This window comes from Moschus berezovskii, chromosome 6, assembly GCF_049115385.1.
Source record: "Moschus berezovskii isolate FMDL1 chromosome 6, NW_MosBer_1.0, whole genome shotgun sequence".
Classification (NCBI taxonomy): domain Eukaryota; kingdom Metazoa; phylum Chordata; class Mammalia; order Artiodactyla; family Moschidae; genus Moschus; species Moschus berezovskii.
The window spans coordinates 12,959,311-13,247,668 of NC_142465.1; the positions used below are offsets into that span (position 1 = coordinate 12,959,311).

The following is a 288,358-nucleotide window of genomic DNA, read 5'->3' on the forward strand; positions in this document are numbered from 1 at the left end:
CGCCCACATTCCTTGGCACTTGGTCGTCTTCAAAGCAAGCAATGACCCTTCTCTCTGTGCCTTCCTTCCATCGTCACATCTCCCTGTGACTCTCTTCTGCCTCCCTCTTCCACCTGTAAGGATCCTTGAGACTATATTGGAACCATCTGGATAATCTATTTTAAAATCAGTTGACTGGCAATCTTAACTCCATCTTCAACATCAAATCTCTTTTTGCCATATAATTTTTTAATATATTCACAAGTTTTGGAGATTAGGGCCTGGAATTCTTGGGGGTTATTGTTTTTCCTACCGTCCCTCTTAAAGAACAAAATTTCATTGACTCTAGAATCTAATCTGGTCAATGTCCTGTTTTTCTGTTCATGTCCATAGTCAAAAGTCTTGGCAGAGTTATCTTCTTCCCTGTTGCGTCTTCTGGGACTGAGCCATTAACCTGTGGGTTCTGTGCAAACTGGCTAGTTAGTATTATAACTGAATTGCAGGGCATCCAGTTGGTGTCCAGAGAGTGGGAGAATTGGTTAGTGTGGGAAACCCCTGCACACATTTGGAGTCAGATGTGTTCAAAGAAAGGAACACTGGGTTTCCTCTTTTACCTGGTCAAGATGAAAATGTGATTTCCCGACAACCTAGCAGTTGCACTCTTAGGTACGTACCTTATAGAAGACATGAGCAGAGGAAAACATGGACATACATGTTCACTGCAGCACTAATTGTAATAGTGAGAAAATGGAAAAGTTACTTGCAGATAGCAGGAGAGTGAATATATAAATTATAATTTAGTAGTACAATGGAACATTTATATAATTTCAGAAACATCATCTCAAACTAGTTTCAAATGGATATGTAGGGAATTCCTTGGCAGTCCAGTGCGTCCAGTGGTTAGGATTCCACTTTCACTGCCCAATGCCTGGTCAGGAAACTAAGATCCCCCAAGCAGTGCTGTTGCTGCTGCTGCTGCTAAGTCGCGTCAGTCGTGTCCGACTCTGTGCGACCCCATAGACAGCAGCCTACCAGGCTCCGCTGTCCCTAGGATTCTCCAGGCAAGAACACTGGAGTGGGTTGCCATTGCCTTCTCTGAAGCAGTGCAGTGCAGCAAAAAAAAAAAGAAGGATATGTGAAGTATGACACTAGTCACATAAATTTCCATACTGTTGACACATGCATATTTTTGTAATATAAATGCAAATATACCATATTCAGCTTATTAGTTATTAACATTTCTGAAGACAGATGGAAGGAAAAGGTATAGGAGCTGTAATGTTACTGTTACTTATGTTTTATTTCTTTAAAAAGGAAACAGATCTAAGAAAAATGTGCATTAACATTTGTTAAATTTCAGCGTAGGGGCTACCTAGATTATTTGTTATATCATTTTCTGCACTTTTGTATATTTGAAATATGCTGGAATTTAAAAGTAATTTTTAAAGGAAAAATGCTTGAACTTGTATAGTATAAATAGTTTCATGCAAAAAGTTTTGGTTTTAAAAGTCTGAAACTTTAACAAAATCGAACTTGCCTGATATGTCTTAGGATGACCTTAAAATGTCCCCTTTTTTTGCCAAGCAAAAGAAGACATCAAATTCTAGAAACTTTAATGAAGCCATGCACCCTAGAAATATTTGAAATGGTTTATGGCTTGAGGCAAAGGAAGAAAACTGAAGTCATGCCGTATCAAAAGTCATGTTTCCCTTTAGAATCATGGATCTTTCTTCTAATATCTGGAAACAGATTCTTCAACTGGCTCCTAAACCACTTTCCTTCAATAGGCAAACAACTGGATGAAACCACTGATGCCTCTCATTTTAACCAGATCTTCCATTATTGTTCATTTTATTTCATACACTGGTGCCAGTGAACACGTATTCCAGTTTTTCTGACCCCCTTTTGGAGACTTGGCAAGCCCTTGTCATTTTCCAAATGGTGAAAAAATGTCTTTGTCCTGGAAAACTTTATGTGACTGGAATATTTTGGTTTCTGGGTACAGATGGAGCACCTGAGCTCAGTAACACTCCTGGTCAGTCTTCTTTGCTAAAGACACCCCATGCATTGTCAGGACTCATTGCTCTCAGCATCAACAGGAATTGGGCTGTGCCAGCAGTTCCTAAATGAGACTTTGCTGCAGAGCCTGGTCCTGATATCAGCCTTTTCAAGAAATTTTAACTAGAAAAGAGATCAGAAAAGGAAACTCTTCTCTATTATAGTTAGTCCACTGACTTTCCAAAGAACAAAATGTGATTGAACTTCATGCGTAAGTCGTAGATGTGCTCTATAGAGACAGACAGAGAAGGGGAGAAACAACTTAACTGAGGGGTGTGCGTTCCTAGTTTTGTTACATCATGGTTGTGTTTGACCATGACGCTAAACAAATCTTTTGATCCGAGGTCCTACACAGAGCATTGTGGATGCTGCTAAAAGAAACCCCATCAAGTCTGGCAGCTCAGCTGTCATGTAGGAAGTAAGGACAGAAAGACAGAAAGCAAACAACAGTGTAAACTTTCTAGTGAAGAAGACGGACTTCCTGTGGTTTGAAGCTCAAAGTCGTGTTAGCTTCTCTGCAAATAGAAATCTTCAGTACCCCAAAATACCATAAAATTCTTTCGAACGTTACTTCTACTTGCTGCTGCTACTGCTAAGTCACTTCAGTCGTGTCCGACTCTGTGTGACCCCATAGACGGAAGCCCACCAGGCTCCCCCTTCCCTGGGGTTCTCCAGGCAAGAACACTGGAGTGGGTTGCCATTTCCTTCTCCAATGTGTGAAAGTGAAAAGTGAAAGTAAAGTCGCTCAGTGGTGTCTGACCCTTAGCGACCCCACGGACTGCAGCCTACCAGGTTCCTCCATCCATGGGATTTTCTAGGCAAGAGTACTGGAGTGGCTTGCCATTGCCTTCTCCGTACTTCTACTTAGATCACTTTAAAATTAAAACATGAATTCATCATCCTTTTTGGCCCACAGAAAGCTTCAATAATGTATACCTCACCCAAGATGGTTCCATTGATTCACAGTGGTGATGAGGAGACATGAATTTAAATCAGTCTTGGAGTATGTACTTTAACCTATATTAAGCCACTATTTTCAGAGCTTTTTGCCATTAAAAGAAATCGAAATTAAATGGATGACATAGATGACATAACATGACTTCTTATTCACAAAGGAGCCTTTCACTGGAATTCACTATTGAGTAAAGCTGCTGCTAAGTCACTTCAGTCGTGTCCGACTCTGTGCGACCCCATAGACAGAAGCCCACCAGGCTCCCCCATCCCTGGGATTCTCCAGGCAAGAACACAGGAGTGGGTTGCCATTTCCTTCTCCAATGTGTGAAAGTGAAAAATGAAAGTGAAGTTGCTCAGTCGTGTCCGACCCTTAGCGACCCCACGGACTACAGCCAACCAGGCTCCTCCATCCATGGGATTTTTCTAGGCAATAGTACTGGAGTGGCTTGCCATTGCCTTCTCTTAGTTATGTTAGGGTTTTCCTAATTCAAAGTCCTCCTTAAATACACAGCTAAACATGGCTTTATCTTAAAGAAAAAAAATACATCCATTCAATCAAAATGCTCACACATCCTTTAAATGATCCAATGATAACAAATGTAATAGGCTGCTGCTGCTACTGCTAAGTCATATCCGACTCTGTGTGACCCCATAGACGGAAGCCCATCAGGCTCCCCCGTCCCTGGGATTCTCCAGGCAAGAGTACTGGAGTGGCTTGCCATTGCCTTCTAAGATTGCCTTTTATTTTACAGATGCCTAGGAGAAGGCAATGGCAAGCCACTCCAGTACTCTTGCCTAGAAAATCCCATGGATGGAGGAGCCTGGTAGGCTGCAGTCCATGGGGTCGCTATGAGTCGGACACGACTGAGCGACTTCACTTTCCCTTTTCACTTTCACACACATTGGAGAAGGAAATGGCAACCCACTCCAGTGTTCTTGCCTGGAGAATCCCAGGGACGGGGGGAGCCTGATGGGCTTCCGTCTATGGGGTCACACAGAGTCGGACATGACTGAAGTGACTTAGCAGTAGCAGCAGCAGGTTTAACTTAAATTAATGAAGATAACTTTTTGCATTATAATGCTTATAGCAGTTATTTATTGCTTACAAGTGAAGAAAGCTGAGCACCAAAGAATTGATGCTTTTGAACTGTGGTGTTGGAGAAGACTCTTGAGAGTCCCTTGGACTGCAAGGAGATCCAACCAGTCCATCCTAAAGAAGACCAGTCCTGGGTGTTCATTGGAAGGACTGATGCTGAGGCTGAAACTCCAATACTTTGGCCACCTCATGCAAAGAGTTGACTCACTGGAAAAGACTCTGATGCTGGGAAGGATTGGGGGCGGGAGGAGAAGGGGACGACAGAGGATGAGATGGCTGGATGGCATCACCGACTCGATGCACGTGAGTTTGGGTGAACTCCGGGAGTTGGTGATGGACAGGGAAGCCTGGCATGCTGCGATTCACGGAGTAGCAAAGAGTTGGACACGACTGAGCGACTGAACTGACTGACAAGCTAAGCACCAGGCTATTAATTCATATACAGTGTCTAATTTAACGCTTTAAATGTTAAATATTACATCCCTTTCACAGATCAGAGAATTGAGGCATTAGAGATTAAGTAACTTACCAGTGTCACACAGCTAATACATGATAAAACCAAATATTCAGCATGGATCTGTCTGATTCCACAGTCCATCCTTATATGTCAAAGGAATTAATTTTCAATAAAATAAACAACTTGACCAGCTCGGTTTTGGGGCATTTTCGTATGAAAGATTTCTTTTGATTTTATCAAAATATTAGGACTTCATAATCAGTGGATTTTAGGGCTAAGAACAAGTGGACCAGACAAGCCAAGTATCGTGGGGTCCCTGCACAGCCCCTCCCCGCTCTGTCCTTGCATCCGCTGGTTTGGCAATCAGCGGGTACTCTCCATATAAATATTTGTCAGACAGCGCACTGGCAGGATGACTGTCCTGAGGCTGCCCTGGAAGTCAGCTCTGTCTCCCAGAGCTTTACCTGGGAGGTGGGGACAGTTTGGGGTGGGGACGTATTCCTTGATGTCTGTGCCATAGCCTTTGATCCTCCAGCATTGCAGATTCAGAACTCTGATTTTGTCAGCATTTAAAGAGCTTATTAATGTCTCAGGGACACACAGTCACATTAACGTAACTCACTTGCCTGGACTACATTTTCTAAGAGCCAAATAACTCAATTTATAATGAAATACGTGAAGGTCAGAAATCCAGGAATGTTAAGGTCATTGTGAACAGTATGTTTTCAAGAAGGCAGACCTACATGGGAGTGAAAGCAGGCCTGGAAGCTTACTTGATAAGTATGGAAAAATGAACAGGAGGGGTTAATTAAAGGAATCTGGTATTTACTGGCCTCTGCTAAGAGAGCCTGAGACATTTATCTCCACAAATAAGGAGATTCCTGCCAAACTGAAGACAACAGAATGGCTCTCCCCAGGACCTTTGCATTCCTACTCTTGTTTGCTAAGGGGGCTGCTAACCCTGCAGAGGGCCACATTCTTCCTTTGCATATGCTAATGACTTTAATCTGGTTACGGTCCTGTTTTATTGGTCAGACCTCTTTCAGGTGAATTTGCATATCATTGCAAAATCCATTTAATTACTTTTTTAAAAAGCTTAACTCCCCTAAGGCAATTTTATCAGTGGGCATTCTACTATAACTTTAGTGTACTCATGAGTATTTTCTAAGGCCACTCAATAGATCTTCCAGTAGAGATTGCTCCTCCTAATTTTAATGTCAGTATATAAGCTGTATGAAGAAGATGATTATATTTATCAGTCACTCACTCAATGAATATTTTGAAGGCTTGTTCCATGCAAGTTACTGTTTAAGCAAGAGTACAAAGGCAAATGACACCTGCCTTCAAGCAGCCTGCAGGTGTGCAAACACATATGTAAACAAAAAGAGATAGCAAAAAAGACTGAATAAAAAGATTTGTAAACAAAAAGATGATGTTTAGTTCTAAACAGAAATAAGAATGGGTTGTTATAAAACTAATAAGAACCTACTGGGACTTTCCTGGTGGTTAAGACTCAGTGTTCCCAATGCAGGAGACCCAGGTTTGATCCCTAGTTTGGAAGATCCCTAGGAGAAGGGAATGGCTACTTCATTATTCTTGGATAATGAAGACTCGGACATGACTGAGCAACTAACTCTTTCACTTTGAGGGAACTAGATCACACATGCTGCAACTGGGAGCTGGTGCAGCCAAATAAACTTAAAAATGAAACAAATGAAACTTATACGGACCTACTGTATACACAGGGAACTCTACTCAATACTCTGTAATAACCTATAGTGTTAGTCATTCAGTCTGACTCTTTTCGACCCCATGGACTGCAGCCCACCAGACTCCTTGTCCATGGGATTCTCCAGGCAAGAATACTGGAGTGGGTTGCCATTCCCTTCTCCAGGGGATCTTCCCAACCCAGGGATTGACCCTGGATCTCCTGCATTGCAGGTAGATTCTTTACCATCTGAACCACCAGGGAAGCCCTATATGAGAAAAGAATCTAAAAGAGTGGATATAGGTTGCTGTACAGCAAAAACTAACACAACATTGTAAATCAGCTATACTTTGATAAAAATTTTAAAATTAAAAACAACCAAGTTGTGCAAGCACAGAATGAGGAGAAATGGCTTCAACAAGACTGAATGGGAAGTTTTTAAAGTGGACAAGAGAGGAATTGTGCACTCCAGTAGGTGGAACCACTTAGGCAAGGCACAGAAATGTCAGTGCCTCCAAGGAATGGAGAAGGTGCTGCTCCTGGAAGGTCGGAAGTGGAGACAAAGGTGGGCTAGAGACGACACAGGCCCAGGAACGGGGATACTGGAGTCTACAGGAGGCCTTTCCCACTTTCCCTCTGGAATTCTCACCCCTCTCTGCTTCTTGAGCCTCTGCCTGTTAATTCTGTTCCTTTCAGAAGCATCTGCTTTCCTCAGGTGGTTCTTTAAATCAGCAATTTTTTAAAATAATTTTTTTTTTACTACATAATGCATGTGTGTGGTAATATTCAAAAACTGTAAAGGCAATGCGTGATAAATCAAGTTCCCTTTGACTTACTATGGCCAGCCACAAAGTTCTGCCTTCTGCTCGCAGGGACTACCTCTGGTAACAGCTTCCTGCGTCTCCTTCCAGAAAGTACATGCACATGCATATACACAGATGGGCTTCCCTGGGGACTCAGACGATGAAGAATCCACCTGTAATGCACAAGACCCAGGTTCGATCCCTGGGTCTGGAAGACCCCCTGGAGAAGGGAATGGCTACCCACTCCAGTATTCCTGCCTGGAGAATTCCATGAACAGAGGAGCCTGACGGGCTACAGTCCATGGGGTCGCAAAGAGTCAGACACGACTGAGTGACTCAGAACACATACACAAATGCGTGCGTGTGTGTGTGTGTGTGTATACAAACTACTATTAACGAATAAACTACTACTGCATCTTGCTTTTTGGCTTTAAAATAGATTTTGGAGATTTTTCCACTTTTATTTATGCTATTATTCATTCATATGACAAGTCTTTATGGAGTACCTACCATAGGCAGTGTGGTCACTGATTACTCTTTGTTTCACCCCTTTTTTGTTACCCCAGCACTACTGTAACAATTTTATACATACAGGACTATATGAAATTAATCTCTTCAAGGATTACAGGTTCTATCCAGAGGCAAAATGCCCCCAAAGAAAACGTAACTGATTGAAGTTTCAGAGCCTTGCTCTGAAATTGCTCTCTCTTTAAGGGATATACCAGGGGAGAATTAAATTGCCAAACAAAAGAATAGGAAGGGAATATGAGATCCAAATAACCTGGTAGTACAGTAACTCATTAACCTCTAAATTAGTTAAAACTTGGCCTTAATTTAGAGGCTGTTTTTTTTTTTTTTTTTGCCAAATGTACAAAAATTCTGCCCCTGCTTGTCTTATTTATCAACACTCAACTTTTCCTGTCTAGAAAAACTGCCTTGAGATGGTGCAAAGGCTTTCACCTCTATTTTCCATGATGCCTTAAATATAACAGATGTTTAAAAAGATCTGCTGAATACGTGTTAGGTAATTAGTGCACCTTGTGTGGTTTTATATTAGCAATATGCTGCAATGTCTATGGAACAAAAGAAAGGCTTTAGTTAGCCTAAATAGGCATTAGCTTTTCAAAAAGCTAATGATGAATAGTTTCAAAATGTCATATTACTAGAAAACTATATTTATGGGTTACTAACAATTGGATTTGTACTGAGTCTTTATCAGTTAACTTTTGCTATTCTAGTTTTCATTTTCCTCTTAAAATACCCAAAAGGCACTGTCACCCTCTAACTCTGTTACTCATTAACAGCATGCATGTTGAGGTAAGGACATTTCTAAAGCCCCAAATTGCTGACCTTAAGAGGTTTCAGTCTCTTTGATTTTGTTCAAGTTTGCAGCGGTGGGAGGAAAAAGTTGAATAAGCACTGCTCTGCCTGTGACAAGATGAAACCAGGACAATCTTAATAGCCTGGAAAAGGTTTGTCAAAACAACCCCTTTGGTTTCATTCTCCAAATCTCTTCAGAAGATCTGATTGATTCAATTGTCACAATACAGTATCACTTTCCGGCATGGATTTAGTCTTACCTCAGGTTCCTAGCTAACCTGTGGATCAGCAGCTTCTAAGCATTTTGACCACAATCTATAGCAATAAATATATTTTACATTGTGAAACTATGCATGTAAGTATATAGTTTTTTTCTGAATAATAGTTTACTATGCATACAACATATACCTCAAAAAGAATTCTAATACCATATACTACTAATCAAGCATCACAGTTTCTGCTTTTGCAATTTACACAAATTAGCTGAATTTTAATACTTCAGGGAATGCTTACAAACACAATATACAACTAATTGTAATATTATGTATCATCCTTAACTTTTGAAAGTTTGGCTTATATTATCTCAAAGGAAAACTGCTGCTGCTGCTAAGTCACTTCAGTTGTGTCCGACTCTGTGTGACCCCATAGACGGCAGCCCACCAGGCTTCCCCGTCCCTGGGATTCTCTAGGCGAGAACACTAATATTTATAATTCTCATTTTCCCACAGAATTAATTCATAACCCTTTTTAAAATGAATTTTTTAAAAAGAAGCTACCCTGGTAAGCCTTTATCAACGGTAAATTGGAATGCAAACACCTGCAGGCTTTGATGAAATAAAAATAAACAGCTTATACGACCAGCACCTCATAAAACCAAAACCTCCTTTTGAAGTACAAAGTTCAGTTCTTCTTGCCTTCTTAGTAAATGTTAACCCGAACTCTCCCCATCTAGAAACTGTTTTGGTCTGTTTATGTCACCTAGTTTCTTAAGATGATACTTAGTTGATCTACATGTTTTATACTCTCCAATTTTTAGTTCTTAATCTAACCTATCCCCTGCCCTTCTGCTCTATTCATTTAAAATTTTGCTAGTTGTAACTTGTAACTATGCAGTTTGAAAAATAATGCTATAGATCAGTGCTTCTCAGATTTTAATCACTTAGGGATCTTGTTAAAAGTGCGGATTCTAATTGGGTAGGTCGGTCTGAGATCCTGCATTTCTAACAAACTCACAGATGCTGAGTTTGTAGGGCACACTTTGAAGAAGAAAGCCTGAACATATTTGATTCTTGTAGCCCAACCTCTGATTTATTCTGCTGAGGCAAGGATCTTAGAATCTGATTAAATCCTTCTTTTGTTACAATTTTACTAAGATCAACAATTTAATCTATATTTTCAGGTTGTAGTATTAACACGTGTAGGCTGAAGGGAAAGATGGGGTCAGCAAAGGGCACTGAGTATTTGAGGTCAGGTGTTTAGGCAACACCTCCACTGTCACTGCATCAGTGACAGTTCACAAAGACTAGACCGAGGGGAGAAAACTGAGGAGACCTGGAGGATGGACAGTCCAGGCAGAGAGAAAAAGGACAGGTCCTGAGGTGGGGGAATAGTGGCTGTTGTTGTAGGGTACAGTGTGAGGGCAGATCTGACTTCAGGCAAGTGGGTGAAAAGAGAGATCAGGTCACCTAGCTAAGCAGACCTGGTCAAACAGGACCTTGTAGGCTGATAGTCAGATTTTATTCTAAGGGTGATGGGAAATACCACAGAGTTTTAAGCAGGGAAATGACATGAAATTTCAGTCTTAAATGATATATGGATGCATGGCAAATATACTATAGAAGAACTAGAGTAGAAGAAGTATGGAGGCTGGTTATGACATTATAGTAGTAGATCGTATCGACCTCTTTCTAAAGATAGAATTGTTTCCATCTATTTTCTAGAACAGCTGGTGTTTCTACTTCCCAAATCTCTTAAATTCTTGCCCTGTTTTCCATTTTAGAAATTTATCTATTCTAGCCTGAATGACTTCCTTAAACAGTAAGGTTAAACAGAAATGGTATTCCAAAATATAAATCTGATGATTATACTATTAGATTAAAATCCTTCATTGTTGTCTAGTTTGCTTCAGGATAAAGTTCAATCTTAGCATAACCTAACACTCTATGAAATCTTGTCTCTGATTCCTTTTAAAGTAGATTCAGATACACACAAAGTAACATATAAAAATTTTATTCTCTCCTTCTGTAGTAGCTCCCTCTCCTCCCTTTTCTGTCTTGAAAACACCTACTTATTATTCATAAATTAGCCGCCCGCTCTCAAAGGATCTAGGTGCTTACTCCTCTGTAGCAGTTGGCTCACAGTCCCTTTCTTTAGCCTTCATCCTATTTTATAATTATTTGTACTTTGGGACTGTGAGCCCCTCAAGGTCAACAGCCATATTCTAGTCATTTTAAGTCCTCAAAACACAGCATTGGTCCTGGCACACAAGCAGGCTCTTAGCAAATATTTGCCAAATGAATAAGTCAATGATACACAGCTGAAAAAGAGCCACCCTTGATAGATAACAAGAGGGCTTCCCTGGTGGCTCAGTGGTAAAGAATCCACCTGCCAATGCAGGAGATGGAAGAGACATGGGTTCGATCCCTGGTCCAGGAAGGTCTCACACGCCATGGAGCAGCTACACCTGTGTGCCGCAATTACTGAGCCTGTGCTCCAGAGCCAGGAGCACGACGACTGAGGCGCGTGAGCCATAGAGCCTGCGTTCTGCAGCAAGAGAAGCCCGCACGCCACAGCTAGAGGATAGCCCCAGCTAGAGAAAAGCCCACGCAGCAACGAAGGCCCTGCACAGCCAAAAATAATAATAATAAAATTTAAGTAAACAACATGGGACGCGAATGTTGTGAAATACCTATCACTCTAGCTTGGAAGAGGGAACAGGTTAAAGGGAAGGCTTGGTCCCTCCTTAGCCTGCACTGTGCATCCACTAGCATTGTGTCGGGTCCCAGGGTCCCGTGGAACCTTGGGACCGCTTGTGTCTAAAGTGTCCCGTGAACCCATGTTTATGAGGCCGAGTAACCTGAAGGACCATGGAACTTTGTGTGTGTGTCTATTTGGCTCCTCAGAGGCCTCACTTCATTTTTGAAAATTTTAAGGACGTTTATTTATTTAAGGTTGCCCCAGGTCTTCACCGCTGCTCTGGGCTTCTCTTCCGGCCGAGCATGGGCTCTAGACTGTGGGCTCAGTAGCTGTGGCGCCCCAGCTCAGCTGCTCGGCGGCACGTGTGATCTTCCCCGGACCAAGGGTTGAACCCAAGTCCTCTGCATCAGCAGAAATGTTAACCACCTGACCACACGATCCCAGAACTCGAAGTGCCTTATTGACAGCCACCTCCATAATCAACAAAAGGAGTCTAGATTTACAGCCAAATTATTTTAACTCTCAACCACAGTTTCAAAAAAAAAAAATCATCATTGGTAATTTGCAATGTTAGTAACAATAAAAGAAGCACTCAATAGCTCCTGGCAGATTTTTATGTATATGTAACTCTCCCCTAAGCACAGATGTTGGAAACCAGAAAATTCCAAAGAAAACTTGATAGTTAAGTATATAAGCAGTCCTCTAAATTCTTGTAGGCCAAGTTGATGATTTTCCCCCCCATGTTTTATCTTTCCACACCCTAGTGCCTCATAGAGGGCCAGCATCTGTGGGTACTAAGTGTGGGTACTTAGTTCATGTTGACTGAAAAGTGTTGAAAGCAGACTCTTTCTTTGAAAATTTTTTCCAACTTCATTTTTATCTTTCAAACCCAGACAAATAACAAGGAAAAACATGCTCGTTATTTTTTAAACCATCAACATTATGAGTGGTGCATGTGTGGGTGCTCAGTTGCTCATTTGTGTCCAGCTCTTTGAAATCCCATGAACTGTTATCCATCAGCTCCTCTGTCCACGGGATTTTCCAAGAATACTGCAGTCAGGGGCCATTTCCTTCTCCAGTCCTTCTCCAAAACCGATAGTAGTTTCTAAACCACTAACATCATGATAGGTATGATATAATTATCACAATAAATGTACAAAGCTATGTTCAAAAGGAAGCAGGTCAGAAAGAAATAGGCCCGTATCACAGGGAAGCAAGTCCCAAATTACTTTTTCTGCTTGTATGGTCTACAGAGTTAAAGTTTGAATAGTAAGACATAGTATAGGCTATCAAGAAGTCAAGGGAGGGGAAAGAGTTATACTGAGAAAGTATGGGATATTTGGCCATTTTGTAAATAGTTGAATATCACCGATTTCATATGGTTCAACCTAGTAGCAAAAAGAAAAGGAAAACTGAGGGCAAGTATTTCTAAAATAAAAGATATGCACATACCATGTTAATGCTTTGAAAGACTCAACAAAATGAAGATGGCCCTTCCGTATTAGAACCATCAGGGGCTGAACAGCATATTGTTAAGATATGAATTTCAAAGTCAGACTTCATTTAATTGAATTCTGTATGATGCCACTTACTGTGTGGTCTTGTCTTCTGCCTCCGTTTCTTTGCCTGTAAAAGGGAAAAATAATTATACCTCATTGGTGTTTTGAGTAGATTAAATAAAAGTATAACGAGCTTAGAAATGTGCTTTCATAGCAACCAATTTTTTACTACATGCATGATGTTATTTCTATCAACCAGAAAGGAAACCATAATGTTAGCATTCATTTCTGTGAGAGCAAATAAGAATTTGGAGTTAAGTATTTTTGTGTATTTACTAGAGAAGATCAGGCTTTAGGGTCAAGCAGATCTGGATTTGTCTTTGAGGGGATTTATTTAAGTATCATCTTTTTCAACTGAAAAATGAGCAAAAGATGTGCCTAATTCATATGGTGGCTGTGAAAAGTAAATGAAATTATTTATGTGAAGTCCTCAAAGGAAAACTCATGAAGCACTTAATCAATTTAGCTATTACTATTAATAATTAACTATATTGACCTGAGTGTATTACTGACCTGCATATATTATTACAGTTTCCTAAAATTAACCAATTCAAAAAAAAGGTTAAAATATCATTTATTTTACAAAATTATCCTTGAATATTCTGTAATATTCATTGGTTAATTTTTTTAAGTGATAGAATTTTTAGAAATGTAAATTCTGTAGATGCATTCAGTTTCATATAATTTGTATGTGTAAACAATATTGTAATTTCAAAGTGAGTACCACACAGAAACACTAAAAAGACTGTTTAATGTACCTTAAATATTACAGTGTCTAGTTGTAGAGTTCTATATGACAAAATGTGAAAAAAAAATACAATGAAACACAAATTTTGTTAGGTCTTCTGGTAAACAAAGGCTTGTTGCTGTTGTGTAGTCAGTCCTGTTCATGGTCGACTCTTTGCAACCCCGTGGACTGTAGCCCGCCAGGCTCCTGTGTTCATGGGATTTCCCAGGCAAGAATGCTGGAGTAGTTGCTATTTCCTTCTTGAGGGGACCTTCCCAACCCAGGGATGGAACCCACATCTCCTGCCATTTGCAGGCAGACTCTTTACCACTGAGCCCCCAGGGAACCCCAAACAAAGTCATATTTGGTTGTTTATTACAATAAAGGAGGCAACAAAAGGATTGACAGAGTCTAGTGAGAGTGGTGCCATTTATCTGAAGGGACAGCTCATGCTGTTTCCCTTCCTTAAATCTCCATTTAGCTCTGACACAGTGGTGCTGCCATTGATAAGCTTCAAGTCTAAGGAAATGTTCTTCCAAACAGAATGCTCCTAAAAGTGATGTAATTTAAAAGGTGGGGAAGAAAAAGCAAGCATATTTGCTAAAATCAACTCAGAAGATTTGGAGAAAAGCAGATAGAACATAAATGAGAAAAGATCAGCTCAGATTGAATCTTCAAATTGTTGTGAGAGGCATTTGTTTAGAAAGACACTAATCAGAATCCATCTGTGCAAAGAGAAAAAGAATAAATTGAAAGATGATATCATTGAGATACATTTGATTAATGTAAAGGACAACACTAATGGTTGGAGAAAAAGTGCTTTTATAGAACTTGAAAAGATAGAATTGATACACAACTTCATAAGACTTCATTGGCCAGGAATTCCCCTGAGGCTCAAAAGCTTTAAAGCCACATAAAATATTTCATTGTTTTGTGATTCATGGTGCTAGGACACCTTACATCACGCTCAGTTAAAGAATAGGGCCTGTTTCCCCACATCACCTTTGCACAGAGAAACTGAGGAACACAAAAGCAAGCGACAGTCAGGAGTAAAATCGCCACTTTTATATTAAACATTTCTGTTCATTTCTTGTTTTGTATCTCCACACCTTACTTTGAACTCGTTGCTTCCAATATGACTGTGTACTCACATATTTTTCAATATCTATCAGTCTGCAACAGTTTGGTTTTGGTCTGAGCTAGACAGATGGTGCCTGAAGGTCCCTTCTACAGGCATTTGCTTTGACTTTGAAAGGAATGAGTCAGTATGACAGAGTGGTTAAAGTTCAGTCTTTGGTTTCAGACAGCCCCAGTTTAAATGCAAGACCTGGCTTATTTACTTCAAGTCTTTAAGTCTCACTTTCCTTAACTGTAAAATAGATAGCTGTAATAATTCTTACTGCACTTGATTACTGAGAGTATTAATCGCGTATAAGACAGCCAGCATAGTGCCTGGCATGTGGTAAAAAGTAAAGGCACAATAAATTATTTTTGAGCTCTTCATTAGATAATGTTTCAAAAATTGTAGGAATAGCACTTACTTACTAGGATGGGAAGTCAAGTCCTTCTTGATTCATGAAGTGTCCTTAAGTTATAACAATCTCTTCTGCATTTGACACTAATTGCACACTTAAGATACCTCTATTATTATTTTCCATGGCAGGGTAGAGATTATTGCCTCAAAGAATTAAGATAAAAAGATCAGAAAATAGACTTCTACTTCTGGCAAGAGGGAGGAGATATATTTTTCCCTACTTCTCTCACTAAGTACACTTAAACAGTCCACACATTCTCTGTAAAACAAACATAAAGAGACTCTGAAAGGGAGAAAAGAAGGCAGACCAGCTAGGAATTTTGGAACCCAAGGAATGACATGGTGATAAATTCCCTGAGTTTTCTTTTTGCCTCATGCATCCTGGACTAGGTGCTTCCCTCGTGGCTTAGTGGTAAAGAATTTAAAAAGAATTTTAAAATTCTTTGATTAAAAAAGACCCACAGCTAAAAATGGAATTCTAAAGAGAAAATGTTTAAATAACCTATAGAAAGACAGGAAAGAGAAAACAGAAACTGATGGTGAATGATAACACTTTCCCACCAAGATGAGGAATAAGGAAAGGATGTCTGCTCTCACCACTGTTGTTCAACAGAGCTCTAGAAGGTTCTAGCCAGGGCAGTACAGCAAGAACAGGAAATAAAAGGCATACTGATCAGAAAGGCAGAGATAAAACTGCTTCTATTTGCAAATGACATAATTGTCTATAGAAAATCCTAGAGAATGTACAAAAAACTTTAAATCAGTGAATTCATCAGGTCACATAATACAAAATAAGCATATTAAAGCTGATTCTGTTTCTATATACCAGCAATTAACATGTGGACACCAACAGTAAAATATAATATTACCCTCCAATAACCCTACAATCACTCCATGGCAAACAGAAGGGGAAAAAACGGAAACAGAAACAGATTTTATTTTCTTCGGCTCCAAAATCACTGTGGGTGGTGACTGCAGTCACAAAATTAAAAGATGCTCACTCCTTGGAAGGAAAGCTATGACAAACCTAGACAGCATATGAAAAAGCAGACAGCATTTTACCGACAAAGCTCCATCTAGTCAAAGCTGTGGTTTTTCCAGTAGGCATGTACGGATGTGAGTTCAACCTTAAGGGAAAAGCTGAGCCCCGAAGAATCGATGCTTTTGAACTGTGGTGCTGGAGAAGACTTGAGAGTCCCTTAGACATCAAGGAGATCAAACCAGTCAATCCTAAAGGAAACCAACCTGAATATTCATTGGAAGGACTTATGCTGAAGCTCCAACACTTTGACCACCTGATATGAAGAGCTGACTCACTGAAAAAGACCCTAATGCTGGGAACTATTGAGGACAGGAAGAGAAAGTGGTGACAGAAGATGAGATGGAATCACTGACTCAATGGAAATGAGTTTGAGCAAACTCTGGGAGATAGTGAAGAGCAGGGAAGCCTGCCATGCTGCAGCCCATGGGGTCACAAAGAACTGAATATGACTTAGCAACTGAACAACAATAACTCCCAAAAATGAAATACTTAGGTGTAAATATCATAAAACATGGGTAGGTTTTCTATGCTGAAAACTACAAAACAGTGAAAAAAGAAATAAAGATCTAAATAAATGGAGAATAATATACCATTTCTGTGGGTTGGAAGAATCAACATAGTACAGATGACAATACTCCCCAATTTGATATACAAAGTTAATGTAACTGCTATCCAAATTCCAGTAAGATTTTTGTAGCTACAAACAAAATGACTCTAAGATGTATATAGAAAGACAAAGGAAGTAAAATAGTTAAGACAGTTTTGGAAAAGAAAAGATTGAAGTAAGAGGAATCAATATTTTCAATTTCAAGATTTATTATATAGCGTCTTTAATCAAGACAGTCTGGCATTGATGGAAAGACAGATACGGAGATCAGTGGGATGGGTTAGAGAGCCCAGAGAAAGACCCACAGAAATACCCACAACAGGGTTTTGACAAAGGGACAAGTGTTATTCAATGGAAGAAAGGTAGCCTTAAAAAAAAAGTGGTGCTGGAGCAACTGGACATTCATTAAAAAAAAAGAATCTCAATCTAATCTCAGATCTTACCCAAAAAGTTTAATCAAACTGGATCATGGACATAAATGTAAAATATTAGGCAGGAAACCAACACAAATCTGTTAAGCAATTATCCTTCAATTAAAAAATAAATAAAAATTTTAGTCAAAAACATAAGAGAAAATCTTTGAGATCAAAGCATTTGAGAACAAAGCATTCTTAGCCTTGACACCAAAACCCTGATCTGTCAAAGGAAAAACTGATGAACTTCATCAAAATTTTAAAATTTACTGTACAAAAGATCTTGTTAAGAGGATGAAAAGACAAAGACTAGTGTTTAGAAGACAAGAAGAATTCTCAAAACTTAACAGTTAAAAGAAATCCAGTTAGAAAATCAGCAAAAGACATAGCAACGTTTCATTGAAAAGATTAGCAGATAGTAAATAAGCGCATGAAAGATGTGTAACAAAATTAGCACCAAGAAGGAAACAGGAATTATGAATACAGCGATAAATCACTACATTATCTATTAGAAAGGCTGAAATGAAAAGAAGTCGTGAAAATCCTGGTGAGGACAGGGGAAAACTGGATCATTCCTACATTGCTGGTAGGAATGTAGAATGGTACATTCTCTGGAAAATAGTTCAGCAATATCTTAAAAAAAATAAACATGCAACAACATAACAGTCCAATAATTGTGCTTCTGGGCATTTATCCCAGAGAAATAAAAACTTATGTTCTCACAAAACTTGCATACAAATGCTCATAGTAGCTTTATTTATAAGAACCCAGAACTGAAAACAACCTAGATGTCCTTCAGTGGGTCAATAGTTATACATCGCTGGTACATTCATATCATGGAATACTCTTCAGCAATAAGAAAGGATGAACTCTTGATACATGAACAATCTAGATAAATCTCCAGAGAAGTGTGAAGAGAGAAAATGTAAATCATAAAAGTTTATATACTATACGATTCCATCTGTGTATCATTTTTGAATTGATAAAATTGTAGAAATGGAGAACAAATTAGTAGTCCCAGGCGCTAAGTAGGGGGTAGGAGTAGGAGGGAAGTGTGTGTAGCACAACAGAGTGACTCTTTTTTTTTTTTTTTAATTGAAGGGTAATTGCTTTACAGAATTGTGTTCAGTTCAGTTCAGTTCAGTTCAGTCGCTCAGTCGTGTCCGACTCTCTACGACCCCGTGAGTCACAGCACGCCAGGCCTCCCTGTCCATCACCAACTCCCGGAGTTCACTCAAACTCATGTCCCTCAAGTTGGTAATGCCATCCAGCCATCTCATTCTCTGTCGTCCCCTTCTCCTCCTGCCCCCAATCCCTCCCAGCATGACAGTCTTTTCCAGTGAGTCAACTCGTCGCATGAGGTGGCCAAAGTATTGGAGCTTCAGCTTCAGCATCAGTCCTTCCAATGAACACCCAGGACTGATCTCCTTTAATATGGACTGGTTGGATCTCCTTGCAGTCCAAGGGACTCTCAAGAGTCTTCTCCAGCACCACAGTTCAAAAGCATCAATTCTTCGGCGCTCAGCTTTCTTCACAGAATTGTGTTAGTTTCTGTTAAACATTAACATCAGTCACCCATAGGTATACATATGTCCCTCCCCTCCTGAACCTCCCTCCCACCTTCCTCCCCATCCCACCCCTCTAGGTCATTACAGAGCCCCAGTTTGAGTTCTTTGAGTCATCGGAAAATTTCCATTGGTTTTCTATTTTAGATATGGTAATGTAAGTTTCCATGTTACTCAATTGAGGTATTCTTGTGTTGTAATTGATCTGTATCTTAACTGTATTAATGTCAGTATCCTGGTTGTGAAATGGTACTATAATTGTGTAAAATATTACCATTGGGGGAAACTGGGTAAATGGTATATAGAATTTCTACGTTGTTTTTTACAACCACATGTGAATATGTAATTTTCTGAAAGTAAAAATTTTAATAAAAAAAAAAAGGATCAGAAGTCCTGGATTCTGGTCCTATGTGTAGGTGATTTTTAGGAAGACATTCAATTACTCCGCTTTAGTTTACTAAAGCTTCCATTTTACTAAAATGGAAGAAATAATATCCGCACTATATCCTAAAGTGAAGTGAAGTAAAAGTCTCTCGTGTGTCCGACTCTTTGCAATCCCATGGACTGTATAGTCCATGGAATTCTCCAGGCCAGAATACTGGAGTGGGTAGCCTTTCCCTTCTCCAGGGGACCTCCCAACCCAGGGATTGAACCCAGGTCTCCCACATTGCAGGCGGATTCTTTACCAGCTGAGCCACAAGGGAAGCCCTATATCCTGGAAGTGGCAAATAAAGAGAAAAAAATTTAAGAATTTTCATAGAGCTGCATACCTGGAATCAGACTTCTAGAACAGGAGGTATATTAGTAATTTCATAGGTCGTTAGTCTCTAAAGTATTTTTTTTCTGGACCATAGGGACTACAGGTTGGGCATTATGGAAAACGATGAGAAGTGGAGTAGGAAGTGCTTCTTATACAAACTTCTCCTTCTAACATTCCACCCCTGTTCCATCCCCACTCAAGCTTGTTTTCATTTGTTTTCCATATTAGAATTCTGAGGGATCCTGTAGAAGTGTTTCTTACTATTTAGAAAACAATTTTTCTAGTCCTAATCTTTTATTTTATTGAATAGGAGACTGGTAACCAGAGAGGTTTAGAGGTTTAGTGACTTATTCAAGACATTAAGATAGTTCTCTGAGCTGAGAACAGAACTAGGACTGTTGACCCTTAGTCCAATTCTCCCACGCCCCTCCCCCCCGCCGCCAACCCCAATCATGGTGTAAATAGCTTAGGCAGGTAATAAATTTGCTAAAGTAGTAACATTTATTGTTATCTAGAGACGTAACTTTATACCTCTTTCTTTAAACAGATGGGTTGAATTTATAGATATGTTGGTAATGGAAGGACTGATGCTAAAGCTGAAACTGCAATACTTTGGCCACCTTATGCGACGAGTTGACTCACTGGAAAAGACTCTGATGCTGGGAAGGGTTGGGGGCGGGAGGAGAAGGGGACAACAGAGAATGAGATGGCTGGATGGCATCACCGACTCTGTGGACATGAGTTTGAGTGAACTCCGGGAGTTGGTGATGGACAGGGAGGCCTGGTGTACTGTGATTCATGGGGTCGCGGAGAGTCGGACACGACTGAGCAACTGAACTGACTGACTGACTGGTAATGGTACTATTGGGGCTTCCCTGGTGGCTCAGAGGTTAAAGCGTCTGCCTCCAATGCGGGAGACCCGGGTTCGATCCCTGGGTCGGGAAGATCCCCTGGAGAAGGAAACGGTAACCCACTCCAGTATTCTTGCCTGGAGAATCCCATGGACGGAGAAGCCTGGTAGGCTACAGTCCATGGGGTCGCAAAGAGTCGGACACGACTGAGTGACAGAACGGAACGGAATGGTACTATTGGATATTGTTTATCTAATAACAATAGGTGGGTGGAATTCAAGGAGTGTCACACTTCAGTTAGTGTACATATTTGGGAAAAGCTTGTTGGTGCCACCTAGTGGTTCAAGCAATAGATATTGAAGGCAATGGCAAGCCACTCCAGTACTCTTGCCTAGAAAATCCTATGGACGGAGGAGCCTGGTAGGCTGCAGTCCGTGGGGTCGCTAAGGGTCAGACATGACTGAGCGACTTCACTTTCACTTTTCACTTTCACACATTGGAAAAGGAAATGGCAATCCACTCCAGTGTTCTTGCCTGGAGAATCCCAGGGACGGGGGAGCCTGGTGGGCTTCCATCATGGGGTCACACAGAGTCAGACACGACTGAAGTGACTTAGCAGCAGCAGCAGCAGCAGCAGCAGCAGTACTTCAGAAGACATTTTATGTCCCCCCTTTTGTTAATGCTATTTTAATTAAAGTACTAAAAGTCATTGCCAGCTACCTCAGCCACTTTACCTCTATGATGTTTTAGGTGAAAATGCTTTTCTAAATATAAAATAATAGACGTTTTTGGTTTAGCTATGAAGTTTATATCCGCTAATTAAAAACTCTTCTTGATAGAGCAAATTATTTAATTATTTTCAAACCCTGATTATTTGTTAATTACAACTAATTTTTAAGTCAGAATAGTGAATCCTTTACTTAGTACTGATCCTTAGGATTCCTATAAAACTAATAGCCAGGTTTAAAAGTACTAACCTTTTTTTTTTTTTACAAAATCTGCAATTCGGACCTTTTACTAAATCAAATATTACTGTGAAAAAACCTATCACCATGTTAAAGAATAATATCATAAGGATTGCAATTAGAATTAAGTGCACAATCTATTAGAAAGGTTTTAACTCTTTGAAGTTTTCTAATGTGCATATATTTCTTTCAATGAAAACTTATACTTTAAGAGAGATAATTTTTTCCTAACATCAAAGCAATTATTTGAGCAAACCAACCCCTTGCAACAACTACTGAAAACTTAAATGCTTAATTACTTCTATATTCTCACCGTAAATAATTTTCTTTCTTTTATGAGGGGTCATGGAAGGAGTGAATCATAAAATAATTTGTTTGCTAAAGGTGTTATTAACTTTAGAAATTGCTTGTCCTCTGGGCTGGCCCACTTACCAAAGCTATTTTCAGAACAATTATGACAATGATGACTAAATACTCAAATACGTAAAAGATACTGGGTAGACAAGTATAAGGGAAATCGTTAACAAGCCTGTGGAGGGAATCTGAGCAGGATGCAAAAGCAGATATTGAGAAAAATGAGACCAGTGACAGAAAAAGAAGACAAAAACATTTAAGGAACTGAAGTGAGGTACCATCATGGGCAAAAGTGAAAAAGGTCTGAGAAAATCCTGAAAAAGTTTAACTACAGGAGAAATTTAGAAAACTTAGTTACATGCTCACTTAAAAATTTCAACCTGTGCAAAGCTGAACAAAAATTTCAACCTGAACAATGTATGCTGTTGTTTCTGATTTATTTTAGTAATTGAATGTTTTTAACTATTGACTAGAGGTACATTTTCACAGTTCAGTTCAGTTCAGTTCAGTCGCTCAGTCGTGTCTGACTCTCCGCGACCCCATGAATCACAGCACGCCAGGCCTCCCTGTCCATCACCAACTCCCGGAGTTCACTCAAACTCATGTCCACAACACCAATTTAAAAAGAGATTAAGAAAACATGCAAATGTAGCCCCTTTCCAAGGACTTGGATCGGAGATGAAGTTTATGGGTAGCATTCATTAATCATGTCAGATAATATTAAGGTCTTTATACAAGTTACCTACTGACTAACTGAAGCTCTTTCCTCCTTAAAAAATATCTGAACTCTACTGGAATAGATTTTTCAGTAAAAACAGTTCAGACTGAATGTTGAAGACAGGTGGGAACAAAACAGATTTTGAAAGCAAAGTCCATAAGGTCTTTTACGCAGACTTCCTGAAGTCACAGGAAATGGACATGCAGTCAGGTATTGGTCAGGTCCCGGCTTTGTTGCTTATGCCGTGAGCTCATCACTTGAGTTTCTTCTTCTGTACAGTGGGAATCATACAGCCTCTTATGGTTGTTAAGAGGATTAAATCATACACACACACACAGGTTAAGGTGCTTATAATGCTTGGCATACAGTGGGTGATTAAGAAATGTTAATTTCTTTTTCCTTTGGGACTAAACATACCAGACAATATTTAGTCAAGCAGTCAGCAAAGCATTCTTTCCCATGGTCTTTTGGTTTCACTGGCAGCACAGACTTGAACTGGCAAAGAAGTCACGAGCTGTTTTTAATAAGTCTCACATAAAATTCTTAAGGCCCTAAGAATCGCTTATTACACATAATTATAACAAGTAGGTTTTGTGCCTAGGGACACATATTTTTAAATCTTCTAATAACTACAAGATAGGGAAATTCACTTGTTCCATTTTAACTTAAGGTCACAGATTTTTTAGTTTAGAGCCAACATGAAACTTTTCAAAGAATAAGGAAATAATAAGTACGTAGGCTACAAAAAGAGTACTTCTATTTTCAGGATTGCGACCGTGCTTAAGTTGCTTCTGTCATGTCAGACTCTTTGCGACACTATGGACTGTGGCCTGCCAGGCTCCTCTGTCAATGGGGATTTCTCCAAGCAAGAATACTGGAGTGAGTTGACATGCCCTCCTCCAGGGGATCTTCCCGACCCAGGGATCAAACCAGAACCAGAGTCTCTTATGTCTTTTGCATTGCCAGGTGGGTTCTTTACCACTAGTGCCACCTGGAAAGTCCCTGTTTAGGATTAGTATCAACCAAATGGACTTCCTTGGTGGCTCAGATGGTAAAGAATCTACCTGCAATGTGGGAGACTGCAGGTTCAATCAACCAAACGTGAAAAGCCAGTGGCATCTAAAGAGATTATTGTACTAAGATTTGAGAAAATACTCTTGTTTTTACTAACATTTGCAAAGATGTATAAATAAATACAGACTATAAACTTTAAGGATTTTATTTAAGACTCACTACCCCTTCCAAAGTTATTACTATTCAAAACCCAAAAAATTCCATAATTGGTAAAATGTCACTGTTGAGATTCAGTGTCTACATGAGGGCTCCTCAACTACCATTTAAAACACACACACTCTTATCATGTTAATAAGTTGTGCCTATAGGCATCCAGTCTTAACACAGTAGTTTACTAATGAATGAAGCAAAAGGAAAAAGATGGTTGGCACATTGATAAAGGACAAGTTCAGCCCTTTTTAAAAAAAATCTGGAAATATTTAAAGTAACGTTATAAATGGAAAATTTAAATAAACTTTTAAAACTTTGAGTACTAGTTATATGTAAGAAATAGTACCTAAGTACGACTACTTATATAGCTTTGCCATTTGAAATCTTGCTTAGTATTTCTGCTAAGTCACTAAATATGTCTGTTTTCTCAAATTTAAAACATAAAAGCCCTTCAACATTGTTGTCTGCTTTTTCAAATTCATTGTATTGTCTCTTTGTTTACATCTGATATTATTCTATTCAGTTCGGGATGTGTCTGACAGTACGGCGAGGTGGGTGTTCGCGCATTCTAGCCTGGGCTGCAGGAGCCACACAGGAGAGCATGTCTTCAGTCTGAGCAGTTACTGAACTTGCCTTCAGGCTGGTTACAGTCCACCTCTTAGCCTCCTCTCTTCTATCTCAGGGAAAGAGGTGTGTGAGGAAGTGAGGAGAGGCTCCCAAACGCTGTTCCGGTCCCCAGACCCGGATGGAAAGGAGAGACGGGGTGAGCCACAGTGCTGCCCCTCCGGCATGCGCTCAGAGGCCCTGAAGCTGTGAGGACAGGGAGCGCCTTTCCCTGCAATGGAAGGTACCAGCACCCACCTCCCTTGCTCTTCACTCGTCACTGATACCTCTCTAACATCCCAGCCTATTTGCCCAAGGATTCTTCTCCCTGATTAGAAGGCACTGACCAAAAGACCAGTCCCAACTCTGTGATTTTACAGTGTTCACTAAATCTTTCTTTTTATTAAATTTCATCAATGACAAAATGCTTCATTAAACAGATATTACTATAATACTTTTGTTAAAATAATGAATATCTTTTTTTGTTATAATAATGAATATCTTCTTTTTGTTATAATAATATCCTTTTTTTTTTCCTATGTCACTGAGCTGGTTTTATCTCCTAGCATATCATACACATTGTTCTTTCGTGCTTAAAATAGCCTCTAGAATGGATTCAACTTGTACAACTGTAAAGGGAAGGAATGACTCATTTCAGGGCCTTAGACGAAAATAAGATGCGTTACTGACTTATGGTGGAAGGAACTGATGTACTCACGGTCAATTAGAAGCACTGTGGCAGAGGCAGACAGTGGTGCCATGAGAACCCAAAGAACACCAGGCTTCTTGAGAGCGGTGTATTTTAGCTGCGTTGTGACAGCTGCCTAGGAAACAAGGTAAGCGGTGGGCAAAGGCGTGGAAAGTCCAAAGCCTGTTCTGAGAATGCAACTTTGTTTTCATGGATGGAGTGTAAAAAGGGTAAATCAAAGTCGGATCAAAGAATCAAACCTGGCACAGTGCCTGATGCCGGTCACACATTGTTTCCTCTGCTGAATTAGGGAGGAGGCTGCCTCACCTGGACGCAGTAGAGAGTTGTGTATCTTCTACCTTCCTGATGACAAAAGAACACACATTCATGATACAAATACAAGCATGATGGAAAGAGATAATGAAGAAAGTTAAGGATTCGTGCAATCTCTTTCCCCTACAAAACTCCGTCAATGAGTTCGTTTCTATGTTGTTGTTCAGTTGCTAAGTCGTGCCAACCCTTTGCGACCCCATGAACTGCAGCACACCAGGCTTCCCTGTCCTTCACTATCTCTGGGAGTTTGCTCAACCTCATGTCCATTGAGTCAGTGATGCCATCCAACCATCCCAACCTCCTTCGTCCCCTTTTCTCTCTGCCCTCAATCTTGCCCAGCATTTTCCAATACATCTTTTGCTGTCTTTTCCAGTGAGTCAGCTCTTTGCATTAGGTGGCAAAAGTACTGGAGAGCTTCAACTTCAGCATCAGTCCTTCCAGTGAATACACGCATCACATCAGCTCCTTTAAAGCACGACACTGGGGACTTCTCTGGGAGTCCAGTGGCTAAGGCTCTATGCTATGATGCAGGGGTCACGGGTTCAATCCCTGGTCAGGAAACTAGATCCCACATACTGCAAGAAAAGATCCTGTATGCCATAACTAAGACTGAAGTACAGGTTATGCCAGGCGGGAAGATTACTACTAAGAGCCAAGACAAAGCGATGCAAATGAAATGTGCTATTTTAAACAGGGGGAAAGGGCTTGAGCAGAGATTGAAAGTGAATGTGAAAGCATTAGTTGCTCAACTGTGTCTGACTCTGCGACCCCATGGACTGTAGCCCCACCAGGCTCTTCTGTCCATGGAATTCTCCAGGCAAGACACTGGTGTAGGTGGCCATTCCCTTTGCCAGGGGATCTTCCCGATCCAGGGATCGAACCCGGGTTTCCTGCATTGCAGGAAGATTCTTTACCATCTGAGTCACCGGGGAATCTTAAATTATTTAAAATACAGATTCTCTCAATCTCTCTGTTGCCTTACAGAGGTGCCTTGTCTAAACCAAAACTTGTGTAATCAATACTTTTCAGTAATAATTGAAATAGAACTGGTATATTGCATGTGGCAGGCATTCAGTAAATAACTATTAAATGAATTAATGTTTTCTAATTATTTAATAAGTTAGAGTAGAATCAGAGTTTTTTTGAAAATAATGTTCTCAGTTACTTGAATTCTAATATACTATCCAGAATGGGAGAGAAAAAGGAGGGGCAATATCTCACTGAAGATTGAAAGGAAATTTCCGATGATCACCAGTGTGTGATCCTTGCCAGAGGCCACCATCTAGAAATTCCCTGTGAATGTGAAAGTCACCCATTAAGTGTGTCATGGTGGGGACAGTAAGATCTATTCCTTTAAAATTCATCCCCCAGTTTTCAGTTCAGTTCAGTCGCTCAGTCGTGTCTGCGACCCCATGAATCACAGCACACCAGGCCTCCCTGTCCATCACCTACTCCCGGAGTTCACTCAAACTCATGTCCACAGAGTCGGTGATGCCATCCAGCCATCTCATTCTCTGTCGTCCCCGTCTCCTCCCACCCCCAATCCCTCCTAGCATCAGACTCATTTCCAGTGAGTCAACTCATACCATGAGGTGGCCAAAGTATTGCAGTTTCAGCTTCAGCATCAGTCCTTCCAGTGAACACCCAGGATTGATCTCCTTTAGAATGGACTGGTTGGATCTCCTTGCAGTCCAAGGGACTCTCAAGAGTCTTCTCCAATACCACAGTTCAAAAGCATCAATTCTTCGGCGCTCAGCTTTCTTCACAGTCCAACTCTCACATCCATACATGACCATGGGAAAAAACATAGCCTTGACTAGTCGGACCTTTGTTGGCAAAGTAATGTCTCTGCTTCTTAATATGCTATTAGGCTGGTCATAACTTTCCTTCCAAGGAGTACGCGTCTTTTAATTTCATGGCTGCAATCAGCATCCGCAGTGATTTTGGAGCCCAAAAACATAAAGTCTGACACTGTTTCCACTGTTTCCCCATCTATTTCCCATGAAGTGATGGGACCAGATGCCATGATCTTCATTTCCTGAATGTTGACAAGGCAACCTTTTCACTCTCCTCTTTCACTTTCATCAAGAGGCCTTTGAGTTCCTCTTCACTTTCTGCCATAAGGGTGGTGTCATCTGCATATCTGAGGTTATTGATATTTCTCCCAGCAATCTTGATTCCAGCTTGTGCTTCCTCCAGCCCAGCGTTCCTCATGATGTACTCTGCATAGAAGTTAAATAAGCAGGGTGACAATATACAACCTTGACATACTCCTTTTCCTATTTGGAACCAGTCTGTTGTTCCATGTCCAGTTCTAACTGTTGCTTCCTGACCTGCATACAGGTTTCTCAAGAGGCAGGTCAGGTGGTCTGGGATTCCCATCTCTTTCAGAATGTTCCACAGTTTATTGTGATCCACACAGTCAAAGGCTTTGGCATAGTCAATGAAGCAGAAATAGATGTTTTTCTGGAACTCTCTTGCTTTCTCCATGATCCAGCGGATGTTGGCAATTTGATCTCTGGTGCCTCTGCCTTTTCTAAAACCTGCTTGAACATCTGGAAGTTCACGAATCACATATTGCTGAAGCCTAGCTTGGAGAATTTTGAGCATTACTTTACTAGCGTGTGAGATGAGTGCAATTGAGCATTCTTTGGCATTCCCTTTCTTTGGGATTGGAATGAAGACTGACCTTTTCTAGTCCTGTGGCCACTGCTGAGTTTTCCAAATCTGCTGGCATATTGAGTGCAGCACTTTCACAGCATCATCTTTCAGGATTTGAAATAGCTCGACTGGAATTCCATCACCTCCACTAGCTTTGTTCGTAGTGATGCTCTCTAAGGCCCACTTGACTTCACATTCCAAGATGTCTGGCTGCAGGTGAGTGATCACACCGTTGTGATTATCTTGGTCGTGAAGATCTTTTTTGTACAGTTCTGTGTATTCTTGCCACCTCTTCTTAATATCTTCTGCTTCTGTTAGGTCCATACCATTTCTGTCCTTTATCGAGCCCATCTTTGCATGAAATATTCCCTTGATATCTCTAATTTTCTTGAAGAGATCTCTTGTTTTTCCTATTCTGTTGTTTTCCTCTTTTCTTTGCATTGATCGCTGAGGAAGGCTTTCTTATCTCTCCTTGCTATTCTTTGGAACTCTGCATTCAGATGCTTATATCTTTCCTTTTCTCCTTTGCTTTTCGCTTCTCTTATTTCACAGCTATTTGTAAGGCCTCCTCAGACAGCCATTCTGCTTTTCTGCATTTCTTTTCCATGGGGATGGTCTTGGTCCCTGTCTCCTGTACAATGTCACGAACCTCCATCCAGAGTTCATCAGGCACTCTACCTATCAGATCTAGACCCTTAAATCTATTTCTTACTTCCACTGTATAATCATAAGGGATTTGATTTAGGTCACATCTGAATGGTCTTGTTCTCCATTTTCCATATCGCTTGTTCTCCATTTTCCATATCGCTTGCTGACTTGCATCCAAATGTATACATCTTAGTTATATACGTATACTTTATTCATCATTTTCTTGTTGTTGTGCAGCCCCTGAATTATGTCAGACTCTTTTGCAACCCTATGGACTGGAGCCCATCAAGCTCCCCTGTCCATGAGATTTCCCAAGCAAGAATACTGGAGTGGGTTGCCGTCTCCTTTTCCAGGAGATCTTCCCAATCCAAGGATCAAACTCACATTTCCTGTGTCTCCTGCACTGACAAGCAGATTCTTTACCACTGAACCACCAGAGAAGCCCGGTTTGTTATTTTAAATATTATTAATTTGGACATTTTAAACAAAATAGGTTTTCTATGGCAGATTCAGTTCAGTTATTCTTCTACTATAAAAGGTAATCCAACAGGTTTATAACCCAGGCATTTAACAATGAATTGAGACTAATTGCCTTTGAATATGGTAGAGTTTCCTGGTTTCTTTAAGCTTCTCCAATACACCCTTGGAAAACCAATCCATCCCCACCCAACAGCTGACCAAAGAATGACTCATGTTCTTCACATAAACACACCTTTTACTTTAATTTATATGCTTCCTACTATCTGGGATGCTTCTCACTCCATGAAAATTCTATTTTTAAAAAGTTTAATTAAAAATATATTACAGAAAATTTTTAAAACAGAGGAGAAAATATTACTTATACAGCTACTCCCTAAAATAAAATATTGTATTTTGGTTCACTTGTTCAAGACTTACTTGTTTTTTCCAAGCCTTTTTTAGTTTTAAATTATTAAAGTAATAAAGATTTTGTTTCTAGTCATGACAGAGTAGCTTATATTGGGTGAAGCTTTCCTACAACTAATAATTTTGAACTTAGAAAATTATTTATTTGGTTGAGTCAGGTCTTAATTTCCACATGTGGAAACTAGTTCGGTGACCAGGGAATGGAACCCAGCCAGGCCCCTGCACTGGGAGCTTGGAGTCTTAGCCACTGGATCCCTAGGGAAGTCCCAAGGATTATGGACTTTGGACAAAATATATAAAAGAACTGGAATGACAAAAAGCAGTTACAAACTGGAGGGGAATCAGCCCTGGAGAAAAGGGAACTACTCTTGGTGATATCCACGTTTCAACAGATTGATCCCTGAGGGCATTCCCCAATGAGTAGAGAGTAACTAGAAATTTAGCTGTAGCCTTATTGGCTTGAGGTATCAGAGGACAGCATTTGGGGCTGCCAGACCAGTTGGAAATTAAGGGGGAAAATTTTAGAAATGAAAGCCATTAAGATTGGACTATCAAAATCAGTGCACAAACTTCTTTCAAATTCTTGGATGACCTCTGAGTTGCATATACATGGTTTCAAAAATGTCCAGGAAAGCAACAGCTAGAAAATGCTGAGCAGAGTTTCAATTGTTGCCCCCTATAGAACAGACAGAGTTTGGAGTCTGAATCCTACTCTCTTAGTTTACATGGGCTACCATAATAAAGGGAAGGCAAAGGGAATGGCAAACCACTTCAGTATTCTTGCCTTGAGAACCCCATGAACAGTATGAAAAGGCAAAAATAGGACACTGAAAGATGAACTGCCAGTCGGTAGGTGCCCAGTATGCTACTGGAGATCAGTGGAAATAACTCCAGAAAGAATGAAGAGATGGAGCCAAAGCAAACACCCAGATGTGGATGTGACTTGTGATGGGAGTAAAGTCCAATGATGTAAAAGAGCAATACTGCAAAGGAATCTGGTGTATTAGGTCCATGAATCAAGGCAAATTGGAAGTGATCGAACAGGAGATGGATGGCAAGCGTGAACATCGACATTTTAGGAATCAGTGAACTAAAATGGAATGGAATGGGTGAATTTAACTCAGATGACCATTATATCATTTCATGCAAAGATGGGCTCAATAAAGGACAGAAATGGTATGGATCTAACAGAAGCAGAAGATACTAAGAAGAGGTGGCAAGAATACACAGAAGAACTGTACGAAAAATACCTTCAGGACCCAGATAATCATGATGGTGTGATCACTCACGTAGAGCCAGACATCCTGGAATGTGAAGTCAAGTGGGCCTTAGGAAGCATCACTACGAACAAAGCTAGTGGAGGTGATGGAATTCCAAATTCTAAAATTCCATTTTAGGAGTTCAAATCCTAAAAGATGTTGCCGTTAAAGTGCTACACTCAATATGCCAGCAAATTTGGAAAACTCAGCAGTGGCCACAGGACTGGAAAAGGTCAGTTTTCATTCCAATCCCAAAGAAAGGCAATGCCAAAGAATGATCAAACTACACTGCACAACTGCACTCATCTCACACGATAGCAAAGTAATGCTTAAAGTTCTCCAAACCAGGCTTCAATAGTACATGAATCGTGAACTTTCAGATGTTCAAGCTCAATTTAGAAAAGGCAGAGAATCCAGAGATCAAATTGCCAACATCCGTTAGATCATCGAAAAAGCAAGAGAGTTCTAGAAAAATAACTAGTTTTGCTTTACTATGTCAAAGCCTTTGACTGTGTGGATCACAAAAAACTGTGGAAAATTCTGGAAGAGATGGGAATCCCAGACCACCTTACCTGCCTCCTGAGAAATATGTATGCAGGTCAAGAAACAACAGAACTGGACATGGAACAAGACTGATTCCAAATAGGGAAAGGAGTACGATAAGGCTGTATGTTGTCACCCTGCTTATTTAACTTATATGCAGAGTACACCATGCGAAATGCTGGGCTAGATGAAGCACAAGCTGCAATCAAGATTGCCAGGAGAAATATCAATAACCTCAGATATGCAGATGATACCACTCTAATGGCAGAAAGTGAAGAGGAACTAAAAAGCCTCTTGATGAAAGTGAAAGAGGAGAGTGAAAAAGTTGGCTTAAAGCTCAACATTTTAGAAACCTAAGATCGTGTCAACCAGTCCCATCACTTCATGGGAAATAGATGGGGAAACAATGGAAACAGTGAGAGACTTTATTTTGGGGGGCTCCAAAATCACTGCAGATGGTGATTGCACCCATGAAATTAAAAGACGCTTGCTCCTTGGAAGAAAAGCTATGACCAGCCTAGACAGCATATTAAAAAGCAGAGACATTACTTTACCAACAAAAGTCCGTCTAGTTAAAGCTATGGATTTTCCAGTAATCATGTATGGATGTGAGAAATGGACCGTAAAGAAAACTAAGCACTGAAGAATTGATGGTTTTGAACTGTGGTGTTGGAGAAGACTCTTGAGAATCCCTTGTACTGCAAGGAGATCCAACCAGTCCATCCTAAAGGAAATCAGTCCTGAATATTCATTCAGGACTGATGCTGAAGCTGAAACTCCAATACTTTGGCCACCTGATGCGAAGAACTGACTCATTGGAACAGACCCTGATGCTGGGAAGGATTGAAGGTGGGAGGAAAAGGGGAGAACAGAGGATGAGATGGTTGGATGGCATCACCGACTTGATGGACATGAGTTTGAGTAAGCTCCAGGATTTGGTGATGGACAGGGAAGCCTGGCGTACTGCAGTCCATGGGGTCGCAAGAGTCAGACAAGACTGAGCAACTGAACTGAACTGACCATAATGTCACAAGCTGGGTGGCTTATCAACAGTAGAAATTTATTTCTCACAGTTGTAGAGGCTAGTAGTCTAAGATCAGTGTTCCTGCACGGTTGAGTGAGGGTCATCTTCCAGGTCATAGGCTTGCTATATCCTCACCTGGCAGAAAGGGGCAGGGAACTCTGTGGGATCTCTTTTATAAAAACACCTACCCTATTCATGAGAGCTTTACCCTCATGACCTAATAATCTTCCCAAGGACCTAATAAGAATTTCAACATGTGAATTTGAAGGTGACACATTCAGACCATAGCTCCTACGAAGTCTGAGGGGCTTGGTAAACACTTCAAATATGTAATCAAAACTTGAGGCCACACCTTCAAACTAAAGACTGTTTCCTAGAACTGAAGATGTGTTCTAAGACTAAAAGTGAAATAGGTATTTTAATAGTAAGATTATTTCAAACTTCTTCACTATTCCTCCAAAGTGTTGAGCATTACTGTATTAAATAGACATTCAAGTGGATGAATGAATGAGCCTCTCTCCTACATTATTTTTTACACAATATGTCCACCTCAAAAAGCCACCAGTAGCTGACTCCTGGCTTCCCTGGTAGCTCAAATGGTAAAGAACCTGCCTGCAATGCAGGAGACCTGGGTTCGATCCCTGGGTTAGGAAGATCCCCTGGAGAAGGGAATGGAAACCCACTCCAGTATTCTTGCCTGGAAAATCACATGGACAGAGAAACCTGATGGGCTATAGTCCACAGGGTCACAAAGAGTCCAAAACAACTGAGCAACTAGCACACACACATATATATAAAAAGTAAACTTACACAAGTTTAAAAGGCTTACCTGGTAGCTCAGATGGTAAAAAATCCACCTGCAATGTGGAAGACCCAGGTTTGATTACTAGGTCAGGAATATCTCCTAGAGAAGGGAACGAAAATCCACTTCAGTATTCTTGCCTGGAGAATCCCATGGACAGAGGAGCCTGGGAGGCTACAATTCATGGGGTCTCAAAGAGTCAGACGTGATTGAGTGACTAACACACACACAAGTTTAAAGTCATCAGCTGGTGACTCAGCTGCTAGAATGGAAATCAGGACTTTTCAGAGGAAGATGAACTCATGTATTATCTATAATGTCTAGGATTAAAGAAAAATTAGACATGTAAGGACACAGGAAAATGTGACCCAGGATCAAGAAAATAGTCAAAAGAAACAGACCCTGGATGACCTCTACGTTAGAATTAGCAGACAAGGACTTTATTATAGATGTTTTCAAAAACAATAGAAAAAGACAGTCATAACAGAAAGTGGAATTTCAGGAAAAAAATAAAAAGTTATTGACTCAACGGTAAAGCGTCTGTTGCAATGAGGGAGACCTGGGTTTGATACCTGGGTTGGGAAGATCCCCTGGAGAAGGGAATGGCTACCCACTCCAGTATTCTTGCCTGGAGAACTCTTGCCATGGTAGGTTACAGTACATGAGGTTGCACAAGAGTTGCACATGGCTGAGCAACTAACACACTGTAATGAAATTCTAGAACTGAAAAGTACAGTATCTAAAATAAAAAATTCACTTGATGAGCATAACACCAGTCTGAAGACGGCAAAAGGGTCTGTGAACTGGAAGAAAGATGAGAGAGAAAAAGGATGAAGAATGGACATTGGGGTGCATGCACCCTTTCAGAGCATGTTTTCCTCGGAGATACGTATGCCCAGGAGTGGGACTGCAGGGTCATATGGTAGCTCTACTTTATCTTTTTAAGTAACCTGCATACTGTTCGCAACAATGGCGGCACCAATTTACATTCCCACCAATAGTGCGCAAGGGTTCCCTTCTCTCCACACCCTCTCCTTTTTTGCTTTTTTCTATCTTATACTTGTTGATTGCTTGCTGCACTTGTAATATGCAGAGCCGCAGAGATTGAGACACAGTATTTATTACCAGGTGTGACGTTTTTGCTAGGTCAGTGGAAGGCTGAGTCAGTGTAGTGAGGAGTTGAGCTGGGTTGTCTTTGGTTGTGCTACATTTACCATTGGTTTTAAATTTCACTGGACTTGGTTTACTAGAGACTTTACCTCAATGTTCTGCTTCTACCTTAAGTCTCCTCTATTAGTTTCGTCCTCACAGGGGTGTTTCTTTGCTCGTGCTCCTTCCCCCACCACACACCTCTGTTGCCTGGTCCAGTTACCTGGTCCTTATTATCTGAGGCTTGCTCAGCAGTGGGGTGGGCAATGAGAGGCTGGAAGAGCTGCGGTGCTGCTTCAGCCTCAGCCTCAGCCAAACCCTGTACCTCTGGTCTCAGGAATGGAGTTTCTTCAATGATCTTGTACCTCACCCAGATGCAGCAGTCCTCTAATGGATAGGAACGTCACTTTTACTTGGTTAAGTACTGAATAATAAAGTCATTTATATAGTATAACCTTATCTTCCTTCAAACAAAAATCTGTTGGATTCTTTTTGTAGGGATCCTTTGAAGGCGATGGGCTTCCCAGGTGGCACTAACCATCAAGAACCAGCTTGCCAATGCAGAAGACAGAGGTAAGTATGATTCCTGGGTTGGGAAGATCCCCTGGAGGAGGGCATGGCAACCCAGTCCAGTATTCTTGTCTGAAGAATCCCATGGGCAGAGAAGCTTAGCGGGCTACAGTCCATGGGGTCGCAAAGAGTCAGACTTGACTGAAGTGACTTAGCACGCATGCACATATTAAAGGTGATGTGCTCTTCCTTTGAGGGGAATCTGCTCAGCCTCAGATTAATTTTATGATTATGAACCCTCTCATTCAAGTTTCAAGAGTAAACTCTTCCTTTGTATTTTTTAAATTGAGTGGAAACAGTATTATGCTTCCAATGTAGCTAGAGATTTCTCTCTCCCCCGATAATCCTTTTCATTCTCTACTGCTGCTGCTGCTGCTGCTGCTAAGTCGCTTCAGTCGTGTCCGACTCTGTGCGACCCCACAGACGGCAGCCCACCAGGCTCCCCCGTCCCTGGGATTCTCCAGGCAAGAACACTGGAGTGGGTTGCCATTTCCTTCTCTACTAGTGGTAGAGAATTTTTTTAACATTCAGTTCCATTTCAGCCCAGGTGACCTAGATTTGAAACCTACACACCTACAGGCTAGTAGTTCTTAAATTTTATCTTGCATCACAACCCCTTGAGGTCTTGGTGGGCTCTATCTTGTTTCCAATTCAGTAAGTTTGGGGTAAAGCCCAAGAATGTGCATTTCTAATCAATTCCCAGGTGATGCTGACACTGCTCGTCTTGTGTTGATCTCATGATGATCTACTGATAGAGATGAAATGTGTATACACATATATGAATTGGTTAAGTGCAGCTCCCCTAATCCAAAGGAGTTTAGCTATAGTAAGTAGCAGCCTTGGGGTATCTAATCACTGAAGACTGCAGTAAACACGGTGCAGTTTTAGACTGAGTCCCTACAGCAAGCCATGCAGTGTTTATGTGCTTATATGTAATGTAAGCAGCATGGGCCTCAATGGTGAGAAGGTGGTTGTGTTGCTTTCCTAACTTAACCTTGTAAGAGACTGATATTTAGGACATTTGCCTCCCCATAACTGGAATTGAAGGCATTTTCTGTCTCTAGCAAGAAGTCTGCAGGACTCACCATCTTACAAAGTTTTCTTAAAAGTCTAGATGACAGTCAATATTTTTTCCTCCACAATATATATGTAAAACAATTATTCATATTTACTCTTTCCTTTTAAAAACATCAAGCAAATATGTACTATGTGCCAGGCACTATTATTAATGGCTGAGAACAAAGATGAAAAAGACTTTGTCCTTTCATGAAGCTCATAGTAGAATAAAATAAAAGAAACAGATTAAAAATAATTTAAAACCAGAAAAACAAGGTAGGTATAGGATCTGGAACATTGAAAATACTAAGATTTAGCGCCCCTCCTCTGGCTTTTTACTGGTTACAGTAAAGAAAGTACTAGATGTCAGAAGTACAATCTAAGAATGGGATGGGCAGGACTCTTAATAAAATTTCACACATAGATGAGATTATACAATTCTTACGCAGCAAATTATGCAATAAGGTTGGTCTTGATCTGTAGGTTGATAAATGGCCAGGATGACCTCATGATATCTTCTGAGATAATTCTGACATTTCAACAACTATGAATTTCAATGAAAAATTAAAACATAGAGTAACAAATAACATTACATATTCATTAAAACACTTACTAGCCCATACTTACCAACCACCTCTTCCATGGCAAATACATTTTGTATAGCACTTCTATAAATTCCTTGACACTTTCTCCTTTTTTGATAATAGGAACGGGGTCCACAGATGGATTAGATGCACACGAAAGTCAGTATTCGTGGAATCTGTTAGGACAGATGTGGCATGGTTACAGAGGTGTATGGTACTTTTTGCTTCTTTCCAATGGTTGTAGGTCCTCCAAAATCCACCTCATTTTTCCCAGAGTAAGATCAGAGTAAAAAATAAATGTTTATGGTTAACTGGGTAAATTAATCCAAAATTTTGCTTTATATTCTAAGAAGAAACAATCCTATTACTTTTTTATCATGAAGAGATTCTTTGGAAATACTCAACATTTATCAAATGAGCCTAGCAGAAACTACATTCTAAAGTAGATTAGTACTTTTAAAAGTGACAAGTGATAAATACAATTTCTTCCATGTGTTTGTTCCGCATCAATCCACTAAGCTCAATGAATTGATCAAGGCACTTTATACAGCTATGTCATTTACCTGAAAAAGTGGGTCTGAAAGGTTAATCTGACCAATGTCAAACAATTATAACGTGGTGTAGCTGAGGTTTTAATCTAGATCTGACTAAATCCAAAGCTCCTTCCACACTGCCAAGTGTTTAAAAAATCAGCATCCTATAGGTTCTGCAAAGGCATTCTACGGATCCCACAAAATTTTGATTCATATCGTTTTCTAAAAATGCTTTCCTCAAATTTAAAAAAACAATACACTTAGACACACAGGGAATTGTAAAATATTGGAGAGAACTAAGTTATATTGTCAAGTTATCTCATTTTTGTGTGGAGCTGCTTCTGCTCTGTACTTGGTCTTGATTTTCTTTAGCTCCGAACATCACATACACGAGTGTATTGCTAGAACACATTTAGCACATTTATTATAAAAGCAAGTGCAGGCAAGGTGTATTTATTATACAGTAACCAGTTAGTAACGTTGCTGCCACGCGTATCTTATGGAGACCTACTGTATGTTTTGAGTACAGGTGTCCTTCCGTGTCTGTGGGGACTGGCTCCAGGATCACCATGGATACCAAAATCTGTGGATACTAAAGTTCCTCCAATAGTACATAGTACAGCTGACCCCTGAATCTTACGGATGCAGAGAGCCAACTGTGCTTTCTTTTCAGGTGGGGTCATTTCTATGAGTTAATGTGAATGCAAATTTTATCCACTGTACATATTGGTATTCCACATGTTTACACTGGGGGAGAAAACTTTCCTGCTAAAACCATAGCACTACAAATGCTGTTTATCTTACTTGGGAATAAGAAAGATTCCGGATTTAAGCTCCCATCACCAATTAAAAATCTTTTAAAAGGATACAAAAGATCTTTTGCACATATATGAAAATCTTTTAAAAAATTTATGATGGTCTACTAAGCATAGTTAGAATTAGCACCAGGAAATCAACTAGTTGCTTAAGCATTAAAAGCATTAAATCTTTTAAGAATCTCAGTGTAGGGCAAATAGTTTAGTAAAGTCCTAAGGAGAAAAAAATTTAGTGGGTGTGGGAGCAAGAATGTGGGATTATAGTAAGAATGCAGAAGAAAAAAAAAACCCAAGAAACACCATCTCAACATGTAAAACTATAAAACTAAGCAATACAGAGGGGAAAGTCCTAGATGAGGATTTGGGAAAAACAATGATGAGCACCACTAAATCTAGGTAAGAGATTAGCTTTGTACTAGGCTTGGAATGTTGACCCAGTTAGTAATCTGTACACCTCAGCTTTCTCACCGATAGCCACCCAGCCTGTTTAAAGATCAAACCAGATAGCTTATTGAAACAGACCGCTATCAAAATAAACCTATAAGAGTAATTTGAGTGTGGGGAAGGGGAGAGAAGGTAAATCCTTCTCTTTTCCACTGCCATTCTCATTAGACCTGTAAGACAAAATACAGGCCCTACAAACTGAATGTTATCCAGGACAAAATCTAAGATTGCCCATTTCTTCTCACATTTCCCTTTCTTTTCCTCTTCAGCTTTTTAAAATTAATTAAAAGAGTTAATTTCTGTAACCTGTATGTTTACTGAAATTTAAGCAATGACAAGCTGGGACAACCTGGCTCAAAAAATGCCTGCTTCTAATAAACTTTAGAAAACTTGTAATAAAGTCTTAAGTTACAGTAGTAAGAATTACCGGAGAAGGCAATGGCAAGCCACTCCAGTACTCTTGCCTAGAAAATCCCATGGATGGAGGAGCCTGGTAGGCTGCAGTCCGTGGGGTCGCTAAGGGCTGGACACGACTGAGCGACTTCACTTTCACTTTTCACTTTCACACATTGGAGAAGGAAATGGCAACCCACTCCAGTGTTCTTGCCTGGAGAATCCCAGGGATGGGGGGGCCTGGTGGGCTTCCGTCCATGGGGTCACACAGAGTCGGACACGACTGAAGTGACTTAGCAGCAGCAAGAATTACTCATGTCATTTTATTATAGAATTTTAAACTTCTGGCTATGTTTTTAAATTTATTACTTTGTTATCTGATCATCTGGTGGGCTTGGAACAGCAACATGACACCAGAGAAAGCACTCCGTTGTTTCACAGCACATAACCCCAGAAAACCTTTCTAAAATTAAAGTCAAGAAACGTACTTAGCTACTTAAAGATACTTAATAGGAAAATAAGTACGTCATTCTACACCCAACCCTTTTGGGACAACTCTCATTTGCACACTCTGACACAGAGACCACACACAGTGTAAAACACAGAACATCACAGAAAAGACTGCTTATCAGTCAGCTTTCATCTTTGCAACCAAAGGTTTTCTCTAGCAAGATATGACTAATGGATTGTTAAAAACTGGTCACAGAGTTAGTTCTGTATTCTGCTTATAATGACAAAGTGGAGGACAACCTACAAGGCTGTTATTTCTTACGGGAAATACAGAGTACTAGTTTGGAAACAATTTGACCTCTGGATATTTGATTTTTACACTATTCACTGAGTGCTGACACTGGAGTCATGATTCTTTCAGATTTGCCAGGAAAGACTAAGTGGTAATAAACCCTTAGAGGAGAAGGGGACGACAGGGGATGAGATGGTTGGATGGCATCACTGACTTGATGGACATGGGTCTGAGCAAGCTTCAGGAATTGGTGATGGACAGGGAAGCCTGGTGTACTGCAGTCCATGGGGTCACAGAGTCGGACATGACTGAGCAACTGAATAAACCCTTAAGCAAAAGAATAAAGCAGCCTAATGAATTAGTGAATATCTACTTTACTTTTGATATGAATACTCTCCTAGATAGTTCTATAGCCGTTTTGCATTTGGTTTGACGTATTTGCATGTGAAATTCTTTTCTGTATGCAGGAAAAACAACAGGAATATCTATCATTCTTTAAGCATGCACAGGGAAGGTACTGGAAGTGGAAACAAGAGAATTCAAGTCTTGCTGTATTAATTTGTTAAACATAGGCTTTACCACTGCAAGTCCTCTACTAAAGTTCCCAAACCAGAAATGTCTCTTATCTACTTACTGATGTATAGTTAGATTGGGGTTGAATTTAGGACAGTTCTAGTTTGGAGAATGATCTACTACTTTACATTTCAATGGAATACTATCTTTATATGTATTCCCAAGTCTATGTCTGCAATTAAGAAAAAGCACAGGTTTAATTTAGAAGCCACAAAATACTTAGGTAAATGAAGTCTTATGCTTACAAAGCTACTGTCTTGAAACTCACATTCATCATTATTCTTTACCCACTTATAAAAAACTAGTTCTCAGATTCTGCACACAGATAGCTTTATGTAAAATATATAAACATTTGTTCAAATTGATACACAGATTGCATAAATATGGCAATTAAGCTTAAATTTACAGATGTGCATGTACAATGTTGTGCAAGTTATCACAATATTACAATTTCAAAAATTATTCCAATGGAATCCAAGTAAAGCAGTTAGTGAAGATACCCATGCAGAATTTAAATATCTCAGAACAAAGTTTTAAACGTCTTCAGTAAAAGTTCACACATTTAAAATAGTTTTATTCATTTTATTTGTATATGTCAAAATACATTTTTATTTCCAAAATAGTGGGTTTTGCAACTAGTTTCATGCAGAAACAAGGTCTGCTCAATACTACCAATAAAATCAATATAGCACAGTAGCTGTTCAGTTTTAGATACAAAGAATAAATAACCTAAATACAAAACACTAAAATATTAGAAACATGTATTTAATCATTCTTCACAGGCATCCAAACTTCACAAATATAATCCTTAGCATGCCTAACTGTTGTGCAACCAGAATATGTTGCAGTCACTCAAACTGATCAATTATCTGTATGTTTTACGTCCACAAAAGACCATGGAAATTCTCTATATTCAGACCCACCATTCATACAGTTCAAATGTAACCAAAAATAAAATTCCCACAACTATCCTTGTACCTTTAAAAATCAAGAATCCTGAGCTTGGTAGTAAGAGCATAACCTTATATCTTCATAAAACCAATCAAGAGAGGACTTAAAATCCTGCTTTACCAAAACACCCTTTCCCAACCCCAAAGTAATCTAAAATAGGCAGTAGAACACAATGACCTTTGAAAATGAAGGGGTACAAATTCACATTTAATATAGTATACAATACAGTCAATAATACAATTATCTACTGTAAGCTTTACAATGTACAATCTATTCCAATGGCTGAACTGTTCAGTGGTTAAGGAGACAGTTTATGTGCCAGAAAGATATAGTACTTTTTGCATGGTTTAATGAAAATATAAAAGCTATTTGTCCAAATAAATGCCATCTTCACTATTTACTTGGTTTTGCTTTTCTTTTTTTTTTTAAAAAAGGCCACTGAAATGTATAAAATGGTCTGAACATGATGGTGGTATCAAAGTCAATGCCTCTTCACATGGCAATAACAGTGCATTTAACACGAACTCACGGGTTAAGTCTGCAAATGATTTCATAGCATTACTTTGGCTAGCACAACAGTTTTAGACAGCACTCAGATAAATATAGGTATGTGAAATGTGAAGCAATTATCTTATGCAACTTTAATTATGGCTGAATACTATCAAATGAAAACTGCAAATAAAAGTAAGAGCATTTTACAGTAGAAAACTTTTGTAATGATAGGGCTCCACATAACGTGTTAATTTAAGTCTTTATATCACTTTGTTAGTAAGTTTTGTTCTTAACACTATTATGGAGTAGCCTACTTTGCACTAACAGACATTTGAAATAATAGTCAAGCATGCCATGTGGTGGTCTAAAAATCAAACAATACACTTATTTATATATACAGCATCACTCAGTACCAGCTAAAATGAATGTGAAGATTACAGAACCTAACATCTTATACTACATAATAAAAAACAAACAAAAACAAAAAAGTGACCAATGAAGGCAGAAAATAGGACTTAAAAGAATCTAATCTCAATTGACTTTAAAGCATTCATAAAAGGAATAAATGCATATTGCACAAACAGTGAAAGCAAATGTTCCACCAAGCAATTCAGTTCCAGGTGGGGACAAGAGCATTAGCCTAATATATGACAATGATTTCAGAGGAGCAAGTGTTCTTTTCTGTAAATGAGAAAGCTGTGAGACGACAGAAAGTCTGCCACATGAAAAGTTAGAAGGAAAAGATACAAACCCAAACTTAGATGTAAAGCAAAAAACAAAACAAAACAAAATAAAATTAAATATTGAAAAACTGGAAACTGTGGCACATCAAAAAATGCTGAATAACTGTCTTCTGTGAGAGCTGAGTTTTTGTTGACACAAAAGTATTTATGTACAACTAAGGCTTACTGGTTAAATATCTGAGGCATATCTGGCCTTGAACACTTTCCTTATATGCTGGAGCTGTAAACAAGTTTTCTCAGTCATAAAAAAATTCTTCTCAGCAGCTGCATTAACATGAAACAATGGTCTTGATACAAGGAGAAAAAAAAAAAAAACAGAAAATTAAACAAAACTCCTAGATAAGAGGGCATTTGGCAGGATATCCAAAAATGACAGTCTCCAAGGATTCTTCCCAGGCTTCCAGTGACGGTCAATTATGGTCCACTGGGTTACTAATATGTGCAATTCCATTACTTGCTGCTTTTTTTATTTGGAAAGTTTGCTTATAACTCTGATCAAGGCCCCATTTTCATCTTTTAGCCTCTGGTTGTCTGCTTTCAGGTCTGGTAACATCTGTGAGAGGAAACGTAGAAGAAAAAGTTTGAATTCAATAATGAGATTAAAGTGTTCCTCTTTAAATGTTATGTTTTTACCACAAGACACATGAACAAGCTTTGTCAGTTATATATACTTCTAATGACTAAAACATATTATCAGGAAGAAAGAGGCCCCTCCCCACAATTTGTGAAGCTAATTAGTTTAATAAATGATGAAATGAAAGGTTTATTCTCCCGAAGTTATCAATTGAAATGTACTAAATCACTTGACATCATGACTCACAAGCATACCATATTAGAGCAGCCAAGGAAAGGAAGACTGTTTTTATGTTAGGATAGGCTCTTAAAGGAAATTCCTTTAGGAGTTTCTGTTAGCCCAAACTAAGGCCTTTTGCTTTGTTTATGACAGACCTCAAGCCACACTGTTACTCCGCAAGAAAACCCGACTACTTAGGGAAGTTTTGAGGGAGTCAGACTTGTTTTAAATTATTACAATTCCTTAAATGATTTACCTTGTATTAAGTTTAAATGCCTGGTACATGTTTGATCCAAGATAGGTGCTCAATTAAATAATAAAGCAATTACTACTCTCATTAGACTAAAATAATTTACAAGCCAAAGTAATAAGTCTGAATTTCTTAAAATATCCAAGCATAAAAAATACTACTAGTGTTTGGAGTAAATAGAAAAACACACCCTTACACCCTGAAAACATATCAAAGTTTTTTTTATAGACAAAGTAAAGGAGGGGGTGGAAATACTGTAAGTTAATTGGGCTTTCTACTAAGAATGATTTAAATGACATGTGCTCCATCAGATTTGATAGGAAATGGAATAGCTTATAGTTTGGACATTAAAACAGACTTTCCAAGTTAATTAGGTCTCTTTCCTCAGCTTTCAAAATGTACCAGGTTATCAATTTAGATAAAAGTAAAACTATTTGCAAAACTGTCTTATGCAAAATCTTCATGAGAAGTTTAATTTTAGGTGTAACCAATCAATTCTTAACCTGTGCTCAGAATGTATGGATATAAAATACAGTAATCTGAAGTTTATCTATTAAGATAGCGCTAGAATAGAGAACTGAGTAATATTAATTAAGATGGTTCTGACTGAAATGACATTATTTTGAAAAGCAGATAATTTATGTTTAATCTTCAGCTTCTACATATATTAATTATATATAAAATACAAGTTACACTGTTTGTGTTCCATTTTCTAGTAAAGAATTTTAAAGTCATATTTTTAAGTGCTAAAAAATTTGTTGAGCCAAAAACGTCCTCAAGCTTTGTAAAAGTGCAGATAAGTCTTTTATCTAAATGCTGAGATCATTCCCTTAGTTTACTGCAGTTTATCAGTCACAATACACAATTAGTGACACTTTCTAACATTCTGAGAAGCCATGCACAATTAAACAGTTACATGACAAGTTCCAGACACAATGGCATTAATTTGTAAAAGTGAGCTCAAGACACGCTTACTAATACAAAAACACCTGCCTGGCTCTACTAAGAAGAAATGATGAAACTATAAATTATAGATTCACAGACTGCAGTTGCCTACAGAACCCTGAGCGCTTGGCTACCACTCTTGTCAAGGCCCTATTCTCAGTCAGCAGTCGCTCATTTAACTCTCTCAGAGTTTGAATTTGCTTTATTTGGTGCAGATTCTGCAGGAATCAGAACATAAAGAAATAGAAAATAAAAAATAAGAAAGTGGAAGAGTACAATGAAAACATAAAGAATCATAGCCAACAAATATAAGAAGAAAAAATTAAGAGTCTTAAGAGAATATTCCATGAAATTTATACAAGTAAACAGCACAGTCCTAAAATTCTTTAGCAAACAAAATACACAAGCAAACAAAATCCAAAAACATTTTCTCCAAAGCTATTCAATAATGTTCCAATAAGAAACCAAATAATTCAATAGAAAAACATTTAAATCCTAATATTCTAATTCTGTGGGCATAATATCCTATGCATTAGTTCATTAATTTATAATATGATTATTTTATACAAGCCAATGTAATAAGAGGTAATCAATTAATTATATTATGCTTTTCTTCCTGCAAAGAATGTACCTTCCAATATTCAAAACCAATCTATTTTCACAGGGGATGCAGAGTTCAATAAGCTGTACCTCTGTCCACTACTCTGATGTCCTTCATTTTCAAAGAACATTTTTGCATGATCCCCGCTCACCATTTTCTCCCCAGGGAACAGAATATTTGAAATGTAAAGAAGAAATGATACATTCCAAATCTTGGTCAATATCATCTTATTTATTCTATACCTGAACATCAAAAGTGCCATAAAAACAGATTAACAAAAGAATTTGAGTTTTAAATACTTTTCTAGCTCACCTAAAAACCTGACTTTAGGAAGAAACAGAAGCACAAGACATAGATAACTCACAGACTGCATAAGCAACTTTAAGAACAATGAATAAACATAGTATCTATACTAGTACTGTGAAATTTGAGTTTATACCACAGCACTGTTTACTTACTTTGAGCTCTTCTTCCATTTCAGATATTCTTCTTTCTAGAGCTCTTCGTTCCTAGATGAATTTAAGGTATTAATGTTACTGATATAATTATTATACTCTTAAATTTTCTTCTAAATTGTGAAACAGTGACACTTTAGAATAACAATCAAATCAGGAGCAGTGTAGGAAAAGATGTGATGCCAGTGATGTGTAACGAGCTCTCCAAAATTTAAGAGAAATAAATATGAAGATCATTACTCTATTACTTCCTATAAGCTCTTTCTTTAAAGCTTTGACCTTCTGGTAAAATGCCACATAACACGTTCAAACTGTTTTCAGTTTACATAAAACTAGGGATAGAGTAAACTGATACTCAAGATTGAAGACTGCACTGAAAAGAAAAAAACAAAAACTCACACAGAGATGCAATTACTCTACAGTGATAAGAAGCAGAAAAAGCAAGAAGCAAACGTGACTCAAGTATGTGTATTTTAAAATTTCAAAACAGTCTAAAAGATGGTTCTCCCTCCACCCACAATGTATACTAGTCATCATTTGTTCAGTTGACTTTAGAGCTTCGTATTTAGTTTTATACTCTGTGTAGCATTAATGCAGTGAATCTAATAAAGAAGCAACTGTAGCATTTATTTTAAACCACTTCCTTTCAAAGAGTGACAGGCAAAGGCAACATACAGTATATTACTGCAGTGTGCACTTTTATTCTCCCTTAAATAATAAGCGTTCTAGGGTGTTATGCAAGAAGCAAGCAGCAGTAATTAATGTGCTTAAAACTTTGGTTAGGTCATACCGCCGAGAAGATACTGACTCTTGCCGGTCACCTTTCAGATACAAACCATTTAAATTTAGTTTAATCACATTGACACTATTTCCAAGACATTCTTTCCCAGATTAATAATTAATGCTGATACTTAGTAAAGCAGTACATTTACTGTAAATGTTAACATTTTTAGGGTATGTGATTTTAAAAAACAGATGGCATCCTATTCATAGGCTTATAAGTATTGTGTTTTTCTATTATATTAGCATGTTTAAACATTATTAGGTAGACAAACATATTACTTTTGATAAAAAGAACTTTCTCTTAGTTAACAGTACAGCCACAACCCATTCATAAAAACTAATGCACTTCTCAAAATACTAGGACATGTCATATTTGATCCTCATAACTTTGTGCAATATCAGCAATATTATATTTCCTCCAGCTGACGGGGAACACCCTCATCAGCCTTAATTTTATTATGCGTCTTCAAGATTTTAACTAATTAGTGGTAAAGCAAGACAACAACACTCTATTGAACTGTCAAACTGCCAACTGTAAAGTTGCAGGCAATTTCTTATACCTGAGAAACTTGTACCATTTAAAAATATGGCTAAGAGAAAAAAATGCATATAAAGTGCTTAACTCAGTGCCTGTCTGGTATGTAAGACAGTGCTAAATAAAAGTTAGCAGTTATTATTAGTACTGTGACCACCAACGTCTGCTACACTGAAAAGTAGACTGACTGCTTTGTAATTTATCTGCATTTGACAGGCAGAAAAAGAAGGTCAGGTGGGAATGTCAGAATATGAACATGGGTATATTATTTAAATGCATAAGCCTAGATGAAAAATATCACTTATCTCTGCATGATAGGGAGATTTTACTTTCATCTTTTGCTAAAATTTTTGTAATAAACACATTTTCACAAAAAATTAAATATTCTTTAAAACTGTGACTATCTCAAAAATAAATACTATTTAAAGTATATGGTAATCCATATCTTTCACCCCAACTATTAGTATAGATAAAGGAGAACTGAAAATATTTCTTTACTATTTCTACATATCTTGGATATAAAATTCCATAAGTTATACTGTGATATAATAACATTACATTTAATATAATAATTGATTCTAAAATTTAGCAATTACAAGTTATATCAATAGGTTTTTAAAAAGCCTAGAACAATGATTTCTAAAACCTGATGAAATCATAATAAAACTAGCAGTTATTACACATTACAATTTAGTAAATGACACAGATAACTTTTTGTCTATTATTCTGCATTTATATCACTTTCCTCCTTTTTGGGGGGATTATTGGAAGGACTGATGCTAAAGCTGAAACTACAATACTTTGGCCACCTTATGCAACGAGTTGACTCACTGGAAAAGACTCTGATGCTGGGAGAGATTGGGGGCAGGAGGAGAAGGGGACGACAGAGAATGAGATGGCTGGATGGCATCACCGACTCGATGGACATGAGTTTGAGTGAACTCCGGGAGTTGGTGATGGACAGGGAGGCCTGGCATGCTGTGATTCATGGGGTCGCAAAGAGTCGGACAGACATGACCAAGCGACTGAACTGAACTGAAAAAGGTAAATTGGCTATTTTTGAAATGGAATGGAAGAAAATATACCAAGTACTCTTGACTCTCTTTGATCTAGAGATCACAGCTCCACAGTATGTAATTTCTTCTGTGGCTGAAACCTTGAAAATCTAGCCACTGCTCAGTAGTATTACAGGTACTCTTTAAGCATTTTTCCATTTATTTTTGATCATTTATATACATCTTCAACTGTTCAGACTAAACTTGTGGAGTTATTCCTATGCCCACTGCCAGATCCTTGAGCAATAATAGTAATAATAAAGGGAGAAAAATACAAGTGAATATATCATAGCCAGACAAGAAATTGTAGAAAGACATAAAATGGTAAAAGAATTTTCTTATACTAATTTTTTGGTTTAAAAGAGCCTATTTAAGTTAAATATTTAAACTCAAAATTAAATATTATTAAATTAACTTTAAAAAGAATTTAAAAATTTGGTCTCCATACCTTTAAAAACTTTAATAATGGAAGTATTTTATTTTTGCAAAGAATTAAACCAAATGTATATATGATTAATGTGTTTTAAGTATATCACCACAGATAATCAGAGAGATAAATGGCATTTTAAAAATATCAGATTCACTACCACAATGTGTATGTTTCAGAACTAAGACAAGATATGTTTTTTGGTCCATTAAAAGAATAACACAGTAAATTAAATTTTATTTAACAAGGTAATTTTACCCTGTAAGACTCTATAAAGAAGCTAGAAAACATTCATAATCAAATTAACAAATATCCATTTAAACTAATTAAAACTACCATCCATAAAAACAAAACTAAAGAAAACCTATTATTGCTTATACAAAAAATAAAGTGGGAAATGGTTATTTATTCATTAAGATCAACACTTACCCTTTTTTCCATTTCTAATAGTGACCTATCAGTGAATCTTTCTTGTCTCTGTGAGGAGGTAAGAAACAGAAAGAGATGTAAGTGCAATAAAGATGGGGAAGGGGAGAGGACCATAGTAACTGTGTCTGTGTGTGTGTGCGCGTGCGTCTGACTCCTTACGCCCCAAAGGACTGTAGGCTGCATGCTCCTCTGTTCTTGCAATGCTATTCAGGAGGAGTAATAATACAGTGTGAGTAAAGAAAAGAGAACACAGAATTTGTGCCGAAATTAAAACAAAGATTTATTAGAGGGATGCTTAGACATCCTCTATGTATCATTTTGCCTCAAGTCTTTACAGTTAAGCAGGGAGCAAGGATGGGTGACTACTGGGCACAAAGTCAAAAAACCCCCAGTCTTCCCTCCCATGTGCAAGTTCTCTGTCTCCATCACAGTGAAGAGAGGCTAACCCGAATGCTCAGACTCCAGGACCCTGACTGAAATGTAGTTTGGACCAGATTGTGTGCCTCTGTACCCATGCAGTCTGACCTGTAAATTGGTCTCTTCTACCTCTCATGGCTCTCTTAGTCTTGCTAGCTCTTTCTCAAAAGTTTTCTTTTCTAATCGTCCATGTTCCAAAATTGGTAAGAAGGATCACATCTCTTGTCACTTATAAGAAATCCCAGCTGCATAGCTTTTCTTTTCCTGGCAAGCTCAGGTCTCATTTTTCTGTTTTCTGCTTCCTGTACTGTATAGTCAACTACAGAGATCTCGAGATGAAAAGGACCTTTGGGGCTTTAGGCCACATGTTGCACTCAAAACCAAGGAGCTATGCATGTGGGTATTGAGCACAGGGACAGTAAAAAAGCAAGTGCTTAGTTTTTATTTACACTGACCTCTGTTCATACATTTCCCTTGGGATTCCTGTTCAATTTACTGAAAATGAATTCATCAAAGGGTTCATGCCCCAAAAGCCAATGTACTGAATAACCAATTTAAAAAATTTACCAAGAATGGCTTTTGCTAACTACTTAACAAGAATGCTCTTTTATGGTCATTAACCACAAAATATCCTTTAAAAAACTATATACACACACACACACACACAAATAGTTCATCGTGATTAAGCACAACTTCATTAATTTGGCGATTCAAAAACATTTCTTAATATAATTTTCTCTTCTGTCAATCCTTTCAACATTTGTATTTTTGTACCATCAGGGTTTGTAAAGCAGTTACTCTTTGACCCTTCTTGCAAAATTTCTTTTTTATAGTTATAGTATACAAATTAAGATCTAATCATGGCCATCTCCCCTTCAGAGATCACAGCCTTCGTTGTGAAGGGGCTTGTGTAACTCAATGAAGCTATGAACCATGTTGTGCAGTGCCACTCAAGATGGACGGGTCATAGTGAAGAGTTCTGAAAAAACACGGTCCACTGGAGGAGGGAATGGCAAACCACGCCAGTATTCTTGCCGTGAGAACCTCACGAACAGTATGAAAAGACAAAAAAGATACAACACTGGAAGATAAGCCTCCATAGGTTGGAAGAGTGATTCCCAGGTGGCTCAGTGGTAAAGAATCCACTTGCCAGTGCAGGAGACGCTGGAGACACGGGTTTGATCCCTGGGTCGGGAAGATCTCCTGGAGAAGGAAACAGCAACCCACTCTGATATTCTTGCCTGGAGAATCGCGTGAACAGAGGAGCCTGGTGGGCTACAATCTGTGGGGTCGAAAAGAGTTGGACATGACTGAGCACTTCCGTATGCACACAGGTCAGAAGATGTCCAATATGCTACTAGGGAAGAGCAGAGGGCAATTACTAATAGTTCAATTGACTATGCGAAAGCCTCTGACTGTGTGGATCACAAGCAGCTGTGGAAAATTCATTAAAAAAATGGAATACCAGACTATCTTATCTGTCTCCTGAGAAACCAGAGAAGCCAGTCAAGCAACAGTTAGAATCAGACATGGAACAATGGACTGGCTGTAAATTGGGAATTTAAATTGTCACTTTGCTTATTTAACTTATATGCAGAGTACGTCAAGCAAAATGCTGTGCTGGATGAGTAACAAGCTGGAATTAAGACTGCCAGAAGAAATATCAATAATGTTAGATATGCAGATGATAGTACTCTAATGGCAGAAAGTGAAGAGGAACTAAAGAGCCCCTTGATGAGGGAGAAAGAAAAGAGTGAAAAAACAGCTTAAAACTCAACATTCAAAAAACTAAGACCATGGCATTTGGTCTCATCACTTCATGGCAAATAGATGAGGAAAGTTGGACAGTGACAGATTTTATTTTCTTGGGCTCCAACATCACTGAGGGCGGTGATTGCAGCCATGAAATCAAGACACTTGCTCCTTGGAAGGAAAGCCATGACAAATCTACACAGTGTATTAAAAAGCAGAGACATCACTTTGCCCACAAAATCTGCATATTCAAAGCTACAGTTTTTACAGTACTCACGTATGGATGTGAGAGTTGGACCAGAAAGAAGGCTAAGTGCCAAAGAATTGATGCTTTTGAACTTGGTGTTGGAGAAGACTCCTCAGAGTCCCCTGGACAGCAAGGAGATCAAACCAATCAATCATAAAGAAAACCAGCCCTGAATAATCACTGGAAGGACTGATGTTGAAGCTGAAGCTCCAACACTTTGGGCACCTGACCCCAAGAGCCAACTCACTGGTGAAGATACACATACAAGAAAGACTCAAGGCAAAAAGAAGAGGGCAGCACAGGATGAGATAGTTAGATAGCATTACCACTTGATGGACATGAATCTGAGCAAACCCTGGGAGACAGTGAAGGACAGGGGAGCCTGGGGTGCTGCAGTCCATGGGGTCATAAAGGTCATTACTTAACAACAACATGGCAATCCAATCTGTTGTTTAGTTATTTTTATGTATTTTAAATTGTAACTATGCACCATGCAGCATGTGGTATGTTAGCTCTCTTGACCAGGGATTGAACCTGTGTCCACTGCAGTGGAAAAGCACAGTCCTAACCATTGGATTGCCAGGGAAGTCCTCATACAACTGATTTTTAGGAGGGGAGGGACCAACACTGTCTAGCTTATGGGAACTTAAGTTCCTCAACCAGGGATCAAACGCAGGCCCTTGGTAATACAAGTGCAGAGTTCTAGCCGCTGGACCTCCAGGGAATTCTTAGTCTGTTGTTTAAATGTTTTGTTTTGTGCTTACTCTTTCCGAAAAAAAAAAGTTAGGTATTCCAGTTGCTTATTATTAAAAATCAAATTCAGAATTATAAATGAGACTGTTTCTGCCAATTCTGATATGATTATGATATCTTTAAATTTATATTTTAATTGCTAGAAAAACAAAACAAAGGCTAAATATGCCACTTAAGCAAGTGCAAATGAATAATAAAATGCTAAAAAGATTGAAAAATGTTAAAAAGACAAACAACAACTGAAAAAAATAAAAATTACTGGAACAGTGTCAAATACATATAAATTAACAAAATGTTAAATGGAAAATTAGCATTTTTTTTCATATAGGGACAGTTCAGCAATTTTATGATTCATGTGCTAATTTTTTAGGTTAAAAAAAACACTTTACTTTTTTTGGTAAATATTCCAGTTAAAGCTGTTAAAATCACATTGAGCAAACCTGGTGAATTGATATTTGACAAAATAATTATTCATCAATTGGTTTCTGGCAAATTAGCCTATTTCACGCCCTTGGGGACTGTATAGGGAGTAGGGTGGCTGGACTAAGGCAGGCAGGATTCAACAATTCTATAGTCCTTGGCAGAAAACTATGAAACAGACCTAAACTTCAAGCTTAATTCTTTTCTTCTTTTTTGGTCATGCTGCGCAGCTTACAGGATCTTAGCTTCCCGACCAGTGATTGAACCTGGGCCCACAGCAGTGAAAGTGCAGAGGCTCAACCACTGGACCACTTGTTTTTTCCTAGCTTGCTATAAACATATCAGCCAATGATTGTTGAATTTTATAAAAAAATTTTGTCCACAATCTACTATCTCAAGATTAATTCTTAGTAAGATGATTGTTTTCCTTGGAAAAATTCCATGCAACTATCAAAACTTCCACTACTATATATATTCATAAATAGTTATCAAAGAAATGATTTAAAAAATACACAGATTCACAGTAGACTTAAATACTCAGGGTAAATAACTCAATAAAGTTGAACAAAAAGTTTAACATTCTGTCACTTTTATTTCTACATGTACCCCTAAACTTTTGAAATGACATTTACACAGTGTTTCCCACTAAGATATTAATTTTGAACATTTACTCAATATCTCATACTCTAATTCAGTGACTTATTTTTCTGACCACAGTCAATGGGAACAGAAATTTGTACTTGACCCAAAGGCAGCCTGCAACAGTTTTCCAGTGTCCTGTGAAATGGATACAAACAGAACCATGGGCACTAACAAGACTGCTTCATGTTGATGATAACTGGCTAATTCTATCAGCTCTCCTCTCTTGTAGAGTTTGAATGAGAAACTTATAGGAAGAATCAGATGACAACAAAGTAGGCAGAAAAGCAGAGAAACATACAGAGAAAGGAGTAAGCAGGGTCACCATAATGACAGAATACTACAGTAGGGAACAATGCTTATCTTTATTTAGAAAATATTATGACCAAATGTCTAGAACTAAAGCTATTTTCAGGGAACTAGTTATGATATTTTGTGGAAGTTCACTAAGCTATTAATGCAACCTAGAATGATGACATTCCAGTTTACCATGAGACTTAAGTGTAAGTCAGCAAGTTTAAACTTGTGTGACATTCCAAGTTTTTATGACACCTCACTAGGAAATGTGTTCTTGTTCTGCAGTACTTCTCTGTGTATCTTCATAGTAAACCTTCATTACCTGAGTCTTTAGTCAAAGAAAATAATGTCTCATTTATAGACTTGAAGATGCCATTCGAGAAGAGTGCTTTCAAACTAGATTCTAAAAGTTACCATAGAAATGTGTTTATGCTAGAAAGTCTTATGTTTAACATTAAACAAGTTTATTTCCTTAAAATTTATAGGACCCCTTAGAGCCTTTAACATATAAATCAGCCCTGCTAAATCTCCAAGGTACAGAATATATAGTATTTCTCAGTTACATGGGTCACAAAGCTCTTTTCTTTTTTTGTTTTGAACTGGAGCAGGAGAAGGAAGAGGAGGAAGAAGAGAAGACAGCACTTATTACTATCTCCCAGAACCAGTGCTTTATGAAAAAAGAGCTTAGGAAACAATTCTTAGGTCATACACATCCTAGATTGTACAGACAAGGCTAGGATGTGTATGATCGAAGGCCTAGTTCTGCTTGGCTATCCAAGTTTTCACTTCTAAAATTATGTCTGCCAGGTTGTTATCTTCTTTCAGAATTATTATTAAATCAGTTTTTTTAACTAAACAGTAAACATTCTTAAGGAATAAAAACTATTAAAAAAATGTATGAATTTAAGAAGACTCTGTAATTATTGCTGTTATTTGCTAAGTTGTGTCTGACTGTTTCTGTGATCCCATGGACTGCAGCCTGCCAGGGCTCCCCTGCCCACAGGATTTCCCAGGCAAAAAAACTGGAGTGGGTTGCCATTTTCTTCTCCAGGGGGATCTTCATGACGCAGGGACTGAACCTGCGTCTGTCTCCTGCACTGATAGGTGGATTCTTTACCACTGAGCCACCTGGGAAGCCCAAGATTCCATACAGATGCTTTTATTGCTTTCCTACATTTGGTATGCTGGAAATAAGCATTTAAAATCCTTCATGTACTACAACATAGATATTAAACGTCTAAAAATAGTTTGACTTTCTACCATAAGGCTATACTTCTATATTAGAAAAAAATAATAGTTACCAGTAAGCTGTATTATCTTGATTCCTTATTAATAAATAAGCTATTATCAATAACCAAACTTACATCCAGAACACAAGAGAAAATTACAATGCAATTTTTAGATAGAATAAATGACAACCATTACCTTTAAAGTAACAAAGAGAAAAAAATGTACAAACCTGGGTGGCTTTTTCCAATTGTAATTTAAGATCTGTCAGTTCCATATTTGTATCATGTAGCTGCGCTTTCAGCTTTTCATTTTCAGCTAGAATTTGTTCATAAAGCTATACAGATTAGGGGAGAAGAACAAATTACTTTTCTGCTTTCTTACTATTTTAAGATTTCCCAGTGACCTCTTTGCAATATTAAAACAGGAAGATTGATGTAACATATGAACTATTAAATAAATACATTAACTATATTATTTAATACATTTAATATTGGGGTCTGTGAGCTTTTCTGCCTATCATTCCCTCTTTGATTCCTGACACTGAGATGGAGCATCAGTGGCATTTATCATTATACTTGTATCATTTTTACTACAGTTAAAAGGAAAGTGAACAATTTCTTGAATATTTTCTTAACACTTGAATCTACTACTTCTTTTCCCCTCATTTCTAATATTACAACCACAGATGGCTACATTTATTTCTTACCTAGACGTTTCCATTATTAGAATCGCTCTCTTGACCTCCTAATCTACTTTATACAAAGCAGCAAGAGTTAAAATTTCAAAATAACAATCTCTACCAGCCATACCAAAAATTTAATTACTTCAATACATCATGTACCCTCCCACCATCAGGCTGGTCTATGTGCTTGCAATTCCATCTGAAACATCTTTTTCTCCCATTTTTTCAGCTGACTACTAATTGTCTTTCTGTTCTTGGCTGAAGTTTTACTTCTTTTGTTAAAAATTAATTTAAAAAAAAAAATGAAGGATAGTTTCTTTACAGAATTGTGTTAGTTTCTGCCAAACATCAACATGAATCAGCCATAATTATAAACATGTCCCCTCCCTCTTGAACCTCCCTCCCCACCCCACCCCTCCCCTCTAGGTTGATACAGAGCCCTGATTTGGTTTCCTGAGCCACACAGCAAGTTCCCATTGGCTGTCTATTTTACATGTGGTGATGTAAGCGTCCATCTTTCTCTCTCCATACATCCCACCCTCTCCTTCCTCCCCTACCCTGCTCTCCAAGTCCGTTAAGTATGTTCTCTATGTCTGTCTCCACTGCTGTCCTGCAAATAATTTCATCAGTGCCATCTTTCTAGACCCCACATATATAAATGCTTAATATGAAATAATTGTTTTTCTCTTTCTGACTTACTTCACTCTGTATAATCGGCTCTAGGTTCTTTTTTGGCTGAGTAATATTTCATTATATGTATGTACCACAGGAAATCTACCCTCAGACCCTGTCACTTCCTTTTGCTATACAATTTTATAAAATTGTGTCTTTACTTCAGGATTATGGTTTCAAATTTAGAAATTATCCACTGATTTGTATGATTATATGATAAAGTTTGTCTGCCTACTCCATGGAAGATACTCATCAGAGCAGGAACAGTATCTCTATCTACACTGGCCATGAGTAGAACTTCACTACTGAGTACACGTCAGTGTTCAGTTCTTTTTTTTTTTTTCGTTTAACTTCTAAACTTGTATTTATTTATTTATTTTAAATAAAAAATTACAGTTAAAAGTATTTTTATTAAAAAAGCACAAATGCAAAGAAATGAACAGAGGAAAATTTATGCGTCGAACCTGGACTGGTCACTATGATAATATACATGCTACAATTCCATTCTCCCCAATCATTCCACCTTCACCCTCTCCCACAGAGTCCCAAAGACTGTTCTAAATGCCTATGTCTCTTTTGCAGTCTCTTATACAGGGTTCAGGTTACCATTTTTCTAAATTCCATATATATGCGTTAATATACAGTATTGATGTTCTTCTTTCTGGCTTACTTCACTCAGTGTTCAGTTCTTTACTGAACGAATGACTGAATCTTATTCCTAACATAAACTGACCCCTATCCTCCTTCTGTTGATTTTACTTTCTTAATGGGCAATTAAGATAGCTGCCAACTATCTCGGACATGTACAATTACTACAAACCTTCCTTTTCCTCCAACAAACTTCATTAGGTTTATGCAAAGTTTGTAATATGAAGAATCTTGATCTTAAGAATTCTATATTGCTTTGTTTCCAGGACTTATTTCTTAATTAGTTTCATCCTTAATAGGATTTGAACTATCATAAGTTTTCAGTTACCGAGGAAATACTATATTCTTCTGGGAAAAGCCATATTCTTTGTTTGGCTGCTTCCTGTTAACAAATAGAGAAAAGATAGCGCTCTCTCTCACACACACGCACCCTACCCCCTCGACTCCTAATCTACTCAATATTCCCTTTCAGCTCAACCAGAGTACTGGCCTGAGAAACTTCAATGTGCAGGTAGTCCTGGATACTTTCCCCTTTCCTTTAAAAAAGCAAACAAATACCTATTTATATTCTGCTGCTGCTGCTAAGTCGCTTCAGTCGTGTCCGACTCTGTGCGACCCCATAGACGGAAGCCCACCAGGCTCCCCTGTCCCTGGGATTCTCCAGGCAAGAACACTGGAGTGGGTTGCCATTTATATTCTACTTATCATTAACTGCCAAAAACTGAAAAATTAAAGTCATTTAAGAAAGTGATTTAATTATGAGTTTCCAGGAGTAATATCCAAACATAAAAATGTCAAGAGATTATTTTTAATTAAATATAACTGAATAACCCAAGTACCTTTTTAAAGTCAGTTGAATCATCCTTTTCTAGCCTGCTACTGTAAGGTTTTCTTTCTTCTGAGTAACTGCATGATCCAGAGCGACCCAGCAAGGAATCATACCGATCACTAGCTGATGTAGAACTGACTTCATATCTTCAAAAGATGAGTTTGAGTCAAAATCTTTATTACAGACTTTCATAACTTACATTAACATGCATCCTAGTATTTTAACTAGATATTCCAAAACAGTAGATAATATTCTCCTTTATTGGTTATCTAATCAACTTTCATGATATGTAATAAATAAACGGGAAATTATTTTTAATACTAACTTCTGTTGTTTGAGAAGGAGGTTCAAAAATCTCTATATCTGAAAGTCAAAACTGGTTTTACATCATGATAAATTATTTCAACAATTTTAAATCATATATATTTTTCACATTTTAACATCTCTGAAATCAGAACAGGGCTTACAACTGATATGTATTACAGTTTAATGGGTAGCACTTTTAAGTGGCATATGACTATATTTTAAAATTAGTAACATTGCAGATGGTGAACTAACTAGAGTCTATCCAGAGTAATAAACAGACAGTACTATACCATTTTATATAGGGGATTTGCACATCTGTGGATTTTGAAATCCACTGCATTGGGTGGGTGGGGTAAGTTCCTTGGAGATACTGAGAGATAACAGAAATAAGTTTGTCCTAAAGAAGAAGAACGTATCTCTTTTGAAGGTGAGGATCTTCTTATTATCTGGTTCTGAATTTTTTTTCTGATAAATGCTAATACCTCCACATTTCAATTCAAAAGAATCATCAAAATATAAAAATTTGTCCTTGGTTTTTATAAGGTTTTGGTTAACTATTACTGGTAAGAGAAGAGGAATATAAATTAGATTCAAGAATTAATATATTGGTGTAGGTTCTCTGAAAAACTGAACAATTTTAGCTAGATGGCACTTTTTAAAAGTGTCTTCATTGGCTTTTTCTTTTTTAATTTGAAGCAGGGATAAGGGAGAAGAGTCTGAGTACCTGATGAAATAAATTTCTGGTGGACTTCATTGGCTTCTAATGTGAATAATGAGATGGTCAATGTTGAAGTAACTTAGGAAGCTTAAGAAAACTATCACTGTTGCAAAGATTTGAGAAAAAAATCTTTCTTAGCAACTTACTATGACAATTGAACTAGAAGTAAAGCCATTGATAAAGAAAGTTATTAACACTTATCAGGTCATCTAAATATCTGTAGATTTTTTATTACTGAAATAATTCTATCAACTTAAAAAATTTATCAATATCTAGCAACATATTTTTAGAAAGGATAAAATGAGTTAAAGATCAATTAAAAAAAAAGTAAAACATACCTAGAAATGGAATCCGTCTAAAAAGAGAAAAACATAAGGGTAACTAAATTTTTATGCTTTCAATTATGTAACTCACTGATTAATCAAGAAAAGTTAACTTCAGTACTATTTTCACACTAATAAACTAATACATATTTAATCTCTGCACTTTAACATCAATGTGGTTGTTTTACAAAGAAATTCTAGGACAGAGTCACTGTAAATTTCTACTTGTCCAATACTATACAATTACATTTCCCAATTTAAAGTAATATTTTGTGAATTTCTACAAATGACACTATAATTAGGAGGGGAAAAAAAGAAAGACTAAGACACATACCCATTACTTACAATTCACTTAGCAGGAGAAAGTAACATATTTACATTACGAAATGCATGTTTATTATGTGACATCTCAAAGCAACTATCTTTCCCACTTTTCTGTTTTTGAGGTAATAACAGGAGAGACCAACAAATGAATACTAAAGTATTTAATGTACAATAGTATATATATATTTTGTTTACAATTTATTTTCTGGAAATCCAGCTATACATTCCTTCAAACTTTAGCAATGAGGGTATAGGAAATTATGATTAATTTTCTCAAGCAAGTGGTATGCTACACTGACGTTCCAAAACTCTTCTTAATGTAAATGGTGAAATGATTAATAGGATAAAATAGTCTCATTGGAGTCAAAGACTTTTTGGGGGGATTAGCATCTTTAGCTCTTTCTACTGAAACACTCAATCTGTAATTTTCTATAAAGTAACTATTCAGAAATGACTTGTTTAATTTCTGAATTTTAGATATTTGAATTTTCCCATTATATTTACCTTTATATATGCTGTGAAATCACTGGGTTCCTTTGGAACTGTTTGAGCCTCATTCAGATTAAAAATGTCTTACTAAAGTCTAATTAAGTTTCCTTTGCAAAACCAATTTTGTACTTGCTGCCCATGTTTTCTTCAGGTAATGCTTTACCTTATTGATTTATTCTTCAGTTTTATAATGATTAACAATTTTGAAGTTAAATTTCAATTTTCACAATATAATTCAAATCCATAAGCTGCTGAAAGAATAGATTTTGAAAGCTCCTATCACAAGAAAATACTTGTATCTATGTGTCTATGTGTGGTGATGGATGTTTACTGTACTAAACATTTCACAATACACAAATATTGAATAATATGCGCAATATTTTATATACCAATTATATCTCAAATAAAGAAAGCAGAAGCAAACAAAAAGATATTATTTATTTAAATTCTGGAAAATATCCACATGTGAAATAAAATGTACACATATCAAACGAAAACATCACATCTCGCCTCAGTTTGAACTCTGGTTCACTGGTTTAACTTAACTTTAAGAATAAATAAAAACTTCCAGTAGTCGCAGAAATCACTCAAATTCTATTTTTTGTCTTTAAAAGTCATGGTGCTATTATTGATTATGTTACATATATATTTGTTTTTGGCCATGCTGTGTGGCATGCAGGATCTGAGTTCCCCAAGCAGGGATGGAACCCATGCCTTCTGCAGTGGTAGTTTGGAGTCCTAACCACTAGACTGCCAGGGAATTCTTGGTTATATTTTGTTTTTAAAAATTTTAGTAAAAAGCACATAAAATAAGTCACTCTAAGAGTACAGAGCTAACTATATTCACACTGCTGTGTAACAGCTCTCTACAACTTTTTTCATCTTGCAAAACTGTAATTTTATACCCACTAAACAAATCTCTATACCCTCCTACCCCCAGCTCCTGGCAACCACAATTCTACTCTCTGTTACATATGAGTTTGAATACTCTGGTGAGAGCACAAGCATTGTCAGTTGTGTCAGACTCTTTTTGACCCCTTCGGCTATAGCCCACCAGACTCCTCTGTACATGGAATTCTCCAGGCAAGAATGCTGGAGTGGGTTGCCATTCTCCTTTCCAGGGGATCTTCCCTACCCTGGGAGATCAAACCTGGGTCTCCAGCATTGCAGGCAGATTCTTTCTGTCCGAGCCAACAGGGAAGCCCGTGGAATCATACAGAAGGTGCTTTTTGGTGACCTGTTTATTTCACTTAGCTTCCCTGGTGGCTCAGAGGTTAAAGCGTCTACCTGCAATGCGGAAGACCTGGGTTTGATCCCTGGGTCGGGAGATCCCCTGGAGAAGGAAATGGCAACCCACTCCACTATTCTTGCCGGGAGAATCCCATAGACAGAGAAGCCTGGTGGGCTACAGTCCATGGGGGTTTGAAGAGTCGGACACGACCGCGACTTCACTTTCACTGTCCTGGTTTTTTTTTTCCCCCTTGTGTTTTAAAATTGTTTTTCTGAAGTAAAAATATTCTTTAAGTTTTTCTGAATACAATACCGTAAGATCATATACCACACTATAACAAAGTTCCTCCATAATTCCCCATCTCTCAAACGCCCTAGATAACTACCGTTAATCTTTTCTGTATACATATCTATGTGAACACATAAATATAGATTCATACAAAGACATTTTATTTAATCTATTCCCAACTAATAGACATTTTGAAAGTTTTTAATATTTTGCTTCAAAAGCCATGCTGCTATGAACACTTTAGACTTATCTTTGCACTTACATAAGTCACTTCACTGGAAATAAATTTCTTGAAGTGGAATTGAAAAGCAAAGAGGCATGAACTTTTTCTGAAGGCTTCAGATTTGTTTTGCTCAACTGATCTCTCAAGAAAATGAATTTATTATAGCCTCAAAGAATTATATGAAAATGCCTATTTCAAAACTAATCATGCCAAACCTGAGCATTATTAACCTTTGTAAATTTCACTTTGGTATTAATTATTAGGTCTTTGGTTATTAATGAAAGTAAATGTATTTTAAACTTATTGGCAATTTATATTTCTTCTTTTGCTATGTTTATAAATTTCATGGATTCTGCTTCCAATTTTTTTTTAACTGTGTCTTTTAAATAGTACAAATATTAATCTTTTAAATGCTATAAAAGAGGGCTATACTATTTAAAGTGAGCTAATGTGTCTCAATTTTAATAAGGATGTCTTTTTTGCAATTTTCTAGCTTTTCCTGTTTAAACAGTCAAATCTATTAATCCTTTCTTCATTGTTTCTTGCCATGCTTTCTTATTTAAAAATTTTTGATTTATTACTAATGTTCTTCACATGGTAGAAGTTTTAGCATCCAACAGTTTAATGAAAGCAAATCATAATAGCCTAAGCAACAGAAGCCACATTTATGGAATAATGAACCACACTAAGATAAAATAATTCAAGTTTTCTGGATCAAATTTGATCTTAATTTTTTGAAAATTTATATCCTGAAGGTAGTTTCAAAGGCAATTCAAAAAACTTAACAACTTTCTGGTTAACTTAAAATTTACTTTTCTTTGAAACAAAAAAGTATATGCCACAAAGTCATTTTTTCAATTTGGTGAACTTGGATTCTATGAACTGAGTAAAAGTTTTGTTATAAAACACCTCTGAGGTAGTGATAACACTATTTCAAAAATGCACAGAATTGGGTTGATCATACTTTTTCACAGAAAAACAAGGGCTGACACTACAAATCTTCATAAGAGAGCAACTCTATTTGGTGGAAGCACTTTTCTAGTCTATTGTAGAAGATACTACAAGTTACTGTCTTAACCTCCATTCTCCCTTTCTCTCATGGTACAGCAGTCACTAAGTTTAGGTGAGGTGGTATGCAGCCCATATTCACAGCAAAACAGCTGAACTATCTCGGTGGTGGGCCTCGTCTGGCCTAAACTAATTATTATAATTCCAGTCGTATGTTGTAAAGCAGCCTGAGGATGGAGCTGACATAGGGGGTTGTGTAATATAATTGACATACAGTAAATTATCTTTGCTTAATCCAATTCAAGCTGGGTTTTTTGTTGCTTGGAACTGAAAAAATGTTAGCACAAAGCAAGATCTAAATAATGCTCTATTTAAAATGGACAAAGACTACTTAAATTGTTTGGAACTAAGAAATTTTCATAAAAACAATATTCTACTCAATGTATCTCATATATAATTTTAACAATAAAACTTAAATATAACATATATCAATATGCTTCAAACCCACAAGCTTGGAAGCCAGAACATCTTTCCCCTCCTACCCCAGCCTGGTGGGACCAGGGATCTGTGTGATACGGCAGGGAGAAGTGTCAGCTGGAGATGGTTTACTAATTCCCTCGCTCTTGTTTATCTGTCCACTGTTTCCTCTTGAAAGATGAGAATTCATAAGGTATCACTGGGCAAGGAAGATGATGGACAAGTTTACAGAAAATAATAAACAAGAGACATAGGTGAATGGGGGAAGTGCTTACAACTGACAGGCAAAAGGTTTAAAAATTACAAAACTTGGCCTGCAAAAAATTGACCCTTGGAAGTAATTGATTCTTCAACTTGTCTGGCTACCTAAAGATAAAATAAAGGTATCTTTTGGGTCAAAACACACAAACTTGGCCCTAAGAGTAATGTCCACAGTCACCTAGTACAGGGAACCAACTTCTGGTCACTTCACATTATTGTGGATCCCAACAACTAAAAGTAATCTTAACAGCTTTATGTAGGAATGTCAAATCAAAATGAAGAAAATATGACCAGAATGTCATTTCAGGCTGGACACTGTTGAATTTAAAACATTAAGACTAAGTCATATTGTACAATCTACTCCTATGTAAACAAAGTTCTTCCATGTATGTCAGCTTTGTGCAGAGCCAAACAATAGAGAACAGAGGGGAAAAAACCAGTGGGAAGAAACTTTGGTCATTTACTACCTATGCAATCTTGTCAATCAAACTTGCCTTAAATCTTTAATCAGTACTGGGGTTGAAGGGCAGAGAGCCTTTTCCTGAAGATTATTGGAAAGATCAGCAGTGATAATGAATGTAAAAGTCATTTAGAGACACAAAATTTCTAAACAAATGTAAAGTTAAAATGACCTATTATCTTCTCCAGAATATAACCCTGCCGTTTACAAAACTGAAATCTGGGTCTGATAAGTATGCACTACTTCTGGATAGCCTTTAGATACTTTTCTTTGCTCAAAGGTGTAACAGGTAGCCCTTGCTTAAAGGCAAACAATGAAAACAGCATTCAGTGTGTTTTGCAGCAAGCCATTATAGAGGCAGAACATGTTAAGGAGTGAGAGGGGCACCTCCAAGCTCCTTCCTGGGAACTACACTCAGTTTAAGCCGCCACAACTTTTGACTGTGTGCACTGCAATTTATCTCAATTTACCTCAGGCAACTGTTAGCAAGATGTGTCGTAAGGTAATTCCCTCTTTGCCTTATGTGGCTTACAAAAGATTACTCAACACTCTACTTTTGGATAGCAGTAGAAACCTGTTTTCTCATTTTTTTTCTTTTCAACTTTGAAGGCTGACATACATACAATAAACTAGATCCACTTAGAGTATACAGTTTGATGAGTTTTGACATTTGTGTATACCCAAAAAAACCCTCTACAATCAGGATCTAGAGCATTCCCAATGTCTCTGAAATACTCTTTGTGCTCCTTTCCAGTTGCTCCACACCCGATTCCAGAAAACCACTGATGGTCTATCCCCAGCATGCAGGTACAGTGTACAGTAACTGTCTTACATGAATAAACATAAAGTAAAAAGTGACCCTTAAAAATATGAATATTTCTAAATACAAAAAATAATGCTAATTACCTGAACTTCTTTCTTATTGGATCCCTCCTCTGTATCAGATTGTTGCTCTTGCTCATTTTCATCACTCTAAAAGAGATTATCAATTTATTTTAGAAAAGTAAAGATAATTTTGAAACAGTTAATATTTAAATATATTAAGGCTTTTCCAATTTAAAATGACTTGGGAAAACATAACAGGAAATGGATCAAAGGGAAAACTGGTTTTTAAGTGGGAATTTTTCTACCCTGTTTACAGGAAGTCTGTTTTATCTGCATAGTACAATCTAATTAGGTTAGCATATATAGTGAAGAAAGACCATCCACCTAACATTCTGATTTAAGAAACACATTCATATTGGGATGAAGATGCTGGAGGTTTAATGTGAAAATATGATACTCAATTTTATATTGTGATGTTATTGCATGTACTTTAACAGTCTACTTAGTTGCCCAAATACAGTGAGGCAGCAAAAATAGGAAACATTATCTTAAGTAAGAAAAGCTCTATTCTATAAGCTTGGTAAGATTTATATAACAACCCTATTATGTTTAGGTAGTTCCGCTATCTAGCAATTTCTTGGGAACTTAGAGCACATCAAATAGAAAACACAAGGCTTGGTAGGCTAAAAGTCTAGACTCTCAGCCAATGGGAATATTCTATCAGAAGACTTAAAAACTCAATAAACCTTAAAGGATTGAAAGAAAAGGGAAATACACAATCAACGCATCTGGCTCAGGCTCACTATAAAAATACCAGAGGCTTTAAGACTAAATCATCCTATTTCAGACTGGTACAGCTATTTTCAGCTCTGTGAGTTAGGGTAAATTTAATAAAGAAAATTCTGAGTCATAGTTACCTCATCCATAAAGTGGGTATAAAAACCTTACAGAATTGTCCTAAGGATTATAGAGGATCTTTATACAACCGATCATGTGGTATCTAGCAAAAATGGTATTTGAAGTTACTAAGCAAACAAGAGAAATCAATGCTACTACTACTACCATTATGTATTAATATAAATGTATTAATTCCACAATATGAACTGGTTGTCTTTACGTATTACTGTTTCACGGAAGAACACAGGAACTGAAAATTTTTTAAATGGGGAGGCTCAGACGTCTTGAAAAATTATTATTACTAACAAAAACAAAAAGGAAACCTAGTAATAACTTGCCTAACCATACACCACCCTTTCTTTGACAGAGCCCTTTCTGTATACTGTTTGATACAGGTTCAATCACGTGGCTATGGAAAGGAAAGGATATTTGTGCTGATGGTTGATTAGAACACAATTCAATGCAAGATCAAATTAAAAAGATGAGTACTGCCTATACAGATCTTAGGAACAATCATTATAATGCTGGTTACATGTATGACTCTAGAAAGTGGAGTTTTGAAGGGAGAGCTGGTCCAAATAAACTGGGGAAAAATAAATACTGTATAAAAAAGCTTTGCTTATTAAACACCTAATACATGTAAGTTATTAAAAAGGTAAGAAATTTTTAAGTAGTAAGAGTTATTAAGATGCTAAGACTGACAGGCTTTATTATTATTATTAAAATATTACTGGGCAATCAATTAAGATCAACCAGACATCACATACTTCCTGACAAAGGAAAAAAACACCCTGCCAAGAGAATACTGAACCAGAATCTGATCATTTCTACACCTCAAATCACCAATTTATAGTAAACACAAAAAACTACATGAATGTGTTAAACTATACTTCAGGAATATAACTCAGTTCATTAAAAAATAATTGTAAGAAAAAAAGAGATGGAAGGAGTAACTGATTTTTTAAAAGAGAATTGAAAGAAAAAACTAATCATAACTTATGGTCCTTATTTGGATGCTAATCAAATCAGCAAAAAATAAAATTACAACAGACCATTTATGGCAACACGAGTCAAAGTGAAAGTGAAGTCGTTCAGTTGTGTCCGACTCTTTGCAACCCCATGGGCTGTCGCCCGCCAGGCTCCCATGGAATTTTCCAGGCAAGAATACTGAAGTGGGTTGCCATTTCCTTCTCCTAGGGATCTTCCCGACCCAGGGATAGAACCCAGCATCTCCCACAGGCAGAGGCTTTACCCTCTGAGCCACCAGGGAAGCCTAATTGGTAAAGAATCTGTCTGCAATGAAGGAGATTGGGATTCAGTCCCTGGGCTGGGAAGATCCCTAGGAGAAGGAAGTGGCAACCAACTCCAGTATTCCAGGCTGGAGAATCCCATGAACAGAGGAGCCTGGCAGGCCACAGTCCGTGGGGTCGCAAGAGTTGGACACGACGACTTAGTGACTAAACCACCACCAGAGGACTGTGTAATTGGACAGATGATATGCCCATGAGGCCAGGTGGACAATATGAGTCAGGGAGACAGTAAAACTGACTGTCTATTCAATATTAAGGATTGATTGTCAATTTATTTAAAATAAACATGATCATGGTATTATGATCACTCATTAAAAGATAATATTTATGGTTACTTTTATTACTTTAAAATAATAAAATTTTAATATTTTAAAAAGGAGTCCTTTATCTCCTGAAAATTCATACTGAAATTTTTACATGTATAGTATTACTAAAATTTTCTTCAAAATAATTAATTGGGAGTTGGGAAAGTGGTAGAGATTTAACTTAACAATGAATATTTTGAGTGGGATGATATACTTCTTTATGTTTAAACTTTTTTGCATTTTTTTTTTTCTGAAGAAAAAAAAAAAAGGCTAAAAAAATAATCCCCTGAAAACAATTAGTTTGCCTTTCTGAGGTATATGTTGTATTGAAATAGGATAAATTTCACATTAACTGTGTTATCCGATAGTTCCTCTTTCTCCTGCAAATGAATAGCAATGTCAGGCAAACAGATATGAAGAAGAAAAAATTAAAATTTATCAGACTGCAGCCATTATTTTTTTATTCCAATAATGGGACAGTACTCTTGCTTGTGGGCTTCCCTGGTGGCTCAGAGGTTAAAGCGTCTGCCTCCAATGCGGGAGACCCAGGTTCGATCCCTGGGTCGGGAAGATACCCTGGAGAAGGAAATGGTAATCCACTCCAGTATTCTTGCCTGGAGAATCCCATGGACGGAGAAGCCTGGTAGGCTACAGTCCACGGGGTCGCATAGAGTCAGACGCGACTGAGCGACTGAACGGAACGGAACGGAACGGACTCTTGCTTGTAAGCCATGTCAGAAATCTGAGTAGTTGTTTATTCTTAAAAAGAAAAACTCTTCTGCTTTAAATAACTAGCTCAAACACATAGTGATGACCTAAAGAATACATAATCTGAGGCATTTAAGAAACTATCAGTGTACATTCCTAGAAAAATTAAGCACGAATCAAGTAGGTATATTTTAGTAGGTTCTCACATCTTGTGTCCAAAATGAGACTCCTGTAGATCTTCTTTTCTCTCTTGGCCGCCTTCGTTCTCTGATGGATTTAGGCTGTGATTTATCTTCTCCCTCTTTTTCTTCTTCTTTCTTTTCTCCCTCTGTTAAGGATTAAAATTAATCATATGGCAGCAATGCATCTTGAGAGTATTTGCAAAGTAAATATGAAAACAATTCTAAGTCAACCTCTGTGAAAGTTTCTAAAGTTCTCTAATCAGAAATAATTTTTGCCCCCTCAGTGCTCTTGTAACACTTGGTTTAAACATGTCTATATCTCCCATTGGATACACTCTTGAAAATCAAGAACTAATTTTAATTACTTCATTTTTCTAGTGCGTAAAACAAAAATTTTGCTTAAAAGACACATTTAATAATATTTACTGAAGAGAAAATAAATGAATCCTATGAAGAGAATGGGGCCCTAGTTATTAATGTCTGACAGGAAAATAGCTCTCATGCCCAAACAGTTTGTAACAATGGAACAGCTAGTAGGCATATAAGTTTATCAGTTTCCACTTCTACCATTCCCAGTCTTCATTCGGCAGTAGAATAAATACACTATTCACTGAATTTTCTTGTAGTATCTCAGAGCAAACCTTTTTTCCCCCCTTGGGAAAAAATTATCTTTTATTAAAAACAAATAAATGTAAAGTCTTCAAATTTGTTCCCTTCCTGGGATAGTTAAAATATCCTCAGACTTACACACTAGAATATGCTTTAAAAAGTAGACATATGGAGCAAAGTAATGCTAAAAATGATTGTCAAAAGGCTCCTGTGTCATTAGCCAGCTCCTTGTCTCCTTCTGTGAAGGAAACACAGCAAAAAAAATTCGAGGATTAAGAGGGGTTTAATGTTTTTAGAATGAGTTTAGAGCAAAGGCCTCAAACCCCAAACCCAACAGTGGTCACCCAGGCTATGAGAGGAGGGCCCTGCAGCTTCTCAGCTCTCACCAATCGCTGGCGTGAGCGCTCAGAGCCAGTGCTGCCATATCGTCCAGCTTTTCAACAGAACACAGAAATTTGAACTTTCATGCAAATATCCCCAATTTAAATGTTGGCTCAAAATTTTTATAATCATTATACAGGCCTCACACTCAGAGGTTTAAAGAACTGAAATATTTCAATGACCAATAAAAGAAGAGCCAGCTTGCTGAAAAAATTTTAATTTTCTGAAGCTTACTCCTATAGGACTACCGATACTATCATGACTAATACTATTTGATTTTGCTTTTAAAATATAAAATACCTACAATTGGAATATTTTTATTTAGCACCCATTTCTTAAAGTAGGAGTTAGAGTTTATATAGGAAGTTTATACGCAATAATAGGAAATATTAATAGCATCAACATGCCAATATATAGCTGAAAAAGAAGCCTATTTTTCAAGAAATAAGCATAGAAATGATTTTTTTGGCAAGGATTTTATATATATATATATGTTAAAAGATTTTTGTTTAAAACAATTTCACAATAAACAGTTAAAAGATATGATCTACATAATACGCAAGAAATGACTTGAAACATTAATAATCTATTCTTAGAAATAATCACCCCACCAGTTTTTCTATACCAACTTTTCTATGTTGATCTACATAAAGATTTTTGAAGTCTTAGGCAATAAAGATACATGTACCAATGCCAGATCATACAATTTTCTGTTTTTATTTTCTACTTTTCTCATTCTCAACCATCATATTCTTTCAGGTTAGGTAGAATAAGTCTCAGTTTAGGATGTTGGCTCTTTTCTGTTAAACTATATTAATTAGGAAAAACCAACTCAAAGAATTATCTGAAGGAAACAAAGTGTTTTCAAATTTTTGTTCTTACCTCTTTCATTTTCCTTAGTTAATCCTCTGGAGTAAGCAGAAGTTATACCTACAAGACTATTTGGCCTATTTAATTGACTTGAAGCATAAAGTGAACTGCTCATTGTAGAAAGTAAAGAGGAGGGAGTGGCTGAACTTGAAGTTGATACTGGTCTGTAGCGTTGATAAGTCTGTGAAACATGAAAATTAACACCCATTTGAAATATTAAACACAGATAAAAACAAAATAAGTTCATTTTAAAGGAAAAGTAATGTTCTATTTATGTCAAAATAATTAAGACTTCCAGCTAAAATCCTTATGAGTAATCTGTATGTGGTTTGTCAGTAAATAATCTCTGGCATTTTAAGAATCACAACAACTACCCCTGCCATATGACCTAGGTGTGTTGCTGGTATACTGTTACCTCATCATATGTTCTGGAGTACTTCTGTTTATATTCATCTTCTCTGGATGTTTCTGATTCCTTCTTTTCTTCCTGCTTCTCTTTATCCTGCTTCTCTCTTTCCTCTTTTTCTTCATTTTCTTGTTCTCTGGTTCGGGTGGAACGACTCCTCCCTATTGTTTTTTCAGCTTCCTGAAGATCAGTCAATGTTACCCCCTGCACACAAAAAAAGATAAATAAAATATGAATGCATTAGAAGTCAAACATGCATGTTTAGAACTGGTCTGAAAATTTAAACAGAATTTCTACTTAGCAAGTCATATTCATTCTACGAAGAATCATCATGAGCAAGCAGAATAGTATATACTGGGAAAGAAATAAAATATATGCAAGAAATTGTCTCTATATTAAAGAAATTAACAAAATAGCACAGGAACTGACTGTATGAATATAAATATTCATAAGAAGTTCAAAGAAAGAAGGAAAAGCCAATATATACACTATTTATATATTAAAGTTACATGTATTTATGAGTTTTTATATATGCAGATGCACAAAGAGAAGATTTCAGTAGGGCGGTAATTTTTGAAGGTTAAGTCCCCAAAGGACAGATTGAATTTCAAGACGTAAAGGTACAAAGACAGAAAAAACATGTTAAGACCTTATGAAATACTCAGGTTAACTTGAAATGTTAAGTAATGGTTAGGATCAAATAATTTAATCTGGACTTTGGAGGCCCTGAACTGCAGGAAAGGGAGACAGAAAGAGATACAAGAGACAGAATCAGAATGGCAAGGAGGTAAGAACATGATAATTAGCTGGAGGTGACATTTTTCTCATACTTGAACATCAGCTTTTTGAAATATCTAACATTAAATGCTTATTTCCCACCCTTTCCAAATACTCAGAATTATTTGTTAATTGTAAGATCATATATGATTCATTTTTAACATTAATCAAATACTCTGAATCAGACACTATATTAGGAATAGAAAAATATTCAAAGAGATATACAAAGCCATACAAAACATGCCTTAACAGTAATAGCCATATGTAATATTAGATGAAATGTAATTAGATAAAATGTAATATTAACAGCATAGCCATATTTAAAAGGCTACAGTAGGATTACTAAAGCAACTTTTATATTTTAAGATTCATTCATACTATATACTGAGATCAATATTTGCACAGAGATGTGCTAAGGGGAAACATAATTCTGAACTTTTATATATTACACACATTAAATATACCTGTGTTGATCTTCTAGACTGTCTTGCCTGTCTAGATCTTGCTTTTCTTTGGGATTCAGACTCTTCATCTCTAACAGGAGTGAGGTATGATCTACAGTAATAAATGAAAATCGTCAGTTGGAAATACATTGCCTGTGAATGTAATCACACATGAATGTACATAAATGAAACATTTAGGTTCATCATTTTAATGGATTTTAAGAAAGAGTTGTCAGAAAATGGTTAGACCCATTCTGAAATTCAACAATGCAGTCTGATAGTTTTTTAGAATTGAACTACTCATATTAACATATATTTTTAAAAGTTTTTCCTATCCACAGTTTTGTTTTCTCGAACTTGCAATATCATTTCTCTTAGCTCCTTTCTTGAGTCCCTGAAACATCATCCTAGATAATATGTGAAGATATATGGCTAAACTCTAGACTGTCAATGCCTTTTTATGGTAAAATCATTAGGACTGAATGCAGTTTTTAGGATATGAGATGACTAGTGAAGAAGCACAACTCCCTGCACTCCTATCATCCTGCACTGACTAAAAATATTTCTGGCAGACATCATACTTTCGCTCATACTTAAAGGTCTCTAAAAATTCAAGTGTTGTTATATATGACTCCTTTAAAATCAGCATCTTACTCTTGGGTCACTGATTTTCTGATACAGAAAATAACATTTGGTATTATCTTCACTAGATTTTATATTTTAAATCTAAGCCTAGCAGCAGTGGCTGCGTGGGTGCAGGAGTGGCTGAGAGGAGCTACCCCTTGTCCAAGGTCAGGGGCCGAGGCCGAGAAGAGCTACCCCACATCCAAGGTAACGAGCAGCGGCTGTTCTTTGCTGGAGAAACCTAGAAGAGATACCCCACTTTCAAGGTAAGAGAAACCCAAGACAGTAGGCGCTGAGAGGACGTCAGAGGGCAGACAGACTGAAACCACAATCAGAGAAAACTAGGCAATCTGATCACATGGACCACAGTCTTGTCTAACTCAATGAAACTAAGCCATGGCCTGTGGGGCCACCCAAGACGGGCAGGTCATGGTGGAGAGGTCTGACAGACTGTGGTCCACTGGAGAAAGGAATGGCAAACCATTTCAGTAGTCTTGCCTTGAACAGTATGAAAGGCAAAAAGATAGAACACTGGAAGATGAACTCCCCAGGTCGGTAGTGCCCAATATGCTACTGGAGATCAGTGGGGAGATAACTCCGGAAAGAATGAAGGGATGGAACCAAGTAAAAACAACACCCAGTTGTGGATGTGACTGGTGAGAGAAGCAAGTTCTGATGCTGTAAAGAGCTATACTGCAGAGGAACCTGGAATGTTAGGTCCATGAATCAAGGTAAATTGGAAGTGGCCAAACAGGAGATGGCAAGAGTGAACATCGACATTCTAGGAATCAGTGAAATAAGATGGACTGGAATGGGTGAATTTAACTCAGATGACCATTATATCTACTACTGTGGGCAGGAATCCCTTAGAAGAAATGGAGTAGCCATTATGGAGTCCGAAATGCAGTACACTTTGATGCAAACTCAAAAACAACAGAATGATCTCTGTTCGTTTGCAAGGCAAACCATTCAATATCGCAGGAATCTAAGCCTATGCCCCAACCAGCAATGCTCAAGAAGCTAAACGGTTATGTGAAGACCTACAAGACCTTTTAGAACTAACACCCAAAAAAGATGTCCTTTTCATTATAGGGACTGGAATACAAAAGTAGGAAGTCAACAAACACCTGAAGTAACAGGGAAATTTGGCCTTGGAGTACAGAATGAAGCAGGGCAAAGGCTAATAGAGTTTTGCCAAGAGAACGCACTGGTCATAGCAAACACCTCTTCCAACAACACAAGAGAAGACTCTACACATGGACATCACCAGATGATCAACACTGAAATCAGATTGATTATATTCTTTGCAGCCAAAGGTGGAGAAGTTCTATACAGTTAGCAAAATCAAGACCAGAAGCTGACTGTGGCTCAGATCATGAACTCCTCATTGCCAAATTCAGACTTAAATTGAAGAAAGCAGGGAAAACCACTAGATCATTCAGATATGACCTAAATCAAATCCCTTATGATTATACAGTGGAAGTGAGAAATAGATTTAAGGGACTAGATCTGATAGATGAGTGCCTGATGAACTCTGGACGGAGGTTCGTGACAAGGTACAGGAGACAGGGACCAAGACCATCCCCATGGAAAAGAAATGCAAAAAAACAAAATGGCTATCTGAGGAGGCCTTACAAATAGCTGTGAAAAGAAGAGAAGTGAAAAGCAAAGGAGAAAAGGAAAGAAGTTCCAAAGAATAGCAAGGAGAGATAAGAAAGCCTTCCTCACTGATCAGTGCAAACAAATAGAGGAGAACAATAGAATGGGAAAGACTAGAGGTCTCTTCAAGAAAATGAGAGATACCAAGGGAACATTTCATGCAAAGATGGGCACAATAAAGGACAGAAATGGTATGGACCTAACAGAAGCAGAAGATATTAAGATGAGGTGGCAAGAATACACAGAAGAACTTTACAAAAAAGATCTTCACGACCTAGATAATCACAATGGTGTGATCACTCACCTAGAGCCAGACATCTTAAAATGTGAAGTCAGATGGGAATTAGGAAGCATCACTATGAGCAAAGCTAGTGGAGGTGATGAAATTCTAGTTGAGCTATTTCAAATCCTGAAAGATGATGCTGTGAAAGTGCTGCACTCAATATGCCAGCAAATTTGGAAAACTCAGCAGTGGCCACAGGACTGGAACAGGTTAGTTTTCATTCCAATCCCAAAGAAAGGCAATGTCAAAGAATGCTCAAACTACCACACAATTGTACTCATCTCACACACGAGTAAAATAATGCTCAAAATTCTCCAAGCCAGGCTTCAATAATACATGAACCATGAACTTCCAGAAGTTCAAGCTGGTTTTAAAAAAGGCAGAGAAACCAGAAATCAAATTGCCAACATCCGCTGGACCATTGAAAAAGCAAGAGAGTTCCAGAAAAACATCTACTTCTGCTTTACTGACTATGCCAAAGCCTTTGTGTGGATCACAATAAACTGCAGAAAATTCTGAAGGAGACGGGAATACCAGACCACCGGACCTGCCTCTTAAGAAACCTGTACGCAGGTCAGGAAGCAACAGTTAGAACTGGACATGGAACAACAGACTGGTTCCAAATAGGAAAAGGAGTGCATCAAGGCTGTAGATTATTACCATGCTTATTTAACTTCTATGCAGAGTACATCATGAGAAATGCTGGGCTGGATGAAGCACAAGCTGGAACCAAGACTGCCAGGAGAAATATCAATAACCTCAGATATGCAGATGACACCACCCTTATGGCAGAAAGTGAAGAGGAACTAAAGAGCCCCTTGATGAAAGTGAAAGAGGAGAGTGAAAAAGCTGGCTTGAAGCTCAACATTCAGAAAACTAGATCATGGCATCTGGTCCCATCACTTCATGGCAGATAGATGGGCAAACAGTGGAAACAGTGCTGACTATTTTTTTGGGCTCCCAAATTCACTGCAGATGGTGATTGCAGCCATGAAATTAAAAGGCACTTACTCCTTGGAAGGAAAGTTATGACTAACCTTGACAGCATATTAAAAAGCAGAGACATTACTTTGTCACAGTGAAGACTATGGATTTTTCAGTAGTCATGTATGGATGTGAGAGTTGGACTATAAAGAAAGCTGAGCACTGAAGAATTGAAGCTTGTGAACTTTGGTGTTGGAGAAGACTCTTGAGAGTCCCTTGGACTGCAAGGAGATCCAACCAGTCCATCCTAAAGGAGATCAGCCCTGGGTGTTCATTGGAAGGACTGATGTTGAAGGTGAAACTCCAATACTTTGACCACCTCACACGAAGAGCTGACTCATTGGAAAAGACCCTGATGCTGGGAAAGATGGAAGGAGAGAGGAGAAGGGGATGACAGAAGATGAGATGGTTGGGTGGCATCATCGACTCAATGGACATGAGTTTGGGTAAACTCCGGGAGTTGGTGATGGACAAGGAGGCCTGGCATGTTGCGGTTCATGGGGTCGCAAAGAGTCGGACATGACTGAGTGACTGAACTGAACTGAAGCCTATGTTCAATCTTGTCACAAGGTATGCACGATTTCAAAAGCATGCAATCTATGTCAAGAGGTAAATAATGAATTTACAGGTTAAATAAGCAAAGACAAGATAGGACCATTAAGTTTATCAACAACCTATCATAATACCTCTATCTCCAAATGCTATTTTTTTTAAAATCCTCCTGGGTTAACTTTAGTTGTTTTTGTCAATTTGTAATTCATTCTGGTCTTCAGCCTTCCTGACATTATTCACATATTCATGACAAACTTCGGAATTTTCTCTTTGTTTCAGGCCTTTTTAAAAAATCTGTTCTTTTACAGCTTTAAGTTCAAAGACTATAACACATCGTCAAACACCTTAGAGTTAATTACAATTTCTTCCCAATTTTTTTTCATACATATGAATGCATCTTTCTTCCCATTCAAAGTCTTGAATTTTCTGGAATTTGTCTCTCTAAAAGTAGACTACAAGATTTACTATTCTTAGGATTCGTCTCCTTAGGTAACTAACCCTATGATGACAAAGTCACTTCTCACTCAACATCCTAGCTACTTCAGTTTCATCAATTAACTCTAACTTATTGTTAGTTACTTCTAGAGGTCTGAATCTTTATGCTTCTACTCTAATTACAGAGAAGCTGTAGAGGGAAGTATGTCAAGAAATTTTCAAGAGGGTGTTTTACTTGAATGAGTCAACCAACAAACACAGAAAGATGAAAATCCCTTATATATTTTGACCTAAATTGTTTTTCTCATCTGCTTTGAGGAAATAACACCTGTGTTCTCTACTTGGCTGAATAACTACTGTAGCATATGGATATAAGTTCTCCCCCTCGTTAACTTCATATTTTCTATCATATTTTACCTCTAGATTTCTAGAATATCCTGAATGATTCTTTTTGCTATCACAGTAGTATATAGTACGACACTTATCAGTAAGATTGTTGTTGTTCAGTCATGAAGCTGAGTCCTACTCAGCCTAGCTCGAAGGATTTTGAGCAATGAGCGTTATCTACCTAGCATGTGAAATGAGCACAACTGCATGTTAAGTTTGAACATTTCTTGGCATTGCCTTTCTTTGGAATTGGAATGAAAACTGACCTTTTCCAGTTCCGGGGCCACTGCTGAGTTTTCCAAATTTGCTGGCTTATTGAGGACAGCAGTTTAACAGTATCATCTTTTAGGATCTGAAATAGCTCAGCTGGAATTCCATCACTCCCACTAGCTTTGTTTGTACCATGCTTCCTAAGACCCACTGGACTTCACATTCCAGGATGTCTGGCTCTAGGTGAGTGACCACACCATCAATCATCATGGTTATCTGGGTAATTAAGACCTGTTCTGTGTAGTTCTTCTCTCTATTCTTGCCACCTCTTCTTAATCTATTCTGCTTCTGTTCGGTCCTTACTGTTTCTGGCCTTTATTGTGTGCACCCTTGCAAGAAATGTTCTTTTGGTATCTCCAATTTTAAGAGACATCGAGTCTTTCCCATTCTATTGTTTTCCTCTATTTATTTGCATTGTTCACACAATGCCTTCTTATCTCCCTTGCTGTTTTCTGAAGCTCTGCATTCAGTTGCATATATCTTTCCCATTTTCCTTTGCCTTTCACTTCTCTTCTTTTCGAAGTAGTTGTAAGGCCTCCTCGGACAACCACTGGCCTTTGTGCATTTCTTTTTCTTTGGGATGGTTTTGACCACTGCCTCCTGTACAGTATTATGAACCTTCATCTGTAGTTATTCAGGCTCTCTATTAAATCTATCTAATCTTTTGAAACTATTTGTCTCCTCCACTGTATAATCATAAGGGATTTGATTTAGGTCATACCTAAATGCCTTAGTGGTTTTCCCTACTTTTTTCAATTTAAGCCTGAATTTTGCAATAAAGAGCTCCTGATCTGAGCCACGGTCAGCTCCAGGTCTTGTTTTTGCTGACTGTACTAATCAACCTGATTTCGGTATTGACCATCTGGTAATGTCCATGATGACTGGTAGAGTCATCTATTGTGTTGTTGGAAGAGGGTATTTGCTATGACCAATGCGTTTCCTTGGCAAAACATGTTAGCCTTTGCCCTGCTTCATTTTGTTCTCCAAGGCCAAAATTGTCTGTTACTCCAGGTATCTCCTAACTTCGTACTTCTGCATTTCAATCTATTATGAAAGGGCATCTCTTTTTGGCGTTAGTTTTAGAACGACTTGTAGGTCTTCATAGAACTGGTCAATTTCAGCTCTTCAGCATCAGTGGTTTGGGTAAAGACTTGGATTACTTTGATGGTGAATGGTTTGCCTTGGAAACGAACCGAGATCATTCTGTTGTTTTTGAGCTATGAGCTACTCTGATTCTTGCCCACAGTAGTAGGTATAATGGTCATCTGAATTAAATTAGCCCATTCCTGACCATTTAAGTTCAGATTCCTAAAATACTGAAGTTCACTCTTGCCATCTCCTGCTTGAACACGTCCAATTTACCTTGATTCATGGACCTAACATTCCAGGTCCTATGAAAATTTGTCCTTTACAGCATCAGACTTTACTTTCACCACCAGACACATCCAAAACCATGTGCCATTTCAGCTTTGACCCAGTCCTCTTTCTGGAGCTATTTCTTTGCTCTTTCCCAGTAGCATATCAGACACCATCTGACCTGGGGGCTCATCTTCAGGTGTCATATCGTTTTGCCTTTTCATGCCGTTCATGAGGTTCTTGAGGCAAGGATACTGGAGTCGCTTGCCAATTCCTTCTCCAGTGGACCATGTTTTGTCCTGACCCAGGGATCGAACACAGGTCTCCTGTATCGCACACAGATTCTTAACCATCTGAGTCACCAGGGAAGTTCCATAAATTAGGTACAGTGCATCAGATTGAAACAATTCACTGAGGAGCTCTATCTTACCAAATCCAGTTTCTATGAAAATATTAGTACTGATTTAAGTTCATAGAATAAACTTTTAAAGAAATTTTTTTAACTTAAAAAAAAAAAAAAACTGTTCTTCTAAAAGTGGAAGGCAAGGGAAAAGTCACTAAATAAAACATTTAGTTTATTACCGTTTCCTTAGTTTGACTTTCTCTTAGTTGAAATTTTCTATGGCTTCATCTGTACCAATGAACAAATACAGAAACGATTACAACTGGGAGACTACCTGCCCTCTCTCCCTTCTATGATGCTCAAAAGCTTGATATTCCTCTTCCTCCTCCTGTTTTATAATTTCTATTTTGTCTTCATACTGCCTCTCTTGAGTCTTAAGGTTTTTATTCAGCTATAACAGATACTTTTCTCATTTTTATAAAAAGTCCAGTGATTTTCTGGGACAAGAAATAGGATACCCAATAAGTATTATTAGAGTTTAAGAAATATTAATTCTGGAACATGATTTTTATATTTTTTGTTCTACAATTGATTATATAAATGTGCAAAATACTATACATGCTAACCCTTCTTTAAGACAGAGGTTAGCAACATATTAAAAGGTCTATAAAGGACTGAGGGAAGAAACTGATTTAACTGTGTTTAATTCAGCAATGCTCAAGATGATTTATACAGAAAAAACTTCTTTTTCTTTTGTGGTACATCTATTAAGGAGTAATGATCTGAGCCACAGTCAGCTCCAGGTCTTGTTTTGACTGACTGTATAGAGCTTCTCCACCTTTGGCTGCAAAGAATATAATCAATCTGATTTCGGTGTTGACCATCTGGTGATGTCCATGTGTAGGGTCTTCTCTTGTGTTCTTGGAAGAGGGTGTTTGCTATGACCAATGCGTTCTCTTGGCAAAACTCTATTAGCCTTTGCCCTGCTTCATTCTATACCTTCAAGCCAAATTTGCCTGCTACTACAGGTGCTTCTTGACTTCCCACTCTTGCATTCCAGTCCCCTATAATGAAAAGACATCTTTTTTGGGTGTTAGTTCTAGAAGGTCTTGTAGATTTTCACAAAACCATTCAACTTCAGCTTCTTTATTACTGGTCAGGGCACAGACTTGGATTGCTGTGATACTGAATGATTAGCCACAGAAACGAACAGAGATCATTCTGTCATTTTTGAGGCTGCATCCGAGGACTGCATTTCGGATTTTTTTGTTGACTATGATGGCGACTCCCTTTCTTCTAACAGATTCTTGCCCATAGTAGTAGACATAATGGTCATCTGAGTTAACTTCACCCATTCCAATCCTTGACCATTGCCAATTTGCCTTGATTCATGGACCTAACATTCCAGGTTCCTATGCAATATTGCTTTTTATAGCATCGGACTTTCCTTCCATCACCAGTCACATTCACAACTGGGTGTTGTTTTGCTTTGGTTCTGTTTCTTCATTCTTTGTGGAGTTATTTCTCCACTGTTCTCCAGTAGCATATTGGACACCTACCGACCTGGGGAGTTCATCTTTCAGCGTCCTATCTTTCTGCCTTTTCATACTGTTTGTGGGGTTCTCAAGGCAAGAATACTGAAGTGGTTTGCCATTCCCTTCTCCAGTGGACCACATTTTGTCAGAACTCTCCACCATGACCCGTCCATCTTGGGTGGCCCTACACAGCATGGCTCATAATTTCATTGAGTTAGACAAGGCTGTGGTCCATGTGATCAGACTGGTGATCAGACTGGACAGAAATCGTATGGACCTAACAGAAGCAGAAGATATTAAGAAGAGGTGGCAAGAATACACAGAAGAACTGTACAAAAAAGATCTTCATGACCCAGATAATCACGATGGTGTGATCACCAACCTAGAGCCAGACATCCTAGAATGTGAAGTCAAGTGGGTCTTAGGAAGCATTACTACAAACAAAGCTAGTGGAGGTGATGAAATTCTAGTTGAGCTATTTCAAATCCTGAAAGATGATTCTGTGAAAGTGCTGCACTCATTATGCCAGCAAATTTGGAAAACTCAGCAACGGCTACAGGACTGGAACAGGTCAGTTTTCATTCCAATCCCAAAGAAAGGCAATGCCAAAGAATGCTCAAACAACCGCACAATTGCACTCATCTCACACGCGAGTAAAGTAATGCTCAAAATTCTCCAAGCCAGGCTTCAACAGTACGTGAACTGTGAACTTCCAGATGTTCAAGCTGTATTTAGAAAAGGCAGAGGAACCAGAGATCAAATTGCCAACATTCGTTGGATCACTGAAAAAACAAGAGAGCTCCAGAAAAACATCTACTTCTGCTTTACTGACTACGCCAAAGCCTTTGACTGTGCAGATCACGATACACTGTGGAAAATTCTGAAAGAGATGGGAATACCAGACCACCTGACCGCCTCTTGAGAAACCTGTATGCAGGTCAGGAAGCAACAGTTAGAACTGGACATGGAATAACAGACTGGTTCCAAATAGAGAAAGCAGTACAACAAGGCTGTATATTGTCACCCTGCTTATTTAACTTATATGCAGAGTACATGAGAAACGCTGGGCTGGATGAAGCACAAGCTGGAATCAAGACTGCTGGGAGAAATACCAATAACCTCAGATATGCAGATGACACTACCCTTATGGCAGAAAGTGAAGAAGAACTTCAATCCAAGAAGAAGATATAACAATTATAAATATTTATGCACCTAACATAGGAGCACCGCAATATGTAAGACAATTACTAACAAGTATGAAAGGGGAAATTAACAATAACACAATAATAGTGGGAGATTTTAACACCCCACTTACATCTATGGATAGATCAACTAAACAGAAAATTAACAAGGAAACACAATCTTTAAATGATATAATAGAAGAGTTAGACCTAATAGATATCTATAGGACATTTCACCCCAAAACAATGAATTTCACCTTTTTCTCAAGCGCACACGGAACCTTTTCCAGGATAGATCACATCCTGGGACATAAATCTAGCCTTGGTAAATTCAAAAAAATTGAAATCATTCCAAGCATCTTTTCTGACCACAATGCAGTAAGATTAGATCTCAATTACAGGAGAATAACTGTTAAAAGTGCCAACATATGGAGACTGAACAACACGCTGCTGAATAATGAACTAATCATAGAAGAAATCAAAAGAGACATCAAAATATGCATAGAAATGAATGAAAATGAAAACACAACAACCCAAAACCTCTGGGACACTGTAAAAGCAGTGCTAAGGGGGAAGTTCATAACAATACAGGCATACCTCAAGAAACAAGAAAAAAGTCAACTAAATAACCTAACTCTACATCTAAAGCAACTAGAAAAGGAAGAAATGAAGAACCCCAGGGTCAGTAGAAGGAAAGAAATCATAAAAATTAGGGCAGAGATAAATGCAAAAGAAACAAAAGAGACCATAGCAAAAATCAACAAAGCCAAAAGCTGGTTCTTTGAGAAGGTGAATAAAATTGACAAACCACTAGCCAGACTCATCAAGAAACAAAGGGAGAAGAACCAAATCAATAAAATTAGAAATGAAAATGGAGAGATCACAACTGACAACACAGAAATACAAAGGATTATTAGAGAATACTATCAGCAATTATATGGCAATAAAATGAATAACCTGGAAGAAACGGACAAATTCCTAGAAAAGTACAACTTTCCAAAACTGAACCAGGAAGAAATAGAAAATCTGAACAAACCCATCACAAGCACGGAAATTGAAACTGTAATCAAAAATCTCCCAGCAAACAAAAGCCCAGGTCCAGACGGCTTCACAGCTGAATTCTACCAAAAATTTAGAGAAGAGCTAACACCTATTCTACTCAAACTCTTCCAGAAAATAGCTGAGGAAGGGAAACTTTCAAACTCATTCTATGAGGCCACCATCACCCTAATCCTAAAACCTGGTAAAGACCCCACAAAAAAAGAAAACTATAGGCCAATATCACTGATGAACATAGATGCAAAAATCCTTAACAAAATTCTAGCAATCAGAATCCAACAACACATTAAGAAGATCATACATCATGACCAAGTGGGCTTTATCCCAGGAATGCAAGGATTCTTCAATATACGCAAATCAATCAACGTAATACACCACATTAACAAACTGAAAAATAAAAATCATATGATTATCTCAATAGATGCAGAGAAAGCCTTCGACAAAATTCAACATCCATTTTTGATAAAAACTCTCCAGAAAGTGGGAATTGAAGGGACATACCTCAACATAATAAAAGCTATATATGACAAACCCACAGCAAACATTATCCTCAATGGTGAAAAACTGAAAGCATTTCCCCTAAAGTCAGGAACAAGACAAGGGTGCCCACTCTCACCACTACTATTCAACATAGTTCTGGAAGTTTTGGCCACAGCAATCAGAGCAGAAAAAGACATAAAAGGAATACAAATTGGAAAAGAAGAAGTAAAGCTTTCACTGTTCGCTGATGACATGATCCTCTACACAGAAAACCCTAAAGACTCTACCAGAAAACTACTAGAGCTAATCAATGATTACAGCAAAGTTGCAGGATATAAAATCAACACACAGAAATCCCTTGCATTCCTATACACTAATAATGAGAAAATAGAAAGAGAAATTAAGGAAACTATTCCATTCACTGTTGCAATGAAAACAATTAAATACTTAGGAATATATCTACCTAAGGAAACAAAAGACTTGTACATAGAAAACTATAAAACACTAGTGAAAGTAATCAAAGAGGACATGAATAGATGGAGAAATATACCGTGTTCGTGGATTGGAAGAATAAATATTGTAAAAATGAGTATACTACCCAAAGTAATTTATACATTCAATGCAATCCCTATCAAGCTACCAACAATATTTTTCACAGAACTAGAACAAATAATCTCACAATTTGTATGGAAATACAAAAAACCTCGAATAGCCAAAGCAATCTTGAGGAAGAAGAATGGAACTGGGGGAATTAACCTGCCGGACTTCAGGCTCTATTACAAAGCCACAGTCATCAAGACAGTATGGTACTGGCATAAAGACAGAAATATAGATCAATGGAACAAAATAGAAAGCCCAGAGATAAACCCACGCTCTTATGGACACCTTATCTTCGACAAAGGAGGCAAGAATATAAAATGGAGAAAAGACAGTCTCTTTAACAAGTGGTGCTGGGAAAACTGGTCAGCCACTTGTAAAAGAATGAAACTAGAACACTTCCTAACACCATACACCAAAATAAACTCAAAATGGATTAAAGATCTAAATGTAAGACCAGAAACTATAAAACTCCTAGAGGAGAACGTAGGCAAAACACTCTCCGACATAAATCACAGCAGGATCCTCCAAGACCCACCTCCCAGAATATTGGAAATAAAAGCAAAAATAAACAAATGGGACCTAATTAAAATCAAAAGCTTCTGCACAGCAAAGGAAACTCTAAGCAAGGTGAGAAGACAACCTTCAGAATGGGAGAGAATAATAGCAAATGAAGCAACTGATAAAGGATTAATCTCCAAATTATACAAGCAGCTCCTGCAGCTTAATTCCAGAAAACTAAGTGACCCAATCAAAAAATGGGCCAAAGAACTAAACAGACATTTCTCCAAAGAAGACATAAAGATGGCTAACAAACACATGAAAAAATGCTCAACATCCCTCATCATCAGAGAAATGCAAATCAAAACCACAATGAGATACCATTTCACACCAGTCAGAATGGCTGCTATCCAAAAGTCTACATGCAATAAGTGCTGGAGAGGGTGTGGAGAGAAGGGAACCCTCTTACACTGTTGGTGGGAATGCAAACTAGTACAGCCACTATGGAGAACAGTGTGGAGATTCCTCAGAAAACTGGAAATAGAACTGCCATATGATCCAGCGATCGCACTCCTGGGCATACACACCAAGGAAACCAGAATTGAAAGAGACACATGTACTCCAATGTTCATTGCAGCACTGTTTATAATAGCCAGGACATGGAAGCAACCTAGATGTCCATCTGCAGATGAATGGATAAGAAAGCTTTGGTACATATACACAATGGAGTATTTCTCAGCCATCAAAAAGAATGCATTTGAATCAGTTTTAATGAGGTGGATGAAATTGGAGCCAATTATACAGAATGAAGTAAGCCAGAAAGAAGAACATCAATACCGTATATTAACGCATATATATGGAATTTAGAAAAATGGTAACCTGAACCCTGTATAAGAGACTGCAAAAGAGACATAGGCATTTAGAACAGTCTTTGGGACTCTGTGGGAGAGGGTGAAGGTGGAATGATTGGAGAGAATGGAATTGTAGCATGTATATTATCATAGTGACCAGTCCAGGTTCGACGCATAAATTTTCCTCTGTTCATTTCTTTGCATTTGTGCTTTTTTAATAAAATTCTTTTTAAAAATAAAAAAAATAAATAAAAAAAAAATAAAAAAAAATAAATAAATAAAATAGAAAAAAAAAAATAAAAAAAAAAGAAGAACTAAACAGCCTCTTGATGAAAGTGAAAGAGGAGAGTGAAAACATTGGCTTAAAACTCAACATTCAGAAAACTAAGAACATGGCATCCAGTCTCATCAGTTCATGGCAAATAGATGGGGAAACAGTGGAAACAGTGACAAAGTTAATTTTGGGGGCATAAAAAAAAAAAATTACTGCAGATGGTGACTGCAGCCATAAAATTAAAAGACACTTGTGCCTTGGAAGAAAGTTATGACCAACCTAGACAGCATATTAAAAAGCAGAAACATTATTGCTAACAAAGGTCCGTGTATGGTTTTTCCAGTAGTCGTGTATGGATGTGAGAGGTGAACTATAAAGAAAGCTGGGCATCAAAGAATTGATGCTTTTGAATTGTGGTGTTGGAGAAGACTCTCGAGAGTCCCTTGGACTGCAAGGAGATCCAACCAGTCCATCCTAAAGGAAATCAGTCCTGAATATTCATTGGAAGGACTGATGCTGAAGCTGAAACTCCAATACTTTGGCCACCTGATGTGAGGAACTGACTCATTGTCAAAGACCATAATGCTGGGAAAGATTGAAGGTGGTAGGAGAAGGGGATGACAGAGGATGAGATGGTTGGATGGCATCACCGACTCAATGGACATGAGTTTGAGTAAACTCCAGGAGTTGGTGATGGACAGGGATGCCTGGCGTGCTGCAGTCCATGGGGTCACAAAGAGTTGGACATGACTGAGGGACTGAACTGACTGATATCTATTAAATGTATAAAAGTGCTCTGAAATATTAGCCTGTAAAATATGGTTCAATGGCTGTTTTTTCATCTGTTCAACTTATTTATGTACCGACTGGTTCTATGCAATTCATTGCTTTTGTACTTCCACCAGATGAAGAGAAACAATAACAGAAACAGATGAAACCTAAATATGACAGAACATCTAGTTAAACAGAAGTTTACAGCAGCCTAGACAGGTGCTTGTATTACTTCAGCATTTCATGAGCTGCTCTGAAAAGTCAAATGAACATAAAAGGCTAAATTCTGATTTCCACTATGTATGGTCCAAGTTTTTCATATTTAGTTTAAAGCAGGGAAATTTGCATGCCCTTTTACCCACACTGAAAACAGTACTATCAACTATCACACTCTCTCCCAAGAAGTCTAGATTCTTTTTCAATACTTTCAAGCAGTTATGAAAGTTAATAAACTTATTTATCATATGCAGGTTAGGGGCATAAGAATTACTAGCTCCAAGTTTTGTAAACTCTGTTCAGTTAAAATTTCCATATAAACATTTGCTCTAAATTAGCATAAAAACCTAGCCTATCAATTTGTAATGTATAATATATTTCCTATACATTTGATAATCCCCATCTGATGTTTAGTTCCTTTCTCCTTCCTTGAGCTGTCTATTCAGAGCAGACCTCTAAGAAGAACATACAGAAGACAGAAAATTCATGTTTTTAGTATGTTTTTAATTCCAAAGAGCTAGTCATCAAAAAGGATGGCAGAATATACCAAATTTCATTGCTGCCCTAAACATTACTGCAACATACTGTCATACTGGATTTCTTCCTTTTAACTACATAGGGTGTGTAATTTTACTTACTAGTCTTAGACTGCCCACTATTTTCTGACCAATCCAAAGGTTATTTCCATATTAAGGACTTTTCCCCAATAAAGGCAATTATTCTGTATATTATTTCTTTCCCTAACATTTACTGGCTGAAACATTTATATTTATTTATAACGGGAAGATCCCCTGGAAAAGGGAATGGCTGCCCACTCCAGTATTCTTGCCTGGAGAACTCCATGGACAGCGGGGTCATGGGGTTACAGAGTCAGACATAACTGAGCAACTGACACCTTTCTGTTTGTTTGTTTCAATAATATTCATATTTTTGTTCAGTTCAGTTGCTCAGTCGTGTCCAACTCTCCGCGACCCTATGCATCACAGCATGCCAGGCCTCCCTGTCCATCACCAACTCCCGGAGTTCACTCAAACTACGTCCATTGAGTCGGTGATGCCATCCAGCCACCTCATTCTCTGTCATCCCCTTCTCCTCCCATCCCCAATCCCTCCCAGCATCAGAGTCTTTTCCAGTGAGTCAACTCGTTGCATGAAGTAGCCAAAGTATTGGAGTTTCAGCTTAGTCAACCAAATTACATCTCTAAAAAGCAATACCAACCCTTGCTTCTCACTCAGCATTTTTCCTTCCAGAGGGAAGATAAGTGGTCAAATGGGAGTTGGCCGAGTCAAGGGAAAATGGTAGAAATGAGTAGTTGTATGAAACCACTGGAATTCATACTACACATATGAAGTTATCGGTAAGGTAGTATTTTGCAGTTTGAAAAGGTTATGGAGAATTAGAAATACTTGAATAATGAAATAATTTTTCATAAAGCCCCACCTGTCTGTCTATCTTGCTATTCCCTGAGGCTTGTGGGATCTCAGTTTCTCCATCAGAGACTAAACCCAGGCCATGGGAGTGAAAGTCAGGAATCCTAACCTCTAGGCCACTAGGGAACTCATCTATTTAAAGTGAGCTTTTCCTCTCTTCTCCCTGATGCTTTCCCCCTCCAATTAATCAACTGGAAATTTTATAAAAACAGAAAATTCTCACCTAAACCTGATCAATAAAACCAGGAAAACTCAAGAACACTGTGGAACTTAACAGTGCACACAGTAACTTTATATAGTATTTAAAAGTACGTATGTAAGGGTATATAAAAATGGCATAAATGTATTAACATCTTTTTAAGCCACAGAATATTCAGGGCTTCCCTGGTGGCTCAGACAGTAACAAATCTGCGTGTAATGCAGAAGATTAGAGTTCAATTCCTGGTTGGGAAGATCCCCTGGAGAAGGGAATGGCAACCCCACATCACCATATATACGATACAGGGGAAAATTTTCAACCATATAACATTTGGAAATAATTAATAAAATTTAATTAAAAGATAAAACAGGGGAATTCCCTGGAAGTCCAGTGGTGAGGACTCTTGAGTTTTCACTGCTCAGGGCCCAGGGTTCAATCCCTGATTGGGGAACTAAGATCCCACAAGCTGAGTGGCCAAAAAAAAAAAGACAAACAACAAGGCCAAAATTTCAAACAAGTATTTGACATCAAACAAAACACAAACATTAATATTACTGCAAACATCACTGAAACAAGACAAATTTTCTATAATATAGACTAGGAAAAATGTCAATAGACATTTTTTTCCTTACACTATTAGGACCTGCTGTGTCTTAACAACATCGCCAAATATTTAATTCTCAATATTTAAAATCTTACAGAATTAATTCTAAAAGGCTGAAACTTAATACTTTTCCACAACATAAAGAAATCTGTGATTTACTAGTTCTGAAACAACTGATGATTTTTGGGAGATAGTCACTGGCCTTAATTGTCACTGGAAAAAAATTTTAAAGTATGGAATGCTAGAAATAGAAAGGATTCCAGAAGTCAAAAATTGTTAATTAAATGCCTGATTTTACAGAAGAAGAAATTCTGACCCACAGAGAACTCTTATTTTAGGATTAAGGCAGACAAGGAGTAAAAAAAAAAAAAAAAAAAAAAATCAAGAATTCTTAAAACTTTTCCCCTCTAACTACCTTCTAAAGGCCCTTAAATTTATTTTCACTAGAAGAGAATGAATGCCTATGATCCTCTAATTTCTGTTGACTTATGGTCTCACTGAAAACACCCCCAAACCTAAAACTTACTAAACTTAGAGAAAAATCAAGCAAGCATAATTAAAATACGATATGACTTGTACTGGTATTCAAATCACAAAGTGCCTGTAGTGCTGTTGAAGTATCATTAAATTTCACCATAAAAATAGAAATGAAATATAAATATATTGACAGAAACTAAAGCTGCAATGACAGGAAAGAAAAAATTTTTTAATCTAAAAAAATTTTCATAACATTTTGTTACTTTCCATATAATCACCACAAATTTACTGTAACGATGCTAACACTTTTACAGCAAGCCATGCATTCTGCTAGGCATCAGAGACAAAAGATATATAAGACTGTCTATATATGAATACTATGTGCCAGAAATAAAAGCAGATTAATCTGGTTGGTAATTTAGTTATGGAAAATATCAGTTATGTAGCTAATTCTGAAAGAATAACATATTTAAAGAGGTTACATTTAGCTTCCTAAAATATATTCCTTCCCAAGGGGTAAACCAAATTCAAAGCTAGGGTCAATGAGCAATATAGCAAGACAGAAAGAACCCTGCACAGATTCTCCCGTAATCTTGGGCCTAGCCTTAGCTCTCACACTAATCATATAAAAGTGGAAAAGTCACTTAATATTGCTGGGACTCAGTTTTCTTCTGTAAAGGATATCATAAAAGATAACAGTAAGTTCCTTTCCACATCTATGATTCCATACCAATTGGCTGCAACAGGAAGAAGAGAGCAGTGCTCAAAGTATGTTTTAGCACACAAAATAAATTCACAGACTCTCTAAAAAATTTAACAAGTGTCTTCTATGTTCAAATACCAGAATTTAAACTAAGTGAATGTATTAAACATATGTAAAATTATTTGGGTTACACATAAGCCTAAGAAGTCATTCTTCAACAAGGGAATTTTAAAATGAAATTTTCAAATGTAACAACAACAAAAAGGAACCTGTTAAGCATCAAATTTCTTAACAATGAGGTAGAAGGGGGAAACAAGGAGAAGAATAAAAAACTTGTCTTTTTCATGTGACATCTAATTTTCCATGAGTATGATTTGCTTGATATGTGTTTAGAGTACGTATTTAGATTGTCACTACAAAAATTTTTTGAATTCTAACAACCATTAAAACTAAGATGGCTAAGTAAGATAACTGCCTGGCTCAGTGCCTTTCAACAAGAACTGTCAGAGGTGGATTACCAGGCCTAAATGCTAATAATTGCTAATTATATCAATTTACAGAGTTCTGAGCTGACACAGGTTATCTCATTGTATTAACCTACTGAAGAGACAGACACCAACTTTCCAAGATTAAAAAAACAGAACAAAACAGACAATTTACATCATTGGGCAAGATATATCAGCAGTGCTATTATGACCTGTACACACCTGCGTCTCTCCCTGACCTCTGCAGTGGAGGAGACAGTGCCAGCAGTAGTTGTAGTCAGGGTTGTGGTAGAGGCTGCAGCATTAACAACAGTTGGAGCAACAGGGATGGTCACTGCCGTAGGAACACTGTCCTTTTCCTTTTCAGTACTATCCTCAGCCCACAAACGATTTGAGGTACTATAGCATCACAAGCAGCAACACAAAAAGAGAAAAGGAAAACAGCTAAACAATGAAAGCACTTTCTAGCAGCTGAAAACATGTGACTACAGGGATGGATTTTTTTTTTAAACACAACGTGAGACATCTTTCAACCATGAACCAAGAAGTTCACCCAGAGCTGTCAAAGAGAAATTTACATTTTAAGAAGCTTAATTCAAGGAAAAGGTCTTAAGTGAGGAACTTAATTTTTTTCCCCAGACATATAATTGCTCTTTTGGAACCAATTTTTGTTTGTAAATAGTTTTAACCAGGCCAATGAAAAAATCCAGAGCCCCACAATCTCCTACACGAAAATGCATGCACATACAAAGCACACAGGAGGCCTGAACACACATGTGCCTGTGACTCACCTGCTTTGTGTGCCTGCTGAGGAGGAACCCGCTGTAAGCTTTGCAGTAGTGCTTGTGCTGGAGAGCAGGCTTTTCTGAAGCCCAGCTGCAGAGGTAACTGTTGGTGTTGATGTGGTGCTTGGAACACTAGAACTAATCAAATCATCTTGTCTTCTACCAAAGGAGCAACTAAAGGAAAGAGTCATATCTATATAGGATGTGTCTGCAGGTGCATTCTAGAGTCAACGCCTATACATTATACAGATTCACAAGGCTAGGAGAAAACTCTTCCAAACCGTGTTCCTAAATACACCACCGGCTGCAGCACCAAGAGTTGCGCCTACAACCTGCTAGAGTCTGGATGGTGCCACTAATGTGGCACTGTATTGGTTCACCAAACCCCCACCCACCAGCACAATCTAAAGGCGATCTGACAGCATACGCTTCCAGAATATGGACATGCCTGGAAAAACACTTTGGTTTTACTCAGGGGAAATTAAAACTAACTGTTTTGGAAAAAAAAAGTTTCGGCAATGGGCCACAGCCTGAGGAGTGACCCGTGCCTATATTATTTGTTGATCTTTTAGTCTTTTTGATTACCAACATTTCAATTCAAGGCATTTCTACTACTCTGAGTTCTAACACAAGTAAAAACTTTTCAAGTCACCAAATGAGATAAATCAAGTTACTATTTCAAATGCTCCAGTCAATTACGTAATTGACTTAAATGTAATTATATAGAGTTCCTTTTCAATATAATCTAAAAGATACTTCAAAATATTTAATTTAAAAATACATAATAGGAAGGCACAAGTACGAGCAAATTTTCAACCTGTCATTAAATATATATTCTGTGTCTCTAAATGAAGTTTTATTTAAACAACAAAAAATATATAAAGGCACATTTTTAATATTAAATTGAGAGTTCCCAACAAACTGCCTCATATTTTAATAAAAGAATACATGAATGTTACTTAAGAATTATATTATTACCTTTTATGATAAGTTGATCCTTCATTAATTGAGCTATTCTTTTTAAGATCATCTTCCCATTTTCTTCTTGTATATGAACTACTTGTTCGCAAACTTGAAGACTCTCTGTGAAAAAAAAATCCTTCAGATTCTGGCAAATAATTTTAAAATACAGTTAAAGAAGCTGCACATTAATAAACATAGTAGAAGTAAAAACTAGTAAAATCCTTTAGAAAAACACTTTGGAATATTTATTAAGAAATGAAAGTAATTCACTAAGATTCCAGTTCTAAGATTCTATACCTAAAGAATAAGTCTACTTATGAGGGGAAATAGAAATGTCTACAGAAGTTTTATTTATGATGATAAAATATTGTATAATTTCAATGTCCATAGTTTGGGCAGGGGGATAGTTACTTTAATATCAGCAGATCTACCCTACAAATACTATGTATTGATGAAAAACAATGTTTCTTGAAAATACACACTAATATCAGTTCAGTTCAGTTGCTTAGTTGTGTCCAACTCTTTGTGACCCCAAGGATTGCAGCACGCCAGGCTTCCCTATCCATCACCAACTCCTTTGCTCAAACTCATGTCTATGAATCGGTATTGTCATCCAATCATCTTTCTTTGAATCTCCTTCTCCTCCTGCCTTCTATCTTTCCCAGCATCAGGGTCTATTCTAAGGAGTCAGTTCTTCATATCAGGAGGCCAAAGTATTGGAGCTTCCGCTTTAGCCATCAGTCCTTCCAATGAACAATTAGGACTGATTTCCTTTAGGATTATTGACTGATTTGATCTTTGTACAGTCCAAAGAACTCTCAAGCATCTTCTCCAGCACCACAATCTGAAAGCATCAATTTTCAGCATGCAGCCTTTTTTACTGTCCAACTCTCACATCCATACATGACTACTGGAAAAACCATAGCCTTGACTGTATGGGCCTCTGTTGGCAGAGTGATGTCTCTGCTTTTTAATATGCTGTCTAGGCTGGTCATAGCTTTTCTTCCAAGAAGCAAGCATCTTTTAATTTCATGGCTGTAGTGACCATCTGCAGTGATTATGGAGCCCAAAAAAATAAAGTCTGACACTGTTTCCACTGTTTCCCCATCTATTTGCAATGAAGTGATGGGACCAGATGCTATGATCTTAGTTTTTGAATGCTGAGCTTTAAGCCAACTTTTTCATTCTCATCTTTCACTTTCAATAAGAGGCTCTTTAGTTCTTCTTTGCTTTTGGCCATAAAGGTAGTGTCATCTGCATATCTGAGGCTGCTGATATTTCTCCCAGCCATCCTGCTTCCAGCTTGTGGTTCATCCAGCCTAGCATTTCAAATGATGTACTCTGCATATAAGTTTAATAAGCAGGGTGACAACATACAGCCTTGACGTACTCCTTTCCCAATTTGGAACCAGTCTGTTGTTTCATGCCTAGTTCTAACTGTTGCTTCTTGACCTGCATACAGATTTCTCAAGAGGCAGGTCAGGTGGTTCTGGTAGTCCCATCTCTTTAAGAATTTTCCATAATTTGTTGTGGCCCACACAGTCAAAGGTTTTGGCGGAGTCAATAAAGCAGAAGTAGTTGCTGTTCTGGAACTCTCTTGCTTTTTCGATAATCCAATGGATGCTGGCAATTTGATCTCTGGTTCCTCTGCCTTTTCTAAAACCAGCTTGAACATCTGGAATTTCTCAGTTTATTACTGCTGACACCTGGTTTGGAGAATTTTGAGCATTTCTTTGCTAGCATGTGAGATAAGTGCAACTGTGTTGTAGTTTGAGCATTCTTTGGCATTGCCTTTCTTTGTGATTGGAATGAAAACTGATCTTTACAGTCCTGTAGCCACTGCTGAGTTTTCCAAATTTTCTGACATGATGAGTGCAGCACTTTAACAGCATCATCTTTTAGGACTTGAAATAGCTCAGCTGGAATTTCATCACCTCTACTAGCTCTGTTTGTAGTGATGCTTCCTAAGGCCCACTTGACTTCAGACTCCAGGATTGAACATCGACATTTTAGTAGTCAGTGAACCAAAATGGACTGGAATGGGCGAATTTAATTCAGATGACCATTTTATCTACGAGTGTGGGAAAGAATCCCTTAGAAAATATGGAGTAGCCCTCATAGTCAACATGCTAACATGTAAGACTGCTTATGAGATCTCAGGTGAAAGAAAAAGACACAAACTGAGTACTATAACATGACTACAATCATTATTAAAAAGTTCTCATACTTTATATGCACTGAAAAGTGAACAAATGAAAATGTTGTCAGTGATCAAGTCATGGCTTTTCTCCTTTCCTTCTCCTTCTGCATTATGTTCCAAATATTCAGAAGCATACGCTGGTCAGTGACCTCATCTGCCACCACTGTCCTCTCCCTCTGATACAGCCATAATGCCTTTATTTATACTGTTATTTCATGAACATACCAATTCTGTACCTCCTCAGATCCACGTACCTGGTGTTATTACTATTAGGAATACCCTCCATTTCTTCTGAAATCTATATACCATATAATAACAACAACCTAAGCCTCATATTTTAACTCTTATGCCAGAGATAGTAAAGATTTCATAGTAAAAAAAATAAATAAATAAAAAAAGCAAATGACAATGAACCCACCTGTTTTCTTTCTCTTCAATGTCAGATGTACTGGCGAGCCGTCTTGGTATTGTAGGCGCAACATATGCAAGCCGAGCTCCTTTACTATCTTTCTCCTACACAATGGCAAGGAAAAAAGAGTGAAAATAAATCAGTGCACTGATTACAGATGCTGCTAAAAGTATGGAAAAAGTATGCAACAACGTATAATTACACATTCATCAGTTTGTTTGATAATATTTCCATCATTCCTAGCTAAACTCTAAAACTGATGTCTATCAATACTCAAGGACTATAAGCACTAAATGACAACCTGCTCAAATCAATTTTCTTTTCTTTCTCCCTTAATCTAGAATTAGATCATTTTAACATAAAAAAAATTTCTCCACATTTTAATGACTGTTTCTAAAACTTCTGTAACATATTATTTACTGTAACATAGTATTATAAGACAAAACATCCTTATTTCTTTCAGAGAAAAGAGTTCTCAAATATGATTCACTGGTAAGTCTCAATTATTTATGTTATATAAGCTATTTACTTATGCTTTAAAAATATAACATTATACAAACCAAAAAGTTATTTCAATTATATTTATCCAAATCTAAGAGTATAGATGCTATGTAATGGAATCTGTTATATTCTCATTATATGGTATCCATCAAGTACTTGGAAGACAACAGGACAATAAATTTATACAAAATAAAAATCCTAAAATTACTTTATGAATAATTCATTTCTGAATTTCAATATATATAAATAAACATTCTTATATAGTGCAAGAAAACTATATGGAAAAATATCTGAGTACTAAAAATGCAATGGAAAATAAATAATCCAATTATATAAAATAGCATTGAATGAATTGTGGTACACTGTATTTAATGCAATTTAATAATGTCTTTCAAAATATAGCTATTAAAATTGCTCACTAGGACAAAGCTGGGATGTATCAGATGAAAAAGTAGGTAAAGAAATTGTAGATATTGGATAAATGCAACCTATGAGTATAATCACAGTCTAGAACAAATGCATTTCTAAAGTTTGAAAACCTTTCTTAATAAATAAAATTAGCTTGTTACTTGATAGATTTTACAGAGTAAAGGATTCCTGTAACTGAGTATAGTCTCATAATTTATGTTTTGGGTAAATACATCTGATCTCCCCAGTAATTATAGTCCACACAGATATTGGCTAAAGGTAGGTACATTTGTATTTTCATGTCATTCATTAAGTCAAGTGAATTAAGTTGATATATAGATATAATAATGATACACAGTAGAGAACCAATTGTTATAGTTCTTATAGGAACCAAATTGTGAAACAGATTACCTTTTCTTTATTATCCAAAGAGGAGGAAAGTCTGGGACTTGAAGCCGAGCGCATAACACCTGCAGTGTCTTTTTCCTTCTGAGCCTCTTTAGCTGCTGTGATTTCTGCCAGTGCGCCATAACTGCCCGTCTTTCTAAGTCCTAACCTCCAAGATGCAGGGGACTCATCTTTTCTCTCCTCTTCTTTGGGAGAAATTTTTGTAGCTGAAGTTGGAAACTGTTTTTATTTTATTTTTCAGGAAAACGAAAAAAATTATCAAGACCGATCAGTCCTTAAACTGGAAAGGAGAAGTCTACAGATTAAATGCTTTAAAATTACAGTTAATAGTTTCAGGAGAAACACTTACTAAGCAGGTTAATGTCTTAGTCAAAATGTAAAGATCTAAAACTGAAAAAAGAAATATTACCTGTCGAGATGTTAGGTTTAAGAACACACACTCCACACTTTGAATCACACAGAAAAATTATGATGCAAATACAGAGAAAAGAAATCAACACACCATAATGACTTAAAACCATGCATCGTTGAAACCAATATTCACATTAAACTTGTTATGTTGTAACCTAATATAAATCCTTGCACATGGAAAAGCCTCACCATAGATTTTTCACCCTTACTGGGCACAAGAACAATGCCAGTTTTGCGCAAGCCCTGCCTCCACGATGCGGGATCTACTGATTCCACCACAGGCATGATAGGAGCAATGAAATCATACTAAAGCCAATTAAAATAAGACAGGTAAAGAGACACAGATTGAAAGTTTGAAAATATAAAAGGAAGTTATGAGCAAAACAGACTTTTCTCCTTTTTTAAAAGAATTTTATAATAAAGTAAAACCCCAATACTGGGTAACTATCCAATCTTTAAGAGCCACTGGGAGTAAGTTCCAGTTTTGGTATAAGAGCATCCGAAAAAATCTAACTGAGAAACTTCTAAAGCAGTTAAAGGCACGGAGAGCTGTTAATATTCTAGTATGGAGTGAACTAGCTACTGCACTTGAATTTTGTTTTTATTCACCGCGTACTAGGTTTAAGAAATTTTAAATCCATCATCAACAACAAAAGTAATCATCAATATATATCTAATCATAATATTTAATTCATTAATATTTTAAATATCATAGCCTTAAATTTACCATTGGATTTTTCTACCAAACATTAAACATGTCAACTAAAAACTATTTTTCTACAAATATTTATTTCATTTCAGTTTTCCAACAGCCCTAAAAACGAAACACCCATAATCTTGAATTAGTTCACTTCATCAACTGCACTTACAGAGTTTAAATATTCAACCACAGTTAAATATAGACGGTTAACACAGCAACTAACTAGTTACTACTAGCACAGGATATGGATAATTAAAAAATTAAACAACCCAAAACAACCTTTCTTTCACATGTATAGCCCAGGTTTACCGTAACAGAAGTTTAAAAGAACTTGTTAAAAGCACCATAATGTTGGAGGTCTACTTTCTAGACAAAAAAACCTCTACTTATTTCCAGTAATTAATTCCTATCAATAGGGTTGAAAAGAGACTCAAGACATACAGCATTTCTCAGTTCCCAAAATGTGCACTGAGGCATTCAAGATGCAAGAACAAAATCACAGGAGTGCAATGGAATGTTTTAAAATTTTAAGTGAAGTACAGTGACATCTGTTGGACACAGCACAAACTGCCATTACTAACCGACTTGTAGTAACTACTTAATAAATGAAATAAAGAGGTACTCCTTTGGGTCAAATGGCACTGTGAAAAAAAAAAAAAATCAGTAAAACACTAAAGTCTCCCTTGGCTGAGAAAGTCCAGGAAGCTCTGTAATATTTTACTCAATATGACAGGCATTGCAATGATTCCTTACTGATTTCAGAGTTCTCACTACTCGAGAACACTGGTTGGCAAACTTTTTTTCTATGAAAGGTCAGGTTGCAAACTTCAGGCTTTAACTATTCATCTATGCTATTTCAGTACAAACCCAGCCATAGGTAACACACAAGTGAATGAACATGGGTGTGTTACAATAAAACTTTATTTAGGGGCAATGAAGTTAGAATTTGTGTCACAAAATACTTTTTTTCTTTTAATCTTCCCCTGCCTCTGCCAACCATTTAAAAATATTAAAAGCATTCTAATTTGCATACTGTAGGGTAGTGGGCCAGGTTTGGACCACAGACTATGGTTTGCTAATCCTTCTCTGCCCCTAGAACCTTCCCCAAACTAGAAACAAATCTTACTCTTCCATGATAAAATAGTAAATAATATTTGCTGAATGTTACAACAGAAGCGAACATTTAACAAATGTTCACTTGTGTCAGGCCTAAACGAAGTGCTTCATATGAGTTATCTCATTTAGTCCTGCAACCACCCGATGAAATAGAACTTTACTAACATTTAGAAAAATGAGGCAGTATTATCAAGTCAGAAATTTTGCTGCACTGTTAAAACTGATATACCTCCTCTCTATCTAACATAAATTTCAATTTAAGAACTGGTTATCTGTTTAAAGGCATCTTTCTATTTCCTGTGTATAAATGAACCTCTTTGAGTAACTCAAGTATACCTATTCCCTGAGATTCTTCTTTTTGTTTTTATAACCAGGACACTATTTTGACTTTCCTATTCTTCTGACTACCCCCATTCTTGGTCTTTCTGTTGCTGCTATTGCAGCAACTTTCCTTGTCAAAGCCCTGTAACATAAGCACTCCAACAGTCTGTTCTCATATATCCTATCTTCTCTTTCTATTTTCTTCTGAGTGTTGGGAGTAGGGTCTTCTTTATATCCTCATGCATTATATTCAGCTTATTCTCAAATTTGCTATTCTGCAACTCAATCTCACTAATTTCCCAGTCCTGAATTTCTATTTATCTGTAGAATGGACTATAGATAAGGAAACTGGAACCTGAAACGGAAACAATATTTAAAGTATAACACCTTTATTTCCAAACCAACTCTCCCTTGGTTCCCTGTTTGTGTTATGGGCATCAATAATCTATTCAATCCCTAAAAAAAATTTTTTTGGCCACGCTGTGCAAGCATGTGGGATGTGGGATTTTAGTTCCCTGATCAGGGATCAAATCCATGGTCCCTGCAGTGGAAGCAGGGAGTTTTAACCACTGGACTGTGGAGGAAGCCCCAATCCCCTGAATTTGCAAATTGAAAGTCATGTTAGACCTCTTCTTTGTCATCTTCCTGCAATTATAGATTAAGTGACAAGTCTCTAAACCTCCTCCTTTCCTTTATGTAAGACCTCTGCCACTTTTCTGATTTATATTCTTTATCATGTTGGGAAACTTCAATGACTTGCTAATAAATCTTCTTTCACTCAGTCTTCCACCTTCAAATATACCTATATATTGGTGTCAGAATAATATTATATAAAGAATAATTCTCTCATGGCCTTGTTCAAATATCTATAATTCTCTATATCTATCAAATCACAAAAACATTACCAAAGGAATGAAAACATTTCACAGTTTGGCTCTACTTTTCCTGTTTCACTTCATGTATGTATCCTGTAAATTAATCAAACTTGACAACGCATTTTTCCTGAAAAAATACTCCATATTATCCCTACTTTGATCACATCGTTTCTCTTCTCTTTCAACAAACTGTACAAACTCTCTTCTCTGTTAGGTTGAAATACTACCTACACATTCTTTAAGATCTATCACAAATGTTCTAACTACACTATCTCAAATCAAAAATGATTTCTTCCATTTTAAAACCACTGTTTTACAATTATACACTTTTATTGGTATACTTCATATACCCACAGCACATAGTCTTTTACTGAATTTTATTATGTTTAATAATTAGGTTCAATTAGCAAGAACATGTAATCAAGAAAACTCTAAATTTTTACCATCTAGTAAAGAAAATATAGTTTACATGTACTGGAATGTATGTGTAGACAGCAGAATAGATAATCTTTTTTAGAGATTCCAACAATACTTACTTTGACTACAGAGTTTTATATAAAAACATTGTTAGTTAAACTTATTGTTAGTTAAAACGTTAACTAACAATACACTTACTGTTAAAATTTTCATATAATATAAAACATACATTATTTAACTTATTAAGTTAAATAATGAAATAAACTTACTATTTAGTTAAATCATAAGATCAAACTAATGGTTTTACAGTTAATACATCCACAAATTATAGGCTTGATCTCATTGCTACAGAAATAGTTCTGCAATTTTAGCTGACAAGTTAACAACTGAAGAGAAGAACTTTTAAAGTGAAAACATCTATGTTTCTCTGTAGTTATCAGGAGTTATTACAGAATATAAGCGATATTTAATACTGTTTTAGAGCTTTCAAGGTTGTGATCTATTTCTTGCCATGAATGTTCATGTGTATGTGTGTCTATTTATATGAGGTTTATGCACTGGTGGAAGAAGCTAGAGAACTTAAGATAACTTTGTCTAAAAAACAGACGTTGAGAGGTGGCAACCTAAAAATAGAACTCTTAATTACAAAATCTTTTATGATACATTTATAAATTAAGAATTCCTCTGAGGAAATTTGTTAGGTCTCTAAATTACAGGGAAAAACTTAAAACATTAAAAAAAAAAAACTAAAATGCTAAAGTAAATACAGGATCATTGAATATAACAGGTTTTAAAAGTCATACATAATATTGATTAAATTTTAAAATACTTCATTCTTTTGTACATCAAGACTTCATTACTTTTAATAAAATTTGGCCATAAAATATTAAGAACAAACTGAAACAAATAATCTTTAAAGTAATTTTCAACTTGAGAATAAAATGCAGTTTCTAAATATACAAATTAGAAAAACAATTGTCATTAGGTCAACTTAATTAAGAATTAGAATCAATTCTGATTAATAATAAAATAAGAACTTTTATAGCAAAGAGATTATTGGCCCACTAATCTAACAGAGCTATTAAGTATTTGCTTTCAGTGAGGGCAGTTGGCATAAACTGAGAAGTAAACTGCCATAAATCTAGGGTTATGCTTGAGAAAAATATAATTGATAAGAAGCCTACTGTAATTATTTGACTACAGTAGGAAAGAGATCGCTTAGCTAAATACTCAAAAGACTAACAGCTGGCTTATTGGCTAACTGTGCCAAGGGAATAGAGCTTTTGGGAACTTTTTGATAAATTTGTAGTTCTAACAGTTAATAAATCAAAAGAGTTAAAGTTCAGTATTCACTGAAGAAGTAAAATGGGGTTCTATAATTAAATAAACCTTTAGTTAAAGCAGCTCGTGGTAACTCCAGTTATGATAACTATCTTGAAAATTTTGCAGACTGCTTCTGGAGAATTTCATTTTAAAGCATATATAAATTATGGCTATTTGAAGATAGTTTCTAATTGCATTTAAGAAGCCCTCAGTTCTAGAATATAGAAGGTGAGATGATTTAGTCAGAGTCTCTCGATACTCAAACTGTATAAGTGAAATTCATGTTATTTCTACCACTAAAAATTTATACTACTGCTTTCCTTTGGCAGAGTTTCAGGGGAGGATTATTAATAATCGTACAGATCTTTCTCTAGCTTATGATTTTAAAAGGCTCAAGTTGTGGCCACTTGGTATCAAATCCAAAGACTAGCAAAACTGACAATATGATAGAACCGCTGTGGGGATTTAAAATCAGTCCTCAAACCAATGGAAACCAAATAACGTCAGACTTCTTGTTTTGTCCAAGAAGAAGTCCAAAGGCAGAGACGTGATAAATGAATACAATGTGTAATTTGTGAGTGGACCCTTCATTTGAAAAATCAAAAAATTTTGAAAAATTTAAAAAAAAACCTGAAAAGTAGAAAAATCTAGAAAGGTGTTACTAGGAGGACAATTGGGAAAATTCTGAGTATGGTTTGCATATTAGCAGAAATAATGTTTTATATCAATATCAAATTTTCTAAGTATACTGATTTCATTGTGGTAATGAGGGATAATGCATTTGTACTTAAATACATACTGAAGTATTCAGGAATACTGTGTTATAGTGAAAGCAGTCAATTCTTAAAACAGTTCTGAGAAGAAAAAAAAAGCATAAGTGCATATGTGTGTGTGTGCGCACAAACGTGTATGTGAGTGTGTGTTATATACAGAGGGAAAAGAGTTTGCTTATAAAGACAGGTAAGGGCTGGTAGGGAGAAGTCTTTAAAACAAGACCAGTAGGTTAAAGAAAAAAAAAAACAATCCACAGAAAAACCCTTAATCTTTAATTTGGGTTTAAAAAAGTATGGGTTCTGAAACATCAGGGAAAAGAAGTCTTGAACATCATCAACACACTAAGTTGGAAAGCACTGTCTGGTGGAGAAAGGAAAGTAAGAAGGATAATAAATAAATGGAGAACAAAATAAGGAAAAGGAAAAAATGAAACTAACATTTTGGGAGCACTTAGTCACTAGCCAAGCTCTTTCAATTACTGCTTAACAATGATAACTTGTTTTCTCTCTTTACTATCATTTTTGTTTTGTCCTTTTTAGGGAGAACACATAAAGAAGATAGTAACTCGCCTAGAGTCACAACAACTAACAAGAGGTGGGGTCAGCAGCTGACCTTTGGTTTGTTCAGATATACCTGGTGCTTTGTAAATGAACTAGAAAATCAAGATTCCAGTTCTCTTAGTGACTTGTGGCAGTTTTTTTCGTGCTTAACTTATACACATGTGAAATTACCAAAAAGTACCTTTACTCAACAGAAATAAAAGATACAAAACTCTTGTTTCTCAAAAGTCAAAGGAAATAAAAAACTACCATGCTCAGTAGTTTTTTATATGAAAAATTTTATTTTTCTGCTCTTTATTTTTTTCATGATTAACTAATACCAACTGCAAAAAGTATTTGAAAAAACAATGTAACAGGTTCTGCAGAAATCTCAGTAAAATAAAGAAAAAATATTTTTATTCTAAAACCTTAAACTTAGAACTGTCTTCATGCTTTAACTCAAATGGTACTTACACAGAATACATTTATTTTTTAATAAACACAATTTTGTCTTACCTTTTTAATAGGTGATGTAGGTGTTGGCTGACCAGATGACACAGTAGGTGTTGTAACAGCTACGGGAGCTGCTTGTGTACTAGAAGTATTGGCATTAGTTACAGAAGCCATGGGTTTTGTCTTATCTTTAGGAGGAAAAAAAGAAAAAGAACATTAAGAGTCATGATTCTAGATGAGTTCAGTTTCAGAGGTATTGAAAATAGTGTTTAATATTATATTTTTGTTTAAGGTTTTGTTAATTTAGTTTTTTCCCACTATCATCCCTTTTAACAAGAGAATTTTTCAAGGAGTTTCTAGAAATGGCTCAACATATATGAGACTTAAATAAGAACATGACACATAACCAGACTTTTAAGAGTAAAAAGCCCAAATAAAATCTGACTTTCGTCCTTCTAACACTATGGAATTTTTTTTTAATTCTAATTTTTAAAACCTGAACACTTGAATACAACATAACTTCAAAAAAATTCAAGAGCTATTTATTTTATAATGAGTAAAACAATTTATATTGTTTATCTAAAACTTAGAGCTCTTCTTTGTTCTAGGACATCTAAAACTGCTCTTTGTCAGTAATCACATTCCTGTCAAACAGTTACATTTAAATGTCACAAAGAGCATTCCTTCTCACCCCTAAAAGGTCTAAAGTTAAATGGGTACTGCTGCTGCTGCTGCTGCTAAGTTGCTTCAGTCCTGTCCGACTCTGTGCGACCCCACAGACGGCAGCCCACCAGGCTCCCCCATCCCTGGGATTCTCCAGGCAAGAACACTGGAGTGGGTTGCCATTTCCTTCTCCAATGCGTGAAAGTGAAAAGTGAAAGTGAGGTCTCTCAGTCGTGTCCGACTAAGTGACCCCATGGACTCAGCCTACCAGGCTCCTCCATCCACGGGATTTTCTAGGCAAGAGGGTACAACATCAGCTAAATTAGGTTAAATCTCTTCCCATGATGTATCAAGACAATTTCCAACTAATAATTGATCACTTAGAAAGATTTTTGAAATATTAGAAAAAAATCAATATGATGCTAACAAAAATTCAAAGACTATTTGAACACAGAAATCAAACTAGCCTTTAGCACAAGTCACATATAAATTTAAGCCTTTAAATTAACTATAATTTATAAATGAGCTAGAAAAGTTTACTTTTCAAATAGTCAAAAGTCATTTAACTGAGCTTTAAAGTATTCCTTTAGTTTCAAAATGGGATAGAACAGGTATCTTTCTATACTTTTGGGAAGAAATATACTGCTTTTAAAGCTCTATGAGATATTCATTTTCATTATACTACCTCTCTTCCCTTTGTTAATAGGGCGGAAAGCATAATCTCAAACTATATCAAAGGACAAGGCCAAACTGACACATTTAAAAATCACTATTACCATAGCTTTTCAAATAAACTCAATGAGCTAAACTCAGTCTAATAAGCTTTTTTTCTCATTGTTAAATCTCTTTTCATTCAACAGAAGCTAAGCCTACTCAGCATAATTAAGTACAAATCACTTATACTCTTAATTAAACCATCCTCCTGGGAAACAGTCCATCTAACTGGATAGATTAATTCAATGAATATTTATTAAGTGCCTAATACCTCATTGCCCTAGGCACTGGGGATATATCAGTCAATGAAAAGACAAAATAACTGCATAAAGCTGATAAGTCTAGAAAGAAAAATAAAAGTTCAGCTTATTTTTTTGCATTTTCTCCTTTTTTCCTATTTTTTCTAGGTTTAAAAATTTGTTTTATATTATTGAAATAAATACATCAAAGAATGTATATGCACATATGCAAACATTTATGGTTGGTTTATAAGTAATAATGAAACCAACCCCAGGTATCCATCATTCAACTGAAGTAAACATTATCAATGTTATTGAAGTCCGTTATATTCATTTGACTTCAGTGAAGAATAAAAACTTCATGTCCTAAAGGAAAAAACAAAAAATTAAAAGCAAAGCTATGCTTTCCTTTCCTCATTCCCTCAACTACCTCTCAAAAATTTATAAATCATTTGGAAGGAAATTAAACTTTTGGTTGAGTCCCTGTTTTCAATCTGATTTATACAAAACTGATTTAAAACTGGTTTTGTAAATATTTAACAAAAGAAAAGCCAGCAAAATAGTCATTTAACATAAAATAGTTTCCCAAGGAAACAATGCTGCAGAAAGAAAAAAGAAACAGTTTAGAAATTGTCAGGTCAAGCTGCAGCTCTACAGGGAAATGACTGCTTTCTCAAGCTTGCCAAATAAAGTATGATAAAGCCTTGTTGATATTAAAAGAGTGAGAGAGAAGGAACCACACAGCATTTACATGGGTTAATTCTTGAGATAGAGTCAAATTTTCCTGGCACAACTAGCTACTAGCAACAGGAAGAACAAAATTATCAAGTACAATGCTTTAGAGAAACATTTAAAGTTAGCTTTCTGAGAAACTCAGCAGAGTGACTGGTACGTTTAAACTTCAAATTGGGAACTAACATAATACAGTTTGATAGTAATTAGTTCTATTCATATTTACAGAATGGAAGAGTTTAAAGAACTATCCAGATAACTTAGTCTAATTCTTTCCATTCTATAGACAAGGAAATTTCAACCAAAAGGTCAGGAGATTTGCTAGTCAGCAGTGCCTAATACTGAGAGTTTGTATGCTATTGCTGTTTAGTCGCATCCGACTCTGCAACCCTATGGCCTGCAGCCCGCCAGACTCCTCTGTCCAAGGGATTTTTCTGGCAAGTATACTGGAGTGGGTTGCCATTTCCTTCTTCCGGGGATCTTCCTGACCCAGGGATTGAACCCGTGTTTCCTGCTTGGCAGGCAGATATGGCTTACTCCTTTCCCCACAAATCATTCTCAGGCTCCAGACAAAGAGCTGGATCTCTGAGAAATCTTAACTGACAGTGGTAGCTTTTAACTCTGGAGGCTTTTCAGGAGTATATAAGACAAGGAACAAGCTGCTCCTCTCTCAGCTCTTTCCAGGAGTTTGACTGTAAGCAGACTGAAAGGCACTGTAAAACAAATTAATCCACTGCCATAGGGACAACTTGCATTCACCCTGGGAGGCAGGTGAACCCCTGGGGATTGGTGATGAGATGTTGCAGCACCACCATAATCCACACTGGGATACGTCCTGTCCTGTCCTCCAACTTGAAACCTCCTTTGAATCAAAACCACATTTTCACGAGAGCTCTTTGTGATCCTTGAGCATTTGAAGTGCGTCCGAAACTGAAAGCTGTGGAAAAATGAGTTGGCAGGCAGATTCTTTACCACTGAGCCACCAGGGAAGCCCAGTGAGTTGTGTTCAGTTCAGTTCAGTTCAGTTCAGTCGCTCAGTCGTGTCCGACTCTCCACGACCCCAAGGGATCAATTAAGAAAAAATTAGGCAACAAAATCTTTGAGCTATCTGGACTTCCAGCTCTTGAATTCTTCTATATAAGCTAGGAGATCTGGGCGCTAGTCTTGGTGCACATGTGCGTGTAGTTTGATTTGTAATGACATATTTTACTAGAGGACAGAAGAGCCTCGTACGCTGCACTCTATGAGGTCAAAGAGTCGGACATGACTTAGACTGAACAACAACAAAATTTTACTAGAGACTAGGGGGCAAAGCATATCTCACAGAGAGGAGATCAACTACATAAAAACAACTTTAAATACTTGTATTTGAGTCGATTTAAATTTCAGTGGTGTCATTTTATCTTTCAAGTGAACTGAACAAATTTAACTGAAGTATTACTAGATAAACATGTACATTAATCATATTTAAATGAGTAGACTTTAATTTTACACAATATATATGAAAATTAATATTTATTGCAGAGTAATTATTATATAGTATCCATGTAAAGCAGGTATTATTACCCTGATTTCACAGCGAAATCAGATTAAATATCTTATATCCACAATTACATGCATGAATCAGTTCATGTTCTTGAACACTGTACATGTTGATTTTCATATAATTTGCTTTTATAATTAGAAATATTTTAATTAGCATGTTATACAATTAAATTTTAATATTCAATGACTACCTGTTGTTCTACTTCCAATTTTACTTATACTACTGTGTCAACAAGGCAAAAGATATGCTGACTTACCTGACCAGCAATGTGATAGCAATAAATAAAAAATTATTAATAAATCCCTAGAGACTAAAATCTAGTCATTTATAAACCTCAAAAACTCCTTGTGTATTTCCAAAAAATAATTTACTTGTAGTACTAGTAAGTTCAAGAAAATAAAGAAATTCATAACATATTACCTGGCAACAAAGCTAGCCTGTACCTATTTAGCAGTATCTTGTTTTTAATGGGAAACAGAATTAACAATATGTTCCTTGACATGTTTATTTAGTAAACTTTAACTTCTCACATTTTCTTAGAGAAAATATTTTGCTGAGTGAGTAAAAACAGTCTGATTCAAAACTGCTATTGTTGAGTCCAGAGGAAACAGGGGGAAGTTCAAGGGATTCTAGGGCTCCTTTGTGTTTACCACTTGATCACCAAACTAGTCCTGAGATTATAATGACAGTTTTGCATTGATAAAAATCTTAATGGAAATGAAATACTATTTCTGGTAAATATGTTAAAATGCCAAAATGCCAGGTTACACAACTCAATGATGGCAACACTGGAATCTCAAACTCTTCAGAAGTTTTGAGTGATTAGGCAGTAAAGAATAAAAGCAACTCAGTAAACAAAATTTATAAAAATGTGAGCCAGAGGGAAAAAATGCAGAAACTGTACCCTTGATAAGAAAAAGGATTTAAATTATTACAGTAAAACAATCTTGCAGCATTTGTGAAAAACAAAAATATGACTCAATGATCCAATTTTTCAGTGTATCTGTTAGAGAACCTCTTGGACATATACACAGGGAGATAATTATAAAATGACTGCTCCAGGACTGTTTACAATAAAACACTGGGAATTAGGTTAAAATTTTTTATCAGAAAGGAAGTCAATGTATTTAATGAATATTATACAGCAACTGAAAGGATAGATTACATATAAAAAGATACAGATAGACAGAAACAAAACTTTTAAGTAAAAAAAGCAAGCTGCATAACGATTTCTAGGGTACAAAAAATAAAAACACAAAACAACCTTATAATTACCATATATTATTTCTGAATGTAAGAATAAGAGTATAACAATGGATTAGGAGATTCAGTAAAAAACTCATGAGAGTGATTTGGGAAAGAAATGAAAGAGAAGTAGACTAGGGTGATGATTAAAGAAGACAACAGTTTTAATTTTATTAAAAGAAAATTCAAAACAAATATAGCTAAAGGTCAATAGCTGTTTAGTTTTGGTAGTCTGAGTATGAATGTTTGTTACATCTTTCTATATCTTTAAAATTTCTCAAAACAAAATAAATTTCCCCACACGTCTACAGGAAAAATTCTTGGGACTCAGTCCCAACTTTCTAAAACTTTAGTATTACTCAGGAAATATTTGGGAGCCAGCTTCCTGTATTTGGGTCTCAGAAAGCAGCAGGAACATTCTTGAATTGCTGGGAACCCATCTAACCCTATCTGTACCACCCAAAGGGAGTTTTCAAAGCCTCTTCACCTCTTCAAACAAAAAGGTAATTTACAGGCTTGTTGCTGGCTTGGCAGGTATCTTAAATAGCATGTTAGTCTGAAAAGTTTCAAAATTAAAGTCTGACCTCATCTTACTTTACACTTCATCAAAATTTCACTGAAAATTCTTTTATCCTTCACATTTTACCTGTTTCAGCTTCTGATTCTGAGTCATCTTCCTCATCTTCTTCACTAGAGCAACTAGATTCATCTTTCTTTCCTTCTTCTTCATCATCAACCTTTTCCTGTTCCAGAGATTCAATACGGGATGCATTTTTCTCAGGCTCAATAATCAATGTCTCTTTGCTGTAAAAGGGAAAAAAGCCTTAAAATAATTATAAAAACAAAAGGTCAAAATACAATATAAATGTATTAATTTTTCTCAGAACCACAAAATCTAATAATCATATCTGTGGCTATCATGCCAACTCATTAAAAAAAAAATAACAAAATCTACTTTAATATTTTACTTACTTTTTAAAAGTCTTCTGTGACTGATTATTATCCATATTAGCTGTTGATTCAATTAGTGGAGATTTCTTTTCACGTTTTTCACTGTGGAGCTTTATAAAAGTTATGCAAAGAAAAATAAGAATACTATTAAAATAATATCAATCAGCAAAATAGAGAATTTAAAATATTAACAAAGTAGCTTCCCAAACACTAAATGAAAAACAGAACAAAGATTTAAATTTTACCTAAAAAGAAAAGGGTTTGGATAAATAAAAAAGAACTAGACAGTTAAAAACCTCCACAAAGGAGACTTCTCTGGTGGTCCTGTGGTTAAGATTCCACCCTTCTTTAAAAAAAAAAAAAGATTCCACCCTTCTGTACAGAAGGCACAGGTTCAATTCCTGGTCGAGGAACTAAGATATGCTATGCAGCCAAAAAAAAACAAGGGGGGGGCGAGTGCTCCACAAAGGATTAAGTTGGATTTCTTTCTTAAAGATCCCTCCAACTTTAGTTTACTGAAAAAGCCAGAGTCCATTAATCATTTAGGATGTCTGATAATACTTAAACAACTGCTTCCTAGTTATGTAACTGTTTGCTTTTCAAGGGTATGCTATTTTTGAAATCTGAGATTTTATAGTCTCCACCTTCTAATTCTAAGCAAACTTCCTTATGCAATCATAAAAACATTACTGAGAACATACACATTATACAGGGCTTCCCCGGTGGCTCAGTAGATAAACAATCCACCTACGATGCAGGAGAAGGGGGTTCGATCCCTAGGTTGGGAAGTTCCCCTGGAGGAGGGCATAGCAACCCACTTCAGTACTCTTGCCTGGAGAATCCCAAGGAAAGAAGAGCCTGGCGGACTGCAGTCCGTGGGTTCGCAGACACAAATTAGCAACTGAGGACACATGCACATACATTATCTAAGTATTCCTCTGGGGAGGGGAAGCTAGAGAAATGGGGAAAAACAACACAAAAGACAAAAAATACCACCACTACTCCTTTATTCTCATTTACTGTCATTTAATTTGTTTGCTGGGAATAACTTAAAACCAAACCAAACAAAATATTATAAGAACACTTTCTCAACTGTCTGAAATTCAATGTTATAAGGGAATTCACTAAAAGAGACAATTTTTAGATAGTTGTCAAACGTACCAGATTTTGTTTCTTTTGCAACTCTTCTAAATATCCTAAAATGTCTTCATCTGCTACATCAAAGGCTGTCTGGCCCTACACAGAAAACAATGGGTTGGTGATGATAAAAAGTTATCAATAAAGTATGCCCTCAGTGATTCTCTATAAATCTACAGAAAGAATTAGGTAATTTTTTTTAGAGTAGGTACAAAACATGGCACAAATGATTTGAAGTAGATAAATGAAAAATCCATGTGAGGAAGAAGCAACTGATAAACATCCCCTTACTTTTTTGGGTAACATCTTTATTGATTTATAGTTCACATACAAGTCAGCTATTTAGAGTATGCAAATCCAGTGGTTTTCAGTATATCCATGAGGATCACCACAACCAGTTTTGGAACATTTTCATCATCCTCAAAATAAATGACATACCCACTGCAATCTCCTCACCATTCCTCCTTGCTCGCCCAGTCTTAGGCAACCACTAATGTATTTCCTGTTACTATAGATTCTTGTTACTATACCTATTCTGGACACTTCATATGAAAGGAATCATACAGTATATAGTCCTTTGTGACTGGCTTCCTTTACATACTGTTTTCAAGTTTCTTCCATGTTGTAGTAAGTATCTATTTCATTCTTTTTTTAATTGCTGAATATTATTCCACTGTATGATACACCATAGTATGATAATTTATTCACCGGCTGATGGACATCTGCATCTGCTTTTGCTTTTCTGGTATATAATGAATAACACTGCTATGAACATCTGTATACAAGTTTTTGTGCGGACATCTGTTTTAATTTTTGGGGGTATAACAGCTACAAGCAGAATTACTGGGTCATGTAGTAACTCCAAGTTTGCCTTTTTGAAATCTTATTTCTATTTTACCACCACAAAAATTGATTAAATTCTTACTAGAGTAATAAAATAAATATATGCATTTCAGATATACTTAAAAGTTCAGCTAGCCACAGGTATGACTTAGTTTCAAAAATCAGTCCAGACAAACATGTGTCAATCTGTTTTTATTCACAGTGGAAAATACAACTTTAAAGAGCTGGTGGCCAAAAATAGTAAGGATTTTTCCTGTTGCCAGCTTAGTCCTAGTAATAACCCTACTGGTACAAGTTTACAGAACACCAGAAAGCTCATTGCTTAGAATATATTCTACCTTATACATTTGCAAGATTTTCTTAATTTATGAGTTTTTAAATATAATATCAATGGAAGCCCCTAAATCATCTCATAAGTAGCTGGAAAAGACTTAATAATAAAAATGAATAAACAATTGACAATTATGAAAACTTAATTATACATAGCCTCATAATATTTTAAAGGCTAAAACTGTGTTTATAAAAGTTAAAATATTTAAGGTGCATTTAAAAGGCCTACCACTTTGTTGACCATCTCCATATCACACAGATTGTCCACTAAAATCCGACATGCTTCTTCTTTACCCCAGTGAGCTGCAGCATGCAGAGGTGTCCAGCCATCATAATCTTTAATATTAACATCATAGCCTGCCTGTATTAAAAGTCTAAACAAATCACAGTGAATTAGATAATCATTAAAATCTAGAAATGAGTGAATATAATCAACAGCTATATACCATGCACTTAAACAAAAATTTGCAATATATTTCTTTTCATAGTTCGAAATTTCTCCTCCCCTCAACAAATAAACTAGGGCAAAAGAAAGTAATTCTCAAAAAACACTGGAATAGAGTGTTGGAATAGAGTAATCTTGAGTTACTGCCATAATAATGAATTCAGTTTTAATCAATTCCTCATAATTATTCCTCTTAATGACTGTGTCTTATGGTTTGGTATGACACTGATTCTTATTAAGATGTTTCTAACTGAAACTTTCACAGGGAAGTCTATAATTTTTCAAAACTACTAGATCAATTTGTATGTTAAACTGATTTATTGTAGGAAATGGCTTCCATATGATATATCATCTCAGACTGAACACGTTCTCAAAATATACTGGGATCAAACAAACATTTGTAGAGTTACTGTTGCTTTGCAGTTAAGGAACTGGTTTGTGAAAGCTTTCATGAACCTTTATGATCTACCACTGGAAATTTTCACAGGAAAATGACAATCTGTTAGAAACAAAACAAAGCAAAACAAATATTCTGAGGGGTTGAGTCTATTTTCTGTAGCAGTAGAAAGCATATATTCTAATCATCAACAAAGCTAGAAAACAGGAATACATTTTAATACAATGCAAAAAGTTACATAAATGTTAGTATGCCCCTCTAACTATATACTGACATCAATCTTTATTTAGAAATTAAGCTCATAGAGATCAAAGAATGGGTCTATAAATTGCACACAGCACAGCCCCACACACAAAGGCGAACACTAAATACCTCATAACTCAAATCTGGTTAACCTTTACCTTACTTTCCAAGATGTTGACCTTGAGAAGGGCTTCTTTTTACCTACAGGAGGTGGTAGTGATAGCTAACATATAATCATTTATTTATGTTTAAGAACTGATTTCTCTATTTCCTAACAGTATCTAAAGAAGATGTTTCTATTTATGGCTCCATAGTGGAACCATCTTAAGAACTTGTTGTTTTTTTTTTTTTTTTTTTAAAAAAAAAAAAAGATTCCCCAGCTCCACCCCAGTTCCACTGAATTAATCAGTATTTTGGGAGATGGGCCCTGTCAATCTGTATTTTTAATAAGTCCTCCATATGACCTCACATCACTGCCTGTTATGTGATTGCAGATCAACATTTAAGAGCCACTGATCTAAAAAACAGGCTAGTAGATGGAAGTCTGAAGCTTTAAGTTAATAAAATATAGCCACTAACACATACATCATCAGATATTGTATTAATAGGGAAAAATAAAAATATATCCACAATTAGGAAATATGAACTATAATAATGTTAAATACCCTGAGTGATATTCTAAGTACTGGGGAGTCTGTGTGGAGAGAAAGGTAGAAACATTCCACTCTCCCCGCTCCCAAATATAAGGCTCTCTATATGCCAGGCCATGCAAGGATACTCCAAAAATATAAGATGGTATTTATTATAATCAAGGAACTTCTAATGGAGGACAAAAGTCAACTAAAACAATAATCACCCCTCACAGACAGGTTCTACGGTGAAGCTGCCTTATAAGTACAGGGCTGAAAGCCTAAAAGTCAGCTGAAAGAGGCTGTGTGTTTGCAGGGAGGGGATAAAGGGGGAGATGCTGACATCCGAAATGGATCTCTTCTATTTATTTTGATTTCATATTTTCTTTCCTAAGTACTACACTCCCAAGTTTCAAAATAAAAAAGAATAAATGACTATATAGGAAAGTCACTTTCCCATTGCTGACTTTAGCCAACCAGCTTCCCCTCCCCATAGATAACCATACTACTATTTTTGATTAGATCCTTATAGAGACATTTTAGGCATATATAAACAGATACAACTTAAAAAAATAAACAAACACAAATGAGGCATAGTTCTATTCCTGGCTTGACACTAAACACATCCTATTGCTCCTTTCATATAGTAAGTAGTGTTTTAATCATTATAGAGTATTCTAGAGAAAGGATGTATCATAATCTAGGCAATCAGTATCCTACTCCAATTGTAAACAAGGCTGCTAGCACATACCTTATTTCCTAGGGGAGAGTAAGAATATCTGTAAAAAAAATTCCCAGAGGTAATGCTGCTAAACCAAAGGATAACTGTTACTTTGATAAAATTTGCTCAATAGTCTTTTTTAGTTCTACCAATAACATAAGAGTGCCTTTTCCCAACTGTGCTGACACTGTACCAAGCATTTTGATCTTTGCCAGTATGATAGATGGAAAATGATGATTCATTGCAGCTTTATCTGCAATTATTATGAATGAGGCCGAGCTTTTCTCATAGACTGAAAAGCCTTGAACTGAGTCAAAGGATCAAAAGGAATTTACTTCCAAGTTGAAGAGATGGTGAATGAAGGTATCTAGACAGAAGTAAGAGTAGGCATTAAGACATCATGACAGAACTTAAAGAGGATATATATAGTTGGACTCATGAATGCCTGAGGATCAGTGGTAGCAGCTTAGCTTGACAGAGAAACCAACGGCCAGATGACTAATGGTCTTATGTGCTAGGTTAAACAGTTTAAAATTCATCACAATTTCTGCTAAGAATCTTAATGAAGGACGTTAAGAGCCTGGATAACTGAATTACAAACACCACTTGGAAGCAGTCTAGAAATCCATTTAACAGGGCAATCTGGTACTCACATATACGTTCACAGAAACAAGAATTTTAAGAAACAAAATTATCTTCACCATCTGGAATACTCTTTGGTATTTTCAATTCTTTTCTTTTAAGTGCTATTTGCAATTCACTAAGTTCATTTCATGACCCACACTAATGGGCCTTGAAAGTTTGGAAAAGTTTTGTATTAGAGAGAAACAGATGAGACAAGGAAACTAATTAAGAGTTAAATGTACTATTCTAGGAGAAGGCTTAAGTTCCTGAAGTGAGTAGAGACTGAAATAGGAGGAAATCTGGAATAACTGACCCACTTAAACTTCTTCAGTTTTTACTGAAGAGAGGGAAGAAGGAGGATGGATTTATATTAGAGGCCCACGTGGAACAAACGCAACATAAAGGGTGCAGTCAATTTTGCTGAGGGCCAGTCTTATTAGCTTTCACATACATATAACAAAAGTTATGCAATGAATTCTTTTTTTAATATAGTTGCCAACACCTTTGCATTGCATAAGAAAAAACCAAAACACAAATTAATTGTGACATAAAAGAGCTTTTCCTAAGGATTTTTGTTGGTCAATAAGTAAGTCCCCTACATACAACTCTTTAAGTTTCGAACTTTCAAAGATGGGAACATGTATTCACATCTCCAATCACAGAAGTTGGTTCATGTGTCTGGCATACACTGCCATGTGTGTGCATCCACTACAGATGGTTGTGCTTTTGAGTACTTTACCATACGATATTGTATACAGGATTCCAGAAGCAAGTGTAAAAGCAGCAATGATGTATCTGGTACTGCTAAGAAGTACCAAGCAATCACAATGGAACAAAAGTGACAGCAATTAGAGAGTGGAGTGAGGTGAAAAGACAGAACTGGAGGCCCAGAGAAAGGACGAAGAGACAAGAGGAAGAAGTTAACTGAAGAACAGAAGCGATTCACGACACAAGAAGTGGTAAGGGGTGTTTCTTCATGTGCAGAGGCACAGAGGGCTTTTGAGTCACAGGACCCAAATGTAGAACAGGACAGGAGGGTTGCAGTAGCCGTTCAGAATGCCATCCAGTGCTACCGTGTCATCTACGAGAAGAGACAAAGAGCTACTACCCAGACAACACTGGGTCATCTTCAAGAGGGTGGATGGAACTGAATCTAGCAAGGAACCAGAACCTGTGCCTTCAACGTCAAACACGAGCGACACTGCAGCCTGTCTGCTGCCTCCTGCTGCTGCTGACCCTCCAGGCCTACCATCTCCCTCCATCTCTCCCTCTGCCAGCCAGCAACTCTTTCTGTCTGCTCATTCAGGGCCCGCCCCGTATGCCAGCTACTGTGCTGTAGTACTTACTATACTTTTCAAGGTATTGTACTGTAAGATTAAACACGGTTTCTTTATTTCTTGCTCGCCTTTATGTATTATTTGTGTGAAAATTAGCATAAATCTATTAAGTACAGTACTATATAACCAATTGTGTTAATTGGGTACCTAGGCTAACTCTGTTGGACTTACAAACTGGTGTTATGAATACACTCTTGGAACAGAACTTGCTCATATATAGGGGACTTACTGTATAGTCTAAGTTGCTTATGGTTTAATATTACGCTAATAGCGCTCTCAATTCCAGTGCTCACATAGTGAAAATCTTTAAAAAAAAAAAAAAAATCAGACGAATTATGTGTAAGTAAACAATCAGTACAAATCGCGCTCTCAGAACTTGATAGCATGTATTATATACAACACTGCTCTTAGTTTCTGTATCTAGAGCTCACCTATCTGGGAACCTCAAAGTGACTCTAATAATTCACCAGACCAGAAGGCAACACATAATCGTTGTCTGACACTTAAATTTTACTTAGAAAACTGCAATGGAAAAAAACAGGAGAATAATAAAAATTTGAGAATGAAAGAACTTCAGAAACAAAACCATAACATTCAACATTTAAGTAATTTTCAAAAACTGTTTCAAAATAATGTTAGCAGGTATCTTAAAAAAGGAAAAATGAAATAAAGAAAACAAAGCAGAAAAACAACTGTGAGAAGCAATACTTACTTTAAAACTTCTGTATAGCCCTTGGCGGCTGCAACATGAAGCGCTGTACCTCCAGATTTTGCATGCCGGACATCATTTATATGACCACTATTTAACCACTGTCTGGCATCTCTAAGCATTATTCGTTCCTCTTCTTTTCGAGCTGCTTCTATATCAACCCCTGATATGATGAAAATAACTTTTAATTTTTTTCTCTATAGAAAGTGTTTTTGTTCGGAAATAAAATTATCTAAATCATTTTAAGTGAAAATTAAAAGTGATATTATATTTTTGAAAACTTGGCTGCGTAGAACATGCTAGTTATAGAAATTAGGGAATACTGTAGATATTTTATTAGCATTTTTAATTGACTATTTAATTTTTGTCCTTACAGTATTTTTCTGGCTTTATTTTTTTTTTTTTAACTTTTTATGCTTATTCCTTTTGTTTTTGAATATTTGAACATTCCCGAAGGTATATCTTCCTTTGGTCTAAAAAACAGATTTTTTTTTTAAACACAATCATATATATTTAAGTCTCAATTTTCTATCCACTTGCTTTGATTAATTCTCTGAACTCTAGCCTAGTAGGCATAAATGTTTACTGAACACTTCAACCTGGAGGTCCTGTCTGCATGTAAAAATTTAACAGGCCTTAAGACAGATTATTTTTTTTACCAACACACTGTTCATACCGTTAGTATCAGTTTTATAATTTTAATAAGTTATACAGAGGTTTATTCATTTAAAAGCTTGAAGCACTGTGCTAGGTGGAGGTGATAAGAGGAGGGGAATTCAGAATGGAATAGAACCTTCAAAGAGCTCAACATTCTAAGAAAAAAATTAAAAGAGAAAAGCTAATCCTGAAATTCTTCAGTAATCTCATGTTATCTTATGTTTTCAAATGCTTGCTATTTAAAAAACAACACACACCACATCATTTACACTCTAGAAGATCATAAGCTTTAAAATTTTTTTAAAAGGTAAAGACACTGCTTTTTTATTTTCTATCCCCATCATCTGGTTGGGTACTTGATATAAAGTAAAAAGGATCGGTAAATGTTTACTAAATGAATACTGTTTAGTTGCTAAGTCGTGTCCGACTCTTTTACAACCCCAAGGACTGCAGTCGGCCAGGCTCTTCTGTCCATGGGATTCTCCAGGCAAGAATACTGGTGTGGGTTGCTAGTTCCTTCTCCCGGGCATCTTCCTGATCCAGGTTTTGAACCGGAGTCTCCTGCATTGGCAGGAGGGTTCTTTATGCTGAGCCACCAGGGAAGCCTTAGGTTCCAACACTTGCCCAGAAACCTGGAGGTCATCCTTCATCCCTCCCCTTACCTTATCTCCAGCCCTCATCCAATTAGTCAGCAGATTTTGAGTTGCCATCTCCTAGAACGCCTTTGTAATGGCTCCTTGTGCTATTTTAATTCATGTCTTATGTCTCACACTTTGATGACTACAGCTGGCCCTTAATTCATTCACCTCAGTCCCTTCTGAGTCATTCCCCACATGATCACAAGACTGGTTTTTCTATATCAAAATATGATCATCTCACTTTTCTATAAAAACCTGTCAATGATTGCCAAGCTCCTATAAGACAAAGCTCAAGCTCTTAAGTGTGGCATACAAAGCCATTTATGATTTGGTCTCAAGGCAGTTTTAATCTCTAGTCTTTCTCCTCTGTCATCACCCAGTGTTCTAATCATCTAGCATCTTCACATAGGTCAAGTACATCACTTGCCTGTGCTATTGTGCAAGCTGGTATCCTCTACCTGGAATGTATCCTTATCTTGCTTGCTTTATTTATTCAAGACACAACTGAACTGTTGAAATGAAGCTCAATCTTAAAAAAGTAGGCAAAAACGGAAACGTATTTTTAAAATCCCAAGATTATAGAAGTACCAGCTAAAGTCATCTTGCAACTAGAGACCTTAACACATATGAAAGAAACTCACAGTAAAACTTTCCAAATTGACTTATATATGCAATATATAACAAATAAAACCTATTATCTTTATTTACAAAGCATCACCATTTCTATAAAAAAGCAATTTTATACACTATAAATTTCCTATCAAAAGATAATCATCCCATCTTATTGAAGATGTCTTCTAATGTTATTCATAAAAGAAATTATAAGGTTGCAACTATAATACATTAAGAATAATCTTTCTACTAAAAGACTTTTCTCAGACTGATTTATTTTCTTATGCTTTGTTTGTTTGTTTTTTTACTATGTCTTTTAAAACATGAACCTATTTATTATCTTTACCTCTTTTCTCCTTACTGTCTTAAACAGCCTGACTGGTACTGTCTTTTATTATTCTAAATTTCCTCTGGACTTGAAATAAATAAAATATCTACTTCTTACTTCTGGATTTACCTAATTTCATGCTATCTTTACCTTATTACAAAGCAATTACCCTCTGCTGCCACCAAATTGTGCCTTTATATAAATTATATATAAAAACAACTCAAGTCTAAAATTTAAGTATAAGTGAAGGGAAATATTTTATGTTTAAGTAAATTCAGTTACCAAATAAACTAAAACAACACTTTTCTTGCCTTTAAAATCTTTTTAAAAATACCAATGATTAGAGCGATGGACAATTACATTTTTTCAAAACCTCATCAGACAATATAAATATATATATAGAAATAGAATATATATATATATATATATGAAGAATAATACTTGTTTTCTAATTCCAGTGTTTTAACTAGGTTAGTAACCTTCAGACAGCCATAACTTCTTTCTATATTAGTATAATGAGTTAAGAACACAGATCTGAATCTACACTGCTTGGTTTCAATCCCTGATCTGTCACTTACTAGCTCTATGATCATGAGCAAGACACAATCCACACTAGCATTCAGTTTCTTTACTTGTAAGTTAGGAATAATCAAAGTACCTATCCACAATGCTGTTGTAAGGATTAAACTAATTAATATATGTGAAGTACTCAGAAGAGGAATAAGCACTAAGGTGTTAATTATCATGATCAGTTCTAAAAGTCTATGATTCTGCTTCTCTTTTATTGCCTTGTGGACTAATAGGAAAAAGATCCTATAAAGCATTTTATTGGTCTTTAATTCATCTACTGGTCTTTAGTTTACCTATAATTGCAAAACTTTTAAACAATGAACACAATGTATACTGAACTAAATGGGGTATGATATAATAAAGTGACTAGACTATCATCTGTCACTACTATTAAGAGACAGTAAATGTTAGCTTATAAGAAAACGTCAGTCAATTCTTAGGTAAGAAAACATAAAACTGAATTGGAATTTGGTTAGATAAGAGATGCAAAAATTGACTTGTATTCCAAGTTAAATAAAGAAAATTACTTTAAAACATAAATCAGAAGTACTTTCATCTACTATTCAATTATTACTACTTTCAAAGGAAATTTACTTAAGCGTGACTAGTTGTTAATCATGTACATTAGAATAAGAAACAAGAGCCAAAAGAATGATTAAAGAATTTTAAAATATTAAATAGTAACTTTCATATCAGGATAAATAATTTGAGAAATCTTGTCATTACTAGTGATATACTTAGGAGGCTCCTTTTATAAATTGTTCAACTCTACTGATACAGATGCCCCTATCTTTTTTCCTTTCGAATAAAGTTATGTTCTATAAATCATATATTCCCATTTATTATTCCCATGAATAAATGAATATTAGGAAATATTTCTAGGAGACATTCCTAATAGAATGCAGTATGGTACTGTGATGAAGAGTGTGGGGCTCAAGGTATCTGTTACACTGTTTGGGACTGAACTACATACAGCACCACTTCCTACCTGTTTTACCTTGGGCAAATCTCTGTGCCTCCTTTTCTCATCTATAAAATGCAGTGACAGCACTATTAACCTTGTAGAACTGCTATAAGGATGAAATGAAATAATTCTTCTGCTCAATGCCTGGCAAATAACTAGCATTTAGATTATTTTTTTTTAAGTTAGCTTTTATTTTTAGTATCAGTGCTTCACTTTCAGTTTCAGGGTCATATTATATATTATTTTCCAGAATTTCTCATCTATTATTTTTCCAGGTTTACATTTTCCATCCTGACATCTCCTAGATTCCAACATGGCACTGAACACTGCCATTTAGATGTGCTTTAGCAACCACAAATTCAATACATCTCAAAACAAACTCATGTACTTTCTAAATCTGTTCCTGCTTTGTTCCACCTTTTCCTGTGTGAATTCACCCAATCATCACTTCTTCACTGGAAATCTCAGGAGGCAAATTAGCTGGTCTCAATTCTTCCTTCAACTCCATATTCAATTACTCACCAAGCTGTTTTAATTTTACCTTAATATTTTCTGAAAACAACCCTGGCTCTTTGCTCTTTCCATCTTAAATGTAATTATTTTGGCCCTACTGGTCTTTCACCTGGATTAATTGAAAAGTCTTCCTCAGGGAAGGCATGCCACCATGTATTCCCCATTTGAATTCATCCTCCAGACTACCAAGTCTCAATCTCATACTAATTCCATCTTGATTTTCTTACTCCCTTCCAATTCTAGTGAATTCTCTGCATTTGCTATGTTTCTGATCCCTTTTCTCTGCACTTGTTGATACCATCTGACCCTCTTCTCTGCCAAGCAAACTCCCTCTCAAATGTCATCTTTCTCAAACCCTTCCTGACTGCTGAGAGCAGTTAGTCAGGGTCTTTCCTGTTCTCCCACCTCGCTCTGTTCCTGCCTGTATTTTAGCACACAGCACTGTAAAGCTCTGTGTATGTATCTGTCACTTCTACTACCCTATGAAATCCTCAAGAGCAAAGTTTGTTTCTTTTTGTTTTTTTTAAATACCCAGCACTCAGAACAAATATGCTGGGACATTAATCAAAATCGAATGAATCATTGCAACTAAAATCAGCCTTGCTAACAGTTTCCTTTATATAGAAAGAAACTAAAGACAAGAAGTTTCAGTACATCTCCATGCCTTTCCCAGTTGCTATCTATCTGGGCACTAATCAGGGCAAAACGGACAGATAAGGCACTCTTTCTTTCTAGGTTGTGATGCTTTATATCCGTTCTTCCGGGTTCTTCAAGTCTTGACTATCCCATTACTCCAAAATTGCGCACTTAGGACAGAACTGTTAGAAGTTCTTCTGCGGATTTCTCCAAGCTCTAGTTTATGACTACTGTTGTAACATGTACCTTGTTTCTTCTGGACTCCAGGTACCTTCAGCTACTTGTTACAATGCTTCAACTCTATTTAAGCATTTAAATATCTCCTCAGTTTTAGTACCCAAGATTTGTTTTTTAAACAACCAGAGGTGTGTGTGTGTTCAGTCGTGTCCAACTCGTGTCCCCATGGATGGTAGCCCACTAAGATCTTCCATGGAATTTTCCAGGCAAGAATACTATTTCCTATTCCATTTCCTACTCCAGGGGATTCTCTTCCACAGGATTGAACCCAAGTCTCTCATGTCTCCTGCACTGGCAGGTGGATTCTTTACCACTGTGTCACCTGGGAAGCCCCAAAGCAACCAGGTAGTCCTTATGAATTTTCCCAGCCCCAAGAAATAAAAATCACTTTTCACTTAGCTTCTATTTCTTTGCTTTTATTTAATGAACCACACTTCAGCAAGACTCAACCCTCTCTAAACCAATACTCCATATCTTACACAACATAGTTCTCTTCTGATAATACTCATTTAATCACTGCCTAGACATAAGAATACAGTGGAAATCACAGTAATTTATATATACATGTTTTAAAAACAGAAGTAAAATACAGATAATAAAATTTACTATTTTAATAATCATTTTAAGTAGACAGTTCAGCAATGTTAAGTACATTTACATTGTTGCTCAATCTTCAGAACACTTTTCATCTTGCAAAACTGAAATGCTATGCTAATTAAACAACAAATCCCCATTCCCACCTCCTCCCAACTCCTGACAACCATCATTCCACTTTCTCTATGATTTTGAGTACCTGAGGTACCTCATGTTAGTGGAATCAGACAGTAATTGTCTTTTTGTGACTGTCTCATTTCACATAGCATAATGCTCTCAAGGTTCAACCAGAATTTCCTTCTTAATGCTGAACAGTATTTCACTGTAAGTATATACTATACATTGTTTATTCATTCACCCACTGATGAACATTTGGTTTTCTTCCATATTTTAGTTATTGTGAATAATGCTATAAACATGGTTGTATAAAAGTCTCTTTGAAACCTTCGTTTTAATTCTTTGGTTATGTGCCCAGAAGACAAATTGATTTATATCTACTGAGATATAATTCACACAACTTAAAGTAAACAATTTAGTGGTTTTTAGTAAATTTGCAGAGTTGTGCAACCATTACCACAATCAGTTTTCGAATACTCATTACTCCTAAAAGAAATTCTATCCATAAGCAATCATCTATCACTATAAATTGACATCTCCCAAATTCATATCTCTAGCTTGTACCTCTCTCTACTAATATATTCAAACGCTGGGATATCTAGCAGGCAAAACAAACTTAACATGTCTAAAAAATGAACCCCTGAACCTTTCCCTATAAAATTTACTTTTTCCACAATATGCATACCTCTCATAAAACTTTCACCCATCTAGTTGCTCAAACCAAAAATCTTAGAATCTTCCCTGCCTTCTTCTTACACACCCTACTTTTAATCACGCAATGATCTTCTTGGTCAAATCTTCACAATATATCTAAAATCCAAACTCTTCTCCTCACTTTGTCTACTACCACCCTACTTCTACCCTTACCTTCCTACAATCTATTCTCAACACAGCAGCCCCAGAAATCCTTTCTACAATAAGTCACATCATGTCACTCTATCTCAGCCTCTCCACTGACCCCCCAATTTCACTCAGATTCAAAGCCAAAATCCTTCCAATGGCCCACATGGCCTTGCGTGAAATGGTCCACCGCTACTTCTGCGACCTCATCTCCTCCGAGCCTCTTCTTGTTTTCTGTCTGCTTTAGTCACACTGGTCTCATTCGCTGCTCCTCTGAAAACATCCGGCACCCTCCCATCCGCGAATTCACTGCTCCCCCTGTATGCAGTGTTCTTTCCCCAGACCTGTATGATTCACTCCATCGCCTGGAGAAGACCTTAGCTTAAATATATCAGTGAGGACTTCTTGACCGTTCTATTTAAATGTGTCCTGTTCACCCTGCACACTTCCCATCTTCTTTGTCTGTTTTACTTATCTCCAAAGTTTTTATTGACAGGTAATTTTATGCCTGATCCTACCACTTACGATACTTCTTTCAACTTGAAAAATATTAAAAAGGCGTAGAGTTAAGAATCATACAGTTGTTCAAGTAGAACCTGACTACATATATTATTAAGTAAACTGACTTTTTTTCACACTCCAATGTAACTGTCCTTCAGTGCCAACAATTATTTCTTGAAAAAGTCAAGTATCGTACTTTTCACAAGACAGTTTTAAACATACTTTCCATTTAGACTGGTTTCTATTACCTTGCCGATTAACTTCATTCTGAAGTAGCTCTTCCATTGCCTCCTCCTCAGCGATATCTAAAGGCGTGTCTCCTTCACTGTTGACAGCTCCTACATGTGCTCCCTGACCAATCAAAAACCTGTAGAATTAAAGGGAAGAGAGTTAAGCAATGATGATATCATTGAAGTAAGACTAAATGAATAGCTAATGAGGTAAAAGCTTCTATGCAAGAGCAGCAATAAAAACAAAAGAAAGCATAGGCATTATGTAAGCTTTAAGAAGCTACTATAAAGCACACTTTCTTTTCTTTTTAAAATTTCATTATTTCCTAATTTTTCTGTAAGGAATATACCAATACAATACTAATACAAACACTAATACTATACTGCTACTGTACAAATGTCATTTAAAAATATTACAAATATTTTTAAATAATTATGAATTCTTTCATAGTATTATTTCAGACTATCTCCATTTAGATTTTTCATTATCTCCATATTGACTAGTTCCCTAACTGATCTTTACACATGCCAGTCTCATGCCATAAGCAAAAGTTCCTAACCCGAGACTCATGGACATAATGCAGAGGTCATTCAGCTGGTACAGATATCTTAAAATACTGTTCATGCTCATGACTATTTTGAAATTGAGGTAATTAGCAGACCAGCCACTAGGTCTTTTTAATGTGTTACTGAAGAATACACATACTTTGCACTATTTTATGCATCTGAAATACAATACTAAGAACAGATTCACAGGCTTCATCACACCTGCCAAAGGGATCAAGGGATCCAGATACAAAATGGTTATGAATCTCTTTCACTAAACCATCTTCCAGAATCATCCATTTGACATGACTGGAGTCAATTCTCAATTTAAGATTCTCTGAATGGTCGTCCATGCTAGGAGAAAACACATATGGCCCTTATTGATCTGGTTTGATTTTCTTTTTAGCCTCATTACTCTTCTTTCCACATTTTAGACTCCAACAGTATGGAACTGTTTGTAGTTCTAGACTAAAACAAGTTCTTTTGGCATCCGTGATTTTACTTTTATGTAAAGAATGGTTCTTTTTTTTCTCATATCCCTAAATCAATCTACCCTTATTTGTTTATTTTTATAGGCTACATGACAATATATGCATTATAAAAACAGTGAGTAAGAAAAAAAAAGTCTACAGAGTTTTTAAAAAAGAAAAAACCCTATACCTCTTTTATTGTCACGTTCCCTCTCAGAGATAAACACTATCAATAGCATGGCAAGGATGCTATAGCAAAGGTATTCCAGTACCTTTGCTATAAATTTATATGTTTGTATATAAACAAATATACATAACTACTTTTGAGGTTCTTTTTGTAAAACAAAATTAATGGGATTACTTTAAATGAACTAGAATGCAATACTTGCCTAGTAACAGCTGAAAAATATTTCACAATGTGACTAGATCAATTTTTTTTCATACTATCTTGCTAATGACTGTGTTCTTAAATGGACATTTGACATTATCAATCTTTTAAAATTTTTCTCAATGTTATATGAGAATAAAGCACCTTATCATCATTTTATTTCCTGACTACACAGGAGGTTGAACTATCTGGATGTGTTTACTAGCATTTGTATTTTCCCCTTTTGTGAACTTCCCAGTTACATCTTTCACTTTTATTTTTAATGTGTGCATTAATTCAACAAACACTTATGGGATGTTATAGATTGAATGACTTTGTGTTCCTCCAAAATTCATGTTGAAACCCCAAACTACCAACGTGATGGTATTAGGAGGCAGGATTTGGGGAAGGTAATTTAGGTATAGATCAGATCATGAGGTTGGAGAATCCATGATGGGATTAATGTTTTTAAAGAAGAAAATAATAGAGTTCACTGTCTCTTTGCACTGAGTACACAGCAAGATGGCAGCCACCTCCAAGCCAGGAAAAGAGCCCTCCCAACACAGAATTGTGTGTCTTGAACTCTCTAGTCTCCAGAACTGTGAGAAACAAATGCTTGCTGTTTAAGCCTCCTAGATTATAGCATTTTTCTTACAGCAGTCAAAGCTAAGACACATGCCTACTATGTACTGAGCACTCTGTTACATGTCAGGAATATAACAGCAAACAAAAACAGATGCAGAGCTTCCCCTCAATGATTTTATAATCTAGAAAGAGAGACAGATTATTTATCTAAATTAATGGAAATCTTTGATGCCTTATGACAGAGCCTTTTACCTCTGTAAGTGAATTAATAGAATTTTGATTTAATAAGGTCAGGAAAGGATTCCCTGAAGAATATATAGGTACAAGCAGCAAACGTGGAGAAGGCAATGGCAACCCACTCCAGTACTCTTGCCTGGAAAACCCCATGGACGGAGGAGCCTGGTAGGCTGCAGTCCATGGGGTCGCAAAGAGTCGGACACGACTGAAGCAACTGAGCAGCAGCAGCAGCAAATGTAACGGAAGGATTGTGTGTGCCAGAACAAAAGGCAACAAAACCCTGTGACAGGAAACATGTATGTCTAGACAAGTGCTTGTGTGCGTGCTAAGTGGCTTCAGTAGTGTTTGACTGTGGACTATGGCTAGACAAGGGCCTGGTTCATTTTCCTGGGAGTAACCGAAAAAGAATTAATCAATCTCTACATAGTTTCTGTCATGCACACCCCCAAGTTAGAGTTTGTTTTGTAAGATCCTTAAATGATCCTTTATGTGTTTCAAGATCACTTTATGCAGTATGGAAAACAAATGGAATGGATAAAGAAAGTAGGGACATCAAATATGAGCTACTGCAGCAATGGAGAAAAATTATGTTGGAAGTTTGAATTTGATGGAGGAAATGGATAAATTCCAAAGATATCTAGGAGATCCAAGAGAAAAGCTGGATACAAGAAGCAAGGGCGAGGAAGGTATCTATGATAAACCGAAGTTTTTAATTTGTATGGATGGCTATACTAATTAATGATTCACAAAAAACTGAGCTATTCCCTACTTCTAATAGACGTGTTACAAGTATATTGTCACTATTTTATATGCACATTACACTTACTATATAGTCACTACATTAAAATAAATCTTTTCTGACAGTATTCTGTTATGAGTGAAGTTTAAAGGTTATATGAAGTCAGGCCTGTCAACCTTTGGCTTTAAGAAGGATTTTCCCAACTAGCTATGAATATCTATGTGGAGATGTAACTTTTACAAGACACACAGACAGAAAGAGAAAGAGAGAAGAAGGAAAGAATAGATACCATAACTTAACAGAGGTAACGTTAGGAGGGTTTTGCTTTGTTTCTTTATCCATGCCTCACGGCACCTGGGATCTCAGTTCCCCAACCAGGGATTGAACCCGCACCTTCCACACTGGAAGAGTGGAGTCTTAACCACTGGACCACCAGGGAAGTCCCGCATTAGAAGAGATTTGTATTAGTGGGGATTTTTCTGGGGGCGGGGGGGAGGGAGCGGCATTTATTATCCTAATTTTCTGCAGCAAGTTCATTTTGTCTATGTATATCAGACCACAAAAATGGCTACCATGCCATTTTGCAGCCTGGTATTTTTAGACTTAATAATATGTTGTAAGCATTTCTCCTTATATGAAGCAATGTTTCATTTTTATGATGTTCGCAGGACATCTAAAAAAGTCATATGTGAATTGAAGCAACTTTTTCTGTTGCATAGTCTTTAAAGTTGCAATAAAAAAGTAATGAATAGCATATATATACTATCATGTGTAAAATAGGTAATGAGCAGGAAATTGCTGTATAACACAGGGAGTGCAACTTGGTGTTCGTGATGATCTAGAGGGGTGGGTTGGGGGAAGAGGGAAGGGATATAAATATATGTCAAAGTGAAGTCACTCAAGTCGTGTTCGACTCTTTGCGACCCCATGGATTGTAGCCCACGGAATTTTCCAGGCAAGTGTACTGGAGTGGGTTGTCATTTCCTTCTCCAGGGGATCTTCCTGACCCAGGGACCAAACCCGGGTATACTGCAATGCAGGCAGATTCTCTGAGGCACCAGGGAAGCAAATATATAAACACACACACACACATATATATATATACAATTATGACTGATTCATGTTGATGTATGGCAAAGATCATCTCAACAATGTAAAGCAACTATCCCCTAATAAAAAAAGTAAAGTAATGAAGAATATTTATATACTATAAATGAATAAATCAGGAGAAAAAAAAAGATATTAGTGCAATAGTAACTACTATGCTCCAGGAGAATATGTAAGCATTCTGCTAGGTAAAAATCTAAATCAAACAATCAGATATTTAAATAAAACCACTTATATTTTGCTTGTATGCGTGTTAAGTCGCTTCAGCTATGTCCAACTCTTTGTGACCCTATGGATTGTAGCTTGCCAGGTTCCTCTGTCCATGGGATTCTCCGGGCAAGAATACTGGAGTGGGTTGCCATTTCTTATTCCAGGGGATCTTCCGGACCCAGAGATCAAACCTGTGTCTCCTGTGACTCCTGCATTGCAGGTGTATTCTTTACAGTTGAGCCATCTATATTTTGCCTAGGTATTAAAAATCATTCACAAGATGTAAAGACAGAATAAAAGGAAGGTCTCAGAGTGGCTGCAGTGCTTGCAGCAGAAGGAAGCAGAGTCTCAAGGAAGTACCAGGTCAAAGCCAAAAGAGAGTCAATCTAAAATTTATATAAACAGGAAGGATGTTAAGAGAAACTAACAAGAGTAAAGCTCTGAAAACTGCTGGCAGGAAGTAGGCCCTGGAGCAATCCCTGAGCCAAAAGTTTAGGTATAAATATGTACACATACAATTCACAAATCTCTCTAGCATTCTCAAACTATCTGCAAATGTAAATGTTAAAAGAGATATGTCAATCAATCAATAAATTCATGGCATTCTTTTAAATTACCATGAATAATATGAAAAAAATCATTCAAAGATTGGTTTGGTGAGAAAAAAAAGCATAAACATTTAAATTCTGCAGACTTTGGGTTTGGTTCCCACTTCAGTTTCTTGACAGCTGTGTGATATTCATTAACTTAAAACATTTGAAACCTAGTTTATAGATAACTTACAGGGTTGCGTTGTGTTTAAATGAACTGATGTCTAAAAATAAAGTTAAAATTCTATCTTTTATCACATCATGAGAAATCATCACATTCAGAAAGCAATGTTTAAGGTAATGTGAAACAAAATAATGGCGATCTGGAATACCAGAAATTCGCTTTGTGGGACCCTTGGAGATAACTGAAAACAGACGGTTAGATTTCCTTCAGAACAAAAAAGGCTGGGTATTATAAGCAGCTCATGGGACTCCTGATTAGGAAAAACACACTATATTTATTTTAAGATTTCTTGAGGGAAAAAAAAAACACAAAGATTTCACATAGGAGTCCCAAAGTGGAAGTCAGAATATTAGACTGTTTCTCAGACGGGTGACTTTTTAAAATACTTCACGGTTTAAAAAAGAGGGAGGGGGCAGGCTTGCTCAGTCATGTTTGACTCTGAGACCCCATGGACTGTAGCCTGCCAGGCTCCTCTGTCCCTGGGGACTCTCCAGGCAAGAATACTGGAGTGGGTTGCCATTTCCTCCTCCAGGGGATCTTCCCAACCCAGGGATCGAACCCACATCTCCCACATTACCGGTGGATTCTTTACTGCCTGAGTCACATGGAAGCCCAGGAGATGCCACCTACTGAATGATTAAAATCATATATTACTGGAGTGAAAAATGGTGGATTCACTGCTAGGTTTACTGAGATTTATGATAATCTAACAGTTTTAAGTCAATAAATAATTTTGGATAATAAACCTCAAAATCAAGACATGATCCAAAGTATTTATACAAAATTACTGCTTGTGTGTTAATCTAAAAATATAATAAAAGATGTAAAACTGTTAACAAAGTTACTGTATGCAACTTGGATGTGGTATATTAGATGGGTAGGATTCTATCTTGATTAGAACGATTCGGAGTCAACTGAATTTGAACGACAAATTTGATGGATTCTATTAATTATCTTGTATTCTGAATTTTGACAAAAGCCAAACTACAGAAGAGACTGCTTGAGAAAGGGAAATAGTTCATTTTAAAATTCTATGTTTAAATTAGAAGCTAATGAAAACAGTGATTAGAGACAGAAATTTCAATCAGCAAGAACTGAATAATGTACATTGCTATATACTGGAGAAAAACTAGTATCAAGAGGTTGTTTTAACCAATACATGGATTTTTCATGTATTCAATCCATGAACTTTTTAAAAATTGAAATGTCAGTGTAGACTTAAGAAAAAAGTTCTGTTACATAGATGAACTAAAGGTCATTATGGTAAGCAAAATAAACTAGTCACAAAAAGCTAAATGCTGTATGATTCCACTAATATAAAATGCCTAAAGTTGTCAAAATCATAAAAATAGCAGAGAGGAAAGGAACTAGGGGAGTGAGGAGGGGAAATTAGTGTTTGCCAGGTAGAGTTTTAGTACTGCAAGATGAAAAAGTCTATCACGATTTGTAGTAAAAAAAAATATGAATATACTTAACATTATTAAAACTAAATATTATGTTTCTCACAATTAAAAAGAACACAAAAATCAGAAAACCACTTAAATAATTGTTTCTTGAAAATTCAAATGAATTACTCACAACCATCCAATGAGACAGAAATTATGAAAATTAAGCTACCTGAACTGTTCAAAGATGGTAAGTAGAACATTAACTTCAAAAATAAATGGTATTTACTTTTGAGGTCTCAGCAACATCATAAAATAAGTATAAATAACCTTATGCATCTTCAGTGGGAATGTACTCTGCTATATTTAAAGTTCTTTATCACAATAAAAAATAGCTGAAAATAATTGTAGCAGTAAGAATCCAAATAAAAGTTATGACCTGGGACTTTTGAAAGTTTTTTTTTTTTTTTTAATTAACAGTTCTTTCCTTCAGCACTTGACAAATGTAGTGCCACATCTTTCTGGTCTCTGTGTTTCTGAAGAGACCTCTGTTTTAGTTCAATACCCCCCTCCCCCAATCTTATAGTAATTTCTTTCTCATTGCTTCAAATTTTTACTTTGTCTTTAGCTTTCAGAAATGAAAGGTTTATCCTGTTTCAAATTTGCTAAACTTCTTGAATCTGTAGGTTTATACTTTTGCCAAGTTTAAGTAAGTTTTCAGCTATTATTTATTACTTCTTTAAACACTTCTCTAGTCATGCCCTCTTTCTCTTCTTCTGGGACTCCAAAGGCATAAATGTGAGCTCTCTGGTACAGTCCCACTGGCCCTTGAGGCTTGTTCATTTAATTTTAGTCTAGTTTCTGTTGCCCAGATTTGGTCATTTCTGTTGTTCTGTTTTTCGGTTCACCAATTCTTTCTTCTATCCCCTCCATTCTGCTGTTAAGCCTATCTGTTATTTATTTTGGTTATTAGATTTTTTCAGTTCCAAAATTTCCATTTGATTCTTCATCTTATATTTCTTTGCAGACTTTTTTTGGCTATAACTTTCTTTCATTTGTTTCAAGCATACTTGTAATTGCTTGTTGAAGCATTTTTGTGACAGATGCTCTTACAATCTTTGTCAAATAATTTTAAGATTAATATCTCAGTAATCTCAATGCTGGTCTCCACTGTCTTTTTCATTCATTTTGAGATTTTCCTTCATATGACAACAGATTTTCATTTAAAATCTGGACACTTTGAGCACTATGAAAGTCCAGATCATGCTTAAATCTTATATGTTTGCTGATGATGTTTTTGGCCCTGCTCTAGCAGAAACGATGAGAAGGGGCTAGCTATCTCATTAAAGTTCAGGTGACACGAGATGGAGCAACTCCCTGTTAGCTCTGGTTCCCCACCAAGCCTTCTGACACCTTCCCGGCTGAGAAGGTGTGGGCGTCTCACTGTGATGCCCTGTGTGGCCCCCACTGACACCACAAGGGGAGAGTTAGGCCTCCTAACTGATGGGCAATGGTGGAAGTACAACCTCTCCACCATGCCTCTTCTGACTTCACCTAAGTGGGGAGGTGGAGGTGCTCCTTTTCACTACCAGGTGGGGATATAAGTCAGGCTTTTCACATGGGCTCCAGTGCAAATTAGGGGCGGGCTGGTTAACCACTTGATGAGGATGAAAGTCTCAGTGGGCTCTGTATCTCGCCTAATCTGACATCATGACAACAGGGTGTGCTAGGGCACCTCATGACAGCCTGGTAATGTTGGAAGTCTATGTTCCCTATTTGGCCTGTGCTACTGAGGGTGTGGGTGGGAACTGGGTTTTCTTCTGCAGTATCTGGTGGAATAAAGAGTAAGTTTTGGTTTGTTTGTTTTTTTTTAAAGGTTTCAGGGTGTCTCTCTCCTAGTACTTGGCTAAAAGGGTTAGGCTTTGTTGGGCCTCTCTTTGAGGGCAGTGTGTGGCCACCGTTGCTTCTGGATCATCAGTTTCCTCAGTTCAAAGTGTGGTACACTGAAGCAAAGAGAAAAGCCAAAAACTCACTCCTGTGTCACTCCTTGAATCCTGAGGTCCCAAGTTGTTCTGACTTCTTTCCACTTTTCAGAGGTTATCTTATATATAATGTGCAGGGTTTTTATTTGTACTTAGCAGGAAGAATAGGGAAAAGCATATATATTATATTTTCCCACAAACAGAAATTCTCAATTTTAATTGTCAGGAAATTATAATGTTTATAACATTACCAATTTCAATCTTAAAAAAAAAATCAATTTGTCAAAATCCCACAGGCGGAAGTATTATTTTTAGATGTAAATCATGTTATTAGTCCAATACCATGGATTAATGTGGTCCTGATACCTTGTCAAATACCTGGCTGAATTTCTGACATCATGGTTTCACAATTATGCTCTAGATACAACAGTGAAGACCAGGCTAATACATGTGAGAGAAATGAATTTATTGTGAAAGTGGGCTCTGTTTTCCAACTGTCTAGGCGCCAGGATTGTCAAAACAAAACATAAAAACAAATCCAAAATGTGTGGAAGTATTTACATTCCTCTCTTCTCTTTGCAGAGTACCTTTAAATACAGGAAATTCTGAAGGTTCTGTCTTCCCTATTTCTTTTAATTATTCCCCAGAGCAGTGATGATACTTCTTTGATTGTGTGCTAATTCCTACTAAAGATGCACCCTTGTTTATTAAAATTAATTACATGCACTGCTGTCCTTCTTTATTACTGCATCTCCCAATTCCCAGAGGCAAAAATCCTACTCATTGTGTAATAATTCTAAGATGTAAATTCCCCCAATTTTAATATTGCTAAAATCTACAATCAATTGAACTTACAATCATACATACAATGGATAATGAACACAACGTGGTTGTCTTTATCTGTCTTTATGTAACCCAGTCATAGCTATTCCTACTGTTTTCACTTCAACTCATTTATGTGCACTGATACCTTTAATACCTTATTTATTGAGCTTAATTATTAACTTAAAAAATACCTTCCTAGGTAGTATTTATCCAAAATCACTGCAGATGCTGATTACAGCCATGAAATTAAAAGACGTTTACTCCTTGGAAGGAAAATTATGACCAACCTAGATAGCATATTAAAAAGCAGAGACATTACTTTGCCAACAAAGGTCCATCTAGTCAAGGCTATGGTTTTTCCAGTGGTCATGTATGGATGTGAGAGTTGGGCTGTGAAGAAAGCTGATCGACGAAGAACTGATGCTTTTGAACTGTGGTGTTGGAGAAGACTCTTGAGAGTCCCTTGGACTGCAAGGAAATCCAACCAGTCCATTCTAAAGGAGATCAGTCCTGGGTGTTCACTGGAAGGACTGATGCTAAATTTGAAACTCCAATACTGTGGCCACCTCATGCGAAGAGTTGACTCACTGGAAAAGACTCTGATGCTGGGAGGGATTGGGGGTGTGAGGAGACGGGGACGACAGAGAATGAGATGGCTGGATGGGCATCACCGACTCAATGGACATGAGTTTGAGTGAACTCCAGGAGTTGGTGACAGACAGGGAGGTCTGGCGTGCTGTGATTCATGGAGTCACAAAGAGTCGGACACGACTGAGCGACTGAACTCAACTGAACCGAACCATGTAGTAACGTCAAGAAAGCACCACCAACAGAACCTGCAGAATGCTATTAATGTCAGTGGCTTAGAAGAAAATCGCAAAGGCAACAAGAACATATTCTTCAGCAATGCTGCATCCACCACACTGCAACTGCATAAAGAATGATACTATGTGGGGGGAGAAAAACATCTCAAGGTGCTTAAAAACAAGAAACCATACACACTGTTAGTTTTCTTTTTTAACCTTTTAAGTTGGTACATAAAATAATGATACTCTGTTACAACGATGGAATCAGATTTGATGAAATTCAGTATACGCATTATAAACATACCCCAAAAAGTCCTGGCTTCTTACTGCATCTTTTCAATTGGCATCTCAAACCAGGCCTATTTAAATCCACATTCTACTATATGCTTTCCTCTGCTTCCCTCAATCTTGCTCTTCAATTCCTTATTTTAGTTTAATGGCGTCCTTTTCCCAATTACAAAGGCTAGAAGGGGAGGCAGAACAGTGTAGTGCAGACTTGACAAGACAGTCTAAGTTTAGGTTTAAATCCTAGCTCTGCCAATTACTGTGTGTGATTTCTCTCTCTGACTGTTTCCTCACCCATAAAGAAAGAATTACAATATGGGCCAATCACTCATCTAAGCACGAATTTAAAACTTGCCATATTGTGGAAAACTACTGAGCTTTCCAAACGCACTCCTACTGAGTCTGAGTCTGTCCTCCATAACCAAACATATTGATATTTTTGCAAAAATAAATTAACACTTACGTGGGGAGAAACAAAGACGACGAACAGCCTCGTATCAGGTCCAGTCATGGTCTGCTGCCAAGTGAGCTGCACCAATCTTACAACTTGTCATTTTAGAATTGTGCGGCTGGGCCACAGGGTAGTGGTAGCAACGTATTTTCACATAATTGTCAGGATGACCAAAATTATATACAGTTAAGAAGACTGAGCAGTGACTCAAAGTGCTCAGTAGATGTTAGCTATTATTAGCACTATCACTACTGTTGATTTTTCTTCCCATCTTACTACCTAGATCCAATCAATCACACCAAACCTTATTAATCTTATTTTCCAAATTTCTTTCCGATCTACCCTACTTCCAAGCTCACTGCCACGGCCCTGGCTCTCTTGTCCACTCTCTGATCTGCCAAGAATTGTTTTCTAAAAGTACAGGGAAAGGACCATCATATTCCTAAAAATGTCTCACCATTAAAGGTCAAAGTTAGCAAGGCACACAAATTCCTCTGTGCTACAGCCCCAGTTCCCTCTTCCTGTCTTATTAGCTATTCTCGCCATATAACACCAATGTTCCTCTCCTGAAAATACTACAGCTCCAAAGAAGCCTGTTATCCAATGCAATCATGACAAGCACTGATTTGGTTAACCAGAAAAGATGATTAAAATAGGGAATAGTAAAACATATCACATATATGAAAATAAATAAATGCAAGACATTTACTTTAACATACACGATACTGGAGAAAGTCTCCAATGACTTAAATCTACGTTCCCTTTCTTGCATACATGATACGCCTCATGTACTAAGACATCAAAATGTCTTAAAGTGAGGTAACATTTGCAGTCAACACAAATGCAATCTGAGTAAATAATCCTTCTAGATTTTTTTTTCTTTCAATTTTTCAGTTGTTGCACCCACATCCAATTAAAGAGCAATTATATTTTCAGGACTTTCCCTTTATTGAGGCTTTTCAAAATAGTTAAGTTAATCATTAGCAATAATTTTCTTTTTTGTACATACTGCATCAGTTTAGAGTGCTCTAATTAAATTATATTATCACTAACAAGGGAAATAGACATTAATAGGCCAGAACACACACAACTAACTTTTAGTAGGCCTGCAATGCAACTAGTGGAAACAGAAGTGAGTGAGCTTAGTGGAAGCAGTCTACGCGTTACAATGGTCAATATTAATAACTTTATGGCAGCCATTCAATATGCTATAACAAAGAAATGGCAAATGTTAGTAACAGAGTGGATGTTAGTTAAAAGACCTGTAACCATGTATTATTTCCCATTTATGAATATGACTTTTCTCAGATAGCTCTCAACTCCCAGAGGCAAAAATTCTACTACCCTCTAGATAGGGGGAAGCTGCTGTGTAGCACAGAGAGCTCAGCTCAGTGCCCCATGATGACCTAGAGGGGTGAAGCGGGATGGTGTGGTAGAAGAAAGGCTCACAAGGGAGTGGGCATATATAGAGATATAATCTGATTATATATACATGTAGCTATTCACACTGTTGTACAGCAGAAACTAATTCAACACTGTGAAGCAATTATACTCCAATTTAAAAAAAAACAAACCCTGCCCATTGTTTAATCTAATAATGTCACCTCCCCTGGAATCTTTCTCTGAATGGTCTAAAGAGAATTGATCACTTCTTCCTCAGTGTTCCTTGAACATCTCTTGGTCCATTTCTTCTATCTAGTATTGGTACTGACTTCATATGTATCTGTAAGCTTGAAGATTAGGTGCAGTTGCCGTCACTTTTATTTTTCAAAATCCCTAACGCTACTATAGGAGACAGTAATAATATAACAGAAAGAACATCAGAATTTGAGCCTTGAGAATGAGGGTCCAGTTCTGATTGTGAAATGGAAATAACTGAACATGTTCAGAGTTGTGAAAAAAAACAACAATAAGAATATATATCAGAATATTGTTGTTGCTGTTTAGTCACTAAGGCGTATCTGACTCTTTTGTGAACCCCTAGACTGTAGCCTGCCAGGCTCTCTGTCCATGAGATTTCCCAGGCAAGAATATTGGAATGGGGTTGCCATGTCCTTCTGCAGGAGATCTTCCTGATCCAAGGACTGAACCCTGTGTCTCAAGCATTATTCTTTACTGCTAAGCCACCAGGGAAGCATATATGAAAATATCAGTTTGGGGCAAATATACCTCATAATTATTATAGAAAGATATATCTATCCTACAAAGAAAATTTAAGTGTTTTCAAAGGACCTTAGATTCAATTTCACCTTCTGTGACTTTTAATCAAAATACATGGTCGTTTACACTAGCAATGTATCATTCTTATAAGAAATATGTAAACCGAAATGCATGGATTCTCCAACTCTTCTTGGAACTCAAGTAACCATATATCAAAGTAAATATGACAAATGACTACTTCCCTCTCCCCTGTTCCTCTCATCGAGCTAGGTCTGCCCTAAGAGCAAATAATCAGATTATAGTTTTATTAAATAATCCAACAAAACCAAGAGTTTAGCTATTTTTCACTAAAAGTAGTGACCAAAAATAGTAATACAAGTAATAACAACTAATTCAGCTAACTGTACTGATATTAAATATGTGCTATTCATTGTGCTAAGTGTTTCATAAATATGATCTCATCTAATCTTCACAATAATCTTATAAAGTAGGGATAAGTGCTAACATTTCGATGAGGAAACAGGTTCAGAGAAGTTGGTAATCTGACTAAAGTTAATAGCAACTGCTTAGCAGTTAAAATAGAAAGAGTTGTCTCATTCCTGACCCTGAACTCAGGAATGTTATAATGCTTCTCATGGGTGTGGTGATGCAGTTCATATAGTTCTTAAATTGGTAAGAATTTCTGATTCTTTCACGAAAAATAACACTATTGAATTTCAGACAGGGGAATCAGCAGGTTCAGACTATGAAGCAAGATGCCTAGTCTGTTTAAAGGCTCAGCAAGAAGACCAGTTTGGCTAAAAGAGAGCCTGGAGAAGAGTGGAGAAAATGCCGTCATAGATGTAACAGGGGGCCACGCCACAGCCTCGCAGCAACCAGAACCCTATTTTTTGAATGCATTATAAACCCACTGGAGGGTGAAGGGCTCTGAATAAAATGTGATGCTATTCCACTTACAATATCTTGCAAGGATCTTTCTAGCTGCTGTGCAGAAAATAGATGGGGGGAAGAAGATGGCTGTGGCTAGAATGATTCCAACTGCAATAATTTCAGCGAAGAACAACAGTGTCCAAGATCAGGGAGAAAGGAACAAGGTGATGAAATAGATACTGAATATATCTTAAAAGATGAGCCAAGAGAAGTCTTGAAGATTCTGTTGGATATTTATGAAATAAAGGTTATAACGAAGAAGAAAAGACATGATATAAATAAGCCACCACAGTATTTTTAAAAGTTATATCCTTAAATAGTTGATCCTTTAATGATAAATGACAAAACTAGTGAAACTTTTTCCATGCTGCAAATAACACCATGAAAATGTCACTGAATGTCACCACCAGTATTTTCTGATATGAAATCTTCAACAGCAATGTCTTCTAAGCTACTCCAAACATGAAGGAAAATATAGAAATGGTAGGGACCTAACAGAAGGAGAAGATATTAAGAAGAGGTGGCAAGAATACACAGAAGAACTGTACAAAAAAGATCTTCACGACCAAGATAGTCACAATAACGTGATCACTGACCTAGAGCCAGACATCTTGGAATGTGAGGTCAAGTGGGCCTTAGAAAGCATCACTACGAACAAAGTTAGTGGAGGTGATGGAATTCCAGTCGAGCTATTTCAAATCTTGAAAGATGATGCTGTGAAAGTGCTGCACTCAATATGCCAGCAAATTTGGAAAACTCAGCAGTGGCCACAGGACTGGAAAAGGTCAGTCTTCATTCCAATCCCAAAGAAAGGGAATGCCAAAGAATGCTCAAACTACTGCACAATTGCACTCATCTCACACGCTAGTAAAGTCATGCTCAAAATTCTCCAAGCCAGGCTTCAGCAATATGTGAACCGTGAACTCCCAGATTTTCAAGCAGGTTTGAGAAAAGGAAGAGGCACCAGAGATCAAATTGCCAACATCCGCTGGATCATGGAGAAAGCAAGAGAGTTCCAGAAAAACATCTATTTCTGCTTCATTGACTATGCCAAAGCCTTTGACTGTGTGGATCACAAAAAACTGTGGAACATTCTGAAAGAGATGGGAATACCAGACCACCTGACCTGCCTCTTGAGAAACCTGTATGCAGGTCAGGAAGCAACAGTCAGAACTGTACATGGAACAACCAACTGGTTCTAAATAGGAAAAGGAGTACATCCAGGCTGTATATTGTCACCTTGCTTATTTAACTTATATGCAGAGTACATCATGAGGAACGCTGGGCTGGAAGAAGCACAAGCTGGAATCAAGACTGCTGGGAGAAATATCAATAACCTCAGATATGTAGATGACACTACCTTATGGCAGAAAGTGAAGAGGAACTCAAAAGCCTCTTGATGAAAGTGAAAGAGGAGAGTGAAAAAGTTGGCTTGAAGCTCAACATGCAGAAAACAAAGATCATGGCATCTGGTCCCATCACTTCATGGGAAATAGATGGAAAAACAGTGGAAACAGTGTCAGACTTTATTTTTTGGGGCTCCAAAATCACTGCGGATGCTGATTGCAGCCATGAAATTAAAAGACGCTTACTCCTTGGAAGGAAAGTTATGACCAACCTTGATAATATATTAAAAAGCAGAGACATTACTTTGCCAATAAAGGTCCATCTAGTCAAGGCTATGGTTTTTCCCGTGGTCATGTATGGATATGAGAGTTGGACTGTGAAGAAAGCTGATCGCCGAAGAATTGATGCTTTTGAACTGTGGTGTTGGAGAAGTTGAGAGTCCTTTGTACCGCAAGGAGATCCAACCAGTCCATTCTAAGGGAGATCGATCCTGGGTGTTCATTGGAAGGACTGATGCTAAAGCTGAAACTGCAATACTTTGGCCACCTCATGTGACGAGTTGACTCACTGGAAAAGACTCTGATGCTGGGAAAGGCGGGGGCGGGAGGAGAAGGGGACAACCAAGAATGAGATGGCTGGATGGCATCACCGACTCTGTGGACATGAGTTTGAGTGTACTCCGGGAGTTGGTGATGGATAGGGAGGCCTGGCGTGCTGTGATTCATGGGGTCGCAGAGAGTCGGACACGACTGAGCGACTGAACTGAACTGAACTGAATGAATCAACATTTCATTCTATATGCTATGAAACCACACAATGCTAGCCTAACACAGAGCTAATTTTAATGCAAACACTAGAGCTACTTGAGACAAAATATTCCTTAAACATCTGTGGTGGAAGCCTAAAAAATAGTGATGAAATTTAAAAGATTATAATCATATCAATAACCAAGATGTTAATAAAACAAATCACTTAAATTTTATCATTCAACTATGAAATATTTTTCACATAAACAAAAATTCTTACAATTTGCAATAAAAAAAATAAAGACAATGCCAAGGAAAAGGTTATAGTCATTCAAAAAAATAACAACTGTTGGTCAATCAAGGACGACAAGCTGAATTAACCACAAAGACACTGTACAATGGAGTACTAAACACTAAATCTAAAGAGAACAATGAGAAATATCTCTGTATCCCACTACACAGTAGTCTCCAGGAGAGACTGTTAAGTGAAAAGAGAAAAGTGGAGAAATAGTGTACAATAATTTTTCATTTATCTACAAAGGCGGAATAATGTTCACATTAAAACACAAACTGGGATAAAATATAAATTTAAAAATGTTACCTATAGGAAATAGGGTGGTAATTGCCATTAGACCTGGCATTTTATGTAAACTGTCAAACAAAATTAAACAAAAAACAAACTCTAAAAAAGAAGTAAACAATTAACATAATGGTATATATAGTTAAGTGTCATAGCCACACAGAAAAGTACTATTCCAAGTGACTTCAACACATACAGTAATTCGATGATATACTCCAACTGGGATACCATAAGGACAAAAAGAAATATCACCCTCCTCACTCCCGTCAAAAAACAAAAATAAAAACAAATCCCAAACTTCAAGCTGTTTTCAGTACTTATGATGATTGGTAGTACTGTTATAAGCAGTCCAATGTATGTGTAATATGTAATGAAGCAAATTAGTAATTATGTTATTATTTTAATTCTATAGTTCCTGGCAATGAAGAAGGGAGAAAGAAAATACAGAGAAAAAAACAGAAGAGGTTCAAGAAAGATACCCCATGGGTGCTGAATTTGAAAGAATGACCAATCCAGTATAAAAGGGCCAGGTTTCTTTAGAGAAATGGCAATTCCAGAAATATAAAAGATGTGTCTGGAACATTTTTATATTACTAAAGAGCAATGAAGCTTTTAAAGATCACTCTACTGGATCAAGGCTATGGTTTTTCCAGTGGTCATGTATGAATGTGAGAGTTGGACTGTGAAGAAAGCTGATCGCCGAAGAACTGATGCTTTTGAACTATGGTGTTGGAGAAGACTCTTGAGAGTCCCTTGGACCGCAAGGAGATCCAACCAGTATATTCTAAAGGAGATCAATCCTGGGTGTTCATTGGAAGGACTGATGCTAAAGTTGAAACTCCAGTACTTTGGCCATCTCATGCGACGAGTTGACTCACTGGAAAAGACTCTGATGCTGGGAGGGATTGGGGGCGGGAGGAGAAGGGGACAACAGAGAATGAGATGGCTGGATGGCATCACCGACTCGATGGACATGAGTTTGAGTGAACTCCGAGAGTTGGTGATGGAAAGGGAGGCCTGGCGTGCTTTGATTCATGGGGTCGCAAAGAGTCGGACACGAATGAGCAACTGAACTGAACTGAACTACTGGGTCATATCTCAAGGTCTCAGAAGCCAACACGAAGAGACTTTTGTTGACCAGAGATGGTACAATTTGCTAATCAATAAGGATAATAACTGCAATACATTGAAATACATCAAGTATGCTTAAATGCACACACTCCTCAAGTTACTTAAATCACACACACACATACACACACAAAATCAATTAGTCCTTTCAGAAGGTAAGTAAACCAACTCACTACTTTAAAAACCAGTATTATAAAGGGAAAGAATAAAGAATATATCCTGATTCCGTATAAAACTTTTACTAGGGGTAATCAAACAGCAGACATGAAGCTTCCTTTACAAAAATGTTTTGGCTATAAAAAAGAACTATGTTTTCATCTAATTATTCTTTCATCTATTCTTTTATTCGTTATTATTTCTTGGTTATTGAAAGCCAAGTCACAGGATTTGATTTTCCATGCTTTTTACATAATAACTTAAATATAAAATTCAGTTATAGTTAATCGATAGTTATAATTAACTGATCATGTTAGACTGAAACACTAAATTGAATACATTTTCTTGGACTCCATTATCTTTCAAGTATGTACAAAAGTCATTATATTTAATTTTGCTTTTCCTCTACAGTCTAATGACATTGACCTGTAACTTTTAGGGAAGAACAAGGTAACCCACCAAGCAGAGTTCCTGGCACATAGTTCCTGGAATACTCCATATGTATTAATTTTTGACCATTATCTTATTTATCTTTTCTGGGAAAATGAAAACTCAATTTCTTTCTTCATATGTTTAATCCCTGTGTTTCATTTTTTAATTCACGCTTCCTAGTTTGAAAAGACAATAATAATTTTTCTGAATAATTTCCCCTTGTAGACTTGGCTAATATCCCATCGTGTTCAGTTCAGTTCAGTCGCTCAGTCGTGTCCGACTCTTAGCGACCCCATGAACCACAGCCTTCTTGTCCATCACCAACTCCCGGAGTTCACTCAAACTCATGTCCATTGAGTCGATGATGCCATCCAGCCACCTCATTCTCTGTCTTCCCCGTCTCCTCCTACCCCCAATCGCTCCCAGCCATTGTGTTAGTTGGGATGATTTTAGATACAAGTAATCCTGGGACATGACTGAGCGACTGAACAATAATAAATTGTATCAAACTTAAACTGACCTAAAGAGAAAGGGCACTAGAATTTTATACTGCCTATATTAGACTTCCCTGGTGGCTCAGAGGTTAAAGCATCTGCCTGCAATGCGGGAGACCTGGGTTCGATCCCTGGGTGAGGAAGATCCCCTAGAGAAGGAAATGGCAACCCACTCTAATATTCTTGCCTGGAGAATCCCATGGACAGAGGAGCCTGGTGGGCTACAGTCCACGGGGCAGCAAAGAGTCGGACACAACTGAGCGACTTCACTCACTCACTATTACCATAGCAAAATACCATAGACAAACTGGATCAAACAACAGAAATTCATTTCCTCATAGTTCTAGAGGCTAGAAGGTCAAGATCAAGGTGTTGGTAGGACTGCTTTCTTCTGAGGTGTCTCTCCTTAGCTTACAGGTGGCCACCTTCTAGCAGTGTCCTTATGCTGTCTTTTCTGTGTGCAAGCCCTGTGCATCAGTTTCTCTGTCCAAATTCCTCTCAAAAAGATACAGTAAGATTGGATTAGGGCCCACCCTAAGGGCCTCAGGTTAAGAGATGGTAAGGGTCTCATCATCTCTTAAGAAGCTCTATATATACAGTCACATTTCTATGTTCTGTGGTTAGGCCTTCAACATATGAATCTTGTGGGGACATGATTTAGAGCATAACACTGCCAATTCAATTCAGTTCAGTCACTCAGTCACGTCAGTCTATTTGCAACCCCATGGACTGCAGCACACAAGGCCTCCCTGTCCATCACCAACTCCCGGAGTCCACTCAAACTCATGTCCATTGAGTCAGTAATGCCATCCAACCACCTCATCCTCTGTCATTCCCTTCTCCTCACACCTCCAATATTTCCCAGCTTCAGGGTCTTTTCCAATGAGTCAGTTCTCCCATCAGGTGGCCAAAGTATTGGAGTTTCAGCTTCAGCATCAGTCCTTCCAATGAATATTCAGGACTGATTTCCTTTAGGATGGACTGGCTGGATCTCCTTGCAGTCCAAGGGACTCTCAAGAGTCTTCTCCAACACCACAGTTCAAAAGCATCAATTTCAGCCTTCTTTATAGTCAAACTCTCACATCCAAACATGACTACCAGAAAAACTATAGTTTTGACTAGATGGACCTTTGTTGTCAAAGTAATATCTCTGCTTTTTAATATGCTGTCAAGGTTGGTTACAGCTTTAGTTAAAAGGAGTAAGCACCTTTTAATTTGATGGCTGCAGTCACCATCTGCAGTGATTTTGGAGCTCAAAAAAAGTTTGTCACTGTTTCCATTGTTTCCCCATCTATTTGCCATAAAGTGATGGGACCAGATGCCATGATCCTAGTTTTCTGAATGTTGGGTTTTATGCCAACCTTTTCACTCTCCTCTTTCACTTTCATCAAGAGGCTCTTTAGTTCTTTTCGCTTTCTGCCATAAGGGTGGTGTCATCTGCATATCTGAGGTTATTGATATTTCTCCCGGCAATCTTGATTCCAGCTTGTGCTTCATCCAGCCCGGCATTTCACATGATGTACTCTGCAAAGAAGTTAAATAAGCAGGGTGACAATAGACAGGCTTGACATACTCCTTTCCCGATTTGGAACCAGTCTATTGTTTCATGTCTGGTTCTAACTGTTGCTTCTCGACCGGCATACAGATTTCTCAAGAGGCAGGTCAGGTGGTCTGGTATTCCCATCTCTTTCAGAATGTTCCACAGTTTATTGTGATCCACACAGTCAAAGGCTTTGGCATAGTCAATAAAGCAGAAACAGACAGTTTTTTCTGGAACTCTCTTGCATTTTTGATGATCGAACAGATGTTGGCAATTTGATCTCTGGTTCTTCTGCCTTTTCTAAAACCAGCTTGAACATCTGGAAATTCTCAGTTCACGTACTGTTGAAGCCTAGCTGGGGAGAATTTTGAGCATTACTTTGCTAGCATGTGAGATGAGTGCAATTGTGCGGTAGTTTGTGCATTCTTTGGCATTGCCTTTCTCTGGGATTGGAATGAAAACTGACCTTTTCCAGTCCTGTGGCCACTGCTAAGTTTTCCAAATTTGCTGGCATATTGAGTGCAGCACTTTCACAGCATCATCTTTCAGGATTTGAAATAGCTCAACTGGAATTCCATTGCCTCCACTAGATTTGTTCGTAATGATGCTTCCTAAGGCCCACCAGACTTCACATTCAAGAAAGCCTTCCTCAGCAATCAGTGCAAAGAAACAGAGGCAAACAACAGAATGAGAAAGACTAGAGATCTCTTCAAGAAAATGAGAGATATCAAGGGAATATTTAATGCAAAGATGGGCTCAATAAAAGACAAATGGTATGGACCTGACAGAAGTAGAAGATATTAAGAAGAGGTGGCAAGAATACACAGCCAATTCAGTACCCCCCAAGAAAGAATGATGCTAATGCATACATTTCAATACATGACCCATGAGTATATAGAGAAACAAGGCATAAGCTGGCCATTAACATTATACTCCCCAAATTCATTTCATTTATTCTTCCTCTCATCCACTCTGGAGAAGAGGCATTATTACACAATCTGTTTTTCATTTCCCCTAAGATTTCCTCCTCACTGAAAGCAGGGAGAAGTTGAAAGTAATCACTTTGCTGAAAAGGAGCAACGACTGCAGAGTCAGAACATAAAGAGCTGCCACTCATCTACGCACTGGGTTCCTGCCGGGCTGGAGACCAGGTGTGACATTCTCAATTGTCTAGAAACTAAACAGCAACCTCACATTCTCTGTTCCACTATCTCTAATGTAGTATCATGTACAACTAGTGCCCTCTCTCAATAAAGGACAACTGAGCGGCTGGACAGTTTAAGTTTGATATGATTTATTATTGTTCAGTCGCTCAGTTGCATCCCAGGATTACCTGGATGTAAAATCATCCCAACTGACACAATGGGATATCAGCCAAGTATACAAGGGGAAATTATTCAGAAAAATTATTATTGTCTTTTCAAACTCAGAAGCATGAATTAAAAAATGAAACACAAGGATTAAACATATGAAGAAAGGAATTGAGTTTTCATTTTCCCAGAAAAGATAAATAAGATAATGGTCAAAAATTAATACATATGGAGTATTCCAGGAACTATGTTCCAGGAACTCTGCTTGGTGGGTTACATCAGTTAACCCTCAGAACAAACCTAGAAAATATTAATCCCTTGCTATAGAGGAGAAAACTGAAGATTATAAACACTAAGGAACTTGTCTAAGGTCATACCCTTAGAGAGCGGTTGAGGAAACCTTCATAATTCACATTAGGTGACTCCAGAGCGTACATACCAAATATTAAGGACAGCTGAAGATAAATACACATTAGCTATTTTTCTTCATGAAGATGAAATCCAAGCCCTTTCTTGAGCATGAAAAGAATAGAAAGGAATAAAGAACTTGAAAATCATGATTAAAATTATGAATAACCACTACTCTTTCACAATGGCAAGGAGACTCCTTCATTTTACACATAAAGAAATCAAAGCCCAGAAAGAGGAAACAAATTGTCAAAAGATACAGTGCAGTCAGTGTTAGAGTCAGTAATAAAACTCAAATAGCCACTCCAGTACTCTTGCCTAGAAAATCCCATGGATGGAGGAGCCTGGTAGGCTGCAGTCCGTGGGGTCGCTAAGGGTCGGACACGACTGAGCAACTTCACTTTCACTTTCACACATTGGAGAAGGAAATGGCAACCCACTGCAGTGTTCTTGCCTGGAGAATCCCAGGGACGGGAGAGCCTGGTGGGCTTCCGTCTATAGGGTCACACAGAGTCGGACGCGACTGAAGTGACTTAGCAGCAGCAGCAGCAGCTCAGCTCTTCTAATCCCTGAAGCACTGTACATTTCACCAAACACTGCCTTTCCCTCCAACTGCTATAACGTATCTCCAATACACGTGGCTGAGGGGGTGTAGGGTGGGAGGACGGGCTGGGGAAATGCGCGTGTGAGATGAACGAAACAAGAAAAATATGAAGGATTACTAAGAGAGACTCCCAGAGTCAGTCAGTCAGTCAGTCCAGCCGCTCAGTTGTGTCTGACTCTGTGACCCCATGGACCGCAGCACGCCAAGCCTCGCTGTCCATCACAAAGTCCCGGAGTTTACCCAAACTCATGTCCACTGAGTTGGTGATGCCATCCAACCATCTCATCCTCTGTCATCCCCCTTCTCCTTCTGCCCTCAATCTTTCCCAGCATCAGGGTCTTTTCAAATGAGTCAGTTTTTTGCGTAAAGTGGCCAAAGTACTGGAATTTCAGCTTCAACATCAGTCTTTCCAATGAACAGCTAGGACTGATCTCCTTTAGGATGGACTGGTTCGATCTCCTTGCAGTCCAAGGGACTCTCAAGAGTCTTCTCCAACACCACAGCATCAATGATATTTCAAAAGCATCAATTCTTTGGTGCTCAGCTTTCTTTATAGTCTAACTCTCACATCCATACATGACTACTGGAAAAAGCAGAGACTTTACCTTGCCAACAAAGGTCCCTCTAGTCAAAGCAACGGTTTTTCCAGTAGTCATGTATGGATGTGAGAGTTGGACTCTCAAGAGTAGTACTACCATATTCAATACTTATTAGTTGATAAGCTTTGATGTGAGCAGATAGACAATAAACATGTTTATGGAGATGAATACATAGTAGCAAGAAAAAATAAGACAACTTGATGAAAAAATTACTTTGTCTGAATATCTATAATTCTGTGTTAAATGTTTAAAGAATCAAATTCTCTCAGAAAGTACTTCCCTATTAAAAGCAGTTAAGAGTAAGTTAAAATTAAAAGACACTTGCTCCTTGGAAGAAAAGCTATGACCAATCTAGACAGCATATTAAAAAGCAGAGACACTACTTTGCTGACAAACGTCCATCTAGCCAAAGCTATGGTTTTTCCAGTAGTCACATATGGATGTGAGAGTTGAACTATGAAGAAAGCTGAGTGACAAAGAATTGATGCTTTTGAACCATGGTATTGGAGAAGACTCTTGAGAGTCCCTTGGACTGCAAGGAGATCAGGAAATCAACTTTAAGGATATTCACTGGAAGGACTGATGCTGAAGCTGAAACTCTAATACTTTGGCCATCTGATGTGAAGAACTGACTCACTGGAAAAGACCCTGATGCTGGGAAAGACTGAAGGCAGGGAAAGGGGACATCAGAGGATAAGATGGTTGGATTGTATCACCAATTTGAAGGACATGAGTCTGAGCAAGCTCCAGGAGTTGGTGATGGACAGGGAAGCCTGGCATGCTGAAGTCCATGGGGCCACAAAGAGTCAGACACAACTGAGTGACTAAACCGAACTGTCGAATACAATGACTATTTTTGATATTTTTAGAAAATAATAAAAACTAAGCATAAATACGCTGAATAACTGGAGAACTATGTATCATATTCTCTTTTAAGCAAAGCAACATAATTCAGAACTATTGCTAATTTCCCCTAACAATTAGTGATTACATAGGGATAGACTAGATTGTTAAATATTAAGGTTAGTGAAAAATAATTGCAGTTCCGGACTGTGAATTTTAAATCATTATACCTAGACTCAAACACATCTTTATTAATCAAAATAGGAACCACTACAATCAATATATTTTTGCCAATGAGAAACAAATTTATTCCTATAGCATAAAAATGCATGCTCTGTGACTCAACATACTCTTGGAAAGCATTTTCTACTTCCCTGCTGGTCGTGGAAGCATTTTCCCTGCAAAAAGTTGTCAAGATGCTTGAAGAAGTGGTAGTTGGTTGGCAAGAGGTCAGGTGAATATGGCAGAGGAGGCAAACTTCATAGCCCAATTCCTTCAACCTTTGAAGCACTAGTGTGAAAAGTGTGGTTGGGTGTTGTCCTGGAGAAGAATTGTGCCCATTTTATTGACCAGCGCTGGCTGTAGGCACTGTAGTTTTCGGTGCATCTCATCAATTTGCTGAGCATATTTCTCAGATGTAATGGTTTCACCAGGATTCAGAAAGCTGCAGTGGATCAGATAGGTAGCAGACCACTGAACAGTGACCGTGACCTTTTCTGGGTGCAAGTTTGACTTTGGAAAGTGCTCTGGAACTTCTTCTCAGTACAACCATTGAGCTGGTTGTTGTATAAAATCCACTTTTCATCATACATCACAATCTGAGAAATGGTTCATTGTTGTTGAGTAGAGTAAGAGAAGATAACTCTTCAAAATAACGATTTTTAAAAACATTATTTATTTTTAACTGAAGGATAATTACAACATTGTATTGGTTCCTGCTATACATCAACACGAATCAGCCGTAAGTATACATATGTTTCCTCCCTCTTGAACCTCATTCTCACCTCCCACCCCATCCCACTCTGCAGGTTGTCACCGAGTTCTGGTTTGAGTTTCCTGAGTCATACAGCAAATCCCCACTGGCTATCTATTTCCCATGTTAGTGTTTCCATGCTACTCTCTACTCTCTCCATTCACCCCACCCTCTTTTTACCTCCTCTGCTGCCCCATGTCCGTAAGTCTGCCCTCTATGTCTTCATCTCCACTGCTGCCTGGCAGATAGGTTCATTAGTGCCATCTTTCTAGATTCCAGATAGATGGGCTAATAAACAATATTTGCTTTTCTCTTTCTGACTTACCTCACTCTGTGTAATACGCTCTAGCTTCATCCACCTCATTAGCATGGACTCAGATATGTTCCTTTGTATGGCTGCATAATATTCCATTGTATACATTGTACATGTGTACCCACAGGCTCTTGAGGATCCCTTGTAGAGCAAGGAGATCAAACCAGTCAATCCTAAAGGAAATCAACCCTGAATATTCACTGGAAGGACTGATGTGGAAGCTGAAGCCCCAATACTTTGTTGACCTGATGCAAAGAGCCAATTCATTGGAAAAGACCCTGATGCCAGGAAAGACTGAAGGCAGAAGGAGAAGAGGGTGACGGAGGATGAGATGGTTGGATGGCATTACCAATTCAATGGACATGACCTTAAGCAAACTCCAGGAGATGGTGAGGGACAGGGAAGCCTGGTGTGCTGCAATCCAAGGGGTTGCAGAGATTCAGACAACAACAACACTGGGATTATTGTGCCATATGGTAGTTTTATTCCTAGTTTTTTAAGGCATCTCCATACTGATCCCAGGGACGGGGGAGCCTGGTGGGCTTCTGTCTATGGGGTCGCACAGAGTCGGACACGACTGAAGTGACTTAGCAGCATACTGATCTCCATAGTGGCTGTATCAATTTACATTCCCACCAACAGTGCAAGAGTATTCCCTTTTCTCCATTCCCTCTCCAGCATTTACTGTTTGTAGAGTTTTTGATGATGGCCATTCTGACTGGTATGAGGTGGTATCTCACTGTAGTTTTCATTTGCATTTCTCTAATAATGAGCGATGCTGAGCATCTTTTCATGTGTTTGTTAGCCATCTGTATGTCTTTTTTGGAGAAATGTCTGTTTAAATCTTTTGCCCACTTTTTGATTCGATTGTTTTTCTGGTATTGAATTGTATGAGCTGCTTGTATATTTTGGAAATTAATCCTTTGTCAGTTGTTTCATTTGCTATTATTTTCTCCCATTCTGAGGGTTGTCTTTTCACCTTGTTTGTAGTTTCCTTTACTGTGCAAAAGCTTTCAAGTTTAATTAGGTCCCACTTGTTTATTTTTGTTTTTATTTCCATTACTCTAGGAAGTGGGTCATAGAAGATCTTGCTGTGATTTATGTCATAGAGTGTTCTAAGTTTTCCTCTAAGAGCTTTACAGTTTCTGGTCTTACATTTAGGTCTTTATTCCATCTTGAGTTTGTCTTTGTGTATGGCATTCTTTTACACATAGCTGTCCAGTTTTCCCAGCACCACTTACTTAAGAGTTTCTCTTTGCCCCATTGTATATTTTTGCCTTTTTTGCCAAAGGTAAGGTACCCAGAGCAGTGTGGGTTTATCTCTGGGCTTTCTATCTTGTTCCATTGGTGTGTATTTCTGGTTTTGTTCCAGTACCATAGTTTCTTGATGACTGTAGCTGTGTAGTATAGTCTAGAATCAGAAAGTTTGATTCCTCCAGCTCCATTCTTCTTTCTCAATATTGCTTTGGCTATTTGGGGTCTTCTGTGTTTCCATACGAATTGTGAGATTTTTTGTTTTAGTTCTGTGAAAATGCCATTGGTAATTTGATAGGTTCTGCAGATACAATTTGATAGTTTATAGTCATTTTCACAATATTGATTCTTCCAACACAGGAGCATGGAATATCTCTGTTTATGTCGTCTTTGATTTCTTTCAACAGTGCCTTAAAGTTTTCTGTACACAGCTCTTTTGTCTCCTGAGGCAGGTTTATTCCTAAGTATTTTATTCTTTTTTGTTGCAATGGTAGGGGATTACAACGATTTTTCTGATTTGCAGTCAGCTCATTAGGCACCCGCTTACTGAGCTTTTTTGCCTTTCCAATTTGCTATCAGCTGAAGCTCTAATACTTTGGCCACCTAATGTGAAGAACTGACTCACTGGAAAAGACTCTGATGCTGGGAAAGATTGAGGGCAGGAGAAGGGGATGACAGAGGATGAGATGGTTGGATGACATCACCAACTCGATGGACATGAGTTTGAGCAAGCTCCAGGAGTCGGTGATGGACAGAGAAGCCTGGTGTGCTGCAATCCATGGGGTCACAAACAGTCAGACATGACTGAGCGACTGAACTGAACTGAATTTGCTTCAAATGCCAAATTACTGTAGAATGGTTGATGCTGAGTTCTTCAGCAACCCTTTGTGTAGTTGTAAGAGGATCCGCTTTGGTGACTGCTCTCAAATTGGTTGTTGTCAACTTCCAACGACCAGCCACTGCGCTCTTTATCTTCAAGGCTGTCATCTCCTTTGCAAAAGTTCTTGAACCACCACTGCATTGTACACTGGTTAGCAGTCCCTGGGCCAAATGTGTTGCTGATGCTGTGAGTTGTCTGTGCTGTTTTACAACGCATTTGGAACTTGAGTAAGAGAAATCGCTCAAATCTGCTTTTTGTCTAACATAATTTCCCTAGTCTAAAATAAATATAAAATAAACAGCAAGTAATAAGTCACTAGAGAAAAAACATACAGCAAGGAATGTGCAATAAAATGATGTATAACATAACCACATTTATTTAAGAATGTATTCCAATATTAAAGAGCAAAATTCAACAATGAAACCTGCAATTACTTTTGCACCAACCTAATATTAACCTTGAGTCATCTGAAAATACTACATATACTCAAGAGAATTACTCATATCAGTTCAAAGTATCAAAGTCAAAGACAAGAAGGAGACAAGAAAATGACCTCACACCAAGAGACAATATCTGGATTCCCACAATCCACTTATTCTCTTTCCTGGGAAGAATAATTTTTATCAATTAAGGTAATATAACAGTTTTCTCATTTATCTATAATAATAATTTCTATAAAATCTCAAGTCTCTACAATAGTATTTGGGTAAAAATAAACAGAGCACTAGCTTACTCTGCAATATCAAGATATCCACAGGAAGCAGCTGCATGCAGAGGTATCCAGCCTTCATTATCAGGTTGATTAATATTTGCTCCATTTTCTACTAGAAACTTCACCATATCAACATTGTCATCAATGCAAGCCTAAAAACAGAACAGAAAGCAGGATCAGAAAAACTTGGAATCAATAGTCCCAATAACACATCAACAGAATAAAATTCCTATTCTGGAGCATTTATAACAAATACTTTCTAAAAGGCAGTCTGCTGCTATCTTGACTGTATTGCTATCAAGCAGGTAAATGGTACTAACTAAATTTTAACAGTACTTGCTTAGACACACAGAACAATACTGTATGAGACTAGACTTCTTATGCCAGTCTCATGACAAAAACAAGTACATGCCAACATGAAAACAATCAAAATATTATAATTAAGTAGCAGTGGTTCCCAAAATGTGATCTGTTCAGGGAAGAGGGATCCTTTCAGAGAGTTGACAAGATCAAACTATTTTCATAATAATACTAAGATGGCATTTCCCCTTCACACTATGTTGACATGTGCACTTGATGGTGCAAAAGTGTTAGTTGCAAACATGCTTGGGTCTAAGAATAAACCAAGGCAGTGGGAGAAAAAAGAAAACATAGCACTCTACTGTCATTGTATTCACAACTATACATGCACAGGTTTATTTTGTCCTCCAAGCTATTTCTACTTATGAATGTCCTTGACAATGCAGTAAAAACCATAAATCATATTAAATTTTGACTCAAATCTTTTAAATATTTTGTGAAACAAGACAGGAAGCATGCATCAAGATTTCTTCCAAGTATAATGACTGCCCTGAAGAAAAATACTTGTGTAATTTGCAAGCTGATCTAGTCACTTTTTCCATGGGATATCATTTTCTAAAATAATTTTATTGGGGTATATTTACAATGTTGTGTTCATTTCAGGTGTACAGCAAAGTGAATCTGTTATACATAGAGCCACTCTTTTTTAAATTTTTTTCCCATACAGGCTACAATGGAATATGATTTTTACTTAAATGACAAATTATAGTTGTCTAGCTTGGGCTGTGGCAGAAACTTTCTTGAAAATGAGCAAAGTAGGTCTGTCAAAACAACTAACTAATTATTATTAATGATAAATTCAAGTTTTCAGGAGTAAAACGAATTACTTTAAAAATGTCATTTACTTAACAGAGGTAATGAATGAATGCTTTAACTCATTTAAAATGAATTAATAAATACATAAAGTCCTCTATTTTAACCTTGCCTGGTGGCTCAGTGGTAAAGAATCTGTCTGTCAATGCAGGAGACGTGGGTTCAGTCCCTGGGTAGGGAAGAGCCCCTAGAGAAAGAAAGGCAACCCACTCCCATTCTTGCCTGGAGAAGTCCATGGACAGAGGGGCCTGGTGGGCTACAGTCCATGGGATCGCAAAAGAGTCTGACCCAACTTAGCAACTAAACAACAAATTGTACATAGTAATATATACAAACAACAGAAACAAGTTTCTTTAAAGTCCTTCATAATGCTGTATTCCCAGCACTTTATATTATCCTCTGCATGTGGTAAGGGCTCCATAAACGAATAAATGAACAAGAAAGCTAAGATTGTTAAGTAGGCTGAATAAGTCACAGAGATGGGAAATGATAGAGCTGAAATTCTATCACAGATGTTCAGATTTCCAAAAATAAGCTCCTTCCACACTTAACACCATGTTGACAGATGTTCCTATTTCATCAACTATTTCTCACCTATTTGCAGTTTCTACAACAGTGTATCATACAGTCTAGACACTAAATAGAGCTTTCCTGGTAGCTTAGCTAGTAGAGAATCTACCTGCAATCCAGGAGACCTAGGTTCAATTACTGGGCTGGGAAGATCCCCAGGAGGAGGGTATGGTAATGCACTCCAGTATTCTTGTCTTGGAGAATCCCCATAGACAGAGGAGCCTGGTGGGCTACAGTCCATGGGGTTACATAGAGCCAGACACAACTGAGCGACGAAGCACAACACACCACAGGCCCTTAATAAGTGTTTGCTGTGTAAGTAAAACCATTTCCCTTTACCTATCACAGAAACAAAGAAAAATACTTTTAGTACTTCTTCCTTGGGGGAAAAAGACAAAGTTAGTGTCAAGAAAAGCACTAAGGACAAAGTACTTCACACTCAAGTGGGAAAATTCTGACAGGTGTTGGATGTAGGCTCCAGTTCTGGCTCTGCCACAAATACTGTAGCTCAGAACAAGCAATTTAATCTTTTAGGTGGAGGAAAGAAGTTGGTGGGTTTTATCTCTCTAAAATTCCTGACATATTTACATTCTTAATATATTTATGATTCTTCCATTTGGAACAAGATGGCAAGATCCCAAAGTGCCCAAATAAATGGTAAATGAGTATATAAGCAACATTCATATAAAGTGAGAATACACTGCTTGGGAAAAGAACTGTGTTTTTCAAGGAGCAGTGGTTAAAGGGTAGGAGAAATGTGAGGACCGCAGCTGTCTGATAACAAGAGAAGAAACATCCACATTTTACTGCATTAGGAAGTAGTTTATAAAATGTTATTTGAGACAGCTAATGACTCACAGTGACTTAAATAATATTTCAGTTCAGTTCAGTTCAGTCGCTCAGTCGTGTCCGACTCTCCGCGACCCCATGAACCACAGCACGCCAGGCCTCCCTGTCCATCACCAACTCCCGGAGTTCACTCAAACTCATGTCCACAGAGTCGGTGATGCCATCCAGCCATCTCATTCTCCCTCGTCCCCTTCTCCTCCCGCCCCCAACCTTTCCCAGCATCAGAGTCTTTTCCAGTGAGTCAACTCGTAGCATGAGGTGGCCAAAGTACTGCAGTTTCAGCTTTAGCATCAGTCCCTCCAATGAACATCCAGGATTGATCTCCTTTAGAATGGACTGGTTGGATCTCCTTGCAGTATAAGGGACTCTCAAGAGTCTTCTCCAACACCACAGTTCAAAAGCATCGATTCTTCGGCGATCAGCCTTCTTCACAGTCCAACTCTCACATCCATACATGACCACGGGAAAAACCATTGCCTTGACTAGACGGACCTTGGTTGGCAAAGTAATGTCTCTGCTTTTTAATATACTATCAAGGTTGGTCATAACTTTCCTTCCAAGGAGCAAGCGTCTTTTAATTTCATGGCTGCAATCAGCATCTCCAGTGATTTTGGAGCCCCAAAAAATAAAGTCTGACACTGTTTCCACTGTTTTTCCATCTATTTCCCATGAAGTGATGGGACCAGATGCCATGCCTCCTGAGAAACCTGTATGCAGGTCAGGAAGCAACAGTTAGAACTGGACATGGAACAACAGACTGGATCCAAATAGGAAAAGGTGTACGTCAAGGTTGTATATTGTCACCTTGCTTATTTAACTTATATGCAGAGTACATCATGAGGAACGCTGGGCTGGAAGAAGCACAAGCTGGAATCAAGATTGCTGGGAGAAATATCAATAACCTCAGATATGCAGATGACACTACCCTTATGGCAGAAAGTGAAGAGGAACTCAAAAGCCTCTTGATGAAAGTGAAAGAGGAGAGTGAAAAGTTTGGCTTGAAGCTCAACATTCAGAAAACAAAGATCATGGCATCTGGTCCCATCACTTCATGGGAAATAGATGGAAAAACAGTGCAAACAGTGTCAGACTTTATTTTTTTGGGCTCCCAGTGATAAACATCAGAAGACTGTTTTGGCGCCTATGGGAATTGAGAGTTTGAAAGAGAGAATAGAATTTAGTATCATTTCCCAAGGAAAATTAATGATTAAACTTATAAATGGGTCTAGTTTAATCATTAATTTTCCTTAGGAAATGATACTAAATTCTATTCTCTCTTTCAAACTCTCAATTCCCATAGGCGCCAAAACAGTCTTCTGATGTTTATCACTGCTATAAATATAAAACCCTACCTGATAAATGTGTTTAATTCAAATATGATTGTTTTTTTAAAAATGGAGAAAATTTCAAATAAAACATTAAAGAGATTTGAGAAATGCTCACAACATATAAGTTTATTTTAAAAGATGTAAAACAGTTTGCCTGATTATAATTTTTAAAAGTACACAAAGGACTAGAAGAATATATAATAAAATTAAGAGTCCTTATCACTGGTTGTGAGACTATGAATAATTTTTATTCTTCCGATTTTTCTTTATTTTCAAAATGTGTATAATAGGCAATGCTTACACAAAAAGAAAATCTAACCCTTGATTCTTAAATGAAAAATATTAAATCTACTGTGTTGTAATATGGAGAAACACCAAACTGCTGGTGAAAGTGTAAAATTCATATAACCCCTCTGGAAAACCATTTATTTGACTGTATCTACTTAAGTTACAGTATTGTCAAATAAATGCGGTGGGATGTATGTGTATATGTGGAGATTCTACTCATGTAACAGAATCCTACACATCAAAGAAAAAAGAACAAACAAAAAGAACTAATGCTACCTTCAACAACATATATGATCCTCTCAGACACATAAGTGAGTGAAAAAAGGCAGACACAGAGGATACAGACTGAATTTCCAGGCAAAACTCATCTCCAGTTATAAGCTCAGAATCATGGTTAACTCTGTGGGGAAACAATGGGAGGAGCATGACGGAGCTTTTGGGAAGACTGAAAATGTTCCCAGCTTTCTGATTTTTATAAAGGCATGTACAAATGTAAAAATTCACTGAATTATATGCTGTATACTTTATTATATGTAAATTATACTTCAATTTTTAAAGTTAAAAAAAAGTAAAAAAAGAACTAGCATGTATTAAAAACCTACTGTGTATTATCTTCAGTATAAAACATTTATCTTTTCCTAAATTGTACATGCTATCAAGTTGATGTCTGACAGAAAACAACAAAATTCTGTAAAGCAATTATCCTTAAATTAAAAAATTAACAAATTAAATAAATAAAATAAAAATTGTACACATTAAAACATGTCTTCCTTTATCTATCTCCTGCCTCCTGAGGTTCCAAGTATCAAACGGAATCTCTTTTAACTGATAACTCTTTAAATATTATAAGTTTTTCCTGCCACCCAAATTCTCACATATTCTTTTTAAGTATCCTTAATGCCTCTGGCTACTCTTCAAATTATATATGCTAAAAAGAACATATGCCAATGCCAAAAGAATAGAAAATATCACATTAGTATAGAATGCTACTTCATAAACAACAATGATTACATAAGGGCGTAACAGCAGTGGGTAGGAAGTACTAAAATATCCTTGGGAACATAAAGAGATCGTGTGGTTAAGATGATCCACACAGGTCTCATAAGAATATACATTTGAGCAAGATTTTGAAGACTGCATAGGAGTTATTCGATTCAACTAGAACGTCACTGAGTAGATGCACTATGATTTTAAAAAATGCATGGAATAACAGAAAAGCAAGTCATGCAAACGGTATATAGTATCTGTAAATTATAAAACAGAATAAGGCTAGGTGCTAAAAGACCTAGGTGGTAAAAGGTCTGAAAATATTACAGGTGAAAGAACAGAACATAAGGCAAAGATGACAGGATTTGACATTAGAGGCAGCTTTTGATCTACTTTCTATTCTACTCATCAAGAAAACCTGCAACGTTTCTATCAGTAATAGTGGCTCAATTCAGCAGCAGGGGCAAGTAGAAGAAAACACTGTAGAGTTTCAGGACGATGATGTTTGGAAAAGCTACTCAGAGTTTCTAAGCAGAGGGTTAACATGATCAGATTAGTATTTCAGGAAGATGACGAGAAACAGTATGAAGAGGCAAGAGCCTGACCTGAGTAACAGTTATTCAGAATGAATATATATATTAAAAGAGAAATTTAGGAGAAAATGTACAAGGCTTAATTAAAGATTGGATATGAAGGGTGAGGAACAGGAGGAGGTCATTCATGAAAATAAACACCACAGGTTGAAAAATCTAGAGCTTAAAAACAAATGTGGGATGAAAATTTGAGGATTACCTGCATTAAGGTAATAATTAAAATAATGGAACCTGAAATCATTCAGGGAGAGAATGTAGAGAAGTGATTTCTATGAAAATAGTTAAGAGAAAGGTTAAGATTAAATTATAATCATTATATTCTTCCTGGAAGATATTTGTGTTATTTTATTCAGTCAGTTGGGCTTCCCTGGTGGCTCAGAGGTTAAAGGGTCTGCCTCCAATGCGGGAGACCCAGGTTTGATCCCTGGGTCGGGAAGATCAGTTAAAGAGCATTCTCAAGAAGCTCACCATGTAGTATGGCATTCAAATACAAAGTAAATAATAATATCAAAAGGAATATAATAAATATATGGCTGTATATTTATCATGACAGCTAAGAAAAGGAAGAATGGTTGTCATCATGGAATATTTCCCGGAGGAGGCTCTACACGAGTTTAACACATGAACCAGTAACAAAGACTTTTTGATTTATGAAGATATAAAGTCACATATGGGGCGGATAAAGGCAGGATCCAGAACAAGGTCTTATTTGAGATCTTATGAGTAATTCTTTGACACTGAAGATAAAAGAGTCTCAGAACAAATGACTAATTTTTAAAGCTTCTCCATTTTAAGAAGTTCTTTGAAAAAATATAAAAAGTTATTTCTCAATATATGAAATGTGTTGATTTTTATTTTAAATGTTTGTTTTAAGGTCAGTATAAAGTAAGAAACATCAACAAAAATACTTAAAGCTGTTAATATTAAATCCGCTCGTGCCATTCTTTACATGTTTTTAAAACCTTTAAATAGAAATTAAATGCTAAAACACTGTCATAAGACATATATTATAAATGAATCTCAAGTTTGTGGTGTAAATTGTTCAGTGTTCTCCTGAACGTTTACAAAGCATACACAAGAAACTGGCAGGCATGCCCATAAAAATATTGTTGCTAAGAAAATCAAAAGCTAACACACACAGCACATTAAGAGATACAGGGCTTGCTGACTTGAAACCGTTGACTAAATATGGTCAGTATATTAAGTCATACATGGAAAGAAAGAGAGTGACTCAACTGTACTTCTAAAATCTTATCTGACGTGATTTATCTGAAGTTTTTCTACATATCCCAAGCTATTACCAGTAACAGATGATTGTGTGAAGACACTTTTGTCTTTTAATTCCAGGTACAGGCAGCTTTGTCAACTTGAGCTATAATCTATTTCAAGAAACTAGTTCAAGTACATAAAACATCCGGTTTTATTGAAAAAGAGGGCCTACTTATTTTCCTCAGCAAGTTAGCACAAGGACAACTTTGTTTCCTACTCATTTTTAGGAAAAAGTTGAAACACCTAATAACAAAGGATTGAATTATAAACAGCTGCACAAAATTGGCTCTAAGAAGACAGAATCCATGCCTTAAAGACAGATTATGGGCTAGGCATGGGAATTGAAAATCACTGCATTTCATTTCTAGAAGAGATAAAAACAAATGTATTTAGCAACTCTGTAATTCAATTAAGCAAAGTCACAATTACAAAATCAGAGGCATTTGAAATAAATTATAACATGTTATATTCCTTTTCATGAAGGTGCTTTTGCTCAATGTACAGACTCTAAAGCCAGACTGTCTGGGATTAATCCAGTTCTGCCAGCAGGATAGTTGTTGTTGAGTCAATTTTATATAAAATATCCTAGATGCCACAAATTCCTCTGGAAAATGAGGACAATAATACTACCTACTTCAAAAGTTTACTATGAGAGGTATATGAATTAATACATAAATTGCTTGGAGCAGTACTTTTCAAATAGTAGGTGCTGATATGTTTATATCAACACATAATCTGAAAGCTAAATCATCACCATTTAAATTTTTCTTTTTATATTCTAATCCAAAACTTTGGCATTGCCTTTCTTTGGGATTGGAATGAAGACTGACCTATTCCAGTCCTGTGGCCACTGCTGAGTTTTCCAAATCTGCTGGCATATTGAGTGCAGCACTTTCACAGCATCATCTTTCAAGACTTGAAATAGCTCAACTGGAATTCCATCACCACCACTAGCTTTGTTAGTAGTGATGCTTTCTAAGGCCCACTTGACTTCATATTCCAAGATGTCTGGCTCCAGGTCAGTGATCATATTATCGTGACTATCTTGGTCGTGAAGATCATTTTTGTACAGTTCTTCTGTGTATTCCTGCCACCTCTTCTTAATATCTTCTGCTTCTGTTAGGTCCATACCATTTCTGTCCTTTATCGAGCCCATCTTTGCATGAAATGTTCCCTTGGAATCTCTAATTTTCTTGAAGAGGTCTCTTGTTTTTCCTATTCTGTTGTTTTCCTCTATTTCTTTGCATTGATCACTGAGGAAGGCTTTCTTATCTCTCCTTGCTATTCTTTGGAACTCTGCATTCAGATGCTTATATCTTTCCTTTTCTCCTTTGCTTTTCGCCTCTCTTCTTTTCACAGCTATTTGTAAGGCCTCCTCAGACAGCCATTTTGCTCTTTTGCATTTCTTTTCCATGAGGATGGTCTTGCTCCCTGTCTCCTGTACAATGTCACGAACCTCCGTCCAGAGTTCATCAGGCACTCTATCAATCAGATCTAGTCCCTTAAATCTATTTCTCACTTCCACTGTATAATCATAAGGGATTTGATTGAGGTCATATCTGAATGGTCTAGTGGTTTTCCCTACTTTCTTCAATTTAAGTCTGAATTTGGCAATAAGGAGTTCATGATCTGAGCCACAGTCAGCTCCTGGTCTTGTTTTCACTAACTGTATACAGCTTCTCCATCTTTGGTTGCAAAGAATATAATCAATCTGATTTCGGTGTTGACCATCTGGTGATGTCCATATGTAGAGTCTTCTCTTGTGTTGCTGGAAGAGGGTGTTTGCTATGACCAGTGCATTCTCTTGACAAAACTCTATTAGCCTTTGCCCTGCTTCATTCCATGCTCCAAGGCCAAATTTGCCTGTTACTCCAGATGTTTCTTGACTTCCTACTTTTGCATTCCAGTCCCCTATAATGAAAAGGACATCTTTTTTGCGTGTTAGTTCTAAAAGGTCTTGTAGGTCTTCATAGAACCGATTAACTTCGGCTTCTTCAGCATTACTGGTTGGGGCATAGGCCTGGATTACTGGATTACTGCTCAAACTACCGCACAATTGCACTCATTTCACACGTTAGTAAAGTCATGCTCAAAATTCTCCAAGCCAGGCTTCAGCAATATGTAAACCGTGAACTCCCAGATGTTCAAGCAGGTTTTAGAAAAGGCAGAGGCACCAGAGATCAGACTGCCAACATCCGCTGGATCATGGAGAAAGCAAGAGAGTTCCAGAAAAACATCTATTTCTGCTTCATTGACTATGCCAAAGCCTTTGACTGTGTGGATCACAATAAACTGTGGAAAATTCTGAAAGAGATGGGAATCCCAGACCACCTGACCTGCCTCTTGAGAAACCTGTATGCAGGTCAGGAAGCAACAGTTAGAACTGGACATGGAACAACAGACTGGTTCCAAATAGGAAAAGGTGTACGTCAAGGTTGTATATTGTCACCTTGCTTATTTAACTTATATGCAGAGTACATCATGAGGAACGCTGGGCTGGAAGAAGCACCAGCTGGAATCAAGATTGCCAGGAGAAATATCAACAACCTCAGATATGCAGATGACACCACACTTATGGCAGAAAGTGAAGAGGAACTAAAAAGCCTCTTGATGAAAGTGAAAGAGGAGAGTGAAAAGGTTGGCTTGAAGCTCAACATTCAGAAAACAAAGATCATGGCATCTGTTCCCATCACTTCATGGGAAATAGACGGAAAAACAGTGGAAACAGTGTCAGACTTTAATTTTTTGGGCTCCAAAATCACTGGAGATGCCGATTGCAGCCATGAAATTAAAAGACGCTTGCTCCTTGGAAGGAAAGTTATGACCAACCTTGATAGTATATTTAAAAGCAGAGACATTACTTTGCCAACCAAGGTCCGTCTAGTCAAGGCAATGGTTTTTCCCGTGGTCATGTATGGATGTGAGAATTGGACTGTGAAGAAAGCTGATCACCAAAGAATCGATGCTTTTGAACTGTGGTGTTGGAAAAGACTCTTGAGAGTCCCTTATACTGCAAGGAGATCCAACCAGTCCATCCTAGAGGAGATCAATCCTGGATGTTCATTGGAGGGACTGATGCTAAAGCTGAAGCTGCAATACTTTGGCCACCTCATGCGATGAGTTGACTCACTGGAAAAGACTCTGATGCTGGGAAAGGTTGGGGGCGGGAGGAGAAGGGGACGAGGGAGAATGAGATGGCTGGATGGCATCACCGACTCTGTGGACATGAGTTTGAGTGAACTCCGGGAGTTGGTGATGGACAGGGAGGCCTGGCGTGCTGTGATTCATGGGGTCGCGGAGTCGGACACGACTGAGCGACTGAACTGAACTGAATCCAAAACTTACTATTTCATCCCTTATAAATTACAGAACAAAGTTAAATGATAGAGACCTGTCAAATATTCTTTTACCAAAAGTATCACTTTTGGTAAAAGTCCTATCCACCAATGATTTCTACGAAGATGATTAAATTTTAAAAGATGCTCTAAGAAAATTTTAGGGACTTCAAACCTCCTTTCAACAAATTACGTACAGTGCAGGAGGGTAAAACAAAGGAAATGATTTGGTTGTATAAATGTAATTACAATAACTTGGGTAAAAATATATAATTATAATAATCAGATGACATGAATACAGTTTGCATCTAATCATTAATGACTTAATTACTGATAGGGAAAAGACAAATTAACCTGAATACAGAAATCCTCTAGAACAGTTTCCACTTCCTTGAACTAACTCTTTATGGCTCTTAGTAAGGATAACTTCAGTCAGTCAGTTCAGTCGCTTAGTCATGTCCGACTCTTTGCGACCCCATGAACAACAGCACGCCAGGTCTCCCTGTCCATCACCAACTCCCAGAGTTCACTCAAACTCATGTCCATCGAGTTGGTGATGCCATCCAGCCATCTCATTCTCTGCCGTCCCCGTCTCCTCCTACCCCCAATCCCTCCTAGCATCAGACTCTTTTCCAGTGAGTCAACTAGACACATGAGGTGGCCAAAGTATTGGAGTCTCAGTTTTAGCATCAGTCCTTCCAACTGGTGGGAACACAAATTTGTAGATATACCAGGATATAGTACAAGGCCTAAGCATTCAGGGTGACATAGGAATCAGTGAGTGTTCATAAAGAGGAAATAAACTGGAGATACCCAAACAAACTTTTGGTCTATTTTAAAGGAAACTGAATTTGGACATATCAAAGGAGGAATTACGGATGTAGTTTATACAAGAAAAACAATGAAGAGCTCCAAGCAGTACTCCCATAACAATAAAAAATAAATACCTTGGTCTTGCATTGAGACTGACAAATAAATGAGCATATACAATCTCAGGAGATCACCTATTACATATTTTTTAACTAATAAGATTAATTCTTCACTTTTTAATTGGTAGAAAATTGCTTTACATTGTTGTGCTGGTTTCTGCCATACAACACCAGTCATAGTTACATATATATCACCTCCTCTTGAGCCTCCCTCCCCTCACCATCCACTCTTCAAGGTCATCACAGAGTGCAAGGCTGGGCTACGTATGTTATACAGTAACTTCCCACTATTTACTCAAGATAGTATATGTATGTCAGTGCTATTTTCTCAACTTGTCCCACCTCCACCTCCCCCTGTCCATTCTCAACTATGTTTATCAGTACCATTTTTCTAGACTCCATCAGTTCAGTTCAGTTCAGTCGCTCAGTCGTGTCCGACTCTCCGCGACCCCATGAATCACAGCACGCCAGGCCTCCCTGTCCATCACCAACTCCCGGAGTTCACTCAAACTCATGTCCACAGAGTCAGTGATGCCACCCAGCCATCTCATTCTCGGTCGTCCCCTTCTCCTCCCGCCCCCAACCTTTCCCAGCATCAGAGTCTTTTCCAGTGAGTCAACTCGTCGCATGAGGTGGCCAAAGTATTGCAGTTTCAGCTTTAGCATCAGTCCCTCCAATGAACATCCAGGATTGATCTCCTTTAGAATGGACTGGTTGGATCTCCTTGCAGTATAAGGGACTCTCAAGAGTCTTCTCCAACACCACAGTTCAAAAGCATCGATTCTTCGGCGGTCAGCCTTCTTCACAGTCCAACTCTCACATCCATACATGACCACGGGAAAAACCATTGCCTTGACTAGACGGACCTTGGTTGGCAAAGTAATGTCTCTGCTTTTTAATATACTATCAAGGTTGGTCATAATATATATGCATTAATAAATAATACTTGTTTTTCTCTTTCTTTCTCACTTAGCTCTGTATAACAGGCTCTAGGTTCATCTACCTCACTACAACTGACTCAAACTCATTCCTCTCCATGGCTGAGTAATTTTCTATTGTATATATGTACCACATTCTCTTTATCCATCCATCAATGGACATCTAAGTTGCTTCCACATCCTGGCTACTGTAACTACTGCTGCAATGAACACTGGGGTAGTTCAATTATTATATTTAATTATGAAAATAAGTTCAGCACTTCATTTTAGTTATATAACTTTTTTTTTTGCCTTTCTTATTATATAAGCAGGTAGGATATAGGTGTAAAAGTAAAGGCCTAGTCTTATCATAAATAACATCCAAATTATAAAATGAAAGAAAAAATTCAAAACAGATTAGACACAATGGGTAAACCATGGGAAATTTTTCATTTGAATTAAGAAAAATTCAGACTTATGTATATACAATATCCATAGGAGACACAATGCCTGACAAGAATATTCAATTTATATTCGTGGATGCAATGAACTGGACAAGGCAAAAATGCACAATTTTTTTTGAGACTTCTTCTCCCCCAAGACAAAAGTTTCTAGGGCAAAAGTATAATCACCCATTGGTATTTGTGGGAGATTGGTTCCAGGACACCCTGCAGGTACCAAAATCTGCAGATGCTCAAGTCCCTTATATAAAATCAGGGTAGTATTTGATTATAACCTGTGCACATCCTCCTGTATACTTTAAATCATCTCTAAGCTACTTAAATACCTAATACAATGTAAATGGCTCTAAATACAATGTAAATGCTACATAAATAGTTGAAAGCTTGTGGCAATTTCAACTTTCAGGTGTTATTTCCTTTATTGATAAAGATCTATCAAGTAGTAAGTTAAACTTAGCTCTTTAGATGCCAAAAACTTTCATTCAAGGACTTAATAAGGGAAGAATATTACTCTAGAGTTTAGAATCCTTGTCTGTGCTGTGCTAAATCACTTCAGTCATGTCCGGACTCTTTGTGGACCCTATGGACTATAACCCACCAGGCTCCTCCGTTCATGGGATTCTCCAGGCAAGAATACTGGAGTGGGTTGCCATTTCCTTCTCCAAGGGATTTTCCCAACCCAGGGAGTGAACCCGCGTCTGTTACGTCTCCTGCACAGGCAAGTGAGTTCTTTACCACTAGTGCCACATGGGAAGAAAGAATATAAAAATGTAAACTTTGGGATTATTCTTTGACAAATAACTTTCACTGTCTACTACACATAAAGCATTGAGCCATTCATTTTGATGGATACAAAGACCAGCACTAGAGAGTATATTCTTTCCGATTCCTTTACGCATACTGCCTGTCATATAGCAAGTACATAATACATGTAGAATGAATCAAAATAAAATGCTACTCTCTCCTTAATGAGCAGGTGTCTACGACCTACTGTGTGTACACGTACATAAAACTATACTAAGTACTGTATGAGACATGCTGCCTTTACTACTTTCCATATGTTCTCACAACTGGATTATTATCCTTTCAAAACAGAACTGGTCTTATATACCCCACAATACTTAAGCATGCTACTTAATAAATTTTTCTTAACGGACTAAAACAAATGATCATGGAGTATTGTTCTCAGGATGTCTATAATATACTGAGGAAAGTAAGATAAGCAGATAAAGGAAAACGGTAAGCAATGTAAATAAAAGCAGCACAGCATTAATAAAGGAAAAGTCAGCATGTGAGTAGAGATGAGTTAGAGAAAACTTTTTATAGAAAATCTTTTGCCAGGTTTCATTACTGTCTGAGTTCTGGAGATAAGACACAGCTACAAGTACCTGTTTTCTTTGTTGAATACCTTTATCAGACAAGATCACACACTGACCTAAAGGTGTTTAATCAATGGATATATACCAGTAAGAAAATAGTTTCAGGGGAAGTAATAAAAGCTCTTCCACACTATTTTGAATGTTCAATTACATTAACAACAACAATAGGTTACAAAGGAGTATGTATAATATGATTCAACTCTTGCAACTGACATTCAAGACTCTGGAAGAATACAGACATACCTTGTTTTATTGTGCTTCAAAGACACTATTTTACACTGCAGATACTGCATGCTTTTCACAGACTGAAAGCCTATGGCAATCCCGTGTCAAGCAAGTCTGTTAGTGCTGTGGTCCTCACTCTGTGTCTCTGCGTCGCGTTTCAGTAGTTCTCCCCATATTTAAAGTTTCCCATTATTATCTGTTATGATAGTCTATAATCAGTTATCTTTGATGTTAATATTGCAAAAATACTATGACTCACTGAAGGCTCATAACAGCATTTTTGAGCAATAAATGTATTTTTTAATTAAGGTATATACAATTTTTTAAAGACACAATGCTATACCACAGTTAACAGACTACACTATAGTGTAAACACAACCATGATATGCACTACGAAACCCAAGAATTCATGTGACTTGCTATATTTGTATATTCATTTTACTGCAGCAGCCTGGAACCGAATCTGCAATTTCCCTGCAGTATACCTCTGTATGTCAAATGTTAATCATCAGAAGTCAAAGTTATTGCGCTAATTTCCAAAAACCCTACAATAAGGCTGCAAAATTCTTATGGCTTTCCAAACAAAACAAAGAATTCACATAGTTAGCTATCTAATTGTTCACTGATGACTTTCTTCAGTGCTCAGCAAAATATATGGCCAATAAAAAGCACGGAATCTTCATTAATTTAATAAATATTTATTAAGTGCCCACTACAGCCAGACATCATTCCAGCAGCTAGGAATACACTGGGGAAGGATATAAACCAGATTTCTACATTTATTGAGCTTGTAAAGTCCAGCAGGCAAGAAAGATAACTAAACAAAAACAACAGGATAAATGCTATGGACTTAACTAGAGCACCTAACCTAGATTTAGAAGAAAGAGGAGAAATCAGAATCTTGGAGAACGGTGCTCAAGACTTTCCACTTTAAATTGGCTCCCCATCTAACCTTAAAAACACACTAGATTCAGAACCACAGATAGCCATGGTAGCTGAAGTTAGAGAGATAAACAAGGCACCAAATAGCATACGTAAAATGTATTAAGAAAAGACTGTATCAAACCTGCAAAGCGATGAGTATTTAAGGAAGGGGAGACCAAATAAAAGGGAAGAAAAAAAAAAAAAACTACATAGGTATGTAAGTATGCAAAAATCCAGGTAGAAAGAGCAGTGTGAAAGAAAATGCAACTTGATAAAATAAAGGAAGTGCCCCATATTTTGAAGCTACTTAACAACACATTAAAAAAAAACACACAAGATCAAAAAGTCAGATGATAAACCCTATTTAACAATAAATCTGGCCAATTAAAATGAATTCAGAAATCAAGACAGAATGGTTAAAACTCTTAAAAGTGAATCAAAAATAACGCAACTATTATAAATTCTAACCAGCTAGAAATATGAATACAACTAACAAAACAAGACTGGGGAAAGAAGACCAAAAATGGATGAGTGATGAATTCCTAACCTTTCCTAATGGTAAGTAAAATCTTTCTAAAACTGGAACATGGTTCAAAAAAAATCCTACTGCAATGTATAGCCAAATACTCTGTAATTACAAAGAAAATTTATCTAAAATTTAACCATTACTTCAGTATTCAGGTTTTTTCTTTTGACAAAAATTAAAGCAAAACTCAAATTTTATACTTCTTAATTAAAACAGTATATGTAATATGTCCCTTTAATTAAAAGTATGCCACAGGATTTGCATAGAGATTCTAAAATAAAGCTCCCTGAATGAATGATAATTACTTATGGATAATCAAGATCCATTATTACTTTTTTGGGGGGAGGGAGGCATACAGCACATTTCCAAGTCCAAAGTTAAAAAGGAGCCAACCTCTTCCTGTACTAAATTCAGTCTAATCAGAAACAAACATATATATAAGGTAAAAATTACAAAAATAACCTCTCTAAAATTCTACTCATTCCAGTAGACATAGATTATTATCTCAGTACACCTTTCTAAAACCTCAAGAATTAACGTCAAATTTAAAAATATATTTTTTATATATTAGAAAAATCAAACTAAGGAAAAGGGGAAAAGTTTGGAAAGAGAAGGGCATGTTAGTTGTTATACCATGACATAAATGGGTGGAAGAAAGCAGGGGAAAGACATTATAAGGCTTGGAATCATATTTTCACGTCCTTTTCAGAAACGAAAGAGCTCCAAGATGTGAATGATTCCTGCCTCATGGTAAATCACATCTGTGTGTAAACTCCTCCCCTTGAGTGTGGACTGGACTGAGTTATGTGATTCTAACAAACGGAATGTGGCAGAAGTAATGGGATGTCACTTTTAAGATTAGGTTATTAAAAGATTGTAGCTTCCATCTTGTCATGAACTTTCTCTTACCCTCTGCCAAACTGCTTAAAACTTCAGAAAATTTAATTGCGGTGTCAAGAATCAATCTTATTAAAGAGGCCCATGTGGCAAGGAAGGAAGATCTGCCAATAATGAGCTTTGAAGTGGGTCCCTCTCCCAGTTCAGTTCAGTTGCTCAGTAGTGTACGACTCTTTGTGACGCGATGAATCACAGCACGCCAGGCCTCCCTGTCCATCACCAACTCCCGGAGTTCACTCAAACTCATGTTCATCGAGTCGGTGATGCCATCCAGCCAACTCATCCTCCATCGTCCCCTTCTCCACCTACCCCCAATCCCTTCCAGCGTCAGGGTCTTTTCTAATAAGTCAACTCTTCGCATGAAGTGGCCAAAGTACTGGAGTTTCAGCTTTAGCATCAGTCCTTCCAACGAACACCCAGGACAGATCTCCCTTAGGATGGAATGGTTGGACGTCCTTGCAGCCCAAGGACTCTAAGAGTCTTCTCCAACGCCACAGTCCAAAAGCATCAATTCTTTGGTGCTCAGCTTTCTTCACAGTCCAACTCTCACATCCATACATGACCACGGGAAAAACCATAGCCTTGACTAGACGGACCTTTGTTGGCAAAGTAATGTCTCTGCTTTTAAATATGCTGTCGAGGTTGGTCATAACTTTCCTTCCAAGGAGTAAGCATTTTCTGATTTCATGGCTGCAATCACCATCTGCAGTGATTTTGGAGTCCCCCAAAATAAAGTCTGACATGGTTTCCACTGTTTTTTCATCTATTTCCCATGAAGTGATGGGACCAGATGCCATGATCTTAGTATTCTAAATGTTGAGCTTCAAGCCAACTTTCTCACTCTTTCACTTTTATCAAGAGGCTTTGAGTTCCTCTTCACTTTCTGCCATAAGGGTGGTGTCATCTGCATATCTAAGCTTGTTGATATTTCTCACAGAAACTTGATTCCAGCTTGTGCTTCTTCCAGACCAGCGTTCCTCATGATGTACTCTGCATATCAGTTAAATAAGCAGGGTGACAATAAATAGCCTTGACGTACTCCTTTTCCTATTTGGAACCAGTCTGTTGTTCCATGTCCAGTTCTAACTGTTGCTTCCTGACCTGCATACAGGTTTCTCAAGAGGCAGGTCAGGTGGTCTGGTATTCCCATCTCTTTCAGAATGTTCCACAGTTTACTGTGATCCACACAGTCAAAGGCTTTGGCATAGTCAATGAAGCAGAAATAGATGTTTTTCTGGAACTCTCTTGCTTTCTCCATGATCCAGCGGATGTTGGCAATTTGATCTCTGGTTCCTTTGCCTTTTCTAAATCCAGCTTGAACATCTGGAAGTTCACAGTTCATGTATTGGTGAAGCCTAGCTTAGAGTATTTTGAGCATGACTTTACTAGCGTGTGAGATGAGTGCAATTGGGCGGTAGTTTGAGCATTCTTTGGCATTGCCTTTCTTTGGGATTGGAATGAAAACTGACCTATTCCAGTCCTGTGGCCACTGTTGAGTTTTCCAAATTTGCTGGCATATTGAGTGCAGCACTTTCACAGCATCATCTTTCAGGATTTGAAATAGTTCAACTGGAATTCCATCAACTCCACTAGCTTTGTTCGTAGTGATGCTTTCTAAGGCCCATTTGACTTCACATTCCAGGATGTCTGGCTCTAGGTGAGTGTTGACACCATCGTGATTATCTGTGTCGTAAAGCTCTTTTTTGGGGCGGCCATGAGGAGATACCCCTCGTCCAAGGTAAGGAGCAGCGGCTGAGCTTTGCTGGAGCAGCCATGAAGAGAGACACCCCACATCCAAGGTAAGAGTATATCCAAGTAAGACGGTAGGTGTTGCAAGAAGGCATCAGAGGGCAGACACACTGAAACCAAAATCACAGAAAACTAGCCAATCTGATCACACGGACCACAGCCTTGCCTAACTCAATGAAACTAAGCCATGCCATGTGGGGCCACCCAAGACAGACGGGTCATGTTGGAGATGTCTGACAGAACATGGTCCCTCTCCCTCCCCACCCCAAATTAGGCCTTCAGATGACATGATCCCAGCCAACAGTATGAAGTCAAAGTACATCCAAATTCTTTAACCATAGAAAATTTGGTAATAAATGTTTGGAATTTCAAGTTTAGAGGTAATCTGTGATGCAGTGATAAACAGCGGTTACACTGCTCTAGCCTTTTTATGAATGTAGAAGGCATTTCTATCCATATTCATTGCTTCAGTTTGTGTGCATCTAAACAGCATGTCCCTTCTCTACTTATCTCCAATCTGTCTCTTCTCCTATATTTCAACTCCTCTTAAATGAGATGGCTCGCTCTTTAAACTATTATTTTAATTTAGGCTTATCACTTTATTTCCACAAATTCAAAGCTCTAATCACACTGCACCACCCTCTATTCCTTGAATATGCAAAACAATCTGAAATTATAACTTCAGAAAAATAACAATCAGCTGATAATGTACCAGTACTCATGCCTGATACCCCTTCAATATTTTTGATGAGGGAGGGCATATGAATAGCAAGAAGGGGGAAAAAATCAGCTTTTACACATTCCTTTGCATTGAGGGAAAAGAATATGTGTAATTTTCTATTGAACAGCTGAAGCTGAAGTTGAATGGTTCTATGAAGACCTACAAGACCTTCTAGAACTAACACCCAAAAAAGATTCCTTTTCATTGCAGGCAAATGGAATGCAAAAGAAGGAAGAAACACCTGGAATAACAGGCAAATTTGGCCTTGGAGTACAAAATGAAGCAGGGAAAAGGCTAACAGAGTTTAGACAAGAGAACTCACTGGTCAAAGCAAACACCCTCTTCCAACAACACAAGAGAAGACTCTACACGTGGACATCACGAGATGGCAAATACCGAAATGAGACTGATTATATTCTTTGCAGGCAAAGATGAAGAAACTCTATAGAGTCAGCCAAAACAAGACCGGGAGCTGACTGTGGCTCAGATCATGAACTCCTTATTGCCAAATTCAGACTTAAATTGGAGAAAGTAGAGAAAACCATTAGACCATTCAGGTATGACCTAAATCAAATCCCTCATGATTATACAGTGGAAATGACAGATTCAAGGGACTAGATCTGACAGAGAGCCTCATGAACTATGGATGGAGGTTCCTGACATTGTACAGGAGGCAGTGATCATCACCATCCCCAAGGAAAAGAAATGCAAAAAGGCAAAATGGTTGTCTGAAGAGGTCTTACAAATAGCTGAGAAAAGAAGAGAAGCAAAAGGCAAAGGAGAAAAGGAAAAATATACCAATTTTAATGCAGAGTTCCAAAGAATAGCAAGGAGAGATAAGAAAGCAGTGATCAATTCAAAGAAATAGAGGAAAACAATACAATGGGAAAGACTAGAAGTCTCTTCAAGAAAATTAGAGATACCAAGGGAACATTTCATGCAAAGATGGGCACAATAAAGGACAGAAATGGTATGGACCTAACAGAAGCAGAAGATATGAAGAAGAGGTGGCAAGAATACACAGAACTATACAAAATAGATCCTCATGACCCAGAAAACCACAATGGTGTGATCACTCACCTAGAGCCAGACATCCTGGAATGCGAAGTCAAGTGGGCCATAGGAAGCATCACTATGAGCAAAGCTAGTGGAGGTGATAGAATTCCAGTTGAGCTATTTCAAATCCTAAAAGATGATGCTGTGAAAGTGCTGCACTCAATATGCCAGCAAATTTGGAAAACTTGGCAGTGGCCACAGGACTGGAAAACATCAATTTTCATTCCAATCCCAAAGAAAGGCAATGCCAAAGAATGTTCGAACTATTGCACAAATGCACTCATCTCATACGCTAGCAAAATGCTCAAAATCCTGCAAGCCAGGCTTCAACAGTACATGAACCATGAACTTCCAGATGTTCAAGCTGGATTTAGAAAAGCCAGAGGAACCAGAGAGCAAATTGCCAACATCTGTTGGATCACTGAAAAAGAAAGAGAGTTCCAGAAAAATATCTATTTCTGCTTTATTGACTATGCCAAAGCCAATGACTGTGTGGATCACAATAAACTATGGAAAATTCTGAAAGAGATGGGAATACCAGACCACCTGACCTGACTCTTAAGAAATCTGTATGCCGGTCAAGAAGCAACAGTTAGAAACGGACATCGAACTTCGGACTGGTCCAAATCGAGTAAGGAGTATGTCAAGGCTGTATATTATCACCCTGCTTATTTAACTTCTATGCAGAGTACATCATGTGAAATGCCGGGCTGGATGAAGCACAAGCCAGAATCAAGATTGCCAGGAGAAGTATCAACAACTTCAGATATGCAGACGACACCACCCTTATGGCAGAAAGTGAAGAACTAAAGTGCCTCTTGATGAAAGTGAAAGAGGACAGTGAAAACGTTGGCTTAAAACTCAACATTCAGAAAACTAAGATCATGGAATTAGGTCCCATCACTTCATGCCAAATAGATGGGGAAACAGATGAAACAGTGACAGATTTTATTTTGGGGGGCTCCCAAAATCACTACAGATGGTGACTCCAGCCATGAAATTAAAAGGCGCTTACTCCTTGGAAGAAAAGCTGCAACCAACCTTGATAGAATATTAAAAAGCAGAGACATTACTTTGCCAACAAAGGCCCATCTAGTCAAAGCTATGGTTTTTCCAGTGGTCATGTATGGATGTGAGAGTTGGACTATAAAGAAGGCTGAGCAGTGAAGAATTGATGCTTTTGGACTGTAGTGTTGGAGAAGACTCTTGAGAATCAGTCTGTCCTAAAGAAAATCAATTGTGAATATTCATAGAAGGACTGATGCCTAAGCTCCGGTACTGTGGCCACCTGATGTGAAGAACTGACTCAATGGAAAAGACTCTGATGCTGGGAAACACTGAAGGCAAGAGAAGAAGGGGATGACAAAGGATGAGATGGTTGGATAGCATCATCGCCTCGACGGACATGAGTTTGAATAAGCTCTGGGATTTGGTGACGGACAGGGAGGCCTGTGTGCTGCAGTCCATGGGGTCACAAAAAGCTGGACACAACTGAGTGAAAGTGAAAGTCACTCAGTCGTGTCTGACTCTTTGGGACCCCATGGACTCTACAGTCCATGGCATTCTCCAGGCCAGAATACTGGACTGAGTAGCCTTTCCCTTCTCTAGGGGATCTTCCCAATAGAGGGATCGAACCCAGGTCTCCCGCACTGCAGGCAGATTCTTCACCAGCTGAGCCACCAGGGAAGCCCAAAAATACTGGAGTGGGTAGCCTATCCCTCCTCCAGCAGATCTTCCCGACCCAGGAATCAAACCAGCGTCTCCTGCATTGCAGGCAGATTCTTTACCAACTGAGATATCAGGGAACTAAATTTTCCATTGCACAATTAATTCATTTGATCACTTTACCAAAACTGTTGCAAAAATATTCAAGTATTTACCTTTACAGAGTTTTGACATTCCTTTACATGTATATCACTAGTCAAAAGAGAAAGTAAAAAGGCAGAAATAACAGCACCGAAATTTTCAATTTGCCTTCTGAAACAACTGTCACTATGCAGCCCTTATGAAAGCAATTCATCACATAAATTTACTGTAGTATTTTCCAAACTATTTCCATGAAACTATTAACATGAAATGGTTAATAAATGGTCTTTAGTAAAAGTGTTCGTAAAAATAGTTAAATTTAGGAAACAATGGATTAAAGAGATTTCTTTACAGCAGAACTTGTCAGCAAATCTCTTTTTTCCCACTGACATCTATTTTTATCACCAAAATCTATTTTTATGTTCAAGTTAAGGCAGACAATCTAGTCTGGGAAACTTTGTACCATATATACAATGGATCTGTAACATAATAAACAAGTGTACCACTGCACTGCGAATTCCAAGTCTCTCACAGATATTCCATAATGAATAAATTCACAATTTTACACTACTTTTCACCTTTAAGGGAAAAATTTTAACTGCATGGAATTGAAAAATTTCTGGAAGGTTTTTGGTTGCTGTTGTTCATCTAAACTAGACAATCAATAATTAACTTGGCTAACAACACATTACAAATGAGATTTTCACCTTTTGAAGGTTTTCCAGCTACCTAAAAGACTGACACACATAGGCAGAAAGACAGAAGCTTCAAAATTCTGCTAAAGGATCTTTAGATAAAAAAACACAGTGCTAAATACCCTAACAAAGCACAGTCTCATGCTCCGTCACAAAAAGGCAGGTTCACAGGAAGAAGGGGTTGAGCCCAGTTACCAAGAAAAGTAACCTGACAGAAATTCGATTCTTTCCAATCTTAAGAATTAACTATGGCAGCTCGGGACTTCTCGTGAAGAAGACAAAAGGAACCCATGGGGCACTACTAGGCCTGACAGTGTGCTGTGCTGTGCTGAGCTGCTCAGTCTTATTGACTCTTTGAGACCCTGTGGACTGTAGTCCATCAGGCTCTTCTGTCCATGCGGATTCTCTGGGCAAGAATACTGGAGTGGGTTGCCATGCCCTCTTCCAGGGGATCTTCCCAATCCAGGGATTGAACCCAGGTCTCCTGCATTGCAAGCAGATTCTGTACTGTCTGAGCCACCAGGGAAGCCCATGAATATTGGAGTAGGTAGCCTAAGCCCTCTCCAGGGGATCTTCCCAACCCAGGAATCGAACCAGAAGTCTCCTGCACTGCAGATGGATTCTTTACCAGTTGAACTACCAGGGAAACCCTTACAGATTTCTCCTCAATTTAGTCTTCTTTTAGCCACTTTAATCCTTAATTTCTGACTTTTCCAGCCTATGTTCATGTAGATAGAGTTAAATTATTTTCTTCTTCCATTTTCTGTAGCACTGTGAACACACCTGTCCTAATACTCCTAAAACATTGTGTTATAATTATCTACCAATTCTCCTCTGCATTCATTTTCCTCTCCTACTGCTTTCACTACTACGAGCTCTTAAAAGCAAGGACCCTATTTTGTATCCACAGGATAGTATCTAGACTCTTTCAGTTCAGTTCAGTTCGGTCGCTCAGTCGTGTCCGAATCTCTGCGACCCCATGAATCACAGCACGCCAGGCCTCCCTGTCCATCACCAACTCCCGGAGTTCACTCAAATTCATGTCCACAGAGTCGGTGATGCCATCCAGCCATCTCATTCTCTGTCGTCCCCTTCTCCTCCCACCCCCCAACTTTTCCCAGCATCAGAGTCTTTTCCAGTGAGTCAACTTGTCGCATGAGGTGGCCAAAGTATTGCAGTTTCAGCTTTAGCATAAGTCCTTCCAATGAACACCCAGGACTGATCTCCTCCAGAATGGACTGGTTGGATCTCCTTGCAGTCCAAGGGACTCTTAAGAGTCTTCTCCAACACCACAGTTCAAAAGCATCAATTCTTTGGCGATCAGCTTTCTTCACAGTCCAACTCTCACATCCATACATGACCACGGGAAAAACCATAGCCTTGACTAGACGGACCTTTGTTGGCAAAGTAATGTCTCTGCTTTTTAATATACTATCAAGGTTGGTCATAACTTTCCTTCCAAGGAGTAAGCGTCTTTTAATTTCCTGGCTGCAATCAGCATCCGCAGTGATTTTAGACATTATCAAATGTTGAATGGAAGAAACTGAGTATGATTTCGCTTTAGTGAAAGTACTAAAAAATACATTGCTCATTCTTTGTTCCTTACAGATGACTATGAAAAGAAAAAGGAAAAGTGTTAGTCACTCAGTCGTGTCCAACTTTGCGACTTCACAGACTGTAGCCTGCCAGTCTCCTCTGTCCATGGGATTTCCCAGGCAAGAATATGGGAGTGGGTAGTCATTCCCTTCTGCAGTGGATCTTCCTGACCCAGGGATCGAACCCAGGTCTCCTGCATTGCAGACAGATTCTTTACCACTGAGACAGCAGGGAAGCCCACAGATGACTATTAAAAAAAAAAAAAACAATAAAACAGATGACTATATCAGAAATCAGTTTTTCCATATCTGACTTACCACAGTAGATATGTTACAAAATATTTTGCAATCTTCTTATGTTAGGGGGAATAATACTTTCTCTTTTTAATACAGAACAAATTTAACTAAGAATTTTAGTATCTATTAATCCAAAGTATTAAACTATTTTGCAGCGAAATGTACAAATGAGTAATACATCACTCAGAAAAGTAACATTCTTCAAACCAAAAAGACGACTGGAGCTGAGTAAAATCACAGCAGGGTAAGAGACAAGTTTTTGATTTAGCAGCCCTCTGCTGCTATCACTGCTGCTCTTGAATGGCTACACCTTTCTCACCCGTGTCCCCTTATCAGTTAGCAGGAATTCCAAGGCAGGACAGACTCCAAGTAATTAACCACTTCACTTCACTTAGCTAATACCCACATTTAGTGAGACCGGCACTTCCTAACTGTTCCATATGCAGATATGATCTCCTTCCCTCCTCTATAGTTAGAGAAAATAAACTAAAACTACTTTTAACTTTCCTTTTAGAAAAATCAAATTATATAACCCATCTCAAGTAATGTTTTGTTAAAAATAACATTAGTATTCTAGCCTAAAACTACTGCCACAAAAGGAATTCCTTTTTTGTGTAAGACAGAGCCCCAGCACACACAGGTTCTCAGTAATTTAGCCATCGAGGTGATCAAAGCAGCCAAGAAGACAGCACTGAAGACAAAGTGAAGGCCAGCTAGGTTTTTTATTTTCGTTTTTGGAGTGGTGCCTTGCATTTCACTGAAAGTCTGAAAGCTAAGTCTTGACCATATAAGGCTTCGGGATTCCCATGGACAGAAATGCCTAGGCAACAGTCAAATCCAGTTAAAACCTTTAAATACATGAAACACAGGTACTAAACTATTGTTGAGAAGGTTCTTATTTTTTCTTCTAATTTCATTTAAATATATTCTTACAGATAATCCTAAAAGTGTTCCTGTAAATCATTATGATCAAATCCACAAAGTTAAAATATATAAAAAGTATATATAAATCACAGAAAATTCCTTAAAAAACAAACAACTTTTGATGGAAATCCTCCTAAAGTCTGTTACACATTCCTTTGTCATTTAAAAAACGTACCAAAAAATGGATTTCATTTTTCTCTATTAACTCATTTTGGTGTCCACTATTAAACTCTTGATGTTATATAACATTGTCCTTTTAGCCAGTCAATAGTATATAGCTGAAATGATACCTAATGTGCTTTCTGGGAATCATTTGCTTTTAATAGGCTTTCTGCTTTCTACTTTGCTTCCATCTGTCACCTCCTGAAACTACTTCATAGTATCCTATTGTCATCTTAATTTGTAGCTGTTAATTTGCCAAACATTAAAAAAAAAAAAAAAAAACCTGAGCCTAAAATAAGAGTATGTAGAAACTATGTGAAGCCTTCTAAATAAAATAAAATTTCTTGTGCCTACGCATGTAGGTTCTGTAACATCTGTTCCACTTTCATGAATCATGCTTATTTTCCGGCTATTATTTAAGTTATAAAGCTTCCAATAAGAGAAAAATGATTGGAGAAATTACATAGAAGGCTACTCAAGTAATATCAAAACCGACATCTGCTGAAAAAAGAGAAGCTAATACATGTTGTTGGCCAAGTTTTCTTTGCACTGCTGTTTGCTGTTTCATTGCCAAGTCGTGTCCAACTCTTTTTCCGACCTCATGGGCTGTAGTCCGTCAGGCTCCTCTGTCTATGGGATTTCCCACGCAATACTGGAATGGGTTGCCACTCCCTTCTGCAGGGGCTCTTCCCTGCATCTCCTGCATTGTAGGCAGATTCTTTAACACTGAGCCACCAGGGAAGCCCTCTGCATATGGGGTGATTAAAAAGAACAAACATGGGATACAGCTAGTGCTGATCATGCCAGAGCTCCTGGAAAACACAGTGGTGACCCTGAGAAAATGAGCAAAGATCCTAAGATAATAGTTTACTTGTACATTATCTATATTCTGCTTACATCTGTATGCTCATGCTTATTAAAATAATAAGACATCCTGATAACTTACTTTGTGATTTAATTTTCAAGAATTCAAGAAAAAAAGGGAAAGCAGAAGTTCACTTCATGAAACAGTATGTAAAGCTCAGTGGAATAGTCATGTCTGATAACAAATGAAATCTGTTCTGACAGCTATTTCATGTTAATAAGAGAACAGATTATATAAATAATATAAATAACAGAATACATAAATAAGGTACACCCCCCAAGTTCTGTCTTATCATAATAAAACACTTCCTTTTCCAGAAAATATCTTTAGGAAGACCAAAAACAGCTTCTAGACTTTAATACCCTTTACCAGCACAGTTCAGATCTTTTCCAATAACTAGTGAGCATCTATCATTTACTGGGTACAGTATGCTGGGCATATAAAGATAAATCATGATTGATACAGATCCGAATGAAATATACAGTTTTAATTGGGAGCCAAAGAGGAAATAGTTTTAGTAAGGCAAGTACCTTACTGTGTAGGAGTTCTGAAGATACGAATAGCCTAGGGAGGAGTCAGAGCTCCATGAGTACCTGTCTTTAAAGAAAGAGTGATGGCTAAAACTATTTTCTTAAAAGTCAGGGAGCAGAATATCAGATAAAGAGCATTTGGTACTGCTAAAGGATTATAAAGAGCAAGAAGGAATGATAGCGATTAGGGAGAATTAAGTAAAGAGAGGGAAACTGGCTGACCTTGTAAACCAGGCTAAGGAGACTTAATTTATTCTGTACTATAGTATTTATCAAATATGAATAATATAAAGGGATCCCTCTAAAAGGAAAAAAAAATCCCAGCATTTTTCCCAAAATTGACTGAAATTACTTTTATGTTATTTAAATAGCTGTGGAGAAGGAAATGGCAACCCATTCCAGTATTCTTGCCTGGAGAATCCCAGGTGGGCTGCCATCTGTGGGGTCACACAGAGTTGGACACGACTGAAGCGACTTAGCAGCAGCAGCATAAACCTAGACCTTAATACATGCCTTAGTATATAAATAAATCTAAACAAATTAACAAACGTTCTCACTACTTTTTTCTTCAGTTTGTAAAAGGGGTTTGTGATGACTGGGAAATGACCCCCATCCAATTGCAAACATGACATTTTCACTAAATCCATCTTGGTCTTTCCTCACTTGGTGCTCACAGTTAAGCCTGTTATATTTGGCACCAACACAAATGCAAATGTCTTCAACTGAAACTAAGAAGTAGTATTCACTTGTAAAATCGTCATTCTATCTACCTGTTCCCAGCTACCCACAGTCATATAGTTTAGATTACCTTCACAATTTAGATATTCTTATTGACAATAAGAGAAAACGTGTCTAAAGAATGTCTCTCAAATTTCTGGCTTATGTGATTAGATGGAAGATGATGCCACCATATTCAAAATGTGTCACCTCTAAGATCTTAGAATTCTGAAACTCCCAGAGAAGAATACAGTACCCCACCGTACATCCCTCTCTCTCTTCTGACTGAAATCTCTTCTTTTTCAGTCCTCACTGTGAATTCCTGATCATTGACCCCTTCCAATTCTTCCCAGTTCACCATTCATAGGCTTTACTTGCTTGCTCTATTTCAATTATTCATTCACCACCCCAGAATTTCCTGCCAATGTCTAGGGCTGAGTAATATCATACATTTCCATCTTACAAAGATGCTGTCAAACAATGCTAGAAAAATTATGAAACCATATTAATTTGGTTCACTATAACATACTTCTCTTTTTCCTAAATTCCTATCATTGTATTTACCATTCCAAATCTCCTCCATCTCCTTAAGATCTCTGACATGAAATTGTACTGCTCCACAATGCCATCCAAGAGCTATACTTTCACACTATGAAGAAAAAGGAAATGGTTAATGGCAATTTTCTACGATCTCACTCTTTCCCCATTAAAAGTTCTTTCATCTCCACATTCCCATTCTTCCTACTCTTTGGTGTGGAAGCAGAAACGTCCTATCATTCCTAAACTAATTCCTAATGACTTACTACACAATGCCTTCTACTTTTCTGTATTTGTATTTCAAAAATTTTCCCTATGCGTCAGCCAAACTGAACTACTCACTAGTTCAATTCTCATCCTGGCATTTCTTCTAATGCTGGTCCCTCCTTCTATAAATTGTTGGTGTTATTCAGTCACTAAGTCATGTCTGACTCTTTGCAACCCCATGGACTGCAGAACGCCAAGCATCCTTGTACTTTACTGTCTCCCAGAGTTTGCTCAAACTCATGTCCATTGAGTGGTAATGCTATCTGTATCTCTGCCGAGACTGCGCCCACTCCCCAACAAAACTTCTTTTCATTCCTCTACATCCTAAAAACCACATAAAACACAAAAATACTTATTTATACTCCCTTCCACATATATAGTATTCCACCCTTTCCCTTTACATTTTATTATGCTGCTGCTGCTGCTAAGTCACTTCAGTCATGTCTGACTCTGTGCGACCCCGTAAACAGCAGTCCACCAGGCTCCCCCGTCCCTGGGATTCTCCAGGCAAGAACACTGGAGTGGGCTGCCATTTCCTTCTCCAACATTTTATTATAAAAATGTTCAAATACATAGATAATCACAATAAGAGTCTTTCAGCTTTGCTATGTATTTGAACATTTAGATGTTCAAATACATAGCAAAGCTGAAAGACTCTTATTGTGATTATCTATATATCCCTTACCTAGATTATATTATTAACCTGTTACTACTAGCCTGGCATATAGCTAACTACCCTTTATCCATCCATTAATCTAGCTACTTTAAAAAGCACCAAAAAAGTAAAACTGTAGCAGTTAGTACAGATAATCAGTAAATTACCTCCCTAAAATATCTCAGTTATGTACAGATGTGAGAGTTGAACCATAAAGAAGGTTGAGCGCCAAAGAATTGATGCTTTCGAATTGTGGTGCTGGAGGAGACTCCTCAAGTCCCTTGGACAGCAAGCATATTAAGCCAGTCAATTCTGAAGGAAATCAATCCTGAATATTCACTGGAAGGACTGATGGTGAAGCTCCAATACTGGCCACCTGATGGGAAAAGCTGACTAATTGGAAAAGACCCTGATACTGGGAAAAATTGAGGGCAGGAGAAGAGGGTGACACAGGATAAGATGGCTGGATGGCATCACCGACCCAATGGATATGAGTTTTAAGCAAAGTCCAAGAGATAGTGAAGGACAGGGAAGCCTGGCATCCTGCAGTTCATGGCGTCAACGAGTTGGACATGACTTAGTGACTAAACAACAAAATACCTTGGCATTTGTTTAATATTTGTTTAGTTTTCTTTTGATGCAAAATTTATACTATGAAATGCAAGGAATTTAAATGTACATTTACTGTTTTAACTAATGCATAAATCTGTGTTACCCAAACCCCTATCAGTATTTAGAACCTACCATGACTACAGTTCCTTCATGTCCCCTTCTAGTTAACTCCCACTCCCCCTCCACCACAAAAGCAACCACTACTGGTTTTTTTTACCCACCATCATAAGTAAGATGTAGCTATTTTGAATTTTCATGTAAAAGGAATCCTAGAGTATATCCTTATTATGTGAAAGCCTTCTTTAGGTAAAATGTTTTTATGATTCATTCATGTAACTGTAGGTATTAGTAGTTTGTCCTTTTTACTGCTGAGTGACTACTTCCTTGTTTTGGTATATCATAATTTATCCATTCCTCTATTGATGAACACCTAGGGTGTTTCCAGTTTTCAACTAAAGAATAAACTTGCCATGAACATTCTGGTACAAGTCTTTTCAGAACAAATGTTTTCATTTCTCTTGGGCAAACACTAGGAACAGAATTTCTGGGTAGGTGTATGTTTTCTAAGAAACTGATGAACATTTTCCCAAAGCTACTGTACTAATTTATATCTCTACTCATAATGAGAGTTTCCATTGCTCTGCATTCTCACCAATGTTTGATGATTTGAATTTTTTTCTTTTTTATTAGCCACTGATTAGTGTCAACATTCCCCTTTTTGAAAATAACCGTTTGTACCTTTCTTCTTTATCCTGAGTATTAGTCATTATGAGGACTTGACTTGCCCTATTGGACTATATACATTTTGTGAAGTTATAAATTGTTTTCGCTTCCTTCCCCTTACAGTGTTTACAGTAGAGTGCTCTGCATATACTAAGACAATAAATATGTTTAATTTAGTTGATTATTAAAATGTATTTGTCCTTCCCATTCTGGGTAAGTAATTAGAAAAAAAAATCCAGAAGACACATATGTGTGACATTGAGGCTACAGACAATCAAAGATTGGTAACTTTGCTCCAATTTTATCAGAATCCTGTACTAAAATATTAACAACTCTAAAACCATTGATTATGCTGTTTTTTTCTACAATAGTGTCATATCTAGACACATACATATAAAAACTTACAGAAATAGAATATAAGCTCCACGTAAACTTCACAAGCAAAGAAATCTCATTCTGCTTTGTTCACTGATGTACACTAGTGCCTACCTGATAATAAGCACACAAATATTTGCTGAATAAATACATATACATCTTTCTAAAAATATGCCTTTAAATTGACGGCAGGGAACTTAAAATAACAAAGCTTCTTATAGTCACAGCTTTAACAGCTTTAAACCCTAATACCTATGAATATATCCTTTTATAAATAGCTTCTGCCTAGGATTTTTAAATATTTTTCAAAGTATATCTTCACACAATCTGGAATGGTAATTCTCTTTAACTTCAATATACAAATTAGGGAAACATACACCCTGAACTTCAGAGAAAGAAGGTGACTCCTGAATAGCCTCCTCAGATGTACCAAATCAAGTTGACAATCAATGATACAGAATAGAACTAAAAATCTTAATTGCTTAACCTGTATGTCTATGCACCAAATAAATCAAGGAGAGCAATTTCAAAATGTCCACTTCTATTCAAAGTCATAAGATGAAATCTTTGAAAGGAGTCATTGTAAAGAGAATTCTTCATACCATTAAACATTGCCTGAATCTCTAGTAATCAGTATGTAATATGCTAGGTGCTCAGGCTATAAAGCCAAATTAAGGAACTTATATTTCAGTAGAAGAGGCACTCAAGTAAATAAACAACCACAGAACTGTTACAGAAATATGCAAGAGTTCAAGGATGACACACAAGATGGCTCTAGATCAGGAACAAGTGGATAAGATTTTTGGCAGAAGTGACTGCCTGAGATACCTAATCACATGAACCAGAAAACTAGAGGTCATCTCTGAAAGAAAAATGCACTAGTAATCATTCCTATAAGTGTCACCTTTCTTTAGAGCAACTGATCCTCTTCAGGAGGGGTCCTACAGTTATTGAAGAACAACTAAAAGACATTTGGATTCTGATATGACAGTTGAAGGGCATTTGATTTGTTCCCAGTTCTTAATGATTATAAATAAAGTCACTATAAAATCTGCATATGAGTTTTCATGTGACCATATATTTTCATTTTTCTTGCAGAGACAAAAAAGAAAGCTTGTTTTAACTCGCTGCTCACTTTTTGGAGTTGTTGCCAAAAAAAAAACACAGGACAATTTGTACAGCACTCTCAAAGATAAATATGACCAGATAGTAATAATAAGATTTATTTACTATATGAATTTGCCAAAAAGTGAGAAAGAAAAAAAGAAGCAAGGTAAAAACTGGATTCAAATCCAAACAGGAGCTACTAAATTTTAAAATTAAATCATTCAATAATTATTTACCAGGAATTCACTAGGCACTAAGATAAATGCTTGGGCTTCACTGGTAGATAAACAAACAAATAAATGAATAATTACACCCTAAGAGTCAGTCAGTCAGTTCAGTCGTGTCCAACTCTTTCTGACCCCATGGACTGCAGCACACCAGTCCTCCCTGTCCATCACCAACTCCCGGAGTTCACCCAAACTCATGTCCATTGAGTAGGTGATGCCATCCAACCATCTCATCCTCCGTCGTCTCCTTCTCCTCCCACCTTCAATATTTCCCAGCATCAGGGTCTTTTCAAATGAGTCAGTTCTTTGCATCAGGTGGCCAAAGTATTGGAGTTTCAGCTTCAGCATCAGTCCTTCCAATGAATACCCAGGATTGATCTCCTTTAGGATGGACTGGTTGGATCTCCTTGCAGTCCAAGGGACTCAAGAGTTTTCTCCAGCACCACAGTTCAAAAGCATCAATTCTTCGGTGATCAGCTTTCTTCACAGTCCAACTCTCACATCCATACATGACCACTGGAAAAACCATAGCCTTGACTAGACAGACCTTTGTTGGCAAAGTAATGTCGCTGCTTTTTAATATGCTGTCGAGGTTGGTCATAAATTTCCTTCCAAGGAGTAAGCGCCTTTTAATTTCATGGCTGCAGTCACCATCTGCAGTGATTTTGGAGCCCGCAAAAATAAAGCCAGCCACTGTTTCCACTGTTTCTCCATCTATTTCCCATGAAGTGATGGGACCAGATGCCATGATCTTAGTTTTCTGAATGTTGAGCTTTAAGCCAACTTTTTCACTCTCCTCTTTCACTTTCATCAAGAGGCTCTTTAGTCCTTCTTCGCTTTCTGCCATAAGGGTGGTGTCATCTGCATATCTGAGGTTATTGGTATTTCTCCTGGCAACCCTGATTCCAGCTTGTGCTTCATCCAGCCCAGCATTTCTCATGATGTACTATGCAGATAAGTTAAATAACCGGGGTGACAATATACAGCCTTGGCGTACTCCTTTCCTGATTTGGAACCAGCCTGTTGTTCCACGTCCAGTTCTAACTGTTGCTTCCTGACCTGCATAGAGATTTCTCAAGAGACAGGTCAGGTGGTCTGGTATTGCCATCTCTTTAAGAATTTTCCACATTTTGTTGTGATCCACACAATCAAAGGGCTTTGGCATAGTCAATAAAGTAGAAATAGTCAATAAAACAGAAATGGATATTTCCCCATCTATCCGCCATGAAGTGAACGGACAGATGCCATGATCTTCATTTTTTGAATGTTGAATTTTTCCTTCTCCTCTTTCACTTTCATCAAGATGCTCTTCAGTTCCTCTTCACTTTCTGCCATAAGGGTGGTGTCATCTGCATATCTGAGGTTATTGATATTTCTCTCAGCAATCTTGATTCCAGCTTGTGCTTCATCAAGCCTGGCATTTCACATGATGTACTCTGCATAGAAGTTAAATAAGCTGGGTGACAATAGACAGCCTTGACATACTCCTTTCCCAATTTGGAACCAGTCTGTTGTTCCATGTCTGGTTCTAACTGTTGCTTCTTGACCGGCATACAGATTTCTCAGGAGGCAGGTCAGGTGGTCTGGTATTCCCATCTCTTTCAGAATTTTCCAGTTTGTTGTGATCTACCTAGAAAAGGCTTTGGCGTAGTCAATAAAGCAGAACAAGTTTTTCTGGAATTCTCTCTTGCTTTTTCGATGATCCAATGAATGTTGGAAATTTGATCTTTGGTTCCTCTGACTTTTCTAAATCCAGCTTGAATATCTGGAAATTAGTTCACATACTGTTGAAGCCTAGCTTGGGAGAATTTTGAGCATTACTTCGCTAGCATGTGAGATGAGTGCAATTGTGTGGTAGTCTGAGAATTCTTTGGCATTGCCTTTCTTTGGGATTGGAATGAAAACTGACATTTTCCAGTCCTGTGGCCACTGCTGAGTTTTCCAAATTTCCTGGCATATTGAGTGCAGCACTTTCACAGCATCATCTTTTAGGATTTGAAGTAGCTCAACTGGAATTCCATCAGCTCCACTAGCTTTGTTCGTAGTGATGCTTCCTACAGCCCACTTGTCTTCACAAGCCAGGATGTCTGGTTCTAGGTGAGTGATCACATCATCATGATTATCCGGTCACGAAGATCTTTTCTGTATAATTCTTCTGTGTATTCTTGCCACCTCTTCTTAATATCTTCGGCTTCTGTTAGGGCCATACCATTTCTGTCCTTTATCGTGCCCATCTTTGCATGAAATGTTCCCTTGGTATCTCTCATTTTCTTGAAGAGATCTCTCATCTTTCCCATTCTATTTGCCCCAGATCGATTGCTTTGATCACTGAGGAAGGCTTTCTTATCTCTCCTTGCTATTCTTTGGAACTCTGCATTCAAATGGGTCTGTTTCCTTTTCTCCTTTGCTTTTTGTTTCTCTTCTTTTCACAGCTATTTGTAAGGCCTCCTCAGACAGCTATTTTCCCTTTCTCTTGGGGATGGTCTTGATCACTTACTGCCTCCTGTACAGTGTCACAAACCTCCATCCATAGTTCTTCAGGCACTCTTATCTATCAGATCTAGTCCTTTGAATCTACCTGTCACTTCTACTGTATAATCGCAAGGGATTTGATTTAGGTCATATCTGAATGGTCTAGTGGTTTCCCCCACTTTCTTCAATTTAAGTCTGAATCTGGCAATAAAGAGTTCATGATCTGAGCCACAGTCGGCTCCGGTTCTTGTTTTGGCTGACTGTATAGAGCTTCTCCATCTTTGGCTGCAAAGAATATAATCAGTCTCATTTCGGTATTGACCATCTGGTGATCTCCGTGTGTAGAGTCTTCTCTTGTGTTGTTGGAAGAGGGTGTTTTCTATGACCAGTGAGTTCTCTTGGCAAAACTCTGTTAGCATTTGATCTGCTTCATTTTGTACTCGAAGGTCAAATTTGCCCATTACTTCCTACTTTTGCATCCCAGTCCCCTATGATGAAAATGACATCTTTTTTGGGTGTTAGTTCTAGAAGATCTTGCAGGTTTTCATAGAACCATTCAGCTTCTTCAGCATTACTGGTCTGAAGAAGCAGACTTCACTGGCTTCATATCTAGCTTTTTGAAAAGCAAATATCCCTAGGTACTTACAGTTCAGTTCAGTTCAGTTCAGTCGCTCAGTCGTGTCCGACTCTTTGCGACCCCAGTACTTACAAGGGAAAAATAAAAGTGTATAGTAAGATGTAAACCAGAAAGCAAGGTAAGAAAAGAACTATTATTTAATTCTTCACGACACATGGGAGCATCTTTACTTTGCTAGAAGTGACTATCAGGACCACACAAGCTTTAATACAAACACAAAAACATTTCCAAAACTTAAAATAGAAAAATTCATATCTGAAAATCCACTTTAACACATTATGCTGTAATTCAGTTCACAGATGGCTTGGTTAATCTTTCTTCCAGCTGCCAGGTTATCAAAATAACCTTTCTTCACTAATTTTATTCGTGTTTTACTATAGCTATTATCTTCTTGCTTGCTATACTTAAAAGCCATCAAACAATTTTTACAGGTCATTTTCCAAATTTCTTTGTAAATATCTGTGTAAAAAGTAAAACTGAAAAGCCCACTAATCTAAATACCATACCATGAGAGCTTGATATTATCCAGTAATGGGAACAACAGTTGAGTGTTGGAGGTACGTAAAGAAAAACTGCTCAAATATCTTACTCTAGAAATTTTTTCTTCTTTTCATCTTCCTTTTACCTGAAGGGGAGGCATCACAGTACCTGTGTATTCCAAATCTTCTTTCTTGCCTTTCTGGGAAATCATTTTCCAAGCTTACATTCTCCACATTTACAGAAGGGGAAACAAGCTCAGAGACTAGGTAAGAACAGCTAAAAAATGGCATGGTAAAGACTTAACCCTAAGACAGTACCAGTGTTCTTGACAGCGATCAATACCTTCCCTCTACTTGGAGCGATACATTTGGCTAGCAATTTGTTACTTGGTATTATAACTATGTTTCCAATTAAACATTTTTGTTTGTACATCTGTTTTTTTGATTCATTCCTAACTCCTGTGTATTTTTAATGATGATTTTTGAATCAGGCATTTTCTACTGAAAAACCACTAAAATATTTATGAAAAGGATTTCATTAAATATTTTTTATATTTATACAATTTATCTGCAATGTATTTAGATGCTAAAAACTATCTGTACCACTACACTCAACTGAAAGGGGCTGGTGATGTGTACAGTACAAGTGAGGCTAGAGTAAACTAGACTTCCATTTCAAGTGGGCAAGCAGACTGGTTCAACCCTTCGGGAGCAATTTGCTTAGGCTTACAGTAAATAGTTTAAAAATATATCCCTTCATTTTGATCCAGAAGATTCAGTTCCCGAGAATCTATGCTTAAGAAATCATTCCACTTTCATTGAAAAAGTTCTTATACCTTAAGATGCTTATCAAAATATGAGTGCCAAAGCAAGCACACAATAAATACTTGCTGGCTGAATGAACAAATGAATGAATGAGTAAGCTACAAATAATGAAAACTTAGAATTATAAACATCCTAAATCTATTTTTTTTTAACAACTGGAAGACTGCTATATTCTATGGTACAGTGATCTATAAGGGTTCATAGCATTTTATTCATCTTTTAAAACTTTTAACTTTGTATTGGGGTATAGCCAATTAACAAACTATGTTGTAAGTTTCAGATAAATAGCAAAATGACTCAGCCATACATATACATGTACTCATTCTGCCCCAAACTCCCCTCCCATTGAGACTGTCACATAACATTGAGCAGAGCTCCATGTGCTATACAGTAGGTCCTTGCGGGTTCACCATTTAAAATATATCACTGTGTACATGCCCATCCCAAGCTCTCTAACTATCCCTTTCCCCATCATCGCCCCCACACCTTGCCCCTCACAACAGTAAGCTTGTTCTCAAGGTCCGTGAGTCTGTTGCTCTTTTGTAAGTTCATTTATATAATTTCTCTTTAGATTCCACAACACAGTATGGTTCTATAATTTAAAAATTTTTGAAGTATAGGTTCCTTAATGGCATGATTATTATGAGATTCATTCATGATTGCAGCCATGAAATTAAGAATAGCTATGACAAACCTAGACAGTGTATTAAAAAGGAGAGACATCACTTTGCCAACAAAGGTCCATGAAGTCAAAGCTATGGTTTTTCCAGTAGTCATGGATGCGAGAGTTGGGACTGTGAAGAAAGCTGAGAACCGAAGAATTGATGCTTTCGAACTGTGGTGCTGGAGAAGACTCTTGAGAGTTCCTTGGGCAGCAAGGTGATCAAACCAGTCAATCATAATGGAAATCAACCCTGAATATTCATTGGAAAGACTGATGCTGAAACTCCAGTACTTTGGCCACCTTATGAGAAGAGCCGACTCACTGGAAAAGACCCTGATTCCAGGATAGACTGAAGGCAAAAAAAGGGGGCAACAGGGAATGAGATGCTTGGATGGCATCACTGACCCAATGGACATGCGTTTCAGTGAACTCTGGGAGACAGTGAAGGACAGGGAAGCCTGCTGTGCTGCATTTCATGGGGTCACAAAGAGTCAGACATAACTTAGCAACTGAACAACAAGTTATATATATATTAACAGTTCATTCTTTTTTACTGATAAGTATATTCTATTGTATAAATACAACACAACTGTTGTATCCATTTACCTGTTGATGGACATTCGGATGGGGCTTCACTGGTGGCTCAGTGGTAAAGAATCCACCTGCAACGCAGGAGATGCAAGATATGTGGGTTCGATCCCTGGGTAGGGAACATCCCCTGGAGGAAGAAATGGCAACCCACACCAGTATTCTTGCTGGGAAATTCCCATGAACAGAGAAGCATGAGGGCCACAGTTCATAGGGTCACAAAGAGTCAGACACGACGGAGTATGCATGCATGGACATTTGGATTATTCCCAGTCTCGGTTATCACAAATAAAACTGCTATGAACACTCTTGAACAAGTCTTTGTAGGGATATAGTGCTTTTCCCTTGAATAAATATCTAGGGGGAGAACAGCTGGATCAAAAGATAGATGTAAGGAAGCTCCGTAATTTTTTAAGAGGGTACCAAACTGTTTTCCAAAACAATTTTACCATCTCACATGCCCATCAGCAATGTCTGAGAGGTCTAGTTCCTCTATATCCTCACCAATACTTGGTATGGTCTGTCTTTTGAATTTAAGCCATTAAAGTGTGTAGTGCTATATCATTGTGGTTTTAATTTGTATTTTCTTAATGAATGATATTGAGCATCTTTTATACTTCTTAGGTATTCATATATATATATATATGCTGTAAAGAGTCTGTTTAAATCTTTTGCTTACTTAAAAAAATTTGGCTGTTTCACACTTTTGAGGTTTGAGAGTTAAAAAATTTATGGAAACAACGCTTTTATCAAATATATGCTTTGTAAAGAATTTTCCCTGGTTTGTGACTTGTCTTTTAACTCTCTTAATAGTGACTTTGAAAAACAAAGGTTTTCAATTATCATGAGGTTCAATTTATCAATTTGTTCTTTTATGGATTGTGCTTTTGGTACTGTAGCTAGGAAATCTCTATCTAATTCAACGTATTTTCTCCTCTGTATTATTCTAGAATTTTAAGTTTTTTATTAACACTTTGGCTGTTTATTTATTTTGGCTGCACTAGGTCTCTGTCGCTGGGAGCAGGCTTCCTCCAGTTGCAGAGAGTGAGGCTACTTTCCAGCTGCGGTGGATGGGCTTCTGACTGCTGGGGAGTCTCTTGTTGCAGAGCACAGGCTCGGGGCTCTGGTTGCCCTAGTTGAGGCCTGCAGGCTCCAGAGCACAGGCTCAATAGTTGCAGTGCACATGCTTGTTTGACCGGGGGAACGTGGGATCTTTCGAGATCAGAGATTGGGATTCGTAGCATTTTAGATGGAATGATCTCCACCATTAACCTAAGGAGCAATCAGACTGCTTGCTACCATAAACTTCCAAAAGAATAGAAGATATCTTTATATATAAATTGGTCTCTGGGACTGCAAATGTTTAGTTAGGATACTAACTCACAATTCATTTTTCCTATATAAAATAGATTCCTTTCCATTCCGTTCCGTCGCTCAGTCGTGTCCGACTCTTTGCGACCCCGTGGACTGTAGCCTACCAGGCTTCTCCATCCATGGGATTCTCCAGGCAAGAATACTGGAGTGGGTTACCGTTTCCTTCTCCAGGGGATCTTCCCAACTCAGGAATCGAACCCGGGTCTCCCGCATTGGAGGCAGAAGCTTTAACCACTGAGCCACCAGGGAAGCCCAAAAGATTCCTTTAATCAATGTTAAATCTTACAGAATCTTGCAGAGTAAAAAGTGGAATCTTTCCTAAAATTTACTTCTGTTTAAAACAGGATGATGATCCAAAGCACTGCATTTAATTATTTCAAATCTTCAGAGAGCACAATGCTTGTGGTACTGTAAGTATCAATGATAACCGCCATACGTAAACTAGGTGCTAGTTTTACTTTTATTCCAAACTAGGCAGAGAACAGTTAATAATAGAAAAAAACAGATGGATGTGAACTTTCTACTGAAACTAGTAACTTTTTTACTTGTAGTCTTTTCATTTTTTATCTTTCTGTCATCCACAGTCCTATAAAATGCAGAAGTTCTAAACTTGGAATCAGATTATCCAATGAAAACAAACAAGCTTTTAGTAATGGAAAAAATGACTTACTAGAAGAGCAGAAGCCAGCAGAAAAGCAGGTATATGATCCCATATATGTAAACTGAAAATGACACAAAAGCATTTAATAAGGCTTCTTACATGATGTCTTCTGACAAGAGAACATCTAAAAGAACATAATGGAATCGTAAAATACTAATATAAGACTACTGACCTGTTCAGTTCAGTCACTCAGTCACATCCGACTCTTTGCGACCCCATGGACTACAGCAAGCCAGGCTTCCCTGTCCATCACCAACTCCCAGGGCTTACTCAAACTCATGTCCACTGTCGGTGATGCCATCCAACCATCTCATCCCCTGTTGTCCCCTTCTCCTCCCGCCTTCAATCATTCCTTACATCAGGGTCTTTTCAAATGAGTCAGTTCTTCGCATCAGATGGCCAAAGTATTAGAGTTTCAGCTTCAGTATAAGTCCTTCCAATGAATATTCAGGACTGACCTGTTAGCTTTGTGTTATACTTTAGTCATTATAGGAGTTAACATATTTCAGGTAAAGTTTTTAGAACCAAAGACTGATTATTCAAGAACTAACCACACCCCTTTTAGCCAGGGTTCTACATTTCTTCCCTAATAGTACCTAAATAGTAGGCTCTAAGAGAGCAGTGCATTAAGCTGCAAAAGCAAACCTTAGTGTTCCCTGTCTGTATATAGGGAGCTTCTTGGAATATCCCACTGGTACAGCTTTAGGGCTTCCCTGGTGGCTCAGAGGTTAAAGCTTCTGCCTCCAATGTGGGAGACCCAGGTTCGATCCCTGGGTCGGGAAGATCCCCTGGAGAAGGAAACGGTAACCCACTCCAGTATTCTTGCCTGGAGAATCCCATGGATAGAGAAGCCTGGTAGGCTACAGTCCACGGGGTCACATAGAGTCAGACACAACTGAGCGACGGAACAGAACAGAACAGCTTTAGGAGATAACTGATCTACCAGACAGGCTCTAGCCTATCTACTGACCTATAATTAGCCCCAGATATTCTTTAGGATACCAAAAGAGGTAGAATCTAATGATTCAAGAAGCCCAGAGGCACTGTAACACTGTGAACAATGTTGAGTCAAACCACCCTATGGTTTTTCCAACAGTCATGTACAGATGTGAGAGGTGGATCATAAAGAAGGCTGACTGCTGAAGAATTGATGCTTTCCAGTTGTGGTGCTGGAGGAGATTCTTCAAGAGTCCTTTGTATAGCAAGGAGATCAAACCAATCGTAAAGGAAATCAACCTTGAATATTCACTGGAGGGACTGATGCTGAAGCTGAAGCTCCAATACTTTGGCCACCTGATGCAAAGAGCTGACTCGTTGGAAAAGACCTTGATGCTTAGAAAGACTGAGGGTTGTAGGCAAAGGGGGTGACAGAAGATAAGATGGTTGAATGGCATCATCAACTCATTGGACATGAGTTTGAACAAACTCCGGAAGATAAGTGAAGGACAGGGAAGCCTGGAGTGCTGCAGTCCATGGGGTCACAAAAAGCTGGACACGACTCAGTGACTGAAACCACCACGACTACCACCCAGGTTCAAATCCCAGCTATGCAATGTATAAGCTTTGTTGTGACCTTGCAGTCACAACTGTATCTCATTTTCTTCACTGGTATAATACAAAAATAAGAATAAACATATTTATTTAATATGACTATTTTGAGACAATACATGTGCCCAAAAACAGTGTCTATCACATGTGTGTTAGTCGCTCAGTCATATCCAACTCTTTGCAACCCCATGGACTGTAGCCCACCCAGCTCCTCTGTCCATAGAATTCTCCAGGCAAGAATACTGGAGTGGGTTGCCATTTCCTTCTCCAGGGTCTCCAGTTAAACCTAAGTATTTGGGTTTACTATTATTCCCAGAGATAGGTCCTTGTAAAGATGGAAAGATACGAATTTTCATGCTTTTTTTAAGAATCTGTTACAAACCAAAAGTTCTATGCCCTAACATAGCTTCTACCTACTTAATGTCATATTGCTTTCAAATAGAAAAGGGTGGAATCATTTTGTAAATTGACAACAGATCATATTTATCATTTGGGGGGGACTAAAGAGAGAAGAGAGGAGTTTTTGGAGTGAGGAAAGGGCCTATGTAAATTAGCCAATAAGACCCAACTGAAAAAAAAACTGTATGAGACAACTATGATAACAAAATGAATCTTCAAAGCATATTTCAAAATATAATCTCCACTAATTACTCTGTTCTTAAAAAATATTTTTCTGATCTTTGTAAAGACTACATAAAATACTTCACGCTGTTCACTATGAATTTCACTCCTAAGGGAAAAAAAAAGTTAATGCATTAATAGAACATATGAATTAAAAAACCACAAACCTTCAATTTCATGGGTTCTTTCTTTCTTTCTTCCTTCAGTCGCTCAGTCGTGTCCGACTCTCCGCGACCTCATGAATCACAGCACGCCAGGCCTCCCTGTCTATCACCAACTCCCGGAGTACACCCAAACTCATGTCCACAGAGTCGGTGATGCCATCCAGCCATCTCATTCTCCGTCGTCCCCTTCTCCTCCCGCCCCCAACCTTTCCCAGCATCAGAGTCTTTTCCAGTGAGTCAACTCGTGTCATTGTAAAAGATGAATACTATCAGTTCAAATTATTTAAGCATTTCTCAATTTAGTATTAAGTTTATGCAACTCTATTAAAACAGAGAATGTAGCTATGGCTAAGAAAGTTACTATTACTGACTTGAAAAGGGAAAGCAGAAAAAAACCCATCAATTCCTAACTTCTTATGAAGTCTAACAAAAATCACTTTGTAACTTTACCACAGAATTCTGAAGATAACAATTATAAAATACTGATCCAAAACCCAAGTCTTTCTCAGTAAATAGGAAACCTACAGTATCAAATAAAATTAAAGGGAGACTAGAAGGAATAGTTTAATCTCTGAGCTGAACTACTGAAATGGCTTCCAAGCTATCAAATTAATTCTCCAGTAGACTTTAATTCATTAACTTCAGTGTTGCAAATTCTTTACCATTTTATACACCAAGTATATACTTTTAGGCTTGCCACCATCCATTCTTGCAACCTTCTTCACAGACTATTATCCCATTTCTGAAAACTGAACCTCCTTCAGACCCAAAACCCTGACTGCATTTCCCATCACTTGGGTTTAGCTCCTTCCTCACTCGCCTCCTTCAGCACATTTTAAAGACAGTGAAAAATTCTAGCTTACCCTTGTTTACGAATCATCTCAAATATACAAACCGTAGAACTGTTATACCCTCCCCCACTTAGTATGCCTTTCAACATGTTGTAAAAATAACCAGTGTTCAACTGAAGAGCCATCTGAGAAAAGATCTCTGTCTGAACTTTTGCAATAGCCTCTGGAATTGGTCTCCTGGTAGAACTTCCTCGTCTCTGTTCCCCCATGCAAATCTGATTACATTAAGGCAATTAAGTCTCCAATGCATTTTGAGAGCTCTCAGTATGAAATGTACGGGCTTCCCTGGTGGCTCAGATGGTAGAAAGTCTGCCTGCAATGTAGGAGATTCGGATTTGATCCCTGGGTCGGGAAGATCCCCGGGAGAAGGAAATGCCAACCCATTCCAGTATTCTTGCCGGGAAAATCCCATGGACAGAAGAGCCTGGTGGCATATAGTCCACAGGGTCGCAAAGAGTCTGGACACAACTAAGCGACTTTCACTCACTGGGTCCTGCTAGATCTGACCTCTGCCCACCTCTATAATCTTGTGGCACCACCCTTATCCTCATTAATGTGCTCTGGACATACTTCCATTGGATTCTTCCATTCTTCCATTAGGCCGTGCCCCCTCCCTCCTTCCTATGAAGGGCTTTTACATGCTGTTTCCTTTGCCTATTCCTCAACATTTTACCACTAAGATTCTACCTCTCCTCCCTTTACCAATCTACCAAGTTGTATCAATTCATCCTTCAGCTCTCAGCTCAACAATCACTTCTAGAGACCCTCTCAAATCCTTTTATTCTGTTTATTATTTATTTTTAATTGAAATATACAGGACATACACAGTATTCTATGCTTTTCCTTCAAAATACTCAACACTGATTATCTGATTAATGAGAGCAAAGATCTGTCTGTATTCCTTAGCTCCTAGTACCAAGCTTGGCACATACAAGGCACTCAACAAACATTGTTAAATTCATGAAATACTGATTGTTCAATCAGTATAAGAGAATCTCTGCCCTCTATAAAAATAAATTCTACCAATTTTAGGAATGAATTAGTTCAGTAAGCAGCCTTAGCAGTCTCTTGTGAAATTTTAGCTTTAAAAAGTATACTGTGTTCAGTCGTTAAGTCATCTCCAACTCTTTGTGATGACATGGACTAGCCCCGCCAGGCTCCTCTGTCCATGCGATTTCTCAGGTAAGAATACTGGAGTGAGTTGCCATTTCCTATTCCAGGGTATCTTTTCAACTCAGGGATCAAACCCGCATCTCCTGCATTGGCAGGAGAATTCTTTATCACTGCACCGCCTCAGAAGCCCACAAAGTGTATTAACCCACAGTAAATGCTTCCACTGGTATTTTATATGTCTAACCTATCAAAAGAGACAACTTTTCAAAATAATTGAATTCATCTGAAATCTCATTTACTTCTTATACCAGCAATATATAAGAATTCTGGTTTCTCTACATCCTTTCCAGTGTTTAATATTATCAGTCTTAAAATTTAGCCATTCTGGTGGATATATATATACTAATACTTTACTGTGATGAACAACACTGAATATACTTTAACACATACTTTCATATATATATTGAAAATATAACAATATACTTTCTCTGATGAACAATACTGAATAAATTTTGTATGTTTATCACCATTTGAATATTTTCTTTTGTGATGTGCTTGTATATTTTTTCTTACTGATTTGTAGTTTAATATATATATACACCAGGTGTCCCTGGTGCTCAGACAGTAAAGAATCTGCCTGCAATGTGCGAGACCTGGGTTTGATCCCTGAGTTGGGAAGATCCCTAGGAGGAGGGATGGCAACCCACTCCAGTATTCTTCCTGGAGAATTCCCATGGATAGAGGAGCCTGGCGGGCTACAGTCCACGGGTCGCAAAGAGTTAGACACGACTGAGCAACTAAGCACACATATACACACACAAACACATCCCTGAATATAAGCTCTATGTCAACTCTATGTGAGACAAGTATCTTCCCACTCTGAAGCTTACTTCTTTTAATGTTATCTTTGGAGGGACAGAAATTCTTCATTGTAATGTACTCCAATTAATCAGTCTTTTCTTTTATGGTTAATGATTTTTGTGTCCAGTTTAAACAAGTTTATAAAGACATCTTAATGTGTTACCTTCTTCAATATCTATTATTACATATTTCACATTAAGATCTACAATCTGTCTCAAATTGATCTTTGTGTGTGATGGAAGGTATAGGATGTCAACCCTTTTTCCACATGGGTAGGCTGAGTGAGTTCCATTTATTTTCCATCACACTAAATAACTTTTACCTTTTTCGTTCTTTTTTAATTTTTATTTTAGATTGGAGTAAAGTTGATTAGCAGTGTTATATTAGTTTCAGGTATACAGCAAAATGATTCAGTTATATATAATACATGTATCTATTTTTTTTTAATTCTTTTCCCATTTATTACAGAGTATTGTGAGTTCCCTGTGCTATCGAGTAGGTCCTTGTTGATTATCTATTTTAAATATAGCAGCATACACCTGTCAATTCCAAATTCCCAATCCGTCCCTTCCCCAGCACCTTTCAGTTTTAAAGATTAACCAGGCTGTATCTGGCCTTTTTCATTGATCATCAGACTTTTCTCTCTCTCATACACACACAACTGGGATTTTGGTTCAGCTTGTGTTGAATCTGTGATTGGTTTAGAATTAACTTCTTTATAAGAGTCAACCTTCCAAACCATGAACCTGGTATATCTTTTCATTTATTTAGCTCGCAGGCTCTGTGAAACCCTTGCAAGAAGTCTGGCAAGGTTAACATTCTCATTCTCTCACAAATGTAATGGTGGAAATTTCCAGAAGCTATATATGTGAAATCACAACATACTACATGCAGAAATAGTTACAAGAATCCATTTATCTTCTATTAAGCAAGACATTAAAAACTGCAAAATGTAAAACAATGCCATTCTTCATCAAATTTTTTGACTTGTAAAATGCTTATTTTCCATTAACATGTTATTCACGAACTTTCTGGACAACCCAGTATATTTGCATATGAGTTATTTTAAAATAAATATTTTAAAGATTTTTGAGTTTTACTTTCTAATTTGTTAAATACTGGAAGACAGTCAACATAAACAAAAAGGTCTTTGGGTTCTTCCCTATTTTTTTTACATTAAAGTAATAGTAGGCAAAAAATATTAGTAACCAACAAATGATTATTATTATTTTATTGAGATAATTATAGATTCACAGGTAGTTGCAAGAAACAGATATTACTTTGCCCAGTTTTCCTTAATGATAAAATTCTGTGAAAGCTATATATAGTAATATTATACCCATGACACTGACATTTATATAATCCATCTAATTGAGATTTCCCCAGTTTTACGTACCCTGTGTGGTGTAGTCTGTTCAAATTTTAAAAGTATAAAAGTGCTTTGAAACAGAAAGGTTTAAGAACTGGTGATCTAAGATTTAAATTTTTTATGCTTTTTCATTTTTATAGACTGCATATTTAAATAATCAATATTTGCTTCTTTATGAACTCAATTATAGCTTTGTCTTCCTCATGGTATCATAATACATTAGTCAGAGACAGAGTAACTATGTTTGTTCAAAGAGAATCAGCCCCACCAGCTACTGTTGATGACCTCAGATGACATATGAGTAACCTAAAAGGTGCATCAATTGATCCCTTTCCCAGGAACCCAGAATTAGAGCTCAGAAGGTGATCAATCTCTCTGGATCCCCATATCAGATATAAACTCTGAAATTGTTGGCAGCCTTTTATTTTTCCTTCTGAACTGAGGAAAACAAGAAACCTAGCTTGCTGTAAAAAATAAATATTTGTTAGAGACAATGATGAGAAACATAGAAGACTTCCTGGGTTGCATATACTTCTTGGCTCTAATTCATTCCAGAAGCCCAGATTCTATAAGATATCTCTATAATCTTACAATGATTACTTTATTTAGCTAGTTCTAAAGGACTTTTCCTACTTAAAATGAAGAATTCTAATTAATATGTGCAAGAGGTCCTTCTACCATTTTCCTACTAATGGCTCTCCTAATACCAAGGCTAAGTAGTGATTTGTGGTTTTGAAACCTGCTCTCTTTGTTTTTTCAAGGGACTCAAAAGAAAATAGTTGAGCTGATGATTTGGGGAGGGGGGATTTTAGGGTATATGAAGAATTACAAGTGTGTGTCTATAACTATGTATAAATTTGTTAACAATTTTAGAAAAAGGATTGGAATATAGTTTTTTTCTGTAGAAATAATTTTGTTATACAAAGCCATTCAACTGGTGGGTAATGAAAAAAAAGCTGTCATTGGTAGGAAGGCAATGGCAAGCCACTCCAGTACTCTTGCCTAGAAAATCCCACGGACGGAGGAGCCTGGTAGGCAGCAGTCCATGGGGTCGCTATGGGTCGGACACGACTAAGCGACTTCACTTTTACACACTGGAGAAGGAAATGGCAACCCACTCCAGTGTTCTAGCCTGGAGAATCCCAGGGACAGGGCAGCCTGGTGGGCTTCCGTCTATGGGGTCACACAGAGTCAGACAGGACTGAAGTGACTTAGCAGCAGCTGCTGATCAGCCTACAAACCAAAAACTGTAGAACTAGACACAGTTCTACAGATGTGATTTCACCATGTAAAGAAACAGATTTTTTTTTTAATCTGGACTAAATACTAATTTAGCTTTACACTGAATTAGTACATTTTAAAATGATTATACTCTGGTCAGACACTAGGCTTGCTTTTAAACTTTCAAGCAACCTTTTTCTCATGTTTGTGAAAGATGATCTCTACCAACCTATAGCTATCAATATTTTAATGCAGAAATGTAAATTAATACCCATTATCTTTTCATTTTATTTTCTAAAACCTATTATTTCACACTTTTTGGAGTTCTCTCTCAGCTACTACAGTTTTATCTATTTGGGGTTAGCTGAAAAGTTCATTTGAGTGTTTCCATACCATCTTACAGAAAAACTCAAACTTTTTGGCCAACCCAATACTACAATGGTGAATGAGATAGGGTCAAGAACATAAGGACCACTACTTTAGTCTTCCCTTCAGATTGACACTGAGTGATTCATCGGTAGGCTGATGAGTAGTGATGAGTATACAGTGGTTCATCCAGCGGTTAATCCACATAATCCTGCTAATATTCATGTCAGATTTCTGTCACGTTGACCACAAAGATCTAACAAGAGCCTGTCCAAGTGCTGTACTGCAAAATCAAGCTACATTTGCAAAACTTCCCTCATTTGAACTTGCTAACCTTACCAAAAAAAGGAAGTGAAGATAAGTCAACATAAAACTTGTTTTCAGAAAACTCAAACTGGCATCCAGTGATCAACATAACCTCTTGTAAAACTATCCACTTAATAATGGACATTAGAATTCGGCCAGTCAGAGTAGTAGACCATTTTTAACAAATGCACAGGTAAATTATACGCTGTACCACCAGTTATTTCCTTCCTCTTAGTCTTGATCCATTTCACAACTCCTAGCAGCCCTCTTTTCACTGTCCTCAAAAATGTTTTCATAAAATTCATGTAACTCTAGGCTTCAACATTCCTGATTCTATTCATAGAGATTTGCAGCCATTTTTGCAATTCATTCTCATAAGAATTCTTAAAAAAGATATTCATCATTAAGTGGTTTTCATATTCATATAAAACAAGGTAAGAGCTCACCATGTAAAAATTGCTTTTCTAGCTTTTAAAAATCTCTTTGTTCAAGACTATCTGCCATGAGACCTCCCTGGTGGTCCAGTAGTTAAGGATCTGCCTTGCAAAGCAGGGGACTTGGGTTTCAATCTCTTGTTGGTTCAATCTCTTCGTGGAACAACTATGGTTGTGCCATAACCGCTGAGCACAAGCGCCACAACTACAGTCTGTGCGTTGCAACAAAAGATCCCCTGTGCTGCAACTAAGACCCAACACAGCCAAATAAATATTTTAACACAAACCAAAAACTCCAGCTATCTGCCTTTTTGGAAATTATCCTTATTATCTTCTCAGTAGTCTATTTGCCAAATGCTTCAAAATACATCCAACTAAACTCCTAATTCATTTTCTTTCTTGTAAAACTCTCCCTAGGTGATCATCCTAATGATAATCAGTCTTTCCTTATGAAATAAAAGGTTCAGAGAAAAGACTGGCATAATACAGAAATACTTAACCATCAATACCAGCTTCCTTGAGTGGCTAAAGACTAAAACACTAATATTCATTATGTCAATGTCTCTATATTTAATTCTAAATACATTACTGGAAGTGGCCATTTAGGCATTTTTCTCCTGTCCAGATTCATCTTCATTACTTTTTTCTGCTTGCTGTAAACAACTCAAAGATGCCATAATCTGAAATATCTGTAATTCCCTCTCAGAGATAACCATTAAGAATTGGGGTAATATCCTCAGATTTACTTTCTATGCAAATGTTTCCCCCCAATGGAATCATATCATACATACTATCTTACAACTTTCTGTCACTTAAGTGTATTTCAGTTCAGTTCAGTTCAGTTCAGTCGTGTCTGACTCTTTGCGATTCCATGAATCACAGCACGCCAGGCCTCCCTGTCCATCACCAACTCCCGGAGTTCACTCAAACTATGTCCATCGAGTCGGTGATGCCATCCAGCCATCTCATTCTCTGTCGTCCCCTTCTCCTCCCGCCCCCAACCTTTCCCAGGATCAGAGTCTTTTCCAGTGAGTCAACTCATCGCATGAGGTGGCCAAAGTATTGGAGTTTCAGCTTTAGCATCAGTCCTTCCAATGAACACCCAGGATTGATCTCCTTTAGAATGGACTGGTTGGATCTCCTTGCAGTCCAAGGGACTCTCAAGAGTCTCCTCCAGCACCACAGTTCAAAAGCATCAAGGGAACAATTTACATATCATCTGTCAATCTCACACATGAAACAAACATATACATAATCTTCCTCCATCACTAAGTAAGACTGGCTTTAAATGTCAAGGGTAAGTTAAAAAGGGCAGAAAAGGGACTTTCCTGGCAGTCTAGTGGTTAAGACTCCATGCTCCCACTGCAGGGGGTACTGGGTCTACTTGGTCAGGGAACTAAGATCCCAACTACCTCATGGTTGCTGCTGCTAAGTCGCTTCAGTCGTGTCCGACTCTGTGCGACCCCACAGACGGCAGCCCACCAGGTTCCTCTGTCCCTGGGATTCTCCAGGCAAGAACACTAGAGTGGGTTGCCATTTCCTTCTCCAATACGTGAAAGTGAAATCGTGTCCAGCTCTTCGCGACCCCGTGGACTGTAGCGTACCAGGCTCCTCCGTCTATGGGATTTTCCAGGCAAGAGTACTGCAGTGGGTTGCCATTTCCTTCTCCACCTCATGGCATGGCCAGGAAAAAAAAAGCTGTGTGTGTGTGTGGAGGCGGGGAATGCCATGATAATTTTGAGCTGAGGTTTAGTATATAATAACCATTTCCTATTTCACTTAAGCTAAAACAAATCCAACGATGCCTGCTCAAGGTCAAAATAAACCACACAATCTTTTTGTAGAACTGCTACTTTTCTCATTAACTGTGCAACATAAAAAAAAAAAAACACAGTAAAATATGCAAAAAATAGTCACAGATACTCAAAGGAACTCTAGAAATATTTTGAGCAAAAAATAAAAAATATATCAATATAAAAGTTTCTTGCTTTAAGTATTTTACTTAAAACAGTATTTTACTTTTATTTTCCCAGAAAACACAACTTTGTAAATCTAAAAACTGAAAAAAGAGACATTTTTTTCTTTTCTGGCCACTCTGCAAGGTTTGCAACTACTTAGCTCCCCAACCAGGAACTGAACCCATGATGCTTGCAATGAAGTCTGGAGTCCAAACCTGCCAGCCAATTCCCAGAGAGTGCTGAACGATTTTTTAACTGTGCAATTCTTAGCAAAAACCAACATGCTTTGAGAAAAAGTACTCTCATCTTTCATTTTAACCTATGACCTAACTTTCACAGTGAATTATTTAAGGCAATAAAAGACTTCTGGACTGTTACTACTACCACTCCTTTATTGATTTCCAACAGCTCTGTGCTCGAGCTCTCCCCATACCCTTAAAAATACACACGCCATCTTCTCCAACAAAATTGTAAAAATAAATTTGACCTTAAAGTTCTTAATTAACTCTTCTGAAGTGAAAGGTACAAAAAAAACACACACACAAAATTTTGCATGTGTTTTTGGAAAGTTCACCAAAACCCTAAAAAAAATCTAACCATGAATCCTTATCCTGTGGTTTCCCTGTGGCTTTGTAAATTCACTTCTGTTTGCTACTCAAATACACCTAAGTAAACAGACACATCTAAGGAAACAGACTAAGACCAAAAAACCCTCTTAACGATTTTTATGTATTATTTGTAAGTAAGCCACCTCTCCTCAATATCCTTCCTACATATCCTTTAGCATGTATTTCACACTTGACTTTAATTTCTTGTTTACTGCCTGTCTGCCCCAAATAGCATTCAAATATACTCTGCCTCTGATCTACAGAGGAAGCACAAAGTAAGTATTAACTGAATGAATGCACTCCGTGAGAAGCACTCCATTCACCTAGTTGTCCAAACTGGAAACCAAGTGCACACACATTTTTGCTTCTATTCCCTCATATCAAACCACTTCCAATTCCCACCAATTCTATTTCTCGAATATGTCCTGAGTCCATCTACTACTTTCCAACTAGACTGCCACTAAGCTAGTTCAGCTCTCTTGGACTCTCAAGTTTCTGAACTAGTCTCCCTGCCTAAAGTCTTGTCCCCTTTTCAGTTGCATTCTCCATGCTGCAGCCAAAGTGATTCTTCTTAAAGAGAAAGCCTGATTTTCTCATTTAACCTGATAAATCCTTCAGCACCTCCTCATGCCTCCAGCTCTTTGCACAGCCTAGTCCCGCTCTCTGAAACAGTTTGCTGTACTCTCTTCTCTCTTACAACTTTGGCTAACGTTTACTCATCACTCAACAGCTAAAAAACTAACTTTCTTCAGCAAGTTTTCCCTTTCCCCAAATCAAGGTGAGACGTGCCTTCATCAACTTCCATACCACTATGTACTACAGCCGTTACATATCATTACACATAACTGACATAAATGTACAATTTCATTAAATGTGTAATTTTCTTGTATGAAAAATGAAAGCATTAGTTGCTTAGTCATGTCTGACTCTTTGTGACCCCGCGGAGTGTAGCCTGCCAGGTTCCTCTGTCCATGGAATTCTCCAGGCAAAATTACTGGGGTGGATTGACATTCCCTTCTGAAGAATTCCCTTGCTGAAGCAGAGCTTCCCAACCCAAGGACTGAAACCAGGTCACTGCGTTGTAGGCAGATTCTTTACCGTCTGAGGCACTAGGGAAGTCCCATAATATCCTTATATTTATCCATATATCTAATACAATGCAAGCTGTGTTAGGGCAGGGACGATAACTGGCCATCTTCTAGGTAATCATAACTACACTGATGAATACTAAGCCTAGGCTGGGACTGCGGAACTGGTAGATCATTACAGCCTAAATTTTTACTGGGGAATAATGATAAATACATAAAAAATACAACAGCTTACTGTAAATTTATTCACACATTATATAACAACCCATTTCAAATGTAAGAACAAAGTTAGTGGAGGTGATGGAATTCCACCTGAGCTACTTCAAATCCTAGAAGATGCTGCTGCTCAAGTGTTGCACTCAATATGCCAGTAAATTTGGAAAACTCAGCAGTGGCCACAGGACTGGAAAAGGTCAGTTTACATCCCAAACCCAAAGAAGGGCAATGACAAAGAATGCTCAAACTACCACACAATTGTGCTCATTTCACATGTTAGCAAGGTAATACCCAAAACCCTTCAAGCTAGGCTTCAACAATGTGTGAACTGAGAACTTCCAGATGTTCAAGCTGGATTTAGAAAAGGCAGTGGAACCAGAGATCAAATTGACAACATCCGTTTGATCACAGAAAAAGCAACAGAATTCCAGAAAAACATCTACTTCTGCTTCATTGACTACGCTGAAGCCTTTGACACTGTGGATCACAACAAACTATGGAAAATTCCTAAAGAGATGGGAATACCAGACTACCTTACCTGCCTCTGTGGCTAAGCTGGTAAAGAATCTGCCTGCTATACAGGAGACCTGGGTTCAATCCCTGGGATGGGAAGATCCCCTGGAGGAGAAGGGAAAGGCTTACCACTCCAGTATTCTGGCCTAGAGAATTCCATGGACTGTATATTCCATGGGGTCACAAAGAGTTGGACACGACTGAGCGAGTTTCACTTTCACTTCCCTTACGTGTCTCCTGAGAAATCTATATTCAGGTTAAAAAGCAACGGTTAGAACCAGACACAGAACAATGGACTAGTTCAAAACTGGGAAATTATATTGTCAATGACAGACTTTATCTTCTTGGACTCCAAAATCATTGCAGACGGTGCCTGCAGCCATGAAATTAAAAAGACACTTGCTCCTTGGAAGAAAAGCTATGCCAAACCTAGACAGCATACTAAAAAGCAGAGACATTAATTTGCCGACAAAGGTCCGTATAGTCGAAGCTGTGGTTTTTCCAGAAGCCATGTACAGATGTGAGAGCTGAACCATAAAGAAGGCTGCTGCGGCTACTGCTGCTAAGTCACTTCAGTCGTGTCTGACTCTGTGTGACCCCACAGACGGAAGCCCACCAGGCTCCCCCATCCCTGGGATTCTCCAGGCAAGAACACTGGAGTGGGTTGCCATGAGCACCAAAGAATTGATGCTTTTGAACTGTGGTGCTGGAGAAGACTCTTGAGAATCCTCTGGACAGCAAGGTGATCAAACCAGTCAATCCTAAAGGATATCAATCCTAAACAGTCACTGGAAGGACTGATCGTGAAACTCTGAAACTTTGGTCAACCTGATGGAAGAGTCGACTCATTGGAAATGATGCTGGGAAAGACTGAGGGTAGGGGGACAAGGCAGCGACAGAGGATGAGATGGTTGGATGGCATCACTGACTCCATGGACATGAGTTCAAGCAAACTCTGGGAGATACTGAAGGACAGGGAAGCCTGGCATGCTGCAGTCCATGGCGTCACAAAGAGTTGGACACCACTGAGCAACTAGACTGAACTGATTCCAAGTGTGTAATTAAAAGGTTTTGGTATATTCAGAGTTATGCAACCATCACCACAATTAATTTTAGAACATTTTTATCACCTTAAAAAGAAATGCTATATCTATTAGCAGATATATGGGAAAAGGACATATATTTCCCCATTTCCCCTCAATACCTTCAGCCTTTGGCAAACACTAATCTACCATCTGTCTGTATGTATTCACCTATACTGAACATTTCAAATAATGGAAACCTACAGTATGTGGTCTTTTGTGACTGGTGCCTTTCACATAGTTTAATGTCTTTAAAATTCATCTATGTTGTACCAAGTATCAGTACTTAATTTCTTTTTATTGACAAATAACATTCCACTGATTTCAATAACAAAACAACCACAGTTTATTTATCTATTTATCAGCTGATAGACATTTTGTGTTGGTTCCACTTTTTGGCTATTATGTTAACACTGCCAAAATCATTAATATACACATTTTGTTTTCAATTCTCTTGATTATATACTTAGGAGAACTGCTAGGTTATATGGCAACTATTCTGTTGCTAGACAGACTACTTGCAGATTCTGCAAGTAGTTGAAAATGGTTGCACCATTTTACATTACCACCAGCAGTGTAGGAGGAATGTAATTTCTCCATACTCCAGTCATACTTGTTATTATCTGTTGTCTTTATTATAGTAATTCTATTAGGTGTGAAGTGGTATCTCATCACGGTTTTGATTTGCATGTTCCTGATGGCTAAGCCATTTCATTTTATGCTAAACTCTGTAAGGGTAGTGTTGGTATCTCTTTTGTTTAAAGTATATCCTCCCAGTTCTTAATAGTGTGAGACACAGAATAGGCCTTTAATTATGTGAACTGAATATATAAAAAGATAGGATGAGTTTAAAAGTATTTTTTTCAGAAGTGCATAATGAGAGATATTGACTGTATGTTGGAAGTGGAAGGAGAAAACACAAGACCCTGAGATTGCAGTTTAGTAAAGGGAAGACAGACAATGTAAAAAATAAGATGTATATTATACAAAAAGGAAAACAGAGCATATAAACAGAACAGCTGAAACTATAAGAATAAATGATATGGAAAAGAAAAAATAAGAGACACACAGAGAAACTTTGGGGTTTCCCAGGTGCTTCAATGGTAAAAGAATTTGCCTGCCAATGCAGGAGACGGGGATTCAATCCCTGGTTCAGGAAGATCCCCTGGAGAAGGAAATGGCAACCCACTCCAGTATTCTTGCCTGGAAAATTGCATGAACAGAGAAGCCTGGAGGGCTACAGTCCATGGGGTCTCAAAGAGTTGGACACAACTTAGCGACTAAACAACAAAACAATGCAAGAGAACTTTGGAACATTCTTCTTCAAGAAAGAAAAAACATGATTCTCTGGTGATCCAATGGTTAAGAAGCCATCTGCCAGTGCAGGGGACATGGGTTCAATTCTTGATCAAAGACTCCACATGCTGCGAGGCAAGTAAGCCCATGAGCTGCCACAACTACTGAAGCCAGCATGTCCAGAGCCTGTGCTCCACTAAACAAGTCACCGCAATAAGAGGCCCGTGCACCTCAACAAAGAGTCGCCCCTGCAACTAGAGAAAGCCCACCGGCAGCCAAGAAGTCCCAGCACAGCCAAAAATAAATAAATAAGTACATAAAATTTAAGAAGAAAGAAAGAGACCAGAAAAAGAAACCAAATAGGAGCATTCAGAAAACGAGAATGGAACAGGGTCAAGAAAGATTCAAGTCACCAGTTAAGTTCCTTGTAACTTAAACATAGCTTTCTCAGGGATGTCTTTTCTGATATTCTAAGTTAAGTCCTCCCAGTAAAAAAATTCATCTCTATTTAGATCTCTATTCTACATTTTTTGGCACCTCCTCTTGATTACACACTACATGCAGAGAGGGATCTTATGCTAGGCATATGATAAATAATGATTTATATATTTGTTTATGAATAAGTTAATCACTACATGCTAGGCATATGATGAATAATGATTTATATATTTGTTTATGAATGAGTTAATCACTACATGAATAACAGAATCATTTATCAGTAAATACAAATACTGTGTAATATTTCAAACAACTTACAAACAAACTTTATTAACACACAGAGTAATAAAATAGATTTTCTTATAGGTACCTCAGAGAAGGAAGATGACATCATCCCATCATGAAAGCAATATGTGTGTCAGCCAGAGTACTTTCAGGGTTAGTCTTCTGTGTTAAATATACTAGAGTGAGTGTGTCAGTGCTCAGTTGCTAAGTCATAACCAATTCTTTACCACCCCAAGGATTGTAGCTAGCCAGGCACCTCTTCCATGGGATTTCCCAAACAAGAATACTACAGGGGGTTGCCATTTCCTACTCTGAGGGATCTTCCTGACCCAGGGAGTAAATCCACATCTCCTGCATTGGCAGATAGATTCTTAACCACTGTGACACCTAGGAAGGCTGCATATACTAGAGATTTTACTTAAAATATCTTCTGAATAAACACAGAACAGCATGCTATCTTGGGCAAAACATATAAAATTAGAAATAAAATCTAGAAACAGTCTGAACAATATAATTTCATGAATAAGATATACATAGTATAATATCTACCATTATCATGAGAAATTGAAAGTACACTATTCATCATCAGACAACTAGGAAAATAAACTTTAGGAATGTGCACGTGTATTCACACAGTGGACCTAATATTCATTATCACAGAATTATTTCTAAAAATGTATAATTTAGAAGCAGGTTATAAACCTGTAAATATAATCTCATTTTTATGAAATTATATATTGGACAGAGATGGACAAAGGGGGTCCACTGAAGTTTTCAATGGGGGCTGGCTGAGCTCCACGCCTGAGAAGGTGAATAGCATCGCTCCTTTTTTACATTCTTCTATGAGTCTTTAATTAAATAATTATTCTTATTCAATTTTTGTTTCAGATAAAATACATATAAAACAACAAACTTGAAAGCAAGCCATGTTTAAAAACAAAAAAGAGAGGGTGAAGACAAAAAGCAAGAGTAGAAGGCAGTGAAAGCTTATTACTTGAGACATTTTCATGAGAATGCTTTTCTCAACCACATTGAGAGAATCAGAAATTTAAAGACATTTTAGTGTTAAAAAAAAAAAAGATGGCTGAAAGTGTTAAAAAGCAATATACATTCTGAAAGGGAAAAAACTTGAGTATGAGGCTAAATTTTTATGCAGATCATTTCATGCAATTACAAAGAATATAAACTGTTGAACATATCATCTGTTCTAATCTTTTAAGAAAAATGGTACAAATGAACATATCTTTGAGAAAAATCAATAATGAAATACAGACTCATGATTTAGCAACAGCAGCATCAAAATCTTTTGTGGAAAACACATTCATTAAAAAAAAAAAAGACCATGGTCAATTCACAAGCTATATAAGCTACTGACTTGTTTCATGCAAAATTTAGAACAAACAGTACACAGTTAATCATAAAGAAATTCTGAAGCATTAAAAGTCCAAACAATGCAATTAAGAGTTGACTAAAATCCAAGATGGACTCTTTAATGACCACGTTCCAATTAAGAATAACCTTTTTAGAAAGTACCATTCAATTATTGACTATTTAATAACCATGACCACCCAGATCTACTTTATTCACCAGACATGTCTCCAATGTCTATCATTTTCAAAATTCACAAACTCTCCCCCAAAAAGTAAACACCACACAGGATATTCAAAGGAAGCTTCTGGAGCTGAAGCTCCAATATAAAAGCTCCAGAAATGTTCCAAGCAAAAAGTAGAAATACTAGACTAAGTTTAGAACCATCTAAAATAATTCTGAAGGCTAATAAAATGTATATACTTTAGCTTGTTTACTACAAAGTAAAGGTAACTGATGTGTGTATCTGTTTTAACAGTTATTCCAGGAAACTATACTTTCCCATATGGTTAACTTCTAAAAAGGCATCAATTCACAAAATTTCTCCTTTGCACTATTCAAGTATTCAAGAAAACGATATAAACTTTCTACAACCTTATCATTTTCTTTTGTTAGGCAACATGTTAAACATGTATTTTCAGCTCATATGAGTTAATAATCAAGTCAAAGTAACACTTTTTAGTCAGTGAAGTTCTCTCCCTGTGGAATATCTCCCTCAATACACATAATGCATTTAAATAATTACCCAAAAGATGACAGCTGAGGAATGCCTTCATTTCTTTCCATGGTTTCTATTGAATGTAATTTGAAAAATGCCTATATAACACATGACAATGTGGAATGTCTCCACCCACGAAAGACCATTCAAGTCAAGCAAGCAAACTTAGGGCAGTAATACAGAGCTCAACTTTGTCTTTTTATGGTTAGCCAGCACAACAGTGAAAAGATAAACAACGAAAATACTAATAAGGTCAGAAAAATACTGACATACAGGGATCTAAAGTGAAACAGTTGTTTAGGGGAAAAGTGTGAATAGAAAATATGAATTAGCTTCTCATGACAGTATACTAGGGGTTCCACTTCTAAACCAACACTGAATGAGTTGTTTAAAGAAATTCATTTTTTGAAGTATGCTACATAAACTGATCAAAATTCTACTTATTAGTAATCAGAAACGCATCCGTTGCAAGCAAAAATCTAAGATCCTGCTAAATTCTGATTGTAATAATGGTTACCTTTATACTGTAATTATAAAGTAAATCATCGGTATAAAGAATCCGCTGCAACGCAGGAGACCCTGGTTCAATCCCTGGGTTGCGAAGATCCGCTAGAGAAGGGATAAGCTACCCACTCCAGGATTCTTGAGCTTCCCTTGTGGCTCAGCTGTTAAAGAATCTGCCTGCAATGCGGGAGACCTGGGTTCGATCCCTGAGCTGGGAAGATCCCCTAGAGAAGGGAAAGGTTACCCAGTCCAGTATTCTGGCCTGGAGAATTCCATGGATTGTATAGTCTTCAGTCCATGGGGTCACAAAGAGTCAGATATGACTGAGCGACTTCACTTTCACTTTTCAATTGCAGAAGGAAATGGCAACCCACTCCAGTGTTCTTGCCTGGAGAATCCCAGGGACAGCAGAGCCTGGTGGGCTGCCACCTATGGGGTCACACAGAGTCGGACACGACTGACGCGACTTAGCAGCAGCAGTAGCTACTGTATTTACTCACACAAACTGTCATCATTTTGTTCTCTATGAACTCTGGTCTTCACAAGATTTTCATTTTTTTAATGTTCATTTTAAAATGTGTTCATTTTTTTAAAAAATCAACATTTACTGTGCACCCGCTAAAATAAAATGCAGACACCAAAGGGGATTTACAGAAAAATGAATCAAAGTTCCCAATTGAAGGAATTCACTATTCTGTCTGGAGATAAGACACACGAACAATAGGAGGCAGTGTTCAAGTGCCAAACTCAGGGTTTAAACAGTAAGGGAAAAGGAAGTACTGTGCACCCCAGCGGTCAGTGCTTTGAGCTGTGCCTTAATATAAACAAGCTGGGAAACACGTTTCAGAGAACGATTACAAATGCAGACTTATGTAAATACAAATATGGAGCCAGCAGCTCCTACAGAAAGCTTTCACCCATCTCCTGAGTCTGTTCAGATGAATTCTTTTCTTTGCTTCTTATCGGGTGATCAGGAGCAAGGCACTTGCATCCTGTGACACTGCACGCCACCACCTGTACTCTCTCCCGTATCTATCAAATGGAGAACGTCAGGAATAGTCTGGAAATCTGCTCACCTTCAATTTTCTCAGTATAGCAATAATCTTACAGATTGATATATGAGTCCCTACTGTCCTTCATTTGGATACTAATCCTTATTTTGTTAAAGTATTTCTTTTATGAAATGATGACGGTAGGTGACAAAGCTGTTTGTTTTTAATGCCCTAACACAACAACAGAAAAATTAGGTTCTCCTCTGTCAGTCATAAAAATAAAAAACAAAAACCATTTTACTGGTCCATGAAATGTAAAATTCTGAGAACCAATGACCTGATAGGCAACAAGTAAATCATGTTTCAAATGGTGCGCTCACTCATTATCAACAAGAAAAAAGAAAATTCTATTGCCTTTTCCAAGGAAAGATATGAAATACAATTTCGCTAAATTTTGCAAAATCACTTAAGGAACAGAATATTCTTATGACTTGGATATTCCTACTAACTAAAGGCTTCTGACTAAAATCAAATATGATAAATATTTAAAAGTTTTACTAATTCAGAAGTTAATTCAGGTAACTTTCCTTGCATTTCATGTAAAGTCTTAAGTCCTAATTTTAAATACCAATAATCACTGTACAGAAAATATCAGAAGATTAAGCTAAATGGTGGTTACAAGCCAGTGCTTGCTTGCTTTCCTTCTTTAATTATCACTGATAGAGTTTACATATAATTTAAATCTTTTCATTGAAAAAGTTGTACGTATAGGTATGAAATATTTACTATAAATGAGTATATAAAAATGCCTAGAGCATTAGTATAAATTGCTATTAGAATAAAGAAAAATTGAGATATTTAAAGACTAAGTAAACTGTTTTTTAAAAAGAGTTCTGTTGCTGTTGTAACTTCCTTTGTACCTTTCCAAAGCACTCATCGAATATGCACATAATGGTCAGTGAAAAACAATCGTGGCAGTTCCTCAAATTTAGGATAGATTTTGAGATTAATTTAGATATAGTATTACTGCATTTCAAATACCACAGAAAGCTCTTAAAAGTTTTGACTAGCTAAAATAAAAGTAGAGGAAGAAAAATTATATCTATGTATATGTGTTTCATTTGATTCTCTGCTAATTATCATAGAAAAGCTTCCAACTACTAATCATCAATCATAATGACTGAAAGATTTAAGAATACTTTCTTCTTCATAGTAGCATAGTGTTAACGCTTCCCTGATGGCTCAGTGATAAAAAACCCACTTGCCAAGCAGGAGACCAGGGTTGCATCCCTGGGCTGGGAAGATCCCCTGGAGAAGGAAATGGCGACCCACCCCAGTACTGCTGTCTGGGATATCCCATAGGCAGAGGAGCGTGGCGGGCTACCGTCCAGGGGCTGTAAAGAGTCGGACACGACTCAGCCACTAAGCAGTCATAGCACAGTGTTATATAAGTTTGGGCTCTTATATATCCCTGTCAGAACCAAGCTCTGCCATTTATTATCTTGGTAACCTTGAGCAAGAAGAAAAGGACTTGTGAGAATTAAGTGAGATATTGGTTATAAAACTACTATAGTATTTCACAAGTAAATCCTCAGCAAATGTTCAGCAGCCAATCCCCCTTCTCAATGCAACACTGATGTAATGTAACACTGCACAGTCCACTGCAACTGAGAACTCAAAATGACCAATGGAGATCTTAACCTTCTCAAGAAGATCAATGCCAGTACTGCAGTTACCAACATGATTATGGAGCACCCCCACGCCCCCACCACCCAAACTTTCAAAAGAAACGTGGAGAAAACTACAATTTTCGGCAGGCAGGAAGAAAAAGAAAATAGAGACTCTGGGAAATGTCAAGAAGTAACATGTTACAGAAGGAACAAAACAATGTTCTATATCTTACCTCCCTCCAAAGATTTCTAAGGGTTTCTATTTTTTTTTAATTATCTAACTAAACAGTTTTTAAAGTACATCTCCTATGGGAACAGCATTGTAAGATGTGGTAAGAAACAGATAATCAAAAAAACTTTTCTTTCTCTATTCCATCTAATGTTTCTACTTAACTACACTAGAAAATGCTCAGTCACAGCTTGAAATCACACTGTAGCTGAAAGCACATGAAAGATGGTCTTGGTTATGACACTGCAAAGTCAGACCACAAAACTGTTGCCAGGAAGTGCAAAGGCATCAGCTTCAGAGAAGGCATTATAACAGCAGCACTGTGGGCACTGGTGATCTACCAGCATACCCCATATATGGCTAGGGTTTTCCACTTACTTGCAGGAAGTGAGGGGCCAGTTCAGGGTTAGTTTTGTTTACGTTTTATTTTTTATGGTTAGGATGTTTTCAATAAAAAGTCTGAAGAGCAATAAGCAACTTAAGTTATGTAGAAAAAGTATACTGTACTTTTTTAAACACAGATTTTAATATTGTTTATAAGGAATCCAACAGATTCTTCCAAGATCTTAATATCTCCCACCAAAAAAATAGTAAGTAAACAATTATAAACTCTGCACTCAGTTTTAAAGAGATTTCACATATATAACAATTACACTATTCTCTAACAAGAGACTCTATCAGCTACTTCCAGTCTCTTTTCCTTCTGGTTGGAAAACACTTTAAGTAGCCCCATTAGAATACTATTTAAAAGAGAGTTACATTTCAGATTATGATTCAGTGAAAATGGCTTGGCTGAGAAGATTAAGCACTTAAGAAAGACCACACAAAAGTATTTCTTTTACTGATTTCAAGAGGGGAATCACATATTTCTCAAAGGTTCAAATGGCTCTTCTAGAAGTAGATAAAATTCATATTTTAAGAGCAAAGGGATGAAATATTAAACTTATCTCCAAGTCTGTCTGTACTGAAAAGTAAAAGGGAAACTTCATTTTAAAATTATAATAGCATAGAATATGGGTTTAATTCTACTCTGTAGTATTCTGCCATAGGACCTAGCTCAGATCTTTATAAAAAAGGTAGCAAATTAATTGATAACTAAAGTGAGTATTTTTCTCTTAATCAACAGGTAAGTTGGTTTAGGGTATTTTTTTTAATAGGAAGAAGGTTAATATTTTAGAAAGTTTAAATCTCAAGATATTAAAAATATCTGTTAAGAAGATTGACAAGTTCAACCATGTGCTAGAATTATACTCTAAGTATCTGGGTGTGAATGTTTGAATGATTTATCTTGCGACACACAAATGACTATAAAACTTCCTATCCATGATGTGAGGTAAAAGATGAAATTAATCATTCCTTAGTGAGCACCTACTATGTGCCGGGACGGGGAAACATAAAAATGTGGAGGATTGGGTCCTTCCAGTTGCCCACAGGGAAGACAGAATTTAAAACACACACTACTCAGTAAGAAACATTCTAATAGCAGCAAAAAAGCAAGACACAAGGTAAAATGAGTATCCCAAAGGAGAGTCTCTCCAGTGAAACAGCATTATACAAACTCAAAGGACAGAAAGAGCATTTCTGGATGGCAACTCGGTTGAACCCTAAAGAATGACCAGGATTTTGACTGGCAAAGAGGGAGGGAGTATAGTGGTGGAAGAGGCAAGACCTTAGATACAGAAGTTAAAAAAAAAAGTAAAAGATGTTACAGTGGATGTAACATCGGGTGTAAGTAAATAATGAAACACTTTAAATCTGAATTTATGGAGGAGTGACACAATCGAAATGGCATTGTCAAAAGATTAATGTGATAGAAGTATGAATGCTGGACTGGATCGACCACGGAGAGAAGAGACAGGGAAAGCAATCAGGCTGTTACTGTACTCTAGGTATAAAGATAATAAAGGTATGACCTAGAGTGATAGAGTGGCAAGAACTGATGAAAAGGCAGTTGTGAATACTGATTGGATATATGTAGGCAAGGGGATAAGCAGATAATAATTAAAATGTTTAAAGTTAAATCTAGAGATGAATGACATGGTTATCATCAACAGAGGCATCAATGAGAATACGCGTGGTGAAGAAAGAGAAAATTTCATTTCAGGTTGAATATAAAGAAATTCCTGATACTGATGTAAATAAATAGCTGCTATTCTATGGCAAAGCGGGCGGACCTCTATTTACTATATCTCTACTTGAATATATATTTTAAAATATAGAATCACAATATATTGAATAATATTTTACTTAACACTGTGTCATCCATCAGTCGAAGGACTGGAGCTCTGCAGCAGCGTTTGAACTGGAAGCTGACTTGGAAGTTACAGATACAGAGGAAGCAGAAATCAAAAGGCTAAACTCAAACTATTAGAAATCTCAGTGTTACATTTTATATACACCAGTATCAATAAGATTCAGCAATAAAGCATTCTACAGAAAACTATTATTACTCTAAAACCTTTATAAAGCATACTGAAATATAGATTCAGATCATACAGTATAAAAGTCTACCAGGTAGGTCTTAAATCAAAGCTGAGTATTGCCCGCTAGTAAAAATGAAAATCTACTGTAGACCTCAGTTCTAGAAAATTAGAAGTTTATATCATAACTTCAGTACTGTTTTCTAGCTACTGGAGGAGTTAGGGAAAGGAGAGCTATTCCAGAGACCAATGCAGGAAATTTGTAGAAAATACTGTCTTTTCTGCTTTAATAAATGACCTATTTTTATACCCCCCTAAAAAGATGAAAACTGATTATCTTTTGTAACTTCTAATGAGAAAGAACATTCAACCAATTAGAGAAATGTTTGAATATACGGTAGTCACATTAAGATGGAAGTAAAATATTAAATTAAGAAGTGTATTTGTGGGCTGTAAAGTTCCTAAACTTTTCTCCTGGCGGTGAAATTTAAGACAATTGACCAAAATAAAAAATGTAAATGAACAGTCCAAAAGACTCACCAATAATCAATCTAGTAAAAAACCATTCTGGCTGTTCTATGCGCTTTCAAGAGGTTAAATTAAAAAAAAAAATTATTCAAGGGCTATTTAACAAATCAATGGGTCAATTTTAGGTCTCACAATTTAAGTATTTAAAGCAATCAATATTCAAGAGATTTTTAAGGTTAAAAAATTTTCCTGTGATTTTTTTTTTAAGAGTTTCATTTATCACCTTTCACTATCTGTTGTTCTGAATTTGCCCAAAGCGAACTCCTTGTTCTCTGTCAGAAAGGCAAAAAAGGTACAAGAGTTAATAAAAGAGAAATGAGGGTGGAGAAAATATAATAAAATTTTTAATGCTTGATATTTTAAGACTTTGGCTTCATGAGTTAAGGGATGGGCAAATACATACATTACAAAAAGATATTTTGCAAATAGTTATGCGTAAACTTGGAAACTTCTGCTTAAGCCTTTGTCAACTAAAACAAAATATCTAATAAAGACAACACCTATATAATGCCAAACTAACCACTGAATTCAGTTAATCAGGAAGACACTGATAAGTCTGATAATTCTTGCAACAGGTCCAAATTTAGAGGAGAATATAAAAAAACTCTAAGAATCCTGCTAGATATATTTTCTCTACCTAAAATCAATAGTAATATAAGTATTAAAAATTCTCCCCTTCCCCCAAGGCAATATAACTGGGTTCTTCAACATCTGTCTTAACTTTGCATTTCTATAGAACAGTTTTAACAAAACATACTATTATTAATCTGTCTTTCTGAATTAATTCCATACTAAACCATGTAAATTACACTTGAAAGAAATTAAAAAAGATTCATCTTATATAATTATCATTTCTAATACCGTAAGTTTCTTTCATTTCAACGCCATGTTTTTAGAATCTAGAGTTATGCTATAGCTTAAAATAAATCAGTCAAACAAAAAGTTTGTTTTACATTAGACGCTAAATTAATGGAACAGATAGAGAGCTAAAGACCATGCTGTATTTTTACTGGGTGCCACATGCTAAATTCCAGATTTGTCCGGCAATTTGTCAGTCATTATAGTTCATCCAGGCAACTTGTAAACAAAGGCTATAAGCCAAGTTTGATATGAGAATTCAATTAAATAAAACTTAAAACGGTCATCATTCACTAAACAGGAAGCAGTAAAAAGGAAAAATGCCACCACACACCTCTTTTAAAAAGGCAGCAAAGTATTATGCATGAAATATCAACGCATAAGTTTCACCCTCCCAAACAAGTTTTTGTTACAGAATTCATCGAAATAAAGCTAGGATCTTTCCACCTATCAGCAAGGCAACTTTGACTTAGTTTACAAGTCTTTTTCATTGTAAGGGGAACTATTGCTGTAAAGCTGTTTTCCAGTCATTCCAAGTTGCCCACTAAGAAAATGTAAAGAGTTTATGTTTTGACACCTATTACCCTCACTGAAAAATGGCTTTTTATGCAGAACTCTACGTGGTTGTGTTGCTTTTGGCCTGTTAAAGGCAAAGCAACATTATCTCTGGATTGCCAATAGTTTCTCCTTATTTGGCTAACATTGAGAGATCCCAATCAGACTACTATAAAACTTTAACATGCACAAAGCATCCATTTTGAGAAAAGTTTGTGACCAGCTTTCTTTTTTCCCACCCACCCCTCCTTCCAAAGAAAAACCAGAGCTTGGAAACCAGCTTTGAAAAGACTGCCTCGTATTTATTCTTCTCTTTCTAACCCCAACGCACACTCCAGGAACTGGGGCCAAAGGATCTCTGACACTGCGGCAAACTCGACTCGGAGTAAGACTCTCTTCCGTACGTTCCGGTCCCGCGGTGGACAAACCCTTTTAGAACGCTTCCTTACACTACCCGCTTTCATACTCTCCCTTTCAGCCGGTGCAAATCAGCTAATTACACCGTTTCCCCCTCCACAGTGACCAAGAGTGATAAAGGAGAAAACAGGAAACCGTCCGATCGGGGCACTCGGCTTAGGGCTCTTGATTACTATTATCATCATCACCATTTGTAATCAAGTCCTAAAAACTACAACAAACCCAAAGCCCACCTAACAAGCCAAAGACGTCCTTCTACCCAAGGGTCCCCAGGGCCTCCTGTTCGTCGCTTTCTTCAGCATCCTCCGTCCCCCTGGTCGGTCACCGACGCCGGGGACCCAGGCACAACCCCACTACGCCCCCTCCCCGTCTGGACCCCAAATCCCAGATCCACGTCCCCAGATGGCCCTGGGGCCCCAGCCTGACCACGGGCCCGTTTCCCCTCGGCCCCGGAAATCGCCCGTTCCCTCACTCCACCGCCAGCCGGTGCGAAGGGGGCCTCGAGCCGAGAGCCCTCCCTCCACCAGCTCTCGCCCTCCCTCCTTCGCGGGAAGCCGCCCCCTCAGCCCGCGGCGCGGAGCCTCCCGCCGCCCCCAGCCCCTGGAGACCAGGGGCGGAGGAGAGGCCCGAGCGAGAGGCCGACGGGGACTCGCAGGGTCGGGACGGCGGCGGCGGCGGCGCGCACAGACCTGGTGCAGGGCAGTGAGTCCGTCCACATTGGCGTAATTGATGTCGGCGCCGCGGTGCAGCAGCTTGAGAACCTCGTCCGTGTCGCCGCTGGAGCAGGCAGCCAGGAAGACGGCGCCATCATCGAACTTCACCTTGGTCTTCTGGCGCTTCACCACAGGAGGCTCGAGGTCCGTCTCGGAGCCGATCCAGCGCTTGAGCTGCTCGTTCCGCTTCTGCTTCGCGTCCGCCATCTTCATCCCCTCTCCTGCCGCCGGGCCTTCTTATCGCGAGGGGGGAAAGGGGGAGAGGGAAGAGAGGGGAGGCACGGGGTGTGTGACTGTTTCTGTGAGTGCGGCCAGAGGAGGGCTGGGAGCCAGGAGGAGACGCTCGAGACTTCCAGTATCCCACAGAGCACTGGGGCGGCGCGCCCGGCCGAACGGACCTCCCTTCCTACCTCAGAGGCCCTCCCGCCCCCGGCCCGGCCACCCGTCAGCGGCGGCCGGTCTAACGTAACTTCGCGAGATCCGGGCAGGGAGGCGCCCTGCGGCCAGTGCGCATGCGCCCTGGGCCTGTACCCGCCCCAGGAAGAGCGCTCCCGCGAACTGCGGCGGGGGCGGCCGGGCCACCGGAGGGAAGCGGGTGTGGTCCGGCCCGCCTGGGCTGCAGGGGCTGGGACCGACCTGGAAGGGCGGAGACAGGGCAGGAAGGTTGTGCTGCCCCGCTGAGAGCTCCTGGGCTTCCAGAGGCCAACCGCCGGGCCGTAGTGCGGCCCTGCGGGACAGACCTGCTTCCTGGGCCGGCTCGGCTAGGCCGAGTCGTTTCCTCAGGGCCGAGGATTTTCCTATTGGCTGCGTTGTTTGAATGGAATGGAGGCTAGACAGATAGGTCGTGAGTTAGGCGCTAGTGATTTCCCTTTCTAAGGAACTCACATGAACTTTTAAAAGCGGGGATCTGTGTGTCGAGGTCTTTGGTAGTAGTTACACCAAATCTCAGCCCAAGGTGACCCCCCTGGTGACAAGGGTTGACCTGAAGTAATTGCAATGGCTTTCTGCCAGCCTTCACTTATAGAAACATCTTTCTTCGTATGCTTGTTTTTTCTTGCTTTGGGGTGTATGTGTGTTTGGGGGGGGGTGTTGGTTTTTTTGTTTTATTCTCTCACGCGTATTTTGGGTCCTCTTTCCCTTCAATTCTGTCTACCCCTCTCTCTGAGTTTAGCGCAGCCTTTTTACTGGTCCTGACCTTTTAAGGGATTTCTGGTTCCTGCTCCATTGCTTTCTAAGGATGGATAAAGACCTAACTGCTTCTAGAGTTCAAAAGGAATGTTAATGTAATGTTAATATTACGCAATTGATTTAACCGGTATTTATTGAATACTTACTATGAGCCGGTCATTTTTCTAGGCGCTGGCGATATATTGACGATAACAACATATTTAAACCACCTTTTGAGGTCACGTGTTCAACATACTTTATAGTTTATCATAATCATGAAAAAGGCTTTTAAACATTGTCATGTATGACACCCTCCCACACACGTGATTTTTAGTGTCTTTTGCGCCATGTATTTGTAATCACCAACTGATAACTTTTCTAGACAATACAATGTTTTCATTATTTTCCAGAGCATTTAGACCAAATTAAGAAAAGTCATAAAAGCTTTTCATTGAATGGAACTTGAGGGATGATCTAGACTGAGTCCTTGAAGAACTAATTGACTTGCCGAATTTTCCTCAGCAGCAGAATTAGGAGTCCTTCAGCAAATATTATGTACCTGTACTGGGTTAGGCGTTGTTCTAGATGCTGGAGATACAAGTGTGAACAACTCCGTGGTGTGTGTGTGTGTGTGTTTAGGCGATGTTCTAGATGCTGGAGATACAACTGTCAACAACTCCGTGTGTGTGTGTGTACAACTCCGTGTGTGTGTGCGCGCGCGCGCAAGTGTGCTTAGTTGCTCAGAACTGTGAACAACTCCGTGTGTGTGTGTGTGTGTGTGCGCGCGCGCGCAAGTGTGCTTAGTTGCTCAGTGGTGTCCTGCTGTTTGCCACCCATGGACTGTATAGTCCACCAGGCTCCTCTGATCCTGTGTAGCCATTTCCTTCTCCATTGGATCCTCTCTCCCAGGATCAAACTTATGTCTCCTGCATTACAGGCGGATTCTTTAGGGTCTGAGCCACCACTTTTAAAAGAACAATTAAGCTTCTTTTATTTTCCAGTAGACTGTTCTCCAGTAGTGTTTGTAGTAGTCTACAGTTCAGTTCAGTTTATTTCAGTTGCTCAGTCGTGTCCAACTCTCTGCGACCCCATGAATGACAGCAGGCCAGGCCTCCCTGTCCATCACCAACTCCCGGAGTTCACTCAAACTCACATTTATCGAGTCAGTGATGCCATCCAGCCGTCTCATTCTCTGTCGTCCCCTTCTCCTCCTGCCCCCAATCCATCTCAGCATCAGAGTCTTTTCCAGTGAGTCAACTCTTCACATGAGGTAGCCAAAGTATTGGAGCTTCAGCTTTAGCATCAGTCCTTCAATGAACACCCAGGACTGATCTCCTTTAGAATGGACTGGTTGGATCTCATTGTAGTACAGGGGACTTTTAAGAGCCTTCTCCAACACCACAGTTCAAAAGTATCAATTCTTCAGTGATCAGCTTTCTTCACAGTCCAACGCTCACATCCATACATGACCACTGGATAAACCATAGCTTTAACTAGACGGACCTTTGTTGGCAAAGTAATGTCTCTGCTTTTTAATATGCTATCTAGGTTGATCATAACTTTCCTTCCAAGGAATAAGCGTCTTTTAATTTCATAGCTGCAGTCAGCATCCGCAGTGATTTTGGAGCCCAAAAAAATAAAGTATGACACTGATTCCACTGTTTCTCCATCTATTTTCCATGAAGTGATGGGACCAGATGCCATGATCTTAGTTTTCTGAATGTTGAGCTTCAAGCCAACTTTTTCACTCTCCTCTTTCACTTTCATCAAGAGGCTTTTTAGTTCCTCTTCTCTTTCTGCCATAAAGGTGGTGTCATCTGCACATCTGAGGTTATTGATATTTCTCCCAGCAATCTTGATTCCAGCCTGTGCTTCTTCCAGCCCAGCGTTTCTCATGATGTATTCTGCATAGAAGTTAAATAAGCAGGGTAACGATATACAACTTTTATGTACTCCTTTTCCTATTTGGAACCAGTACGTTGTTCCATGTCCAGTTCTAAATATTGCTTCCTGACCCGCATACAGGTTTCTCAAGAGGCAGGTCAGGTGGTCTGGGATTCCCATCTCTTTCAGAATGTTCCACAGTTTATTGTTATCCACACAGTCAAAGGCTTTGACTAACGTGTTTTTCTGAAACTCTCTTGCTTTTTCCATGATATAGCGGATGTTGGCAATTTGATCTGTGGTTCCTTTGCCTTTTCTAAAACCAGCTTGAACATCTGGAAGTTCACGGTTCACATATTGCTGAAGCCTGGCTTGGAGAATTTTGAGCATGACTTTACTAGCGTGTGAGATGAGTGCAGTTGGGCGGTAGTTTGAGCATTCTTTGGCATTGCCTTTCTTTGGGATTGGAATGAAGACTGACCTTTTCCAGTCCTGTGGCCACTGCTGAGTTTTCCAAATTTGCTGGCATATTGAGTGCAGCCTTTTCCCAGCATCATCTTTCAGAATTTGAAAGAGCTCAACTGGAATTCCATCACCTCCACTAGCTTTGTTTGTAGTGATGGCCCACTTGACTTCACATTCCTGGATATCTGGCTCTAGGTGAGTGATCACACCATCGTGATTATCTTGGTCATGAAGATCTATTTTGTACAGTTCTTCTGTGTATTCCTGCCACCTCTTCTTAATATCTTCTGCTTCTGTTAGGTCCATACCATTTCTGTCCTTTATCGAGCCCATCTTTGCATGAAATTTTCCCTTGAAATCTCTAATTTTCTTGAAGAGATCTCTTGTTTTTCCTATTCTGTTGTTTTCCTCTATTTCTTTGCATTGATCGCTGAGGAAGGCTTTCTAATCTCTCCTTGCTCTTCTTTGGAACTCTGCATTCAGATGCTTATATCTTTCCTTTTCTCCTTTGCTTTTCGCTTCTCTTCTTTTCACAGCTATTTGTAAGGCCTCCTCAGACAGCCATTTTGCTTTTTTGCATTTCTTTTCCATGGGGATGGTCTTGATCCCTGTCTCCTGTACAATGTCATGAACCTCTGTCCAGAGTTCATCAGGCACTCTATCTATCAGATCTAGTCCCTTAAATCTATTTCTCACTTTCACTGTATAATCATAAGGGATTTGATTTAGGTCATATCTGAATGGTCTAGTAGTTTTCCCTACTTTCTTCAGTTTAAGTCTGAATTTGGCAATATAGAGTTCATGATCTGAGCCACAGTCAGCTCCTGGTTTTGTTTTTGCTAACTGTATAGAGTTTCACCATCTTTGGCTGCAAAGAATATAATCAATCTGTTTTCGGTTTTGACCATCTGGTCATGTCCGTGTGTAGAGTCTTCTCTTGTGTTGTTGGAAGAGGGTGTTTGCTATGACCAGTGCGTTCTCTTGGCAAAACTCTATTATCCTTTGCCCTGCTTCATTCCATGCTCCAAGGCCAAATTTGCCTGTTACCCCAGGTGTTTCTTGACTTCCTACTTTTGCATTCCAGTCCCCTATAATGAAGAGGATATCTTTTTTGGGTGTTAGTTCTAAAAGGTCTTGTAGGTCTTCATAGAACTGTTCAACTTCAGCTTCGTCAGCGTTACTGGTTGGGGCATAGGCTTGGATTACTGTAATATTGAATGGTTTGCCTTGGAAATGAACAGAAATCATTCTGTCGTTTTTAAGATTGCATCCAAGTACTGCATTTCAGACTCTTTTGTTGACCATGATGGCTACTCCTTTTCTTCTAAGGGATTCCTGCCCACAGTAGTAGATATAATGGTCATCTGAGTTAAATTTACCCATTCCAGTCCATGTTAGTTCACTGATTCCTAGAATGTCGACATTCACTCTTGCCATCTCCTGTTTGACCACTTCCAATTTGCCTTGATTCATGGACCTAACGTTCCAGGTTCCTATGCAATATTGCTCTTTACAGCATCAAACCTTGCTTCTATCACCAGTCACACCCATAACTGGGTATTGGTTTTGCTTTGACTCCATCCCTTCATTCTTTCTGGAGTTATTTCTCCACTGATCTCCAGTAGCATACTGGGCACCTACCGACCTGGGGAATTCTTCATTCCTATCATTTTCCCTTTTGATACTGTTCATGGGGTTCTCAAGGCAAGTATACTGAAGTGGTTTGCCATTCCGTTCTCCAGTGGACCACATTCTGTCCGACCTCTTCACCATGACCCGCCCGTCTTGGGTGGCCCCACATGGCATGGCTTAGTTTCATTGAGTTAGACAAGGTTGTGGTCCGTGTGATCAGATTGACTAGTTTTCTGTGATTATGATTTCAGTGTGTCTTCCCTCTGATGCCCTCTCGCAATACTACCATCTTATCCGGATTCTCTTACCTTGGTCGTGGGGTATCTCTTCACGGCTGCAGAGTAGACTATTCTTCAGTAGACTATTTGTTGTTGTTGTTGTTTTGTTGTGGTGTCCAACTCTTGGGATCCCAAGAACTGTAGCCCACCAGGCCCCTCTGTTCATGGGATTTTCAGCCAAAAATACTGGAGTGGTTTGCCATTTCCTTCTCCAGAGGATCTTCTCTCAGGGATGGAATAGGCATCTCCTGTATTGGCAGGCAGATTCTTTACCACTGTGCCACCAGGGAAGCCCCTAGAAGACTGCCTTACAGGTCATCATTTTCAGAAATAAAAATGAGTAAACTGTCATTAGGAAACCACCTGCCTATAAGAGCACATTTTCAAACATCTATTGCTAGGTAATAGTAATAGACCCCAAGCAAGGATAATACTATTTCCTCCAAAAGTATTGTGGAAATAGAAAGTGAGTGTGACAGACCTAAAATACACCAATGATAATATCAGACCTTTGACTAGCACTAAAATACAAAATTCCTATCCACTTAAAAAACTCAAGAATACAGTTCTTAGACTAAAAGAAAGGAATTTGAGGATTGCCTTGTCAGATCTTCTATCTACCTAGGAAAGTTGACAGCTTATCTTACTATTTCCCAAGAATGTTATGGTCTATTTGGTAGCTCTTAAAAGTACCCTGGAATATAGATTAGTACCTCAAGTTTTGATTTGGGCAAGAGTTTGGTGGGAAATATGTTATTTCTGATTCAGGTACTGAACTTCAAAATGTAAAATTAGTAAGTAAAACTAGTTTATTAATAAACTGAATTGTTAAGTATCAGTTCCCAAAGGCTATTGGTCAAAAACAAAACAAGATAAAAACCCACCTGGGCTATTAGTACATGCATAGTTCACTGAAGTCAACTTTGCTTCTCCAACTTTTAAGGGTCACAAAGTTCTGTATTAATCTCATTGGAAGTGCTGTCAAACTGTCACCTGTTTGCCTTTTTAGGTAGTTTTTCTTTAATGTTTTGAATTAATGATAGAGTAGCTTGCTCCTTGGAAGAAAAGCTACGACCAACCTAGACAGCATATTAAAAAGCAGAGACATTACTTTGCCAACAAAGGTCCGTCTAATCAAAGCTATGGTTTTTCCGGTAGTCATGTATATATGTGAGAGTTGGACTGTAAAGAAGCTGAGCACCAAAGAATTGATGCTTTTGAACTGTGGTGCTGGAGAAGACTCTTGAGAGCCCCTTGGACAGCAAGGATATCCAACCAGTTCATCCTAAAGGAAATCGGTCCTGAACATTCATTGGAAGGACTGATGATAAAGCTGAAACTCCATTGATCTTAGCCAAAAGGCCAAGAAGCGATGAAGCTGAAACTCCAATACTTTGGCCACCTGATGCGAAGAACTGACTCATTTGAAAATCCCCTGATGCTGGGAAAGACTGAAGGCGGGAGGAGAAGGGGACGACAGAGGATGAGGTAGTTGGATGGCATCACTGACTTGATGGACATAAGTTTGAGTAAACTCCAGGGGTTGGTGATGGACAGGGAGGCCTGGCGTGCTGCAGTTCATGGGCTTGTAAAGAGTCGGACACAACGGAGCAACTAAACTGACTGAAGATCTACCACTAACTCTAGAAAAGACAAAACTTTTAAAATTTTTATTTTTAATTGAAGGGTAATTGCTTTGTAGTGTTGTAGTGGTCTCTCGAATCAGTCACAACTATATATATATATATCTCCGCCCTCTGGAGCCTCCCTCCTACCTCACCTCCCATCCCATCCCTCTTCTAGGTCATCACTGAGGACCAAGCTGGGCCCCCTGTGTTATATAACAGCTTCCTATGAGCCTATTTTACACCTGATAGTGTATATATGTCGATGCTACTTTCTAAGTTCATTCCACCCTCTCTTTTGCCCACTGTGTCCACAAGCCCATTCCCTACATCTGTGTCTCTATTCCTGCCCTGCAAATAGGCTCATCTGTATCTTTTTTCTAGATTCTATATATATGCATTAATATACAGTATTTGTTTTTCTATTTCTGACTTCACTGTATAACAAGCTCTCGGTTCATCTACCTCAGTTCAACTGATTGGCATTTGTTCCTTTTTATGGCTGAGTAATATTCCATTGTATTTATGTACAACAACTTCTTTACCCATTCATCTGTCAATGGACACCTAGATTGCTTCCATGTCTTGGCAGTTGTAAGCTGTGCTGCCATAAACATTGGGATATATGTATGTTTTTTAATTATGGTTTTCTCAGGGTATATGGTAGTTTTATTCCTAGTTTTTAAAGGAATACCCATACTGTTCTCCATAGTGGCTGTATCAATTTACATTGCCACCAACAGTGCAAGAGGCTTCCCTTTTCTCCACATCCTCTCCAGCATTTATTGTTTGTAAATTTTTTGTAGGTCTTTCCTTCTCTTGTGTTTTCTGCCCAGAGAAGTCCCTTTAGCATTTGTTTTAAACCTTTTTGAAAAATGAAAGTCGCTTAGTTGTGTCCAACTCTTTGCAACACCATGGACTGAATTCTCCAGTCCAGGATACTGGAGTGGGTAGCCTTTCCCTTCTACAGGGGATCTTCCCAACCCAAGGATCGGACCCAGGCCTCCCACATTGCAGACAGATTCCTTACCAGCTGAGCCACCAGGGAAGCCCACGATTCTGAATTCTCTTAACTCTTGCTTGCCTGCAAAGCATCTGATTTCTCCATCAAATCTAATTAAGAATCTTGCTGAGTAGAGTATTCTCAGTTGTAGTTTCTTCCCTTTCATCACTTGGAATATATCCTGCCATTCCCTTACATCCTGTAGAGTTTCTGTTGAGAAATCAGATGACAACCTTATGGGAGTTCTCTTATTTGTCTTTTTTCCTTGTTGCTTTTTTTTTTATCTTGGTCTTTAATTTTTGTCAGTTAGTGTGTATAGACTTTTCATAATAACCATTCTGGTTGGTGTGAGGTAATACCTCATTGTAGTTTTGATTTGCATTTCTCTAATAATGAGTGACGTTGAACATCTTTTCATGTGTTTACTGGCCATCTATATGTCTTCTTCGGGGACATATCTCTTTAGGTCTTCCACCCATTTTTTTTGTTGCATTGTTTATATTTCTGATATTGAGTTGTCTGAGCTGCTTGTGGATTTTGGAGGTTAATCCTTTCTCAGTTGCATTGTTTGCAATTATTTTCTCCCATTCTGAGAGTTGTCTTTTCACCTTGTTTATGGTTTCCTTTGCTGTGCAAAAGCTTTTACGTTTAATTATGTCCCATTTGTTTATTTTTCTTTTTAAGAAAAGGCAAAACTTTTTATTTAAAAAACAATACAGTACTGATCACTTCAAATTACCTTAATAGCTGAATGAGCTTAATTTATCTAAGCAGAAGAAGAAATTGAAGAAATGCAAATATTTTCATTTATTAATGGCCTTTAAGTAGATTGGAATGTGAAGATACTGTTCAGCTCTTTTAAAGTAAGTTAGACATTAAAATAAATAGAATTTCAAATTACACTGTATTTATTAATTGCTGAATGTTTTCCTTGGTTGCAGCAAATCATTAATCACGTTGGAGTCTTTAGTTATTACATAGAGGAGATTTTCAGTAGAGGATCTGTACTTATCTTTTTCAAAACTTAAGTACACTACTGATATCCCCTCAGTTCAGTTCAGTCACTCAGTCATGTCTGACTCTTTGCAACGCCATGGACTGCAGCACACCAGGCCTCCCTGTCCGTCACCAATTCCCAGAGTTTATGCAGACTCATGCCCATTAAGTCAGTGATGCCATCCAACCATCTCATCCTCTGTCATCCCCTTCTCTTTCTGCCTTCAATCCTCCCCAGCATCAGGGTCTTTTCCAGTGAGTCAGTTCTTCGCATCAAGTGGCCAAAGTATTGGAGTTTCAGCTTCATCATAGTCCTATCAATGAATATTCAGGACTGATTTCCTTTAGGATGGACTGGTTGGATCTCCTTGCAGTCCAAGGGACTCTCAAGAGTCTTCTCCAACACCACAGTTCAAAAGCATCAATTCTTCGGCACTCATCTGTCTTTATACTCCAACTCTCACATGCATACATGACTCCTGGAAAAACCATAGCTTTGACTAGACAGACTTTTGTTGGCAAAGTATCATCTCTGCTTTTTAATGTGTTGTCTAGGTTGGCCATAACGTTTCTTCCAAGAAGCAAGCATCTTTTAATTCAAGGCTTCAGTCACCATCTGCAGTGATTTTGCAGCCCCCAAAAATAAAATCTGTCACTGTTTCCTCATCTATTTGCCATGAAGTGATGGGACCAGATGCCATGATATTAGTTTTCTGAATGTTGAGATTTAAGCCAACTTTTTCACTCTCCTCTTTGACTTTCAAGAGGCTCTTTAGTTCTTTGCTTTTTCTGCAGTGTAGTGTCATCTGCATATCTGAGGTTATTGATATTTCTTCCGGCAATCTTGATTCCAGCTTGTGCTTCATCCAGCCCAGAGTTTCTCATGATGTACTCTGCATATAAGTTAAATAAGCAGGGTGACAATATACAGCCTTGACATATTCCTTTTCCTATTTGGAACCAGTCTGTTGTTCCGTGTCTAGTTCTGTTGCTTCCTGACCTGCATATACATTTCTCCAGAGGCAGGTCAGGTGGTCTGGTATTCCCATCTCTAAAAATTTTCCACAGTTTGTTGTTATCCACACAATCAAAGGTTTTGGCATAGTCAATAAAGCAGAAGTAGATATTTTTCTGGAATTTAGTTGTTGATTATCAACTTGAAGACATTTTAATTAAATCATAAAATTTAAATAGTCACACACATACAAACCTTAGTTTTTGTTTTGTTTTTTTCTGTTCCCTCTCTACAACTCTCTCTGTACCATTATCTGAAGAGTCCATGGGACTTCCCTGACAGTGTAGTGGTTAAGACTCCTTGCCTCCAATGTAGAGGGCAAAGGTTTGATCCCTGATCAGGGAACTAAGATACAACATGCTGCGAATCAAGGCCAATATATAAATAAAGAGCCCATATAATATGATATTATGCTCACAGTCAAGTTTACTATTAGCAAAATAACAAAAAAAAATGTAATAATGTAAGTTGCTCCAACATTTGGGAGGAATGTTTACATGTGTGAGCTCCATCTTGGAACACTAACATTTAGCTGAAGGATTTATTTAAATGTCCTTCAACTGAAATCTTGGGAAAATCTTCCAAATTCCTCCAGAGTCCAGAATGTAAAACAAGGACAGAGTAAAACTAGTGAGAAGAAACATGTGCAGACAACGGACAGCGTCACCGGTAAAGACTCTGCTCAGTTTTGGCAAGTGGGTGACACCAGCTTCATGTGGTGGTTCTAAGATTAAATGAATAATATATCTCAGAAAGAAAAAAATCGAGATGTTGTTTTCTTGTATTTGCCTTTTTTCCGTCCCTACATTTAAGCTGATAGCAACTCTGCTTCCTTGACTCAGGGGACATTTGTGGCAAGGAAGAAAGCAGAAGTTGCTTTCAAAACTCTTTCCTTCCTAGCTTGAAGTGGCCACCCCAAATGTCTATTGAATAACATTTAGGGCCGGTAATCTGGTTTAAGAATCTGGTTTAAAGTAGTGTACTAGATGGCTTTTTTCGCCTCTCTTCTTTTCACAGCTATTTGTAAGGCCTTCTCAGACAGCCATTTCGCTCTTTTGCATTTCATTTCCATGGGGATGGTCTTGGTCCCTGTCTCCTGTACAGTGTCACGAACCTCTGTCCAGAGTTCATCAGGCACTCTATCAATCAGATCTAGTCCCTTAAATCTATTTCTCACTTCCACTGTATAATCATAAGGGATTTGATTGAGATCATATCTGAATGGTCTAGTGGTTTTCCCTACTTTCTTCAATTTAAGTCTGAACTTCGCAATAAGGAGTTCATGATCTGAGCCACAGTCAGCTCCTGGTCTTGTTTTCGCTAACTGTATACAGCTTCTCCATCTTTGGTTGCAAAGAATATAATCAATCTGATTTCGGTGTTGACCATCTGGTGATGTCCATGTGTAGAGTCTTCTCTTGTGTTGTTGGAAGAGGGTGTTTGCTATGACCAGTGCATTCTCTTGACAAAACTCTATTAGCCTTTGCCCTGCTTCATTCCGTGCTCCAAGGCCAAATTTGCCTGTTACTCCAGGTGTTTCTTGACTTCCTACTTTTGCATTCCAGTCCCCTATAATGAAAAGGACATCTTTTTTGGGTGTTAGTTCTAAAAGGTCTTGTACGTCTTCATAGAACCGATTAACTTCGAAGAGAGGCAAAAAGCAAAGGAGAAAAGGAAAGATATAAGCACCTGAATGCAGAGTTCCAAAGAATAGCAAGGAGAGATAAGAAAGACTTCCTCAGTGATCAATGCAAAGAAATAGAGGAAAACAACAGAATAGGAAAAACAAGAGAGCTCTTCAAGAAAATTAGAGATTCCAAGGGAACATTTCATGCAAAGATGGGCTCGATAAAGGACAGAAATGGTATGGACCTAACAGAAGCAGAAGATATTAAGAAGAGGTGGCAGGAATACACAGAAGAACTGTACAAAAAAGATCTTCACGACCAAGATAGTCACAATAACGTGATCACTGACCTAGAGCCAGACATCTTGGAATGTGAAGTCAAGTGGGCCTTAGAAAGCATCACTACGAACAAAGCTAGTGGTGGTGATGGAATTCCAGTTGAGCTATTTCAAGTCTTGAAGGATGATGCTGTGAAAATGCTGCACTCAATATGCCAGCAGATTTGGAAAACTCAGCAGTGGCCACAGGACTGGAAGAGGTCAGTCTTCATTCCAATCCCAAAGAAAGGCAATGCCAAAGAATGCTCAAACTACCGCACAATTGCACTCATCTCACACGCTAGTAAAGTCATGCTCAAAATTCTCCAAGCCAGGCTTCAGCAGTATGTAAACCGTGAACTCCCAGATGTTCAAGCAGGTTTTAGAAAAGGCAGAGGCACCAGAGATCAAATTGCCAACATCCGCTGGATCATGGAGAAAGCAAGAGAGTTTCAGAAAAACATCTATTTCTGCTTTATTGACTATGCCAAAGCCTTTGACTGTGTGGATCACAATAAACTGTGGAACATTCTGAAAGAGATGGGAATCCCAGACCACCTGACCTGCCTCTTGAGAAACCTGTATGCAGGTCAGGAAGCAACTGTTAGAACTGGACATGGAACAACAGACTGGTTCCAAATAGGAAAAGGTGTACGTCAAGGTTGTATATTGTCACCTTGCTTATTTAACTTATATGCAGAGTACATCATGAGGAACGCTGGGCTGGAAGAAGCACAAGCTGGAATCAAGATTTCCGGGAGAAATATCAATAACCTCAGATATGCAGATGACACTACCCTTATGGCAGAAAGTGAAGAGGAACTCAAAAGCCTCTTGATGAAAGTGAAAGAGGAGAGTGAAAAGGTTGGCTTGAAGCTCAACATTCAGAAAACAAAGATCATGGCATCTGGTCCCATCACTTCATGGGAAATAGATGGAAAAACAGTGGAAACAGTGTCAGACTTTGTTTTTTTGGGCTCCAAAATCACTGCGGATGCTGATTGCAGCCATGAAATTAAAAGACGCTTGCTCCTTGGAAGGAAAGTTATGACCAACCTTGATAGTATATTAAAAAGCAGAGACATTGCTTTGCCAACCAAGGTCCGTCTAGTCAAGGCAATGGTTTTTCCCGTGGTCATGTATGGATGTGAGAGTTGGACTGTGAAGAAGGCTGACTGCCGAAGAATCGATGCTTTTGAACTGTGGTGTTGGAGAAGACTCTTGAGAGTCCCTTATACTGCAAGGAGATCCAACCAGTCCATTCTAGAGGAGATCAATCCTGGATGTTCATTGGAGGGACTGATGCTAAAGCTGAAACTGCAATACTTTGGCCACTTCATGCGACGAGTTGACTCACTGGAAAAGACTCTGATGCTGGGAAAGGTTGGGGGCGGGAGGAGAAGGGGACGACAGAGAATGAGATGGCTGGATGGCATCACCGACTCTGTGGACATGAGTTTGAGTGAACTCCGGGAGTTGGTGATGGACAGGGAGGCCTGGCGTGCTGTGATTCATGGGGTCGCGGAGAGTCGGACACGACTGAGCGACTGAACTGAACTGAACTGAACTAGATGGCTAGGGATTTGTGGAAGCTCTATTTGCATAGTATTATAGATCAATACAAGGAAGAACATTTTCTAAATTTACTTTTATTCTGACTTCTAAACAATGTTGTTTCCTAATATTATGTAATTTATTTCTATTTAGGTGGAGAAAGGGAAATCAAGCAAAGGGATTCTCCCAAACCACTTTTGGGTGGTTCTGTGGAAAACAAAGATTTCATTGAGAATAAAGTGTGGTGCCTAAGTTAAAAGGATGAGAAAAAAGCCAGTGGGCTGCTAGAGCAGTGGGATATGCTCCCTGATCCCTGAAAGTGTCCCGAGGATGTGACAAAATTTCAGAGTGAGTGGCTGAACGCCGCAGTCACGCTAAGCCCGGAACTCCCACTACCCAAACGTAGGCGAGCCTGAGGCTTGTTCTGTGCTGTGGTCTGAATGTTATCTCCCCTCAAAACTCTTCAGGTCATATTGCTGTTGTTGTTCAGTCACTCAGTCATGTCTGACTCTTGTGACTACATGGACTGCAGCACGCCATGCTTCTCTGTCCATCACTTCTGGAGCTTGCTCAAACTCACATCCATTGAGTCAGTGATGCCATCCAGCCATCTCATCCTCTGAGTGTGGTGTCATCTGCATATCTGAGGTTATTGATATTTCTCCCGGAAATCTTGATTCCAGCTTGTGCTTCCTCCAGCCCAGCGTTCCTCATAATGTACTCTGCATATAAGTTAAATAAGCAAGGTGACAATATGCAGCCTTGACGTACTCCTTTCCCTATTTGGAACCAGTCTTGTTCCATGTCCAGTTCTAACTATTGCTTCCTGACCTGCATACAGGTTTCTCAAGAAGCAGGTCAGGTGGTCTGGGATTCCCATCTCTTTCAGAATGTTCCACAGTTTATTGTGATCCACACAGTCAAAGGCTTTGGCATAGTCAATGAAGCAGAAATAGGTGTTTTTCTGGAACTCTCTTGCTTTTTCCATGATCCAGCGGATGTTGGCAATTTGATCTCTGGTTCCTCTGCCTTTTCTAAAACCTGCTTGAACATCTGGAAGTTCACGGTTCACATATTACTGAAGCCTGGCTTGGAGAATTTTGAGCATGACTTTACTAGCGTGTGAGATGAGTGCAATTGTGCGGTAGTTTGAGCATTCTTTGGCATTGCCTTTCTTTGGGATTGGAATGAAAACTGACCTTTTCCAGTCCTGTGGCCACTGCTGAGTTTTCCAAATTTGCTGGCATATTGGGTGCAGCCCTTTCATATCATCATCTTTCAGGATTTGAAATAGCTCAACTGGAATTCCATCACCTCCACTAGCTTTGTTCGTAGTGCTGCTTCCTGAGGCCCACTTGACTTCACATTCTAGGATGTCTGGTTCTAGGTGAGTGATCACAACATCGTGATTATCTGGATGATGAAGATCTTCAGTTCTTCTGTGTGTTCTTGCCACCTCTTCTTAATATCTTCTGCTTCTGTTAAGTCCATACCATTTCTGTCCTTTATTGAGCCCATGTTTGCATGAAATGTTCCCTTGGTATCTCTAATTTTCTTGAAGAGATCTCTAGTCTGTCCCGTTCTGTTGTTTTCCTCTATTCTTTGCATTGACCGCTGAGGAAGGCTTCCTTATCTTTCCTTGCAATTCTTTGGAACTCTGCATTCAAATGGGTGTATCTCTCCTTTTTTCCTTTGCATTTCGCTTCCCTTCTTTTCACAGCTATTTGTAAGGCCTCCTCAGACAGCCATTTTGCTTTTTTGCATTTCTTTTTCTTTGAGATGGTCTTGATTCCTGTCTCCTGTACAATGTCACGAACCTCCGCCTTGGAAGGGACCTATTCACATGAGAGGCCCTGAAGTTTCACAGTAAATCTCTCTTCAGTTCAGTTCAGTTCAGTTGCTCAGTCGTGTCCAACTCTCTGCGACCCCATGAATCACAGCACGCCAGGCCTCCCTGTCTATCACCAACTACCGGAGTTCGCTCACACGCACCTTTATCAAGTCGGTGATGCCATCCAGCCATCTCACTCTCTGTCATCCCCGTCTCCTCCCGCCCCCAATCCCTCCCAGCATTAAATTCTTTTCCAGTGAGTGAACTCTTCACATGAGGTGGCCAAAGTATTGGAGTTTCAGCTTTAGCATCAGTCCTTCCAGTGAACACCCAGGATTGATCTCCTTTAGAATGGACTGGTTGGATCTCCTTGCAGTACAAGGGACTCTCAAGAGTCTTCTCCAACACCACAGTTCAAAAGCATCAATTCTTTGGCAATCAGTGTTCTTCACAGTCCAACTCTCACATCCATACATGACCACTGGAAAAACCATAGCTTTGACTAGACGGACCTTTGTTGGCAAAGTAATGGCTCTGCTTTTTAATATGCTATCTAGGTTGGTCATAACTTTCCTTCCAAGGAATAAGCGTCTTTTAATTTCCTGGCTGCAATCAGCATCCACAGTGATTTTGGAGCCCAAAAAAATAATGTCTGACACTGTTTCCACTGTTTCTCCATCTATTTCCCATGAAGTGATGGAACCAGATGCCATGATCTTAGTTTTCTGAATGTTGAGCTTCAAGCCAACCTTTTCACTCTCCTCTTTCACTTTCATCAAGAGGCTTTTGAGTTCCTCTTCACTTTCTGCCATAAGGGTGGTGTCATTTGCATATCTGAGGTTATTGATATTTCTCCTGGCAATCTTGTATCCAGCTTGTGCTTCTTCCAGCCCAGCGTTCCTCATGATGTACTCTGCATGCTGGAACTTAAATGTCAGGAAGCCACCTGAAGGGATCACACAGGCTAAGATAGATGTTCCCGCCGTAACTCGCATGTAAACATGGCTGTAGCACTTGTAGTATCATCTCAGAAACTTGGCACACACCCTGTGGAAGTTAAAGACCAGCAGGAAGGACTGAGACAGAATCCTTCCTGGTCAGAAGTGTAGGAAGAAAGTAAGTTATCTATAGAAATGTGGGCACAATGAGTCTTTAAGTGAGATTCATTCCAGATATATATATAAAGAGTCTTGCATGTAGCTGACATATAGTTCATTTTCTATTGGCACCGTAAGAAATTACTGCAAACGTAACAGCCCCTACATGTATTATCTCACAGTTCTGTCAGTCAGAAGTCCAGGGGGGCTCAGCTTGGTTATAGGCTCATGAGACCAAAAGCCAGGCATCAGCTGGGCTGGGCTCTTAGCTGGAGGCTCTTGGGAGCTCAGTCATATCGCAGTTGCAGGACTGCTGTCCTCCTTTACTTGCTAGCGGTGGACTGGGAATCCCTGTCAGCTCCTAGTGGCCTCTTCTGTTTATTACACACGGCCGCTTCATCTTCAAGGCCAACCACAGTGTGTCAACTCCTCCTCATACTTCACTGCCTCTCTGACTTTCCCTCTGTCGCCAACCTGAGAGAGGTGTATGTTTTTAAGAGTTTCTGAGATTAGATAATCCTCTCTTTTAAGATAAACTGACCATATAATAGAACCTAGTCATAATATCCTGTCTACAGGTTCCAGGGATTAAAGCAGGAATATCTCTGAGGGACTGTTTTAGAAATCTTGCCTGACACAAGGCTCTATAAATAATAGTTTCTTACCATCTTCCATTTCACTGAACATTTCTTTATCATCTACTATAATCCAAGAACCAAGTTAAAGAAAGTGAATAAGACATTGCCCTTTAGGTTAAGGAGTTTACACTTTAATAGAGGAAATTGATACTGAAATAGGTAATTTTAATACAATGAAAAGAGCTGATACTTAGAATTTACAGAGGCCCATTCCTGTTATAAGCACCACATGAAGGTATTACCTTACAAGGCAAAAGAAGGGATACAGATAAAGGGAAGGGATACAGATAAAGCGGTGTATACTATTGAAGCGCAGCAGAGTGTACTTTGGATTGGGGGTGGGGAATAAGGGGAGGAGCGAACAGGCACAGCCTGTCAGGGAAGTCTGAGAAGGTAGTGATACCTGAAATCATGTTAAGGAAGAGTAGGAGTTGGTTGGGCACAAACACAGATGTGTGTGTGAAGGGGAGGGGGAGGGAGCAAAGGGAGTGGGAATTTTGTATGTACAAAGGCAAAAAGAGGGACAGTTACATACTATCAGAGTGAACAACATCCTTAAAGTCATAGTGGGATACAAACTGGAGAAACAATTTTATCACAGAAAGTCTTACATACAAAGAAGGAGGGGCGTATTTATCATTAAAATGATGGGGGTGATTAGAGATTTTTTAAAGGGTCACACAATTATTCAGAGTAGCTCAAATAGCCCTGGATAAAATGTGAAGAAAGCTTATCTTTGGAACCTTTTTCTCCTCCCCAATCATTTATCCTATGACTCATTCTTGCTATTAGAGATGTAAATATCATTGGCATAAACAGAGAATTAAGATCTTCACTAATAAGGCTTAAAATATGACCTATCTTTTGCATTTTAAAAGAAAATTCTCAAATACTGGAAAGTCATCAGGGCAATGAAGCCACCAAAGCCCTCGTATATCTAGGCCAGCCTGGGCAAAGCCTTTTCTTTCTATTTGCAAGGTTAGTTTGAATGGCAGCTGGACTTGTGAAGGGACGCTAATGGGATGCTGAGGACTGTGTGTCCTGCTATTTCTTCCTCTGCTCATTTGTCCATGCTAATTGCATCCTGGAGCATTAGGCATATCCTACCGGGTTGTCCTCAGTTATGCTTTAATCAAAAGTGTTTGGCTAGACTAAATGACCTCACAGTTCCTTGAAATTTACAGAGAAAATTTATTTCTACTCTACCATCATAACTTAAATATGAAAAATGAATGAAGACTTGGAATACCACTATTAAGATGATGGAGACTTGTGGTTAAAAATTAATACTAAAATTGGGAGAAACTAGATATAAAAGAATATGTAGATAACTAGTTAACTTCTAAGTTAAATGTATGTGTACATATATATATATACACACACATGTACACTCAGTATAGTGAACGGCTCTTTTTAAATTTCACCTGTCTGGCATGCCTTTCCTCTTCTATTAATAGTGATGCATAGGTTTTCTTGGAAGGGAGGAGGAATGGTTTATTTCATGGGACAGTCTTGGAATTACCTGTCAAGTTTCCTTGTCCAAGAACAGACATGTGAACCAGTCAGGATTCTTGATTACAGACAAGATGCTACCTATTTGTATTTGATTTTTATTGCTGTGCAACAAATTACAACAAATTCAGTGGCTTAATACAACACAGATTTTAAAATCAGAGTTTCTGTGGGTCAGGAGTCAGAACATTTTTACTCTGGGATTTTTGAGGCTGAAATCAAGTCATTGCTATTTGTACCCTCATGGGGTCCTCTTCCAAGCTTGCTCCTCATTGGCAGCATTCAATTCCTTTAGTTGTAGAAGGGAGGTCCTCATTTTCTTGCTTGCTGACAGCCAGCTGCTCTTAGCAACTAGAGGCTACCCTCAGGTCCTTGCCATGTGGCCCCTTCATACACAGCTCACAGCATGGTGTCCAGGCCACCAGGAGAATCTCCTTCTAGGAAGGGCCCAGTCCCTCTCTGTAAAAGAGCTTTCACTATTAACTCAAGCCCACTCAGGGTCATCTCCTTTATTTAAAAAAATTTTTTTTCATATTTTAAAATTTTAAATTAAAAAATATTTTTTGGACTTCCCTGGTGGCACAGTGGCTAGGAATGCACCTGCTCATGTGGGGCACGTGGGTTCAGTATCTGGTCTGGGAAGTTTCCATGTGCCACGGAGCCTGAGAGCCACAACTACTGAGCCCACGTGTTGTAGCTACTGAAGGCCACGTGCCAGAGCCTGTGCTCCACATCAGGAGAAGCCACACAATGAGAAGCCCGTGTGTGGCAGGAAGAGTAAAGGCCTCACGAAACAACGATGACCCAGGGCAGCCAAAATAAATAATAAAACATTTTTAAAATGCTTTGTGTTAAAATATACATACTGTAAAATTTACCATTTGAACCATTTCCCAAGTATACAGTTTGCAGCATTAAGTATTCCTCACTGCTGTGCTACCACCACCACCATTCATCCAGTTTTTCATTTTGAAAAGCTGAAATTCCGTACCCATTACATAATAACTCTATCCACCCCACCCCCAAGCCCCAGGAAACCATTTTTCTACTTTCCATCTTTATGAATTTTACTACTCTAAGTGTCTCATCTGAAAGGAATCATGCAGTATTTGTCTTTTGTGATTGACTTATTTCATTTGAGTATCCTCACGGTTTATCCACGTTGTAGCATGTGTCCAGCCCTTCTTTTTAAGGCTGAATGAGATTTCTTACATTTTGTCTATTCATCTGTGGACACTTGGGATGCTTCTGCCTTTTGGCTATTGTGAATAATATTGCTGAAATCAGATATACACATGCACCTGTTTTAAGTTCTTTGGGTATATAGTCAGAAGTGGAATTGCTGGATGATAAGGTAATTCTATTTTGAAATTTTTGAGCAACCATCATACCGTTCTCCGTAGTATCTGTACCATTTTACATTCCCACCAACAGGATAATCTGCTTTTGACTAACCCAAAATTAACTGATTTGGGGCATTAATTATACCTGCAAAATTCTTTCACCTTTTTCATATAACAATCAAAAGAGTGACATCCACTGTATTCACAGTTCCTCTTAATACTCAATATGAGGAGATTACATGTGGTTAATGGTTTATACCAGAGACAAGACTCTTGGGGGGCATTTTAGAATTTTGCCCACCACAATTCCATAAGCAGAAAGGACATTTATGGAAAGGATATTGAATGGTTCCAGAATTAGTAAGGCTGGAGAATGAACCCATAAATGAGGAAGAACAAATGTAAGCCAGGCAATAATAACAAACGTAGTCAAGATCACGTTATAGGAAAGCTCTCATAGAATGACATTGCTGGTGCCACCACCAGATAGTAATTGTTATGACAACTGTGGTAAACAACCTCCAAGGGGGGGACCCAATGATCCTCTCCTTGTGGTATTCACACCTTGTATGGTGTTCTCACATCCCTGTGTTGCTCTGACTGACCAATAGCATTCAGCGCAAGTAACGATCTGTCACTCTTAGGATTAAGTAATAGAAGATGCTGTGGTTTCAGTCTTGGTTGCTTGATTACTCTCTAGAATCACTCATTCTGTGGGACTTGGGCTATCATGTGTAAATACACTCGGACAGCATTTTGGAGAGGTCCACTTGGCGAGGAACTGAAGCCTCCGGCCAAACGAATGAGCCTCCTTGTAAGCAGATCCTCTGGCCCCAATCAAGCCTGCAAATAAATGACTGCAGCTCTGGCTGCCAGCAACCTAAGAAGGACCTTTATATCTTTGAGGGTTTTAAGCCAACAAAGACAAATATGGGAAAGTGATTACATGTAGACGCAGTGTCTAAACTATTTACCATCTAGCCCTCTACAGATAAGGTCTGCTGATTCTCCTACCACCATTACTGAAGACAAACTTCCCAACATTTTCTCCAAATTCAAGGTCCTTCATTTGAATGCTCAGTTAAACCTAGCTCAGGTGCCCAAGACTTAACTGCTGAAGAACTGGAAGAGAGAATGTCTAGCCCCATGTAGCTTCTCTAGTGGGTGGCATGGTCCTTTCTCTCAACAAGACTCACAAAATAGGAATTGTCCCCAATTAAAAAGTGCTCAGATTCTAGGTAACCAATAGAAAAATGACTTAACTCCATCGAAACCAATCAGATTAGCTCTCCTAGCACTTAGCAAAGTTGATGTGTCCAGATGATTATGCCCCAAGCAACTGTCTAGTATTCCTGTCATCACCTACATCAGTTCCCATACTATTTGCTTTCTTAGCGTTTTTCTTTTTTTCATTTTGTGAACTATCCCACAGCCTAACAAATTGAATTTTTGCATAAAACTAGAGTCAGTTTCTGTGCTGGAACAAAGAACTCTGCCTGATAATAACATTATTGCTATTGTGTGAAGATCAGCAGAGAATTTCAGAGTTGTTAATAATATTTTACTTCTCCAGGACTTTCGTTCCACCAAGAGATATCTTTTCCCCATAGGACATTGTTCAATATTTCAAACACTCACTTCTCATAAGCAAATGATATCAGAATATGTGTTTCTGAACACTGGAATAGTGACAATAATGAGTAGAATATTACATTCTCATTATGAAATAAGATTTTAAACTATGAAGAATACTGAATAATTTCTTTCCTCAATTGGATCTATAGCTAGCTATTCTAGAATTTGTGTATCAGAACTCAACTGCCTCTTGTTTGTTAGCTGTCACTTGTGATCAATTTATAAAGAAATCAGTTTATATCATTCACTTATTCAGTTGTTCATCCAGCAAATATTTATGATCACTTGCCATGTGCCAAACCTAGTATTAGTGCTAAAGTTACAACAATGTAAAGCATATATCCCCTTAAATCAACAACAATCAGTAACTCAATTCTGTGATCAAACATAGCACCATAAATAATAGAACGGTCTTCACGATCAGCCCTTCTGTTATCTATGATATATCTTTGCCAAAAATGAATAGCTTGAGTCTAATCAGGCCTTTTAAATCAGATATCATTTTATAAAAAAAAAGGGGGTGGTGATAAGAACATATTAACCACAAAAATTTAATCAGAGAAACCCAAGTGTAGAATAGTCCACGGGAAAATTGGCTTGGTCTCTTAAAAAAAAAATCAATGTTGTAAAAAATTTTTAAAGTAAAAATTTTTAGATTAAAAGAGACTGAAAAATGTAACAACCAAATTAAACATGTAAAATTTGATTAGTTTCTAATTTGGAAAAAAAAGTTGAAGTTGATTGTTGGGAAAATTTGAATATGGATTGGGTTTTAGATTGATATTAATAATTTTTTTGTTATTTGTGTTCTAAGATGTGTGGTAATAATGTGATTACAAAATCTGTCCTTAATTTAAGGAAATACATGTATAAAATGTCATGATATTGACAGCTTCCTTTCAAATGGTTTGGCAAAATAAAAAAATAAACACAAGATGTTAACAATTTTTTAATCTAGCTAATGGGGGTTTAAGTTTTTATTTTACTATTCTTTCAAGTTTTCTGTTTGAAATTTCTCATACTAAAATGTTGCGGGGGGGAAATTGTTGCGAGAAAAAGAGCATTTTGTGGGGAGACTGTGCTGGGATTCCCTAATGGGGCTAATATCACTGTCCCAGAGGCATCTGGAAATGCAATGAGGGTATTTTTGGTTATCAAAATATCTGGGGAGCCTTGTGATTTGTTGGGGAGGAAGGTGGCAGGGATACTAAATAACTTGCAATGTGAGGGAATTTTTCACCCAACAATGAATTACACTTCTCAAAATGCCGTTATCTCCCCTGTTGAGAAGTACTAAAAATAAGCCAATCAGCAGCTCTTCATCCCAAAGTCTCCCAGATACAATTCTAGTGCATCTTCTTCAATCCACACACACACAAAAAAAACCTGATGGAGTAATATTTATTTATGGTTTCGACTTTCTCATTTTCTTTTCATTGGTTAATTCACTTTTTTTGGTTTTACAATCACCATTCCTTAAAAGCTGATCCTTTCAGAATGACCACTGATGTCATTGCTAAGTCCAGTGAACGTTTTGCTGTATTTGAGTGTGATGAATACTTCTTCCTTCTTGAAAATTTCCCCTCATCTTTCGTTGCACAGTTTACCTTTGGTTTTCTTCTTAATTCTCTGACTACTTTTAAGACTCCTCTCATACACTCCTTTTTCTCTGCCTACATTTAATTTCACAGGATTTCATCCGTAGCCCTCTTTTGTTTCATCTAAGTTCTTTCCTCAGATCCCCACCTCAAGGCCAGATATTGCATCTAAGTTCTATACCTATTTATACCATTGCTTATTGTTGTTTTAGTTGGTAAATCATATCCAACTCTTTAGTCGCTAAGTCATATCCTAGACTGTAGCCCCACACGGTCCTCCGTCCATGAGATTTCCCAGGCAAGAATTCTGGAGTGAGTTGCTAGTTCCTTCTCCAGGAGCAAACCAGGGATCGAACCTGCATCTCCTGCATTGGCAGGTGGATTCTTTACCACTGAGCAGCCAAGGAAGCCCATACAATTGCTTACTGACATGAAATACCTGGGCCATGGACAGGGAGGCCTGGCGTGCTGTGATTCATGGGGTCGCAAAGAGTCGGACACGACTGAGCGACTGAAATGAACTGAACATTTATAAAATGGAATCTAACAGTTTCCCACATAGACTTGGATCTACTTCATGTAAAGACATCTATCCTAGGTGGTAAGGGAAGGAAGGGATAGCATAGGGATGGCTTCTAGAAGATGACACTTCACTGTGTCAATTAATCAAGGAGGAACTGAATGAAGTATTTGAGGGGGAGGTGCAGTGAGTTAGGAAGTAGACTCCAAAAGAACAGAAAGAGAAGAAGCACAAAGGCAAATAAAACTACACTTCTCCTGGGAGTGAATGTAATTCACAGCTGATGAAGCTTACATGCGCTTTTGGCAGGAAGGATTGGTAGAGTTGTAAAGGTAGGAAGGAAATAGATCATGAAGAGTCATAAACGCCATGTTAAGGAGTTTGGATTTTATCATTTCAGGTCGGAGTTGGCAGATTGATTGCCCACAGACTATACAAGGGATGGCTCCTACCTTGTTTTTAAAAAGTGGGATTAGTTGTCAACATTTAAAAATTGAGAAATTTCACATATGAGCCTGGACTTCTAGCCTGTTCTGAAGATTTGGGAATTCTGGCCACATTTCCTTGAATTTGACAGGCTCTGCTGTCAGAAGTCTGCAAAGTCTCTATTGATCTGCTTTATTCAAACATCACTTATGTTACCTGCCTGGCCCCTGTGGCCGTTGTCAATTGCTACTTTTGCTTCAGATGCTGGACAGCCACTGAAGAAAGGTTAACAGGGGGTAGTATCATCAGATATTGGGTCAGAAAGATCATTCTGGAAGAAAAATAGAGGTTTGATTCTGGAGCATAGGAAAGGGAGCTGTAAAGAAATGAATCTATACATTCTAGAGCAGAGGTGGGTAACAGATTCATTACCTTGCCCAGACACTGTTTACCCTTGGAAACACCTGGGTAGGTCAGAGGAGGCAAGAGCTTCTCGGGACTGGACTGACATTGGAGACAGCCTCCTCCAGGGCTGAGACAGTACAATGGAGAGGAGGGACCAGAAATAAACTTAACCGTTTTATGGGAGGTGTAAGACACGGAGAGAGTGCAGGAGATTCTCCGAACAGGCAGTGAATGATAGTCTAATTTTGCTTATCACACTTCCGAGGAAAAGATAAGTTCTCTCGCATCATTAAGTAGATTTGCTTTTCAGAGTGATCAGTTCACTGGATGTACTTTCACATCTCCCTAGTAACTGTGCATCAGTAAATTACACCATCTCTGAGTAATAGTCTAGAAAAGAAATTGGACACGAAGTGAGTGAGCAATTAAAGTTTCTTAAAAAATGAGCCATGTTCAATTAAGCTCATCAGTTTATTTGTCTGTGTGTTTGTTTGCTTTGTTAAGAATGTGGGACTTCCCTGCTGGTCTAGTGGCTAAGACTCCAAGGTTCCTATGCAGGGGGCCTGGGTTCAATCCCTGGTTCAGGAACGAGATCCCACATGCTGCAACTGAAGGTTCACATGCTGCATCAAAGACTGAAGATCCTGCGTGCCACAGCTAAGCCCTGGTGCAGCCAAATACATGAATATTTTTTCAAAATGTGGAGCTAGGTCAGAAATGTAGAGACTGAGAGATACAAAGTTTTCCTTAGATGTTTTGCCTTGACAGGTGCGTGATAGACACTGGATTTCTTAGCCGGACGATTTCTCCAACTCTCTCAGCTTTCCATTTTCTTTCAGTATACTCCACATTATCCTAGTCTCTATTTTTCCAATTTTTTTTCCTGTTCATTTTGGTTTGTTGTTATCAACATAGTGACTTATTTTTTCTTCTTGTGTCTTTTGGATTTTAGATATTTCTAGATTTCCCACATGATATGACTTATACTTAAATCTCCAGTGTTATTACACTCCTTGTACGTATGTTTAACCTCTGATTCATAAACTTTCATACAAACATACACATATACTATATTTTTGAACATTATATATTATATGTAAGTTATATGTAATTTCTCTTATTTTTCAAATTATTTTATTTCAATTGAATTCTATTTCACAGTCATCCTTGTAAATTTTATCTTCTTATATCTTGTTTTTAACTTTTATAGATATACTTGTATAACATGTTCTTCATACCAGTTTAATACTTATTACATGATTGGGCTTCCCTGGCAGCTCAGATGGTAGAGAATCTGCCTGCAATGAGAGATCTGGGTTCAGGCTCTAGGTTGGGAAGATCCCCTGGAGAATGGAGTGGCTACGCACTCCAGTATTCTTGCCTGGAGAATTCCATGGACAGAGGAGCCTGGCGGCCTATCATCCACGGGGTTGCAAAGAGTTGGACGCTCCTAAGTAACTAATACACACACAGGGTTATCTAAGTAGCTAAGATAAAGAAGCTTGTATGTGTACCATTCACACTAAATGGTTGTAAAGGAAGATATGAAATATATACTGAGAGGGGTGAGGGTTATAGCTGCCAGACATATATATACATACATAAATATATATATATATACATACGTAGGTAGATATGTAAGATATAAATACATGAAATTATGAATGAGAATGTCTATTTCTAATTAAGTCCAAGCAGGCAATACGCTAAGGTTTTTCTATATGGGAAGGTAGCTGATTTTCTCTTTTCTTTATCACAGGTTAAAAAGGAACCCTGGAATGGCTAATAATAAGGGTAATTAATAAAGTTAATAAAGATAATTAATAAGGAATAACCATTCCTCTGCTTATTTGCATAAAAGTCATTGCAATGTTCTAATCCTTCAGGTATAAGAAATACAGGTACACCATCAGATTAGTTGAGACATGAAATGAAAGTTTGAAAACTGGTTCTTCTAGCATTGGTGTTGTACATGTAAGACCACTCAGTGTTTTTACTGTGGCACTCTCTTTGGCTTGCTTTGTCTCTACTGCTTCTATCATAGTTCAACCCTGTTTAACTCATTGCTAGAGATAAAAGTATAGCTTTCTTTATTGTAAAGATTTCTGGTATGTTATTGATTTAATTCTGAAGACAAACATTTCTTCTTGCCTAGGAAAAGGAAGAAAAGAGAAAAAGAGAGTATTACTATCTTAAATTGATGAAGTTGTTCTCTATTTAGATTATGGTGGTGGTTAGACAGTAGTATCAGTTCAGTCGCTCAGTCGTGTCCGACTCTTTGGGACCTCATGAACCGTGGCAGGCCAGGCCTCCCTGTCCATCACCAACTCCCGGAGTTCACTCAAACTCATGTCTATTGAATTGGTGATGCCATCCAACCACCTCATCCTCTGTCGTCCCCTTTTCCTCCCGCCCTCAATCTTTCCCAGCATCAGGGTCTTTTCAAATGAGTCAGCTCTTCACAGAAGGTGGCCAAAGTACTGGAGTTTCAACTTCAGCATCAGTTCTACTAATGAACACCCAGGACTGATCTCCTTTAGGATGGACTGGTTGGATCTCCTTGCAGTCCAAGGGACTCTCAAGAGTCTTCTCCAACACCACAGTTCAAAAGCATCAATTCTTTTGTGCTCAGCTTTCTTTATAGTCCAACTCTCACATCCATACATGACCACTGGAAAAACCACAGCCTTGACTAGACGGACCTTTGTTGACAAAATAATGTCTCTGATTGTTTAATATGCTGTCTAGGTTGGTCATAACTTTCCTTCCAAGGAGTAAGCGTCTTTTAATTTCATGGCTGCAGTCACCATCTGCAGTGATTTGGAAGCCCCCCAAAAATAAGGTCAGCCACTGTTTCCAATGTTTCCCCGTGTATTTGCCATGAAGTGATGGGACCAGATGCCATGATCTTAGTTTTCTGAATATTGAGCTTTAAGTCAACCTTTTCACTCTCCTCTTTCACTTTCATCAAAAGGCTCTTTAATCCTTCTTCACTTTCTGACATGAGGGTGGTGTCATCGGCATTTCTGAGGTTATTGATATTTCTCCCAGCAATCTTGAGTCCAGCTTGCGCTTCATCCAGCCCAGCGTTTCTCATGATGTATTCTGCATATAAGTTAAATAAGCAGGGTGACAATATATAGCCTTAACGTACTCCTTTTCCTATTTGGAACCAGTCTGTTGTTCCATGTCCAGTTCTAACTGTTGCTTCCTGACCTCCATGAAAGTTTCTCCAGAGGCAGGTCAGGTGATCTATTATTCCCATCCCTTTCAGAATTATCCACAGTTTATTGTGATCCACTCAATCAAAGGCTTTGGCATAGTCAATGAAGCAGAAATAGATGTTTTTCTGGAACTCTCTTACTTTTTCGGTGATCCAGTGGATGTTGGCAATTTGATCTCTGGTTCCTCTGCCTTTTCTAAAACCAGCTTGAACATCAGGAAGTTCACAGTTCACGTACTGCTGAAGCCTGGCCTGGAGAATTTTGAGCATGACTTTACTAGCGTGTGAGATGAGTGCAATTGTGCGGTAGGTTGAGCATTCTTTGGCATTGCCTTTCTTTAGTGTACATTTTTCAAAAATTATAGAACTGTACGTGAAAAAGAGAGATTTACTATTGGTAAAGAAAAATGGAAAGAGAGAAACAAGTTCTAAGACTGTCAAAGTTACAGTAAAAAAAAATACTGATAAAGTCACATTTGGATGGTAATACTCCTGTTAAGGTAGTGAATATTACTAATATAACCTTCAATATTGCTTAGTTACTCTCCTCTTTAAAACTTTGAAAGAAAACAGTTTATTCTTAAAAGCCATCTTATATTCAGTCGCTTGCTTTTCAGAAGTTTAAAGTTCAGTTAACAGTGTCAAACTGGTTAACTAAGTGGGGTAGAGAGCCAGGCACCAGAATGGCCTCAGCAATTCTCCCTGCCTGGGTTCATACTTCTGTGTAGTTTACTCCCACCACCCAAAGGACTGACCTGTGTAACCAACAGCATGTTGAGGACATCCCTGAGTGTTTCCTCTTGATTCTCAAGGATCACTCACTCTGAGAGAAGCTATTTTGCCACAAGGACACTCACACAGCCCTACTGAGATGCCCACACAGCAAAGAGATTTTTCCCTGCTCCTCTTGCCATCCCCTCTTTCTTCCCTTCTTTTCTCTCTTTACTGCCCTCTCCCTTTCCTTTTATATATTTTTCTCTTTTTTTTGCATCACCTGCCATTTATTCTATTTTCTTTACCCTTCTCTTCTGAAGGATACCTGCCTTCAAACTTAAAATATTATGAAGATTCCAAAATCAATGTAATGGATCCCATTTAAAGTTTTCTGAAATACAAAATGCCTCAGAAACTTGGAGGTTATGAAAACCTCGGCAATCTTTGGTAGTATTGACAATCTGGAAGATAACAAAGGTCTCAGAGTAAGTGATATAAATGTCTCAAAGTCCCAGGGGTCCATGTACGTTACATATGAGAGTGCCTACATTTTCCTATCCAAGTTCTCATTCTCAGCCTGCAGTAAATTAGTGTGGGGGGAAAGCTAAAGAAGGGGTGCTGTTAAAGTCAGATTCTGGGTTTCAAGTGACAGGTGGCACGTGTCCCGTGTATAGAGCAAAATAGTACACAGATTAAAAATGACAACAAAAAGCAGTCTCAAGAACTGAGAGAACTTAAGAGTGTGGATCTTGTTGACAAAAGAACAGATAGTCCTATATTCTTCAGTAGTCTGGAGCAAATCTCTGTCTAACAGTGGATGTTCATTATGATAAATTATGGAGAAAGGAGTTTTATTTAGATATTTAAGACTGCAGGAACATATTTTGTGAATATTTTAGTAATATAATAAAAAATATGCCCTTTGAAGTGTACATTTTGGACATTAAGGAAATTTAGATATGAGGAATATCACATTTTTAGATGACTTTTAGTAAAAAGCTAATTATATTACAGTGCTAGTTTTTTCCATTGCTGCAGGAGAAAAATTAATAAATTTAACTTTTGGTACAGCAGAGACCAACAGATCCCAAGCACTAACAACCTTAAAATTAGAAATTTTAAATGATACAAAAAGCATTGGAGATTTGTATCAGCCTCATCTTGGGTACAAGCATGAAATTGTTTCAACAAGCAGTTAAAAGACAAACTTCCTTCTCCCTATGAACATAAGTTAGCAAGTTTTTCTTAGTAGTTAATATAGTCCTTGCTAGTTAATAGTGAGAATGGATCATATCCGCATGTTTTCATTGTCCAGCTAGTTCTAAGATCCTCCAAGGTAAACTCAGTTTCTTCTGGCCGCCTATGTTGTGAAGCATGATGTCCCTCACAACTGTGCATGTTTAACAAATATTTCCCAGGTGGCTCAAGTGGTAAAGACTCTGCCTGCCATGCAGGAGATGCAGGAGACATGGGTTCGATCCCTGGGTTGGGAAGATCCCCTGGAGAAAGAGATGGCATCCTCCTCTGGTATTCTTGCCTGATGAATTCCATGGACAGAGAGCTTGGCAGGCTACGATCCTTGAGGTTGCAAACAGTCAAACACAACTGAGCATGCACACGCAGCAAACGCTTAGACCGCTTAACTGGCTGACACTGTTGTTTGCAACTGGAACTGTATCAAACCTAATACAGTAGGTTATTTTTTATTTTCAAATGGCTTACATACATGTACAGTGAAATAATTTCTCAGGGACAATATATTAAACTCCCCACAAATGCTTATCAGAGTTATTTTGAAAAGTTTTTGCATTCTGATTATAAAACTAATTTATTCTCATTGCAAAATTATCAAGAAAAAAATTTAAATCTAAAGAAGAAAATGTCACATAATTCCATTATTCAGAGTTATTAACAATTTGAGATATAGCATATCTTCCAGATTGTTTTCTTTTAATATACTCATAAATACATATGCAGATTTATTTTTTGAAATATAACCCCCCAAAGTTGCTTTATACATAAATCTAGTACTTATCTTTTCATAGTGATATATCATGGATATTTTCCCACATCAACAAATATGGGTCTACCATACATAACTATCATTCTGTGTACTTTATTTCATCAACCTTCTTTTAATGATTTTCATGTCTTATAAATTTTCAATCATAAAAATGCACAGTTGAGCATATTTCATTCATCTTTTTTAAAGGAAAATTGCTGGAAATGGATTGCTTAACAGAAGTTTGAGCTCCAAGCATATTAGTGAATACCTGTATTCATCATCAGACTATATTACTGCCTATGGGGACACAACTATTGTTTAGCTAATTTGGAACTGTTAATCTTTTAGCCATAATGAAGATATTCAAGTAAATTCCCAAAGTATTTCTAAGTCGCTCCACTGACAAGCATTTTGAGACTGTTACTTAGTAAAGAAACTTCTAATAATCTTTGTGGTCTAAAGTTTTGGATAAATTCAATAAATGGTTAACTATCAAGGTGTTGATATCAATATCTGCCAAGGTGAAATACCAAACCAAAGATGATTTTGTGGTAGCAGCTGTGCTAAGCATTAGTAATATCTCTACCAGTGACAGAATGATTCTTTATCTTCGTAGTCTGGTTATCACGTATCAGAAGACGTGGTAAATTCATATTAGAAATTAAAGCCTCTCTTTGGTAACTCAAGGATCTTGGGCAAATATTGACATTTTACCCTTAAGGAACTGCCTAGTTAGCTGAATTTTAGGGAAAGTTTTTCAATAAACTTATGGTTAGACGAATTCATGAATTCTTGAAAAGTGTTATACTTCCGTGCATGCGTGCTAAGTCGCTTCCGTCGTGTTTGACTGTTTGCAACTTTATGGACTGTAGTCCTCCAGGCTCCTCTGTCCATGGCATTTTCTAGGTAAGAATACCTGGAGTGGGTTGCCATATCCTCCTCCAGGGGATTTTCCTGACCCAGAGATCAAACCCAGGTGTCTTAACGGTTCCTGAATTGGAGTTGGGTTCTATCCCACTAGTGCCACCTGGAAATCCCCTTGAAAATGTTATGTAAGACAGTTAATCTAACTAAGTTGATAGAGCATAATGTTTAGGAACGTATGGGCTTTGATATTTGACAAACTTAAGATTGAATTTCACTCTTTTCTCTGGGGGCATATAACAACTTCATTAAGCATTAAAAATATGAAGATGATAATAATCTGAGGGTTGTTGAGAGGGTTAAATGTGATAATGCAAGGTGCCTGTCATATGGTAATTAGTCAAAAAAAATCTCAGTTCTTCTTTTTCATAATCATAATGACGCTTTACATCCACCAGATACTCATTAATGCTGTTGAGAGCAGTGTTTAACCTCAAAATATTAACAATGACCACTTAATTTCATATTCACGTAGAATTCTGCATAATTTTGAGAAATATAAATATGTAGAATCACACTAATTTTGTTAGCAAAAAACCCTAAATTAGTAAAAAAGCATGAGTTACAGATCTTTTAAAAAGTATTAACACTATTTATAAGATAACTAACGAGAACATACTGTATAGAAAGGGAACTCTGCTGAGTGCTCTGTGGTGACTTAAATGGGAAGGAAATCCAAAAGAGAGGAGATATATGTATGCTGCTGCTGCTGAGTCGCCTCAGTCATGTCCGACTCTGTGCGACCCCATAGACGGCAGCCCACCTGGCTCCCCCATCCCTGGGATTCTCCAGGCAAGAACACTGGAGTGGGTTGCCATTTCCTTCCCCAGTGCATGAAAGTGAAAAGTGAAAGTGAAGTCGCTCAGTCGTGTCTGACTCTTAGGGACCCCATGGACTGCAGCCTACCAGGCTCTTCCGCCCATGGGATTTTCCAGACAAGAATACTGGAGTGGGTTGCCACTGCCTTCTCCGGGGATATATGTATACATATAGCTAATTCACTTTGCTGTGCAGCAGAAATTAACACAACATTGTAAAGCAATTCTACTCCAATAAAAGTGAATAAATAAGTAAAGCAAATTTGGAAAACTCAGCAGTGGCCACAGGATTGGAAAAGGTCAGTTTTCTTCCCACTCCCAAAGAGAAGCAATGCCAAAGAATGTTCAAATTACCGTACAATTGCATTCATTTCACATGCTGGCAAGATTTTGCTCAAAATCGTTCAAGTTAGACTTGAGCAGTATGTGAACTGAGAACTTCCAGATGTATAAGCTGGATTTAGAAAAGGCAGAGGAACAAGAGGTCAAATTGCCAACATCCACTGTATCATGGAAAAAGCAAGAGAAATCCAGAAAAATATCTCCTTCTGCTTCATTGACTATGCTAAAGCCTTTGACGGTGTGGATCACAACAAACTGTGGAACATTCTTAAAGAGATGGGGATATTAGACCACCTTACCTGCCTCCTAACAAACCTGTATGTTTGCAGGACAAGAAGCAACTGTTAGAACTGGACATGGAATAGACATGGGATAAAAATTGGGAACGGAGTACATCAAGGCTGTATGTTGTTACCCTGCTTATTTAACTTCTATGCAGAGTACATCATGTGAAATGCCAGGCTAGATGAATCACAAGCTGAACTTAAGATTGCCAGGAGAAATATCAACAACCTGAGATATGCAGGTGATAGCACTCTAATGGCAGAAAGTGAAGAACTGAAGAGCCTCTTGATGAAGGTGCAAGAGGAGAGTGAAAAAACCGGTTTAAAACTAAACATTTGAAAGACTAAGATCATGGCATCCGGTCCTATCACTTCATGGAAAACAGATGGGGAAAATGTGGAAATAGTGTTAGATTTCATTTTCTTGGGCTCCAAAATCACTGCGGACGATGACTCCAGCCATGAAATTAAAAGATGCTAGCTGTGTCAAACCTAGACAATGTTTTAAAAAACAGAGACATCACTTTGCCAACAAAGATCCCTATAATCAAAGCTATGGTTTTTCAGTAGTCATGTATGGTTGTGAGAACTGGACATAACTCTCCAATCCTGAACACTGAAGAATTGACGCTTTCAAACTGTGGTATTGGAGAAGACTCTTGAGAGTCCCTTGGACAGCAAGGAGATCAAACCATTCAATCCTAAAGGAAATCAACCCTGAATATTCATTGGAAGGACTGATCCTGAAGCTGAAGCTCCAATACTTTGGCCCCTGATGTGAAGAGCTGACTCATTGGAAGAGACTCTGATTCTGGGAAAAATTGAGGGCAAGAGGGAAGGGAACGACACGAGGATGAGACGGTTGGATGGTATCGCTGACTCAATGCGCATGAGTTTGAGCAAACTCAGGGAGATAGATGATGGACAGAGAAACCTGGTGTGCTGCAATTCACGGGGTCGCAAAGAATTGAACATGACTTAGCGACTGAACAACAGCAAAGATAGTTACATTACTTTAAAATTTATTTAATAATTAAACTATAAGAAGGGTTTTCAGTGAGTCCTTTGGGGAATACATTCTGTTATAGATGCAAAATTAGCAGTTTTTCACTTATAGATTGTTGATAAGTTTTTATGTGCTATTGAAACTTCTTGCGATATCTGCACAGGTAATTTAGAAGGTTTCCTCCCAGTGAAATTTCATTGTCTAAGGCAGTGGTCCCCAAACTTTTTGGCACCAGGGACCGGTTTCAAGGAAGCCAATTTTTCCAAGAACTGGGGTGGGGGACAATTTCAGGATAATTCAAGTGTGTTCCATTTATTTTTAAATTTATTTTTAATTGGAGGATAGCTGGTTTACAATACTGTGTTGGCTTCTGCCATACAACAGCACGAATCAGTCATAAGTGCACGTGAGTCCCCTGCCTCTTGACCTTCCCCTCCACTGCCCACCCCATCCCATCCCTCTCGGTTGCCACAGAGTACCTTGCTGATCTCCCTGTGTTATACAGCAACTTCCCATTAGCTATCTGCTTTACATGCGGTAGTGTATATGTTTCAGTGCTACTCTCTCAACTTGTCCCCCCTTCCCCTGCTTTGTCTGAGAGTCTGTTTTCTACGGCTGTGTCTCTATTCCTGCCCTGCAAATAGGTTCATCAGTACCATTTTTCTAGACTCGACATATGCATAAATATGCATGCTAAGTCGCTTCAGTCCTGTCTGATTCTTTGTGACCCTATGGAGTGTACCCTACCAGACTCCTCTATCCAATGGGATTCTCCAGACAAGAATACTGGAGTCGGTTGCCATGCCATCCTCCAGGGGATCTTCTCGACCCAGGGATGGAACCTGCATCAAGTGTCTCCTGCATTGGCAGGCTGGTTCTTTACCAATAGCACCACCCTGGAAGCTCATGCATTAATATACGATATTTGTTTTTCTCTTTCTGACTTACTTCATTCTGTATAACAGGCTCTAAGTTCATCCACCTCACTAGAACTGACTCAATGCATTCCTTTTTATGACTAATATTCCACTGTGTATGTACCAAAACTTTATCCATTCATCTGGTGATGGACATCTAGGTTGCTTCCGTGTCATAGCTATTGTAAGTAGTGCTGCAATGAACATTGAGGTACATGTGTCTTTTGCAATTATGGTTTTCTCATGGTATATGACCAGTAGTGGGATTGCTGGATCATGTGACAGTTTTATTCCCAATTTTTTAAGGAACGTCCATATTGTTCTCCATGGTGGCTGTATCAATTTACATTCACATCTATAGTGCAAGAGGGTTCCCTTTTCTCCACATCCTCTCCAGCATTTATTGTTTGTAGATATTTTGATAATGGTCATTCTGATCGGTGTGAAGTGACGTTTTATTATAGTTTTGACTTGCATTTCTTTAATAATGAGTGATGTTGAGCATCTGTTTATTTGTTTAGTGGTCATCTGTATATCTTCCTTGGAGATATGTCTGTTTAGGTCTTCCACCCATTTTTTGATTAGGTTGTTTTTCTGGTATTGAGCTGCATGAGCTGTCAAGTACATTACATTTCTTGTGCACGCTATTTCTATTATTATTACATCAGTCCCACTTCAGATCATCAGGCATTAGATCCTGGGGGCTGGGGACCCCTGCTGTAAGAGAATCCCTTACTCACTAAAGGCAAAACATGTCAACTCGGATTTTTAAAAGTATAGGTTCACTTACTATGATTTTTTTCACTGGGCTTTTTATATAAGCTGGGTAAAGAAAAATGTGGGGAAAATAACATTTTCTCTGAGATAATTTAGTTAATTTAAAACTTAACATTGAGGGACTTCCCTGGTAGGGCAGTGATTGACACTCCATACTTCCAATGCAAGGGTGCCAGTTCCATCCTTGGTTGGGCACTAAGATCCCACATGCTGCACACCAAAAAACAAAACAAAAACTGCAAAACCTTAATATTGAAAGTAAGATTAAGCAATGTACTAGAAACCCTGGGGAACTTCAATCTAATTTAAGGAACAAATATTAAGCTCATATTATGAATCCAGCATTGTTTTAGGAATACAAAGATTAATTTAATATGGATGTTAATGCTGAGAAGTAATTTAGAGATAATTTAATACAAACCTCTCAACAGACAGGAGGAAATTAAGGCCTCTGAGAGATTAAGTAGCTTTCTCATAGTCAATAGGTAAGTAGTAGAGCCAAGATGAGAATGTTTCAAGTTTGGTATTCCTTGCACAGCCTCATGATCCCTACCTCAAGGTTTTACAAAAGATACTTGGTACAGTTTTTACATCAACTAGAGCTCTTATGGCTGGGATATCCCAACAAAGTGGATCAGGAAAATTTCCATGATAGTCAGCATTTCAAAATAGCAGGAGGTCAGTGCAGCTTTGTTCCTATTCTGCGAGAACAAGAGAAATTCTAATTATACAACTGGCACTGGACAAACAGTCCCTCTCAACAAACATCTGATTGCTTGCTATGTGCCTCATTCTGTGTTACAGCCGAGGAATACAAAGTAGACTGAAAAGAGTCTACTTTTTTCTGAAAGAAACTAGTGTTTTATTAAACTACAGAGGAATTGATGCGTTTGAACTGTGGTGTTGGAGAAGACTCTTGAGAGTCCCCTGGACTGCAAGGAGATCCAACCAGTCCATCCAAAAGGAGATCAGTCCTGGATGTTTATTGGAAGGACTGATGTTGAATCTGAAACTCCAGTACTTTGGCCACCTGATGTGAAGAGCTGACTCATTGGAAAAGACCCTGATGCTGGGAAAGATTGAGGACAGGAGGAGAAGGGGATGACAGAGGATGAGATGGTTGGATGGCATCACCGACTCAATGGACATGGGTTTGGGTGAACTCCAGGAGTTGGTGATGGACAGGGAGGCCTGGCGTGCTGCAGTTCATGGGGTTGCAAAGAGTCAGACACGACTAAGCGACTGAACTGAACTGAAACGACAGAGGAAATAAACCTATAAAGAAAGGATTTCAGTGACATTACACAGCCAAACCAATGCCTAGGAAAACTCATTCCAATATTTAAAAATTATTATTTTTAAAAATTTTGTTAATTTTAAGGTAGTTTGGCAAGGGCACAATTACCCAAATCCTACTCAACACCGTCCAAAAAGTTCTTGTGGCAGAAATAGGTAAAAGAAACCATGGCAATGTAAACAGAATCAGCACTGTGACTCCTAACCTCAATGCAGAGGAATATTATATTCTGACCCATTATTTTAAGGGAGCAACCACTTTCCTAATCTAGTTAGATTTAAATGGCCTTAGGCCAACGTACCATCTAACACCTACAACTACATTTGTTCCGGTCACATGTAACAAAAGTAAGTGTGAGATTGAAGGTAATCTAGCTGTTTAGGTCTCTGACATGCTAAACCAGTCCCAGCTTAATACAATGGTAGCTCTGGAAAGGAGAGAATCACAGAGAGCCCTACCTTTTTTTATTTTTTCCGGTGGTGGTGGTGGTGGCGTCAGTTCAGTTCAGTCGCTCAGTCGTGTCCAACTCTCCGCGACCCCATGAATCACAGCACGCCAGGTCTCCCTGTCCATCACCAACTCCCGGAGTTCACTCAAACTCATGTCCGTCGAGTTGGTGATGCCATCCAGCCATCTCATTCTCTGTCGTCCCCTTCTCCTCCTGCCCCCAATCCCTCCCGGCATCAGAGTCTTTTCCAGTGAGTCAACTCGTCACATGAGGTGGCCAAAGCATTGGAGTTTCAGCTTTAGCATCAGTCCTTCCAATGAACACCCAGGACTGATCTCCTTTAGAATGGACTGGTTGGATTTCCTTGCAGTCCAAGGGACTCTCAAGAGTCTTCTCCAGCACCACAGTTCAAAAGCATCAATTCTTCGGCAATCAGCTTTCTTCACAGTCCAACTCTCACATCCATACATGACCACTGGAAAAACCATAGCCTTGACTAGACGGACCTTTGTTGACAAAGTAATGTCTCTGCTTTTTATTATACTATCTAGGTTGGTCATAACTTTCCTTCCAAGGTGGTGGCATACGTGATCTTAATTCCTGGACTAGGGATTGAACCTTCGCCCTCCCTGCAGTGGAAGCCTGCAGTCTTAATCACCAGATCACCAGGGAAGTCCCTGATCAGTGACTTTAAATTGAATCGATCCTTCCTCTTTACTTGGACAATTTTATGCCCTTGCATAGGTATTATTTTCTCCCCAAGTGTTCTTTTCCCTTCTTCTTATCAGATAATCTCCTCAAAAGCTTAATTTGAATTTCATTTACAAAACATAAAAAAAGTGTTATCAGATTTGGATCAATCCGTTTTATTAGATCCTATCTCCTATTATGTTTATAAACACCTAAGATATTTAGTTTACTCTCCTAAATTAATAGAAGAGTCGAAAATTTTGACAGAGGAGCTGACCATCCATATAAGAGCTTTAAATATTTTTAGATGGGTCATGAGAAGTTGCACCAACATTTTGAATGATTACAGCACTTCAATTCTGCTGTAAACCCATTTTTATTTTTGAAACTCATTCGCTCAGTTAACGGTGACATTGCACAAGAAACGGACAGTGTGACAGAATCTGATGATTATCTCATGAGGAAGTATAGAGTTACATACAACAAAAAGCAACAACATAGCAACTTTAGTCCAGAAACCTTTGCTTTTAATCCCATTTTTCCATAAACATGCTCAAAGCAATCCATAGTACAAGAGTATTTGCTTTTTTAAGTTTACCCCTTTAAAAAAACCCAAATAAACCTCCTAATGCGTTTATTTTAAAAAACGCGGGGTTAACTGGGAGTAGGGGGGTGGTGATATTTGAGTTTCAATACTTTGGCTCAATACTCATGAGTTTCAATACTCATGACTCACTGGAAAAGACTCTGATGCTGGGAGGGATTGGGGGTAGGAGGAGAAGGGGACGACAGGGAATGAGATGGCTGGATGGCATCACCGACTCCATGGACATGAGTTTGGGTGAACTCCGGGAGTTGGTGATGGACAGGGAGGCCTGGCGTGCTGTGATTCATGGGGTCGCAAAGAGTTGGACCCAACTGAGCGACTGAACTGACTGACTGACTGACTGGGGGAAAAAAATGTTGGGTGTTACATTTGCTCTGCCACATCCACTAACAAAATGAAACCTGGTGCGAGGGCACTCGTGTTGCTCTGAAATCCTGCAACAGATATGGAAAGAAATGGTGTCGAGAGTTCATACTGAGTGAAGGCGCGCAGGGGGCTTCAGACAACTTGCAGGTGGAGCATCCCAGGCCTGCAGAGCCTCCTGAGGGGTCGTGAGGAGACCGCCAGGCTTGTAGGCGTGTGGGTCTCAGGCTGGACCCGGGTGCTGTGCCCAGAACTGCCCGGGCAGAGGGACGCGGGGAGGCCTCCTACAATCTGGCCTGGAAACTGTGCGGGCTGGAAAGCTTCCTTCAGGCCTCAGTGCTTGCGCGTGTCCCCCGAGACCTGGCTTGGGCGCCGGGTGCGGTCGCAGGGCTGGGCGGGCACGGTCCGAAGGTGGTAGAAAGGGGGAGGCCCGGCCGCGGGTGTGGGGCCCTCAGCTCGGCGCCGAAGTCACAGCCTTGTTGACGGGCCCTCGCGACGAACATGGAGGCTCCTGCCGCCTGGGGCCCGGCTAAGAGGTGGCCCGGCTTGCGGCGCGGGGACCCGTGGTCGCCACCACGCCCGGGCGGTAAACGCCGCAGGTCCGCCGGGGTCGGGCCGCAGGGCGGGGCTGGGGGCCCGCAGGCGGCGCGGAGGCCGCGGCGACGCTCTGGACGGGCCCGAGCGGCGTCAGCACGCACGCACGCACGCCGCCGCCCCGCGCCGCCGCCGGGGCCCCGCAGGCCGCCGGCCCCGCTGGCCCATGCCCAGCCTGGTAGAGCGCGCCCCTGCGGATGCGTGAGGGCGCACGCGCGGGCCGCGGCCGCGGCCCGCTCGTGCCGCCCGGCGGGTTAGAGGCCTGCGACCTGCGCTCCCCGCGGGCAGACCCCTCACCCTTGCCGAGGCCCTTGGCCAGGCGGTGGGGGCAAGGGCTGCGTGTCCACTGTGCGCATTGTGTTTGTCGGGGTCCCTGGAGAGGCCGAACGAAGACTACCCCTTGGGAATCACATCGGTCGCATAGATTGTGTGTCAAACCTCATTGGTTTCCCCCAGACCCCACTTTTGTACTCCCGTGAAAGCAAGCGATTTTAATGTAGGAGAGTTAATCACTCGATTTAGGTATTCAATCCAACACACATTGGTTGTGTGCCTGCTACCTGGCAGGCCATCGCCAGGTGCTGGGAATACACAGCGATGTGTCAGCGTAGTGTGTATGCTGTCTTGTCCAACTCTTCGCGGCCCCATGGACTCTAGCCCGCCAGGCTCCTCTGTCCATGGAACTTTTCAGGAAGGAATACTGGAGTGGTTGCCATTTCCTCCTCAAGGGGATGTTCCCCATCCAGGGATCCAACTCAGCGCCCACATCTGCCTCCATTGGTTCCGTTCCGTTCCGTCGCTCAGTCGTGTCCGACTCTATGCGACCCCGTGGACTGTAGCCTACCAGGCTTCTCCGTCCATGGGATTCTCCAGGCAAGAATACTGGAGTGGGTTACCGTTTCCTTCTCCAGGGGATCTTCCCGACCCAGGGATCGAACCTGGGTCTCCCGCATTGGAGGCAGACGCTTTAACCTCTGAGCCACCAGGGAAGCCCGCCTCCATTGGTAGGCAGTTCTTTATCACTGGCGCCACGTGGTAGATAGATCAGACAGTTATAATAATCAAATATTGATAAATGCTATAGGAGCACAGTCCTAAAAGAAGGCAGAACATGGAGGCATAATTCTCCCTGGGTGAAAGGGAGAGCAATGCTAGAGAAAAGTAACTTTTGGGATCGTTCCCACTACAATAAGGCATCCAGTTTCAGCTTCTCCCACAGTGTTGCTTGACATTCTGACTTTAGACCTTATCCGGCAGCTTCTTCCATTCCTTTCGCTGATTATTCCAGCATTCAAAATCCTTCATGTAATTCAGCCGTCTTCTTGTTTGATCTTCCTTTGCTTCTTGCCCTCTTCCCTTCCAAAAAACCACCAGCCTTCCTTGTTCACTGAATAAATATTAATGATCTCTCTCATGTAAACTCCCTCAGCTTCCTACTCTCATTTCCATTTTCCCCAGCCTTGGTATTTCAAATGACACTTTGTTGTTGTTGAGTGAATGCATGATTAAGAAACATGTTAGGCACAGTTTGTGCTAGATGCTGGCGATTCATGTGTCAGTAAGGTAGGTTTCCCTTTGTCCTCAAGCCAGTCACAGTGCATGGAGTCATATCTGCTACTCTGGACTGTGATGGACTCTTGAGTTGCTGCTGCTGCTGCTAAGTCACTTCAGTCGTGTCCGACTCTGTGTGACCCCATAGACGGAAGCCCACCAGGCTCCCCCGTCCCTGGGATTCTCCAGGCAAGAACACTGGAGTGGGTTGCCATTTCCTTCTCCTTACTCGACTCATATTTTCATTGCTTTTATGATATTCTCATCTGTTTGTCCTCCATGTTCCTCAAATGTAACATATCCCTTACTCCAGTGTTTACTCTTCCTCCTGTTTCCTGACCCAGTGAGTAACTGCATCATCTAATGGATCAAGCCAGAAAATGTGGGGTTCTAATTAATCACCAATAGCTATTTATACAATCCTGTTAATTTCTCTTATTCCCTCTTTCCCCCCACTTTCTCAGCCTATGTCTTAGGATCCTTATTTATTATCTCTTTCTTGAATCTTTGAAATTGCCCGCCTGCTGTCTATTACTTTTAATTCTTTCATCTTATTCCTTGGATATCAAGCTCTATTAATAATAAGCTTATATAGCTACTTCCTGATTTTTCAGATTTAGGCTTTATTTACTTACTAGTTACTTTAAAAGATGAAGATTCAATTTCTTTTTTTATCTTCTTCATATTTACTACACACAGGACTTCCTTCTGAAAACTGAGTCTAGCAATATCCTTATACTTTTATTCTAATTAAGTCACTATTCGTTGTTTACATTATTATGACTATGAAAATGTTAGTCATAACTGAGGTTTGTAAAATATCTAGTATTATGTTTCCCTTCTGCACAAGCTTTTCCTCTGAAGAACTTTTTGACTTTTTGATCCCTTTGCTTTCTACTAAGCTGAAGTATATGAAATTGTCACTTTTATTAAATATTGGCATTGTGTCACTCAAGCTAGAATGTTTTTTTCATGAATTCAAATTCAGTTCTCTAACAATTATCCAAATAACTCAGTACTTTTAGATAAATGAAATATTCTGTAATTTTCAGCTTCTTGATACCTTCTGATGGATTAAGTGTCCTTTTCATTTCTGTGCTCCTGACGTAATCTCTCCTGGAGTCTTCTGACTTGCCCTAATCTGGACTTGTTAGCTCTACCAGGGAGACAACTATCATTCTAGGGCTTTTCTTCACTGGAATCTTGAATCTGTTCTTAATGTGCTGTGGCTTTCTGCTTCTTGGTTTATTCCCAAGAAACTGTCTTAGAGTATAATTATTTCTCCGTATCATTAGGGAATGAAAACTCATATTAAAAAGTTACAGAACATATTCTGAGAACAATAAACCTCGCAGCCGACCAACAATCTTTATTAGAAATGCTGAGATAGACATAATTACTAAGTTTGCATCGAAATCTTCCTCATTTTGGAGGATCACGTTTTCTGATAGCTCCTTTTGAAAGAGTGCACAAAAGGTAAAGTTTTCCTGTCTTGCCTATTTGAAATATCTGTATTCTGCCCTCTCTACTAATTAGTTTGGTATGCTACATCATTCTTCATTGGAAAGAATTTTTTAAACGAATTTTGAAGTTGTTGCCGCAGCGTCTTGTAGTGTCCAGGTTAGCTTTTGTTGCTGTTTACTCACTAAATCATATCCGACTCTTTGCAGCCCCGTGGACTGTAGCCCTCCAGGCTCCTCTGTCCATAGGATTTCCTAGCCAAGAATACTAGAGTGGGTTGCTATTTCCTCCTCCAGGGGATCTTCCCAACTCAGAGATCAAACTCGTGTCTCCTTCATTGGCAGGCAAATTCTTTACTGCTGAGTGACCACGTTAGCTGTGGAGAAGTCCACAGTCATTCTATTTCTTGATCCTTTGTTTTTAACCAAATATTTCCTCCCAGAACATTTTTCCTAATTTTCTGAAATTTTATAGTGTTTTTCCTTGGGGGCATCTGTTTTCATCCATTGGACTTAAAACTTAGTGGGCACTTGAATCCCATTGGCCTAGCTTGGGTTCCATGTTCACCGCTGAATAGTTCATAATGGACAGGAGGCTGATGTGCACTAATGGATCAGTTCTATGGCATTTATCCTTCCTTAGAACTGAGAGCTGGGATTGGGGGTACACGTACTAACCACACAGGAAGGGTGGCTTCCCAGGGAAAGTCAGGGTATTGTAACTAAAAGATACACAAAATATTGACTTATAAAACTAGAGATGTCCACTCCATAATGTAAACAAACTCTGTATATGTAACTTGAAAAAAAAATTGTTCCACAGTTTTCTTTCCTTTTTTCTTTCTTGCCACCCCACATGGCTTTCAGGATCTTAGTTCCCTGACCGGGGATTGACTCAGGGCCCATGACAGTGAAAACTCGAAGTTCTAACCAGTGGACCACCATGGGATTCCCTGTTTGTATGACTCGATGGAAGCCTAACTTGTAACTAGAATACTGAGTTTTGAATGACTGAATTTGCTGTGGTCCAAATGATCTGAATGGCTTTTAGTGACTCACATTCAGCATGCTAAGAATGTAAGTCATGGCAAGGTAAAGTGGTATCTTGTATTTTATAGAGCATGCATTAACTTTTGTTTGTTTTTTCAGAAAATATTTTAAAATGTCTAACTAAATGGATTCTGCAGGCACAACTATAAGTTTATCTCTTTTCTAAAAGCCTGAGAATCCATGATCATGTACATTATTATACTTGTTTACAGAGTAGCCATGAGCCAAATCATGTTAAAGAATTGGAATTATGTTCCCATATTAGGTGATGAGCATGTTTACCACTGTCTCTTGCCAGGCCTTATTCTTGCAAAGCTCTCATACAGTTAGAGCTTTGATGCCCTGTTTCCGATTCCATCCCCCAGTGTGTCTTAGAGTACAATTATTTCTCCATATCATTAGGGAATGAAAACCCATATTAAAAAGTTACAGAACATGTTCTGAGAACAATAAACCTCGCAGCCAACCAACAAGCTTTATTAGAAATGCTGAGATAGAAATAACTACCAAGTTTGCATATAAATTCAAAAAAATTACCCAGGTATTATCTCCATTTTATAGCATATTTGGCTTTGTTTAGATAGTACCTAAATCCAAGAGGAAAGTTCGGTGATGATCACTGTAAAAGGCATTTATTGAAACTTCCTGTAATAGATACTTGAAACAATAGTGAACATGCATAAATGGCATAAGTTAGTAAATGTTAAAGGTAAGCAAAGGTAAAGTGCCTTTCATGTTAGGGTTACCGGATAAAACACAAGAGACTTCATTAAATTTCAATTTCCAATAAAAATAAGTGCTTTGGCATCAGTATGTCTCTAGCATTCCTTGTGAAATAGTCCTAGCAAATATTTTGTTATCTATTTGACAATCTAATCAAACTGGACATTCTGTATTAAAGAGATGGGAATACCAGGCCACCTGACCTGCCTCTGAGAAACCTGTATGCAGGTCAGGAAGCAACAGTCAGAACTGGACATGGAAAAACAGACTGGTTCCAAATAGGAAAAGGAGTACGTCAAGGCTGTATATTGTCAACCTGCTTATTTAACTTCTATGCAGAGTACATCATGAGGAACGCTGGGCTGAAAGAAGCACAAGCTGGAATCAAGATTGCTGGGAGAAATATCGATAAACTCAGATATGCAGATGACACCACCCTTATGGCAGAAAGTGAAGAGGAACTAAAAAGCCTCTTGATGAAAGTGAAAGAGGAGAGTGAAAAGGTTGGCTTGAAGCTCAACATTCAGAAAACAAAGATCATGGCATCTGGTCCTATCACTTCATGGGAAATAGATGGGTAAACAGTGGAAACAGTGTCAGACTTTATTTTTTTTGGCTCCAAAATCACTGCAGATGCTGATTGCAGCCATGAAATTAAAAGACGCTTACTCCTTGGAAGGAAAGTTATGACCAACCTACATAGTATATTAAAAAGCAGAGACATTACTTTGCCAACAAAGGTCCGTCTAGTCAAAGCTATGGTTTTTCCAGTGTTCATGTATGGATGTAAGAGTTGGATTGTGAAGAAAGCTGATCGCCAAAGAATTGATGCTCTTGAACTGTGGGGCTGGAGAAGACTCTTGAGAGTCCCTTGGACTGCAAGGAGATCCAACCAGTCCATTCTAAAGGAGATCAATTCTGGGTGTTCATTGGAAGGACTGATGCTAAAGTTGAAACTCCAATACTGTGGCCACCTCATGCGACGAGTTGACTCACTGGAAAAGAGTCTGATGCTGGGAAGGATTGGAGGCAGGAGGAGAAGGGGACGACAGAGAATGAGATGGCTGGATGGCATCACTGACTCGATGGACATGAGTTTGAGTGAACTCCGGGAGTTGGTGATGGACCTGGAGGCCTGGCGTGCTGTGATTCATGGGGTCGCAAAGCGTCGGACACAACTGAGCGACTGAACTGAACTGAACTGAACTAAATCTGGAAAATCAGCCATCACAGAATAGTGATTTAATTTCATATAAGAACACAAAGATTATGAGAAGTTCTGTGCTGTGGAAGCTGCAGCTAGAAGGAATTTTTCAATTGGTTAGGCCATGTTCCCTGTAAATTCAGTTCCATTTACACAGCATGTGCAGATATCTCCTATCCCCAGATGGAGACTTTGGGGCTGGATAATGTAGAGATGAATAAATTGTTTTCTGAAGGTTTCTCAGAGCTCAAGGGAAGATGATTTCCTATAGGGGCAGGCGGCCCAGAGGTAGTGTGTGAAGAGGAGAAAGCAGTAACACGACCTTTGAGCAAACGAAGATGTAAGCGAATGTGACCGTTAGGGAATAGTTGGGTGGATAAATGGTATAAAAATGATGAGCAAGTAGAAGCATCACTTTGAAAATATATAGCAGCAGATATTAATATTGTGCTACCTGAGAACTCCATGGTTTTGTCCATCGTTCTTGGTCTATATCTGGAAAAGAAGCTCTCAGTAATTTATTTACACAGCACTGAGCCTAAGTTTACCCTAACTTGAGAATTTCTTCACATCACGGTCATAGTCTAAGAACTTTTGGCGTAAATTATCAGTTTGGGATTTCAATATGCTCTACAACCTGTCTCCAGTAATACTGGGTAGCATCCATGAGGCAGTTTCTAAATCCTTTCATGAATTAAAATATCTGTTTCTCACAACTGTATGAGGTGAGTGCAGTTGTTATTTCCATTTTATAGTTGAGGCAAGTCCAGAGTAGAAAATTGAAGTGTCTGTCAGATTATGTAGGGAATATAACGAAGGGGGCAGACCAAGAGTAAGGCAGGGAATGCAAGTGACAGCCTCAGAGTTGGGATGTATCAGGAGACTGTGGTGACCTGGGAAGCAGGTAACCCATCTCATGCACTTTCTGGATGGCTCGGACTTGCCACATCATCTGTTTTTCCCTTGAGAAGCTGGAAATCCAAACTTTAAGTGACATTTCCTATTTTGAGTGTTAGAAACTAGTTTAAGTTTAAAGCACTCAACTGATCAAACTAGAATTAGCTTCTGAGCAAATTTTGTCAACAGTTTGTCCTTTCTGCTTTAGATATATTTTGTTTTTATGAGCTAAAAAAAGTAAATGTTTTATCAAAATTGGAAATCACTTAACAAATGCTATTATGTAACACCAGTCCCATATTTTTAGACCTTAAGGCCAGGTTGTGGCAGTGTGTGACGGTCCATATTAAACATGAAAATTGAGCAGCTCGTATTCAGAGAAAACAGGTCTTCTTTTCTGTTGAGTCATGTTTCTCTATTTTTAAAAATTACAGTTCACCTTAAGAATATTAATTTTACATCACATGTACTCTTACAAACATGTGTGCTTACATATAAAACGTTTGCAAGAAACAATATTCATTCTTACTACCTTTCATACATTCTGATACTTTCTATTCTATTCTATTTTGTATTGTTTACTACATACTGAATTGATTTCATAGCCCACTAATAAGTCATGTCCAAGTTAAAAATCTCTGCGTCAGAGAAGAGCTTTTCCTTCATAAGAATAATGTAACTCTTAGCACTGAGTGAAGTCAAATGTAAAAACTATGAAGTACTGTGTATCCAATTTCTATTGTGAAAATTCTGGCAATGAGAGATACCATTGAGAGAGGTATGATCTAAATGCTCCCCTTGCATGTTAATTTTGTCTCCCTAAACTCCAATACTTTGGCCACCTCATGTGAAGAGTTGACTCACTGGAAAAGACTCTGATGCTGGGAGGGATTGGGGGCAGGAGGAGAAGGGGACGACAGAGAATGAGATGGCTGGATGGCATCACCGACTCGATGGACATGAGTTTGAGTGAACTCCGGGAGTTGGTGATGGACAGGGAGGCCTGGCGTGCTGTGATTCATGGGGTCGCAAAGAGTCGGACATGACTGAGCGACTTAAAAAAAACAGGAGGGATCAGAGCAGGACAGTTACTTTTTAAAAACTCATTGAGGTCAAGAGAATACTACTTTTTGTGTTCTCCCATAATGCTCAGCTCAGAGTTGTGGCTCAAGTTAAAACTTGTTGCTTTCATTGAAATGGCTATTGATATGTAGGTTCTTGGTTCCTGACTGATTCTTAGAGTTTTCTGGAAAACTTAAAAAAAAAAAATACAGGATCTTACTCAGGAAAATTATATTTGTATTTGTCTTTTGACCCAGAAATTATCTTTCTAGGAATCAACACTGGTGACTAGTTGGTTAATAAACTAGTGGTGGTATCACCATTTTAATTATTACACAACTTTAAAAAAAGAATGAGAAAGAGGTCTGTAATATATAGTTAAGGGGAAAAAATCAACATACATGTATTTTGTTTATTTTTGCAAAACAAAACACAGGAAATACAAACAAAGAACTATGATCGTTGTTTTCCGTAGCGTGATTCTGAAATGGAATGAAGGGGAAAAGGAGAGATGAGACTTAGAAATTGAAGCATGCTTTTCAATTTAACTTAGCTTTTAAATCATATAAATATTTTATATATTAGAAACACACAATTAATTTAAAAAGAAAAATTCTAAAATTGGAAACAGAAACAAATAAACCTTGGCTGTGTATCAAATTGCTAACATAACTGCTGCTGCGAAGTCGCTTCAGTCGTGTCCGACTCTGTGCGACCCCACAGACGGCAGCCCACCAGGCTCCTCCGTCCCTGGGATTCCAGGCAAGAACACTGGAGTGGGTTGCCATTTCCTTCTCCATGATAACATAATTACACAGAGAATAAAAACTTACTTCCAGTGAATTATTTGCAAAGGGTGAAAACCTTGTCTTTGCAGTGGAGACCACAGGTTAACCCAACTGTTAACCTGTTAACATAGCTATCACCTATTAATACAGCTGTCAAACCTAGTGTCACTGACAGACAAGCTGAGTTACATGGTTCCAGGTGTGGTCACAGGATTGTAGTGTTAAGTATCATGAAGTGTTTGTGTCAAAAATGTTTGATCTATATTAAGTTTTTAGATACAATTTCCATTTTACAGGAGAAAGGAAAATTAAAAAAGAACAAATTTAATGACACCAGAAGGCAGGTCAAATTATGAAAAGGCCATTTTTTAATGTGTAGCTACCAAAGGGTTTGATCAGAGAAGCCTGAAAAACCTTTTAGTCTTGAAGACAGATTAAGCAGGGATTGCTTCCCTCAGATTTTATTGAAAACCCTTTTCCTTTATATGCATCACTTGCTGAAGCTGCTGGTTTAGGCATTTTATCCAATATAAACGAATTTTTAAAAATGTTATACATAAGAACAATTCCAATTTCTTACATGAGAGAGCAATTCAAATTTGAGAAACATTGAGCTCTACCTAGAATTGGAGACCTTTTTCTAAATAAAAGAAGAAACTTTCTGTCTAAATACGGGCATTTTGATTGCTCACTTCCACTGAGCCCTTTTGGTGCTTGCTACATTAAGTTCTCATTGAATGTGCATTTGCCTTCTTTGCAATGAAAGCAGATTAATCCCTAACACAATTTTTCAGATGTTCTTTAGACCTCTAACTGGGTCATTTTTCGTTGATGCTGTTACACTATGGCATTTTGGGCTCAGTGAATGGCACTGAAAATCAACTTTTCTTATGTTAAAGCTTAGACAAAATAGCAAAGAAGAATATAATTCCTTCCTTCCCCACAGAATGGAGAGAGCTTAGGCTAAGGGCCTTCCTTGGTTCAGAGGACAGAGAACTGGGGAGATGGCAGAGCAGCTACTTCTGGTTTTAGGGTGAGGAGAAACTTCAGGCTCACCCTTTTAAAGCTGCCAGGCAACATAGCTTCTGAGCAGAACTGCCCTATTTTTGCCACTGGCAACTCCACCCTGGCTGTTTGTTCCCAGAAACACTCTCCAGTTTCCCCTCTTTTCAAACTGTGCCATTCCCCAGCTCCCCTTCCTACCCACACACATCTTCACTACTGTAAAATAACAAATTTTCTTGTCTGATTTGGAGAAATCAATCTATTTTATAGTCTTGCCACATGTGTGTCAAGTCCTAGGTAGCATTTCTATCGTAGTGAGAACAAGAACTAGGCTAGTAGTAGAAAGGGGTTAACGCGTACGGGAATGGAGCAGCGTTGAGGCTAGTAGTCATACAGCCTTGTGATTGAAGGTTATAGTTCTCACTGTGTAATATTGAGACTTGCAGCATAAGCATCACCTGGAGACCGAGTAAAATTACAAATTTGGGGGCCCCGCCCAGACTTCCTGAGTCAGAAACTCTTAGGATCGAGCCTAAGAATCTGTTTCAGCAAACCCCCGCCCCATCCCCCCGCCAGGTGACTTCTTAGGCATACTAAAATTTCAGAACCACTCTAAGGCATGAAATTCCCTATTTTCTTTTATTAAGGCAGCAAGTCTGTTTAAAGACCTTCTATGTACTATGATCCACAAAAAATAATATAACAATCTTTGTTCAGAGGGTGGTAATGGGGAACATAGAGAGGACAGAGTCTATGCAAAAAGCTCTAACAGACATTTATTATTACCTGTCTTTCCATTCTGGGTGTTTCCACGTTTGGGTCTGTGGGTATGAGTGCGTGAACTGTGTTAACCAAAGGTGAAGAGGCCGAACTGGCGTATGTATTTGTAGCAAAGGGCAGACAGCTCCTGATGTGACTGAAGAAAGTTTTCAGACTCGGAGTATAAAAAGAGGATCCTGTTCTGTTTTATACTGAGAAAAACTTAGTAGTAAAAACATCGTGAAATGGTGGAAGGGATGGTAGGACTGGGATCTGGTTTGCAGGGAAATTTTAAATTACATGCTATCCGGATAAGGAGTTTTATCTAGCCTTAGCCTGTGGACTCAGCTGGTTAGAGTTCTGTCACAGAGTCAGTTCCCTACAGAGCCTGCTAAATTATTCTTGTTCTTGCCACAATCAACATCCTACTCACAGTTTAAGTCATCAAGTACAGGTGGCATGGGGCATTGGGAGGATTGTAAATCATTACACATTCACATTCCTATTCCTAGACGAACAGCTGAAGGGTACTCAACGTTTGTGGTAGAACCGTCTTTGTAAGAGGTAGTAGACAATAAATGGTAAATTTCTCAAACTCTTTTCCAAAGCTTTAATTGGTACAAAGAGTTTTTTTTTCTTTTCTTTTCACACAAATTCACCTTTATGGATAAAGATCATAGTAACATCTCAAGGTAGGTTGGTAATGTTTTACTTAATGCTATTATAATTTTTGTGTTAAATTCTAAAATGTCTCATTTGGTGAAATTACTTTATTAAAACATTTGTATCAGCATGTAAACATGCAGCTCTCTTTCTATGCACATTGAATAGATCTTGAAGCTATTTTTAAAAATTTAGATGTTAATCTCCTGCATCCTTATAAGGAGACAAAAATTGCCTAATTTTTAAATATAGCAGGCTACATCCACCAACACTAGCTAAGGATGCCTCAGTGTTTCCATGGCAGAACTTGTTTCTAACTCAGCCTTCGGAAAATGCCTTAAGGTAAAACTTGAATACTACGTCTGTCTTTCAGTAGACTGTTTCATAAAGTTTCTGAGTTTAAAGTTACCATAAATATGGACAGTGTGTAAAATGTTCATATGATTGGTTTTCCCCTGCATCTGGTGTTTAAACAAATAGGAATTTTATACTGGACATAATAATAATAATGGATATCAGTAGCAAAAATATTTTCTTTATGTTTTCCTATCATCATTCAATACTGAGAATTTCTCCTACATGCTTTAAGAAAAAACCCAAAAGATTGCTTTTATTTTTTTAAATCATGTTTAATAATATAAAAGGCAGAATATCTGAATACACCTAGATACTTCCACAAGCTGATGGCTGGGTGCTTTAATCTTGGGCTACCTTCATGGAAATATGCTGCACTTTGTATATGAAGATAACATTGTCAACTACTGTTAAGAACTGCTTTTTCTAGTAAAGCGGTAAATAATTATATAGACATCTGAACTTATAAAATATATTAAAAAATATGATAACCCTATTTCTATTTATATATGATTAAATAGAAATACTTGACTGTTTGCTTGGAAAATAGCCAATGAAAAGGATTTTGTTTTATTTCTGTTTACAGTGTTATAAGACACAAAGGATCATTTTGAAATCTAATAAGCAGAATACTTTAGTTACGGTAACAATACCCTCCACTATGGGCTTCCCAGGTGGCTCAGTGGGTAAAGAATTTGCCTTTAATACAGGAGACACAGGAGACATGGGTTTGATCCCTGGGTGGGGAAGATCCCCTAGAGGAAGGCATGACAACCCATTCCAGTATTCTTGGCTGGAGGAGCCCAGAGGGGTAAGGAAATAGAGAAGATAAATTTTGGATTAAGCAATTTACCAAAATAAATTAGACTCCCCCTGGAAACCAAAGATTGCAACCTTACATGTCTCCAGAAGCCAGGCAGGGTTACATGGATGAAGCAGGCTCTGGATAGCACAGAGACGATCTTGAACTGAAGCGTCAGGCAGCACTTAGCTCAAGCCATGTAATAGTGAGTGTCCAGTATTTTCAGAGCTTTTGTTTGTTGAGACAAACTTCTAATGTAGATTTTTTACAAAACCTCCAAATTACTTAATACTTGGAGTTTTAAAAATAATTGAGTTTGTTAAACAAATCTCTTTGTGAACCCACAGACTATACAGTCCATGGAATTCTCCAGGCTAGAATACTGGAGTGGGTAGGTTTTCCCTTCTCCAGGGGATCTTCCCAACCCAGGGATTGAACCCAGGTTTCCCGCATTGCCGGCATATTCTTTACCAGCTGAACCACAAGGAAAGCCCAAGAATACTGGAGTGGGTAGCCTATCCCTTCTCCAGAGGATCTTCCCCACCCAGGAATTGAACAGGGGTCTCCTGCACTGCAGGCAGCTTCTTTACCAATTAGAACACCGAAAAAAGATGTCATTTTCATGATAGGGGACTGGAATGCACAAGTAGGAAGTCAAGAAACACCTGGAGTAACAGGCAAATTTGGCCTTGGAGCACGGAATGAAGCAGGGCAAAGGCTAATAGAGTTTTGCCAAGAGAACACACTGGTCATAGCAAACACCCTCTTCCAACAACACAAGAAAGACTCTACACATGGACATCACCAGATGGTTAACACCGAAATCAGATTGATTATAGGGACCTTCCCTGGTGGCTCAGAGGTTAAAGCGTCTGCCTCCAATGCGGGAGACCCGGGTTCGATCCCTGGGTTAGGAAAATCCCCTGGAGAAGGAAACGGTAACCCACTCCAGTATTCTTGCCTGGAGAATTCCATGGACGGAGAAGCCTGGTAGGCTACAGTCCACGGGGTCACATAGAGTCGGACACAACTGAGCGACGGAACGGAACAGATATTCTTTGCAGCCAAAGATGGAGAAGCTCTATACAGATAGCAAAAACAAGACCAGGAGCTGACTGTGACTCAGATCATGAACTCCTTATTGCCAAATTCAGACTTAAATTGAAGAAAGTAGGGAAAACCACTAGACCATTCAGATATGACCTAAATCAAATCCCTTATGATTATACAGTGGAAGTGAGAAATAGATTTAAGGGACTAGATCTGATAGATAGAGTGCCTGATGAACTCTGGACGGTGTGACATTGTACAGGAGACAGGGACCAAGACCATCCCCATGGAAAAGAAATGCAAAAAAGCAAAATGACTGTCTGAGGAGGCCTTACAAATAGCTGTGGAAAGAAGAGAAGCAAAAAGCAAAGGAGAAAAGGAAAGATGTAAGCATCTGAATGCAGAGTTCCAAAGAATAGCAAGGAGAGATAAGAAAGCCGCCCTCAGCGATCAATGCAAAGAAATAAAGGAAAACAACAGAATAGGAAAAACAAGAGATCTTTTCAAGAAAATTAGAGATACCAAGGGAACATTTCATGCAAAGATGGGCTCGATAAAGGACAGAAATGGTATGGACCTAACAGAAGCAGAAGATATTAAGAAGAGGTGGCAAGAATACACAGAAGAACTGTACAAAATAGATATTCATGACCAAGATAATCACAATGGCGTGATCACTCACCTAGAGCCAGATATCCAGGAATGTGAAGTCAAGTGGGCCTTAGAAAGCATCACTATGAACAAAGCTAGTGGAGGTGATGGAATTCCAGTTAAGCTATTTCAAACCCTGAAAGATGATGCTATGAAAGTGCTGCACTCAATATGCCAGCAAATTTGGGAAACTCAGCAGCGGCCATAGGACTGGAAAAGGTCAGTCTTCATTCCAATCCCAAAGAAAGGCAATGCCAAAGAATGTTCACACTACCGCCCAATTGCACTCATCTCACATGCTAGTAAAGTCATGCTCAAAATTCTCCAAGCCAGGCTTCAGCAATATGTGAACCGTGAACTTCCAGATGTTCAAGCAGGTTTTAGAAAAGGCAGAGGTACCAGAGATCAAATTGCCAACATCCGCTGAATCATGGAGAAAGCAAGAGAGTTTCAGAAAAACATCTATTTCTGCTTCATTGACTATGCCAAAGCCTTTGACTGTGTGGATCACAATAAACTGTGGAACATTCTCAGAGAGATGGGAATACCAGACTACCTGAACTGCCTCTTGAGAAACCTGTATGCAGGTCAGGAAGCAACAGTTAGAACTGGACATGGAACAGCGGACTGGTTCCAAATAGGAAAAGGAGAACATCAAGGTTGTATATTGTCACCCTGCTTATTTAACTTATATGCAGAGTACATCATGAGGAACGCTGGGTTGGAAGAAGCACAAGCTGGAATCAAGATTGCCAGGAGAAATATCAATAACCTCAAATATGCAGATGACACCACCTTTATGGCAGAAAGTGAAGAGGAACTCAAAAGCCTCTTGATGAAAGTGAAAGAGGAGAGTGAAAAGGTTGGCTTGAAGCTCAACATTCAGAAAACAAAGATCATGGCCTCTGGTCCCATCACTTCATGGGAAATAGATGGGGAAACAGTGGAAATAGTGTCAGACTTTATTTTTTGGGGCTCCAAATCACTGCGGATGCTGATTGCAGCCATGAAATTAAAGGACGCTTACTCCTTGGAAGGAAAGGTATGACCAAGCTAGATAGTATATTAAAAAACAGAGACATTACTTTGCCAACCAAGGTCTATCTAGTCAAGGCTATGGTTTTTCCAGTGGTCATGTATGGATGTGAAAGTTGGACTGTGAAGAAAGCTGATCGCCGAAGAATTGATGCTTTTGAACTGTGGTGCTGGAGAAGACTCTTGAGAGTCCCTTGGACTGCAAGGAGATCCAACCAGTCCATTCTGGAGGAGATCAATCCTGGGTGTTCATTGGAAGGACTCATGCTAAAGCTGAAACTCCAATGCTTTGGCCACCTCATGCGACGAGTTAACTCACTGGAAAAGAGTCTGATGCTGGGAAGGATTGGGGGTGGGAGGAGAAGGGGACGACAGAGAATGAGATGGCTGGATGGCATCACTGACTCAATGGACATGAGTTTGAGTGAACTCCGGGAGTTGGTGATGGACAGGGAAGTCTGGTGTGCTGTGATTCACGGGGTCGCAAAGAGTCGGACATGACTGAGTGACTGAACTGAACTGAGCTAAACAAATCTATCTGCTGGATAGATTTTCCCTGTGAGCCCCCAGTTTGTGACCCTTTACCCTAAATTGTGGTATTCTCAGCTTTCTCTGCTGCATAAAACATTGAATGCCAGATGTAGATGATCACATATTATTGTACAAATCAGGAAAAGACTCACAGCTATTTAATATTTGTTACATATTTTTTAGGAAAGCTAATATAATTTGTATATTTGGACGAAGGCTTCACCAGGTATCAACAGACACACACCCATTGGCGTGTGAACTTGTTTCTACTCAGTGGGTGAGATAGTAATGTTAATTTTACTGACCCAACACCACTGACTCACTGGGGAAAAAACTGCCTTCTGTCTCTCTCTTTCTCATTACATGCACACATATGCATACACACCCAGAGGCACCGTGTAACGTATATGCCTTGGTGGAAGTCACTATGCAGTTGAAAATCTGAAAGGTCAGGGTCCATATCTCTACAAATAAAGCTGTAATAATCTTCAGTCTAGCACATCAGTGCTGGTGTCTAGTAAGCATATGTAAGCACTGAATGACTAGAGTTTCCAGAACTTATTAGATTAGGCCATTTGAAAGTGACAGAAATCTTGACTTTACAGTTATTATCTTCATTTAACTTTTAATACATGCTAGCACATTATAACGGTTAAGGCAATGGCAAGCCACTCCAGTACTCTTGCCTAGAAAATCCCATGGATGAAGGAGCCTGGTAGGCTGCAGTCCGTGGGGTCGCTAAGGGTCGGACACGACTGAGCGACTTCACTTTCACTTTTCACTTTCACACATTGGAGAAGGAAATGGCAACCCACTCCAGTGTTCTTGCCTGGAGAATCTCAGGGACGGGGGAGCCTGGTGGGCTTCCGTCTATGGGGTCACACAGAGTCGGACATGACTGAAGTGACTTAGCAGCAGCAGCAGCAGCGCATTATAAATCATTAGTAGAAACATCCAGCTCTTGCCATGAATTAAGAGCTGTATGTTGAGAAAAAGGTAAAATAACAGTGAGTTTTCTTTTTTTTTGTATTGATAGTTTAGAATTTGTCATATCAGATACCTATTATCTGTGTTCAGTTCAGTTCAGTTGCTCAGTCGTGTCAGACTCTTTGCGACCCCATGGACTGCAGCACTCCAGGCTTCCCTGTCCATCATCAACTCCTGGAGCTTGCTCAAACTCATGTCCATAGAGTCAGTGATGCCATCCAACCATCTCATCCTCTGTCGTCCCCTTCTGCTGCCTTCAATCTTTCCCAGCATTCAAGTCTTTTCCAGTGAGTCAGTTCTTTGCATCAGGTGGCCAAAGTATTGGAGTTTCAGCTTCAGCATCAGTCCTTCCAATGAATATTCAAGACTGATTTCCTTTAGAATGGACTGGTTGGATCTCCTTGCAGTCCAAGGGGACTTGCTCAAACTCAATTATATGTGTTCAGTTCAGTTCAGTTCAGTCGCTCAGTCGTGTCTGACTCTTTGTGACCCCATGAATCACAGTACGCCAGGCCTCCCTGTAGGGTGTGAAATTATTAAGTAAGCTTTTTAAATTAAAGTATAATGCATACATACAGAAAAATACAAAAATCATTAAATAGCTTAATGTATTATTTTCAAAAAACGAAGCTCTGAACCTTTTGGAATGATTTGACAGTTCATTTTGCATATTTGGTCAGTTCTAAAATATACCAATATGCTTCTGAACATAACGTTATCCTAATTTGTGCCTCTTTTTTGCCCTTGAGCTTTTGGTTAAACTTCATATCACTTGTTTGTGTAAAGCATCCATTACCGATAGTCTTTTTCATCATACAGCACTGAGGCTATGTCTTAAGCAGATTCATTAGTATCACTTCTGGGTTATACATTGGAATTACAAGATAAATATTCTCTAAAATGATACGTTTTTTTAAAAAAAAGAAAGACAAAAATAGTCCTTAAAAAGAGATTTTGGTTACATTTTAAAATGTAAGCATTTGGTTACATTATAAAAATGTAAAAAATCAATAGGTAATTTTACCTTTTTAAAATGATAACTTTTTCCCCCTAAATGAAGGTTTTTGCAAAGAAGAGTAAGAAGAAGGCACATTAAATAAAAATTCTTGGTATTAGAATCAGAGCCTATTATAGATTCATCCAAGCAATTTTACTGTAAACACATACTTATAAACATAATGTCTCTTGACTGAATAGTGAAAGCAGGTCATATATCATAATCCAAACAAAGATAAACATATGCGGTAACCTAGAAACATGATTAAAAATTTTATTATCTTACATAATGAAAGCACCGTTTAAGTAGGTGAGCCAAAATTATTACATATAACCAGGTCTATTAATCTACAGATTCAGAGGAAAGTTCATTGTCTTCTCATGGTAAGAATGTTGTGTCACTGTTGACCCGGAGCTCTTCATTGATTAAGCAATGAATGTAACACAGAGTTACACTGTTATGATAGAGCTGTCAAATTGATGGAAAGATATTCTGGGTCTTCCTCAGAATGACAGTGTAAAGTAGGCTGTCTATAATTATAGTTAAGGGAGACAGCCCAAGTTCCAAATGTTTTTTCATTGTCACATGTATAATCTGTGTGTCGTGAAGCTCAGGCCTCTGCATCTGCAAATTTCTGATTAAAGTAAATCGTGTAGCCTAATCAGACGATTCCAATAAAATGGAATTTTGTTCACTAATTCAGAGACATGTGCTGTGCTTAGTCGTGTCCAACTCTTTGCAATCCCATGGTCTATAGCCCAGCAGGCTCCTTTGTTCACTGGGATTCTCCAGGCAAGAATACTGGAGTTGGTTTCCATGCTCTCCCCCAGGGGATCTTCCCAACCCAGGAATCAAACCCAGGTTTCCCGCATTGCAGGCAGATTCTTTACCGTCTGAGTCACCAGGGAAGCCCAAGAATACTGGCGTTGGTAGCCTATCCCTTCTCCAGGGGAACTTCCCAACCCAGGAATTGAACCGGGGTCTCCTGCATTGCAGGTGGACTCTACCAGCTGAGCTACCAGGGAAGCCCCCATACAAGAATACTGGAGTGGAAATACCCCACATACTCTAATTTATCAGTGAATGCTGCCACCTTTTCAACTTCACCAAAGCCAACCATATTCTCATTCAAGGGAAGCATTTGAGAGCTTAACGTCAAATCCCGCTTTAGCTACACCCGCAGTCTTGCCTTTCCCGTTAGTTTTAGTAATGGTTCTTAATCAGGTTGGCTCCTGACTGATTCATACTTCTGTGGCTAACCTAAGTCTCACTCCAAGACCTCCAGCATTGCCTTACTCCAGTCAGTGCTCCCGGAGACTGGAACCTGTTCTCCACCTCTCTCTTGGGTCCCTGCTGCAGAACTGCCCTGATTCAGGGTGGCACCCTCATGCCTGGTCCCGCTGCCTCAGTGTTAAACGTTTATTGTTTATGGAGCCCAGATTCATTCACACTTATTCTCAGAAATAACCAAAACCAGATTTCCCTTTGGTGAATCCTACCTTCTAATCTTTTCTGTCAGCACAGGTGGTTACTGTGAATACTGTACGCTATCCTCTAAGAGGCTTCAGACTATCAGTGCTTTGCATTTCCTTAACTCGAGTGCTCCAGTGAATGGCTCAAAAACAGTGTATGTCCCAAGCAGAGGCAATGCAACATGTTCCACCCTCCTTCTGAGCCTCAGACCCTTCCAGCATGCTCCTGCCACATAGCTCAGTTGGTAAATCATCTGCCTGCAATGCAGGACACCCAGGTTCAATTCCTGGGTCGGGAAGATCCCCTGAAGAAGGAAATGGCAACCTGGAGAATCCCATGAACAGAGGAGCCTGACAGGCTACAGTGCATGGGATCGCAAGAGTTGGACATAACTTAGCAACTAAATGGGGACTTCCCTGGTGGCTCAGACGGTAAAGCCTCTGTCTACAATGCGGGAGACCCGGGTTCAAGCCCTGGGTTGCGAAGATCCCCTGGAGAAGGAAATAGCAATCCACTCCAGTACTATTGCCTGGAAAATCCCATGGACAGAGGAGCTTGGTAGGCTACAGTCTATGGGGTCGCAAAGAGTTGGACACAACTGAGCGACTTCACTTTCACTTAGCAACTAAATTGCTGCCGTCGCTGCCTACAAAGTTTGTCCCTTAGCTTTCTGTATCCCTTGCCCACCCCATTCACATGTGTGAATTTTCCTGATGCATGTCTGCAAAACATGTAGCCCTAGGAAGTGTTGATAGTTTGAGAATGAACTCATTCAAAGGGAAAAATGAAGAGACTGCAACCTGATGTTAACGTTTGGGCCCTGCTTCTGTAGTCAGATCTAAACCTGGCTTGCTTAGTTATATTATTTTTTTTTGTTTAAGAAGTTAGAGCAGTTGCCTTCAGTTGAAAAATCATCTTGATTCCTAATTTATTCCCTCCATAAATAATCATTGAGGATGCACAATACCCAAGAATTGGTTAGGTGTTGTGGATAAGGAAGAGAAAGTCCCTGACCTCATGGAACTCACAAGCTGGAGGACCACTGTTAGATTTCCATGATGCTGATTTCATGCCTATCTAGACTTCTTCCTATTACCTGTTGACAGATACCTGTGATTCTGAGCTTTGCTTGCTCGCCTGCCACAGAGTCTCTAACATAGAACTTGCAAAGAATTCATTCTCTTGTCTGGAGACCTTTATAGCTATGCGTTATCAGCTATGTGGACCATCTCATTTTAGCAGGTCTCTCTAGACTCTGGGTCTCAACTATTGCCTGTCTAGCCTATACCACTGCTATTTGAGCTTCAATGTGTTATTTCTCACGTTTTACTTTATTTGTTTATTTTCATATGTCGTTGGAAATAGGGATTGAATAGCCTTTAGGAATCAGATGGTGAGAAGGAAGATGAGGATGTCTTGTCCATTAGGGAAAATTGGATTTGTATTCATTTACCATGCATGTCTTCTTTCAGAGAAACGTTTTAGAGCCACTTTGGTAGAAGAAATTGAATAGCGATAATCATAATTTACATTGATTACATAATCATTCTTTCTCCTTCCTTCATCTGTAGTTCCCCGTCTCCTTCCCTCCCTCTCCTTTTTCCTTCCTTCAAAGTGGAATATTCTTTGAACTACTTCTTGGTAGTGTTCTGGGTGATAAAGAACAGCTTTAAACCTACAAAGTGTTTGCTTTTATGAAACTTGAGTTCTAAATTAGTAAGGCATTGAGTTCAGAATTTTTACATGTAATTCCATTTTAGCAATACAATGACTTATTTTTACCAGTAAGGAAATGGACTCCAAGTTATATGGTTATGTAATTTGTGTAACATCAGAGCGAAGGCAGAGACAGGGTTCTAACTTAAGTGCATCTGACCCTGAAGTCCATTTTTGTAGCAGAAGATATCAAACTAAGCACTTAAGTGCTGTGAAGAAAAATAGATCCCTGTATATGGGATCCAGAGTGATAGGCCCCTCTAGATTCAGAGGTAGAGTAGCAGTCTGAATTAGGCCATGCAGAAAGCTGATGGACAAACTTTGTAGGCAGAGGGAACAGCATGTGTGGCAGGAGGATGCTGGAAGGGTCTGAGGCTCACAAGAAGGACAGTGCAAGGAAGGAGAGGGTTGCGGAAGTGGAGGCCAGAGAGACAGGCAGACGCCTGATGATGGAGCACGTTGTGGACCATAGCAAGAACTTGGGATTTAGATGATACTCATCACTCTGCTCTAGTCCTAAAACGCAGTTCTTTCTGTTCAAGGTTCAGAGGGTTGAGAAGGAATGAATCAGAGATGGGAGAGCGCAGGGAGTGGATAGAACAGATGAGATAACAATGTTCAGGCTCTGGCCAAACGCACCTCCCACAAGTGTAACCACACCCTGCTTGGCTTTCATTTCTGTCTTTGAATTGGAGTTGAGCAGAATGGGAGTGTAAGAATTGTGTTCTGATCTCTTTCCACTCTGTGCCTGGACAGAGAAAAAGGAAGATTGGAGCAAGTGGGTGTGAGATCAGAGAATTATGCAGCTGATGCTCTGTTTAAAAGGAATTCCAGTGTTCACCCCCACTCCAAAATATCAACGGGCATTTCTGCCAACACACAGGCTGACACTGCTGTGTTGTACTGATTGGCTTTCTATTTTATCAGGAAACATTTCTATAGCCTACATAACTCAAAGGTATAACTCAAAAGAGAAGACCCCACATAATGTAATCTGTAAACTTGTTCTTATCTTACAGTTTAAATCTCTCTGAAAGAATTGCATAATTTATGCTGCTTAGAAAAATTTTCAACATTTGTTTCAAATGTTAGGCCTCAGAGTGATTTTCTTTCTTCCACATTTTCTTTGTTGAATGAAAATTCATTCTTTAGGGAAAAAGAAACTTCCTTAAAGTAAGAAAGTCATCATACTTATTTTGTATGAAAAATGTTGAATGTTACTATTGGAGGAAAGTGAATGACAATACTCAGATTTGGGATTGGCGGAACAGAAGAATAGATTAGAATCAAGTATTTTGAGAGCTTAGACATTCTTTAAATCATCTCCAATTTTTTTTTTTTAACATGAGAAAATTAAGTTTGGAGAAGTTCAGCTTAAGTTTGACGTTTGTCTTCAAAACTAAGTAACTTGTTGTTTTAAATTTTAACTTTTAGTTATCCCTGGCCTTGTCAAAGGTAGTCATTTTTTATTATAGTTGTATTTTTGTAGATACTCATGAATATTATGGTGGAGAATGCCTTCCGTGGGATTGATGGTGGTATTTTGGGTGACTTTGCCAGCTATATCTTTTACAGAGCTATATATATTTATATCCCTGTCTAGTGTATGTCTGTATTTCTAAAATGTAATCCATAGAAAAAGATGTATTTGTGTAGGGACCCAGCACACACACATGCACACATACAACTAAAACATATGTTTTCTTTTTTGTCTTTATTTGTCTTCTTTCTTCTTCAGCTCTATTTTCTTTTCTGCTTAATTAAAAATCTAGTCCCAATCCACTGAAAGGATTTTACAAACCCACTTATGGGTCTAAACTCACAGTTAGTAAAGGCATGATTTTGAAAAAAATACCATTGGCTTATGATGAAAATCCATATCTGCTGTAAAAGGAAGCTGAGGATGGTTTTGGTATCAGTTCCTAGGCTTTGGTGGTTGCTGTCATAGAATTAACCCATTCTCTACTCCTGAGCTAGATTGACAATGGCCATGAGTTTGAACTCAAATAGCATTTATCTCTTTATCTTTCTAGAATTTCTTGATGACACTAATTAGCTGTATTGACCCTGCAGTACTGGAAAGAATGGTTGCAAGGTCTTGAAGCACATTCTGTATGTATACTATCAGCTATAAGTATGTATTTAATAGCTTTAGGATTTTAGATTTCAGTAGCTAGAGAGGAAGTGGGGGAGGGAGAGAGAGAAAGAAACGCAGAGAGAGCAAAGTTCATTAGTGTATTCAACAGGAGACTCAATCATCAGTCCAAAGTGCACTTAGAACTTTCAACAAACTGAAAGCCTTAATTCTGTCCAGTACTTAAAATCTTAGGTGAATAATTGTATCATTTTCCCGCTCTTTATTCATTAGAAAACAGCACTGTGTTTAACCTCACAGCAGAGGACAGTTTTCGTTTTTGCCAACTTGATATCCATGAACTCTTCCTCCATGAACAGTAACTCACATTTCTTCTTGGAGACCATTTCCCTTGTCCCTCTCTCGGTCCTTACAGTGAAAGTCATAACATCAGGGACCGATTCTCAGCCCTGTTATTTGGATTCTGAAGTGCTTTCCTCCCCCTTGCTGATTACACTTGAACCCCAAAATCTATTCAGCCTCATCCTTAACTTTAGGACCAATATTGAGGAGAGGGAACAGTAATCTAAACTGTCCTGTGATACATCATCATTATTTTCCTCCTAAACTGGTTTCTGACTTCGTGCCTCAGTTCTGTCAATGGACCACCCCCTTGATATGTGGGGCCTGTGCCACTGTATGTAATTTGTCCCTGAAAATTTGATGGTTTGCCTTATTCTTGCTTGGATCTAGAAATACAGATTATGAATAAGTTAATTGTCTGACCTCACGGGTGCTGCTGACATGACTGACTTGCCTTTCTGTGAACTCCTGGAGGACCGCACTCCAGTCATTTGGCACCTCATGGTAAGAAGTGCTCCCCTGTCCCTATGCAGGCCCCCTGAGGGACTCTTTCCTAGGCTACCCCTTACCGTTTGCTACAGCGCTGCGGGTACAGAGCGCTGGTCTCTCACCGGCTCTCTTCCTGTCCCCATCCCTCGGATGAGCCTCTCATCAGAGCTGAGCCTCTCCTTCATTACTCTGCTGTTAATTGGACCACATCTGGTAGATTCTCAAGATACATGAAGCTTTTTTTTTCTCTTTCCCCATGTCCAGTACAGTATTTTGTTCAGGAAATAGTTGTTAAACAAGCATGCCCATTTGAAAATTTGCATTGCTTGTCCAGTTGTCATTTTGTTTGCGGGGTCACAAAAGGAAAACTTGTACCTTGGTAACTGTTTTAAGTGAGAAAAATTTGGTAAGAATGAATCCACTTTTTCAAGACTTATTATGAGATAAAATGTCAAAAGGATGTTTATTAACTGCAAAATCCAGACTGTTTCATTTTGATGCTACAGCTTTTGGGTGTGTTCCACATAACCTCAAATAGCTTTAAAATATATTTTTTTATCAAGATAAAAGTAAAGTGTTTTGATATTAAACTGTTTCATGACACAACAAAGTAAGAAGGAAAGAAAGGAAAAGAAAGAGAAAAACCGCGGGCGGGAGTGAGAAGGGAGTGGGAGAAAAGAGGGAGGGAGGAAGCAAGGAAAGATGGAAGGAAGGAAAGGAAACATTGAAGCCCGCTGTAGTCCGCGGATGGATGGTGCTAAGATCTTGCACTCTGTTGGTTTTTTTGGAAATTTTATTCTGAAGAAACTGCAAATTGAGTTTAATTAATATTGTTATGTGTCAAATTACAGTTGGCAACAACACCACCCTGTTAATAGAGAAAAAAATAGATTGTTATGTTTCCTAAGGAACTGTGTTAAATTTGGGGTGTAATGACTGAGGGTACATTATGTTGATAAGTTATATATAAATTAACTAATAAAAGCATATTTGATGAATAGATTAGATACTCTTTCCTGAAAATGCCCATGAGATTGAAAAGTCCTCTAAAATGTCTTTGTGGGCTTGGACATTCAATAATTTTAAAATACAATTGAAATATTTATTTGGCCCTTCTTACAGATAAGCTTGTCAACCTTGCATAGACAGATTTTTCTCCTGGGTCTGGGTCTGAGAAGAGCAAAAAGGAAAGATTCAACTGGGAAGGGATGAATGCAGGAAGGAAAATCAATGTAGTAAGAGAGAATGCAGGACAAAATACAGCTATAATTGCTTTAAATGCAGATCATGGACTGTTTGACTTTTACCAATTCTGCTTAAGCAACAGCATATATTAAAACTAGCTTTCAAGGAGCTCCTTGTCTCAGTACATAGGCAGATGTCCAGACAAATAATTGGGGTAGAATGTAATGGCAGTGCAGTGGAAAGAGCACCAAACTGTCTGGTTAAGTGAGCCATGAAGGTTTCACAGTCTAGTTCTCCAAGGAAGCTAAGAGTTTGTTGGATGAAGAGGAAGAGAAAGGCTTTGCAGGGAAGAGAATAGCTCGAGCAAAGGTGTCAAGCAAGAGGCGCACTGAGGGAAAGCATAAATGGTCTGGTGTGGCTCTAGGAACAGTATGTACTGGGGAAGGGGTTTCTGGCATGAAGTGATGAGAAAGGCAGATTGGAACCAAATGATGAAGGATGTTTGATGTTAGAGGATTTTGGACCCGACCTTAGCAATTTAGGGGCTTTGCTGGTGGCTTAGGTGCTAAAGAATCCGCCTGTAATGTAGGAGACCCGGGTTCGATCCTTGGGTTGAGAAGAGCCCCTGGAGAAGGGAATGGTTACCCACTCCAGTGTTCTGGCCTGGAGAATTCCAGGGACAGGGGAGCCTAACAAGCTATAGTCCATGAGGTCACAAAGACTCGGACACGACTGAGTGACAGGCACAACACTTGGAGATGGGACATTTGGAAGCAATCAGTTCTTCTGCTGAATACAGCCATGATTTATACTTCTGGGGATTCTGTTAATAAGAGGATAATACAGTTTACTTGCACTGTTATTCCCTTTCCAATATTGTTCTCTTGCCCCAGATGTGATCTTCACACGTTCCTTGGGCACATATGCTGCTGTTTAATTTTAATGATAAGTTCTTGTCCTTATATTTTTTCAACTTGGGTTGGTAAGCCTTGCTTGTGGTGTCTACTCAAGGTGCTTAGAGCTGCCTGGGAATGTTTACCTCCTCCCTCACACTCTTGTGGTATTATCAGAGGTTTTTAAAGAGGAAAAGGACAAGGATACATTCAATAGTCTTCCTTCTAGGCAATCTACCCGGAACACTAAGTCAAGAGCCTCGTTAGAGGACACTGCTGCTGTCTGGGTCATTGCCCCCTCTCACTCATGCTCCCCAGTCTCAGCTAAGTGATGTATCCATCACACACCACTTTTAGTTTCCCAGGTGGCTCAGTGGTAAAGAATCTGCCTGCCAGTGCAGGAGATGCAGGTTTGATCCCTTGGTTGGGAAAACTCCCTGGAGTAGGAAATGGCAACCCACCCCAGTACTCTTGCCTGAAAGATGCCATGGACAGTGGAACCTGGTGGGCTACAGTCCATGGGATCACAGAGAGTCAGACATGACTAGCTCACATGCACCATTCTTCCCAAACTTTCACAGCTTCCTTAAAACCCTACCAAGTGCCAATACTCTGTTTCTTTCTTTTTTCAAGCAACTGGTGATTGCCTTTGCTACCCAGACTATATTTGATCCCTGGAGTATCTGAGGGTTTTATTTGTTTATCTGTGGTTAACCAAAGTCACCTAGCATTCTTACCATTGTCATCCATGGCATGGATAGCCCTGGACATATGACATCTGTGTCAGTTTAAGCAAGGCTTGCACCTGCTTCGTAAAGTAGGCTATTCATCGGTTTGATGTATAATTATTGAGTACCTATTATGTAAGGGATATTTTAGACACTGAAGAGAAAAAGGAGAGTAAAACAAATGAGACATCTGTTCCCTGGAAGTTCACGGATGCAACAGGGTTGGGCAGACTACAGCCTGTGGATCAAGTCTGGCCCATTTATTTTTTTGAATATAAAATTTTAGAAACATAGTCACATGTACTGTCTATGGCTGCTTTCATGATATAACTCCAAAGCTGTGCAAGTGTAACAGAGGCTGATAGGCCTGAAAAGCCCACATTTACTGTTTCACTCTTTACAGGAAAAGTTTGCTGATCCCTGGTCCAGAACAGTGCTTCTTGAACTATCTATAATCAAAGACCAGTTTTATTATAGATCATATTTTATTTTGTAGTAAAAGGATCACTTAACATAAAATCTACCCTTTTAACCAGTTTCTAAGTGCAAAGATGGGCTCAATAAAGGACAGAAATGGTGGGAACCTAACAGAAGGAGAAGATATTAAGAAGAGGTGGCAAGAATACACAGAAGAACTGTACAAAAAAGATCTTCATGACCAAGATAATCAAGATACTGTGATCACTCACCTAGAGCCAGACATCCTAGATTGTGAAGTCAAGTGGGCTTAGAAAGCATCACTACAAACAAAGCTAGTGGAGGTGATGGAATTCCAGTTGAGCTATTTCAAATCCTGAAAGATGATGCTGTGAAAGTGCTGTACTCAATATACCAGCAAATTTGGAAAACTCAGCAGTGGCCAGAGGACTGGAAAACGTTAGTCTTCATTCCAATCCCAAAAAAGGCAATGCCAAAGAATGCTCACACTACCGCCCAATTGCACTCATCTCACACACTAGTAAAGTCATGCTCAAAATTCTCCAAGCCAGGCTTCAGCAATATGTGAACCATGAACTTCCAGATGTTCAAGCAGGTTTTAGAAAAGACAGAGGCACCAGAGATCAAATTGTCAACATCCGCTGGATCATGGAGAAAGCAAGAGAGTTCCAGAAAAACATCTATTTCTGCTTCATTGACTATGCCAAAGCCTTTGACTGTGTGGATCACAATAAATTGTGGAAAATTCTGAAAGAGATGGGAATACCAGACCACCTGACCTACCTCGTGAGAAACCTGTATGCAGGTCAGGAAGCAAGAGTTAGAACTGGACATGGAACAACAGACTGGTTCCAAGTAGGAAAAGGAGTACGTCAAGGTTGTATATTGTCACCCTGCTTATTTAACTTTTATGCAGATTATATCATGAGGAACACTGGGCTGGAAGAAGCACAAGCTGAAATTAAGATTGTTGGGAGAAATATCAATAACCTCAGAGATGCAGATGACACCACCCTTATGGCAGAAAGTGAAGAGGAACTCAAAAGCTTCTTGATGAAAGTGAAAGAGGAGAGTGAAAAGGTTGGCTTGAAGCTCAACATTCAGAAAACAAAGATCATGGCATCTGGTCCCATCACTTCATGGGAAATAGATGGGGAAACAGTGGAAACAGTGTCAGACTTTTTTTGGGGGGCTCCAAAATCACTATGGATGCTGATTGCAGCCATGAAATTAAAAGACACTTACACCTTGGAAGGAAAGTTATGACCAACCTAGATAGCACATTAAAAAGCAGAGACATTACTTTGCCAACCAAGGTCCGTCTAGTCAAGGCTGTGGTTTTACCCGTGGTCATGTATGGATGTGAGAGTTGGACTGTGAAGAAAGCTGATTGCCGAAGAATTGATGCTTTTGAACTGTGGTGCTGGAGAAGACTCTTGAGAGTCCCTTGGAATGCAAGGAGATCCAACCAGTCCATTCTAAAGGAGATCAGTCCTGGGTGTTCATTGGAAGGACTGATGCTAAAGCTGAAACTCCAATGCTTTGACCACCTCATGCGACGAGCTGACTCACTGGAAAAGACTCTGATACTGGGAGGGATTGGGGGCGGGAGGAGAAGGGGACGACAGAATGAGATGGCTGGATGGCATCACCGACTTGATGGACATGATTTTGAGTGAACTCCGGGAGTTGGTGATGGACAGGGAGGCCTGGTGTGCTATGATCATGGTGTCACAAAGAGTCGGTCAAGACTGATCGACTTAACTGACTGACTGAAGTGCGTATTATTGTTGACTGCAGGTGCAGTGTTGAGCCGCAAAACTCTAGAGCTTGTTTATCTTTCTTGACTGGAATTGATTAGTAATTCCCCATTTCCTCCTCTCTCTAGCCCCTGGCAACTCCCATTCCACTCTTTGATTCTATGAATTTGATTATTTTAGGTACCTTATATTAGTGGAAGTAGTCAATATTTACCTTTCTGTGCTTGGCTTATTTTTCTTAGTATTGTGTCTTCAAGGTTCATTTATGCAATTGCATATTGCAGAATTTCCTTTTTTTAAGGTCAAAGAATATTCTATTGTACATATATACCACGTTTTCTTTATCCACTCTTCTGTTGGTTGATATTTATGTTATTTCCACATTTTGGCTATTTTGAATATTGCTGTAGTAAACATAAAAGCACTAGTATCTTTCAGAGGTCCCAGTTTAAATTCTTTTGAATTAATACCCACAAGCGGAACTGCTGGTTATATGGTAGTTATATTTTTAATTTTTAGGGAAATGTTCTGTATTGTTTTCCAAAGCAGTGGCACCATTTTGCATTCCCACCAACAACATACAAGGGTTCAAATTTCTCTGTTTTTTAACCAGTGCTTCTTATCTTTGTGTGTGTATGTGTTCTTTTTTGATGATAGTCAACTTGATAAGTGTGAGGTGATATCTCATTGCGGTTTTGATTTGAATTTCTCCGATGATTAGTGATGTTGAACATTTTTTCATATACCACTGGCCTTTAGTATGTGTTCCTTAGAGAAATGTTTATTCAAGTCTTTAGTTCATTTTAAAAAATGTTATTTGTTTATTTTTGCTGTTTGTGGGTCTTTCTCTAGTTTGGAGAGCGGGGGCTTTTCTCCATTGTGGTGTGAGGGCTTCTCATTGAGGTGTCCTCTCCTGTTGTGGAGCAGGGGCTCTAGGGCACCCCGGCTTCAGCAGCTGGGCCCCTGGGCTCTAGAGCACAGGCTCAGTAGTTGTGGCACATGGCTTAGTTGCTCTGCATCAGGGATCTGACCTGTGTCTCCTGCATTGGCAGGTGAATTCTTGACCACTGAGCCACCAGGGAAGCCCTTTAGTTCATTTTCAAATTGGGTTATTAGTTTGTTTTTTTTTTAACTGTTGAGTTGTAGGAGTTCCTCATGTTATTTCAAAGGATAACCACTTTTCAGATATGTGATTTGCTAATATTTTCTCCCATTCCCTAGGTTGCCCATTAATTATTGCCTTTGTGAAGTGAACGTGAAGTGAAGTCAAAGTTGCTCAGTTGTGTCCAACTCTTTGCAACCTCATGGAGTATACAGTCCGTGGAATTCTCCAGGCCAGAATTCTGGACTGGGTAGCCTTTCCCTTCTCCAGGGGATCTTCCAAACCCAGGGATGGAACCCAGGTCTCCTGCATTGCAGGGAGATTCTTTACCAGCTGAGCCAAAAGGGAAGCCCAAGAATACTGGAGTGGGTAGTCTATCCTTTCTCCAAGGGAACTTCCCAACCCAGGAATTGAATTGGGGTCTCCTGCATTGCAGGTGGACTCTTTACCAGCTGATCTATCATATAAGGGAAGGCAAAGAAGTTGTAGCCTTTACTGTGCAGAAACTTCTTAGTTTGACGTAGTGTCACTTGTCTATTTTTGCTTTTGTTGCTTGTCCTTTTGGTGTCACATCTATGAAATCATTTCTAAGGCCAGTGTCGTGAGGCTTTCCCCCTCTTTTTTTCTTTCTAGGCGTTTTACAGTTTTGGGTATTATGTTTTAGCCTTTAATCCACTTTGAGTTGATATTTGTGTATGTAAAGTAAGGATCCAGTTTCATTCTTTTGAATGTGGATATCCAGTTTCCCTACACTTTCTGTTGAAGAAACTGTCTTTTTCCCATTGTGTATTCTTTGTCAAATATTAACTGACCACATATTCATAGATATATTTCTGGGCTTTCTACTCTGTTTTGATTTTGTGTTTTAATTAAAATGATATTGTGCCATATTATTTTGATTATTCTAGTTTTGTAATATATTTTGAAATTAGGAACTGTGATTCTGCAGCT

General features: G+C 38.4%; 1 protein-coding gene and 1 long non-coding RNA gene across 13 annotated transcripts; both read right to left on the minus strand.

Moving 5' to 3' along the window:
• Positions 1–17,667: 17,667 nt before the first annotated feature.
• On the minus strand, positions 17,668–33,689 carry LOC148777544 (uncharacterized). The gene is made up of 3 exons (XR_016037548.1): positions 33,084–33,689; positions 24,932–25,264; positions 17,668–18,724 (listed from the first exon to the last, which is right to left on the minus strand). It is a non-coding gene; the product is annotated as an uncharacterized LOC148777544 (long non-coding RNA).
• Positions 33,690–40,476: 6,787 nt separating this feature from the next.
• PPP1R12A (protein phosphatase 1 regulatory subunit 12A) lies at positions 40,477–218,501 on the minus strand. 12 transcript variants are annotated; one of them, XM_055395310.2, is made up of 27 exons: positions 218,017–218,500; positions 150,782–150,912; positions 122,601–122,719; positions 115,149–115,308; positions 110,270–110,414; positions 108,892–108,966; positions 107,752–107,840; positions 107,426–107,583; positions 101,704–101,828; positions 94,715–94,930; positions 93,404–93,498; positions 90,801–90,905; positions 89,829–89,996; positions 89,260–89,436; positions 70,803–70,893; positions 69,571–69,765; positions 69,168–69,336; positions 67,320–67,441; positions 63,975–64,040; positions 58,323–58,339; positions 56,971–57,106; positions 54,359–54,463; positions 49,942–50,073; positions 48,375–48,422; positions 45,936–45,966; positions 45,149–45,199; positions 40,477–42,654 (listed from the first exon to the last, which is right to left on the minus strand). In XM_055395310.2, the coding sequence occupies exons 1-26, from the start codon at positions 218,251–218,253 to the stop codon at positions 45,168–45,170; spliced, it is 3,144 nt and encodes a 1,047-aa protein (XP_055251285.1). In that variant the 5' UTR covers positions 218,254–218,500; the 3' UTR covers positions 40,477–42,654; positions 45,149–45,167. The 12 variants fall into 12 exon arrangements, with proteins under 12 accessions (XP_055251285.1, XP_088692948.1, XP_055251284.1 ...); XM_088836822.1 differs by lacking the exon at positions 45,936–45,966 and adding an exon at positions 188,714–188,769 and having other exon boundaries at positions 218,017–218,089; XM_055395309.2 differs by lacking the exon at positions 45,936–45,966 and having other exon boundaries at positions 89,829–89,960.
• Between the last annotated feature and the right edge of the window lie 69,857 nt (positions 218,502–288,358).

Excerpts from the sequence above, each read along its gene's own strand:
- PPP1R12A (XM_088836823.1), bottom strand. The coding sequence starts at position 218,253 with ATGAAGATGGCGGACGCGAAGCAGAAGCGGAACGAGCAGCTCAAGCGC. Across the intron at positions 107,841-108,891 it reads TGCAAAAGAAACAAAATCTG|CTCCACAGTGAAAAACGTGA; the intron begins GTACGTTTGACA and ends ACTTTTATAAAG. Across the intron at positions 64,041-67,319 it reads TCTCATTTTGGACACAAGAT|AGTGATGAAAATGAGCAAGA; the intron begins GTGAGAACCTAC and ends AATCTCTTTTAG.